Source organism: Anas acuta, chromosome Z (assembly GCF_963932015.1).
Source record: "Anas acuta chromosome Z, bAnaAcu1.1, whole genome shotgun sequence".
NCBI lineage: Eukaryota > Metazoa > Chordata > Aves > Anseriformes > Anatidae > Anas > Anas acuta.
In genome coordinates this window covers 42,274,142-42,562,499 of record NC_089017.1, presented here as the reverse complement: position 1 = coordinate 42,562,499, position 288,358 = coordinate 42,274,142, and the positions used below count along the sequence as shown (strand labels likewise).

General features: G+C 42.5%; 5 protein-coding genes and 1 long non-coding RNA gene across 17 annotated transcripts in view; 3 read left to right on the top strand and 3 right to left on the bottom strand.

The window, feature by feature from the left end:
• The first annotated feature begins 50,694 nt into the window (after nucleotides 1-50,694).
• Nucleotides 50,695-57,318, top strand: LOC137848289 (uncharacterized). Its single transcript, XR_011091252.1, has 2 exons — nucleotides 50,695-50,901; nucleotides 52,241-57,318. It is a non-coding gene; the product is annotated as an uncharacterized lncRNA (long non-coding RNA).
• Nucleotides 57,319-79,347: 22,029 nt separating this feature from the next.
• GADD45G (growth arrest and DNA damage inducible gamma) lies at nucleotides 79,348-81,109 on the bottom strand. The gene is made up of 4 exons (XM_068667221.1): nucleotides 80,923-81,109; nucleotides 80,704-80,805; nucleotides 80,394-80,607; nucleotides 79,348-80,027 (listed from the first exon to the last, which is right to left on the bottom strand). Exons 1-4 carry the CDS (start codon nucleotides 80,973-80,975, stop codon nucleotides 79,917-79,919), a joined length of 480 nt encoding a protein of 159 aa, XP_068523322.1. The 5' UTR covers nucleotides 80,976-81,109; the 3' UTR covers nucleotides 79,348-79,916.
• A 36,283-nt stretch (nucleotides 81,110-117,392) lies between these two features.
• SEMA4D (semaphorin 4D) lies at nucleotides 117,393-213,278 on the top strand. 6 transcript variants are annotated; one of them, XM_068666068.1, is made up of 19 exons: nucleotides 117,393-117,737; nucleotides 169,397-169,460; nucleotides 177,513-177,904; nucleotides 180,245-180,390; nucleotides 181,655-181,717; nucleotides 183,122-183,220; nucleotides 184,472-184,565; nucleotides 185,489-185,602; nucleotides 186,937-187,088; nucleotides 188,592-188,767; nucleotides 188,875-189,031; nucleotides 189,789-190,011; nucleotides 190,444-190,559; nucleotides 194,683-194,855; nucleotides 195,082-195,125; nucleotides 199,011-199,217; nucleotides 209,795-210,004; nucleotides 211,384-211,481; nucleotides 212,024-213,278. In XM_068666068.1, the coding sequence occupies exons 3-19, from the start codon at nucleotides 177,811-177,813 to the stop codon at nucleotides 212,066-212,068; spliced, it is 2,211 nt and encodes a 736-aa protein (XP_068522169.1). In that variant the 5' UTR covers nucleotides 117,393-117,737; nucleotides 169,397-169,460; nucleotides 177,513-177,810; the 3' UTR covers nucleotides 212,069-213,278. The 6 variants fall into 6 exon arrangements, with proteins under 6 accessions (XP_068522169.1, XP_068522171.1, XP_068522167.1 ...); XM_068666070.1 differs by lacking the exon at nucleotides 199,011-199,217 and adding an exon at nucleotides 196,220-196,546 and having other exon boundaries at nucleotides 117,394-117,737; nucleotides 212,024-213,277; XM_068666066.1 differs by lacking the exons at nucleotides 199,011-199,217; nucleotides 209,795-210,004; nucleotides 211,384-211,481; nucleotides 212,024-213,278 and adding an exon at nucleotides 196,220-198,671 and having other exon boundaries at nucleotides 117,398-117,737; nucleotides 169,402-169,460.
• A 698-nt stretch (nucleotides 213,279-213,976) lies between these two features.
• On the bottom strand, nucleotides 213,977-237,461 carry SECISBP2 (SECIS binding protein 2). 3 transcript variants are annotated; one of them, XM_068666062.1, is made up of 18 exons: nucleotides 237,302-237,461; nucleotides 236,756-236,901; nucleotides 235,465-235,726; nucleotides 234,828-234,957; nucleotides 234,169-234,392; nucleotides 233,344-233,431; nucleotides 231,408-231,556; nucleotides 230,696-230,851; nucleotides 227,199-227,300; nucleotides 225,969-226,088; nucleotides 224,679-224,811; nucleotides 222,102-222,271; nucleotides 220,352-220,487; nucleotides 219,548-219,689; nucleotides 218,224-218,444; nucleotides 217,323-217,477; nucleotides 216,237-216,435; nucleotides 213,977-215,444 (listed from the first exon to the last, which is right to left on the bottom strand). In XM_068666062.1, the coding sequence occupies exons 1-18, from the start codon at nucleotides 237,341-237,343 to the stop codon at nucleotides 215,344-215,346; spliced, it is 2,676 nt and encodes an 891-aa protein (XP_068522163.1). In that variant the 5' UTR covers nucleotides 237,344-237,461; the 3' UTR covers nucleotides 213,977-215,343. The 3 variants fall into 3 exon arrangements, with proteins under 3 accessions (XP_068522163.1, XP_068522164.1, XP_068522165.1); XM_068666063.1 differs by having other exon boundaries at nucleotides 234,828-234,954; XM_068666064.1 differs by having other exon boundaries at nucleotides 235,465-235,657.
• Nucleotides 237,462-238,030: 569 nt separating this feature from the next.
• CKS2 (CDC28 protein kinase regulatory subunit 2) lies at nucleotides 238,031-240,284 on the bottom strand. Its single transcript, XM_068667401.1, has 3 exons — nucleotides 240,059-240,284; nucleotides 239,584-239,711; nucleotides 238,031-238,507 (listed from the first exon to the last, which is right to left on the bottom strand). Exons 1-3 carry the CDS (start codon nucleotides 240,181-240,183, stop codon nucleotides 238,455-238,457), a joined length of 306 nt encoding a protein of 101 aa, XP_068523502.1. The 5' UTR covers nucleotides 240,184-240,284; the 3' UTR covers nucleotides 238,031-238,454.
• A 34,329-nt stretch (nucleotides 240,285-274,613) lies between these two features.
• SHC3 (SHC adaptor protein 3) overlaps nucleotides 274,614-288,358 on the top strand; it is a 65,567-nt gene continuing 51,822 nt past the window's right edge. The window contains exons 1-3 of one of the 5 annotated variants that reach the window (XM_068666645.1): nucleotides 274,614-274,809; nucleotides 275,985-276,069; nucleotides 276,952-277,113. In XM_068666645.1, coding sequence (XP_068522746.1) covers nucleotides 276,964-277,113 — 150 coding nt within the window. In that variant the 5' untranslated portion in view covers nucleotides 274,614-274,809; nucleotides 275,985-276,069; nucleotides 276,952-276,963. Of the gene's footprint in view, nucleotides 274,981-275,984; nucleotides 276,070-276,266; nucleotides 277,114-288,358 lie in introns of those variants that run through there. The other 4 variants (XM_068666644.1, XM_068666643.1, XM_068666642.1 and 1 more) reach the window with 4 other exon arrangements.

Genomic DNA, 288,358 nt, shown 5'->3' with positions numbered 1-288,358 from the left:
CTGGCCTGGCACAAGGATCCTGGCAGGGCAGGTGGGGATGGCAGAGCCCCATCACACCTTATGAGCCTCCAGACTGGAGAAAGGGGCCCTGGGACTCCTGGAAACAACACACTGCTTGTACCCGCAGCATCTCAGGAGCTGACCTCATACAGCTATTGCACCTGCCTCCCATATACTCATGTGTTTTTTTCCCCAGACACCATGCACCAAAGATATCAGCATCTTTCTTTTACCCTGGTCTTTTAAAGAAAACTTGTCACCTAGATTTTGTTATGTGTTTTTGTGATGAATAAGAGAAGGCATAAATAAAATCTATGCTTTCTGCATTTAGCTGAGAACCAGAAATCCTTACTTATCTGCTACGTTACAATGAAGGATAAAACTGGTTATTCTTTTAACAGTTACTGCAGGGACCGCAAATTTCTTGAGTGTTATTGAAAGTTTCATCTTTGCTTTTGACTAATATGGGTATTTATCAGAATAAATCAGCATCCGCATTGAATTAAGAGAGAGAATATATGTATATGCTGAGTGAGAGTGTCTACATATAACAGGAGTTACCATACACTAAACTTGCTTGAAAACAGTCTCTGAAATCAAAATGCTGACTCACAAGAGCATAGTTAAGCAGTTACATAAATTGTTCAGTGCTTTCTAAAAATTGAAAAAAAAATGCCATGTTGGAGGGTCTGTGGGGTCAGTGGTGTTTCCCAGTGCCAGGGTTTCCTGACAAAGTGATGTAAAGACCAAGACTGTTGTGAAAAGAGGAAAAGAATTGTGAAAATATTAATTCTAGGTGTGTGCACTAAGAAATAATTTCCCAGTTGTGTCTGTACAACACTGCTCAGCATTTATCTGCACTGCAGATGATAAAGCAGAAATGCATCTCTTTCGGAACAATGGGACCTATTGATAAGGGTTTCACCAGAGGAAAATGCCACATGCATTCCTGACTCCTCTAACAGGTGGCTAAGAAGCAATGCTGTTGCTAGAATATTAGCACCATTTGAAACTTGGACAAATGGCTTGATTAGCAAAGGCTAGTCATTTCAAACTTCATTGTGTTTTTCACTGAAATTAGAGATTTTGATCCCTCAGAAAGCCAAGCGCATTGCTGGAAATTAAATGGTCATAGTAATTCTACCCCCAAGCCTTAAACAGTGGCTCACTTCTGCCATTAAAACAAGATTGTTTTGTCACAGGAGAAGAGAGGGCAGGTATGCATGAGGATAGGTCACAGACTGCAGACCTTCTTCTGCAAAGCTTCTGCCACTGCCATCTCATAAAACAGAAATGAGAAGTTCGGCAGGTCAAGTCAGCTGAACCAACCCAATTATCTAGCTGCAAAGGGGCAAAATACTTCATACACTATATTGTATGCAAAGATATGACAGGTGACATCATTTAACTCTGGTAAAAATCTGTCATCCAGTGCAACTAACAGTGAAAAGTATCCATTTTTCTCTATTTGTTTTACTGATGGAGTAACGTTTGTCTCCTTTTCCAAAAGCCTTATGAATTAGAAGTCTGCAGTACTAATCACCTTTCCTTAAAAAAAAAAAAAAAAAAAAAAATGCACTTGTGAAGCAAATCATTTTTGTACTCATAATCAATTAAAGAAAGCACAAAGTTCTATAGGGTGGGATGACTTTTTTTCTTTTTTCTTTTTTTTTTTTTTCTTCAGGAGTCTCTTAATCCTACACTGATATCAGCAATCCAATTTCTAGCCACTAGAAGAAAAACCTAAGACAAAGCAAAACTCATTTTCTGCTAGCACACTCCCTCAAAAACTAAGGGAACAGGCATTCTTGTTGGCAGGCTGGAAGAAAGTTGTGAAGGAAGGTGAAGGCTGTGGTAAGCATGCACACCGAATGCAACAGCACATGCTGCACTAACACTTTGGCTAGGATGTGTAAGTGAAGCGTGATCTACTGTGTTCACTGAGGAATGCAGAAACCCTGAGGTGTGGCAGCAAGGCCTATTTTGTTGCGGTTACCCTTCTGGTTTGCATTTAGTAATTAGCATCTTAAATAGATTCCCACTTAATTTAGCATTCTGTACTTTTTATGTTTTTCCTGTATGCACACACAAACCAGCCACCTTTGTGCGGTGCCAGTGGCACAACATGACTAATGCATTTGCATCCTGGCAATGGACTCTGGTAAGCTGCAATCTACAGGCAGGCAGGATTTATTACCGCAGCCAGGTATGTCATGTACTAGGGGGAAGATAATTGTGAACAGCAGGCTGCATCTGTGAACGCCTTGTTCTGCCAGATTTATTTTATTTCATATTTTGTCAGAATTGAAAGGTGAGTAGAAAAGTGTTGGTGAGGGATGATGCAGGCTGTAGAAGGGAAACCCAGCTAAGGTCTCAGGGAAAGTTTCTCAGCTCTGCTCCAAAAGACATCATTCATTTTACATTTATTGCTCATGCAGAGTACCTGGGTAGTGATTGATCACTGGGCAATGTGCCTTGCAGATTTGTGAATTATAATCCATTTTGACTTGGTAATGCTTTACCTACCCTCATGAAATTTCTCTGCATTTTGCATATTCATTGACTTATGGCAGAGGACACTGCTGCCAGCTGTTTTCTCCTATCCTTCTTCCCCAAACAACTGTGTTGGATTTTGTGACATTTGGATTTGATGCAACTGTTCTGAGGAGAACAGAAGTGATTTTAGAGGCAGTAGTGTAAGTAATCTTGGATTATAGAAACTTACATAACTCCTTTCCAACCACCGGGTACAAGCACTCTGCAAGGGGGTCTCCGTATTCTGTTGTCTCCAAAAAGATGTGTCATGTTTTTCTACAGTCAAGTAATACACATGTCAAATTTGCATTAACATGGAAAAAAAGAAAAGAGAATAGCTAGATTCCTAAGGTCAGAATTTTCTCAGCTGTAAAATTATGCATTCATTTTTACTTGAAAAGTATTGTGTTGTTACAAACAGTATTTAAGTGCCAAAATTAGATTCATCTGTGGCAACGCCACATTCATTCTGTGCTTGTCCCAACAGGGCCTGGGAGCATATGCATATGCAGGGAGTTCACAGTTATACATTTAATAAATAATAATAATACATTTCAGACATTGTCCAAGTTCAAGCACAGATATATTAAACTGATCAGATTTTGTGGCGCTGTGTACACAAGGACGTATGAACTCACTTTCAAACTCCAGAAAGCACCTTACACCCTCTGGGTAGGTAGGATACTGTTGCAGAAACAGTCACTAAACCTTTTTCTTTAGATTTCAGGAAGAATCCAAGACATCTGAATAGAGCTAACAGATGGTGCAGGACCTCTGTGCCCTTCTGGAGAAGCAACTGGGAGGCCCCCAGGCAAGGCTCATCTGCACCTCAGATGCTTGCATGAAGGCAATGAAACCCCAACCCATTTGTGAACACATCAGAACTCCATCTCACCTGGGACTTCTCCTTTTTGGCCTCCAGTGCTCTGGGAGCACTGGGACAGAGCTGAAGGATGGAGTGCTGGCACTCTACAATGCACTGTTTGGGCTTGGAGAGCAGCCATTCCTGAGCTGGAGGGATTTCTGGTTACACTATGTTTATAGGGAAGCTTGTCCTGGAAGCCTAAATTATGTAAACAAGCTTTGCCAATAAACCTCCTCTCCCTTACAGAGCAAAACCTCTAAGACAAGCCTTTAATTTTGCTTGTTATACAGCTCAGAGTAAAACTCAGAACTGTGAAGTTTGTCCAGTTATAAAGTTTTCCTATAAAACTCTAAACATGAACAGGTTTAAACCCCCAAGAATGAACAAACAACTGGGGAACTTGTTACCTCAGAAGCCTTCATGCTACCTCCTCATGAGATAATATATCCTTGATATCAGTACAGTAACAGGTTATCTAAGACTACAAAATGAAAGCAGGTATCATAGATTTAAAAGGAAAATGATATGTTTTGTAAGCACAGTAAAGATCTAAGATATAATTGCTTGAATTGGTTTGAATGGATTAGGAAAGATGGCAGTGTTTAAAAGACATCTTTTTTTTTTAATTTATTTTATTTTTTTTGTTCCCTCTCCATGTCTGCATGGTACAGCACTGAAGCATTCTTAATGTTCATATGAGAGAAAGTGAGTCTGTGAACTGCTTGGGACATCACAGAGATGGCTGAATGTCCTCCACTGAAAACTTTAAATGACAAGAAATCAGTGCTGTTATTAAAATAACATTAAGGACTGGCTTCCCTAGAACTGGACTCCAGAAATGAGAACTCTGCTCTATGAAGACTGCAATGTAAGACCTATATATGCTCAGATCCAGCCTGTTGGCTAACAGGCACATGCAAGAGCAAAGCCATGGTCCTGCTTGACTCACCTTGAATTCTCATCAGCATTTAACACAGGGAATGGAGAAAGTGGCAGCGAGTGCTGAGGTTCCCTTTTAATTGCTGCAGGCAATTAGCATGCTGTGATTCCTGTTAACACCTTCAGAGGGATGTTCCTTGACATCATTATTACTCACTAATACTATGGACAGTAGGCTTATTGAAACAAATCTCTGACCCAAAGGAACTATGTACTGAAGCAAGAGCACTCCACCTGCATGAGTATGTCAGAGTCAGCTTTTGGGAGAGTTAAAATAGGCAATCCAAGTTTACATACCTTAGGACAAAATTAAAGTGGCTCAACCTTGAAGGGCTATCTACAATGCTACCAGCTTCTGACCTGCTCCTCAGCAGGGGTTTGGGTGAGATCAGGATGGCAAAGGCACATAACACCAAGAAGAGATGCAGCAGGCACCTTGGACAACCAAATGAGACATGATCAGGGCTCAGTCCCACTATATAACATCACGTGTGCTACACATCACAACGAGAAGGTGATTCTCATCCATCAATGTTCTTTCAAGTACTGTGTCTCCAAAAGCTTTTGTTTCGCCCATAGGTGTCTCAGCAGGCATTTGTAGCTTTACCCATGTGGTACAAACTGAATTCCTTAGAGCATAAATGAGCCAGATACATGTTACGTATTTCACTCAAAGAACAGAGCTGGAAAGTCTTTCAGTAAGTCTATAAGGTAATGGGACAGGATGATGGTATGGACAGGACTGGCACAGCCCACTATGTTAGTACATGAGCTGTGAAACACTTTTTGTCTTGCTGTCTTACCTCCCATATATGTGCACATGCAGGACTGCATAACAGAAAGGAAAGCAGAAAAATAGCCACTACGTAGTTGTACAATAATGAAATAAACCCATTTTAATATTCCCCTTGTCAGATTATCAGCTATCAAATTTCCAGCCCTGACATCAGCTTCTGACTGCCAAGCCAAATGTAATTTTTATTGGATCTTGCATCATTGTTTTGCAGGGTATATTTTTCCGGTGTTCACTGGTTAGTCAATCACTGTATCTGAATCTCAGTTCTTCCTCTTCTGCCTCCTGTAGGGAGGTGTTACAGAAATCCGTCTTTTATGCACACAGCCCTCATCAGAAATCTGATGAAATACTAGCACAGATAATGTTACTGTCTGATTGAGTCATCTGCTTTGGATGTAATCATTATTTTATTCACTTGCTTTATTAAAACAAGTATGTCAGGACATCCATGTCAATGTTACAAGTGCTGAAATCAAATGACTAACACTGCTATTTAGATTCAGAACCTCTTTGTGTGCAGGCATATTGGATTCAACTGTGCTCAGTTGTCAAAAATTGACAAAGGCACACACACACAAAAAAAAAAAAAAAATCACTTCCCAGCACCTGCAGGACCTTTCTGCTTATTTGATGGCAATCTCACCCAGACAACAGGCAAGCAGCAGTTCTAATGTCACCTTCACTCAAGCACACTGATAAAAAATTGAAGGATCTGATGGGTCATATCTAGCTGATGTAAGTGACCACATCTACTCTGGAGCTGCACTGGATTTCTGCTATAGATGACAGGGCAGCAATTGTATTTCAGTGCAGCCATAGTACACGTAAGCTGAAACTCCATCCCTGGGGCTCTCTGCCAACATGTATGGTGTAATAGCGTTTCCTGGGAAGTTCTTCTTGGTTAGGACGGCACCCAGACTATCCCCTTCTATGCCTCAATTATATTTCATCAGGAATATATCTTTGAGGAGAAAAAAAAATGCTCAGAAACAGAAAATATTACAGCTTAGATAGCTGTTTTGAAAGTACATTAACATCATCACAAAGCAGCAATGTGCAGAGTTGGCAAAAACCCAAGTCTTTCATTTGTTCTCTGCTTTCTTAAATCTCGTAAAGCTTTTTAATAATCTGAAACTTTTCAATTAATGAAAATCAAAACTAAAAGAATACATAAAAGACACACAATCATAAATCAACATGTATTTTTCCCAGCATCATTTTAATCTCTCTGACAGTGACATTACATGTACAATATACATAGTTTCTATAGTACTTCCTAGAGAAAGAAACCTTAAGAGAGAGGACAAGAACACATTAATTTGGTAGTAGGATGTCTCTTGTTACAGTTTCCTGAAAAATGAATTTACATGTGCCACAGCACAGCAGATCAGTAAAACAGCAGCCATACTAGCATGTGTAATGCCTCCCACACACAACGTGACAAGTGAAGGAAACCTTCCCTGACCTCCCTGTCCTGCCAGGTTTGTAATTAGCTGTTATATCAGAACATAAACATATAGCCTGATGGCCTGCCCCATCTGCTGCTGGTCTCATGCAAGCTATGTGAGCCCTTGATCCTCTGGATGGGGAGAGAGAGCAGCATCCCTGGCCACACCACCAGCCCAGGGATGAACCTGACAAGCAGTCAGGCTGTTTGTGTGTACTTTAGCCACCCCACTTCACGTGTTAGTAGAAACTCTTGTTCTAGGGGGGTGATGGGGCAGCTGCATCACCCTTGGAGCTTGAAACAGCTGCACACCCTACCTGACACCGCTGCAGAGGAGGTGGTGAGCACTGCTGGAAGGATCTGGCAGGCAGCTGGGGCCTGTGATGTTGTTAAGTGACCGTAGCCAGACCTGCTCAGATTTCTCTGCCTTAGAAACTGCAGAGAAGCCTGGAAACTAGTCCACTACGTAATTTGAATCTGTCCAGTTTTAAAACTTGTGCCTAAAATAAAAAATTAGTTTAAGTAGGTTTGGTCTAGGGGGTGGCATCCCTGCCCATGACAGGAAGTGTTGCAACTAAACAGCCTTCAAGGCCCCTTCAAACCCAAGCAGTTCTATACTGCTGTGATTAATTAACAGTCAAGCATGGAAGCAGTGTAAAGAACTGAGCCACACAGAGGAAAAGATTTTTGCAAATATATATTCACAACTGTTATACTACAGTCAGAGACAGGTAAGACCAACCTGTGGTGTAAATAGACTGAATAACCCAGGATCACATTAGTGAGACTCATAAAATGCACGGCATGAAATACATCGTGTTACATATTCCCACTTCGGCATCTGAGCTTTTCATCAGGGTGTCAGTGAGGGTCATTTTTCTGTCTTCTCTTCTATGTTCATCATTCATGTGCTTACATACATGTCTGCCTTTTTATGGGAAACTATATTTGAAATCCCGATAAACAGGTAAGTCACAGCAGAAAAGCTGAATAGCAGAAAAGCAGAAAAGTTGTATCAACACTATGAACTGGAAGTAATTTAATTAACATTGTTTTGGTGGACTGATGATTTTTTATTTCATTTTCATGGATTTCTCCCCTTCTCATTTCTTCAGTTTTGCACATTTTGCAGCAGTAAAAACAACAAACTGATAAGCAATTCCCATAATTATGTCACCACTAAATCATTCTGCCTCATGAACTCCTCAGGCTGCTGTCTAGTGACTCACTGTAATATCATGCCTTAAAGTAATTTAACTTCCTCCTATCAAACCTACTAAGAATCTGTGGAAAGGTGAATCAGAAGACATCCTCTACATTAATTAAGTTACACCGTACTTACTTCCCTTATAGGAAGAGTTTTATTATCATTGTAATTGGTGAGATGAATGTAAAGTGTATATCAAAGATCAGCGTCAATCATTTGTTCCACAGCAAGGAGGAACTACTGGAACAGAATCCCAAAACCTACACCTTGACTGTTTGTTGTCATCTTTTTTAGAGATGTGTGGAACAATTTTGCAGTGCCACTTAAGCACCATTGCACAACTCAACATGGAAAAACTGTATTCCTGTGAGCCTCAGCTAGATCCCCATGGGCATTAAATACTCAGCAATAGGTGATTTCAGTAGGAGTTAGGAATGTCAAAAGAACTTAAGTTTTCAAAGGTCTTCACAGATCTGAGCCTCCTGGTCTAAAGAAAGGAGAAACGGAGCAATCTGGAGTAGAATAAAGTAAATATGGCGATTATTTTTTCAAAGTAAAGAAGTAATGCACAGGCACTGAAGCTGAGATGTTCTGAAGTGGTCAGCAGCGATTTAAACATTTAATAAAATTATGTCAACGTACTATAGTATTTCAATCCTCCTTGGATTAGCTTAGCAGAGCATATTTTTAATAAATATAGACATCCTTGTGAAATAATTTGAGGCAGAGATGGGAACTGAACCTACAGTGCAGATGGAGGGAACCTTTTGGGAAGGATGGATTGGGAAGGACCTTTTACCATGGTTAGTCATGCTTTTTTATGTATTTGTTTGTTCTTCCTCTGTCCCTAAGGTTTTGTGTTTTTCATTTTTCAATTTAAAGTGTACTAATTTTGGTAGTGAAGGAAAACATAATGAAATGTCTTAGGCAATAATTACAAGAGTGCTTGGCACCCTCAGCATTTCCTGAGACTCTCAAAAGGGAAGTTTGCCATCAGTTTTTATTTTTGTTACCATCAGATAGTTTTGCTTCTTTGACCAGTATATTCCCCTTTTATTTAGAATAAATCTTCATAGCAGTAAGCAACTTCATAAAACTGTACTTTTTTAACTGGCATACTCTTTGTAAATGATGCACTAAAATGTCCCAAGTGTTAATCACAAATGATCAATGTGTTCTCATGCTGTATAAGCACAAGAGAGCTGCTGTCAGTTATAACAGAGCAGAGGAGACATCTGTCTCTGTATTAGTTCTCTATTAATAATGTCTGCAATTATACAGCAAACTACGTTTGACTTCTTGCTCTGGAGATCCAGTAAAGACCCTTAGCCATTTTACAGTACAAATACCTTGACTATGTCCCCATAAAGTTTGAGTGCTATTCAGTTTCTTCATGTGCTGCATTATTGACAGAAAAGCAGTATGTACCCTCTGTGGTTGTTGTGTGTCATCTGTAAGCAATATCTTATTCAAAGAAAATATCATTACAATATTAATATTTGTGGCTCTGAGGGAATATTTTATTTCAATATATAATTTACTTCAGGCACAGCACCACTTAGAAGCATGGCTAGAATTTTAAAAATATCATTGCCATTGTTGTCTTATTGTGCATGATTTAATTTCTATACACAAGCCTTTGTATGCACAAGTAACATTTTTTCCATACTCATCTTTATTGCATTAGAGAAGGCTACAGTCTTCTCTCAGTTCCTTCATGATTTGACTCAAATTTCTCCATGTTATTCTCTCTTTTCCATATCTTCAAGGCATACTTCCAATACATAATGGGGGCTACAAGAAAGATGGGAAGAAACTCTCCACAAGGGAGTGTAGTGATAGGACAAGGGGTAATGGCTTTAAACTAAAAGAGAACAAGTTCAGATTAGATATTAGGAAGAAATTCTTCACTCAGAGGGTGGTCAGGCACTGGCACAGGTTGCCCAGAGAAGCTGTGGATGCCCCATCCCTGGAGGTGTTCAAGGCCAGGCTGTATGGGGCTTTAAAATACCTGGTCTGGTGGGAGGTGTCCCTGCCCATGGCAGGGGGTTGGAATTAGATGATCTTTAAGGTCCCTTTCAAAAATCAAAAATAAAAATAACATTCAGTTCCAGCATTTCAGCAATATTCACCAAAGACCACAGCATTGTGTCAGCTGCGGCACCTTCCCCATAGCTAAAGTTCCTGATGGAAGCAGCTAGAAAACCATTTCTGACCAGCTACATTCCCACTTCACCCCACAGCCCTGCTCTGACCTTTCCGTGGGTGCACTGCACTTGCTCTGGACCATGACACACCTGACCACACATGAACAGCCTTGTCTTTGAGAGCTACTCACGACTCCCTGCCTTCCCTTCCCCACACTGTCACTGTGCCAGACCATCAAAGGATGGCTCACCCTGTTTCACGCTAGGTTCATGTCGAGCCGTGTCTATGCTGTCACTGAGTGCCACACTGAGCAGAACACTCGAGCCTACAGGCCAAATAGTATTAGAGTGACGTGAGTAAGTGCTGCTCTTGGCTTGCAAATCATAGGGTACTTTTTCTTACACAGGTCAGCCTGGGATCCTTTGTAGCACCTGTACTCAAGAACAGTTTTCTCTGTAGCACTGTCTTCAAACTGTTCTAAGTAAAGAGCAATTATGTTACAACCCAGGAGAGGATTTTTTGCAGCATGATGCTAGGACTTGCTGTGATGAGTCCATACTTTCCATCTGCAGGGACCCCACAGTATACTTATTCTACCAGCAAAGATCAAGAGGGAGAACCACAAATCTTGAGTTGAACAAAGAGCAAGTCAACCTGACAGTACAGATAATGGGAATGAGCCAAGCTAGCCCAAAAACAAGAGCTTAACTACCAAGGTCCCTACCAGAAATCACTGGTTCATAACACAGGCATTAGCCAGCCTGCGCTATTAAGCCCAAGGGTCGCAGGGACCTTTCTAATGAGGAGAACAAATCTAGTCCTCACTGTAATGGTTTTGGTTGAGATAGAATTAATTTTCTTCATAGTAGCTGGTATGGTGCTGTATTTTGAACTTAGATGAAAATAATGCTTATAACACACTGATGTTTTAGTAGTTACTGAGCAGTGCTTATACTGAGACAAAGGCTTTTGGCTTTTGATGCTGCTCTGCCAGCAAGCAAGCTGAAGGTGTATAAGGAGCTAGGAGGGGACACAGCCATGGGAGCTGACCCCAGAAACCAATGGAATATTCCATAATATGTGTTGTCATACTGAAAAATAAAAACTGGGGGGAGTTGGTCAGAGGGGGCTGCCATTGCCTGGGTACTGGCTGGGCATGGGTCACCTGGTGATGAACAATTGCTTTGTACATCACTTGCATTTTTTATTATGATTATTATTGTAGTTATTTTTTATTATTTTATTTTGTTTTATTTTATTCCCCTTTTTATTAAACTGTCCTCACCTCAACCTCTGAGTTCTTGCATTTTTACCTCTTTTCAGTTCTCTCCCACATCCCACTGAGGGAGACTGAGAGAACAGCTGTGTGGTGCTGAGCTGCCTGTTGGGTTAAACCACAACACTCACATAGACAGACTGGTTGCTTCGTCTTCTTTAGCCTTCAAGTCCCACTTAATTGTCCAAATATCTTTTGTCATTAACTAATGTTAGAACTACGCAACACTCATAGTTGTGTGGAGTATTGTGTATTACTCATACAGGAGCCTAAAATTACTCCAGCTAACTGCTGGGGAAATGGTGTGGCACACACTGACATCAGGAACCTGTAAAGAGTGTCACTCCATTTCCAGCTTGGACGTGTCTGCTGGTGATCCACAGATAGAGCTGCACTACTCCTCCTAGGAAATCATTTGCACTGAGACTCAAGTGGTCTTTTTAAGAGGCATGAGTGTCCAGTGCTGACCTTTAAGTCATGCAGCATTCACAAGTTTCTACTGAAAAGCTTAGTAGAAGTTCATAACATCTGTCCTTTAGGCATTTAAGTCAGATGGCTCTGTCAGCAACTAAAACTCCTTAGAGATACAACAAAGAAGAGGTTGCTTCTAACCCAACATAGTGCAAATAGCAGTGCAAAGTCAGGTAAGAATTGTACATATCAGAATATCCTTTTGAACTTGTGGTCATTTTCTTAAGGATGGTCATGAGTACCATTGAACATAGACGTACAGGTCCCAGCACAGACACCTGTAGAGCTCCATCGCTGTTCCCTGCTCCAACACGAAAGCTGACCCTTTGCCCTTCCCCCGTTTCTGCCTTTTAGCTTGCTATTTATCTGTGACTTCCTCATACATCCAGATGCTTTATCTAGTGCACTTAAAAGCTTTTGATGAAGGAAATTTGCCAAAAGTCTTTTGGAAATCCAGATAGTCTGTATCATATGGTGTCTCCCATCTAACATGTTTCAGCAAAACACTTCAAAGCAAAACCAGGTTAGTGGGGTAGGACTTCCCTTTCAATGAGCTGTATTAACTCTTTCTAAATTGTTTATATTTATCTGGCTACCCAATATTTCAATTTTTCCCTACCATTTCTCCCAATATTCCTACTCTGAACATCACTGCCATAGGCCTGTAACTCCCCAGGACCTCAGCTGGAATGCGTTTTAAAGTCTGGTGTCACCTTTACCAGCTATCAAAGCACTGTAAAGCATGGGGTAACACACCAGTCTTAATCACTCAGACATTTCACCCCCGAATTCTGCTAAAATTCTTAAATGAACACCACCTGCTTCTAGCAGTGTATTACCAATCTTTATTTTTTATTTTTTTCCTCCTATTTGCTCTATAATTTTAAAGCCAGTTCATTACTCTCTGGGCTTACTCTCTGAAAAGTCCCTCACAAAGACGGGTTCCAAAGTGGGAATCTCTCCAGTTTCTTCTTCTCTGAAAATAGTTTATTTACTTGTTCTGCAAAAGCTTTATCATGTGTAGGTGATCCTTTGATACCTGTATCATCTATTGGCCCTACAAACTCCCTGGCAGGCTTCCCACCCTTGATGCATTTGAAGAAAGATTTATTACTTTTGTGAGCTTTTCCTCAAACCCTTTTGGACAGTGAGGTTTTATTTATACATTTAATCTGCCAGAGTTTATGATACTTTTTTTTTTTTTTTTTTTTTTTTTTTTTTTTAACGTGGATAGCACTTCAGCCTTTTGAAGGATTCCCTTTAACATGAGGTAAGTTTTTCCTCCCTCTTCTAAAAAGCCTGGCTTCATTTTGCCCTCAGTCCTTTGTTAGTAGCTGGTGCATTCAATCTGAGTCTGCCAGAAGCCTCTATGCTGCCTGTAAAGTTTTAATTCTCTCAGCTGCTCCATTTAGCTTCTCTTTAAAAAGCTCAGGTATTTTGGAAGCCCCACGACTATAGAGATATAACCTCTCTCTTACCTTTCTATGCCTAAAGTTTAACAGCATCAGCTTTATTTTAAGTATTAGAAGGAGGAAACAAACAAATCCTTTAAGAGAAATGCAAATAGCAAATGGTGTCAGAATTTACAACTGGAAGACTTTCATCTTTACCACGTATTTATTAATACTTTCACAGATAAGGATTACAGCTGCAGAATGTACCTGATGTACTCATGAGGCGAGGCTCCCAGAAATGCTAAGCATACTTTGTGAATTAGGTTCACTCAGCTTTTACTGCCTCCTTCTGAAGGTATAGAGCAGAGGAACCTTTTCCTCTGCTACAGTTTTTCTTTGAAGTGGACAAACAAACAGAAACTCAAATGCACCTCTTGAAAGAGTAAGATTTAACTCCCTGTGATTAAAGGTAGTGACTTAGCCCACAGAATGAAGTATTATAATATGATAGTTAGGATTACAACTTCAAACATTCAACAGCAGATTCATTCAAGAACAGAGCCAGTCACAATCTTTGAATTTATTGTCTTTGAAGATGTTGATCAATGGAACTTTTTTTCTAACAAACAGCTTTGAGATTTTAGTAGTAGAGGTCACTGAAAAGTTTACTATCTTACTTGCTATAGAGAAGGGAAATTCCTCCTAGCTGTACATCTGCTAATACACAGTCCCCCCAAGGCAGCTCCCGAAAGACTAGGCTTCTTTTTATTTTTCAGAGCAAAGATTTTTTATTTCTTCTAGTGATCTATGAAACCAAGAAATCCTACTTTTTTGTCCTTGAACACCGAATTAAGGACAAATTCAAATTTCATGACCATGGCAAAGGGCCAGCTAACATCTCAGGGCCCAATAGGTTATGAAGAAAAGGGCAGCGATGAGACCATTGGCAAAAAAATGTACTTTTTCAGCTAATTTGTATAAAGTACAAGTGCTTCATCTCTTTGACATTCTTCTAATTCTTTAAAGAGCAGTGTACACTTCCTAGTGCAGCTGCTTTCTTTTATAGGCATCTCTTACATTTGGCTGGAGGCACGTTAATCTGAGCAGCAGCAACGTGCTGAAGGGCATCTGCTATCACCAAGCACAGCTAATCATCCTGGAGTGAGGTGCCAATGCTCCGTTTCTTCTGAATGGCACCTGGCGGGCACAAGGGGTGCAGGGACAAGGGATGCATTTTAGCATAGATCAGCAGTAAAAAATTACATGTCCGAGTCCAGTGTTCTCAAAAAGAGGAGATTCACTCCTTGGAATCATCCAGACTCTGCAGATGTCACCCATTTATGTGATATTTGCCTTTAATTTTGTACGACCCTTGCAACATCCTCTGCTCCTTTGGTTAAAATTACCAACTCACAGCCCTGCTATCAGCCATGGCATGAGGACATCTAAAACAGCACATGAACATCCCTTGTCTTATATCAGACAAAAGTTACATAGGAGAGCACAGGACTTGCCACGGTGCTGGGCAAGCAGCGGATACCTGCAGAGCTGATCTACTCCAGCCAGCTCTGGATGGCATGTTCTAACGAAGGACTTTTAAAATACCGCAGAGAAGGGTAAGATAGGAAGTAGGGCAGGAAGACCAGCCAAGCAGGACAGGATACTTGCGCAGGTCAGTAAGCACAGAAATCCCCTAATCTCACTTCCCCTACTCCTTCATATGGGGGGAGCCCAGGCAATGTCAGCCCCAAAGCTGGTGCCGGCTCAGAGCGCTGGTGGGGGCAGAGGTCCTGGGAAAGCCAGGCCGAGCCACCCCAGTACATCATGCCTGGAAGACTGCAACCAGCTCCCTGTGCAGGTCACTCTAGATCACCTCAGGAATGAAGCTCCCAAGAAGGTTTTTGGGGACTGAAGGGAGCCTTGAGGCATGGGAGGGGTGTAGTGGCCCCACGCTGCTCTTGGGCTCCACAGCTTTGCAGCTTCACAGGGAGAAAGCACCAGGGTACAACAGGGCCCATTTTTTCAAGCAAAACTTCTTCAGCTCTTTAAAAAAAAAAAAAAAAACTTCCTCACTGAATGACACAAAGCTAATCACTTCAGAGAAATTGGGAATGCATAAAGCCATATAGCCCATGCAGCATTAGAGAAATAAACATACAGAAATCCTGACCACTCTGCAAACATTATTTGTAAGAAATTATGTTTGCAAGGAGTAACTTGGCTCCTTCTACCAACACAACAGCAATTCGCAGTTTGGGATTGGGAATGAGGTCCTAGCTCAATCGAAGTTTGTGTACTTTTCCAGGACTTCTGCTTTGAAAAGAAACAACATGCATCATTTTGTGTGCTTAGAAGCATATCTTAAGTAGTAATGAAAGGCAGAGAAATCTCCAGTGAGCAAAAAAATACATGCACATGTAAGCAGACACTGAACAGCACAGTAAACAAATCAACATGGCACCACAGCAGTTTCTGTGGAGCAGTGGAAGGTTTTGTGTACTTTCTCCATCTTTCTTACCAAAACATGCAACTTCGTTTTGAAGGGTAATTAACTAAATAAACCCCAGAAACTGCAGCTCTCTTGACTCTTATGCTCAAATGAACTTCCTCAAACTGCAATTTTAAGGTCAATTTAACATCATGACAACACTTTCCAAAACAGTTTCATTTTACTAGTTTTAAGGAAATAGGGGAAAAAAAGAAAAAAAATAAATTATTTTCAACTGGTAGCATAGCCTGGAATTTCCACATTTAAGACAATCTGCTAGTATGCACCTGAGCTAACTTCCTTTTGCATTTGATGTTCTTTACTTCTCACACGAAGCCCTTCTCAGTTATAAGAAAGCTAGTTAGAAAAGACTCTAGATTCTCTTTTATCATAGACCAGAAAAAAAAAGTTGAAAGCAGAACACTGTTTTCTAAACCACCTGCAAGCTCATGAAAAAGCCTCAGACTTAAAAGAAAAAGCTTACAGAGGTGCTTAACCAAAACAGTCTGAGTATCTATTGAAAAACCACAAGAAAAATTCCCCTCTTATGTGGGAAGATTATTCAGAAGAGCTAAATATTAGTGAAGTTTTTTGGGGTTTAGTGAATATATCAAAGAGGAGTTTGCTACATTAAAAATAAATACATGAAGTTGACTCAGAAGCAAAAGTTTGCAGGATGTTATTCATTTGTGAAGCTTGATCACACTTTGGATTTTTAACTAGTATTTTATTTTGAGTGCAAACATTACACCAAAAAAAAAAAAAAAATAGCACAATAGATTCCTATCACAAACATTTTTTGACATTAGAGATCTTCCAAAGCATGCATTCATTTGTCCCTAAACATAGCCCTCTCACACATATACGTTCTTCAAAGCTGGAAATTGCAGAGGGCAAGTTCTAATCACAGAAGTGTCTGCAAAAGATATTCCCCATTAAAAAAAAAAAAAAAAAAAAAAAAAAAAAAAAAAAAAACTTGCAGTTAAGACTGTTGCATGATTTCTGGGATCCTGTCTAAGCACTGCCACTGCAGCTTGATAGGCACTGTGCTACCTGTTCGAGCATGTAACTGAATCAATAAGTAGAGAGAGGAGAATGATGGTTTTGGGTTTTGTTTCATCCCACAATCCTGTTTAACAAAAGCACATCTGAGATAAAGGTTACCCTGCACAGGGGGTGTGACAGTGATTTGTTCCATCAGCAGTGCCTGGATAACCTGTGCAGACACTGCTACGTCCTCACCCTGTTTGCTGCACCTCTTTCCTCTAAAAGCAATGCTGTTCTCTCTGGACTGAGAGTCTGGCCGTCTGTAGGTTTTGAGTCTGTCTTGCAACAAAACAAATTAGCTACATATTTCCCACTGGAGCTATCACTGATGCAGTTCTCCTGACATTGACCAAGACGCGGGCCATTGTTCAGACAGGCACTCAGCTTTTTGCAATGCCACATCAATTAGATCTGCTGCTTGCGTCCTCCAGACTCCAGCTTCCCAGCTGGTTCTCTTTTGTCTCGTGTAAGCAGTGAGCACTGTCTTTGATATTTGCAGTAGCCCCCTCCTTCTTCTCTTTGTAAACTTGCCAGCTCTTTGGGTGCTTTTCCCGGATGAGAGGGAAATAGATGCATTATGCTGCTCTTTCAGTGCTCACTGCCCAGTAGATTTGCTCTGAGCAATGACACTACTCCCCTCCCCCACAAATGCTGACAACCTGTGTACATATGCCAGCAATCTCTGTGCTGCTGTGCCTGAAATTATTAACACTTAGAAAAAACAAACTGACAACCAGAGGCGCAACACTGGGAAATACTTGGATTGCTTCATACAGTTCCTTTATACTTTGATTTTGGACCTGCTGGTTTACCTACAGCTCAGGATTACCTTCTGTGTATTTGCATGCTTTGGAAGTGTTACATGAGAAGATAATCAGAACAAAGACGATAAATGATTAAGGAAGAAAAAAATAAAAATACAAAAAGCTAACTAAAAAACAGAAAAGTTTTTTTTGTTTGTTTGTTTGTTTTTTGGTGGTGGTGGTTTTTCATTTTTTGTTTGTTTTTCCTTAGAGGATGCTCTGAAGTGTGATGTTATCATAAAGATTTCTGAAGAAATCCACCCCAAACCAATGTTTCTGGTTACATTGCTGCACATTTGTGTGGCACCAGTGAAGACTTAGCTGTAACAGGGTGGCTAGTTCAGTTCTCAACAGAGCAAAGGGCAGTAGAATTCAAAACAATTCAGCTGCAAGACATCACCTTCTGAAGACTTGCAGACTGCAAGGTGGCAAAACAACACCAGTTTCTGCTGTTGCCTGCCACAAATAGCAAAGCAAGCCACTGGCTTCCGAAGAGAAAGCCTGCTGCTCCTGCAAATGTGCTGTAACCTCTCTTTCCCATGGATTACTTTGTGCAAACTCAGCAACTCCCATCTCACATCGCTGCAATAAGATCCCTGGCAGTCCTGAAAATTCAAGCTCCAGCGTTTGCACTACTGCACCCCAGGAGGATGCTAGGGCAAATAAGGGCTGCTGCCTCCTGGGGGCAGCCCCCCATCCTCCAAGGATTTGCCTTGACACTGGGTTATCGCAGCTGGAGCCTGGTTGTGTCCCCAGCTCCATTTCCCCTGTGGTGGTTTTACTCTGGCAGTCAAAACCAGTACACAAAACAGCTTTCAGGACTATATTTCTTTATATTTTCCCCAAAATGAAGTAACAGCATGTGGATGGAAAGGGTGGGCAATGTTGGCCTGTCTGTTTGCAGTGATATACATCAGCCCGTACGCAGTCTGCCAAATTTAAGACCTATCAGGGCTGGAAGGTGGCACACAGACCCCAGCCTAGCAGCTGAACAAACTTCACAGCCATAAATTATGGGAAGGCACAAAGAGAAAGGTCAGGAGGAAGTGCTTCCTCATCATTGCCAAGTGACAGATTCACACTCCAAATGTGAGCACTGCCCATATGAACTGCATTGGCGGGGCAGTTAAAGGAAAGCAGCTGGGAGAAGAGAGGATGTGGTTACTGCTTGGGGGACTTAGAGTGCAAACAAGGCCTTTTTCTCTTTCTTCCCTCCTTTCATTTTTTTTTTCCTTCATGTTTCCTTCAAAGCCTTTTCCAGTCCATAAAACCTGTCCTCTGAGTGGGTCTTGTGCTATCTCTTCTGGCAGGAACTCTTGCATCTTAGACTAACCTTTTTCTGGCTTCAGTTTTTCTTCCAGCTGAAGCTCCTGCCTTTTTCCTGTATTTGCCATGTGTCCACTTTGGTTTTTGATTATCACAGCACCTGGAGCAGAGTTTTTCAGGACCTTACCATGCTCTCCCCATTACTTTGTGTAAAGTAGTTACAGATAGCTCAAACTCTGCACATTGGGAGAAAATGCCATCTCAATATTTTACCTCTCCCCCTGGTTGAGGGTGGCTGTCCCAGTCCTTAGGGGACTGTTGTCTGTGTAGGGGGACAGTAAGACTAAAACTCATCCTCATGGCTTCCCTGCCTTGTGCATGGGGTGCCCCCACACTGGGAGACCACCATGCATGATTAGAAATGGGGGCAATGAACCAGACCCTTCTGCCTCCTCCAGAAGTGCTTCTACAGAGGAGCAAGGCAGCAGCATAGCCAAAAGGACAAGCACCAACTTCTGCTCACAAACCATCTTCTCAGGGATTGTAAGGGAGGTGGCACGTATGGAATTTCCTTGAATAACTAGCTGCACTGCTGAACAAAGAGGGATGGGGAAATATTACCAAGAAAAATGCCACAAAAGAATTCTGAAAAATCATTAGTTGCTTGTTACAGTTTCATTCAAAAGCTTTTAGCTGGCTATAAATGCCCTCTGGAATACTGGTCTAGTATATTTATTATATTTTTCAAAAACCTTCAGTTTTACTTAGAACATAAATAAATACATATATATATAAAGACCATGTTTGCTTTAAGAAAATAAAGAAAAAACAAATTGGTCTGGTTATTTGGAACATGACACCCACAGTGTGTTTTCTGCTTGCGTCTGTCCTTGACCGTATTATTTTGATACCAGGTGAAGTTGTACGCTACTGTATGTGAATTCCCAGAACAGACATACAGGCTAACACTACATCTTCATGAGATTAGGTAAGCAAGAACGCAAAAACTCACCGCTGCAAAAACAGTGATTTACTACTCAGTGGTGAATTGGTACACTTCAAGTCACTGTTTGGATGATGTTTGTCAGTGCTTTGGCAGCATGTGTGCTAAACCCTGTTAGGAAGGCAAACACACAATAGGGGATGCTCAGGTCTATAAGACATTTTGCAGTACCTTATGTTAGGTGTTGTAATTTAAATCATACAACTACAAAAGCAAGCAAAACAAAACAAAAAACCCACAACCTTCAAAAGCCAAAGTTTGGTTTTGGGGCTGACAGTAGCACACATGAAAGAAATGATTCTGTCTTTTAAAGTTGTCTGAAGAGTCAGAGAGAACTACCTGATTCTCTAGGTCCAACAAAGCCTTTTATGAAACAGACTCTAAAAAAAAAAAAAAAAAAAATGGCAGTTGGAAGGTGTCCTCTTCCAGCCCGTATGGGAGAAGATCCATCTTTGTTTCCTTTCTAAGAAGAAATATGTTCACAGACAACTTTTTCTTATGGACTTTGTATCTAATGTACTCTAACTTGCAGGAGAATAAGTATTTATACAAGTAGGACTATTCAGATAACTGTCGATAGGAAAAAAAAAAAAAAAGGACACAAAAAAAAAAACACCATCCATTATGAACAAGCATCTTATCATCTTAAGTACATTGTTTTAACTGTTTTTGTTTGTTTGTTTGTTTGTTTGTTTGTTTTTAGTTCTGTTATGTCAAAAGTCATTTATGCTTTGGCCCCATTGTAATGCACTCTGAAATGCTACCACAAACCATAGGCAACCAATTAACTACAATGAAGGTGTTCTTCTATGAAGAAATATTGTCCTGGGACAACGTTATCACATAAAAAAAATAAGCTTTACACTTATATTGAAGTCTACTTAAGATAAAAAAATCATAATGTGTTAAATATACATCTCTAATTAAAGTAAGATTTATGCACTGGGGAACAAACAGCTGACAACTGTGAGAGCTTTGCAACTCAGACTGCTACTAGTGTTTACAAGTTCTATAAACGTAAATTCAGCTAAGGCTATTCTTTTTCCTGTCACTTATATACACAGCTATGATACTGCCAAAAGCGATCTGACTTAAATAACTCGATCTCCAAAAAGTTAGACTGGCACAAACATGCATCTCACAGAAAACCCTTCATTTCTGCAGGTATTATGTTTGTTTGTTTTGGGTAGGAAGTAGGTTTGCTTGGGGTAGGACGTGAGAAGGATGTTTTTCAAGTTATAGTGGAATACCCACTTCTGCTTCTTTTTCCATAGCCTCTCAAACAAAATGCAAATACTACAAATTGAATACTAACCATGAGGCACACAATTCGCTACAGTGTAACTTTCTGTAATGTCCCTCTTTTCTTTGTTACCCCAGTTATATGCTTTGTAATGGACAAGATGCAAGAAAAAAACATCCAAACAAAGGCCTGTGACACTTATTTCTTTGGCAGTCATTTATTTATCCTTGTCAAGTTAATTTCTACAAGGCAGAATGTTTTCAATATACTCTGTGCTCACATTTCATTTAGAAACTGATGAGAATATGATAGATAGATAGATCCTCACCTTTGCCCCCAAGCACAGGAAAACCCTGAAGAAAGAACCTATTTCACCCATGGGAAGCAGTTTGATCAGCACGCACTGGAGAGGACACAGGAAGATGGTCTGCAGCAACATCAATTAAAGTAGATAGACTAGGTAGGAGTGTTGTGTAATGCACGTGTCAGAGAGTGCTGTGAACAAACCGGTGGCTGAGGAGCACCAGGAGGGAAGGCAGTCTCACTGACTAGCTAGGGGGCTGCGATGCATGTGCTCCTGCTGAGGAACGTGCTATGGGAAAAGGTGTGAGGCCTACTGGCTCACTCTGCCAGCACACCCCGCTGCCCCCCCATCAGCAGAGGGCAATGGGCAGCAGCCTCAGCTATTCTGGCAGGCCTGGTGTGTGAGGGACTGCTCTTTGGCACTGCACAGCCTGTGCCTACACTGTTCAGCCTTCCGACTTTCCAGGGGAGGACGGCTGGGTGCAGGCTGCCTGCTGGACACAGGCCCTGGCCCACGCCAACTTCCAAATAAGTGCCTGGCAATTGTCGAGGGGAACGCTGGCTGGCAGGGGCTGGAACTGCACATGGGACTGTTTTAACAATTTAAGGGTATAGATAGTCAGGTTCCAGCGCCTGGGAACATTCCTTGTACCGTATATCTTACAAATATAGACACAAGCAGTGCACATAGCTATGTGCTGCCCTCACCCCCACGTGCACACGGTTTGGCAGCGAGGGACAGGACTGGCGAGAACATCAGCAAGGTGCAGGACATCACAGTTGAACCTTGGCCTTCAGGGCTGATTCAGTGCTGATTCCAACAGTGCCCATGCGGACTTCTAAACTGCCTTCCCTGAAAACCAAAACTGTATTTTTTCTGCTAATGTAGGAATGAGGAGAACAATATGACCACAGGCCTTCTCTGGTGCTGCTTAGATGGGAAGTAGCCACAGCTGTTTTAACTTCGGTGCCACTGTAGCCCATATATTTAAGATTATCCAGGTCTTTCTGAAAGAGCTGTTAAACCTGAAACACAACATGCAATGTAGCTCAATGAATGAGTAGAAAAAGGAGAGAACTAAAACTGAAAATGTGTTCGTTATATATGATTTACCGCACACCATATAGAATAGTACAAACCTTACAGTAGCTGTACCAAGAGCCAAAAGTATCACACCAGTCATTTCCCCCACCACAAAAAAAAAAAAAAAGTTTTTGTTTGGCTAAATGTATAACAGCAAATTGATTACATCTCAAGTGGTAGAAGTAGCTTTTAGCTCTCACATAGAGTAAAAACTCCTTAAATGCAGACAACTGTAATACATAAAAGACAAGAAAATGTGGACATGTACTTTTGTGCAAAAACAAGCCTCAAATGCTTAGCTAGCTACAATATCCAACATAAAATCTCTGTTCCATATTTTTTACCTTTAAAGAAAGTCCATGCAAAACACCTCTGAGTTGTACTGAAGATCTGCTCCAGTGTGGCATGCCCCAGATCCAGCAGTGGGCTGGGGTATCTAGTCCATTGCACCATAATTTCTGAAAAGATTACATTTTTCATACTGAAGGCACATTTCAGACACAGTTTAATATGCCTATATTATAAAATAACAAATAAGCTAAGGCATCCCCACCTATTCTTCTTTTTTTCCATTATATGATCTCACCAGTAAGGATTCCCTAAGTATATTGCATCACCAGTACTGTGGTGAATACACAGCACAGCAGTATTTGCCAGTCCAGATTTATGTATGCCAAGCAGAAAAATGAATTAAATTATTTTTTTTTTTTCTGAAACATAAAACGTTATACAGCAGGTGGGACAAATGACTACAGTTGTCATTTAACCACTTAAGAGTAATTAATTGCCCTTATCTGACAGCTGGATCCAGTAAAACTAGCAGAAATCTGACAGCTGCTGGTGCTAGGAGCTGACTAGCTTCACTGTGATATGAGCTGACCTCCTGCTTTGCAGAGATAGTGGGTGAGGGGAACAAAGGCCAGGTCTATTCTGTGCATCAAAACTTTTGCCAGTACTACTGTGCCAGCTAAGGGAAGTGATCTATGATGACTTTCCTATAATAGGAGAAGACCTGATTTCAATACAGGGAGATGTTGCCAGATCAATGGTTGGCTTAGGTAGCTTTTTTCCCTATTTAAGCTGTACAAGTAATGAACCTGTAAACATACACTCAATGAAAGGAGTCTGCAAATACAGGTATCCAGTCAATTCTTTTCAAGCAGACCACAACAAAATAAAACAAGCAACATTTTACTTTGTGAATTTACCCTGTAAATCTGAATCCAGATACTTTCAATAAATGTAAGTCAACAACATTCCAACTTTTATGCAACTGCATTTTAAAACACTGAGAAATGGCGTCTTCCAGATCAGAAGACAAAATGTAAAATAGCCTAAGAGTACTTGCTATGTTCCAGTTGAAACACCACTCCACGGTAGGCATTGATTCCCAGAAAAAATTTTCTTTGCTCTCCTGATACAGTTATAAAATTAGGTATCTTTAAAATATGATATGCAAGGCATTTTCTGCCAAGACCTAAAACTTTCTCTTTTATGTCATAACAGTCTCGTTCTCCTTCCCTCTCTTGGTTTAAATAAATGTCAGTCAGAGCAGAGGTGGTCACATTTGCAAGGAAAATACTGTTGGCAAAAGGGTCTGCAGAGCAGCGTTATCAATGGGAGGTCCTCCTTCCTGGTGCCAGCCCTGCTGCTGGAAAGGCAACGCTGTCCCCAACACACTGGGGCCACCTCGACTTCATCTCCCTCTTCAGGAGAGGTGGTCTGCAGGGGGCATGGTCACACCGAGCTGGACCCGGCACTAGCTCTGCACCTGTGGGCAAGGCTCTCCGCCTCACCCTCTCAGCTTCTGCAGCACTGATATGGACAAGCACAACAGGAGGGTTTAGTAAGCGTGGCTTACAAAATTTTAAGACAGCTAAGGGGAAATCAGATAAAACTGCTCAAGATCACACAGGCCAGGGACAGCCCACCGATGCCAAAAGGTGCCATTGCACCCTGCTCCCCTGTGGACCCCAAAAGCCTCTTATCAAGTACTCTGTGCTGTCTGGATGGTCTGTATCTATCAGATATCACCATGCTGGGAGAAAGTAAGCTAAGATACAGCACCAGAGATCTTTGGAAATATTCCGAGCTGAATGCAGATATCAGTATAGTAACTGATGAGAAAAGCACTACCCAGACACTTTCATTATTATTATTTCTAAAAGAAGATACATACAACTCATTTGTATGCAAAATTTGCATCCACAATCCCTATGTTAAATATAAACAACCCCACCATCACATATTTAAATATTTCATCTGCAAGTGCTAATGCACATTAATGAATGCCAAAGGCACTGCATGTCCTGAAAGAAGAGCCTCTTCATAGCAGGTAGGGTTTGTGCCAATTATGTTCTGAAAATATCATTACAGTAACCACTACACTCTAGCAGGAAATCCAATCAAGGTATTTCTTGAACCATAATAACTGGCTTTGAAAAAAACACTTCTCTTTGGAGTCAGAAAGTTATGAAGGTTCTTCCCAGTTCTGAGTATCTCAGTCTATAAGAAGAGGTGCACAGGGGAATTTGAAGAACAAATGCTGCCCTGTTGACTTGCAGAGTGCAGCAGGTTGTATTGAAAACATATTTGTGCAAAACAAATGCGGCTCTCCATTAGTTATGTAAAGTATGTTAGCTATGTGAGTAATGAAAAAAATGAAAAAATAACAGTGTACTAAAACTATTCATGTGTTTGTTCCTATAATCTCTGATTTTTACTGGGGAGTTTTGTCTTGCTTAGGTCATTCATACAAAAATCTACTTTTCCTGTCCTTCAGACAACGTCTCTGTTTTTCTGACATTTTTGTTTGAATGCACAAGGGAAAGTGCTGCCTGATTTGTTTAACTAATGAACACCTCTCTCCACCTATTCCACTGTGATTAGATTGTTGCTGTTTGGTATGTCCTGAGTGATTTTGTAACCTCCACCCCAGTGTTTATGTCTGGCATAGACAAAAATACAAGCAAACAACTGGAGAAGACAATTTGTTTATTTAACATTTTGTTTGTCTTAACTTTTGAGGGTTGTCTGAAAACAACTTAGCTGAACTCAAATTTACATGATCCACAAGCAGAAACTACCAATCTATAATAAATATTTCAGGGTCTACAGAAATTTTGTATAGAAAATTAGGTCTGGTTTGGATTTTCAGCCTCTGTGCCACAAACATTTTCTAAGGTTTTGCTCTAGTATCTGAGCTACATTACTCAGATGCCCCTCCAGCTCTGGATGGGATTGTGGCATGTCCCTGATTTTTGCTGAATAAGTTTGGGTGAATAACAGTGTTATGTAAGGAAAAAAAAAAAAAAAAACGTTCCCAATAACTTATATTCAGGGACTGTGCAAAGTCCCTTGCTACAGGTCAGTCCATTAGCAAAGAAAAGCCTGCACTGCAAGACTGTTTACCTAAAACTAAGACCCACTTGTGCCCACTGTCTGGGAATGGTGGGTGTACGCAGAAAGGCTGCTTCTGGAAACCTTGCACCTTGACTCGCCTTTGCTCTCCTCCACTGCTTTCACATTCAATAAGCACTGCTTTTAATGTTTGTGTCCTGCTCTGCTGGTTTATTCAGGCAAACCACTAAATCCATGGCAAAGAGTGCCTTCCTAACAGCTGCGGACACTCGAGCCAAAGGAATTGATTTTTACAGATCAGAGAAATCTGAGAAAGTTTACACAGCCCTAATATAGCCACAGCTATTTTCAGCTTAAAAAAAAAAAAAAAATCAGGAAGGAAAAAAGAAATCCCATGGCTAAAGCTACCTTGCAAGTCTATGATTAACACAAAACACAACTTTCAATCTGATCTGCATAAATTGTGCCCAGTGTGGAAACAGTGAGATGTGCAGCTTACAGTGCACAGTACATCTCTGCTGTAGTGCTGCCAAGTAGGAGACATCCCCGGGCCCTGGAAAGATTTAATGCATCTTTCCTTTCACATTCTGTCAATGTAGAGCAACTCTCCTCCTCAAGGAGGGAATCTCCCAAACCCACTGAAAGGGCAAAGCAAAGCACGCAGGCACTGCAGAAATGGTGCAAGAAGCACTCCAGTAAGATGCAGTTCCACTTGCTGAAATGGTAAAACCAGTGTGCCCCCGTATCTTCTCATCTCAAGAGCTTCACTTCTCTGCTGTTATCTTTCATTGGGTTTCTAGCAACACCGCTTCCTGCCCTTCCTCAGCCATCAGACCAGAGGTTTTTTTCACTTCATTCATTTCCTTTTTTGTGGGAAACTGGCACTTACGCAAGGGCAAAGTTTACATGGGTGGAAACTTCAGTCCTTTTTCCTCAGAAGAGGTGCCACAGGGAGAGCAGCTGCCTCAGACACAAATTACAAAGTGCAGTACCTCTCATGACATAGCTAAGCCCCAGAACCGCTTTTATCCTCACCCCTTTTGTTGGTGGCACATGCCCTTCACTTCTAGGGGTATGGGGCAGTTCAGAAGCACTCCTTGTTATAACTGAGAAGCACAGAGAGAGCAACTCATAGGAGAAAATGCCAAGCAACCTTTCTCAGCTAGCATCTACTAGGCCAAAGCCCATTTGAACTGGGAGAACCACGATGATTTGCTCCAGCTGTGGGTCTGTCTCTCCCTCTGCTTGTGCTACGAGAAACCCCAGGGTGCCTATGTGTATTTTGTTGGGCAAACCTCCAGGGCCAGCTGCAGAAATGAAAGTCTGACTAGGGAAAGAGCCGAGGGAAGTCCCAGCAGATCTAACCAAGGTAGGCATAAACAAAATCGTCTGCAGTGTCAGGCAGGCAGGGACCTTGACAAAAGCAAGAGATTTCTTAGGTCTATGTATGCAGCACTTCCGTACTGTCCCGGTCCTGTGGTGGGCTCAAATCCCTTCACCCCCCACTCAGCAGACAGTGGAGGCAGAACAATCTGCCAGGAGAGCCTTTATGACCTCTTTAGCAGCAAAGCGATCGATGAACAAGAACAGGTTATCAGCCCCCTCCACCACACACTGGATGGTTTTAACACTGAAATGGGGTGCAACACTCATTCACCCATGGTCTTTGATTCCCTCTCCAGCACTGGAGCTCAAACATGCGTGTAGCTCAGGCATGCCCTAGAGGAGCTAGCTAGCAAGTGGGAGCTTATTGCTGCCAGTGTGGCTGGTGGTATAAACTAATAGGAACCTTGTCCCACAAGCAATCACAGGTGCTTCTCCTCAGGACGCTGGAGAAACCACGACTGCATTAAGCAAAACACCATGTTCCAGGCCCTGCAGCCTTGTCCAAGGTCAAATGCTTCAGCCCCTGTACACCACAAGCTAGTTTTGCAAGCTGGTGGGGACTGTTTTGCAACAAGTGAGCAACCAAAAATTATCTGTTTGTGGGGAGGCTTTTCACTGAAAATCCTTAACTTCTTTTTCACGAGGACCCTCACTGTCAGCAGCCTGCTGCTGCTTGTCATACCAGGAGACCAGGGGCCACAGTCAGGAGTCCTAGCACCAGAGCACACCAGGGATGCTGGCCCCACCACCACAGCACCCAACAGGAGTGCCAGAAGCATGCATATGGTGTTCTGGGAGCCAGGCCTTAAAAAAAATAACCACAGATTTGGGGTTTAATGCACATAAAAATTATGTGCAAACTTATTTTAAAAGTAAACTAAAATTTTGCATGGATGCTCAGTGGTTAAAACATTTTGTCCCCATGCTTCTCTATGATTCTGTGAAATGTCAAGCACAGAAGTACGATATTTATATAATTAGATGCAAGTGAATCACAGGCATGAATGATAGGATGTGTGGGAATTTCCACTGGGCATTGAGCAGTGCAGGGAAGTGGGATTAAAATACTGTGGATCCTGATAGCTGGCAGAGAGGTTCACCTGGAGTTCTGCCAGCTAAGCACGGTGCTCCAACATCACTCCACACCGGTCTGAATCCAGCAGTTGGATCCAGAGCACTGCTACTGTTACAACAGCAGGCTGACTCCTGATCATGAAATTAATCGGCTCTTTGTTTGTACCATTCTGCAGCAAATCACATTTAAGCAGGCCTCTGAGCATCTGGTCTGTCAGTATCACACCCAAAATCTGAATTCAAAGGTGCAGTGTAACCATGAAGCCAGGCAGATTTTCTTTGTAAAGTAACACCCCACTGACCACAAACTACTGTAGTCCAACAATTGTATTAGAATCATAACTGTGTATTTACTTGAAATTGTTTAGGTATTCATTTGGGGTATCTATGCCGTACTTAAGAATACATGTATGTCTAGAAAATAGTCCTGACACAGCTTCTCAGGCAGTCCCCAGCGGTAACTTCACCTCATATTGCCAGGCATTTGAACAGCAGGTAAAGGCCAAGCATGGAAAGTGGCACAGGGAGCACCATGCAAGACCTACAAAAAAAAAAAGAGGGGGGGTTGCATGGACAAGCATGTGAGTGGAGAGGAAAATTAAAAGGTTCAATTTGCCATGCTACTTCAGGCCTGACCTACGTCAGGAATTTTTGCAAGCATTACAGTGTTAATACCACTCTTGCAACAGAGACCCCCGGACCCCCAGCATTAATGCACTGCAAGAGTAAAAAAATTAAAAAAAAAAAGGGGGGGGGGGAAGGGAGATTAATTCCTCTATGATTTACTCTGCTGTTATGGATTTTGAAATGTTTTTGCAGAAAGCTGGAGGCTGATTCTGATGCCTTTGTTGGTCAAAACAAAGGCACATGTGAATTTTGCTTCCATGTATCTGCACATTCCTAAGGGCTTCAGTAAGCTAATTCGCTGGAAAAACACTGATAATGGTTTTCTAATAGACACCATATCCTACTTTGGGAGCTAAGCTTTCACTTACGTAAAGCTGATTCCCCAGTGTCTGGACTGAAGAAATAGCTTTCAGGGAAGAACAGGTTGTAAATCAATAAATACCGTAGCTATAGCCAGGTCTGCAAACAACCTGCACCAACAGCTTGAGAGATGTGTGCTCCTATGATTCATCTGAGTGAACTCTTACCTCAAACCATTAGCAGGTGTTCAAAGAAGGGAAATGAAAGCTTTATTAACGATATTATTCAATTTTATCTGAAATTCAGAATTTAAGACCTCATGCAAGGTTACACCTGGTAGCATTTGATATCCCTTCAAATATGCATGCTATTTATTACAAATTCAGCCTCAGTACTAGCACTTCGCACTTCTCTTTTCTTACAGGTGATGTCTGGAGTTTCCAAAGAATAACGAATTTAATGATTCTACATTGATAGGCTCTACTCTACTACTGGAAGGAAAAAAAGTGTCCTTGTAAAGAACATTAATTAACCTTTTCAAATCATCACTCAGCTGACCTCCCAGGAATTTTTATTGGTTTTGCTCTGACTTATAGTTAAGCCTTCTAGGTAGGTACATTTTAAGGTAAGCATGGGTCTTGAACAAAGCAACTCGAAATGACCTTTGGCACATCTGGTGTACTTTACATCACCGAACGGCGTGACCTTTAATACTGAAGACAATACTGCAGTGTTGTCTAGCGTGGATAAAAGCTTAGTCTCCAACTGGAACCTATAGTTTCCTCTTATTAAATTAATTACATAAGAAACTGTGTCTTAAAATCAGCTCTTTGACTGACACGTTTCAACACTAAATGTTCAGTTCACTCTTAAATATTTCATCAAGCCATCCTTTGCATAATAGTAGAAGTTTATTTGGGTTATTCTATGTCCACGGTGACTGTGTAAAATATTGCCTAAAATCAAGCATACTTATGTGTGTAGCATTTGTTTATTTTTACAGCTTTATTACATGGAAACAAGAAAGACAGAGACATACTGTCTTTGAAAAGGGTAGGAACTTGTTAATGAAAAACAATATTTCACCTAAGGAATCCAGAGAACATTACAGTGCTTTTTAGAATTTGATCACAGGGACCTTTATTTATTATTAAATCACTAGTGTTTCCAGCTATAAGTAAGGGTACCTCAGGGTAAACCTGGGTGATGAATGCCTGACTGTTGGAAATCTGACTCAAACTGGCATTTAGCTTAAAAAATGTTCTCAGTGCAGCACTAATATTTCAGAGGAGGCTGCCTGTCTTACTGATGTCCTCCTCAGCTAACACTGGTTCTGGTTAATAGGCTGGAGGATGTGACCTAGCTGGGGCTGTTCCCTGCCGGCCACCCCCTCTCTCTGGAGCCAAATTTTGGATGGATGTACTGGGCTGTGCCCAGTGCACAAATCAGTCTGATACCTCCTGGCACACATCCACTGGCCAAGCAGTCGACATACTTTCAATTAATTGCATGTGTCCTGGTCTGCTTTAACAACAATGCACTGCTGCACTAGCACAAAAGCAGCCACACACTAGGCCAAAAACCTGAGGAAGCCACTGGTGGTTGGAGCTGCTGGAAGCACCTCTGGGCACAGCCTGTCACCTCCCACCCCTCTGCTGCTTTTCCAGAGGGATTTGCAGAGCCCCGGCTTGCAGGGGGATGCTTGAGCAGGGACACCCCAGGGGGACATCTGGCACTGGGGTAGCCCCGGCCAGGCAGGGAAGCAGCAAGGCCATGGCAGACACAGCCTGCATGGGATTGGGAGGCTCTGCCCTCCCGCTCCAGCTGCGGGGCTGACTCACAGCCTCGCCCTTCCTTTCCCAACCTCCCTCTGACGTCTTGCCCTGGGGACCAGCCTCAGCAGGTTAAGTGCAGGGCCTCTCCATTGCTCTGCTGCTAGGCCTGGCACCCAGACACTGCTGCTCACCCATCTCCATCACCAGCCTCGGACACCCACAGCCTGACACCCTTTTGTCTTACCAACTCCTTTTATCCACCCATGGCCTCCACCTTACTACAGTTAAAGTTCAATCTCAGTGTTTTTCCCTTGCTCTGTCTTTTTCTGTGGTCCCCTCTTGAGAATGGTCCTGGCCACCCCCAGCCCACACTGGTTTTGGCATCACTGAGAAATGGGAAGACCCAGGAGAAGTTTGCAGTGCCCTGCTTGACAGCTCGCAGTACCTTTCCAGAAGCAAATGCAACCAAGACCACACTGATCTTTCCAGGCCCAGCTGTCCTCACTGGCTGCAAAGACAAGAAGGAGGTAGCTGCTCCTCACCATGCCCCCACCCCAGGGCTCAGCCCTCCTGGACAGATTTTGTGTGCAAGTCAGAGAAGATCCCTGGCACCCCCTGTACCCCGACTGCACACACTGCACCACTCTGGGGATGATTCACCTCACGTTGACACGGCAAGAGGGAAGCACAAGCTTCGGGGTTTTGGTCCAAGCCTGAACTTTCACCTGGTTTCAACCCAGTCTTCCCCAAAGTGAGTAAGGAAACCCCTGCACCAGCCTGGCTTCCCCCACCCACCCTGGAAAACGGCCTCCCTGAGAAACGCAGCAGCTCTAGCCTGGAAATCCCAGCAGAGCCCTGTGAGAGCTGCGTTACTCATATTTAGAGAGTGGTACAACCGAGCTGAAAAACAGCAGATCTTCCAGCTGTATAACGTAGTTCGGAACGGAAACATCACTATGCTGGTTTCACTGCCTGGTGAGAGCCCCTGCTGCAGTTCCTGATGTGCACGGATGAATGTGGTGTCTGAGTAACATCAGAGCCCCTGTGTAGGACGCCGCAGCTCGAGGTCCCCAGCTCTGACTGTCCCCACCAGACTAGGCCGGGTGCGGTGCACCGCAGAAGCAGCTAGTGCAACCCGTCCCAGGGAGCACCACCCAGCAAACTGCAGACCTCTAACACTGCAGGGCCCGAGGCTCTGGAGAGCTGCCTTGCTCAACCAGACACAGCTATCACCAAGCAGGACTTTCAAGTTGATGGAAAAGTACGTGGAGCAATTGAAGGAGGGACACACTGAGCTGCCAAGGGAAATGCCAGTACGGCTCTGGAGAAAAGAGGGAATTCCCAGATGCGTACAGTCATTCCCCTTAAAGCAAAAGCTTGCTAACACTGAAACGAAGTTGGCTAACTGCTCCATCACGGTAATTAATGATAAATCATTGCTCATATTGTTGTAAGGCATAATGCCTTTATGTCACTGTTTTCAGATAATGCAGCTTCTTCACTCGACATTCCCCAAGCACTTTAAAAAGCTCGTGCATATGCAAACTCCTCTCCACACCATTGCTGCTTGTCTGGAGTTCTTGTTCTCCCACACCTCCAACACATACATAGGCATCATAACAGTGGTTCAGGATATCCACCCTCCCATCCTAGCAGCCTGCATTATCCTTTCTTCTTCCAATTTCTAGGTGGGAACTGGCAGCACAGCCCCAGGTCAGCACGGGGCTGCCCCCAGCAGGTGCCTCGTTCTTGCTAACTTACATCCTCATTGAGTCAAACCCAGGAGCAGGCTGAGGAGCTTCTGCAGCACAAAGGTATATGCCAGCACACGTTGTAAGCAAAGGGCGTTTGTAAGAGCTCTGCTGAACCAGAGCCAGGGAGGCAGCGTGGCACGTAAGGTCGAGCAGCAACAACGCGCAGCTCTTCCGAGTGCAGGAGGAGTGCTGTAACCACAAGGCCGTCCTCCTTCCTTCCTGCGCTCAGCGCCAGGCACCAGCTCACTGTGTGCACATCCACTCTGCTACATGCACGCTTACCTCAGTAACATTAGGAACACAAAAATGGGCATTTACAGTCCAGACACACCAGGGTGACATGCAGGAATAGGGAAGGGACAAGGTGTTGCTGACAGCTGAAATGTGAAAAGCGGGCAGCATGTTTGGTCACTTGGGCCAATTGCAAGTGATGGGATGATCAGTAGCATGTCCAAATTGTCCTGGCCAAAGTATGTGCCTTTCCTTCTCCACTTTCCCCTTCTTCCCTTTTTTTCTCATTCCCGTATGGAAATGAGAAATCATATCCCTTCAATTCATGCAGAAATGTGTAATTTCTCCCAGTTATGCTTAAGATTCTGCAGGAAAAAAAAAAAAAAAAAAAAAAAAAAAGAAAGAAACAAAAAATGTTGCAGGAGGGTTGGGATAACACAGACAAAAACTGTTATCTCTGACAAAGCTATCAAGGTAAGAAATTTCAATCAGTAAGAATTTCCCACATGTTGGGAGAGCACTGTACTGGTTTCTTTTTCCTTCCCCCTCACCTACGCTGCCCCCCCCCCCCCCCCCCCCCCCCCCCGTTTTTTTTTTTCTTTTACCCATGTTTCTGGAGAAACAAGAGCCAGCTTGCAGGAAGAAAACTCTTAATTTTGATGCTTATAAAGACATTGCCAATATTTCCCTCTAAAAAGCATTGAACTTGAACCTGAGGGTAAAACAAAATCAGTTTCTGCACACGTGTATATGCATTTATTAGGACTCTCCCTCACAGAAATCAAAGTTAGAAAATCCTGGGCAAGCCCCCAACCAGCAGCACCCTGGCAGGAGTTTGTCCCTTTCGTGGGAAGTCCCCCAAGCCCACGCCAAGTGCTCACCCAAGGAGTCAGATTCCGCTCAGGATAGGAATCGGGAGTTTCCAACAGCTGTGCGTGGGGCTCACTTGTTCTCCTGCTGCAGCACACACCGTTCACCTGAGGTCTCCCCGTGCTCAGACTTACAAGAGGAAGCATCCTCATGTGTTTCAGAGCATATGGAGGATGCGCACCATGCTGACACCCTTCCTCCAGCAAAAGGAAGGGATGAAAACTGGCGTCCGGTGTTAGGGTCCACATTTGAGAGTTGTGGACTAGTTTTCCACACCTGTAAGATGTTTTTTTCCCACCTCCTCTTAAGCTGATACTAAAACTCCCCTTATTCAAGCACTAGCGGTGTAGCCCAGTGGTATGTCTCACATACAATTTTTTCTATATATATCATTTATAAATTTTGGACACATTAATTTGCTAAAGATTCTAGTAACCACAGCTGAGAAAAGGCTGGCGATTTGTTCAGAATTGGAATTCTGTAGCCAAAGACTATAAATTTTTCAAATAAGTTCCACTGAGCCACTACATCAGCTTACTTTAATGTAGTAAGCCAAGGGCATAATACTGCTGTAGCTATCAATAAACGTATAGCAGTGAGTGGTTAGGCATTACTAAAAAAAAAAAATGTGTATTTTTTAGAAGGAACTGAAATAGGATTCAGCTCAAGATGCAGTAAAAAAAAACTCACAGCTCTAAATGGATGCATATGGACAGTCACATATTTCAGTTCTACTCTTTAAGCTGAGATGTTGTATTTTTCAATATTAGGATTCAGATACTAAATGTAACTCTCTTTTGTAAAACAATAAACATCTTATTTACAGGGATTAGCATGGACAAGATGTTTTGCAAGGTGACTTTCTTTAAAACACCCTTCTATCAGCTTTTGAGTTGCCAGAGGTCTCTTCAAATACATCTGCTTTCATTATCTCCAGTATCAGCCTTGTGGGCTGATGATTTCCCAGTACAGCCTGGGGCTTCTAGCTCATACTGACAAAATTAAGATGTCCTTATGTTAACCCCCACGAGCCACACTATCAGGGGGTTCCCCGGTCTATGCCTCCATCCTAATCTGAGAATAGGATAACAACCAAGAAAGGTGTTTTCCACAAGTTTCTCCAGCAGCGTTTCTCTCAGCCAGAGAGCACGACTTGTTGTCTGAAGAACCTGCCTGTAGGACAGGTTGCCCCCACCCAGAGCGTCTCCAGAGTGCAGAAATAACCCATGCCCACAACTCTTCAAAGCAGTTACCTCTCCTGGTTGAAAATCTGAGGGATTTCAAGACAGCGCTTGCACACTTTTGGTTCTTTGACAGAAACATGCCACAAATGTCACTGGGGGAATGGCAGCCAGTGTCCTCAAGCAACTCACTTATGCTATATATGGGAACAAATCAGCCTGCTTTTTTCCTGTTCTGAATGGCAAATTGCCCAGAGATTACTCCCACATTGCTCTAAGAATTATAAACCTATGCTATGTAAGGCAAAAGTAGAAAATTTAGTTTTTCAGACCTTAGTATCAAATACCTGTTGTTTGTTGTTTTTTTCCATGATCATATAGCAACAGGGTTTGGGATTTTTTTGTGGGGAAATTCATACAAAGCTCGATGCATGCCTAACCCAGAATGATTTATCACTTCCACACATAGTAGCCATGTGTGTGGTTAACTGGCATTTGTTTTCTGTGGGCTCAGTGCTGTTCACCACATTTTCTCTCTGAGTTTTTTTCCTAATCCATGATCGTGTCATGATGGGTAGTTCTACCTGTGGCAAGCTCAAGCAGATACTACACATAAAATGACACTTACCATGCTTCCACCAGCCTGTTAGCCTCTTTCTGCTGAAACTGAGTCACAGGGGTTTCCCTGGAGCCACTGAGAAAGGATTGCAGCTGAGGGATATTGGGAGCACAAGACATCATCCTGCACAACCCAGAGCCCCTGATGAAGCTCATGGCTCTGCCAGCCCTCCCTTGGTGGCTTCTGCTTCCCACCATCCAGCTCGTTTTGACCCCATACCAAGAGCTGACCTCCCAACATTTGGAGAAAACCCCACTGTAACATTTAATGTCGGGTAACACGTGGCTTAATCCAGCAAGCTAAGCATGGGGGGGAACGTGCTCATCTGCTCCAGGGTCACCACTCACTGTCTGCTCCTTCCCCACCAAAGGAGGGACACTGACCTGATGCCCTTCACCTCTCACGGCCTTTCAGCTGTAATTACACTGCAGGTAGGGAGTCTTGCTGCCTGCCCTTGTGCACTCTTGTTGTCTCTTCTGGACAACACAGCACCATAGGTCTGCAGTAAGGCAGGGACTCTGTCCTTCAGGGATTGTGCAGAGCATTTGCCCGTCCTTTGTCGTGAGGACAGCTCCTGCTGTACCGCCTGCCATCTCAAACATGCACAAGTCCAGCTGGAGGACAGAATAATTTTCACTGCCAGCAACACACATGTTTCAGCTTGCATTCCTACCATAGCCCTCCCTTCAGTCTTTTCGTGTTATCCTTAAGCTGGGGAGAACAAGGGTAGCAAGCAACAATCTCTGCAGATGTGGCCAGTATTACTACCCACATGGTACCAGGGAAGTCCGTGTAGCAATGCACTCTGTCACTTTACATGGCATCTATAAAACACAAAATCCAGGGAAGAGCATGCATTAAATACTTCTTCACACTGCCATGGCAGCCACAGTTGAAGGATACAGCGTTTATGGCCCTATCCCTAGCAAACACTCAGTCCAGGGCTGCTCATACTTAAGAACATGGGTAATCTGAACCAGATATGATCTGAAAGATATGTGCATGTAGATGCATTTTTCCCCACACACCTTGCTGACAGACACACTATCTTTTTTTCCACTTATTTCAGGGATCATCTGCACAGGGGATTTCTGCCACTAGAGACCAGCTGGAGGTTGAACTTCAGCAACTGAAATCTCTTGTGCACAATCTCTATAACACTGCAGTCACTGTAATTTGCATGAGTAACTTTTACCCATTGCTTGGAGTTAGGACAGTCTATGATGTGAATTGTGGTTCTTTACACAGACTAAGGAAAAAGTGAGAGTACATCATCTCTCCAGAAGCTTTAATCTAAAATGTAGGTGAGAAGCAATAACCTTTGGGCTAAGCATGCCCAGTTCAACAAGGCAAACAAGTGCATCGCTGGTCAGCCCAGTGAGCTGCGCCTCCCAGAAGACCAGCCCCAGAGGTCAAGCAGATTGGGCCAGCTGATATTCACCTGCTCCCCAAACGAGACAGCAAGAGGCAGAGAGAAAACAAATGGGACCCCATCGCTGCTGAACTGATGTTATCTGCGGGCAGCTGTGCCTTTTGTGCAAGGAGCACACAGTGCCACAATTTGCAAATGTCACTGATGAATTGCTGCTGTCTCTGCAGCACATTGTAAAGGACTGCCTGCTCTTAATTACCAGGACTTTGTCTTTTTGTAGCAGTAATGCAGTAATGCAATTTAGTAATGAGCAAACCTAGTCCCTTTGACAATTAACTTCACATTAAACAAAGCCTTCCCTGCTTTTTTCACATACTAGTGTATGGAGAAGAAATTCTGTGGTGATTGTAGTTTTTTGCTCAGATTTCTTAAATAGAGCACGAGAACATTACTACAGATGGAAAAATACAATCTAAGGTCCCGATTCAGCAGTACGTTTGAAGATATCAGGATAGACGATCCATTCCAGGTCATTACAGGATGATGGTCAGCTCTGGGAGCAAACCAAAGAAGGGACAGAGGAAATTAAGACTCTCATATTTCAAAAAGACTTTAGTTAAACACACTTCTGGCTATGAACCACAAAATCTAGCTGCAACGTGTATGTCTTGGTTCCAATCCCAAACCTGAAAACTCTCATCGTGCACACTCTTATTCCTTCAACAAGGAGAACTAATAGTCAGTCATTCTAAAGCATTAATAAATTATTCTCCATTTTTAACTTCTCACATTCTTGCTCTGCTGAATATGGGTTACTAGTAGTGAGGGTGCAACTTGACCTGTTACATGCAGATAATGCTGAAGCACAGCAGTCACCCTCGTTCCAGTTTCAAAAACAAATTGTTCCAAAGGTCTTGGCTTTGGACTTGTATTTCATGCCCCACCACATTGTACAAAAGGAACAGTTTCAAATTTGCAGTATGAATGATATTGTGTCATAACACCCAGTAAGTGAGAAGTGAAGAGTGCTGCCTTGTGAGCACTCCACTTACTCCCCTTGTTTAGAAACAGTTGTATTACTGCTTTTCCCCCTCTAAACAGTCAGCATAAATGCCAGCGACGCTTGTTATTCTTCATGCTACTCTCAGCAAATTCTTCACTTTTTTTTTTTTTTTTTTTTTTTTTGTGTGTGTGTGTGTGTGTGTGACCAAATAGAGCTGATGTGGCTGGGACATGAGGTACCAGACAGTAGCCCCACTTCAGATCAGAACAAGCTGTTAGGTGAACTGCATTTTTTGACATTCTCTGCTAAATCAGACCTTTTTCACAAGGCACTGTATGTGAGTCCTTTCTGCACCTTGCAGGGCTTGTGCATGTCTTTTTGCACTTCTGAATGCTTTGCAGGAGACTAGTAACAGCCTCAAGTTTCTGAGAAGCTCCCAGTCTGTACTTTGAACAGGCTGGCACATGAACGCTGTACAAACAGCAGGGAGAGCACAGAACAGCCTCAGCCCGTGCTGGCTTGGCAGGACATTGACACCACGAGTAAGCTCAGTAGTTTCTTAGGTTAACACCACAGAGATTAACCTTGTAGTGTCTTGGACTACTGAAACTTCTTTAAGTACTTTTTTTTTTTTTTCTTTTCCATCTGAAACTATAGAGTATGCCCTTTTATTCCCTGTAACAACAATCTGACATACTTACAATTTTGGCAAACTATCAAGGATTAATTTGACACCTGTGCTGAATGCCCAAGAGTGATTCAAGTTTTACTGCAGTGACTGTGGCCCAGATTACCATTCTACACCTGTTTTATATCAAATTGTTTCTGCCACCATCCATGGTGTCATGCCAGCTGTAGTTTTTTGTTTGACCAAAGAGAAGACAGCGCTGTATAATTATCAAAGGGCATCCTTGCATCTCTAGTTCAAACAGGATCAAAACGTCAGTCATTAACAGTGGTTCCAAGTGCACTGTTGTATTTTTTAAAATCTTTAGCATATTTTTGTTCATGCTCTGTATTCTGTTTTTCAGACATACATGCATATGGTTTTATCACCCCAAATTCCTTGTTTTCTGGGAATGACAGCACAATGCTTAAGTAGAATGCAGTCTCTCTCAAATTTTAGCACAACTCCAATCTTTCACCTTCAAATGACTTCAAAATCATATAGGAAAAAAAAAAAATCATAATTTGAATGAAAAAAATGCACATGCTTTCATTAAGTTGATCTCTACAGAATCATGTCACAGAAAAAATGAAAGAAAAAATGCAACTACAGTGGCTTAAATATATGCTGCAAATACAACTAATGGTTGTATTTAATAATAATCACCATCATCATCATAAATGACCAGTAATCCTATGAAACAAAAAGACATCTTTCATCTGGATGCACAGGATTTTTTAGGTGATATACAGGATCATTGCTCATATGCCAGTATTTTCTTTACGTTCTGTAGACAAGGCTGGAATGCTGATCTAACTGGTGAGTACAAAGACACTGCCTGGGAGGTGTCACGCTACATCACGCTGATGATAACCCAACATCCGCCGTAAAAGAGGCATTTTACAAGAGTGTGATCCAACCAGCTAAACCCAGCCCGTGTCTGCTTCTGTCTTGCCCAACCTCCTCCTCCCTAAAGAAGGCAGAAAATGACTGTTCAGGCAAGCTGGGCTCTCTGAGGAGCCGAAACCTTCATCTGTGCATGGCACAACCCTCCTGTCAGCAGCCAGCCCATGAAGGGTGGCCGTGAGCTGGGATCCTTCCCCAGCTCAGCCACCCTTTTGTGCTGAAGGCACCACAGATTTCTTCAGACAAATTATTGGGGTTATTTGAGGTTTTATCAGTGATTAAATGGCTATTGACAGCTATGTCTATGCTGTGGGGTGGTTTTGTTTTGCTTTTTCCTCCTACTGTTCTTATTCTTTTGCAAAGTCATCTTGAAAGTATAAAGCACTAATAAATGCATTAATATTTCTGTCATTTTGCTCTTTGGGGCCTACATTCTTCAAATTTCACCATCTCACATGCAGCTTGATCTGCTTTAGTTACTCCCTTCTTTGACCATAACATGGTCCATCATGAAGTCCACCAAAGAGTTTCACCACTGAATTGTGCAAACCCTACTGGCTTTGTTGCAAAAAGCTTCAATGTTACTGCAAAGACCTAGCCTAAAAAAGATCTGCACCACAGTCCTAAAACATGCATATAACTATATATACCTATATGCATAGCTGTATACACTAGTATATATAATGTAGTAGATTTCATTCAGGCACTATCCAAGCAAAAGGCAGCACAGAAGAGGAGGGTGGCAGCAAACCTGGCAGTATGTGTATCTGCCAATTTTTACTGAGTAGCTAGGACATTCTGGAAAAGTCTTCCCTTATAGCCATTTGTCATTTAGTAGTGTTAATGTCTAACGCTAAATGTCTACAGCCTGGCATAGGGGAGGAACAGGGCTGATACTCCAAGAGGCCTTTCCTACGTGAACTCATCTCTGCTCCCTGGGGACTGTTGTTTCCCCAGGGTAGATGCACTGAGAAGCCTTTGAGCAGCCCTCTGGTGGGGATTTTCACCAGCAGTATCTGGGGCAGTGGTTTCAGAGGAGGGCAGATCACCAGGCTCCTCACGGCTGTGCTGATTTCTGATGTGAGCAGTCTTGTCATTTCTCCAGCAGGTGCAAATCACCACAATTTCAAACAAACTGCTCCAACTGCACCAACAAACACGGCCACAGCAGCCTGGCTAAACGCTGTGATAAATGTATACATGCATCCATACAGACGTGGAGGCTTTCTTCTGTGCCACTTATTGTGGAGAATAGCTGTTGCATCAACTTTTAATAGCAGTGCAGGGATTTACTTCCCCCTATGGTCTGTGGCACACTTTTCTCCTGTTCCGCGATGTACTTTGACTAATCATTTCTTAGACCTCTAGGTGCAAGCCTTTAAAAGCACTGGGAGCCCTGGGTCCCCCCTTTTCAATCGCAAACGATTCATTTTGGCGAAGTGTGGCCTCCCTATTCTTCTGCCAGCCGTTGTGTTTGTGAAAGGACCGTCTCAAATTTCTTGTGCGGGAGCAGCTGTTGCTGGACCGCGGCGGCCTTTTCAGAGCCCCTCTGCAGCCGCTTTTCACTCCTCCTCCTCCTCTCCTTCCTCCCTGCCTTTGTCTCCCCCCCAAGCAAGAGCCCCTCTGACCCTTGCCTCGCTCCAGCCTACCTCCTTTGTCGGCCGCTGCAGACAAGTTCCACCCTAAATCAAGCATTGTCTCCATCCCCAGAAGCCAGCACGTGCCCACATCCCCCTAATCTTTTAATTTCCCCCCAGGAGAAGGCAGCTGTTGGTGCTACGCGCCGTGCACAGCTGTCAGCTGGGGCCCGCTGCCCGCCCGCGCCCCACGACGGGGAAGGCAGCACCAGCGGGGCCGAGGAGAGCCAGCATCCACATCCCCCTGCGTTTGGCAACAGTTGGCAGCACGTGCTCTGAAATGCCGCATTGTGTCGGGAACACCACCCTGCCGGCCCCCACCGCCGCGCCGCGCACGCACCGGCTTGAACTTTGGCTGATCTAAGAACAAAACGCACGCTCCAAAGGGCAGGGCTCCCCGGATGGCTGCATTATACCTTCCCTGCCGAAACAACCCCCTGCAAGATTGCCGGGTATGAAAGGGACAGGCCTCCAGGAGCCTGGTGCATGGGTCACGCATGCCCCTCTTTTACACACCAGTTGCTTGAAAGGTTTGTCCTGGAGGGAGAGCAGCATAAACAGCCCACAGCAGGGGGAAAAACATATACATCATGGTTTTACCTCTTCTACTGGGTTATGAGTGCCCCTACTCTCTGAGCTAAAGCAGGGACAGATACGAGTGTCTGTGGCTGGGTTGGTGATCAGACAGCATGAACATGCAATCATTTCACAACGAGATGCAGAAACAATTGGTTGTTTAGGGCCAGAAGAATGCAAGACATAACTCCATCTCTGCAAACACATGCACGTTTGCATGCCAAATTGGTACCTGTAACAATGGCAAGCGTGCGCACGAATGATAAATTTCACAACGCTGCAGTCATTTGCCGGTGCAGTTGCCTCAAGTGAGTTTGCAGACACAGTAGCTACAGACTCCAATTAGTCATGTAAATCTGCATGCCTCTTCACATGTTCTGTGGTGCATATAACTTTGCAAAAAACTCACCTCTTTGCTCCCTGCTGGAACACAGAGGAGAAGTTTTTAAGGAAATTCACTTTGCAAACTCACGTCTTGTGGCAAAGATGTATAAAAAACTCAAACATTAAAAACTGTTTCATTTCCTTTTCCCCATGCAGTTTATTTTATTCTTCTCCCACCCCCCACCCTGCCCCTACCCCTACCCCCCATTACGCATGTATTCTTCTCACCAGCCTTCTGGCTAATCATTAAATGAGAATTTGATTGATTTCTATGTGCAGTTGTTCCCAAAGACTAAGCATTTAAAAAGTGGCTGTCTCATCTGTTGCAGAGGTCCATTGCATAGTTTCCTCTCCAGGCAATGGAACAAACAAGCCTCCCTCCCGACCCTGTCACTGCCATAACCTTTCTGCAGCTAGGAGGACGAACGTGGGTTTACTTCACTGCTCCCAGTCATTTTCTGTGATAAGCAACAACTTCTGCATTATTTGTGTATATTCTCCAGCTTGCTCCATACACGTGTTTTTACTCGCTTTATCTCACCTGGCCTGCAATTTGAAGTACTTAAGAGAAACACTACACCAAGCCGACCATATGGCACGCGGTACACCTGCCCCGTGCTCAGCACCTGCCGAGCGCACCGTGGGTGTCAGGCTGCCTGGCCAGAGGGCAACAGCACTGCCACACATTTGCATGCTGGACAGAGGCCACGTGCCTCGGCTGTGAGCGGATCTGACACAGCAGCGTGTCAGTGCTTTCAAGATTAGCAAATCTGTAGAAAGCAATGGATTTAACTGACAAAGGAGAGGCCACATCACAGAGACCTACACACACACACACACACAGACACCTTGGGGATCCTAATAAGCCTCAGAGTGATGAACCAGGATCTTCAATAAATGGTAACTTGCTTTGGGTGGAGAGTGTCAGCATTAGTCACTTGGGTGCAGCCAGAGTTTTGTTGTAGTGCTCAGAGAAATCACAAAGGGATGTGTTTTGCTTTTAGTTAGGCAAACAAAAATGCAATCCTTACTTACCACTGTGCAGGGCCACCAAAGGCACAGGCAGGGAGCAATGTGCAGTGAAAAACAGGTGTCTCAAAATAAAAGCATTACACATTAAATACAAAGGAAATGGACAAAACACCAAGATTCATAAGGGTTTAGGAAACATGCCCCTGGCATGTCCTGCAAAACCTGGTCTTTCACTGTTTCATTTTCCCCATTTGCAAAATCAGGCCAGTAATCCTGTGTTTGTGGTGCAAAGTTCTGTGGGATTTACGGAGGAGGAACAGCACGCAGAAGGACCAAGCGGTGTTATCGTCAGGTGAATTTTTATCCTGGGTAGTAGCTATAGCTGCCATTGGAGCAGTCCAGGTATCCAGGAAAGGCAGGGGACATCTTCGAGGCCCATGTGGGACTCCAACAGCAAGCAGCTGGACACACACACAACATAGGGCAGCCAAAAGGATCTGTCCCTCTCACATTGCTCATGGAGGAAAATTCACCACGCATGTGACTGGCAAAGGGAAGGCTGGGACAGGGAGGGCAGCAGGTCACTGGGTGCTGTCCTGAGCAGCAACAGGCAGGCTGGGAAGGAGCTCGGTTTTGCAATGGGGACAGCATGGGACCTTGTGCATGGGACCAGCTGCAATGCCACTGCCATGGGACGGGACATTGCAGGGTTTCTTTTTTCTTCCCACTTAGGGTTTCTTTCTCTGACATGGAGTTTCAAATTGCTCAGTTTAAAAGATTTCCATTTTCTGATGGTGCTCCCCCTCAGCAGTGTTTCATGATTAACTTAGATGTAGTAAATTTTGCAATGCTCTTTCTGTCCTCGTGTTGGTGTTTGCAAGGGACTTTTCAGCAAGAGATGGCCTGGCCAGCTGACTTACGGTATGGTGAAAACAAGGGAACATTTCCAAGTGTCCTGTTACAGGAAAGAAAAATCCTCTGGCTGGAAGGTGGTTGTCAGGCTGGCAGTGCCTTTCTTTATCTCCATTGCCAGAAGGGCCCCGTGATTGCCGTGGCCTGGGAACCCCCTGCCCCTGCAAAAAGGATGTATGTTTCCTAGCATAGCTGCAGAAGTGCTGAACCCACCAGATCTGCAGTGTGCCCCCCCTGGAAATGTGGCTCTCTGGGCAGGCTTCAGGAAAGCAAGTGAGCTGCTGGGGGGGTCTCTTCATTCCACAAAATCGTTCTTGTCCCACAGCTTTTGGCCAGCACTCCAGGTTGTGGGAGACAGCAAAGTGCACCCAGCACCAAACCTTCAGCATCCCCCCGGGATGTGGGTGCAAGCACGGGGTGCAGGGCCAGGCTATGGGCAGCCAGAGGTCCTGCTCCTGCCTGTGGTCATCTGCGTCCCACTGAGCTACCAGCGAGTGCCCCCAGGCCCCATCCTCGCCTTAAACTACCCCAGTCCCATCTGTCACCATATCTGGGGCATCTTTGCCGCATGATTGGCACGGGGCTTGAAAAGGCAGCACAAGAGGGGCCATGTGGCAACCCTGCCGACGGGGAGGGGGCGGCGGGGGAGCAGAATGAAATATTGTGACAGGACACTTCAAGCCCCAGCTAATCACAGCTGCCGAGGGCTGAAGAGTGCTATACATCCCCTTGTATCAGCCAGCGCATTCCTGGCAGCATTATTAATTCAGAGGAGTCCCTTTAATTTGAAGCAGAGATTAAGGCTTTCCCCGGCTGGCCTCACCGCGGCTGCAAAGGCAACAGGCAGGGCTATTGTAAGGCCATTAGGGAAGAACAATAGGACGCTGAAAGGGGAGCGCGGGTGAATAGGAGAAAGAGACTTGGCTTGTGCCGGAGCCGGCGCGGCGCGACGGGGAGCGGCAGATGGAGCGGGGCGGGTTGCCGGGCAGAGCCGGGCGGGCAGCTGGCGGGGCGCGACCCTCCGCCGGCACGGCTCGGCTCGGCTCGGCTCGGCTCGGCACGGCACGGCACGGCACGGCACGGCTCGGCCTCCCTCCGGTGGCACAGCCTCCGCTGTCACGGCCTCCGGCGGCACGGCCACCGAGGGGCGAGCCGGAGCGCCGGTGCCTGGCTGGGTTTTTAAAGGTTTTGTTTTATATTTGTTTATTGTTTATTTATTTATTTATTTATGGGCAGATTTGGTGAAAAGGTCTTTGCATCCTCCGGGTTTTGGTGTTGTTTTCACTCTCACCGGTTATGAGCAGCTCTGGCCATCGGGGCTGCAGGCAGGCGCCCGGCAAGGTGCACGCCGTGCCTGCGCAGAGACACCTGCTCGCATCTGGTGGAGCCGATCCCCTAAGGATGCCTTAGGGAAGGTCAGACAGGAGATGTTGGTGAACATCCCGACAGTCGCTGTCATATTTTTCAAGCAGGTGTAATTTTATGGTTGGGTTTCTCAAACTCCTTCACGGCGCTTTTGTGCAATTCTCTTTGGAAGAGAAATGACCTGAAAGCGAGCTCATGGCTGAGCAGCTTGGCACCATCCCAAGCAACTGCAACTGCAGACACCCAGACGAGGCACTCTGCCTCAAACAAGCTGACATCCCCTTGTCTTTATGGTCTCTGCTCCCTCCAGTTCATGGTCATGCATGTAATTGCTGATCAAACTGTGACTGCCTTTGCTTCCATGGAAAAAAAGTCACTTTTGGAAACTATGGGGAGTATTTTTAGATACAGAGGTGGAAACAAGGAGAAGGAGCCAGCACCCTGTGATCAGGTCACTTTGTGCAGACCATCACCAGGCACTCTTTGGACCACTCACTCTGCAAAGTGCTCTTTGGGAGCAGCAGGGTCATTAAAGGTGACAGCTGCAGTGCAGCACGCAGAGAAAGGTCTTACTCTTCAAAACAATGCCATCTAGGCTTTCTTCAGCTTCTCCTTCTCTGCACCGCAATGCTCACAGCCTGTTTGCTTTCACCTTACCTCATTTTTTTTCCACTTTTTTTCTTTTTCTTTCATACCTTATTCAAAATCATCACAGTCTACAATTTCACATTTATTCAGGGCACAACTGTATTTTCCGTACCATAAATGCATTGGAAGTGATTATGGAAATTAATACATCTCCTTTTATTTATTTATTTTTTTTTTGTCATTGCTCAACTATTGCTTTTATTTATTTGTTTATTTATTTACTGGGTCCAACTCAGACCTGTTCAGTCTTCAAGTACAGACTGCTCACTTTCAGTCAACTGCAGCTACATGGATCTGCAAAGGGTTTGCCCTCCACCAGTATCTGTGCTGTTCTCCCGTCTTCCTGGTCTTGACATGCATTACTTAGCATCTGCAAAGCCTGTCTAAATATCAAGAGGAAAAAACACAAGAGCACTTAGAAGTCTTGCTCTGCAACCAGCTGACACACTAGACATGGGAACTGCAATTTCTGTTTCTGAGTAAAATGAAAAGTTTCTGCACGGAAGAATGTAGCTATCAAAATGGGTTAAACCTGCTCCAGAAGTCTGGGTAGTTTAGTAAATAATGAATCAGAAATTGTCATGGTCTTTTCATGGGAGAACATCTGATTATACATTTGCAGCAATCCACTTTGTTGATTTTGAGTGTTTTTGAGATGGGTTCCTGAAAGTCCTTACACCTTTCTGTTGTGAAGCCAGGAATTTTGCTGCTGCAGTAGTTGGGAGAGCCAAGCCATCACCACCAGGAGCTGCAGGCTTCATAAGTTGGCCAGCAAGTAGCAGCCTTGTACCCACGTTCCCCCATCTTATCATCTCATGTCAACATTAATTCCCTGAATAGTGCGATTGGAAGGCCCAAAAGGCAAACACTTCAATTGCCAGTGGAAACTTGCAGCATATGGAGAATAGCGAAAAAATAACCATCCAGCTCTGACGCTGTGTTCCCGGCACGGGGCTCCCGGTCTGTCCTTCACTGTGGGCGAGTTCACAAGGCAGACGACAGCAGCATTGCTCTCTGACCCTGCAGCAGATTCCCAAATGCCAGCAAACACAGGAGGCAGGGCAAAGTCAAAGCACAGGCTTTGGTGTCGGCACAGGTGTGGGCCACAGGGCTGTGCTGCTCTTCTGCTGGGCAAATTTTAGGCTGTGATCTCCAACAGGGGCACTGGCCACCTGGCTGCCATCCTGCAGTCCGCAGGTACGCCGCTCTTCACCACTATGGAGATCAAAGGGCGAGGCAGGAGAGCAACTGCATGTCATGGCTCTGCAGCTCCTCTTTGAAAACCTCAGATGGGGTCAAGGACCACACGCACATGTGTCTGTGCACAGACATCCAGAACACACCTTACACAGTGCCTCAGAAGCGTTTAAGGTCACACTGTACTCCCACCCTGAAAGGCTGCTGTCAAGTTTCATCAGCTTGACACTCAGAAATTAAGCTGTATAGAGACCCATCTGCAAAAGTAACCATGACCCTCTGTGTAAATTAAGTGTTTCTGCAGACAAATGCCTGTTTGCAGCCTTAATTATTGTCTGTATAAATGCTTTGCACTTCTCACTCTGGGAAAACTGGCTGCAAATGAAGGCATACCTTTCACATGTGCTCTTGTTTATGGGACTTTGTGTTCACTTTTGAAAATGCAGTCCTAGGTCACTGCACTGAGGGAGATCAGCCACAGCACATGGCTTTAAAATGTGTTTTGCTAAAAAGGTTACCTTGACCCACTGTGGTCACTCATAGGGCAACAGGATCAACATGAGCATCACTCCTGTAAGTGCTTTTTCATGAGGCTCTTTGCAGGGAAAATGAAGTCTCTTCCATTCCTGCCTGTAGTAATTAGAACATAAAATAATTAACACACAGAAATACAGCCTTCCTATGCAAAATCTCATCTCATATAGCTATTGACATGTTCTTATTTTGTAGCCCCTTAAGTAAGATAAAAGGAAGGATATATTCCTACCCTATGGCACACAGTACTCCTATCTTCTTCTTAGAGCAAAGCTCAAATGTACCCTCTCCCCTTTTCCAGGATGAATAGCCCACCCATTTTCAAGAAAAAAAAAGATTATATAAATCTAGACAGTTTCTAGGAATCAAAACATTTTGTGAAGTGTATATACTTGGGTTTTCTGTAGGGCAGTCTGTGAATCTCAATCCATGGATCAAGGAAGAGCCATGGGTTCTTAATTGTGAACAGAGCCTGCCTATAATCCTGCTGCAATTTGTACATAGCAGCTGTACATTTGTACGATTTCAAAATCTGTACGTTTTCAGAAATGTTCCTGCATGTGCATTAGGAAAGGGTAGCTGCACGCACACTTTTGCAACACGAGCAAATATCTGCAGGCAATCTTTAGATAATCCTACGACCTTAAACATGCATATGCATGCAGCCATACAACCAACATGTGCACCTGCACGCCACCGAACACCACCGTGCAACTACTGAGGATCCTTTGCAAAACTTATTTTGTGCAGAAGATTGGTGACAGCAGGGCTCTGGGGAGTTAATTGACCACCTATCCACACTTATTTGAGATCTGGCTAAACTGGGTGTCAGATTACAATTTGTATTTTTTATTTTTATTATTATAGTCAGTAAATACAAGGGCTGTGTAAGTTCACTCAGCAATAAAAGAACTCTTTACTTGCACAGAGTTCCTTGAAACTGGTTCTGCTTCCCTCCCTGTCCCTGTCTCCACCTGCTCTCCCCAGGGAAGGGAGAGCCGGGGAATGGGGGAGGTTCAACATGGTTTATTAAGCCTAGGACGGGCACAAGGACCATGTGCAAACAGAGGCAGTGTAACTTGGAAATGACTGGACCTTCACCGTGGGCAAAGTGGCAGATTTATAGTTAACAGTGCGAAACTGCAGCAGGGTGTTGTGGTAACTGTGGAGGGATTACGTCCCCAGCTCCCCAGCACATGCTCGTCACATAACTTACGCAGTTGATTCGGCACCTACCACACAATGCCAGGGTGCTAAACTGAGAAGGATTTAAAGCAGAAAACAAATACTCAGAGACAATCCTCTGTATGCTGAATTTTGGCTTTTGCAATGCATTCTGAGCCTGATAAGTCAGCACTGGAAACAATTATTGGAAAGTGAATAATAATGGCCCCATTACCACAGCACCCTAAGCTGCAGAGCTTCTGTGGCCAGTCCCTGCTGCAGTTGCAGAGGGTTGTTTTGCAGATACCACGTTACAAAACAAACTCCAGCTTCCTTGGGTGCCTGCAGAAAGAGAAACCAAGATTTATTTTCTTCCTCTCATGATCATCAGCAGACACTGTTTTCACAGGGATCTCGAGTAAAGGGACAAAACACGGTGCAAATTGTGCAATTTTCACAGTACTCCTTCTGCCTTTCCCCTCAGCTGCCCGAAACCCCTTTTGCGCTAGAGAGAAAGCAACAGCACAGGACAGTTTGTACACAAACAGGGCAGCACAGCGTTAGAGGAGCAAAAGCCCAGCTGAATTTCATAACTAGATGCCGTCCCAGTCATCAATTAGTGTGGGAGGTGGGAAGCTGTTTTCCCTCTGCAAGCGCTGTTGCTGTTGGGAGTTTATTTATAAGCACTTTGTACTGCAGAATCAGGGGCTGCTCTCGGAAAGCTTTGACTATCAGGATACCGTCCTAACTTAGCTTCGCCCCCCTCCCCGCCTCCTGTCTCCCTCCCAGCACACCACCACCCTCCTCCCCTGGCCACAGCTTTTTGCCTGGAGGGTTTTTTGGCACGGAGACAGTAGGAGCCCTTTCAGGACTTCACAGGAGCAGAAGGGAATGGTGCAACTCTTTATATGCCAACGTGTAAATTCAGCTCCAAGACTTTTCCAAATCAGTCGAAACCTCCCGTAAGTGTAAATACAATTTCTCAGGGTCCTGCATGAATGCTGAAAGCACTCGGGTTAAGCGATAATCAACAATGTCAGGGAGTTTGCATTCGATCTGCTGTAGCAGTAACACAATGTTCTGCCAGAAGCAGTGCAGAATGCAATGCTGGGAGAGCAGGAAGCTAGTGGGAAGGGAAAAAAAAAAATGCAAGCCTTGTCCTTTACGCTTTGCTGATAGGGAAAAATAAATAAAAAACATAACCTTTCACAAAGGGCTGACTCCGGGTCAGTCTGAAGGGCTGGGCCATGCACAAGGCAGAAAAGCAAGAGGAGAAAGCACCAGAGCTGTCTTTCTCAGGCACTGCACAGGAGAAAGCCCCTCAGCAAAATGGGCACCGATTCTTCCTCTCTTCCTTATTAATCCTTCCAAGTAAATATGGTGTCATAAACCCTTCCCTCAGTCCCTTTCCCTCCTTCCCACCTATAATAAAACTCTCTTGGCCAAAAAGAAGGGAAGCTGGAAGAAGGTGATGTGAGCAGGCACTGATTTCCTAGATGGTGTAACACCCTTCCCCCCATAAGGTTGTTTCTGCTTTATGCCAGTAAAAGTGAGAGTGGAAACCAGCAGTACCAGTCAGTGCTGAGCCTGGGTTCTTCTATCTTTAAGCAATTGCGCTTGAGTGACCTGCTGGCTTGTGCCCCTGCACCCAGGGGTCAAGGACAAGCCAAAAATTTGCTCTGTGGCTTGAGGGAGGCCATGGGGCTGTGGCGGAAGGAGGGTGGGGAGGTGAGGAGCAGCATCGCTGGGCTGCAGGTGTGCTGAGTGCTTCTCCCCCGAGCAGAGGCCACCCCGGCCAGCCCCCTGGGGCACAGGGGGACCTGGTAGAGGAGAGGTGCCAGCACTGTCTTTCTCACTTCCCCACGGGCCAGCAGTGCCGTGCCCAAGCTGGGAGCTGGCTGCTTGTTCGGCTGCAGCGGGAGGAAATGCTGTCCCCGGGGGCCACGCCGCAGCATCAGACTGTTCCCAGCTCCGCTCCAGAGACGTTGGGAAACACGTCCTGGGAGCCTGCGTAGTCCTGGGAGCCTGCGTAGTCCTGGGAGCCTGCGTAGTCCTGTGCTCACTGCTTTTGGGTAAGCACCAATCTTTTCTTGCTTGGATTAGCTTTGTTCGTGGAAACCACATCCACTTTTTGTGCTGGCTGCTTACACTGTAAACTAGCACAGAGGTGTTTAAAAAACACTCTGAGGCCTGTTATTCCATTGTCTGCTTGCTATTTTCTCCTTCTCCATTCCTACATGGGAAGAGGATAATGCCACATAATGAACTAATACAGAACATTCCTTTTGCTTTTCTTCTTTCTTCTCTGGCCTTCTTTGGTCAGAGAACTTGTGTCTCCTAAGGCGTGTGCTCCTGTTGCATCCAGCTGCCTCCCCCACCTCAAAGCACCCACGGCAGCTCTGCCTCTGTGTCCTGTTGGCGACGGCATTCATACTTCACTGCTGCACTGCAGGGCTGGTGTGTACCTCTCCTCATGTGCAGATAACCCCCATAAACACACCTGTGCCATTGCTGGCTCTGCTGCTCACAGGGTGGTTGTGAGGAGAGCACTTGCCATGCTCACCAGGACACATGGGAACAGCAATGTTCCCTTGTGGCAGTCAGGTGCTTCATTGCCACAGTCCTCGGGCTGCCATTTAGCCTCATTCAGAGTGACTCAGGCATCAAGAAGACTCTCACCTCCTGACACAGCCTCGGGTTTGCTACCTGTAAGTGATGGTACAGGCTGAGAGAAGCCCACCAGTGTTGGTTCTCCTCTGCTGGGAGAAGGTGTCCACCCAATTTTTCTAACCAACAGGGTTTTCATGACCTATAAGAATGCTTAAGTGGAAAATGATCTTCTAGGTCTTCAGGGGAGCATGGCTGAGGCTTTCCTTGTCCAGAGGACAGGTGAGCTGGCTTGCTTTCCTGCCACCTGAAAACACCCCTGAAGTGTACAACATGTCAGTGGCCTGCTCCTCAGCAACAGCCACGACCAAAAACGCCCCAAGAGAAAACTCCTCCCAGCCAAAGTGGGCACATTGCTCTTTACCAGACTTATCAAAGGATAAGTTGTACACATAACAAACGCTACACTGCCTCCAAAAATAGTCAGGTAACAGCTGTGGAGACCACAGGAATGGTTACATGAGGGAGAAAGCAGCCTTTGTCCCAAGACCTGCAGAGCAGGGCTTGGTCATGTTCCTTCACACACAGACACAGCTTTCATGTGTGGATGAGAGGGCTGTTTTCTAAGTCAGGTCAGCCTGATACAAGGAAGGCAGACAAGGGGAAGAGGGATGAGAGGGCAGTGTCTTACCAGGGCCAGTGTTCCTCCTGGAGAGCACCAGCTGCTGGTGGCTTCCACCACATCCCAGGCTCCATCACAGACTCATGACCTGACTCACACAGCATGCTTTTTCCATCTCACAGATCAACGTGCTGCTTCAATGCACAGCAAAGGCACCAGCAGTCTGCACCACGTCCCTTGGAAAGGCCGATCTCTGTGGTCAGAGATAGAAAATGTGAGAAGGTGACAAGATGTGTGCTGGGCAATAAAAGGGCATGTTTTTCCCTTAGTCTAATTAATGGTGTTACAAGTACAGATTAGAGGAAGAACTGCACCTACCAACATCTGCATATGAGGTGGGAGAAAATGTAAATGCACCCACCTTAGCCAGCAGCATGTCCTGTTACCCTGTAAGTACTGTCAGTTGGAGTTGACACCAAGGAAAGATGCTCCAGGCTCCAGTGCCTTGATACTTTCTGTGCCATCGAGGTTTGTTAGTTCCTGTGCAGAAAAGGCATTGCAGGAAAGTCACTGCAGCAGTGGGGAACCCTTTTCAAAGGCCTTTTTCTTTTTCCTCCAAATGTTTTACATGCTTTCACATTGCTTGAAGCTTGCAAGAGGCTTGTGTCCAGTCTTGTTTAACACCTTCATTAACAACCTGGATGATGGGGTAGAGAGCACCCTCAGTAAGCTGATGGATGACATGAAACTGGGGGAAGTGACTGACTCACCAGAGGGCCACTCAGCCATGCAGAGGGACCTTGACAGGCTGGAGAGGCTGACCTGACATGAATCTCATGAAGTTCAACAATCAGAAGTGCAGAGTCCCACACTTGCAGAAGAACAACTCCAGGCACCAGTATGTGCTGGGGGTTACCCAGCTGGAAAACTGCTCTGCAGAAGAGAACCAGGGGATCCAGGTGGGCACCAAGCTGAACATGAGTTAGCAATGTGCCTTTTCTGCTAAGAAGGTTAATGGTGTTCATGGATGGATTAGGTAACTTATTTCCTGCAGGTCAAGAGAGGTGATCCTCCCGCTCTGTTCAGCCCTGGTGAGGGCACACCTGGAGTTCTGTGTCCTGTTCTGCGCTCCCCAGAACAAGAGGGACATGGAGCTACTGGAGAGAGTCCAATGCTGGGCTGCTAAGGTGATAAAGGGCCTGGGAGCACCTCTCTTCTGAGGAGAGGTTGAGAGGCTTGGGACTGTTTAGCCTGGGGAAGAAGAGTCTCAGGGGGGGTCTCCTTACAGTCTATAAATACTCAAAAGGAGGGTGCAACAAGGACAGAGCCATGCACTTTTCAGGGATGCCCAGTACCATGACAAGAGGAAACGGGTGCAATTTGGAACACAGGTGGTTCCATCTAAACATCCTGGAGCACTTCTTTACTGTGTGGATGAGAGATCATTGGCATAGATTACACAGAGAGATTGTGTGGAGTCTCTCTTCTTGGAGATCATCAGAAGCCACCTGGATGTGGTCCTGGGACACCTGCTCTAGGTGTCCCTGCTTGGACTAGGTGACCTCTGGAGGTCCCTTCCAGCCTCAATCATTCTGTGATTCTGTGATATTGCCATGTTCAATTCAGTAAAAGCATCAAATCAAATGAATTCACATTCCTCCTGCAATGCTATATAACATAACTAGAAATATTGAAGAATAAATTCATTAAGTAGGCATTTTTTTCCAGAAATAACATTGCTTCCCTCAAATACATACAGAAAATTTTCAGCTTTGGAAAAAGACAATCCTTCCACCAGGATTTTGGTTTGCCATAATTTCTAGGGAGCCTGATCAGTTACCCAAAACCAAATCTAAGGGCAACATGGTCCTTTCGGTGCCATGGCCTCTACAGGGCTCACGGACTTTCATAGAAGTAGAGTTTGTGTTCCCCATGCCATAGAGACTGATCTCTCCATGCATACTTACGTATCAGCTTCTGTTGAGTAGATAATTCAAAAAAAAAAAAAAAAGATATAGTAAAAAAAAAAAAAAAAAAAAAACAAACAAACAAACAAAAAGATGAAGAACACAGAGATCTACCCCTCATCTGAAAACTACATGCCACCTACAAAAGGATGGTCCCTATTCAGACACCAAATGTGTCGTAGCTGCAGGCTCCACAAACTAAAAAGTGTGGGTAGGGAAAGAAGACCATTACAAGTATTGCTCAAGTCAAAAATGTGATGTATCATAGTATCAGAATAGCTTGTGTTGGAAGGGACCTTAAAGGTCCAGTTCCAACCCCGTGCCATGGGCAGGGATGCCACCCAGTAGATCAGGTAGCTTAAGGCCTTGTCCAACCTGGCCTTGAACACCTCCAGGGATGGGGCATCCACAACCTGTTCCAGTGCCTCACCACCCTCTGAGTGAAGAACTTCTTCCTAACCTCTAATATAAATCTCCCCTCTTTTAGTTTAAAACCACTCCCCTTTGTCCTGTTATTGTCTGCCCAAGCAAAAAGTTGCTCTCCATCTTTTTATAAGCCCTCTTTAAGTATTGAAAGGCTGAAATGAGGTCTCCCTGGAGCCTTCTCTTTTTCAGGCTGACCAGCCATAGGTCTCCCATTTTTTCTTTATAGGAGAAAAACTGCTAGTTCGTATAGGCTTTGTCTATCTGTTCCTGTTGTTGTTGTGGTTATTTCATAAACATTATATAGCACTTGTACAGCATGTGATGATGCATATAACCCAACTACAGTCATAAACACTGCTTATTCACGTAAGTGGTCATAACTTGGCTCCAGACAACTTGGATGTGTTAAATAACTGACAAAGATTATTTATTTATTTATTTATCTTTTGTAATCAATGAATCTCAGGTGAAACTAGATATTAAAACAGAAAAATTGGAAAGATGCATTATTTTCATACAAAATATACTCAGCACTTTTTTTCCCCACATTTGAGCAAGTTCTTTATCTGGCTTTTACTGCCCTCCAATTTATAAGATAAAATCGTGAAAACAAGAAGTAGTATAGTGTCGAGAGGAAGGAAAGTAAACACAGTTAATAAATGTACCTTATCTGAATGACTGTCAGATATGCGCAGCTGAAACCTCTTCACTTCAGACTTCTACAAGTGTGGTCACTGCAGAACAAAATTACAGCTATTGCTAGGCTATATTTAAACTGGTTCACAGGAGTGTGCTGATAGCAGGGAGCTAGCGCATTTGGATTTCATTCTCAATAAAAGAAATTTTGGGAAATCCCCTTTTATAATAGTGAGCTTTATCAAATGGGGTGCATTCTGTTCTGTATCTCAGTTTGAGTCAGCCTAATTTCCATACATGTTAGATAATGACTATCTACTAATAGAAGACATTGGCTGATTCTGGTAATTGATATGCGAGAGGAAAGAAGGACCTGCTAGTTTAGACAAAAGCTAGAGATGAGGAAATGAATGAAAGTTGTTTTGTATTATCTGGCTGGCTTACCAAAAAAAAAAAAAAAAAAAAAAAAAAAAAAAAAAAAAAAGTTTCACACAGAAATAGTTAAAAAAAAATAAAGTAAAAAAGAGAATATCTTAGTCAATTGTTAAAATTAAGTGACAGACCATTTGAGCCCCATTCAGTGGACACCCATTCATCTGTCTCTAAGTGGAAACACTTCATGGCCCAGCCCTGGTGACAGTATCAGGGAGACAGGAAAACCTGAATGGGGTTGCTGATATCAGAAAAGTGAAGCTGATAACACCAGCTGTGTCAGAGGGTGAGGAATGGCTCCCAGTGAGGCTCACACTGTTCACTGAGCAAGGAAGAGCATCCGTTGCCTCCTGGGGCCACGCCAGTGGGCTGCTTGGCTGGAAGGGACATTTGCAGAACTGATGAATTTAGTCGTTAAGGAGCATATTAGCCAAGCATTCCTTCAGACCTTACAAAGATTTGCAGCACAGACCATATTATAAGCTATGCCAGCTCTCACGATAGAAAACAGTAGTAAAGTTATCCCAGTCAGACCAGAATGCATTGCTTTGTACCCTGAAAGAGTGCAGCTCTATCAATCCTTATGTAATATGGAGTGGGACACACACCTTACCTTAAGCAGTTGGTAAAGAAAGTCTTTGACCTTCCAGATAAGTAAACTCATATTTAGCTTCTCTCCCTTGGAGCAACGGGAGTCACTGGGGCTGTGAGCTTGCCGGATGTAGGCATGTACTGTACTGAGATTGGGGTTTAAAGTCCTAATCCTGCAAATACTTCCCTGTGCATGAAGACGCGATGAAACCGATGACATTTGTCATACAGTCAGAGCTGAACAGCAGCAAAGCCTAGCAGTAAATACACCTTGCTGCAGACCAGCCTGGGGTAAGGTGCGCTGTGGGTTCACCACATGTAGCTGCGGATGGACAGTCTGCTGTTCTGACTGAACTCATTTAATGAGACTTTTAATCAATCTTCACTCAACACTTTCCTCGGCTTCGTGGACTGACCCGTTGATCTGCATTTTCTGCCAACAATTAGATGTAATAATGTCAGTCTTTCAATGCAGTATTTTCCTAAATTCTTCTAATAATCGCTGGATCAAGCTGGTGGTAGACAAAAGTACACAAAGTGGGGAGGCTTGATCTGTAACCAGCACTGTGTTGTGATCCTAAAACACTGGGTACCTTAGTAACTAAGGTCCTGTTGGCAAACAGAGCTTGTCTGTAAGAATTGTATGTAGAAGAAATGCAGGATCAACAGAAGACGCAGAGGCAGCCTCCTGGAGAGCAGACCGTAATAAAAACGGTATTCACAGGGAACATGGGATCTTCCAGTCCGTGTTGATTTTGTGAATGATCCCTGATTTCTAGACTTAGACTTAATTTATGTGTTCTCATTTGAAATTTCCCAGCTAAGCACAATACATTTCTTTAGGGCCAAATTGACAGATTTTTATTTTTATTTTTATTTTTTTTTTATCTAGAAGAGATTTTCCAGTTTGTTTGTTTGTTTGTTTGTTTGTTTGTTTCTGGGGGCTGCCATTATCTGAAGTATGTGGTTCATTTCTTCACTATATTCCCATGGAATACATGGAGCTGGGATGCCCACTGTTCCCACCAGAACAAAGTCTCAGGTCCAGGGACTGAACAGTTAAGCTTCTGCAAAACAAAAGGTTGAGCAGCCATGTATGTACCACAGTGACTTATAAAGTATCCCACCTATTCATTGTGCTCATTATCCACACCACAAAAAAAAAAAAAAAAAAAAAAAAAAAAAAAAAAAAAAAAAAAAAAAAAATAGTCCATTGTCTCCCTCATACTATTACCACAAACCTATGTTGCTGACTTTGTTTTTATCTAAGCCTGACTTCTAAAATCACCTTCATCTCCTATAGGCCTACATGACCTTTAGCATAGGGTCCAGTTGTAGATCCCGACATAGGGACTGGCAGGCACACTGCTAAAGCCAAAATGCCAGGGAGGCAGCCTGGGAAATTGACCCCCTCCTGACTCTGTTAGCAGGCCAGGTTCCAGTCCCAGTGCTTTCATAGGCCTCTGAAATGGACGCCGAAGGCTCCAGGTCTGTATTTCCTCAGGCAGGCTTTGTGTAGGGGCAGAACCCCTCATCCATGCAGCACAGGTGCGTGCCTGGAAGAGGAGGTGGCTGCAGGCATGACTCAGTGCCTGCTGGAGTCACTGGGCACGTCTCCAAGTCAAGAGCGATGGGGATTGTGCCTGACGGCACTTGCCCAGCTGGTGAATCCCCAGTAAGACACCACAAGTGAAGCTGGGAGGGTGCAGAGGCTCTGGCAGCAGCTGGCAGGCAAGTTTCTATAGATGCCCAGGACTAACCCCCAGGCAGCCAGCACACACCACCTGCCAGACCTCCTCAAGGCAAAGGACTTTTTGGGGGCTTTCATCTCTTTTACCAACAACCTGGGTTGTGCCAGCAGCACCTTCCAGCTGCTCCACAGCCCCTCATGCATGCATGCAGCGGGTGGGCCAGCAGGGGAAGGGGACAAACCTCACCCCTCCTCCAGAGCATGTCTCAGCCTCTCATGGGGGTGACAGAGCTGTAACGAGGTCCGATGTGTCATGCTCTGTGGGTTACAAGTGAAGGTGCTAATTAATGCTTGGGATATGCATAAGATCCGAATTTAGCAGAAGGCTCAATTGCAGTAGAAGCACAGAGTCATAGCATCACAGAACACCCTGAGCTGGAAAGGACCCAGCACAACCATCGAGTCCCACTCCTGGCTCCACACAGAACCACCCAAAAAACAGACCATGTGTTGTCCAAATGCTTCTTGAACTCTGTCTGGCTTGGGACTGTGACCACTTCCTCCTTGGGCAGCCTGTCCCAGTGCCCAACCCCTCTCTGGGTGCAGACCCTTTCCCTAACCCCCAGCCTGACCCTCCCCTGTCCCAGCTCCATGCCGTTCCCTCAGCTACTTCAGTGGCACCATGCCAAACCTTTCACAAAGCAGAAGCACTGCCCTTACCTGAGCTGGGAAGGACAGTACTGAGCATTAACACAGGATGCTCAGAATATTTATTTCCAAGTCACCAGAAGAACCAAGAAGGAGGGATAGAGAAAGGCAGGCTTGTCTCTGAAGCTGAGCCCCAGTGACTGCTCAGAGCCCATGTGCAGGCTAACTGAGCTGTCCTAGCCAGCATGGACTAGGGGAAGAGGCATGGTGAAGGGGCACGCGGAGCTGCTCCAGCTGCACAGGGCACCAGGACCTTCTGCAAACAGGGCTCTATTCCTGGCTTGTTTGTCCTGGTTTGTGTCCTCACTTGACACAAGCCCTCTGCAGCTACCTTCCAAAACCTGCTGTAGGATTATTATTAGAAATGAGAAGACTTGGAGCTCTGCAAGCTTTCCAGCCCAGAGAGGCTAGGGGCTGCAGAGTGGCTGGTACCTGTGCAGGCACTGGTATGTCAGTGGCATGGGGCACCCTGTCCTCCCTATGGGGCTGACACCGGCCCCACGCTGCCCCAGCCTCAGGGCCAGCAAGCACGTGGGCCAGCTGCAGGCTCTGCACAGCAGTGTGGTATGGAGAAACATTTCACAGCCATGGGTCCGGCTGTAGCTTGCACCTGGTTACATTTCAAAGTTGTGTTTGTTTGGTTTTTTTACATTTTGTTTGTTTGTTTGTTTTTAAGGAAGTATAAAATCAAAACCAAACAAACAAAAAAAAAATATATATATATATATATAAAGTCCCCTTTGCTTTCTGTTTGCAAAGTAAGATGATCTCCGTGAAATCTAGGCACCAAATGTATCTCTCTTGGAAATATCAGATTGCACTCTGGGCTCTGGTGAATGTTTTTCATCATGTTTTTGAAACACAAGCTCTGGGAGGTATTGTTTACAACCCAGGCCAAGGAAATCACAGAGCAAGATGAAACACAAAGCAAGTCTGATAGGAGATATAGTTACATTCACGATAGCAGATCTGATAAGGAGAGAAGTCTGCATTATGACACTTCTAATATAAGCTGAAAGTGGTTGGAAAACATTTACTATATGTCTCTGGCTCAAAAGTGCTATGGGTAGTAGTGAGTGCAAGAGTGTATATGTGCTTTACCACTGCAGCGTTTTTCCATCACATCCCAGGCACCCATCTGAGGGGAAAGTTTCTTGGTAGGAGCAGCCAGGGCTGAAATAACAGCACCAAGGAGGAGAAGCTGGCTGCTGTCCACGAGGCCTGCTGCGGCTTGCAGCTCACTGCCGGCAGCCAGCCCAATGGGCTGGGGAGCGCCAGGGACACGTGCTCTGTGCGGAGCCAACACCAGACCCCTGGCAGAGGGACGGGAAAAATTACCCGAGCTGCCCATCCAGCTTTGCTCCCTGCTCTGGGGATGGGGATCAGCTAGATAACCACAGCCCTTGTCTGCATGGTGCCCCATGCGTGCGACCACATGGACCGTTGCTGCTGCTCCACGTGCTGGGGCAGGAGGAAGCGTGCTGCTGCCTGTCTGCAGACAGTGCCGGCAGGAAGCAGGAAGGGGAGCCAGCCGCCCCCTCGGTATCGCTTTCCACATCCCGCACTTCTTCACCTCTGGCCCAAAGACAGGCCCGCACTGGCAGGGCAGCGGGGCGGGAAAGCCTGTCCCACGCTGCAGCAGGAGTCCTGAAAAAGGTAAACCACTGAGTCATCTGAAAAATCATCTTAAAAAGGTAAATCTCTCTCTAATATGCAGGGTTCGTTGCTTTCTGGTAAGCCTCATAGCCTCAGCACCACAAAACTCCTCATGCTGCTGCACAGGTTCAGGCTGTATAAAGGAGGGCCTGGAGAACACAGGCCAGAGCTGCACACAGATTTGTCTGCTGAGATCCCCACCAGCACGCAAGCACCACCACCTTGCACTTCTGCATATACCATTCTTTCTCCCAGGTGTATAATCAGGGATAGAGAAAAGTCACCTAACAATGCTGGAGAAGTGGAAGAAAACGTCCAGTTTCCAGCATGACATACTGCCCTAGAAACCTGAATGACTTTTTGACAATAAGGAAATTGAGGATATGTTTGGAAATAAGGAAATGAGGGTTTGTGTAGGGAAACAGCTTGAACTCCGATGGAGTATTCTAACCCAAGCAGCAGATAAATGCATAGGCACACAGCAGCAGTGAGCAAAATACAGTAACCTATCACAGAGGAAAAGCACAGAACTGGTGATTTTGCTCAGTTTTTGTTCTGCCCTGTTCTTCACAGAGCTGGGCAGATTGTATTTTACTCACAGTAATAGGTGTTGCAAGTTTAGCTGTTTACCCCATTCATGAATTGGATTTATCTTCTTGCAACATCTTAATAATTCAGAAGCATTTGGTGAAGTGTTCATGTGACCAGGCATTAGCCTTTGGTTGGCTCACAGACTGTTTACATTAACTATCCATTGTAGTAAACAGTCGCCTCAGATGCACTGGTTTCTATGTTCTGCAGTTCATGATCACTAATTTTTATAGAGTTATACAGACACAGAGAATAGCACTGCACCTGACTAAAGAATCACATCCTCACAGTGAGCACTACATGTCACCTGTCAGTCAGATTAACATTTGAGAATTGCAGATATTTGGGTTAAATGTATCAAAACACACTCACTTACGCATATTTTGTGACTTTATCCACAAAAAATAAAATAAAATAAAATAAAATAAAATAAAATAAAATAAAATAAAATAAAATAAAATAAAATAAAATAAAATAAAATAAAATAAAATAAAATAAAATAAAATAAAATACAAATCTGATTTGGCCAGCTCTGTTACAGCTGGTTGTATCTTGCTGCTGGAAGAGTAAATGTTCTGAGATTGTTTATCACCAAGCATCTACAGATTAATGCAAAGCACTGCACTTGAGCCTTAGGGTTACTGTGAGCCAAGGGAATGAACCCTGGAAGAAAGAGACCACCATGGTTCAAGACAATTTCCCATAAAGAATAAAGGTGTTTTCCCATAAAAGGCAATATACAGAGCAGCTTCTTGAGCTCATGTTAGGAAAACCCTGTCTGTGTATGACCCTACACAGCACTGTTCTGTGTGGGACTGATAACATCAGTGAAAAAGTAATAAGCATTTAGAAGTCAAGCATGCCTTTCTGCTTTGTGCAAGAGTGGAAGGAGAAAGAAAGGTGGAGTCAGGGAGCTGCCAAAGCTCTGTGTCTGCCTTTTCAGGAGCTCTGCCAAGTGAAATGGGTCCTGGAGCAGGACAAGCATTGGCAGGAGCCTGCATCAGGGAACAATGGCGAGGCAGGGAGTAGAAAGCTCTCAGCAAAACCATTTTGAGTGAATATGGATTTCATGTGAGGCCAAGATGTCCTTAATCAGGGAGGAATGCTCAGGGCACAAACAGTTTTAGTTCTCCAGATGCTTTTAGTGGCTTTCACACACATGGATCCCCACCGCCTGGCAGCAGACAGAAGCAGGTATGGGGGGTCTCTGCAGAGGGGGCATTGCAGAGCGCTCACCAATAGCACTATCCAATTATTCAGAGGAAGAGAGTGGCATATGCTGCCTAATGAGCAGGAGGAGTGTCTCCTTCTGTCTGCCTGACATAATTTTTCAAATGCTTGGCCAGCTACTTCTGTCACCAGGCTCACCTTAACATACTTAGGGACACTGGGGGTGGATTTGTGTGCCTCTGGCCTTAAATCTGTCCTTACAGGCCAGCTGGGAACTTAGATGTGAAAGGATGGATTAACTCCTGGCAGTCCCAGGAGATGGGGACAGGAGGAAGGGACATATGACATTTGTCTCATCTGTCCATTGTAAGTGGCCATCAAGAAGCTTAGTCTCCCTTGAAGATCAAGGTCTAGCAATAACCACAGTCTGAGAGCACCCGTAGGACAGAAAGGAATCAAAGGGCAATTTAAGATGGACAAGATGGCAAGAAACGACCCAGCCCACCCCTCTGCTTGAAGTCTGACACACACCACAGTTAGACCAGGACTGTGTCCTGACAGGTTTTGAGTCCCTCCAGGCATGGCACCACCCGACCTTCCCCAGTGTGTGACCACCCTCCAGGGAAAAAGAGGGTCCACCAGGACCCTCGCCACCTTTCCTGCAGAGCTGCAGCTTCAGGCAGGCAGCCTCCAGCCCCTGCAGCTGCATGGGGTCATTTCACCCCAAATGGGAGATTTCACTCTGATTTCTGCTAGGGTGCCTGCTGAGACCCTGAGAGGCAGCACTGCCCTCCCAAGTTAAGACCCCTCCTCCACATTTGGTGCAATGAAGGTGCCATCCCCCCGTCCAAGCTGCCAGGAGTGGGACCAGGCTGGTGCAAGCTGGATCTGCTGCACTTATCCTGTTGGCTTCTCATGTCCCTGCAGTGTGTGGGAACTGTTGGCCTGCCCCAAAATATTTGCAGTTCGAAGTGAAGAATTTTTGCATACTGCAGTTACTTTTATCACTTACAAGAAATACTTTACAGAGGCTTTTCTTAGACTGGTGTTGGTGTTTTTTTTCCCCCCAGTGAACATTTTTAGACCTAATTCTGGCAAGTTCATAAAGTTTTTATCTTTCATTGTTAGTGGTTTTATTATTTATGTATTTTTTACTAGTAAACATTTCCTAGAAAATATTTGTTTTCAGTTTTATGAATTGACTTCATATTCTCTGAAAGATTTTGCTACACAAAGAATAAAAATCTTCCTTAAGACATTCTTCCTAGTAAAATGTAAATTGACTGCTCAACCACTCCTCCCCTTCCAGGCAGAGCATCCCAAGAGCAGAATTGTTTTTTGGTTTTTGAGTTTTGTTTTGTTTTGTTTTTTTGTTGTTGTCATTGTTGTTGTTGGCTGATTTCCTCCAGTGCTGCACAGTTTGTTTTACCCTCTTTCATTTTTTAACAATTATTTTCTCTTTAGCTGTACTGTCATGATTTCCTTTTATTCTTACTGTGAAATGTTAAAGTATTATACATACTATATAGATCTGCAGTGTAAGGTACAGGTGTTCTGGTTCTAAATTTGACTTTCTGAGGTGAACCCATAATAAAAGAATAAATAAATAAATAAATCTCTACACAATACACAATAGCTTGATATTTCCAAAGCTAGTTTGTAACCTTAAGATCTCATGTACTGCAACGTCAGAACACAGAGCATGGAGAAGTTATTTTCCTCACTTCTTCTTTCTTAACATGGAATATTGAATCAAGCCCATCTTTAATATAACTTCAAACCTACTGCTCTTTCCTTTAAATCAAAAGTTTTAACTCTTTTGTCTACGTTCACAGAATGTAGCTACTGAAAGTTATCAAGCTCTGCAAGCACACTTTTGCTCCGAAATCCTGTCTCCAGCTTAGCTGATGCAAGGTTTCAGACATAGAGAGAGGAAAAAAAAAAAAAAAAAAGTACAATGAGCTCCAGGCCTTGACCTGCAGGCAGCATCCACTGAGCAGCCAGTTCTGTAAAAAAAGGTCACCCTGCCTTTGGCTTCAACTTAGCCTGAAGAGAATACGGCCAGTGGTTTTGGCCTGCAAAACTTAATTTCTACAGAAAAGGTTGTGATGACCCAGGGATTTGTTGGGAGTGCTCAGAAAGCCAAAGTCAACCTGCACATAGGAGCTCTTGCAGCATCCACTCCGTTTCAGCAAGCAAGCTACAAGTGTCATTCACTCCAGCTCTCTTCCATGCACTAGAGAAACACATCGCATCCAGTCCTTCGTAGGAAAAAAATACAGAAATATCCTTAGGAAAACACAATGTTGGAATTAAAATTATCTACATTTTACTAAGTCTTGCCAAGATGTTGCCCCCTTGCCAGGTCCTGTAAAACCTTGGGAGAACAAAGTCCTTTCTGTGTGGGTAAAATATCCCTCTGTACGCAGCTAATAAGTAACACAAGGGCCAGATTCTGGGCAAGGGACAAATAATAATAATCAACTGTGCAAGCTTTTCCAGCTTGCCCCAGTTTTAAAAGGAAAGCAAAAGATACCTAAAGAAAGGAGGGTCACCTCACAGCCTGGCAGCTCACCTAGGCAGCCATGCTCTGCGTGCTGACCTGGGCACCCCTCGCTCCCCTTTGTCATACTGAGCCCCCAAACCTTTAGCTGCAAACAGTGCGCAGACCTGTTCTCTGCTAGAGACATCTGCAGCATCAGCAAGAAATGCTAAAGAGATAGCAGGGATATGGCAGTCTTGTGCTGAACCAACCTGAACACACCATCACCCCAGTACAATTGTGCTTCCTAAAGTGATTTTAACAGTACTGATTAAATCGGACTTGTCTAGAGGTCGATCCAGACCTGAGAGACCTACTTCTTGGAGTGACCTGCCTGCCTCTTCTCCCCAAGTTAATACCTTCGCCTTCAGGAATGAGGCTCCAGGCCTAATTTATACTTCCTGTGGGTGCAGAAACAGTAGTTATGGTAGGAGACAGACTGAATCTGGGCAGTTAATTTAGGAATGCCTAGGGGTAGTTCAGTACATTTTTTCCATAGGGGAACTGTTTTGCAAAGTGCAGAAAGCATGTGCAAAGTTTAGTTCTACTATGATAATCAGGTTGCTTTAATTTCTTTTGTACATCAAGCATACTATTAATATATTTTACATGTTTTCATAGAATTAATCTAAGAATTGTCTAACTCCAACCACCTTGCCAGGGGCAGGGACACCTCCCATCAGACCAGGTTGCTCAAAGCCTCATCCAACCTATCCTTGCCAAGGACATCCAACACTTCCAGGGATGGAGCATCCACAGCTTCTCTGGGCAAACTGCTCTAGTGCCTCACCAATCTTATAGTAAAGAATTTCTTCCTTATATCTAATCTAAACTTACCTTCTTTTAGTTGAAAACCATTGCCCTTTTTCCTATCACTACAGCCCCTGAAAAAAAGTCCCTCCACCGCTTTCCTGTAGACCCCCTTTAGGAACTAGAAGGCCACTCCCCCAGGAGCCTTCTCTTCTCCAGGCTGAACAATCCCAACTCCCTCAGCCTGTCTTCATAAGAGAGTTGCTCTAGTCCTCTGGTCATCTTTGTGGCAATCTCTGGACTCTGTAATACGTCCATGTCTTTCTTGTGCTGGGGGCCCCAGAGCTGAATGCTGTTCTCCAGGTAGGGTTTCATGAGAGCAGAGCAGAGGGGGAGAATCACCTCTCTCACCCTGCTGGCCACGCTGCTTTTGATGCAGTCAGGATACAGGTGGCTTTCTAGGCTGCAAGCACACATTGCCAGGTCATCTTGAACTTCTCATCAACCAGCATCCCCAGGGCCTTCTCCTCAGGGCTGCTCTCAATCCATTCTCCACCCAGCCTGTGTCTGTGCTTGGGATTGCCCCAGCCCGGGTGCAGGACCTTGCACGTGGCCTTGCTGAACCTCCTGAGGTTCTGTCTGCCACAATTGCACAGCATTGTCAGGGAAGAAAAGAAATACATGCAAGGCTGATGCTCTCTCATACTGCCAGGAATCCTTACATGGTCTTGAATACACAAAGCATATCCTGAGACCCAAAGAGCCACACATATACATAAAGCCGTTGCATTTTCACATGGTATTCATAGCTATGCATCCATTGTGGGATAGATGTTCTTCTACATACAGTCCCAATGTGACATTTCATTTAATTTTGTCCCTGTATCTTACTGACATGCAGATTATTCCTCATGCCTGAAAATGATGCCAAGATTCAGCTTACTCTAAAACACAGAAATGTGAAAGTAAATGAATTCTAGTTGTTATTACAGCTTTTGGGATAAATATGAACAATCTGCTTCACTGAAGGGAATTAAAAACCTTACACTCTGCATTTCTGGAGCTATTTCCCTTCACTAAGCCCCCAGATCAGTTGTTGTACATCGGAATGAGAATGGCATTGGGACTATGCACCAGGGAATAAATATGGTTATCCCCCATACCTCACAACATAGCTTGTTTCACTTTCCTACAGTAGCTACCAGTGACAGGTGCCTAGAAAGGACTCTATATGTAGTCATTCCGTCTGTAAGGTGGAAATCATCCTGCACTTCCCTAATCTCCAGGTTCCCCTCTTCAGCAGCCCCTTCTGCCACCCAGCATCAGGTCCCCCTGGCTGCCAGAGGAGGCCGGACAGGCTGGGTATCTGCCCTCCCTGCCCTGCCCTGCCGCTACCGTGCTGCAAACCAGACACCTCCCTGGCAAGGAAAATCCTCCCAGGCCCGGCATACTGGGCACCTTTCCAGACCTGTGGAGATCCAGAGAAGTTAACTTGAAAAGCTGGTCACTTGGCAAAGTAGAGCAGCTTTCCAGAGAGGCAGGCAGATGTCTGGCAAAGGCCACCCTGCTGCCCATCTGCAAGGACGGCTCCAGAGATTCACTGGTAAATGTTCCTGAGAAGTTTAACAACACTTTTTCCCCTAGCTCTGCACCTGAAATGGCAGAGCTTTTCAAGCTACAGCATTGCCAGAAAGCTCAGCATAAGGCAAACATGGAATCTGGAGAACTGCAGAGGAGCTTTCTCCAAATGCAAAAACATGAACAAGTCCAACCAGGGCCTTAGAATGGGAACCAGAGAAACCCATCTGCAGTTTTAGGCATTCTACCTGCATACATCCACGGACCAATGTCAAAGTGACCAACACTGTCTAAACAACCTATGTGCATAAGCACCATGTAGATCTTCAAGGCAGTGAAGGACCTGGCACAAGTGCAATCCAGGTACTTCTAAGAAAATGACACCTGGAGTGTGCCTCGTAAGAGAGTTGTGATAATAAACTGGGGAAAATAAAAATATTCTTTGCTGCACTGGCGGTGATTGAAAACACGGAAATTAAACACTGAAGCTTCCATTGAAAACCTGCCTTGATTTTCTTTTGTGAAGAGTAAGTGGTCCTTATGTCTCTAGACAAATAACTTTCCAAACTCTGAGGTTGTTTTAGTAGCAGGAAATCTTGCAGGGGCCACATTTGGTAAAAAGCCTGCAAGATCTTTGTAGAAAATTGTGAATTGCAATAACACACACAACGGCTGCATTTCAGTTTCATGTCTCTTCACTGCTTCCTTTTTAATTTTGGCTTCATGACTCTCATGCCAGCAAAAAATGCCTTTGTCTTTTCCAGCCTGCTTGACTCCATGTGTGGGTGAGCATGCATAGCTGGAGCGACAACCCGCATGCTTACAAGATAGATACACTTGTTGGCTAATCATCCTTGCCGAGGAGACAGAGAGGGCAGTGGCTGAGGCAACTGTGCAGGAATGCAGTGTGCCCAGTGCTGCTGCCATGCTAGGTTTCAGTTCCCCTCAGAGGCTCAAAACTTTGCAAGAGCAGACAATGCCATCCTCACTCAGGTAGAAAAGGGCAGACCACACACCATGGCAGAGCAGCATTCCCCTGCCTGCAAAGAGCTCTGTGCAGCTCCAGCTGCAGAACCAGAAGCCTGCTTCCCCGCTTTCTATTTCATACTTTTTGTCCAAAAATTAGCAGGTGTTAAGGATGGTGGTTTTCTTGTTTCATTTTGTTTTTGAAGTGAGCTGCACTAAATATTTCCATAGGGGAGTCTAATATCTCACTACGAAGAGCTAGGTGTTGTCTGTAATTAGAAGTACACAGCAAAGGTAAACACAGAGGCAGTTTCCAGGAGGAGCAGCAGCGAGGCAAAGAGGAAGACAGACAAACCATAAGGTAACACCCTATAGGTTTTGTTCCACTCCTACCCAACAACCAGGGTGTCTTGGCTACACCATGCATACATCTTGCAAAAGGGTATTCATATATATGAATATACATATGCATATATAAGCACTTCAGTGTATACCGAGTGCTTTGGACCCTTCAGTGGCATTGTTTGTGCTGGCACGATGCTCATAAAGCAGTCTGGAGGTTGTAGTTCCGATTATCATACAAATAGCAGGGAAAGTCAGAGATGAGATAAACCTCTCTGGACTCTGAGGCATCTGTGCAGCCATCCCAGGAAGGCAGTCACAAAATGCCAGATTTAGCTCTCCTCTAATTCCATTGAAACGGACAGAGATGAAACCAAGACAGTTGAGCCCAGCGTTTACAGCTTCCTATTGAGGCTGAGTACAGCACCACTCCTTTTTCAGCAGCAGCACACTTTCTCTGGAAATTACATAAGAGTAACAGTTTGCAAACCTGTTTTCAATAGCTGCTTTTTCTTTTGCTTTTTTTTCTCTGTAACTATACCCTGCCATATAAAAACTTCCATAAGCTGAGGCCCCAGGGCACCTTCAGCTTTTGCAAAATTTAATGTTTCTCCAATGTCATTGCATGTTCCTGATAATTAGCAGCACCACATGCAGAGAGAAGTTTCTTCTCACTAGTGCATAGTTTTCTGTTTCTCCCAGGGGGATGCAGAAATCATCAGTTTCAACATCCAGATCTGTTCTGCTTGAAAAATAATGGTCAAGCAATGAAATCCTGCTGCAGAAAGTGCAAGACTGTTTCTATCTGGGAGAATTTGTGGCTGCAGTAAACTTAAACTCCTCACAGAAAGGCTTAACGTAGAGTTAACTCTTGTGCAGACTCATCTACGGCTCTCTTCAAGCCACACAGTGATGACTAATACGACTGGTGTTCCCATGCATGTAAAGTGATAGGGCCCAAAATAACCTTGCTTCTTCTGCATGATTTGGGTGGGAAGTAGAAATCCTTCAGGGCTGGTCAGCTTTTGCAGAACTCTGGTGGCTGTTTGGTCCCCAGCATGGGACTCATGTATACACAGGACTACCTGCTTCCTTGCCAGCACTTGGGTTGTGTAAAATAGTACTGCCTGAGCCAAATACTCACAGTTGGCAGCATTGCTTGAGAAACAATGGAGAGGGTACTTTGCTGCAAGTAACCCCCAATTTTGGTTTCAGGCACGGAGCGATGGCTGCCCTCCCACATCTTTCCTCAGCTGGACAGATTCAGACTAAAATTCAGGAAACAAGACACTGTCATTGCCTTTAGAGCCTCTCCTGACCTCTCTCCCATCACTACCATAGGTCCAAATCCTTGTCTGGATGCAGCCTTGTCGAGACTTGTCGCTCGGTGAAGCAGGCGAAGAGCCAGCCCGGTTGGCCATCAATGATAAGGTGATTTTTCAGCAATGTGAAGTCTGCATCCCAGAGGCTGCTCAGCCAGCATAAGTTAGAGCAAGCCTCCAGCTGATGGAGTCAGACCATGCTGGAAAGCAGCTGGCTGGCTCTCTTAGACCTAAAGGAGAGCACAGGGGAGCACTTTCTCAGGAATGGAAGGAAAAGCTAACCCCTCAAGATCCAACAACTATTTTTATTCAAATTACCAAATTGTGCATAATTCACACCTCTTCTTTGAACACATACACGTCCTGGTTATGCTGCCCACAAGGAGTTTGTCCTGCTCAGTCATAACATACATGTAAGTTATCTCTTCCCGACCCACACGATTTCACTTTCACTGTCTGTGATGAGCTGAATAAAGCCCCTCTTTGATATTTTCATATATTTCACCTATACTGGCAACTCTCTTTTTCTCTGTTCCTGGGGGTTCAGGCCTTCTTCAGAGACCTTTTTGACCTGCTTTTGACGTGCTTCTGCACGTGCCATGGAGCTACTACCAGCACCTGAATTTCAAGCTTTTGGCCTCTAAGGACTGTACCTGGAAAATATGTATTGGTTTTAGGCATGAGAAGTCCCAGGGCTGCAAGTTTCTTAGGAATATCAGCTACAGAAAGGATCCGTAGATGTTTGCCCTTTCTAGACTCTTCCAGAGACTTTTCTCTAGACACCTGCTCTTGTCTGCTGTAAGAAACAAGGTACTAGTCTGGATAGTCCTTTGTTCTGATCCTGTATGGTTATATATTTTGCTGAATTACACCAAAAAAAAATCAAGGGATATTCCTTACTGTTCACATCCGTGAATGCTGTAAAACATGTTTTTCAATGATTATGCATCACTACAACAATGGACTAGGAGGAAGACACAGATAATGTCTCTATGAAACTGTGAAAGTCAGTAGCTGCAAAAATGTATTATATTAATTAATCCATCCCGACAACATACAATTGTGACTTTTTTTCTGTGACTTTTCCGACTTACTTTTCAAAGTAAGTTTTTTTACTGTTACCTTAGAGAAAGAATAAATGCAAAGAATGGTTAAAAAAAAAAAAAAAAAAAAAATCTAAGAAATTAAAAAGGCAATGAATCTTTTAAGGATAGGTCACACTTAATAATAATATCTTTCTTTTTTTCTTTTTTTTTTCTTTTCTTTTCTTTTTTTTTTTTTTTTTTAATAGTGGCTCATGCACCAAGAACAGCATAAATGAAGGGACTCAGGTAATCAGATGTGATCCATATTTTCCAGAACTGTGAAGCCCATCTCTGGTACTTGGAAGCAGAAAGTTTGTAAGGAGACACTCCTCAAAAACAAGAAGGGCTGGCATCAACACACTTTTAACAGGGATGATTATTACAGGCAATTAGGCTACATAATTGCCCTAGAAGAGGAAATCATCTGCTGCTAAGAAACAAAGAAACCTTAGTTTCTAGTAGCAGCCCTACCAGCTGATGTGCGTTGCTCTGAAAAGCTTTCCCGTCATTTGTATAAGTGTATTTGGTAACCTCAATTGCAGGCTATATTCAGTTTTTCATTTCAGTAAACAATATGCCCATGCCAGATTAAAATGTTACTGCAAAAGCTGGATCAGGTGGCTGCTTTCTTCTGCACTTACCAGAGAAAGAATTTTTTATCTTCAGCTTGTGGGAAAAAAAAAAGAAATGCAGCTTCTTATATTTTCCCCTAGCCTGGTGGTTTTCCCTAGGGCTTCAGGCAATTGTTGGTTATCCATCCACGTTCTGCTTTCAGCAGGTAGGTGGTCAGATACATTTAGGCACACCAGCTGGACTGTGGGAGTTTGGTGAGGCTGGGGCAGGGCAAGGAGGAGAGCCCTTCCCTGGGGCAGGAGAACAGGGCTGGGCAGTCCTGGGGCAGGAATACCCCTGCAGCCACCCCTGCAGCAACAGTTGGTGACACATTTGCATCCTTGTCCTGCTTTTTTTTTGCAAGCAGGCACTGGCTCCCTCCCTGCAGAGACCGAGAGGGGGTCACCAGGCTGCATGGAGAGGTGCCCGGAGAGCCCAGCCCATCCTGGCCCTGCACAGGGAAGCAGCATCTGAGAGCACTGCAGAGGCAGCAATACAGGATGTGGGCCTCAGGGGGAGAAATGCAGGTTTGGAAGGTGGGGAACCAGTTCTTGCAAAATGCCCCTAACCAGCTGAGGCTTGGGAGGTAACGTCAGCGCTCCTGGGAGCAGAGCCTGCTCCAGCACCTTCTCCACAGGGTCCTCCTGGACCTGGCCTGCATGGGATTATTATCGTAATTAATACTCTGCAATTTGCTCCAAACGACACGCCACAGTGAGTTATTAGTAATGCAGGTGAAGGTACAATGAGGCCAGCCAAATGTTTACCTCGTCAACAAAGCATGGTGTCAGGCTCAGCTCCACGCGGGCAATCACCTTGAGCTCACCTGCTGCAGCGGGGCTGCTATAGCGTCCGTGAGCTCTGGGCCTGGTTTCCCCCGCATGTGTATCTCACAGCTGATTATGCATGCTGCCTGGTGCCGTTTCCACGGCTGAAGCATTTGGAAACCCTCCCTCCAAAGAGGGTTTTCTGGAGCCTGTAATACATTATGAGCACACACTGCAGGCTTAGCACCAGTCAGGGCACTGATCTGCTCTGATCTATCCAGACAACAATTTTTACAGATCTTGCAGAGCTTAGCTATTTTCAAGAGCTCTGGTCCTATGGCAAGTTTGGGCAGCCATTATCCAGCCAGTTCAAAATTCCATTGTGGAGCTCCTTGTAAGTGGCTCAGTGTTGCAATTGTGGCTGTAGGACAACCTCTCCTGCCTGCAAAATCAGTGTCACTCAGCCACAACTCTCTGGTCGTGCTTCCTCAAGAGGCATTTTCTGCTGCTTCCATGGCTGGGTGAGGTAAAGCACCACTTAGCTCCTCTGGCAAACCAGGCACAAAGCTGCATATATTTCTGATTGTTCAGATATGGAATAATTAGGATGTCAAAACTGTCTTATGCCACAGCTTTTAAGAAGCACCGTGCTGTGTTGTCCACAGCTGCTTTGCAAGGCAAGCTCTTGCACAACTCTCACTCCCTTCCTGCTTGAATTCTCTGCTACCTCATCAACTCCTGCACCTCAGAAGAAAAGCTGTGAGCCCTAGACACCAGTGAATTAGCAATTATTGAGAAGCTTAGCAGGAGATAAATAGCTCTTTGAAAATGCAGTCCAGACCCCATGGAAGAGGTAGGGTTCAGTAACCTATTGCATGGTTTTCCAAGAGTTGCTGTCATTTTGCCATGAAGTAACCTGCCCAAGGGGAAATGTGTAATGCAGCCAGACCTTCATAGCCCAATATCAAGGTTTTGTTTTTGGTTTTGGTTTTGCCTTTGTTTTTCTGTAAAAAGTACTAGGAATTCCATTCTGCAGCACATTTCCAAGGGTCATTTATGTTATGACAACAGATGGAGCAGAACACACAGTGATAAAATACAATTACACTTACGTGTAAGATTTGAACCATTCTGCATCTCCTTCTTGTGTATTTGTGCAACTATCCATTTTGGATGTTCATGGGTGTGATACTCCTGTATGCAATGTGAGGATATGTATGTTGCATTTAAGTGCATGCATTCTCTCTTTTCTGGAAATAGGCCTAAATTATTAACAAAAAAAAAAAAAAAGTAGCACTTTTTAAGATGTATTTAAATCAAGACAGCAGATTCTGTATTGGAAGATGCTTCTTTCCACAAAGACATGTCATCTACCTTTGCTTTAGGTTACACTTGTTAGCTTGTTTTGAGAGACATGCAAAAAATCTTTGTCATCACATTTAATGGGAAGACAGCATGCTCCTGTCGATCATGGCCCAGAAACACAATTAGGCACCTGGTTTTGAGCACCTGAAATTCAGTACAGCGTCTGCAGGGGTGAGCAGCTCTCGGCACAGGCAGCACGGGCTGTGTACAGCCCATCTGTCATCCCTCTGCAGCGTGCCGGGTCAGGCAGCATCTCAGGAACACAACCGCTCGGTGCATGCCACGCGTTGCCTGCAACTGGCTTCTTCTTCAGCAGTTCATTTGAAGGGCTTTCTATAGCACTAGAGAAACAGAGCGGCATGGAAGACAGAGAACATCTATATTAATGAAGAGTACAGACAACCCACTGTAAAACTGTGCAAAGCTCTACCATCTTCCTATTTTGAACTACACCCAACTGGCTTGCACTTATTGCTCATTTTCCATAAATGTGCCTTTTGCAGCATGAAACCACCCATAATGACAGCAAGCTTGTTTTGTTTTGGTTTTTGTTTGTTTGTTTTCAATGCAATAACTCTTAAGTGTAGAAAAAACAGCCTGCAACAAGGAGTTTGCTTTTAGCACAGGCACATCTGAAGCAACAGCAAGAGGTACTAGGGGCATTGGCACTGACGTAAGATTACATGGCCTCCCATTTGGTAGGTATCATCTCCTGCCATGCAAGAAGACGCATCACCTCGTTCTTATCTATATTAAAAAGATGATTTGTGAAATTGTAACAATTCAGCCCAGTGATTCAGATCTTGCTGTAATATTTTCTGTCAGGATACGATCCTACTCATCCTTATGTCATCTGGAAATCATCTGCACGTATTGCATATTTACATTGACAAAGACAATCCAGCTGCGTGATGAGTGGCAGCTGCAGGGGACAGGTTGCACCGCAGGGACAGCCCTGCTTTGGCTGGCACGGGACCCACGGGGTGGTCCCAGCTGCCCCCACGGAGCGGCGGGGGAGGATGGCCACGCGTGGCCCGAGGGGACACCTGCTCCTCAGGCGCAAAGGCAACGTGCCAGGCAAAGCTGTCCCAGTGCTGCCAGTTGGGCAGTGCTGGTCTATTAAATTAAAAAAAAAAAAAAAAAAAAAAAAGTACTGGCAACCACTTCTAGAAATAGTCCCATTCATTGTTCTTGCCTCAGAAACAATTACGTTCGGCAAGCTGCTGCCAAAGCAGATTTTTAACCCTGTTAATTCAAGAGTATGCAATTGTTTGAAACAAATTGGTATGTATATTACACTGAAATCTCTTCTTCTGTGAAAAGTAGGCCAATGTATTTCTCTTCTTTTATTGCCAAGACTTGCCAATTTATTCTTAATCAGCAAATAATTGTGCTGTATGTATTTCAAGTGTGGTCCTAAGAACTGAATGCTCAACAGCAGCTGAAAAGCATTAGGTGGTCCCTTGGAGTACATCACCTGGCTTGGTTTCTTCTGAAAGAAATCCTGTTTGCACGCTCCAAGTCGGTTCTGCCATGTGAACCAAAGCAGGCTAGCAGTCGATGGCCTACAGATTAATTTCTGTTACTCTTCCAGCACAAATCAAAGCACTAATGCTGTTGTGCTTATGGTACACATGGTCTAGCTGAAGAATAAAACATGAAGTCTGGTGTGTGAGTCTATGGCTATACACCTAAATTACCTGGTTAGTTGGAGGGCTTTAGCTGCAGGCCCCTAGATGAGGATGTAGGCATCTGAACGTGCCTAGTAGGTATCTCATTTTGGTGCCTTCCTTTTGGAGGCCAAACCTGAATTTTTCAGTCTTAACTACTTGCTTATGAATTTAAGTAGAAATTGCTAAGCACAATTGCTTCCTATTGACGTCAGTAAGAAGGTGACCACCTGTGAAATCTAGGCCACTACAGCTTGGGCACTCCAAAATAGAGAATAGGAATCAAACCTTACCTTCACAGTGTGTCAGGGCAGTAAAAAGTGCTTCTGGTATTGGAGTGCATCTTGGGTTTTCTTTGTTTAATATTACCACAACATTCTGCAATAGATTATAACGTGGGACTTCTTGCAGGGAGTCAGACCAATTCTTCTTGGAAAAAATAATGTGTAGTGTTTTTGTTTGTTTGTTTGTTTGTTTGTTTGTTTCCTCATCATCTGTTGCAAGCAGGAAATATTAAATCTCAGTAAACCTCTTGCTTTTCCTCTATAGCTATCTCTCTAATACAAAAACAAAAACAAACAAATAAACAAAACCACTGTACAAACTAGTGTTGTATCAGCACTATGTGCTCACACTAAAAGTTCAAAGCCATGATTTAAAAATAAAATGAGGTGTACAAAGAGGACTGGACATGGAGAAAAAATAATAATTTTGTGCACTTTACACACATATAAAAAAAATCAGAAAATAAGCAGGACAAAGTAATCACATACCAGTACAGTGGGACATTGGAGATCTTACAATCACTGTAACAAGCCTAAGATGATTATACTACTAAAATCATCAATACATTCAAATAAATATGTTCTACACACTCCAAAATTTTGCACGTTATATGTGCAAAAGGACACCTTATGGCAGGACAATGAAGAATAAGCAGCGCATTCACTCATTTAGCACGAAATAATTACACATAAAGTACTAACTCAGCTTTTCCAATATGTCTGCATGTCCAGACTTCACAAAGTGAACAAATCACACCTGCCATGATGAAAGAGATAAGAAATGAGCAGGAACCAAAAGCTGCTTTCACAAAAGCCTGTGGAAAATGTGGCTGTGGCTTGGCGTACCCTGCGCGGCTCCCTCTCCCCTGAACATGGGTTTTGCCAGGGCTGCTTTACAGCAAGCTGAGATCTTGTGGATGCGCAGTCATGAGCACAGCTGACCGCCACGTGTGCCCCTACAAGGGCTACAGTATTCACACATCCTTCCCCACACATCTCTCCTGACCACACGTGTGATGGTGTTTGCTTCCCCTAGTACAATATTTTCTCTGTGCTTGACATGGCGTAACCTGGGCACACACGGCTCTTTCCTCCTGATGACAGGGGATCTGAGAGCTGGAGCTAAAAGATGTGTTGACATGAACCAGTCTCCTTTACATGCCTGACAGTGGTGCTGCGGCACGTTTCTGTCATTAGAGCTCTTGCAAGGACTAGCTCCTTGCAGAACATATGTTAATTTTAACAGCTTCCCCTTACGATTAAGACTCCACCAGTCTGCAGAACTCCAGCCCTGCAGCAGGGCATGTCACCTCTCCTTCCCTGAGTATCCCGTGCTGAAAACACTTCTTTTTCTAGTACTTGCACAGATTTTGTGCAAACAATATTCCCTGCAGTGGTTTGCCTGCCTCTTTCTAGTACACTTTTTACTAGCTGCATTTTTGTATTTTCTACTCAACAGCAAAGAGAAAGTATTGTTCATATAAGCCCTGATAAGATGATAAGGCAGGTAACAATATAGCATACAGGAAAAGGACTGGGCATCTGAAGAGAAGATCACCACCATAACCGCAAGAGAGAGAAAAGCAGAGTGATGCACTTATGTGTAACAGGAAGAAAACAGAATTAAGAGAAGGAAACAGAGAGCATGCGAGGGGAAATTCCTGTCAGTCGGTGCTGTTTGATGCTGAAACAGATACCTAGGCAAAGAAACTAGACCCATTACTCAAGAAATTTTAAATGAAACTTCATAAATTACTATGTTAAAAAAAAAAAAAAGTTTAGTCCCAGAAGTGCAGACAGCACAACACAAACGCCTATGATTACAATATTCGAACACATGGTTTTGATGAGCTACTGTCCCCTCCCCTGCGTGCCTGATGAAGTCCCCTGGACACCTGGTGAGCCCACCAGCATCTCCCAGGCAGCTGGCCCCACCACCTCCAGCAGTGCCCAGGTCCACTCTGTCTGTCTGTCTCCAACAACTGTGTAGCTGCTCGTCACACAGTTATATATCTGAGCATGTAAAGATGAAGCTTGCTTGATGCCAGCTGCTGAATTTTTGCTACATTAAGTAGCGTTGATCGTTAGAGATATTTGCAGCAGTACATAACTTGCAAGTCACAGCTGCTTTTGGCTGTAATGCCGTATTAATAGCATTTCCAGGCTAACCTGGGCTTCATGCTGTTCCTGCTGCACTGTTATCTGCACCGAGCCAGGAGGGATTTCAGGAGGGTCACTGAAATAGGAAGAACTTTGTGCCACACATGAGGCACAGTTTGCAGCTTCAGAAGACTATAGGAGAGGCAAAGGTCAGCCATCCATCCTCTGCTGCACTGGAGGCAACACCCTCACAATGGTACTTTGGTGTTGCTTCATTAATTTCATTGTTTGCCGTGTAATGCGTTTCTTCCATAAAAGCTGGACAGTTAAGCTTCATACCAGGAACAGCTATCTGTGCCTATAGTCTCAGACAAGCTAGCCACACTTTTTCCCTGCTTTACGCAGTTATATGTGCTTGAGAACTTCCTTCAGTCTTATCTGCTCAGGCTTTTGTTTATACTACCTGAGTCTTTGAAGTGCTGCCTTTACTTTACATAAAAGCTAGTTTCAGGACAGTTCACGTTAATCTGTTCCTGGCTCTGAGAACTGATTAGTCCCCAAAGAGAGAATAAAAATATGTTTCTTAGCTGTAAAACCACTGGAAATGAAGAAACTTTGCATTTGCTCAGGGAAAAAAAAATACAAAATAAACAATCAAAACATAATAAATTACAGCATCTGGACCTGGCATTTTCTCTGTATCGAGGCAATTGCCTTAAAAGCATTTTCTGTCAGTGCCCATCACGGTTGCAGGAACCATTTACCCTCTTAGCTCCTGGGTGTGACTTTTCTCGAAGTGCTGGAGCAGAGGGGCTCCAGTTGATGCGCACCAGTGGAAACTCAGGCCACCTGAGCCCTAAGCTCCACAAGAAACAGTTGCAGGTCTGAGAGCTGCAGAGTTTCATCTTCAGCCTGAACTCCTGGTTCTGTTGCTTCATGCAGTCCCTCATGAAACAGTAACAAAGGCCGAGCAGCACTAAATACCGAGTACACCACAGGGCATATTCCAGGAATGCTAGAATTGAATTTGAACTTCCCCTATCAGGAACAATGAAACCAAGAGCAAGCTGCTTACCAGAAACTGCAACTGTTCACACACACCCGGTAGAAATTACCACTTTTCAGCAAGTGCTACTGTCAATCTCTGCAAGCCTGGCCAGAGGAAACACAATTCTAATAACTGAGTATTTTTAGTACCTGCAGAGGAAGTGAATAGTCTAGCATTCTTGCTCTCAGAAGGGATCAGTACTATGCCATTTTAACGTCAGACACTGGGGCACTGATTTAGACTCTGCACAGAAATGGGATGATATTTTTTTCCCTTTTCACATAGAGAAAAATTGGTCCCCCCCCCATATTAATTTTTCATGACAAGATCTCTGAGAAAGGCCACCCCATCCTTAAATTGTTTTGGACTTAATTTGGAGTTGTCGTGCAATTCAGTTTCACAAAATTGCCTTCTGGAGTGACAGCTCCTATTGTTGGAGCATATGGCAATCAGAGGGCAGCTTGTGGCAGATGTGATGTTTATTCTCTATTAGCTAGTTTTCAGTCTAACTATGTCATTCTAGTCAAAGCAAGTGTAAGATGTATTTGACATCTAAGGAGTTCTGCAAGCCCCCATCATGTCTAAACTGCTTCTGTCAAGTGGCAACACCACAGCTCTGAATGAGTAAGTCATATTCAGCAAGTAATGATGCCATTTACTGGAGGTCTGTATTCCAGAAAATCCATGTTCCTAACATGTATTGTGTTCCTTCAGCAGACTACAAAGACCACCTATTACAATAAGTGAGCTCATTAAGCATGCAGCTCCTTAGTCTTGCAAGCTGTTGCGATAAGCAGCTGTTGCAGAGGGTGAAAGGTTGAATTATCAACTTGGAAAGCATAGCTCTTCATTCAGCTGACCCGGGAGAGAAAGTGTTTGAGCAATGGCCCCATTGCTGTGGTATATACCTTTGACTACAGCCCATGAGCAAAACATGAGTGGTATTTCAGTGACATGCTTCCCCACCCAGTAAGCAAGACACTCCCAGAAATTAATTGTCAAAAATTTATTATGAAAGCTTCAATAGCAGCAAATATTTCAATAAAAATTATTGCATTATTAAACCAGTTCTGCAGAGTGGCCCAGAGGCCTGTTGAAGTCTGCTTTAAGAGTCTCTATATCCCCCTTTAGTAATCAGTCTCTAATAGTCCATCAAATACTGGAACTTCCTTTTCTCCATGTTTTATAGACAGCGCCAACAGTTCTAGTTACAGTACTCTGTCCAGTCCTTCTGTAAAGTTTTGGCCCACTTCCCCCAACTTTCTCTGTCTTCTGAAACAGCTCCTCTCAACCAGGAAACTTGCAATACTTGTTTCAGTTCCATGGTATGTCAGCCTCCCCACCGCAGCTGCAGCCTACTGAGGCTCACTGGTGGGGTGAGCTGTTCTTTTCTTCTTTCTCCTCTGTAAGAGCCCACTGCATGCCAGTCTGAGTGACCTTAATCCAGTCTCTTGACCAGGCTAATCCATGGAATCAGCAGCTTGTTGCACACTTCGGTGAACCAACACCACGTTGAGAATGCAACAAAGGTTTCAGCCTCCCCAGTGCGCTGGGTCACCATCACTCGGGCAGGGTGATAGTTGGCACCCAGTCATTGACATTTCGGCTCTCTTCACAAAAGAAGTTCAGCTTTTCTAGAGCTGGGTCCTTCCAGCCATCCTCATTTGGGTTCTGCAAGAGGGAAAAAAAAAAAAGTTGCACACCATGAGAACTGCCTGCCAGCTGAAGTCATGACATTATTTACAGAAGCATTGACTTAGTAAGTGAGGTATTTTCAGATAGCTTCTGTCCCAGCACGGGGAAAGCAGGAAGCAGAGCTGTCACCCTTGCGGGCAGAGGAAATCCACAGTTACGAGAAACGTAGCCTACTACTACTCAGCAGATTGGCTCTCAGGCACGTGTGCCAAGTCCCCTTTCTCTGCCCAGAAGAGGATCCAGCCACCTGCAGGCAGCGTGGCCACCCTGTGCAGAGGCTGTGCTGCAAGCAGCAGCGCAGAGAGCCCCCCCCCCAGCCCCTCGCCACCCGGGGACACCCACCGTGATGAGGATGCAGTGGAGGTCCCGCGGCTCCCCATCCTCCTCGCTGGGCCCTACGACCGCCGCCAGCTTGGTCACGTCGTTGACCCGCACGATATCGATGTCGTTCTCGCAGCAGAAGGCCTGGATGAGGGTGAAGTGGATCTGCAGGGCGATATCCCCCTCGTCCTCCTCATCGGCCGCCAGCACGCAGAAAGCCACATTGTCGGGGTCGCTGCAAGAGGCGAGGCGAGGTTAGGCTCTGCGGACCGTGCTGCAGCTCCCCGCCAAGCCCAGCCCGGCCCATCCCGGCCCCCGCCGCCCTACTTACACATTCATCAGCTTGGCCGACTCGTAGACGCCTGCCGTGAGGCAGCCGCGGCGCTGCGCCGACACCAGCAGCTCGTGGAGGGCCTTGCCGGCGCCCTGCATCCTGCGGGGGGGAGACGGGCACGGTCAGTCAGTCAGTCAGCGCGGCGCCAACGGCCTCACCGCCGCCCAACCGCCGCAACGGCCGCCCAACCGCCGCCCCGCCGCCGCCGCTACCTACCAGTCGCTGCCCGCGGGCACTGGCTCCTGTCCGTGGGTCTCCTCCAGAGTCATAGCAGCGGGTGGGTAAGGACAAGCCGCGGCGGCGCCGATCGCTCCCAGCCGGCACCGAGCCTCGCTGCGCTGGGCTCCGCTCCGCTCCGCGCCACCCGCCGATCCGAGCGGCTCTGCGCCGCCCGCCCGCCGCCCGCCCCTATTTATAGCCCCGCGCCGCCGCGGCGCTGGCAGCTGCCGGCGGGTGCCGCGCTCCCATTGGCCGGCGGCGGGGAAGGGGGAGGGGGCTTTTGTCATGCTAATGGGCGCGCGCCTAGGAGGGGGGGGGGGGTAGCGGGCGGCTCGTGCCGGCTGGACACGTGGGGCGGGGGAGGGGCGGCGGGGGCACGCGCCGGGCGGGGAAGCCCGCGCGCGGCCGGGAAGGGGGGGGGGGAAAATGGCGGGGGGGGAGGGGGGCGGCAGCGGGAGCGCGCACGGGTGTGTGAGGAGGCGGCCGAGCAGCCGGGCCCTTGGCGTGTAAAAGCAGCTCCCTGCCGCATAGCACACTGAGTGCCCCCCCCATGTAGCCCCCAGTAACGCAGCACAGCGGGACACAGCGAGCCCAGCAGCCCCGTGAGGCGTGTGGGGAGCCCAGCGGTGCCCCGCTGCCCGGCTGTGGGTTCAGCGCCCGTCCCCTCACGGTGCAAAGCAAAGGGGCTTGAAACGGGCAGAAATCAGGCCCAGCAGCCTGTAGCGGATGCAGTAGGTTAACACGTGTGAGCACCAAAGTCACAACCCCACACATGCAGGCGTGTGGGCACAGCGGCCCTTCCACGCCTAGGCCTCCACGTCTTGCCCAAAAGCCTTGGCGTCAGGGCTTCCCCTCACGGCAGCGCTCACATCGCGCCATCATCCCGGCTCTCCTGGCACAGACGGTGCCGAAGGCCACGGGGCACGGCCAGACGCCTGGTCCAGCTCGTTTCAAACCAGGGTGCCGACACCGGGCCTCTCGAGCAGCCCCGGGGGTGCAGGAAGGAGCTGTGCCTGCCCCTGGTCCCATCCCTCTCTTTCCTCCGGTTTTGAAGCAGTTGCTCCTCGGACTTTGCTGTCTGCAGAGCAAACTCCAGCTTCAGTGGACATCATGCTCCACTACTCACTTACTTGGTCTTTGCCTCCCATGTCTTTAATATATAGGAAAAAAAAGGACTCCATCTTTTTCACTTTTTAGCATTGCTGCCCACGAACACCCAAGTAACCATGCTGAATGTTTTGCTCTGGCAGTGGAAGTTACACCCCCCATTGTCCTAGGACACTTGAGCACGCTCAGGTGGATGTCAGTGTCCCCAGTGCACTTACAAGCCCAATGCTAAGCACCAAAATTCACTCCTGCAAATGCAGCCCAGTATGGTCTGTGCATTTGATGGGAAGCTGAGAGGCACCAGTTCTCTGCTGGATCAGCTGCTGAGTGCTGGAAGCCATCCTGCAGATCAGGGTGGGAATATCACTTGGCAGTCCTACTCAGGCAAGAATAAGTGGATTTTGACATTAAATTTGACAGCACCGGTATAATGCCAGTGCCACTTCCATAGCAAGAAAAAAGAAAAAAAAAAAAAAAAAGCTAGCCTAAAGCTCTTGGGTTTTTTACGGGCAGCTACAGCACATGAACAAACACCTCTCAGACAAACGTGATGCTGCATTCAAAGTAAAACTCTGACCTCTGGTGGACTTGTAAAATACTACTTCTACAAAAAATAATCGCCAGCCCAAAGGCATATGATGCCTAGATTCAGTGCCTGATCTCATCCCCTTAATGTTTCTGGTGAAAGCTTAGGGGAAAAAGAAAACAAACAAAACAAAACAAAAAAATAAGTATTTCTTCGATGTAGAAAGCCCTTAAAACAGCAAATGGGAAAACAGGCTCCTAATCTTATAAAAAGTCAGGTGCAGAGTATCAGGGAAATAATAATGTATTCAATTATGCCAAAGGCAATGTAACATAGCAGGAAATAGCAGACACGACAGCAGATAGATTACACCCTTGTTTTGCTGGTAATACACATGATTTTGTCACAGTTAAGTGAGTAAGATAGTAACATACTGCCAAGCAAAAAGCAGCAGACACAGACATCACTTCTGCCTAAGGGAGAGGAGAATCCAGACTTCTGCACTGGAAAAAGCAAGCTAGCAAGGTAGCAGCTATCCCAGACGTGGGACAGTTCAGCCTGTCTGGTGCTTTCCTGGCCCCTGCTGCATGCCTGGAGTTCCCATCTGAAAGATGCTTTTCACCAAGAGATACTACTCCTTTCAGTATAGGTGGAACACCTCCAACCCGAAATCTTTTCAAAACCATCAGAATCTCTTCCTGTTCCAGTCCTCCACCTGGTCAGCCCTATTGTCCTCACCCAGCAACCGTTTTCTCCAAATACTGCGTCTCAGAAGATAAAAATGAAACCAAAATCCTCTCGGTGAAACCTGCAGGTTTTAAGGAGTAAGGCAGAGAGCTCCCTCTGTCGATACTCTTTGCTCGGTGGCACTTTAACCACAGAAATGTCACCTGCCAAAACCAAACACCCCTGATTTATAGCTATCAAAGACTTATGGTATCAACAACGGTTACTTTATAGGTATCAAAGACTTAGGTATCGACTTAATGAGAAATAAGGGAATTAAGACTTTCTGTAGTGCCTTCTTTTTCCAAAATAAATAAACCTGCACATTACAAGTCAGGGTTGAAAATGACGCTGTGGAAATAGAAGCAGTATTCATCTACATTAAGTGTTTTACAGTTTTATTAAAAAATGGAGTGTTCCTACAAATATAACTGAAGTGCTGTAGGAAGGACACCACTTATTTGGCTACATAGACCTTATTATTACAGGATGTACTGCAGCTGAGCGCAGAGCCTCCACTTCTGTCATCTGTTCAGGTTTTGAGCTAAAAAGGGCTAGAGTACCTCTTGCATTAATTTTGGTTGTCTGAGGTTTTGTTTCGACAATGGCACGCTGCATCAAGTGTTTGTGTGTAGCCAGAAGTGTTTGTTTGTAAGTGTTGCTGAATCCACACCACTAGTGCATTTTTCCTCCTGCAGATGCTAATCTTAAAATAAAGCAAGAAACCAGAAGTGTTGATCTAATAACAGAGGAGCGCCTTTCTAATAATAGATGAATGTTTCTCTCCTGCTCTAAGAAAAGAAAGGACTGCTTTAGAGGTTTTACACAGGGTGGCTATTTTTAGTCAACTCTTTCCTTTTATATAGGTGGAATGTTGAAAGAGCTAATTTTGAAAACACATACTTGGACCGGGTAAGGGCCCTCTTAGAGGAAGTGCCAACTACCACAGAGGCCAAGGGAAGGGGAGAAATACTGCGCCCAGCAGCTCACGCTGGAGTGTTTCTGCATTCCCTGCCTGGTTTTGCTGCAGAGGAGCAGACACCCCTACCTGGCAATGTAAACAGACATCGCTGGCTGCCGCACCTTGCAATCTGGCATTGCCCAACTGATGCAGCCTCCTGTTTGGGTTCTGCACACAGCTGACCGTCCTTGAAACCGGTTGATTAAGAAGGCTCCTTCATCCCCTTCTCACCCCAAACAATGTGCATTTTTTTTTTTTTTTTTTTCAATGAGGGCAGATAAGCCTTCATTGGCCTTCATTGACACAATCAAACAGAAGTATTCAGCAAGCTCAAGCACTTTTTCCTCCTTGCAAATGATTTCTTATGTGGTTGCTTACATTCTTATACTTCGTTTATCTAGCTGTGTGGCGCCTGGGTTAAGGGTAGACAAATGTATTGTCTTAAAGAGCACTGCATATTTGGGTTTTGTGTTCTAAACAAAACATGCATCTTCTGCCTATCTCTGCCCACCAGGAGTCACTGATGTATTTACAGACAGAAGAGGCTTCCCTTTTCATCTTTATCTTCAAAAACTTAGCAGCACACCAACTTGTGTTCTCAAGACACCAAATGCAGTGTGCCTCTCAAAAAAAAAAAAAAAAAAAAAAAAAAAGGAAAATGAAGAAAAAAATACAGTCTTGCATCGTGCATTCTGTATTCAGACTGTGCAAAGCTGCAAATGTGCAAAGATCATACGCCTGGGACAGGTACTACCTAGCCTCCTTATGCCAAAATCTTCATAATCCACACCCAACAGAGAGCAGGACAGTCTGAAGCAGCTCACAGGGGGTGGTGGACAAAGTGCCAGGGGACCTGCTGCTTTAGCATGACCCCTGCCTGGGAGCCCCTCAGAAACACTGGGAGGAATGGTGGATTTTTTTCTGCTTCCTTCTCATTCTTCTGCTTCCTCCTCTTCTTCTTCTTCCTCTTCTTCTTCTCCTCTCCTCTTCCTCCTCCTTCTCCTGTTATTTGTTCTTGGTGGTGTTTCTTTTGGTGTTTTGTTGTTGTTTTTCATTAAGATGTGCTGAATGCCAGGTTTTCTTGCTTTCTTTCTTTCAGATCAAAATATTATCAGGCCAGACTTTTCAGGATCAGTCCTTTCCTGGGATTTCCACATGCCTGCAGGTCCAGCAACTGAAACCTTATTGTGCATTCACAGCAGCTCTGACTGGCTGCTGAATGGCTGGAAATCCTAGACACATTCACAGCCCATATGCACCACGGCTGTGTTACACCCAGCTCAGAAAGTCCTATGTTTTTAAGCCAGATTGGACAGATTGTGCGTGCATGTTCAATTGAAGTCTGCTTGCCAGGAAGCCTGCAGTGGCAGATTTACTATCCTTGAGTGCATACCTTTATCCAGGAATGCCCGGAAACCTTGCTTAGGAGGGTGACTTCAGACAGACACTCAAGTTTAGTAAATTACATAAGTGACACTAAAAATAGCGTTTGCTAATAACGCAAGCCAGAAGAACAGGGGCAAATCCAAGCATCAAAAATCCCAGGTTCTGAGCCTCCATCCACACAGCACTGGAGGGCTCTGGTTTGTGCCAATAATAGTCTCAAGTGAGGCTCAGTTACAAATAAGACCAAGAATTTCTTGTGGTATAGCTGTTTTTCATCTGCACTTCCCTTAATTCCTTCACATATTTCTTCTGCCATATCTATTAATCTGTTGCACAGGGGCCCCTCTCTTCTAGTAGAACAAAGATACTGAAAAACAGTCTTGCTCTGCTCACTCTCCAGCCCAACCAGAAGCTATTAAAGACCTCTTTGAGTGACAACGTCAGCTTTTGCAGTGCTGATGGCTCCTTAAGATGCCAAAGAGAATTTTTGAATAGCTGAATATAACTTGGTCCGCACAATGTTAAAGAATATGATTTTTATTTTGTCTTACACTGAACTTTCCTATGGATGAAAACAAGAGCTAAAAATCAAATGCTTAAGAAGATCTCTGAGCTGTATGTTGTAATGAAAGAAGAACACAGTCTTCCCTCAGTCCAGATGCTGACATAATTATTAATTTTACTGGGTAATTCTGCAGCATGAAGAAATGTAATTCACAAAGAAAGCAGATGGGTGGCCCTACACTGAGTGCCTCTTGTATGTCAGCATAAAATTGTCTAATCAAACATTATTGAAGAGATGTGCTTGACTGACCAAAATAATCTGGTCCTTCTTTAGTCCTTTTGTGTCTTCTGTCATGGGTGTAACGAAACAGACAACTTCAGAATGGAGACTTACATGATCAGCCTAGATCTTAAATGAACTCCAAGCTTCTCCGATTGTATTTTCCCATCTTCAAAAAGCACTATGAAAGTGGCTTATATATAAGCAGTTTAGACATGAGGCCTGATGAGTTAGTTTATCCTAACCCTTTCCTTTAAAACAAACATAAAAGTGAGAATAGCAGAAATCTTTACTTGCCATTGTTACCTGCCGAGACACTTCTGCATACTTTCCCTGATCGTAAGCCACAGCAAATGAACATATTTTCTCTTTCCCCCTCACCCACCTTAAACAGAGACCTTTACTTAAGCTATAAAGAGGTAAATTAAGCTACTGCCCCATGGCCATAGTGAGAAGTGTGCCCTGAATGCTCCCCTCTCCCTCCCCCCCCCCTAAAGCTGCACCCTTTGATAGATACAGTTACAAAAAGAAAGTGATGACAGTTAATATACGTGCCAAAATATAACCTAACATTTAGATGCAGTCCAGTCCTGAATAGAAGGCCAACTGGGAGATTTTTAAGTTCCTGTAGTAGGACTATTATTCTTGGCTGTCACAGTTTACTAGTGAAGAGTTTTATTCAGTTCGTCTCAAAATTCACCGGGATAGTTTTAGCTAATTTTATTGAAACATGTGTATACCAACTGGCCAAGTATTCATTATTCTTCAGTTGCTTTTCACATTTTAGCCTTCTCTTGTTCCTGTCTTGTAGTTTCTTGTCATTCTGTCAAGTAGCTGTATTCCTCAGTCAGCCAGCATGGGATTTTGGAGCAAGCACACAAATCACAGGTTTCCCTCTACGCATCAGCAGTTCATCTGGGGTGTGCGGGGAACGACAGATAGGTGTACAGAAGGAGGAGGTGGCAGGTAGCCTTCACTTGAAGCATATGTTTTAATCAGTTGCCACTCAGTGCATGGGTATGATGCTGTCTTCAGAAAATGTGGATACCTAAAATCTCTCTGACTCCAGCCAATTTGTGTATGACCTTGAGTACAACAGAGGGGCAGCACAGTAGCACTGGTAGATGCTCTTATTGGTGATTAAAAATTTAGCATCCACACCAACAGCATGAGGTCCATCAGCTATGATTTACGCCTGGCCTCTGACACACACTCCGAGGATCATGTATGTTGTCTGCAATAAACAACCCTGAGTGGAGGAAGCATTGGTCCTCAGTAAGGGGACCAGAATGTGCCAGAGTCTCTGAGCAAGACTCTTTCAAGCCCAAGGTATTTGGGGGTCTGGTGGGGAGAGGAACTACTTACTGCCTACCTGTACGGACTGAAAAGAGAGGGTGTAAAGTACTGCCCATACCAGTGTAGTGTGTGGTTTGAACCAAGGACATTCCCAGGCAGAGCTGCTGGCAGCCCTGGGACTGGAAACCAGGACTTGTGGGACCACTGAGCAGGGACTTTTCTGCCCAGCTGTGAGGGACATGGCAGCAGGAACAATTCCACCTCCATCCCTGGCCTTCCTAGGCAGAACAGCAGCACATGGTGCAGGGTCTGGCTGTAAAGACATGGGCTGTGCATGCAGGCTCTCGGGACTTGGCTTTAGGGGGCAGATTTGGCTTAGTTATGGAGCAGCAGCACTCAGTCTGATGTTGTTCTAGACATTGACTTCGGCAGGAATTCAGTTTTGGAAACATCTCTAGTGAAATCTGAGGTGCACAGATAGAGAGGCTGGAGGATTAAGAATTTTGCTCTTCAGCTTGTACCCACCATATCTCTGCCCTTGAAGTCTGTTTGTAGTTGTTTACCCAAAGCCATATATCAAATCTTTAACTGGGCAGGCAGAGGTACTTCAAAGTCCCAGACAAGTTCACTGAGCAGTGACTCCTCTCCTCATGACTCCAGGTTTGATAATTCATTTTAGGTCAGAGTATCTCATTTCCCAGTATGCAGCTCTGACACTGTAATTTGTCTAAGAGTGATAAGAGAGGCCATTAGCAAACTCCTTTATGCCTCCAAAATTTCTGAGAAGGAGATAAGGATGCTAAAGTGGTCTTTCATGAATCATCCTGCACAGTGATTTCATCCTCCATATTTAGGGGGGAGAAATGATTCAAATTACTAGCAGATGCACACTGATCTAATCTCTTGTTTAGTAATCTGCTAGACAAATGCTAAAATAAGCAAAGATCTACCGGCTGCCACAAGAAAAGCTTATGACAGAGAAAAAAATCACCTTATTTTTTTAGGGTGGTCTTCTTATAGTATTCACTTAAAGCAAAATACTGTAGATGTATTTATTTATTTATTTATTATCGCTAGATCTTAAAGTTTGCGAACTCATACTCAGTCTTTTTTGTACTCTGCAAAAGCTTTGTGTGAAATGGACCTCTAGTGGCTAAATTGGGCATATCTTCGAAGGATTTCTCTCACTCACTGTGTCTCACACTTTTGTGGAGATCCTCCAGTCAGCATCCTGGATGAATATGTCAAAGACTAAGAATGATAAAATATTTTTTATAGATATAATTCTCCTTGGATCCAGTTTGTGTGGACATTATAGGAGGAAAATATGCATATCTTTTACCACTGCCACGAAAGTACTCCCACTGCAACTTACTCTCCTCTCATCCAGTGTTTAGGATACAGAGATCTGGAGTTGTGGCTCGCTCAAGGCTAGCTAAGGAAATCTGCAGGCATTGGAACCAATATTTAAATAACAATAACTAGACTAAACTTGCAAGAGAGATCTTCTCTCATTGCACTGAGAGCACGACAAATGGTGATCATTCAGAACAGGAAAGCAATCCCCTAAAAATGATAATCACTGAAGGAGAGAAATCCAAAAATTATACATTCAGCTTAACATATGCTAGCAAGGGTTAAAGGTGGTGCTGGCCAAGTAAACTTTTATTATGATTTGACAGAGGGAACTGGCTGTAGAATTTGGTGATTTCAATTCTTCAAAAGAGGAAGACTTGTCTGATAATGTGGATGCCAGGGCATCCGGCTCTGTCCAAGATTATATGTAATGCTGGGCAAAATAGTAGATCTGTCTGTGCCTGGACTAGTTCCACATCTGCAAAACAGGATTAACAGAGTGGCTGAATCTCAGTATGCTTTCTGTCATTTTAAATCTGTCCAATTGTTTGATTCATACTATTGAAGGGAAGCTATGTTTTTCTTTTTTTTTTTTTTTTTTCTTTTTTTTTTTTAATTAAAGCTTTCTGACTCTCACAGCTTGAGAGAAAAGCTATAAGTGAATGAACTGTTAGACTGACATTTTAAAAAAAGAATCCACTAATTAAAAATAAAAAACTCGTGATCCTTAAACCAACCTTCATGACTGTTTTTGTGAACCTGACTCACATTTTATTTATTGTGTTTATAACTTGAGGTTGTAGAGCTTGCAACAATATTTCATTTCTCAAACTGTTTCTTGGCCTTGTCTCCTTAGTTTGTCATACCTTCAGGACAGGGTTGGTCTCTTGCCATATAACCACATTTTCTCCTGCACTGTGATGCCCTGCTTTTAACTGACTCCTTCAGGTGCAACCATAATGTGGATAATGTTAATGTAAAAGAACATTAAAACAAGGGAGCCAATATTAAAAGGGGGGGTTGTTTGTTTTGTATGCAATAGCAATGTTATAATGTGAAGTTGGCTGCCAAGCTTGGAGTAAAAGCTCATTTGCTAAACCCAGCCTAATTTCTACCAAAAAAAAAAAAAAATCACTCCCTGAAATTCAGTTTGCCTCTGAAAAGACTGAAAAAACATGCCCTTAGACTGTCCCTACATATTGTCATTATAATTGCATATTAAAAGATACTTATTTTTCAGAAAGACTTGAGTTTGGTGTGTCTTAGTTTTCTCTGCTCGGCAGCCTGGCAATCCATCAGCAGGAGGAAAGACAACGTGACCGCAAAGTCAGGGACGTGGCTTTGGCTCGGTGCCCTGACAGGCAGCAGGGCAGCGTTTGCTGCTTTCTGATTTTCAGTGTATTTTCATGTGTGAGCTGTTAAGAAAAAGCACCAGGCCTGGAATGATTGCTGTGCCTGTGCTAGCTTGTGTGTGAATAAATAACTTGGAAGCAGCTCCAACAGTACTGCTCACAAGGTGTCAGCCGTGGATTATGCTCTTTCAGGTTTCCTAAGCTCAGCTTCTTCACCAGTTTTTGAATCCTGTGGAAATCTGTCTATTAGCACTGGCTTTTCCCTCACAGTCACGACCAGATGGGTCATCATGCCTCACTGTACAGCAAGACTGAACTTGTAGCTATTGGTCACTGCTTTGCTAAGCACACCTAAAAACTTTCCAGAGCTCCTTTTGTCATCACTTTCTGATATTAAATATGAATTACATACCTTTCTCTTTATTTCTTTCTAATTTACCTTCTGCGTACAAAGCAGTCAGAATAGGATAGATCCTGCGTACCTGAGCCTAGTAATGCTGCTTCAGAGAAACAGAAGGAAATAGTGAAACAATTTCCATATTTTGCCTAGAAAGCCCTTGTCTTTCAGAGAGTTTGCAGACATTCTTGCCTGTACCGAGAATACCTCTGGCAGACACCTATAGAAAGTATTGCTTTTGAAATTTGAAAGTAATCAGGAAGCATAACTCGGAAGGAAAGAACAATTGACTGCTATGACAGTAAATGATGCATCAGACAACATCAGCCTGTTCATACAGTATCCTACTGTATGACATGGATTTGAATGTAATTAGTGTTCTGGTACCTGAAGTATTGCTCATATTGAAATGAGGTACATTAAAGCTGTGGTTACTCTTCAGGATACTCCTTCAATAATTTATTTTTATAAGGTGAGTTATATATAAGAAAGTACCTTGAAAGTACTGTTGCAACAGGACTGTTTGCAATGCATCAGCCTAAGCACATATTAAATTCTTGCAGAGTCAGGACCCAAGCGTTTGTTCCGCCATGCAGGTTTGGAGAGTGCTTTGCACTGCCTTGGAAATTTTCTAACACATCTGTAACAGATATAAAGAGGTTAATAGCATCCCATCTGCAGTCAGACAGTCTCAGATCCCTGCAATTAGATGTTATCATTGCATCTGTGCTTGTAAAATGTCTGAAAGATCCCACTACCTCATTCATTTGCAAACGCAAAGTCTGGTTAAAATTATACCATAGTAAAAGCTGAATAAATATTTGTTATTTTACACAACAGTTAGATGATGATGATGATGATGATGATGATGATGATAATTATTAAGCTGAAGGTTTCACACATTGCTCTTCTTTCTGGAGTCAAAACCCAGGCAAACAACATCTACAGCACCTGAAGTGAAAGGAGAGAAAAATCTGTTTCACATGGTATGGTTGGGGCACCCTGGCCCCTGCAGCCTGCTGGCTCCCCTGGGGCTCCCACTCTTCCTTCCGTCTCTGCTTGCAGCAGCTCACCCTGCACACGCAGAGGCCCCAGCCTCTTCCAGGGGTCACTGAGCTCTCGCTAGAGTCAGTCAGCTCCCTGGAGAAACACAGTCATATGCTTCCCCCTGATTTCCGTGGCAAACATCATCGCCTGCACATCTGTGGCCCTGCCTGCACAGCTGGTTGACACACTGTAAACAGCACACTTGTGAGACACAGACCTTACATCAGCACTCAGGAAATCAAGAATGAAGCTCGTGGCATGACCAAAGGAAAAAAAAAAAATGTCTCGTGAGGATTTGTGTTCTGCTTTCTCATTCAGAAGTCTTGAGCAGCGAAACAGAAACTAAGTATTTTAGGCTGTCCCTGTGCAGACTTGCAGCTGCCCTTTGCACAGCATAGCCCTGTCCGTATGACCGAGCACGGCCTGGGCCCTGACATTTATTCTACATACAGCATGAACCATAGTCCATGCACAGCCCTGCTGGCAGTGTACAGGGCCTCTGGAACATGGCTGGCACGTGATCACAAAATAATGCCATTAACACAATATCATGCCTGGAAATTATTCCATAAAGGAACTTCCAGAAGGCTGCGAGAAATCAATGCTAATTGCTAAGACCATGTTTGCAGCCACACCAAAATGTGCACTGCTTTTGCCTTGCCTAGTGCAGAAGGAGCAGAACCTCACAGTCATTTGGGGGACTTTTCAGGATTTGTGTCACCTGGAAAAGACCCTTTCATGGCCGAGCTGTGGGAGGGAGCTGCTTTGCTGCAGTTTTAGGCAGTGCTGGGTGTCGGGGAGGTTCAGGGGAAGAACGCTGGCTGTGCCATACCCTGCATCCCATGTCACTGCCTGCAGGCTTGTGCTGCAGGGTCCTCATGCTGATGGACAAGGAGATGACTGCCCAGACACTCTGATAACCTACCAAATGGATGCTGTGCACACAAAGGCTGGCTCTGCCTGCCTGGGAGTCTTGCAGCCATTAAGGAGGAAAGTATGAGATGCTGGGTTTATTTTAGGAAACCTGGAGCTGGAAGTCTGGTCCCTTGTGTCACTTCACAATGAGCCGAGCTCACTGTCTCTCTGATTTAATAGCCTTCGTGGAACATTTCAACTCTTCTTCTTGTAATGAATTTGAATGATTTTGTTAAACTAGAACTGCAGACAGCCCAAGGACATACACTAAACCTGAAAATAATTTGCAAGAGTCTGAATTAACCATTTTGGGCCGCTTGAGACAAAGAAAACAAGCACATGACAAAGAGCGAAAGAGCTTCTGAGAAAGAAGGGGTGTGTAACCAAACCACCCAGAACTCAAACTTGGTGCTGTTTATTGAAGTGAGTGTTCACCTTTTTATGATACAGCAAAAAGCAAATGAAAAGTGAGCCACCAGGTGCCTTAGCTATACCTTGTCTGAGGCATAACAGGCAGGGTTGCTCAGCTTTGATTTTTAATTTACTGTTGCACTGGAATCCACTGCAGGAACAGCACTATGGGAATAAACAAATTACTCTCCCAACCCAGCTTAAAATACTTTTGGCCGATTCACACCATCTAAAGAGTAACAACTAACATGCATGAGCAGATACACAGCCACAAAGACGCATGAGACGCAGCCTTACCTATGGGGCAATGGGAGACAGGACCCAAATGCACCAGCTCCTAGCTTCACGCATGAGAGCTGGCAGGTGTGTGTAAGAGATCACAGCACAGCATGACATGGGGAGCCTGTGCACGGTCAGCCTCAGACACAGCACTCACGGCTCTGCCACCAGCCCTGGCACCCCACTGCCCTCAGCTCCCTGCTGGCCCAAACTCGAGGTCTCCGTCTTGACGCCTACCGTGAAGCGCTCCCCGCAGACAGCACTTCCCCATGTACAGTTGGTCTTTGTGGGCCCCAGGCACCCCACTCCACAGGGTGCTATGGCCATTCTGCATAGCACTGGTTATATCTGATTTTTAACCAGTGCTGTGGGGGCTGAGACTTTTCACCCCTTTCCAATTACAACCTGTATCGGTCGCTCCAATTCTGTCCGCTTGATGGATGTCAAGTTCACAGGCCCGAGTGCACACCAGTCGTGCCATTTGCTCTTTTAAAAGATTGGCTTTTCTCCAACCTTTTCAATTTCTTCTTCACATTAATGGCTTAGAGAGCTCCTTGGCCAATTCCTGGAAGTTATCCAATCCTGCAGATTTTTAAATGTTTGAGTTTAATATCTGCCATTTAATATCCTCCCTAGTCACTCACTAATGGAATAGAAAGTAATCATCACTATATTCTTATCCCTCTCAGACATCAATCAAAGGCAAACGCGTCTTTTCCAGGGAGAAGCCGTTTCAGATCCCTTGTCTCCATCAGCGTCCCTCCCCATCACAGCCAGGTGCCCTGGGCAGCATGCAGGCAGGGCTGAGGCCATGCAGAAGTCCTGCAGCTACAAACTGACTGGTTTCGCTTTTTCTTCCCCTGTTTCCTGCCTCCCCTCACCTTGCTGGAGGCCCTCCTAGGCCAGTCTCGGCATGCACCTCTGCCTGGGGATGGGTGAGGAGCTGACTGGGAACTGATGGGTCAGGATTACAGAAAGGCCAGGGACAGGGGACATTATCCCGGGGGTCTGCTACAGGCCACAGATGAGCCCCTCTACAAACAAATAGAAACAGCCTCATGTCCACAAGCCGTGGTCCTCATGGGGGGCTTCAACCACCCCAATATCTGTTGGAGGGACAGCACAGCAGGGCATAGGCAATACAGGAGGTTCCAGGGGTGTGTTGATGACAACTCCCACCACTTGTAGAGGTGCCAGCGAGGAGAGCTGCTAGGCTGGACTTCATTCTCAGCAACAAGGAGGTCTTATAGCAATCTTCCAGTACCTAAAGGGAGCCTACAGGAAAGCAGGAGAGGGACTCTTTGCCAGGGTTTGAAGTGATAGGACAAGGAGTAATGGCTTTAAACTAAAAGTGTAGATTTAGATTAGATATTCAGAAGAAATTCTTTACTATGAGGGTGGTGAGGCCCTGGCACAGGTTGCCCGGAGAAGCTGTGGATGCCCCATCCCTGGAGGTGTTCAAGGCCAGGTTGGATGGGGTTTTGAGCAACCTGGTCTGGTGGGAGATGTCATCTGGGTTGGAACTAGATGATCTTTAAGGTCCTTTCCAACCCAAACCATTCTATGATTACTTTGCTGTCACCACCAGGAGCTGGCTAATGGACGTGGAGGGCACTGCACTGAACGCTGCAGTTCAAGGGGGAAGCGTAGTCACAGAATCAGGCTCACAGAGTGGTTAAGGTTGGCAGAGACCTCTGGAGGCCATCTTGTCAACCCCCCCTGCTCAAGCAGGGACACCCAGAACAGGTTGCCCAGGACCATGTCCAGGCAGCTTTTAAAGATCTCCAAGGAGGAGATGCCACCACATTTCTTGTTGACCTGTGCTCGGTCACCCATGCAGTGAAGAACTGATTCCTGATATTCAGAGGGAACTTCAGGAAACATCCTGTGGTCCAGCTGGTATCTCTGTCCTGTCACTAGGCCCCACTGAAAAGAGACTGTCTCCCTGCTCTTTGCACCCTCCCTTCAAGTATTTACAGACATTGATGAGACCCCCCTGAGCCTCCCCCTCTCCAGGCTGAACAGTCCCTGCCCCAGAGGATTTGCTGTCCCTGGGAGGCAGCCAGCCCCATCTGGGCTTGGTGGAGCTGCGCTGAGGGGCTTGCCTGGTTCCACCTGGCTGCAGCTGAGCCTTTCCCTTGGTCAGCAGGACCAAAATGGTCAGAGGACAAAGGAAGGCAGTGCAGAGGGATGGCCAGAAAGCTGCACACCAGCACTGTGGAGTATGTGGGAAAGTGGGCTCCAAGGCAGACCCAAACTGGATCTGACACTTCTTCCTCATTTCTGGCATGTCTGTGGTCCCTGCGTTCACAGAAGTGCTGATTCCCCCAAACATTGGTTTCTAAAAAGATGAACTTGTATCAGGTCCGTGACAAAACCAGTTTTGCCCTCAAATACACCCAGCTTCTGTCACCAAGATGTAGATGCACTTTGAATAAACTTATGGGAGAAAAGGGGTTTTCTAGCTGAAAATAATTCTCCAAAGCTGCAAAGAAGCATCATTGCTCTAACCATTTCCCCCAACATCCACAGAGGTTTTTGCCAGCAGGTGTGGATGGCCTTCACCAAGGAGGTCAGTGCCATGGTGACGTGTTTATCAGAGGGACAGTCCTCACCACAGAGAGGTCAGAAAGCCCCGGGTTGTTCAGCAGGCAGCGATGGAGCCAGCTGCCTTCCCATCAGCGTCCTGGCCACCAGCCTACCTGCAGAAGTGGCGGTGTGTTTGGATACTGATGAACTCATGAGCTGCTGTTCTCTGGTCAGCAGTTCATGACCGTGTGGGTGGGTGGACAGCAAGCAGAGGAGATCACCAGGTTTTTAAAACACAGATAGTTAATTTTTGTTCTTGTCTTGTTATTCAGTTCTGCAAGGCCTGTGTTCTTACACACAGGTAGTCAGTCAGAGAGGGTGTAAATATCCATCCAGACCCCTGTGGAGACCTATGGATTTTCCAATAGCATCTGGCTATTATTGCACTGAGCTTACTTGTAGAAGACAGAGAAGCTTTTACTGTTAGTTGAACTAATGTCAGGCCCGCTGAGGCACATTTTCAAAGATGTTTGTAGCAGAATAAGCCTGAGGCTGGGCCTGGTAGGAAAATGGCACCATATTGCTGGCACACAGGCTGAGGAGCTGATGGTGGTGAGATGCACTGGCTTCCAGGGAGCAGCTTGCAGACAGCTCACATCCCATACGGCACGAAAGCAGCTTGGTTCGTGGTGCCTGCAGCCAACGCTCCTGGAGGTGCCGCATCCGACACTGCCATCACCCTCACTCTCACAAAGCAGATGGAGTGCTGCAGCTTGGCATGCTACATATCCCTGCAGTCCCTGGGGATGATGCTAGCGACCATAACCAACACTGCAGGCTTGAAACTGTCAGTGTTTGGGCAGAAACGGTCCTCCCCATTCCTAAAACTTGGATTAAGAAAAGCTTACCTTCATACACTGAGGCCAAGTTTTGCCAGAGAACACCAGAAATGAAGTAACAGGGCAAATGAAGGTTTTCTTCAAATGCCTGAGACATTTAAGAAGGACAGAAAAGTACAAATACTTAAGGCTAGGGACAGATAGCTTTGAGGGCAAGTTTTCCCTTCCGCACATTGATGTAAATTGGAAATGATGTTCTTGATACGAATTCATGCTTCAGTGCTGTAACTAGGAGGAAACTTAGTGGACTATTAAGAATTATACATCAAACTTTATAAACACACTTTTTGGTTGAAACTGTCTGAACAGGGCACATTCTTCCCTCTGTGGCAGCGATGCAGAGCCCTGGGCCCAGCAGAGCTGTACTTCTGGGAATACTCTCAGCACTTGGTTCTGCTGAGCTGACTGCTTTGCCATTAGCTAATCCTATGCAAACTGCAAAACTGGCACCTATAGGAAAACAAGAGTTTTCCCAAGTGCATTTCAAATCAGGTATGTTTACCAAACAGCTGTAACTGTAGGGATCATTTCATGTTTTATTTAGTCATTTACATAATAAATGAAATCATCCTCTGCAATCTGTAAATTTCCAAAGACCAAGCTGTGGGCTAGGTTCAGAAGAGACGTGCGCAGAAGTTAAGTGCAGCAATGGATTTTTAAACACTTGATCCTCGGATGAGGATCGATAAATAACTTTATGTTATATACTGGGGCTGCTGACACAGCGTGCTGGAAGTCCTTGGCACTCAGACTGGCAAGACAAAACACCTGGATCTCTGTACCACAAGAAGCAAGCACCAAGCACGTGGGAAATGCCATCCTATGCAGAGACTGCTCTGGGTCAGGACCACCAGAACCCACCATCCAAAGTCCTTTTCTGAAAAATGCCTCATCCTTGTGCCTTCCGGTGCCACAGTGGGATCATTTACAGGACAGAGAGCAATGCAAGAGCAAAACCTGGGAATAAAATCTGGGAGACTGAAAGTCTGAGTTCTTGACCTTGCTCCAGAGAACGTTTCTGCGTATGGTATGAAGGCTGTTAAGCACAAAACCAGGACACAGAGCCATACAGTTCCCTTCCCAGTGGGCTAGAGGTATGCCCCCTACACCCCCACCCCTCCTTGAATTTCTCCTCTCTCCTTCCTGCTCTGATTTAGATATTGATGCCAAAAGACTTTTGGTGCAGATAATTGCTTTTTCATCCTAGTCATGTCAACTCTTTGCAAGAGCAAAAATTGGGGAAGAGGGGAAGAAATCCTGTCTGTAGAAAAACGGAAGTGTCTGACCTAGACACGCTTGGAGAGTGGCTGCAGCCTGCTCCCAGCTCTGAAAGGGCCGTCTGTCCTCCAGGTGCACGCAACTGCTGTCACGCAGACCATGGGGATGCCTTGGAGAGCCACACGGCTCTGTCTGCTGACATGTCCCATGAACAACCTGGGATGCCGGCTGAATGTGCTGCATGCGGAGCAGATAATTTAACAGGAGCTGGGCATTCAGTAATTACAAATAGTGCAGGATTAGCTACATATGATTGCTTCAGAACATGAAAAGGACATGGTCTGGAGGCGAGGAGAGGAGAAATCAGATTTCACAAACCGGCCTTGCATTTTATGAAGCAGCAAGCAGCCCAGTCATGGGACTCGCTGTGTTTAATAGGTAAAATGAAAGAGACCTGTTTAGTGAGACACTGCACAACAGCACTCTCAAATAATTACACAGCGCTCCTGGCAGTCAGAAAGATGTGTTTTAACTTGTACTTTGGCCTCTCTCACACAGCACGTTGGTGTACCTTTGTCTTGACAAGCTCTCTTGCTTTGCTGCCTTGGAGCCAAACCAATGCATGGTAACGAGCAGGTTCAGTTCCAGATGAGCCATTGTAGCGATGAACTTGGCATACAACACTTGAAATTGTTCTTTTCTCAGGCCCACTCTTGCACAGCCCTGAGCACTTACTTCTCAGCGATTATAATGTAAGCTGAAAATCCTCAGACTTTTTCGGATTGGACTTGAAATAATTAAGGTGATCTTGAAACCACCAACCCGACCTGACAAGTAGGTTTGCTCCTCCTGATTTCTGGCTTGGATATTAACTTTTTTTTGCTGATGATCAGATTATTGACTATGTTAGCAAGGCTTTCCACAGTCATGGGTATACAAACAAACATTTTATACTTCTAGAAGACATCATTAAAAGTTGTCATAGCTGTTATAAAACTAAAAGTCTCCGGACTTTAGACATCAATGAAACAAGTGTATGATGATCTATCTTATTATGGGAAAGGTCATGGGGTGCCTGCATTAAGGGAGTACTGGCCACCACTGACCTCTGGCAGAGCTTCCATCCATGGGTCTGAAATGTTTGAGAAGTGCACAGACCTAAGTGTTACCATAAGACAATAGTAACGCCAGGCTGTCTCTTCCAACATATTAGCTGACTTGATTCCTGCCAACAAATGTGGAAGTGGTGGTGTGATAATGCACATGCAATAGAAACCAGTACAGCATGCTAAGTACATTTTGAACTGCTGTGGGTATCTGTCTTCCTGACAGAGACCCGACTCCTGTCCTCACACCAAGCCAGGAGACAGTCAGAAATGCTGCTAATTGTATCGCTTTGGCAGAAAGACAATTTAATGGATAACAATCAAAATATTATAAGTATACTTGTTTGACCGTGTAACTTCCTTAATTTTCATGCAGTTGTTCAGCGATGAGAACATAACTGAACAAATAGTTGGCTGACCAATCCTTTCCTCTCTATTTGTCTAACTGGGATAAAGGGTACTTTATGCAAGCTGCAACCGATGCCAATGGGACACCGCTGTCGGTTACAACAGCAAAAGTGGGGGCTAAAAACCTCAGCCAGGGATGTGGATAAATTACAGTGAGATTAGCTGCAAGCTAATGTATAACCAAAAGAAACGAAAAATGAAAGCATACAGGAAAGAGGATCACTTTGCATCGCTCACACGGTACTAACAGCTTGGAAGGCTGCCAAGAAAGAAGCGGCGGGGAATTTTGGGGGAGCACAGAGCTGGCACAGTGTCCCTGTGCTACCTGCCCCTCTGGCCTTCCCTCTGCTAGGGGGCACATCAGAATAGGTGTGAGGAGGTATTTCCAGATTCCCAGCAGCGCTGCACCATGGGCAACTGTGAGAAAGGAGTGTTTGGGAGCACAGGAGAGAAGTGCATGTGCTGTTTTGTGGCACCGCTCCAGGAGAGTGCTCAGCCAGAGGGCCCTTGGCGAGGCAGGACCCATGTGCTGCTGCCCTAGGGGTGCCCCACAGGTAAATTACCCACAGGTAAACCCCCCCACAGTGCAGCAGCAAGTAGCCGGCGGGCTGCCTCAACCTTGAATGTCAACAGCACAAGTGGACCTGGGCAAGAGGTTCCCACGTGAAGGAAAATGCAGGAAAAACATCATGAGGCAAGGGAGACGGGATAAACCCTTGAGAAACTTGGGATTTCCCTGCCCTCTTCCTTAAGTCAAAGTAGGATGAGCAAGACTCTGTGGAGAATGTCCTGCTTCAGCAGGGGGACAAAGAAAGTGAGTGTGCAGGTCCTGTCCAGCTGGAGGTCTTAGACCTCTTCCAAAGTCACCATTACAGTCCCATACATTAAACCTGGATGCTGACAGGGGGGACAAGCATGGCATGTGAATAAAATCACACCCTCTGCCTGGCACCCAGGTATGTTCTGCTCTCATTGTACAAGCTTGCCTCTATATGCCTTTTAAATACTTCTAAAAGAGGATGGAGCATATGAGATGTTCCTTTTTTTTTTTTCTTTTTTTTTTTTTTTTTCACCTGCCTTATAAGCCTTTCAGTGAGGAGTAACTCGGAACTGAAACCCAGAAAAAAACTCATTTTCTCTGCTCATCTGCTACAAACGAGGGCCAGGTGCATCCTGCAGGTAGACTCCCAGCTCGGGACCCCGCTTCTTGCCGGCAGGGCATGCTGTCCCTCCCTGCTGTCCGCACAGAGAGCTGTAAGCTGATGGCACAAGGCACGCAGCTCGGGCTCCTCCGGGCAGCTCCAGAGGCAGGCGTGTGCTCCCCTTGGAAAACCGGCCACTCGTGACAGAGAGGGGCGGCGTAACGAAAAGGCGCTCTTATCACCCTAATTAGCAGCTTCCAGAGCGGTAGATCTGTATCGGGGCTCGCAAAAATACAGAGATGCGTTTCATCCTGACAGACACCACTCCGGCTGGGCCAGCACACTTTGAAGTCGCCAGGAAGACCGGGGACGGGACGGGGCTCCTGGAGCAGCCCCTTTGATCTGCGCGGTGGTGTCACCGGAGAAGTCCCTGCATGATTCGTGTCTCCAGAAACTTCCAGCACCTCCCGTGGCCACCGGCAGCTCCCCCTCCCTCAGTGGCTCTTCTGAGCATGGGGGAGCCCCCAATGAGGACAAAATTCAGTTCCCTCCAGTCGTGGTCCCTCGCCCCCAAGCAGGATGGGATGGGTGCCACCAGCACATGTCACCACCGTGCGATCTTCTGGGGTGATGAGTGCCGCAGCAGAGGCTGCTGAACTTCTCACCTCTGAGGCCGCCCGCTTTTAGGAACCGGGGCAGCGCCATGCTCCTCTGCACATTGCACAACCGGGGGTCTGACCGAGGGGCTTGTTTCCACCGCTGGGGAAAATGAAAAGAGAAGTCAATACTGTGAAGGTTAAAGCAGTCCTCAAAGGCCAGAAACTCAGCGGCTTTAAATCAATGCGGCGGTATTCACTGCAGGAAAGCAGAGCAAAGTTACGTCGGTTTAGTATCTGGACTGAAAACAATTCAAATCATAGAGTCACAGAAATGAGATGGGAAAGAATGATTAGATCATCTCCTCTGTCCCTCGGGGCAGGGCAGCCAGGCTATACTGAGTGCTTTGTGCTGCGGCCAGCGAAGCCACGGCTGGTTCAGGCCCTGCTAAGGCTTTCCATTTCTGTTTTCCTAGTGCTTCTGTTCTTTGACAAATGTATTTTGAGTGAATAATTTATGCCTGGGATATTTAAAGAACAGAAACCTAAATCCTCTATTTACTGAATTCACGCAGAGCTGGCTTTGAAGGAAACAGCTGCAATGCCTCATTTCCCATTGCCTCCCCTCTGCTGACCTGCTCAGGACCTTCACCCCAGCCCAGGCAGATCATCCTCCCCGGGGGGAAGCGGCTATTAGAGGAGTAGCCAAAATCACTCACGAATGACAGTGTTAAAAACGGTCTGCTCAACACGTTAGGAGTCCAGGTGTGTTACAATATGGTTTGCTTCCTTGTGTGCTTTACAATCAGGATGAAAGACATGCCATGTCCTAAAAAAAAAAAAAAAAATAAAGAAAAGGATCAGAACTGTTCCTGGTAAGTTCTCATTGTCAGTTCTTGCTGCTCAGGCCTTGCCTCTCTCTTTTGAGCAGGAGCTCCAAATAATGCTGTCTGATGCCATCTGGTGAATCCACAGGGGATGGGTAAACAATACCAAACTGATTTCCCTGCCTACCAGAAGAACTTGGCTTGCGTTCACATTCCCTTGGAGGTAAATCATTATTATTCTGATTGCTAGCTCAGATTCCACGAAGAGCAGAAGGAAAGGAAGGGAAGCAATAAAGGGACCTCCTTTTGCGCCATGGATGCAGTGGAGATCACACAGACAAGGTGCAATAATAAAAGTGACACGACTGGGGCTGCTCTTTTGATGTGCCAGTGAATCATAAGCCTTGATTTAAGCAAAGAGATCTGCATCTGCTCTGCAGATAAGCAAAGGGAGAAGAGTGGGTGAAAAATCTACTGATTTTTAATAAGGGTAGGCAGCCTGAGGTACATTTTGTTCTCAGTTAAACTTAATGCATAGTAAAGAAAAAAAAAAATTTTAAAAAGTCGAAAATTAGATGCTGTAGATCTAGTCATTTGTAAATTTTTTTATTTTTTTTTTGGAGGGGAGGAAGGTCACTTAACCCATACCTAATATCCAGATGCTTTCCTTTTGTGATCAGATCTCTGTATTACATTATATGCAAACATACATTTTTCAATCTACCAAAGCTGTATAATACTTTGAGAGAGAGAGAGAGTCTTAGCCCTGCACAAACCGAAGTGCGTAAGGACAGGCAGGCAGGTCTGTAGGTGTCCTGTCAGATAAATGGGTAGCCGCAGAGTTTTTAGAGGGTAATGCAGAGCACAGCTTTCATCCGTGTTCATGTAAGAGGCAATGGAGTTGGAAAGGTGGGTAGAAATCATTTCTTTACAGCACAGACATGTTCAAGTTTGATGTTTACTCACTTCATGGTTTCTGCCATTACAGCCTTACTCAGGGGTGAGGTTCATTCCCAGGGTCTGCTGCGGAGCATTCCCACATAGTTTGGCACATCACTTGGCTCTTGTGCCTCATTTCCTGTCCAAACTAATTGCTTCTCCCTGACAGACCCACCGATGCTGGCAGGTCTGAAAGCAGTGTCTCCTGCAAGCCTTGCACCTGATGTACTGCTCCTGTGCGGCCAGGCCAGCACGTCCCAGACAGACCAGAAGGTGCAGGAGCAGAAGGGCTCTGCGCTGGTGACAGACCCCGTGGAGGACAGGGCCCAGCAGCTGCACGCCACCAGCCTTGCTCTCAGCAAGTGTGCAAGAGCACTTCTCCAGGCCTGCTGCCCGAAGCAGCGGATGACAGATTGCTGCCTAGCACAGTAGTCTGCCGTCAGAAGGAAAAGGGTTGTCAGGCATGTCCTATTTAGGGGAAGAAAAATGCGGTGCCTATAGACACGGGGACTGTGTGAGTCATTATGGGAGATGAAGAAGGAAACAAAATGTTCCTTAAACTTCGTGTTGTATCACTGTGAGGGGGGGAAGGTCACTGTGCCCTTGCAGGGTCTAGGCAAGCATCCACAGGACTGTTTTGGGGACAAGGACTACAGGCAGCATCCTGGAGGGCAAAGCCTAGGGAGATGTGGGGACAGACAGTAAACTGCTGGGAAGGGGATGTCTCTTCAGTGCATGAAACAAAGTGCTCAGAATGTGGGAGTCTTTTGGAAAACCCAGGAGATAACGGGAATAACCAGGATGTGTGTGGCAGCAGGCCTGGGGCCCAGCATGAGGAACTGGGGGGAGCAGCCAGGGCCAGGACTCAGTTGGGGTAAGGATCAGAATTGGGATCAGGATCATGTGGGGATCGTGTTGGGATCAGGTCCCTTCTGCCCCACAGGGAGCCGGTCCAGGCAAAGGGCGAGGAGGGAGCCTGTCTTCCACTCCTGCCTCTTGTTTGTTTTTAAACACCGGCTGCATTTCCCAGCGATTATACTCAGGTTTGTACTCATTAGCAGAAGTTAGCGCAGTATCTTTGCTGTGAAGCTTGTGGATTCGTAACTCACCAGCACAGCAGACGCTTCCTTAGCCAGAGGGTGTTTGGTTTGTGCAATTCGTTATAGGAAATCTCCCTGGATTTTCCCAGGTTTTGTGTGCTTTTTGTTTTACCGGTGGTTGCACTCAGCACTTCAAACCCTTCTTTGCTTTTGATATGTTTTGTGGCTCTGCTCCACAGCTCTCAAAGGCCAGCCGGGAGACAAAGGGAACCTCTGAGATCAAAACGTTTTCAGCCAGCACAGCAGCTTACACGCCATGCAGCCCAGCTGCAGGCTTGCTGGGAAGAAAAATCTTTTTCTGAAAATTTTGTAAGAGAATTAAATGGTTAAGGATGTAAGGTGCATGTGTTTTTGTTTTTTTTTTTTCCCCTACATATTGACAACATTATTTCTATCACCATAGCTCCTACATTTGGAAGAACACGTGTTTGTTAGGCTGACTAACATCCCTGCAACCTGACCTGCTAACAGCATCCAAAACGTAACTATCCTTACGTACTCATGGGGATTCACAGTGGATAGTGTTAGGTCCCGTTTTATATTTTAGTTACTTCAGCTGAAGCATTCAACTAGTATTGAGTTGATGTGATTCCTAACACCATGTTTCCCCATCCCGCCTCCCCAGCTTAACAATAAAGCACTTACATAGCCAGGAAGGCTTTTCAGCTAATTCCCCCAAAAACGGGAACGAGCAAAGTTCACGCTTCTGCTGCGGCTTGGCCGGCCCAGCCTGCCTGGCTGCACAACAAAGGTGGACAGCGGGCTGCTACTCGAAAATAGACTGCAGCCAGGCACAGCTCAAGTGCAGGAACAACTTCTCCCCGCTGCTCTCCCTCCCCGGGCCACCCTCCACCCTGTCCCCATGTGCCCTCCACCATGGCCTTGCGCAGGACCCCTACAAAGGGGCACTTGTCCAGGTGGAGAGGGCCCTGCTGGATTTGGGGACGGTGAGAGAGGAGGACGGGGGGAGGCCCTAAATTAAAATTTAGACTTTTGTTTTTACCTGATTGTCCCAGCAATGACCAGCAGGAGCTCTGAAAAGAGCCGGGCCAGAGGCAGTCCCTGTCTCCGCCAAGTAACATACCTGTGCTTCCACACTGCCTTTTGGGAAAGTGGGCGATGCCAGAGGAAGAAGCACCAAAATTCAGAAAGTGCAAAAAATTTAATAAAAGATATTCTGAATAAAAGCAGAAGCACAAGAAGTCAGAAAATGAAAAAGCTCACAAAAGCTCTTCTGAAAGTCTTTCTGGGCAATCTGCAGACAGGCAGCACTGCAAAATTTCATTTGCTGCTGAAGGTTGATTTTACAGAGATTAAGTTCTTGGATGGAAAAAGGAAATCTTCCTGTGATGCTTCACAGACTACATATACCTCTGTATGGCAGCCAGACTAACAGCACAGTGAAGCACACATCTGTCTTGGAGATGTTTCTTTCTCATTTATTTTTTTCTGAAAAGGAAACATATTTCACAAATGAGAGGGCGCTTCACCAGTCTGACAGAGCATCTCTGTGCAAATTCAAAGCTTCTGTGCTGGGCTGTTCTTCCGAAGAGAAAACCCCTAAAACCAAAATGTTATACTTTTTAAAATAGCAAGAAAAGAAATTGTTTTGCCACATACTTCCTTCATGAAAATGGCAAAGCCAAGTGCAGCATTTTATGCATTATTCAGTGCCTCTTTTACAGTTTAAGCTTCTTGTAAAAAAAATAAAAATCATCTTCTGTAACTGACATTACATTCATAAAGCATTTAACAAAAGTACAATGGTTTATTTAGAAATAACAATGTTCTTTCAAAAGGAATACAGATATGGGCCTTCTCTGGAAGGGTTAAAGCACTTTTTGGCTGCTTACCACTTAGCGGCAGCAATTTTGTGTAGTTAACCCAGCGGGGACTGAGGAGTCGGGCTGGGAGTTATTTTATTTGCAGCGTGCATGTAGGATGGAAGCCTGACACTGTGTAAAGAAAATGAAGATGGAGTAATGCAGAACACTTATGTTGAGTAAGAACTTTATCCCTCTTCTAGCAAGAAGGATCAAGGATGTTTATAAATAAATTGGGAGAGCAAATAGTTTAGCCTCCACCATAACGGGCTAGCAATAAACAGAGATTTTTGTATTGTTGATTCTGGTTCAGGCAGTAATTGCACACATCTGCACACTGAGTACAATTAAACTATACCAAAATACTTTTTGCAGGGACGAGTCATTCTTACCATTGTCCGGTGCTGCATAAATAATATCACAACATAGCTGCTTTCTACAAAAGCTGACCGTACATCATCCCCCCTATTTATCATCGTGCTGGTTCATGCCAACAAGTTCCCAGAGGAGCAGCACGTGTATCAGCAGACATTGATTTCTGAGCTCGGCCTGCATCTTCCTACTGCAACACTTCACTTGAGAAATGAGAACGTGTTTGAAAACTGGCAGCGGGGAGACGCACCGTCTTCCTGGGAAGGGAACATCATGTGGCATTTCTTGCCGTCAGCACCAATTCCTTTTACAAGGCCGTAGCGCATGGGAAACTTTTCTGCATTACTGATGAACAACAGTTTCTGAAAGATGGGAAATTAGTTTGATAAGAAGCCACCCCAGCCCTTGCAGAGCAGGATAAAGGCGCCCAGGAATGCATAAACAGGACGGCTGAGTCGGCAGGGTGAAGCAGGAGGGCTGTCGGAGGAGCGCAGCCTCTCTCCCAGGCACAGGCTTGGACTTTCCAGGCAGCTCTTCCTGGGCCCTGAGTGCCCCAACATTAGCAGGGCACTGGTTTCACGCCCAGCTTCACGTCCTGGCCTTCTCCACGCAGCCCTTCTCATGTCCCTACAGCAGCCGTGGGTCTAGCAGGAGCCAGGAAGGTACCGAGAACTTCAGACTTCCCTAATTAACTCCTTAATCATCACAGCCCTTGATCTTTCTAGTATGGCCTGTCTTCCTTGTGCTAATCCATGAAATCAAGAGAAGTGCTGACAAAAGCATAATTACTTGGGCTGCAGTTTCATGACACAGAGCCTTTGGTGGCAATACTGCCCGCAGGTGTTCTCGCCGCCTGCTCCCGGGGGGCGAGACCACTCCACCGGTTTTGCTGTGAGCCACCCAGGAAAAAAACACAGCTTAAAAAGCAGATGAAACTCACCAAAAACAGACACTTCAACTAGGAGAGAGTATGGTGTGTGGTGGGGCACCGGTCACGAGCAGCTGATTTCAGGGTGGAGAGCCAGGAGTGGAGCTGGGACTGTCACCAACATGTGGTGGCCTCACCTGTGCCAATGTCCAGGGCAGGGGGACGTAGGCTGGGAGCTCCCTGGGGAGGAACTCGCTGTATTTTGTGTGCCAGTGGAGAGCCAGTGTGACTAGCAATAAAGCAGCTACAGGGTGTGATAATATTTCCATTATGGAAGATGTGTTTGCGTCCGGGTTCAGCGAATGATCGAGTGCTTATGACAGCTTCGTGCCCAAAGAGTTATCTCTGCACCTTCCTTTTTTCCTCTGCTCTCTCTGGTCTGATTGGTATTTTTGTCTGTGAGGCTAGAGCCAAACGCATTGTTCTTTCTTTCTAATACCATTAAAGCATTGACATTTTGGCTTTGTGAGATACTTTATTTAATGAAAAAGGAAATAAGGGCTTTTATTGCTACAAAAGCTAGCGGGAGGCAAGGGATGGTATTGCTGAGCTTTGAGAACAGTTGCTTTCAGGAAAATTATTCTCCAAATGGAGGCTGAGGGCACTGACCAGGGTGAACTGAATTGTGACAAGTAATTTCATTACCTGGACTGGGCTAAGCTGCCTAAGCTTATTGCTACCTCTAGCAACAGAGCGCGGTGGCTTGCGGTGCTGCGGCTCTGCAGTGGAAGGAAGTGCAAGGCAATGAGGGTTGTCACAATTTTCTCATGTGCAGTAAAAAAACAGTGTCCAGTTGGTCATAACTTGATGCCCCCACGGTTTAAACTGATCACATGCTGCTGAGATCCTGCAAATCGGCTGGTTAGCTCTCAGGGCAGCGCTGCCGTTAGACCAGCTCTTGCAGAATTACCATGCATGTAGGAAATCTGTTTGATTCCCACATGTGTTTGGTTTTCAGACTTGCAGGCTCCATGGCAGGGTGTGGGGGGGAAACCAACAATCAAACCATCGTTCCCTTGAGCTTTGTGCTGAGTTATTTTACTGTATGCAATCCTTTTTTTTTTTTGTTTACAAGGCTATGTATACACCAGGACCGCATTTCTTGTGCTTTCTGGCATTTGAAAGTAAGAGAGCAAGATGAATAGTAATCTTGTGTGGTGGGTATGTATATCCGCGTGCAAACATTTGTATGCTCCTTTTATGTCTGTGAATTGTGCTGGACAGATAATCATGAAAACTTGACATCCTCTCCTTCAAAGCAGCAGTGTGAGAAGCAATTACATGCACTTTGAATACCAGCCGGACGAGCTTCCCACACCATAAAACATGGTATTTCAATTTGGACCCGGAGGAGAGAGCTGCTGCATCCTGCCATTTTTATTCTGCCTTCAAACAAGATTACCTGTACTGTGCTCCAGGAAAAACGCACAGCGCTTATCATCTGCACGGGCTGCAGGAATCCCTGGCTGAAATGCTCTGACCTCTGTGATACAAAGGGTGAGCCTGAGCGATCAATCATCTTTAATCTATGAAGAGAAAGAGGGGAGTGTTGCAGCTCGCTGCAATCTGAGCTGTTCTGTTATCTATGGCAAAAGCCCTAGTACTTAGGGCTCTGCATTTCCTACGCTGCCTCATAAAATCCTTCATTTATTATGGGTGTCAGTACAGGGTGTAACTAAACCCGCATGAAGAGTGGTTTAACAACATGTATAAACAAGACCAAGCAATGCAAATCACAGTTCCTGCAACTCCTTTTGAGCTGTTCTGAGAACAGGGAGGAGCAATATACAATAAAGGGTGAAAAATCATGTCGTTTTTATCCTAATCTGGCTTCTACTTCTCATTAATTAATTCATATTGTGAATTAGTTCTGGTTGGCGGATACATTTTGGTGTTTTGTGAGCCCAAGAGCACGTCCTACCTCCATTCAGATTACGAAACAAGCACAACAAGCATGCCTATTGACTAGGAATCCGTATTGCTTTGGGTCATTTCAGAAATCTGGCCCCATAAAGGTCAAACGAATGTCCGAGGATAGGAGGAAGGTGGAAGCACAGAGGCCCCTAAGTTGCACAAGGGCTGTCAAGGACAGGAGGTGTAGACAGGCTGTTTTGGCTCTCCTGTCAACCTACTTCCCCATACGCTGGTGACAGCAATGAACTTCCTCTATTTAAAAATAGATGAATGAATGAATAAATAAATAAATAAATAAATAAATATGCCCTAGCTCAAATGGGTTCAAATTGGTTATTAACTGGTGCTCCAAAACTGCCTTTAAGCCTTCACAAGCTGCTTGCCCTAAGTCAGTCACTGGGGCTGACTGCATATCACACTGAAATATCTCATGTGGTTTCTTAATTTAATTTGCTTGGTCTGAAACACCAGAAGGAGCATTAAGTATGTGGACAAAAAAAACATTTTGATTTCTCAGAATTGTAATGCATCTACTTTTTTTTTTTTTTAGTGTCCGTAGCTGCCTTTTACCTTCGGGTAGATTTCCAGCTAGTAATCAGAAGGCCAATTCCCACTGAAGTCCCTGCTGCCCCTGTTGGTCATACAGCAGCCAGAAACTGGCCAAGAGTCTTCCCTAAAACCCAGAGAAGAACAGGGGAGTGCTTGGGAAAACTAGGGGAAAACTGAAAGGCTGCTTTCCAATAACAGCATTGTCCTGCACTGTTTCCATCTGCACCGAACCTCAGTGAAGAAGGCTGCCCTTGCAAAGATTCCTGCAAACCCTGCTGAGAAGGGAGCAGTCACCCAGGAGGAACAAGTCGTCCTCTACATCTGTATTTTTGCCAGGGGTGAAGCAATCTGCCCTGGGACATTGCTCCTTGGTGCCAGGTCAGGGTTTTACTCAGACTGTGGTAGTGCAGGAGCCGAGCTGGCAGTGCTCCCCAGGCCCCTTCCCACAGGCAGAAGGGTCTCCGCACCGCACAGGCACATCAAACTAGCAGTGGTACCAAATGGGTTAAAAACCCGTGGGAGAGCTGTTGGTTATCCCATTTTCCCCACAGAAAATAATCAGATGACATGAAACTTTAACAAAGATATGGTACAAGTGAATATTTTGTCACTGGTCTGTTGCACTGAAGTTGGAGGTAACGTGGCTTCTCATCCTTGTCCACGGGACTCTTTTCCTGAGCTTGTCACTGGTCAGTTACTGCAGAAATGTGCAATCCAAGCCTGTTGTTAGGATCTGCACTTAGGCAGGTCTCTGACCTGATGGTTATGAAACTTATTCCCGAAAAAACTGCGGGGACTTTACCATGTTTGCGTTTGCCTTGTTCTTTGCTTCGCGGAGAATCGTGAGCTGCTCTCTGGATGCTGTTTGCTGCTTCATCATTTCATGCTATCTAATCACTTCGTATTACCAGAATTCCTTGTCTGTTATGCATGCAAGGATGTCCAAGTGACTAACCTTGGATGTCTGACCGCAGTGAAAGAAACAAGGCTGGGCTCTGCACTGGGGCAGGGAGCGCCAGCCGGGCAGCCCAGGGGATCCGTGTGCAGTGTGACGGTGCCTGGAAGGGACAGATATGATAGTGATCCCTGGAATACATTCAGACTGTCTCCGATTAAGCTATTTGTTCAGGTGCAAGGTTACAGGAAAAATGGGCAAGCAGAGCAATAAATACAATTTTCTTATCCTTTGCTGTAGAATCACGTACTTTTTTTTTTTTTTTTCCAGTAAAGGAATGTACACAGTAGAGATGGCGTGAATACACAATAGCAATGTACTCCAGCAATGCTAAAAAAGCCTCGCTTTAAAATGTCTGCCTCTAGGCATATCGTGCAACAAATGGCAGAAGGTGGAAAATCCAGGCCTGCCCTAACACTGAAGTTACATACAAGAGCCAGAAACAACAGGCCTTGAAAGCAGCTTCAAAACCCTAGAAGTCTGGGAGCGAATTTTCTTTATCGCTCCAAATTGTAGAACATTCCTTATCTTTCTCCTTGTATCAGTGCAAAAATGTATTTCATATGTGAGAAACATATAAATAACAGGCCCAGCTGAGTCATTTTATTTTTCTGACATTTGTATCCAATCTTTTTTTCTCTACCTCTTCTTTCTTTCTTTCTTTCTTTCTTTCTTTCTTTCTTTCTTTCTTTCTTTCTTTCTTTCTTTCTTTCTTTCTTTCTTTCTTTCTTTCTTTCTTTCTTTCTTTCTTTCTTTCTTTCTTTCTTTCTTTCTTTCTTTCTTTCCTTTTTCTTAATAGAGATGCTTTCTTTCTACCAGACTTTTTTTTTTCTCTACCTTTTTTTTATTCCTAAAGCCAAGAAAAACAGCAGCGATTATCAGCTTATAATGTCCTTAATGTTGACATTTTCCTCAGCCTTTTTCTTATCTCTGTTATCTTAGAATAATTAGAAATTTAAAGCATTAACCAAATAGAAAAAGAAAGAGTAAATATTATGACACTCCTCCTTCTGGGTTAGAGCTGTGTTGGACGCAGCCACAGCTGACAGCAGCAGACTGAATCCAAAGGCAGCAGAGAGGCTAGGGGCAGCTCCTCCACTCCTGCACACGCCACGAGGTGCAGTTCGGCTCTCCCACGCCTGGTCACACACCTCTCCTCTGCTGGAACACCCATCAGAGATGGGGACTCCTCTCCGGGCCCAGACAGGTTTCCAAGACAATAAAGTGCTACCAACTCAAAGCCAGGAAAGGGATAGAGACATCATTCCCAGGGAAATGGTTAATCAATTTGTTTTATTTACATTTCACGATTTTTATTTCTTCTTTCTTTTTTTTTTTCTTTATTTTTTTTTTACAGTTAACCAGGGAAAGTAAAACCTGAAGTCTTTCAGTATAAAAAACTTTTGGCTAAGGATCTCTTTCTTGATAAGCCTAAGCACAAAATAAATATTTAATCATAGTAGCTGGAACTTTCTCCTTTTGAATGGTTTTGATGTGAACCAATGGAAATTTTCCAGGGTTATATAAAAAAAATTCCCAGCTTGCTCTACAAAACTTGTTTCCTCTTCTTCCTCTTCTAAGGGGGAATGTTTTAGATAACTAAAAGACATTTTTTGCACTGTGTACCAGAATGCCCAGTGTACCTTAAATGCAGTAACCAAGAGCTTTGCATTTGTTTCATTTGTGGAGGAGACAGGACACAGTTACAGATATGAATTTTGATATTCTGCACTTTCGCTCACTTTGATTGTCAAGCAACTCATAGGAAAGATATACAATTTTCCTAGTTTCTACACGCCAAAGTGATCTTTTATGCCTTTATAAGTCTCTTGTCAAAGATTATCCTTGATCCCTTCCACTCTATCCTTTATTTGCATTTTTTTCCTCATTCTCTGGAACAGTGACATGTTCCCAAGAGGTTCTTGCTAGCTGCAAATTACTTATATCATCCTAGAAAATCCCATCCTCTCCTGAGCTGTGTGTCCTTTTATTTAATTTATAATGCTGAGGCAATTGGATCCTTAGCTATTGTTCTCCATACGAAATAACAGAAATCTAATAGGAGCAACTGGTGGAAACTGAAACCTTACTGTAGAGAAGGAAAGAAATGTCTCTGTAACATCATACTGAGAAACCATGACCTGGCTTAGCTTCAGCAAAGGGGGTGCTTATTAGGGCAGCCTAGTTCAGGCAGCAAATCACATCAGGTTTTTGCATTCTTTTGGAGTGAGAGGGACAGGGGATGCCAGCACACACACATGCACACACAAAATAAAAAATCAAAAAATAAAAATAAAAAAAAAAGGAAGAGGGCACAGAAGGAGAGAACTGGAGTCTGCTTTCATGTTTTATTCACGGTATATTTCCATTGCTGACTTCCTATTTTGTAGGTTTGTGGTTGCCTGAGTGTTGTCAGGCATTCATTGCCTTGTACATTATTTGAGGAAGATGTCCAGCAGAACAGCAGCAGCTACAAGATATGTGTTTTTAAGTCAATAATCTTTGCTTATCCGCATCCAGACTCGGAGCCTACGGGCTTTAGTTGGATAATTTAGCATAAGTTACAGGCACTGGTATAAGTCAAAGAATCTAACCAGTCAAGTGATCCTCTCTTCATAAACTGGCATGTGTGGAAAGAAACAGGATTATAGTGTTATGCTATGTAAATTCTTCACTCTGTATAACAGAGACAGGTCTGGGGCTAGTAAATTTTAAAATATAGTTGGCCACCAGACAAATCCCTTGTAATTCCATTTCTTAGTTTCTTTTTGTGAACTGTGGCATGAAGTTACTAGTCTATAAAAATGATTGTGGAAAGTATAAAACTTGCAATAATGCAGACAATAAAAATGTAGGGTTTATATAGGAAGACTGAAAGCTTAGTATAAAGTTTGTAATTGTCTTCCTCCATTATTGTCATACCCTACATTTGCTTTTCCTATGTTAACAACAAAACACGTTTGTTACCTCTCTGGATTCACACTTCTTCATGGCTAGCACAGTTATCCCACATCCGCAGTTTGATATTGACTTGTATGAAAAACACTTAAAGGAAGATAATTCACATGATTGGTGATGACTGCATTTTAAAATTTTCATTAACTTTGGTCTTTTTGGAAATGCAATCACATTTTCAAGAGGGAAGAAAAACAATATATTGAGTTTTAGTTTCTTCATTATTCTTCCTGTACTACATTATTAATGTTGCCTCATAGGCCTTGTCCCTTGAGGCAAGCACTGCTGACACCTTTTTTATTATTTTTCTCATTAACAAACACATCGTGCATCCTCTACTACCCATGCACTTTCCCCACTGTGTATCGTGGATGAAGTGTCTTTTATCATTCATTTATCATTCATTGACTGTTGATCCTACATCTTTCCATGCTAGCTGCTATGAGAAGACCAGTCGAGTGGTAAGATTCTTCCTTTTGTACCCATGCAAGTAACTTGGCTTAATTAGCCACTTAAATAAGAATTAAAGGGTCAGAGTTTGAACACTGATACATGACACTTAACACATTTGTTTTAGCTGTTGCTGCTTTGTCTGTGAGCAAAACATGCCAGTAACATACTTTGCTAGTGAGTTCTTGTAAATTATGGACTCTTACACAGAATCAGAATGAGGGCATTCCTATCACCTTGGCATCCTTCCCTAAATTCAACCTGTCCCCCATCCCTTTAGCAAAATTGTTAGCACGCTTTGCAGGGGGCTTTCGTGGAGACTGGATGACAGATAACTCTTTTCTCCCTTGGTCAGACACTAACTGCCAGTGCTGCTCCACTAAATTTGTTATTCCAGACTAGGAAATAAAAAGATAAGAAAAGAAAAATATTCTCTGCAGTCAGCATGGGGTGCTAGATGGACCAAAAGAGGACAAAGAGATGCTCCTTTCCCGTGCCATCCAGTCACACACTTCCTCTGCTGCGCACCGTCTAAATGCAGATGCCTCAGTGCAGCACCTACTTTCCTCCTTCTCCTTCTGTCTTAGACATACAAACAGGCACATGGTAAATGCAGAGACAGTTTTAAAGTCTTGGAGTGTATCCTATACATAATTGCTGTGTTTATCCATAATGACATAGGAAGAGTTTAGACCAAAAAAAAACCCTACAGGGTTAGGAGATAACACCCCTTGACTATTATAATTTAGTTCCACTGCCTCTGTAATTGCAAAAGTGAATGGCAGGGCATTTTCTCTGCCTGATGGGGAATATAGAGAAGTAAAAGGTCATGGTTTTATCTGCTTATGGTTCTGCCACTGACTTACTGTATAATCTTGCATAATTCACTTTGAGTTATTGTGCATCCTCATCCTCTTCCTAGCTGGGATGAAGAGTTAATGGTATTTTCCTATTCTGCAAATAATTTCAGCCATGTCAGTCACTATTGTTTTAATAACGATAATGTTAAGCAACATGAACATACTGGACAGTGCTTGTACGCTTCTGAGTGCCTTTTGTCTGCTTACTTTTCTGTAATGAGGTTTCCAAAGCTATTTTTACTACTGTAACTCCAAAGTGTATTTAAAATCAATACATTGGTAATTTTCCAAGATTGTTAGTTGAAAAGGTGGTGAGTTTTTTTTTATTTGTTTGTTTGTTTATTGGCTGGTTGGTTGTTTTGTTGTTGTTTTTAGTAATGCACGTTGCTTTCCTCTAGCACTGATATCAGTGACAAATGATCTGAAAAGTCACGGCATCACAGCTATATAGCTATAAAACAGTATAGCTTGAAACTCTGACTTTGTTTGGAATTGTTCACATACATTCAACCCGACTATTTATTCTTTTATTCTCTCACCCATTCATTCTCTCACGTACTCTGCTGCTGACCTATTCATTGCATTATATATTGGTCTGCAAACCTCCAGACACGCTCACTGCCCCTTTCACCGACTTACTAAATACCCACCACCTGTTCACTCACTCACTCTTGAACTTCTCCATCCCCAGCTTCAGACCTAGCTTCCGGGCCAGCTTCAGTCTTCCTTTCATTCCCTGCTTTCTCCTCTGGTATCTTCCACCCTGCAGCTTGTTTCTTCCTGAGCTTAATTAAGGACTTTGGTTTCAAGAGCACAGCCAGTTGTTAATGCTTTCTTTAACTTTTCCTTGCTTAATTGCCTTTTTCTTTCCCCAGCACAGATTTGATACAGCTAGCTTAGGAGTAAAATGCCAATGCGTATATTCCCCAGAACATGATTTCAGATCTAGGTATATTATGACTGAGGTACTCCTTACATATCATTACTTCACCGCATACATTATATGTACTTTTGAAGATTATACTTTATTATGCTTTTAATGGAGCTTTTTAAAAGCATGTTTCATGCGTATCTTTGGAATACCCATTATAAAGTTGCTCTGGACATTCATTAATAGCTGTTCATTATATGATCTCACTGCTGCAGCATGTAGTATTTGACAGATGCTGATCATTTTTAGCTAAACAAATTCAGTTATAATTACTGTGAGGATCAGCGTCTTTAGCCCTATACCACTACTTCACATGCAATCCAGACTAACGTTACAGATCTTTGGAAAACCTCCCAGATTTAAGTCCGTCGTGCCTAGGAAGCCATTTATGTTTAAGTACTGTGAAAGATGTTTGAATGGGAACTGATAGGAATTGTGAGTGGTGCAATCGCTGCTGCTTGTTTAATGTTCCCATTTTTGTTAGGGCTTTTTCTACGTCTCAGCAAATCTCTGTTGGTAGCATGTTTTACCTGAAGGGAGGTTCTGAATCCAGACACCAAGACCCTGTTTCACATCTGACCTTTCAGTCTGCGAGACATACCAAAAAACTCCACAAGCTGTACCCAGGACGGAGACTGAAAACTATTGCTACACAGAGGAACAGCTCCAGTCTTAAAGGTCACGAAATCTAACCCGGATAGAGACAGTGGCAGCAGTGGGCATTTTGCCTGGGTGCTAGCCTTCGCTCCTTCCTTTGTACTGCTCTGGGTTTGGGGATGTCTGTACAGAGCGGGAGCTCCCTGGGGAAACCTGACAAAACCCCTGTGATTTTCCTGCTCTGTGCTGAGAACTGCCTCAGCCTGGAATTCGCACAATGCAAAAGGGATTAAGAAACATCTTTGTTTCTTCCCTCGGAATATCATTTCGTAGCTGTATCCCTCAGGAGTTGCTTTGCCTTGTCTACGCTGGAAAGGTTTTGCTGGGCTATTAATACCCGCAGCCAGTCCCAGAGGAGACGCAGCTTACTCTTTTTTGCCGGCATAAATCGCAGCAAATTCCCCAAACACAATACGATACGCTATACAGATTTTTCACCCTGCCACTGTATTTGCACTGGGGGTTTTCCTGCCCAGCTGCGCGACCCTTTTCCACGCTGCGGACAGGTAACTGGTGGGACGTGCCCCTCGCCCTGCCGAGGACGGCATCTCCCCAGGCTCTCCTGCCCGGCTGTGGTGTTTGCTTCCCGAGGGAGGCCCCGGAGCTGGTGCCCCGCTGGTGTGTGACCCTGATGGGCTGCGGGGGGCTGCGCTGACCCAGCCCGGTGGTGCCGGTGGCGTTTCCCCGCCGTGCCCCTCACAAATGGCAGGCGCTGGGCCTCGCCCGCCGCCCTGCAGGGGGAACACAACCACAGCCCGGGCGGCCGCCATACTGCGGGGCAACCCAAACTTGTTACACGCGGGCTCCCGGCCCTCCTCCTCCTCCTCCTTCCTCCCCTCCTCCTCCTCCTCGCCGCCGGGAGGAGGGGGCTGCGGGGGCCCACCCCGCGGCGGGGAGGCGCCGAGGCGGGCGGGGGCCGGGCGATGCGGGCAGCCCCCCCCCTGTCCCCGGCAGCCCGGCCCGGCCCAGCCCCGCTCGGCTCCGCGCCGCCGCAGGTAGAGCAGCGCCCGGCGCGGGGTCAGGGCTCGCAGCGGGGCCGCAGGAGCCGGAGCAGCAGCAGCAGCAGGAGCAGGGCGGCTGCAGCCGCCGAGCCGAGCCGAGCCGAGCCGAGGTGGGTGCCGGGGCCTGCGGCGGGGAGACCCCCACCCAGGGGCACGCGTGGGCTGGGGGCGCTGCACCTGCTGCTGGGGTGGGTGTGGGGGGGGCAGGCGGCTGCTGCTCGCCCCGCGGTGTCCCCGCCTGTCCCCTGCCCGCTGCGGGAGCCCTGGGAGCCCGGCTCCATTTCGTGGCGCCCACCCCGCAGCGGGCACTTGTTGGCCGGACACCCCCTGCCCTCCCGCTGCCCTCCCGCCCGAGCCTGCTGCCCTGCGAGGCCCCCGGGACGGGCGGGGGTGTTGGCAGGGTGCGGGTGGGCGCTGGGCGCTGCTTCCCGCAGCTCCGCTGCCCCCAGCAGCGAGGCAGCGAGGTGTCTGCCTGCGTGCTGGCCACGGGGAGAAACCAGGCTCTGCTGCTGGGGAGCTGTGCTGCCAGATGAAGCCTGTCTCCAGTGGGACTTCTCAGCCACGGGAGCAAATAATGCACCCCTCCCCAAAAGCTGCGTGCACCCAGAGATGCGTTCAGGGTGTTGGCGAGAGCTGCCCGCACTCGTACTGACCCAGGCAGGTCCGCAGCTGAATTTGGTGTCTCCTTTTCGTGTGGTTTGAAAAAGAAACAAAAGGCCTGTGTGGCTGGTGGGGAGGCAGGGTGGTAGCTCCTTCCCCGCCGAAGGGAGCCATGTGCTGTCAGCCTTTGAGGACGGCTCTGGTTCAGAGGCGGCTGCTTTGGGCAGCGTGCGTACAGGTGTGCTCGGAGGTGTCCTCTGATGTGCTGCGCTCCTTCCCTTCGCTGGTGGTGTGAGTCAGGGCCCTCTCCTCCCCCCGTGCAAGCAGCTATCACACGAAACGCTTGATAACCTTTCCTGAGCCTGCCTGCGTGGCTGCAGCTGCAGCGTTACACCATGTAGGCTGCGGTCCCACGAGGGTGAGGGACGGGCTGACGCCGTGCCACCAGGTCACACAGGTCCAAGGCAAGTCATCTCCCATCGGAGTCCAAGGACGAGATGGGTTATCCCTGCTTTTGCTCTGCAAAGATAGCTTGAAATGGATAGTGGTGAGGGAAGGAAGATGTAATTGCCAAGATTTAGTAACACTTCTTGTAAGCCTTTGATGCTTCCAAATGTTGGATCTTAGAGAAACTCAGATTATTTTGTGATTTAAATGAGTTGAAAAGTCATTTCTGAAGGCGTGTGACCATGGAAGTGTTATTTGTGAATGGATGCTACCCTACTACGCCTTCCTCTAAAGTTTAATTAAAGACACAGCTGCGAGATCATTCTTCAGCATGGCTTACTTTTGGAAAAACTCATGAAACAGAGGAGTGCGTTCCTGGTAGCACATGACAGAGAGGGTGGTGTTTTAGGGGTGGCAACAAAAAGAAGGAAAACAGATCATAAACTTCCCTTGTGCATCCTTCAAAGGTTCTTTCTCTTATTTTAGCGCCTGCGTGTAAATTCCTGTGCTGGAAGTTTAAGATGAGTGTTCAATCTTCATCATTGAAGATCACCACCGAGGTGATGATATCAAACACCTCGGGGATGTTGTTTGTTGTGCCTGGTCCTCTGCTGCTGCCTGCTGAAGAAAGATGTGCCCAGCTGGGCGGCTAGCTGGCCCAAGAGGGGCACACCTGTATGTGCTTCTGCCTTCTGCACCTGGTTGTGCTCTCTCTGAAGCTCTCCCCTCTTCCTTTCTCACTCACTGTTTCTCTGATGCTGCTGATGATGAAGCTTTTTGTAAGGCTGTCATCACCTGGCTTTGCGCAGCCCTATGCTCGGAGTCCCTAAGGAAGATGGGTGGAAGCATATCAAAAAGAGCAGGGGAGGTCCTGCCAGTTTCTCCAGGGTCTTGTTTCCAGGGGGACAAAGTGGCTGCAGAGTGGCTTTTTGGCATCCAGTGCCTCAAGGAGCCTGTGAGTGCTGAAAGGATGCTGGTGCCCTCCTGCCCGGAGAGCTAGCAGAACTGGCAGCACAGGCAGATTTCGGAAAATGGCATGAGTCAATAAGCAGACATTCAGTTTTGATCCTGTTGGTACTTTTTGGACAGGGAGGAGAGTGAGAGAGGTAGGAAAAAATACATAAATATGTATTTGCTGTGAGGGGGCATGCGTGTTGGCAGCACTGCTGTTCCCATATTTTTGACGTTAGGTGTTTCGAAGCACAGAGCAGCACACTTTAGCTGTAAGAACATGGTCTAGAAGTACTAAGGGGAAACAAAACAGGTGGCAAATTAACATGAACTTGGGCTGTCAGTGTGAGCAGATAAGAAACCCTTCTGAGGGCAGTAAATAAAGTTAATTGAAAACGTTGTATCAAGTTTTGACCAAGTCTGTTAACGATATGGAAATAATGATCATCTTGCAGTCTTTCCCGCCTCTTCCACCTGTTTCTCTTTCTCTCTGTTCGTGTACAGCAGTGAACCCATTATCCACGAGGCACTTTCTGCCTTGATCCTCTTAAAAAATTAGTGTTAGCCTATATATGAGGCAGGCCAAAGAGGATTGAACGCCGTGCTGCGAAATCAGTACCTGTTGGCCTCGTTGCGAGGGCAGGCCGGCTGCGTGCCACTTGCCCGTTCTCCTCAGAGCATGCTTTCGGCACCGTCAGGAGGAGGAGGAAGAGGGCGATGTGCATGCCCACCGGACTTGTACGTGATGGAGCTCTTCCATGGAGCTGACCAGGAGTGCCTGGAGTTATTGGGCTGGGAAGCCAAAGGGGTCCTGAGTGCATCTGCTCGCTGGGCTGGGGGACAGAAGATGATGTGCAAAGCGAGACAGGGCATATGGAGGAGGGTGTTTCTGCTGGGGGACCGGGCAGGGGAGCAGGAACTCCTGCAAGTCTTTTGCCCTCATGTAGGAGGGGGACCGCAGGAGCAAGGTGAGGTGCCGTGGGGAGGTACTGCCTGCTCCGCGAGTGGCAGGGCAGGAGGAAAAGGGGGAGAAATGCATGAAACGTGATTATAGCTCTCACTTTGTTCCGGAGTGGTTTTCCAGGGCAGCCTGTAGCTGTGTTTCTGCCGAGTTTTTCCTCCTTCCCCTGATATAAAGCAGGCATTATTCTTGCCCCAGATGATTGCTTTTTATATGTATATGCTCAGTTGTGCTTGATTTTTTTTTTCATAAACAAATGATGCTCTCTGAACTTTGTCATTGTATATACAAAGGGACGCATAGAAAAGTGGAGGCTAATTTTTTTTAAAAGAATGTCTTTGTTCTCATTTTCACTGAAAGAGATAATACATTATAGTTGGCTGCTACTGGAAAAACAATGCAGGATGTAGGGGAGAGGCCTAGAGATGTGAAAGGTCTTGGATTTATGTTTCAATTCTCCCATTTTAAATGTGATGTGCTTTGGGGAGAGTGGAACTATGCGGACTTTGTTCTCAAAAAAGTGTCCTATGAATTTATGTCATAAACCAGATCCGTGAGCTTGTGCTTGGCTTTCCTGAGGCTTGCAGTGGTTAAACCCCCAAGCTGGAACTGCTTCAGAAGCAGATAGCTGTTTCTTACATCATTTAGTATAACACAGGCTGTGTGAAGTTTCTGTGAGGACATGTGAGATGTGGTAATTTAACTCTGTGAAACGTGTTCTGTTGCAACCTGTGGAAGTAGGAAAGAATAAACCTGCTGTGCCCGCTGGTGTGCGAAGCTGTCACGTGCACGTGGGTAGCGCTGGCTTGCTCTCTGGATCTCTAGCCGCTGCTTAATCCAGAGCGAAAGGAACATGCATCAATATTGCATATCAAAAATAACCTGTGCACTTTACGTTATCCTTCAGTGCTTGAGTTTATTCAGGAGCTGTGTTATGGATCGCCTATGGCAAGCAAAGCCCCAGCTGTTAGCACAAGGAGAACATGTCCACTTGGTGAAACCACTTTTTTGGGGTGCTGGAAGGGCACAGCTTGTGGAAGGAGGGCATACCTCCCACTGGACCTGCTGGGAATATGGACAGTCTTTTTCCAGCCTGACCTAACAGTACATTTACTACGCTTCCCTCTAAGCCCCAGCTTGTGTTTTCCTCGTGGCCTTCCTAATTCTTGCCAGACGTCGTAGTGTGGGTCGTGAGATGTTTCTGCCTGTAAATCTGTATTTGATCTGAGTGCAGTAACAGTTGTCTGCGAAGCCTTTGAAAACAGAGGAGCCTGCTGAAGGCAGGAGCTCGTAATCGACGGCCCAGGCCCCTCTCATGCGTCTGCGTGGTGCAGCATTGCTGCCTTTGGGGTACGCCTGCAGAGCTCTCCCTGCACGATGGGGCTCCCTCTTGAGTGCACCCTCCCAGCTTCTCCCAAAATTCATCAGCAGAAAAGCTGGAGTGAATACAAAATCTCAGTAATGCTCTTGGTTGTCATTTCGGATGTAGAAGTCTGCCGGAGTGATGTCGGGCTAGCAGAGCTTTCTTCTCTCCCACACTTCTGTGTTTTTGATTAAAAAAAAAAAAAAAAAAAGTGCATGAAGTGACCAGAGGCAAAGACTTTGGCGTTCTTGTTTCTGCCCGGCAGTTGCATAATTACTAAGGATTTGCTAAAGATGTGTATGTATAAGCACACAGATTCCCCCTCTGTATTTGTCTTGCAGATCTACCCTACCTGAAGGATCCGTTTGTCAGAAAGTGAGTCGTCCATCACAACTCCAGGTGTAAAGAAAATAAACACCTTTGATGGAACTAATTAAAAAAAAAAAAAAAAAAAAAACTCACTGAAAAGTATCTGTCAGTTGAACCAGAGTAAGAATTACATTATTTATTTATTTTTCCTGTTAAAATCTAGTCTTATTTAGGTGAGAGAGAATAACCGTCTTTTTGTTCTTGAAATTATTAGGGTTGTCAAAAATTTGCAGTTAACAAGCCTAGGTGCTGGGCCCTACTGAAATAAATTCACTGTCCAGTTGAATATGACAATGTCTTTACTCCAGGTGTCAGTGGAATTGATAAACTGCTCTGAAAGGTCATCCTGATTATCTGCTAGGTAAGTGGGACACATAATGGCCTTTTCATTTCACTTCCTTTGCACAGGAATTAGTTTTGAGGGATTGTATGATAAATATGTAAGACAGGCCTTTTCGTAGGCTTAAGAGCTTTCCTCTCTGTGCAATTCTATCTCCCAGAAGAATTAAATAATAATAATAAAGAAAACCCCATCCGTACGGATACATTTACAGCATTCCGGTTAAGATATTTGACTAATTGCCTTCAACAAGGGTAGATGCTACGCAAATATTTTTTTCAAATACACAAAGAAGTAACTAAGTATATTTTGATTCTCACACACTTCACGTGTCAGAGGAATTTACTATTGCATTGGCAGAGGCTGAATGAAATAACTCCACATACAGTTCATACTATATGAATCAAATGCCTGCATATTAAATCTTGGATTAGCGTTTGCTCACAGTATGAAGATACTGATATGTATACATTCTAAAATGGATGAATTTGCTTATCTGGATTTAAAAAAATTTTTTTTTGAAGTCTCTGCTTGCATTTGCCCTGAAATGGGCCTCCCATGTGCATAAATTGATTGCGCGTCTAATGATGCATGCTGATAATCAGGAATTCCACTGAGGTTTTTAAGAACTTCTTTTTCCTGCTTTAGCACTGATAGTCACCAGGGGAAAAAAAAGTAACCATTATTCAGAGCCTGTCTTCTGTTCTTTAATTTAATTGTTGGCTTTTATGAGAGTTCAGTTCCTGTCACTGCATGTCTGCCTCTGTTTTTCTTCATAGCTATGCCTCCATTCTCTAGAAGAGGATGCAAATTTGTTGCATTTCAGTAGCTTTGGGAAAAAAAAAAAATAAATTCTTCACAGATTGTGGAGTGATGCCTTTGATCACGTGAAGCATCCCGTTGCACTCTGGGTTTCTGGTTGGCGTTTGGAGAGGGCGCTGGGGATGGATTTGCTGCTGCTGAAACGATGGTGCTGGCATGGACCGGGTGCGTGTCCGGGAAGGGGCAAGGGCGGCAGGAAGTGGGTTCAGCAGGAGCAGTTAATGTTTGCCTGCAGAAGGTGAATGGAGTCAGCTGTGTTAATTTCCATGCAACAAATGGGCTTTGAGAGTCAGAGGTGTTAATGTGACCCTGTCATTACGCAGCGCTAGGCGGTGGAGGAGGCTTTGAGGTTCCCACAGAGAGATCCTGGCCTGCCCATTTCCATGGCAACGGCCATCATTTAAACATTTATAACCTTTGATTAAAGATACAAAAAGGAGGGGAAAACCTTTTAAACGTTACAAATGTAAAGCTTTAACTAGGTCTTTCGCTTTAACAATATCCCTTATTTACATTCCTTGGAGTGTGGAGGTTTTATAAGGAACGCAGCTGTCCCTTCCCCATTTGGTAGGCTTCGAGATGACATTTCGGGGCAAATGCAGTGTTCTGGAGATAGCAATCTGACTTTGATCATAGCTGCACTGACATTACTCCACCAATTTAGTTGCTATTTATTTACATTAGTGTACTTTGCACCAAAATTGTGCTTGAAGTCTGTTATGCAAGATTTATGCCTCTGATAAAAGTGTTTGGGGAAAATAGCTATTTCTGTGTTGAATAAAATTAGTTTTTAAAGAGGAGGAAGATGAGATAGACCCGAAATTACAGACTCTGAAGCAGTGTAATGGCTGATACACAAAAGCCTTATGCTAGTGGGAAGAGCAAGCTGTAACTGCAGAAAATACAGGCTGGTTGTTAGCTAGAAAATTGTGTAGAAGGGAATGCTTCTGCCCGGTGTACCTCCATATCCAGTCCTCCTTCCTTTCCCCATATGCATGGTCTTAAACGTGTGGTTGCGTAGCAGTGCTGCGGGAAAAATGCTCCCCGTTTGGGTTGGGGATTCTCACGTGTGGTGCTCGGGTGCGTGGCGTTAGGCTTTCTGGGGTTTCCCACTGCTGGAATAATCTGCCATTATATTTTTGTTTTGTTTTTTAATCCTTCCCGCTTCTCACCCTCCCCCCAACCTTCTGCTATTTGCAATTCGTTCCTGGGGAGATGGAGGGAAATACTGAATGTGCTAGTGGATTTCATGGTCATGCTGTCGAAAGCTGTGGTGTAACATCAGGACTGGCACAGTGGGAGCTCTGAAGAAGGATGAAATAAAGCTGTATTTCTTCTCTGCTTTTACTTGGGGCAGCTGAAATTTGGTTCTGCTTCGGACTAATCCGCACTGACTATAGGTGAGGATAGAAATGGCGTGACTGCCTCAGTGGGAGAACAACAAAAACATCTTCTGGTGACGTGTAGCCTTGGACATACTGCTTGGGATCTAGATAGGCTTTTGAAAGGCAGCAGCACACTGAGAGCATCCAGGTGTCAGGACCGTGTCAGATGGATCCGTGACATAGCTGTGGAGTTTCCCACCACTTTGATGAATCAGAAGGGTGGGTTTCGGGTTAGTCGGTTGTCTTTCCGAGTAGTCAGAGGATGAAAAGTACACTGCTCCGTCTCAGGAAACAGCCCAAGGGCTCCTCTGTGTTGCACTGTGTATGTACTAGCGTGGACAGTTTGGTGCTATGTATTCTTATGTTGCATTTCTTATGCTTCCTAAAGTATGAGGAAATGCTTGTGATACAGTGCTTGTTTTGTGACGGGGTGTCTCATTTACTAGTATGGTGAACGTATGGATGTTAGTAGTGCTGAGACGAGTCAGCTCTGTTTTTATCTTTTACAAACTTAGAAGATGCTGTGCTTCAGAGTGGCTTTTTTTTTTTTTTTTTTTTTTGCTGTGTCTTGCTTCCCATGTCCTATTTATCCCTTCCTACCTTTAAAATAACTATGCGTGCTCAGTTTTTACCCACCATCAGCCATTCTGCCGCTCAAATTGCTTCTTGTGAAAGTTCTTGCTTAATCCTTATGTTGTTTCCCTTTTGGAGGCACGTAGGTGGAGGAGCTTTGTGGTTATGCCTTGCATGCGGTGAGGAAGAGGGGTTGAAGACCTGTGCAGACGCTGGGGCACGCACTGGGTGATGCCGGTGCCTTGCACAAGGGCATCCCCTCAGGGCTGTGTTTGGGGAGGATTCTGCAGCAGGGTGCCAGGCTTAAACTCCTTGAGGACATGCGCGGTTTCTGGGTCTCCTTTCGTATTGATGGGACATGCTGTCCTGGTTGCAGACACAGACAGAGCTGAACGACAGAATCGTGGAGTGGTTTGTGTTGGAAGGGACCTTAAAGATTACTTCTTCCAACCTGCTTGCCATGGACAGGGTCATTTCTAGGCCATGCTGTCCAAAGTCCCATCCAAACTGGCCTTGCACACTTCCTCCCTCAGATATGAATGGAGCTGGTTCAGGGTCTCCAAAGCTGTTTGGCTTAAAATTTACTGTGTGGACAAGTCTCCAAGGACTGGCGATTCGTAAGATTTGCAGCAGCGTGGTGTGACGCGGTGACAGCTTGTTCAGCAGCGGTGTAGCTGTGGGTTTTGCATTGCAGCCGTGCACTCTCTGAGTTCCCTCATGCAGCCTCTCTTTCTGTGGAGGGGAAGACGATTTGTTCTGAGCAGAACAAAGCTGATGTTCCCAGAGGTTCGTGTCCAGCATCTCCCTAGAGGACCGTGATGTTTGGTCCCAGCTCGGAGGCTTGGCTGCTGTGCAAGCAGGGTGGGAAAGGCTGGGTTTGAGCTTCATGTGGTAAGGTCTCCATGGAAGTGCCCCAGGGCAGGCTCCCTGGTACCCCCAGAGAGGATCCCCTGCACCAGGAGAGGACACAGGCTGCTCACTGTGCTGCAGGCAAGCCAGCTCAGCTGGTGGTGGCAGGCCAGTGATGAAGCTGGTAGCCACATGCTGGTTGAAGTCTGCTCCCAAAGCAAGCTCGTTAGCATTTTGGAAACGAATGATAATGTGGTGTGGGGGAATATTATACTGAACAGCTCAAGTTGACCCACTAACAATCTGCTAAGGAAAGAAAGCTCCAAGGTTGCGTAAGCTAGCTGGAAAATGGGTCCCAGTATATAAATAGTGACGAAATAAAGACCCATCTGAGAGTGAAATCTCTGGATTTCTTTCACTGAGCTCCTTTCCAGTTGCTGAGGTGTGAGCTGTAGTTTTGGCAACTCTTGTTTTTAACCACAGTTAAACAATTGCATTTAAGGCTCAAGTAAGCATTAGTTCAAGTTGCCTTTCCACCTGAATAAAAGACACTCTGAGTGTATCCAGTTACACCTGTGAAGAGGGTAGTCATTTGTGTTGTGATTAAAGAATGCTTTTAGTGAAAGGCCAAAATCATGGACCGGCTTTCTGAGGTAATTTTGTTGTAGTGTTTAATCAGCGGAAAACGAAAGCTGTGAGGTTTTCATCAGCTCCTGTGTCAGGGAGGGAGAGGACTCGATACCTATGGTAACGCAGAAAGTAAACGGGGTCAATGCTTGAGGAAAGAAATCCTTCCTAATTCCTGTGGCTAAACATATTTTCGTGACTGATTCTAATTCTGACAGCAGCTATCAGGAAAACGTGCATGCTTTTCCTGGTGTTCAGTTATGTATAATAAACTCATTTGTTAGTTTGCTTCTTTGTCATCCGCGACTAAGACTTTAATTGTTTTGTTTTTTTTAAAGTCTTAAAAAATTGTTTCATGAGCTTTAAAAACTCCATCCTGAGCATGTAGAGCTCTGTAAGTGCAAGCTGTTATGTTACAAGCAAGCTCCTAATAATATTGTTTGAAAATGTTCTCAAATACAGATGGAAACGTGTAGAGGTGGGGAACTGAGTTGTTCTGAAGTGAAGCGCATTGAAAGTGTGTGTTGAAGTTTGTTCTGTATTTTATGTGCACAGCTTCAAACCCTTGAAGTTCTGATGATCTGAACATGCACATCCAGTTGTGCTGCGGCAGCTCTGGAGTAGTGCAGACTGTAGCATTTGGGAAGTCTGGATGATCAGGGAGGGCATCCAGATCCTGAAATGCCTGGATAGAGCTCAACAGGAACAGATGTACCTATGTGTTGTTCAGAAATTGCGTATTTTTCTGTTGACTTCTGAAATATTATTAGTGATTTAGCTCTGAGCCTGAAAAAAGCAGTGTAGACTTTTAATGTGCTTTCATTACAGCCAACACCACCAAGAAAACATTGGCTGTTTAGGTGTTCATGTAGGATTGTGATTGCTGCACAGATTGAAGAAGACCCTCAGATGTGCTCAAATGTCTTCAGTAGTTTTTTTAAAGCTTTTCTTAAGCTAATGAAAATCCTTCGTGGTTACATGCATGTGAGTTGTTGAATTCTTGAGTTTAAAGACTTCATACCCTTTAAAATTGTAAATGTGCTATTGATACTAAAATGGTATACTTAGCTGTTCAGGCTGTATGGATATGTTGATTCTCTAACGCCTGTGAAGTTCCCTCTCTTCACGGTGGAACCTCTAGGTAGATTTAAAATTAATCAAATGTTGACTGTAAGGCCACACGCATTACAGAAGCTGTACTTTGTGATACTGGCATACATTAGGATTCTCATGGGAAGTAGGAAGAAAAAAGATGTTTTATTGCTATGAGAATGACTATAATGATGCCTACTGATTTCAGCATTCAAAGAGGAGAAATACAGAGTTTTGAGCCACTGCCTTTTTTCTACCAGTCATTTTTTGAAAGTGCATCGGTGGAACTATTTGTACTGCTGTGAACAAGAACATGTCAGGTGGGTACTGCCTGTACTGGAACAAACAGCTTTATTGTTTCCTGGATTGTCTTGAGCATAAGAATGCGAAGGCCAAAACAGTAATAAAAACAGACGATTACTTCTGCTCATTCAAAGAGAAAAGCAGTAGCTAAAATACAATTTAGTTTTAATTCTTTATGTTTCACTTCCTCTACTTCGAAGCAGTTGATAAAAAGCGTAGCTGATACTTTGCTTATACAGACAATTATGTCCCACAGGCTTTGTTAGAATTAAAACCACTTTAAATTTTAATGCCAAACTGCTTGTAAATTGTTTTAATCTAAAATTTCATATCAAACTGTTGAGATACTTACATTCATGGAGCAAAGTAGGTATTTTAGTTCACTTTTAATGACTAGCACATGTGAGCTATGTAAATTGAGTTGCATGCATAGGATTTCCAGCACGTAGAACAAAGCAGAATTGTATGTAACGTTTGCCTGGGCCTCGAATTCCTGATGCTGCAGCATCCGACGAATGTATACGTAGCCGTCTGCTCTGTTTGCAGATTACGTGCTGCAGATAGCCACCCGCCTTGGCACAGACTGTCCGGCCTCATCGCGCTGATCCAACAGCGGGGTGCGTGCCAAAGCCTGAAGCGTGCAGGGCGAGGGGCACGGCGTACTGTGTCCAGCACAGCGCTGCTGGGCTTGGGGCTTAGAGACGATGGTCTTAGGGTCTCTGCTACGACATGCAGCATTTCTGTGTCTGCCTGTGAAGGCGGTGCAGAGCTGTGCCTAGCAGCCTGGCCGTGACAGGCCGTGGTGGTGGGGTGGCCGCCCGCAGAGTGGCAGGCCCGTCTTGCTGCGAGGCGCCCGGCGTGGCAGCGGCCCTGTTGGGCCGGGGCGGTGTGGAGGCACGCGTCCGCTCGCTGAGGAAGTGCTCTGGGTGCGCTCCAAAAATCAGGGGCGCCCGGGCGCTTCCCCTTCCCAGCCCTGGCTTGCTTGTGTCTTGACTCACACACTTAAGGGCTCGCCCCAACTGACTTGTGCAAGGCAGGGCTTCTCTATCTGCTGATGTTGTCACCGTGTTGTTTCCACTTCTCAAGTTTCTTATGTTCATGTGATCGCTTTAAGGATATAAAACTCTTTATTTCCGGTCTCCTGAAGCAAGCATTTCTTCCTCCCTTTTTAAAACTCTTTAATCGTAATCCTTCATTGTGCTTTCACTTGTTTCTCTGACGCTTTTCTGAAAAGGTTTGAAGATTTCTGTGTGTCTGTGGCATGGGGTGAGCCACCAGCAGTTTAATCTTCTCCAGTTGACAGAAACGTGAACTTTTTAAAATGTTTGTGTAGCAACAAGCTGAGGTTTGCCTGAGTCTTTGAGAGGCTGTGGAGGAGGATATGAAGGCTCTACAATCCCTGAAATTCTCATCCCAGCAATCAAGCCCTAAGATAACCAAGTTAGGTAGTTCCTTTAGTGAAGAGAGGAGAGACCTGAGGGTTGGGATAGGACAGTTTGTCATTTCCTTAATTAACGATTTCCATTTCCTGCAAGTATCCGAAGCCATCAGGTTCAGGTGTAATTGATGTTTTTACTCCCGTACCACGGCTGTGGTGTTCAGGTAGGCATTTGAGGGCCTGAAGGAGAGCTTTGGTGCACTCAGTGTTTATAGATAAACACATGTGGAAGACACGTTCCCTTCTTGGGGAAGTTTACAGCATATTTTGGAGCGGGAAGAAAGGGAACCCCACAGGAGGAGGAGAAGCAGAATTTGGAAGAGCAAGCTCAAGATGAACTGCGTGGTCTTGCTGCATCAGACTCTTCGGCTGTTGTGTCTGAGAATGCTTTCCTGTAAGTCTTGCTGCAAACGTGTATCTCAAAGGCACAGGGTAAAAAAGGGAAGGGGGGGACTACCTGTCAGTTTACTAAGTTGAGGAGGTTAAAGATATGAAGGACAGAAAAGTGGCTGTTGTGAGTAAAAGGAAAAAATTACAGGATTTAAGCATGCCATGTCCTGCCAGTAAAGATGATTTTGGTGCCTCTTTTACAGTAAGGATGTTGAAGACCATGTTTAGATTTTATCTTCCAAGTAGGATGTGGGAAGAGACGGTGACTGTTTTGAAGAAACATACCCGCACAATTTCTAGATGCTGACATTTCATCCTAGAGTGAAGCTACAGCAGTTGATGGAAGCTGAAATTAGCGTTACTCCGATTCACACAGTTTATTTTTCGGTATACCCGCTGCAAGTATATTGGTAATGCCTACAAACATTTTTTTCTTTCTGTCTCTCCAATTCATTGAGAAATAGATACCTAGTATTATTTTCTGAGGTATTTCTGCAGAGAGCTGCTTGAATGTCCTTTGTTGTAAATCTGTCCATGGTTTTATAACTCTGGGTAGTTTTATTGGTATCCTGCCTCTGCCAGGGCATGACGACTTGCAAATCTACTGTGGCATGTTACCATGCTCACACTGTGATAAAAATTGAGAGGTAACACAGTTGATCATTGCTGATAATGTATGTATTGAGGTATACCAAAAGCATTGTGGGTTCATTTCTGCAAATGGATTTTCCCTGAGGTTTGCATGCAGGCTGGACTGACTGACCCTCGGCGGTAGCTGTATTGATAAGCTAAGTCCTAATAGGCAGCTGGTGCAGTAGTGTGAAGTGGGCTTTTGGAGGGGGGCCTTGCTGGAATATGGTTCTCATTAGGGCAGAGCACCACATCTGAAGTCATTTTAATTCTCGACAGCATGGTACTGCCTTGCGGAGACAGTGCGATTACTCCGGGGAGGAGGTGGAAGTGCCTCGCGTCACTCAGCTGTCCTGCTGCTGATTAAGGGGTGACACTGTCCCAGACGCCTTTCGGAGGCAGGCAATTATTTTCAGCTGGAGAGATGTTAACCAAGAACTGAAGCCCTAGGGGAGGAAAGGGTGAGCAGGGCCAGAGAAGGAGGGGAGGGGGAAGCTCACAAAACACAGAACATTTATTTTACTATTTCTATGTCTTGGGCTCTCCCGTTACAAGGCTTTCACCATTGGCATGGTGAGGCACTGCATGTTTGTGGCTGACTGCACAGAGCTAAGTGTTCTGTTCCGTAAGTTTTTTTTACATTTGCTTGAATATAAAATAATTTAGTATTAATTTGCATCCTGCTGTATGGTTAGTGAGACCAGCATAGATGCTTTGTCTTCTTTCTACTCTTCTTTTCATGTAGCATTGTGGTTTGTTTGTTTGTTGTTTTGTTTATTTTTGTTTTTGCTTAAATATTGATCCAGAATCCAGTTTTAATCAGTGGAGGGATTTATATCCAGCAGGCTGCTGACATGTGGTCATTATTTTTGTGATAGACTCATTACTTGATGATAAAATTCAGGCCATTGCCTACTGCTCAAGGCAACCTTTTGCTACGGTCTTTGTAAGAGAGCTGTGAGAACAGCCATGCAGCTTGGGTTGCAGGTAAGAAATTAATTTTTTTGGTTATTTTGTGAGTCAGTGGAAGTTGAAAGCTCATTTAAAGGTTCTTTATCAACTACATTAGTTGTCACAACAGGGAATAATTTAGTAGCAGTAGAAAATAATTGCTTCAGCTTGTAAAATGCTGTAATCTAGGCTTGAAATGTGAGAGGTTTATACAGTATTGTCACTGTTGACTGACTGATTTCATTACATCACAACTAACAATAAAGCTGTTTGAATTACTCAGCAGATTGAGTTTCTTAAACCGACTGTGAGTCACGTTGCCTGTATGGAGATTAATTGTAAATGGTCTTATGTTTGTGTGCGTGTTGCAGAGAGATATCCTTCGCTAACAGCCTGGATTCAGCACCTGTCTGTAGCTCGAGAGTACTCGGGCACAGTTAGGTGTAGTCCCTACAAATAGAAACGCCCAGGGAAGAGTCTCAGTACTGCTGTGATGGGACCTACTGGGAACCTGTCTTTTGTTGGCCAGTTGCGTATAGATACTGTATGGTTTCTATTGCCATACAGCTTAAATAAGAATTAACAACTGCAACAAAAAAAGCCCAACCCTTTGATGCATGTATTGTGTAAATTGTAGCTGAACAGGCTGCCGCTTTGTGTACACGGCTGGTGTGCAAAATTGTAGTTTGAAGCTTGAAATCTGTTTCGAAGACATGAAACTTTGAAGTGATTTCTGTTGGCATATACAGAACAGTCTGTGTTTATATAAGTATCTGGCAGCTGAATGTCAGTATTTTTTTTCAAAGAATAGCCTTGCTGATATTAGAAGAAAAATGGAGTGGAAAAAAAAAGCCCTCAGTTGTGGTTGTGCCCTAGAATGTACTACTAGTTTTTCTGGTTATTGCTATTAAATCATGCTGATGCTTTTGCTTTTTTGCTGAGACTTAGCATATATCTTGCATAACTAGCATATGCTTTTCTGTTTGTGCTCATTTTTAATTTAAGTGTACCTTGCTTATCAGCATCACCAAAGCTCACTTGAATAAACAAAGAGAACTCACTCCCTTCAAATCCAAACTCAGCTGCAGGTAGTCTGCCTTTTGCTTTCCAACAATGGCAAACCAGGAATAAATCTGCCTTTTAGCAGACATCAGAATAATCTTTTATGCTTCCAAAAGTTCTTTTTTGCATAGTAACAGGAACCTGCTAAATAGCAAGACAGTGCTGTTAGGTTTTATTGACATCGTTCCTTTTCCTAATAGGAAACAGAAAACAAAGGGGGAAGGGAAGTTTTAAGCAATTTGAGGAGGAAGGACTTCAGGCTGAAACTTTCCTTGTGTTCAATTAGCGGATATATATGTGTATTTATTGGACTGTTTCAGTACGGTGGTCCGGGTCTAAGTGCTTAATTAGCTTGTTTGTTGAAGTCAGGCAGGAGAAGAAAATAAAGGACCCAGGTAAGACTTTGCAGGCTGTGAGTGAGCAGGCGGCACGGCACGTGAGGCTGTGCTGGGGTTGGCCTGCCTCCATGGAGAGGAGGATTTCCTGGGCGATGCTGTGGGCTGGAGGTCTCAGGTGGGTCAGAGGGGTGGAGGTAGCACGGGGCCACCCATGCTGCTGCAGCAGCTGGAGGAGCAGTCCCACCAGTGCTGGCTTTGGTGTCTGCCTCGCTGCTGCCTCCCCGTCCTCCACCTGAGCGTGGAGGCCATGCTCTGTGGGCAGCACTCCCTAGCTAGGGCCTGATTCCTGAGCACACTCAAGTAGGCAGGACTCTGCTTTTGCTCCTGTACCTCTCCCTCACCTTGTAATTAGCTTCACTCTCAGCTTTGCGGGTGCTGGAGGCTGGGGCGAAGGCGCCAGGGCCATGAGGAGGCTCAGTGGGGCCTTTCTTGACCCCTGCCTGCTGCCACCACCACCCCTGGGCCTCCTGGCCCGGCCTCCGTGCCTGACCCATGCCTCTCCTGCACCCCAGGCTCCCAAAATTATGGCTTGAGGGGAGGGGTGATGAGGGGACTGGGGGTGTCCTCGGTGTGGTGTCGTCGTCCCCTTCCTACGTGGCCAAAGCCATGCTGGCATGTTGCTGCCTCTGTTTATATCAGCTGGTCGCCAGCTTTTCTTGCTAATGAAACGTGGCTAATGAAGTAGTTGGCATCTGTTTTGGGAGAGGGTGAATGGGAGAGGGGAACCTCTAAGAACAGCTTTATGGCTTGGCTCTGCGGACCAGCTATTTAATGTAGTGCAATAAAACTTTGCAATTTTAGCAATTCAGAGCGATCTGGGCAGTTTCACATTGTTTTACTGCATGAACAAAGCAGCTATTGTTCTCCTGGTCATAGCTGTTTGCCTCCATCAGTGTGAAATGAGGTCCAGGAGAGCTGCTGTGTGTGAAACGAGCGAGATCTCTTCTGAAAGCCCCGCAGACGTGTGGGATTAGCCTGTCACTGCTGGGGCAGCCTGAGCAAGGACCAGATGGGGGTGTGCAGCTCAGCCCGCCAGCCAGGAGCCAGGGCCTTCCCCAGCTAATGTGGCTCGTGCAAATAGTGCAGGCATCCCTGGTGGCTTGTACAAGTAGTGTGGACATCGGTGTGGCGGCCTGTTGTGCTCCTCTCTAGAGATGTGTCCCCGAGTGTGCAGGCTGGGGGGGGGGGTGTTTGTGGCCTCTGGGAAGGCTGCAGCATCACCAGATGCAAAATGAGGTCTGTTTGTGGGACTTGGTCTGGTGGGACTTGCTGGTAGCACTGTGACTATGAAATTAAGCGAGGTGGGCAACGTAAATCTGTAGTTCGAAGCTTCAGCTAGGAGAACGCTTCTTGAAAATAGCATTTATATGCTCAAATTTGCCTGAAAGTAAAATGACTACATGAGCTGACTTTCATGCCTGTTAAGTTCTCTCCTTTTATATTAAATGTTGCTTTAAACTTTAAAGGCATCAGTCAATTAAAGAAGTCTGTACCTTCCTAAAATATATTTTATAAGTAATTATTTTACTTTATTAATATTATTGTACCTAACATATAATATATACTAATATATGTTATTACAAGTAATTATAGTAATTACATTTATCATGTAAATACAAATTTTCTTGTCTGGAAATCTGGTGGAGGACAGGATCCTGAAGGGCCCTATTTGCTTGAAGTTTGGGTGTTATGCCGAGGATGCATGAGGAACTTCAGAAGAAATAACAAGTTATACCTGTTTCTTTGATTTGAGAAGTTACTAGTTCAAAGCCGAGGGATCTTATAGCTCTCATTATAAGATCTGCCTTCTTGTGTTAGATCCGTGGGTGACAGGAACAGATGAAATATTTTCGGAAGTAGTCAGGAAAGAACGGAGAAGAGAAGCTAGTTGAGCTCAGTGCAATCTGTCCGGGCCTCGTGCAGGTACCTGTGTGGCTGATGGGACGCTGCTGCATTATTTCCTGCAGGAAAGAAACATGATGCCCCTGCCTGAGGTTTGCGGGGCTCCTGCAGAGTACCTATAAATATATGTGAATAGTAATGAATAGTACTTCCACGCCAGCTGATAGACTGGGAGTTTGCAGTCTGGGGGAAGGAAAGTCTGGCAGGAGGGAAGCCTGTTGTTGTCTGCTGTTGGTGTTTCCTCCATAACATTGCTGGCAGGATAGATTTGGAAACATGAAAGAAGAGATCCTTACACTGAGCCTTCCAGGCTGGTTCTGTTTGCCACACTCATGCTATGCTCAGTGACCCCTCCGCCTCACCAGGATACAGACGGTGCAGGTGAGTCAGCTGAATGGTAATTTGGACAATGATGCGTTGTACCAATAGTGATCGAGTTCCTCAAATCATGATGCTACCGCAGGCAAAACACCACAAACTGCTGCTCTCCTTTCATTCCAGACTGTCCCAGACGTCTTCAGATCCTGTTTCAGGTTTGAAGAGAAAGTTTTTTGAGGTCTGGCACGCATGCAGAACATGCAGTGTCTTGAGGCTGAAAGTTACCTTCCCATTAATTTGATTTTACAACTTTCTTGGGCTGCCGTGAGATTGATTGATTGATTTATTTATTTATTTATTTATTTATTTATTTATTTATTTTTGTCCACGTGAGATTTCTCACGAATGTGCTTAATTATCGAGTGCAGTTTGGGGAGTTCCCTGTGCGTTACCTTCAGCTGATGTTCTGTCAGTGTACTTATGTTGAAATTCATATTGTATTATAATTGCTGTTTATAAATTACACCTGCAGTATGTTAGAGGTTATCTGGAAATTGAGAAATAAATGGTATAACACAAGCATAACATATGAAGTAAACGTGTACTAAGACATTTCCTTTGCAATAGCTTGAAATGTGTCTGAGTTAAATATGCAAACATATGCAGAGAGAACATTTGTAATTATGCCATGCAAGCTTGAAGGACTTAATATGGAGAACTTGTATTGAAGTGATTCATGACATATAGAAGCAGACTTAAAAGAGTGTGGCTTTGTGAAGGACACTTTTGAAATTGAGGTGGGATTTTTCCAAGCTTTGTAACCAAATAGAAGTCAAGGAGATTTTTGAAAATGAATTTCATATGGGTGACTTAGAGCCTTGCTCTGTACTGACTAGGTATTCGGCTTTGGAAGTGTGCATGTAGTTATACTGGGTTTAGCTTCCAACTTAGTGATGGGTTGGGTAGACCAATAATCAGAAAAATATGTGCTGTGCTGATGAAACTTTTGTGGAGAAACAGAGAAACACCTTCAAAATAGCCAGAAGGCTAGATTTTTGTTTTCTCGCTGAGAGGTGTGCACGAAGTTTTTCTGGGCATCGAGCAGGATTGTGAGGTGTACCTTTAGAAGGTGGTAGCACTTGGAGAAGAAGGTAAGTGAGTGGGTTGCTGCCCTGGTCAGGGGTTGGCCTGGAGCGACTTGCATGCTACTGCTGCAGCTCTGTTGCTGTCTTCATTGCTTCTGGATCTTGTAGCTAGGGCTGCATTGTAGAAATTATCAGCAAAAATGTTGAAGCTTGAAAAAGCCAGTCAAACATCCTGGGAAACAGTTGGCTTGTATCATCCCAGAAGTGCATCAGCTGGTATCCTGCCTGCCCTGCAGTGCTTGTCTGAGACAAAGGATAGTGAGGCTGGGTGCTGAACTTGAGCTTGCCCAAGACAAAAAGATAATCTGACAAAAGCATAACCCAGTACTGCCTTGGAAGTATAGCTGATCATCAGGAAGCACTTCCTTACGGTGTGGGTGATGGAGCACTGGCATGGGTTGCCCAGGGAGGCTGTCAGCTGTGGTGTCTGCCTCCTGGGAGCTCTCCTAAAGCCTCCTGTGCATGGTCCTGGGCAGCCTGCTCCAGGTGTCCCTGCTTGAGCAGGGAGTTGGACTAGGTGACCTCCAGAGGTCCCTTCCAGCCTAAACCCTTCTGATTTGGGGAAATAAAGCAAATTTAAGTTGTTAACGTAGCCCTTAAGTAGCATGGGTCTCTGGTGCTGTTGGGTGAAATTCTGGCACCAAGACCAGGGGTTTATGTACTAGTCTTGTTTCCCCTGTGCTGAAAAAAGGATCTTTCTTCACTCTGTGTTTCTAACGATGGCAAATCTCCCACCTCATCGTGTGTCCAGTGGTTAATTATTCTGCGCCTTGAGTGTCCGTACAATATTTCCATCTTATAGTTGATCTTAGGTTTCTGGCCACAGGATCTTTTTAGAACTTAATTAAATGAAAGACCACACTATGCAATATCACCTTCTACTACTAACACCTGATAGTTAACAGCTCTAACAGTTCGTTGCGTAGACTGTAGGAAGTGGTTTCTTTCTGCCTAAGCAAATGGTTTACTGTTGAAAATATTGTTCTGTCTGTTCTTGGAAGTGTACAAATGTCTATCATTTGTCAAGTTGTTATTCCAGAACATAGTGCTCCAAAGCTATCAGTCTTAAAATACTGTTAAATGACGTTACAGGGAAGAATAAATGAGCAAAATCAGCATTGCCTTGCTTTTTTTTTTCCTCTCTTGAGTTATTAAATGTTTTAAATATAATGCTAAGTAGCACACCACCAAAAAGCACAGTCTCAGAAAAATCAACCTGATTATTTGGTTTTAAGTAAACAATTAATCTGGCTTCTTTTACCTTTCTACAAGAGGTTTAGGGGGAAGGATGGATGACAATGTTATTGAGTAGACTAGTTAAATAATCTAGGTTCTTTTCACTCTAACTAATGCCAAGTAACACAAGGAATGAATTTGTTTTTACTTAGTATGAACAGAGCTATATATTAGTTGCATATTATATTAAACACGAACACAGTGGTTAAATACAGGTGGCGTAGGAATTTCTGAACCAGCAAGTGCAGCAAAACTTGAATTAAGCTCCTCGTTCAATTAATTGCATGTTGGTAAGTATACACTAAACTCTGGGCTGCAGCCGTGCGGTCTGCTGCCTCTCCTCCTGGTAGAAATGAGGGCAGCTTGCACCTTCAGCAAACTGTGCCCGTGTCTATTTGCTGTATGTGTTGTAAGTCCTGTTTTGCCAGAGCGAGGTGGAGAGGGAGCTTGGAACACCAGCGCCTGAGCACAAAGAGAAGCCCAAACCCCAGGGGTCGAGGGGGTGGGACCTGCCCCGTGGGCAGCGGCTGACCTGCGATGGGCAGCAGAGGCTGGATGCAGCACAGGGCAGCTGAGGGTGGATGTGGTGGCTGGAGTCAGGATTAGGGCCCCCCGAGACGAGAGGTGGGTAAGAGCTGCTTGCTGCGTTGCCTATAGCTATGCTTTGGCTGTGAGGCACCCCGCAGCTCAAGCCCTTCTTCAGGAGCAGTAACCTTTTATTCGGTTTTCTGTAAGATGTATTTTAGTGGTGGGAACTGATGTGTGATCCCTGGAATTGAGTTCCTATTGGATGCACCTTTACCTCAATACTCAATGTAGAAAAAGCATTTTGCTGAATGAGTATTAAAATAATCAAAGCTGAAGAGCTAATAAACTTACAAAGAATAGTTTTGAAGGGAGTGTATTACTTTGAAAATCAATGCACGGTAGGCTGCAGTATTTTGTGATTCATTCTTTAAAGGGACAAACTGGAATAACTTATGTTGGTCTGCTCCTAATTGTTTTTTTTTTTTTTGAGTTGTTGTTAGATTGAAGTGCTTCCGAGCCCAGAACCAACCTTCGTTAGCTCTCGAAGGGCTTAACAGAAAAGCAGGTATAAAATCAATTTAGGAGGCGGAAACCGTTGCCAGTACTTGTGTGTGAAATCGTTTGTGCGGATGATGCTGACTTACACCGAGAGCATGCACTCCTGTGTTTATACTCTTAACTTCACGATGCTGACGTGCTGAAGTGGTGCCTCTCCAGAGATGTACGTACGCTGTCTCAAGTGTCCCCCTTCACGGTAGCTTTTTGTGACATTCAGCGCAATTCACCTTGACATTTACTCAAGTAGTTTTCTATTGAAAGGATATTTTAGCTATCTCATCGTAAGGTTTACAAAAGAAATGAGTTTAATTGCTCACATCGAAGCGCTCACCCCTCCCACTTGCACACATTCTGCAAGTGAAACGTGTTAATCCCCTCCTGCCCTCCCCCCATTGAAGAAGCCTGATACGTTTCCTTTTGCATTAGTTAGGCCTTCTGGGAAATACATGCAGAAATAAAAGGCTTTTCTATAGCCCTTTCTCCCTCAGGAATGCATAGAAACCAGCTCCTTGGATCTGTTCCACAATTTGAAACTTGATTTGCGGGGGGGGGGGGGGGGGGGGGGGGGGGAGTCTATAATCCTATGCACATGTTACTGAGAGAGACCTAATTAAAATTTGAGGTAGAGGTGCAGGTTCTTAGAGGATCACGCACTACTTTTTCGAAAAAGCATTTCATGTGCCTTATTTGCAATCCGTATGTTGTGCCGAAGCATGTTTCCGAAGCAGGTATGTAAAGCTCTCTTAGCTGTATGACCTCTGGTTTTCCATCCTCTTTATTAGCAGCGTGTACCCAGACAGCCTACACAGAAGGGGCTTCTTTTGTTTATAAAGATTACTCGAGGATGGTGATGGTTTTTCGGCTGCTGACAGTATTCACACATTTTACCTCAGCTACAGCAAAAGGCGTGCCCTTTGCCGGGGGGCAAATATTCGTGCATGCTCGTTACACATCCATGAAAACCCATGGGAAGAGGTGCTGCGGGGTTTCACAGTGATGTTGAGATGTTGGTTGATGTCAGTGCCGTACCGAGGGCAGAAAGGCTGATGTGTAGCCTCAGTGCTTTGGGACAGGCAGGAATCCCAGCAGGCTGGGCTGGGGTGACCATCACATTGCGAAGTAACCCCAAGCACTGAGATACCTGCATGGTTCGGTGGCCCTTGGGGCGTGTAGGTACTGGATCCTCCTGGGATCATACCTGGGGTTAGCCCAGGACGGGCATGCTGGTGCCCACAAGGTTGGTGAGATAAAAGCAGCGGTGTGGTGTCTTGGGCACAAGCTGCTGTCCGTGCTGCTGGGCGTGTGCCCATGTTCTCCTTCTCCTGCCTGAGTGTGCCTGGAGGCGAGTGAAGTGTGAACTGGAGCTCTCCTACGGGGACAGTGTGACTGAACCCAAAGATCTCCTGTGTCTTCAGTGTATTGGCAACCATGGGCAGAAACAGTTTCCTTGTCCCCACAATAATTGCATGTGTTCATATGTAGGTTGGAAAGAAAATAGCCAATTTTCGAGTCGCTGGTGCTCTCCAGGTAATCTAAGCAGAGGCAGTGGTGCTGCCTCTTGGCACGGTTGAGGCAGTCCACGTAACGCTGGGGAGGCAGCTCCTCCTCACCATCAGCAGCCTCATTTCCAGTGCCAGCAGAGCCAGCCTAACCTTCTCGTGCCCCTATACAGACCCCTGGAAGTGGCGGAAGGGCCGGTGCGGGGCCGTGCAGCCCTGCTCCCAGCCCGGCTGCGGGGGCAGGAGCCGCCTGAGCTGGTTTTGCTGGGGAGAGGAGCGCCAGGGGAGCCACGGCGTGGTCTGTGTGGTGGTGAGCCATGGCATGCAAACGGGCACCAACAAATTAGGGTTGAATGTGGCTGGGCTGAAGCGACGGGTTCTTTCAGCTGATGAAAATATTTCATAAATATTGGCTTGTTTTCAGCTGCGATCTAGTGTGGAACTGTAGGTCATACTCCTTGGCAGTCACCAAAGAAGAAAGTTATTTTCATTCCACGCCTTTCCCTGGAGCAAGAGATTATAATCTCTGTGATGACAGGTTGTCAGGTTATCTTCTTCTTTCTCCCCCCAAGTTTTAGGAAGGAATTGCAGGGGACTTGGTGCAGGAGACCTGTTGCACGACGTCCTCCTTTTGATGCCGCCGTCTTTACTTCCCAGCTCAGCTCAGTGATTTCCTCTGCTCCTCAGCTTCTTCAGCCTGGTCTAATAACAGCATCCGGCACCAAAACGTCTCTTTGCTGACAGTTATAGACCTGACTGTATGTATTCTGTTTACTCTCCAATTTTAATTTCAGGTTGGCATTTGATCTTGTTTGTTCAGGCCCAGATTTTCACTGTCTTGTTTGCTCTCAGGAGGTGGCATTTTGTTCTGAAGGCTGTCTTGTTTTAAAAATGGACCTTCATCATAGAAGGACGGCTGTCTGTGAGGTGAGAAAAGTCAGGGTGATCTGTTGCGCAGTCTTTTGGGTACATTTTCCAACGCTGACAAGCTCACATTGATTAATTGCTTTTCTGCTAATGAGTTAGGGACTATTTTCTGCGTCTGTGTGACTGTAAGTGGATGATGCTTTTTCACAACTCCCATTCTGCTGGTTAAGTAGTTTTCCCAAGATGTAATGTGCTACTTCCAACCTGTATTGTAATTATGCTGGGCAAGCCGTGGCTTTTAGTGGGGAAAAGTCATTCACTAATGGCTTTGCATACGGGAGGCACCGATTTGCCGCAGAACTGTCTGGCTTCAGGTAACCCTTATGTGACAGTTGCCGCGATGTTTGCTGGTCCACTTGATTTAATGCCATGTAACTAATTAGGTAAGAAGGCCAAAAGCAAAGATTAGTGTTTGAATTTGAAAATGGTTAACTGTTGTGGATTGATACGTATTTCATAGGATCATACACTATCTATATATATCCCATGTGGTAGTACTGTTTGCTTTGGAATGGTGGACAAATTCTGAGAGAAATGTTGGAAACCATAGCTGTTCAATAATGTGGTCGTAACCTCAAATCAAGGAGTAAGATATTTTTATTTTTAGATATGCAAAAACCTTTCTATGTCACAATTTGCATCACAGGGACAGAATGCTGTGCAGCTTCTCTTTAATCATTTTCCTGAAGGAAAGGATGCTGTAGGGTGGTTGAGTCTTGAATCTGTTTGTTGAAGGCTGCGTGGAGAATAGAATGTACTTAATCAAGTAGTGTGTGTTTATCTAGCACTTTAAACTTCTAGTTCGCCAGGTTTGTATTCTCTAGTCTGCTTTCATTTCAAATAATATGTTAATCCGTGAAATCAGGTTTGGTTATGGGGAAGAATGTTAGAACTTGTGAGGACTCATCTGATATATGAATTTTTCTGCAAAAGTTTTTTTTTTTTTTTCAGTAGTGAAAAGTGAAAGCATTTCCATTCATGTATTTTTGAATTTTAAAGAACTAAAAAGTGAGCTGTGGCTCGGCTCCTTCCTGTCAAAACGGCATATAGAGAGCTTCCTTTCCAGGTACTACAGGAATCACATGCTTTCACACAAGAATTCATGAAAATGAATGTCTCAGACTTTAATGCTTTTCCCTTTGCTTTGGCAGGGGAGCATGTGCTTTTATGAAGGGTGTAGCATTGCTTTGTGTGCATGGGTCACGAGTGCAAATCAGGTGGGTGTTTCGTAAGCTAGAATTGAGTAACAGGTAAATTTCTTTTTGGATTCTAGTTATAAAGGAAATGTGTTTGACGATGAGGTTGTAGGTGGCAAAAATTTGGAGATACAGCGTGTGAACTGCCTCAGGAAAAGAGGGTTGACCCTTCTGTTGAACTAATTGATCAGTTAATGTGTTCAGCAGGGATAAGGTCCCTTTTAAGGTTCCGATAAATCAGTTGCGTGGTTTAACATCCAGCAAAGCACTTTGTAAAATAATAAAACTGTCTGGTGCTGTGCCTTGAATTCTTAATGTCAGATGACGGCTGCTGGGCTCGTGCGTCACCTTCACTTCTTCAGCCACGTCTGAAGGCCGGCGTTTGGACAACGCTCGTCACGGTGTGCTCTGGAAGCAGTCCACCAGCTGGACTCGGTGACACGTGTTGGTCCCCTCCAGCAGGAACATTTCTGTCCCCTCCTTCCTTCTCCTGATGTGTCAGCGCCTGTGGAGCCAGGACTCCTGCGCTGCTGTGGCCCGGAGCTGGTGGCAGGCCACAGGCCTCTGTGTCTGTCACATCCTGTTGCAGACAGACGCCCACGGTCACGGGTGGACGGCCACCAGCGTCTCCTGCACCCGTGCAGCGCTGTGCCTGGGCGCTCGTCCCTGGCAGCAAGCTGTGCAGGTGTACCTGGTCTCTGAAATGCTTTCTTTTGTTCAGGGCTGCTGGAGCTGAACCAGGCACTTGCTAACGTGTCCTGACTTACCAGAAGGAAGCATATGTCTTTTTTTTTTTTCCCCTGCCTCGGTTAATGATTGAGAAAGGTGTGATGCTGCTTAGGCTCCTTCTGGTGCCATGCAGTAGTGCCCTCTGTTTGTAGCAATTTATGGATTTTTACCTTCATTTTTTTTCTTTAACCTTTTTTTAAACTATTTTCTGTCCTGTGGGCTGCCTTGCTGAGTTTTCTGCCCCGCTGTACTCCTGGCTCCTTTGGGAAGAAGCTGCCAGTGTGCCCTGTGCTGTGGTCAGGGATGGTGAACTTGGTTTTTGCTCTCACTGACTCTTTCTGTTTGTTTTGAAGTGATGCATTTGGTGTCGTTTGGGCAACACAGAGTAAAAGGCTGGTTTGCCAAGTGTAGTGTTTGTCCAGGCTAACCTTCAGTCTGGTGCAGAAAAAGAAACCGAAAAGAAAAGAAAACCAAACCCTCTTGTGAAGCATTTGTTCCCACTGGTCTGGGAGAGGTGGAACTTCCTCTCTCACAACAGCTTCTTTCAAGTATGTGCCCTTACAGCGATGTTAGTAGGGTGTTCTCGGTAACCTGAGCACGCTCTTTGTCCAGGCTGTTACGTGTTTTTTCCAAATGCTGACCCACGCCATTGTGTTTCTGTGACTTGCTGTGCTTGCTTACAGCATAGCATTTTATTAAATTTTATTTATTTGTTTTTCCCTTTTAGTGTTGCTATGCTTTTTCCCCAAATCCCTTTCTTAAATAAGTTATTTTTTCTGTGTTACGTAGCGTTTCCAAACAGGTAGTAGCCGTAAGCTTGAATTCCTGTGCTCTCACGGTGCACTGAGTGATCTACCAGAGACCGCATCACTTACATCCTCAGAAAGTCAAATCTAAACAGAAGTGGCCCACCAAACCAGAAGGGTAACTGCTGGATAACAAAATGCCCTTTATTTTCTGCCTGTTGTCTTCTCTCTTTCTCCTCCTCCCCACCGGCGAACAAGGCTCCTGTGTCCGGGGGCACGTGCCGTGCTGGGCAGTGCTGGACGGGGAGACCCCGGCCCCTTCGGTGGTGCCTCCTGCCTGGATGTGCCCCCGCTGTTAATGTGCCCTTGTCCACGTAAGGCTGTGAAGCTCGGCTGGGAGGCAGATGTTGAGACCCTCTCTGCCTGAAGAGGGTGGTGGTTGATGCGGGTGAAGGGAAGGGCTTTGCTGACTGGTACTGAATGAAGGGGGGGAAGGCAGTGAGTTAGAGGACATAACTTTGTTTTTCCTCGTCACATTTTCTTTCCTTCCTCTTGGAAACTTTTTTTGTGGATATTTTAGCTGACAAATGAGGAGGGTTTTTTATTTATTTCTTAAGAAAACGAAAATTGGACTGACGCTGAAGAAAAGAAACTGTGTTTGTGGAACAAGCGAGGTTGTGCCACGTCCGAAATCTGTTGTTACTGTCTCAGCTTCTCCTACATCTGTACTTCACCAAAAGAACTTCTGCTTCTTTACCCACATGAAGTGGTCAACGAAAGGGTGTAGAAGTGCTGTAAAGCTTAATTTCTTCTTCCCCACCCAAGGAGCTCTCCTTCTGCACCAGTGTGGCTGAACTTGCATCATTTAATGAAAAATCTTGGTGTTCTGAGATAACAGCTGAAAATGTTTCTTTTTCTTTTTATAAAGAATGGGAAGGAACAAAGCGATGTCCTGAGCCATGCCCCTGGTGTTGTACAATGAGATTAATGTGTTTTATAGATTATGCAGAGTAAGTGCTTGCTGGAAGCTTCAGGCTCCTTGCAAGAGCTGCCTCTCGACACCCCCAGAGGCTGCTGTGCTGAGTCATGGCTCTGAGCTTGGTTCCATTGAGAAGGTGAGGTCTTGGACAGCCACTGTCTGAATGCCTTGTAAAACAGATTTAAAAGCCATGGCCAAGGACTCCTAAGGCAGTTTTCTGCTGCTGTCATTTGTGTGTTTGTTTGTTTTTTGTAGTATCTGAGCCATGGCAAGCTGGTGCTGTCTGTCCTTGGTTTGTGGAGGGCAAATCAAGTTTCAGTGACAGCTTTTGGCTTTGTTGCTGCATGTTTATTTTTTACGTTTTCCTTCCTGCAAGTATTTAATGCATTAATTGTTTTTTGTGGTTTCACTTCATTGCTTACAAGCTAATTCATAGCTGTTGTTGCCTACCTCTGTGTTTCAGCTTCATACATCATTTCATCTGTACCCTAATTTAAAAGCAGACTTCTGAAAGTATGTGTGTAAGAGAATGGCTGGTACTTGGGAGAATTATAGCTTACATCTACTCTTTATTTTCTTTTGGTTTATTTCAAAGATAGTGCTAAGGCATTCTTTCTTAAACTTAAGGCCATAAAAAGTAATGAGTTTTAAGCTATTGTTTAAAGTCACCATCTGTCATTTTCTCCAGATTATCACTTACAGGCACTTGACATGAGCCAACCCAGATCCATATTGCTAATTGAAAAACACTTTCTCCCTCCATGAATTCCTAAATCATGTGGGCTCATTACATAACCTGACAGTAACAGGCTGTAATAGAATAAATCACTACCATTAGAGGCCCCTACCTGCCTTACCACGTTATTTCTTTTTGTTCAGGGGTTCGTTCCTATCTTTTCTCATCTCTGCAGCTTTGGACATCATTTCCTCCGTTTTGCTATTTTCAAGAAAATTGGGATGAAAGAAAGCATTTATATTGCTCTTTTGAATTGGGCCTCATGCCAACTGATTGCTATTTGCAGTTAGGGTAGTTAATGAAACATTTAGTTTAGAAACAATATGAGTATGAATCAATTTGTTTTTAAACATGCCATACAAATTCATGGAACGCTGCCACAAGTTCAAAATCCCCCTTGTGCTCTTTTATGTAAGGCTTCTTGTTCTGCTAAATGTTCTGCAGTGTGTTGGTGTTAATTCCGTTTTACTGAAGGATAACTCTGTCCTACCACAAATGTTTTGGAGGAAGAGTGTATCTCATTTTTAGAGACATTTGTCTCGTAAGTGTCATACTCAGATGTCAAAATGTCATATTGTGTTTGTAGGTCTGAAAAGCACTGGATGTGACAACTTGGGAGAAAGGAAGGAGAGAAAACTATCCTTCCTTGGGAGGCATTTTGTCCTGCCTTTTCTAGCTAATGATAATGGCAGAGTGGTATGATGTTGACTGGCAGCGTTTTTGGAAGGGTGCTAAACAACTGTAACACACAGCTTTTAGAGTGTTGTCTTATTTTCTTTTTATAACTACAACTTTTTAGCTCTTCTTTCTGTGCGAGGTCTCTTGTTGTTGAGCCTGTTCTTGAGAAGCAACGCTACCTGCAGACATTCAAGTCCTTGTTGACAGTCTACAACCATCACCTTTTGTTCTGCGGATGAACATGTGAAGAAAAGACTAACAATGGCTTCATTATGCCATAGTTCCTGAATGTGCTGCTGACTGATGGGTAACGAAGCGTCAGCTTTAATTAATGGACACTCTGTTGCTGCAGTCCATTGGAACCGTGCTAGCAGGCCCAGCGCTCTGTGATGTGCTAACTTATGCGGAGATTTAATCTTTGGCCTTGAAGATCTTTCAGAGTGGTGTGAGAGCTGTAACCTCAGAGTCTGCTGATAGACAGGCAGTTCAGGCTGAAACTAGGGGCTGCGAGCTAGGGCTCAGCTGCTCCAGAGCCCTGCTTTCCAGCCACATGCTTAGCAAACAGCTCTCCTCGTGGGGACGTGAGTGGGTACCAGGGTTTTAGTCACAGACCACCTGGTTCTTCCTCAGATGATTTTCCCATCTAAGTTTGATTTCGTACCAGTAACGCTGTCCCTTTTGGGAACCTCTGGTAGTGTGTATTTACAGCGAGCAGGACGTATGTAAAATAAAATACCGCATCTGCGCTGCGCAGGGGTGTGATGCATGAAAAGCAAAGGTTAAAAATAATAAAATGCCCGTGTGCATGAAGGCCTTAGTTGTATGTTAACGTCCCTTTGGCAGCTGTGAGGTGCTCTGGCCGTCGTTTTGGAAGAAAGCAGCCGCCCCTGCCAGCTGCGCACACTGGCCGTAGACGTGCAGTGTTCGGTCCGTCGATGTTCGTTGATCCGGAGAGGACAGTCATCCACTGCTCGCTGCTCTGTCTGCTCCTCCAGCCTTGCTGCGGCGAGGATCTTCTGATGGGAACGTCGGTCTGGCTTGCAGCAGGTCAGACGGGGAGTTTTTGGTTAAACATTAGTTGGTTTCCAACTGTTTCCTCAAAGACCGGAGCCCTTCGGATGGATTTTGCTCCCTGATTTTGCAGCCTGAAGCTGTGTCGAACTGGGGCTGTGTTGGCTGAGCTGTGTCTCTGTCACATAGGCAGCGTGTGTTTTTGTCACTCCGACTGTTTTTTGTTTTGCAAGATGAGCCTTTATGGTACATTCTCAGCCTTCAACATGGGGAAAGTAAGCTAAAATATGCAAAACGTGCTTGTTCATACTTTTTTTTGGGGATATCCAGGCAGTGAAACCAACCTGTGGCAGAAATTGTACTCGCTAAACTTGTGGTTTGGGGGTTTATCTGCTCTATCTTACAGCATTCAAATGGCTTTTAGCGCTGGGAAGTCAGAAGATAGATAAAAGTCATCAAGCAGGCTTCTGACCAGGTGACGTGAGCCTCTCTTCCTCCTCAGTGGTCCTTCCTGGGTGCTGCTGCTCACTTGCAGCCCTGTGGCCCTGCGGGGCCCATCAGCATGGGAACTGAAGGGTACCAAAGACTTCTGAGGGCTTTGTGACCCTCTGTGAGCAGCTCTTGGTGGGAGTGGTGCGACGAAGGTTGGGCATCACTGTAAGTAACTGCAGGGAGGGCTCAGGAGGCACCGGGGATGGGGCTGCATCTCGCTGGAAGGGGCTGTAAGTGGACCTGGGGAGGGACAGGAGCCCCGACATGAGGCTCTCAGAGCCTGTGTCCCCCAGCCACCCTCTGCGCCTCTCGGCTGGCGTTTGGCCGGGCTCTCACGCTGTTGGCAGGAGCACCAGGGAGGTGGATCAGCTCCCAGCATGATGTGAGCATGCTTCTGACTTCTTGTCAAGCCTCTGTGCCAGCGCCAGGAGGATGCTGACGTGCAGACCCGGGTAGCCTCATGCTGGCAGCGGGACGGGGGTCAGCAGAAACACAAACCTGCGAGGAGCTTGTTGGGTACGTACAGGCGCTTTGTTCTGTGACAGCAGCTGCCCTGGTCGCTTCCACCCTTTTATTTTCCCCGGCTGGCAGAATTTCAGTCAAAACCTCAGTGCTGTCCAAAACTGCACTTCTGCACTGTTAAAGACATGGGGCATATTTTTCTTCAAAATTTGCAGGTAAATGAGTTCTTACATGTTTCCTCATGCTAATATTAAATCGGTGAGCTGCATTCAGGTATGGACCTGGCAGAAGAGTAACACCTCACAACTTCCACTTCTGCACAGAAAAACCGAATGGCTCAGTTTTTCAGCAGGATAAATTTTTTGATCCAACATAAAGTGTTAAATTTCGTGTTTTCCTGTATCTCTGAGAACAAGGTAAGCCAGCTACGTGCACACAGAACTTTTTCAATCCCTGAGCGTGGTATATGAGTTACATGTTTTCTGCTATCGGAGTGTCGTTCCAGACGCTGTCAGCTTGGTGGTTATATGAGTCTCCTCTGAGTTTTTCTGTCTGTTCCTGTTCGTCTGGTCCCTCAGGCGACGACGTTCTGCCCCTGGCTGTGGAGGTGGAGAGGAGATGGTGTCTGCTGTTGGCAAGTCTCTGCATCTTCATTAATGTTCTGCTAATGTTTGTTCAAAGTCTCTTCCCTCTCCTGCCCGCCACACTTCAAGCAAGTGAGCTTTGGGGCTTTCCCTGCTGAGCGAACTTCAAGCAGTTGCTTGTTAGTTCATGACCTCTTTAATTCTTGGTAACATGGATCAGACACCAGCCAACAAGGGGGAAAAAATTGCCTGCAGAGATGTGATTCTAGCACTAGCCTGAAAAATACATGTGCTTTTGCTTATCGTGTTTTTTCTGTGTATCCCAGAAAGATTCCCTGCAAATCTTCCCGGATTAGAGAGGTGCTGGAACAAGTAGCAGGATGGGTTCCTGCTGCCCTGCTTTCAGCTAGGACCCTGGTTAAAAAGAAGTTGTGTTTGGGGGGCAGCAGTGTTTCTGCCTTCGCTGCGTTACTGGAGGACTCCAGCTTTCTGTACCCCGGGTTTGTGTGGCACCGCAGCGGGGGGGGTACCGGGCACCTCCCTTGCTGTAAGGAGGGGAAAAGGGTGAGTGAAGGTGCCGCTGAAAGGCAGTTCACTACATGGCCATGGGCAGCTAAGCACAGGCTCCTCTGCCACCTTTGGTAGGAAGGTCGTTTGCTTCTCTTTCTGGCGGTGATGGGAGGTGGTTTTGGCTGCCAGTTTTATGGTCTGAAGGCAGGAAACATTACAGGCAGCTTCACAGAAAGGGGGCATGTGATGGATGCACTGGCAGCGCCGGTGTCCGAAAGATTTGCAGCAAGGCCCGTGCTGCTGTCAGTCTGCCAGATGCACCTTACCACAGAGGGCGAGGCTGGAGCGGGTTGGTTATTTTGCAGTCCGGGCACAATTTAACATGCCAGTGCAGAGGAGGAGAGGTGCGTGCTCCTGTTTTAAATCAATGGCAGTAATAAACAACCTCCTTACACCGTTTTCATCTGAATTACAGGGTGGTTTTGCCTTCTCCAAGCATGAAATGCTGAGTATCTTCAACACCTGTGGCACCATGCTGGTGTTTTCTGCTTTGCTTTTATTGAACCTCCTGTTTTAATTGTATAACATGCAGGATGAGGAAGTGGCACCAGTCACAACTAAAGAAGTGGCTTCTTGTGGAAGTTGCGTTTTGGTGATACAGTCCCTCCTGTAACCTTGGCCTACTTTAGGAGCTGTCTCTGTCAGACAGATCCTGTTTCAGATGAGTTAGCTATGCCCGTAACTGTAGCAGCATGCTTGCTTTTGGAGAATCCTGGCACTGGATAAAAAATGATGTCTTAGTCTCTGTGGTACCATCTCTGGTTCTGCTTCTCACTGCTGCGAAGTACAAAAATGACAGCCTTGCCTTTGTTGCTCTCTGAATGTGAAAAGGCTAAATTTGGAATTCACACTTTTTTTTTTTTTTTAAATGAATACAAGACGAGTTTTTATTATAGAAAAATCTGGGAGAAAAAAATGTAAATTGTGATCGTATTTCAGTTTTTCTTTTTTTTTAATGCTGAAGGAAGCTTGGCTTTGTGAACAGCAACTTGACACAAATTTTTTAAAGTGTGATCACAGAACTGGGATTTTGTCATTCAGTGCTGCAGGAGCAGAGTAGCTGTTCATGCTCACATTTCAGTGTGGAACTTTGCTGTATTTTAATAGCAGTTTCACTTTGATTTTGCCTGTTTCGTGCTACTGCTGTGAATATGGCTGGCTACAGGTTATTAATGAAGTTTTGAATAGCCAGTCTAGTATGTTAGATATTGCTCCTACTGAGAAGCTATGCCTTTTGAAAACTTACGCCATAAAACCCATTGGGAACAGGGAATCTTCTCCCTTTCTTGTCCCCCTACCTACTGCAAAGTCTTGCCATAGAAGCCATGAAACCCAAAACGCTGCACGATGCTTATGCTTGTTTTGTGTTTTCAGAGTCTGCTCCCTTACAAATACAATTCTGTTTTTACACTCCATTATACCACTCATAATTTTCTTGAGGTTTCTGGTGGTGGTGTTTTGTTTGTAGCTGTACACAATGATCAGTTGTGTGGAAAAGTGATCTAGAAGCACCAGGCTAAATTGAAGGCTCCATTGTGCCTGGCGTTGTGGTGAATGTACATTCTGTCCCCAGATGACCTGCAGCACACTATTAATTTTGGACTCTTATTGGAAATACCTTGCAACAGAATTTTTCCTTTTTGAACTTGCATTGTATGTAACCTGTGTGTTTTCCAGTTGGAAAAGCACACTTACGTTTATTTATACTGCCAGGTGCAGCAGAAGCTGATCGTATGCAGTAGTATATCACCTTGAAAAGTCATCTTTTAAGTCTGCTGCCAAATGGGTGCTGACAGACAGGAAATTGGAAAAGCATACGTGTAAGTATCAAAACGTTAGAGTGGGTATCTGTTACGTGTCTGTGTGTAAAAGCAATGACTTCATGCAGGAGACGTCCCTGTGCTCAGGTTGTCTGTGTGTGTGTTCGCCTCTTCCTGTCCCTCACGCCCACACAGGGGGCAGATGATGCTGATGTTCAGCCTAATTGGCTGAGTGTGGCCACGGAAGGTGTGTGTTCACTCGTATGAGAGCCCTCTCCTGTGGTCCCTACAGCAGTTTTTCTTTCAATCTGTATCTTTGGGCTGGTATTTTGCAGATGGGTTGGATAGAGCTTTTGGAAAATGAACGAACATGCATTTTTCACTTCTTTGTTAAGCTTATGTGGTACTGTAGTGTAAGAGGCATTTTAACATCGTGGATCAGTTAAATAGCTTCATTGATTTGACATGTTTGTTTACTTTACCAAGTAACATAAACTCAATTACAACAAAAGCAAGCACTGCAAGCTTCAATTCTGCACGTTGCAATTTTCTGTTTTATCTCCTTTCTTTGAAACTAAATATTGCCAGACTTCTTGTCAGTGATACACAATATGAGATGTATGTGCAGATACTGAAGTACCTTCACATACGTGTGAGCACAGCGTTTTCAGTAATGTTTTTTCTGCTTTTTGCTTTGCTGCTTGCAAATGTTGTAGCCTTGGGATGCTAGCCAGGCTTTGAACTGTAAAAGGGAACATAAAGAATGCAGGATGTTTTTGCAGGAGCACATTTAGCTCAGCTGTGAGCAGATGGCTTCATTAAATTCTCTTTAGGAGCAAGGAGAGCAGTTGCTGCTTCTGGGAGAAAATTGGCCAAAGCAACTACTTTTACATTGCAATTCCAAGTTTGTGGCAGGTAGTAAGAATATTTTTATCAATTTTATTTAAGGTGATCAGTCCAAGTACCTTTAAAAAAAAAAAAAAGCGGGGTGTAGCCTCCGCTCCATAAGCTGATAGGCACAAACTAGGACAGAAGATTTAATATTTAATCATCACACTTTCTACATGTATTTTAAATACTGGGCAGGGAAACTCTTGCTTTGTTTTTTGCTTCTCAGTCCTGAACATTTTCATGTAGTTTTGTTGTTTGCCACAAAATTGTGTGGTTTGTTTTGTGTTTTTGCCTTCTCCAGAGAATTAACAAAAACTGCATGTATAACTAGCCCTATTTATAAATAAGCTGTGAAGGAAAGTGATGTCCAGAAAGTTTCTCTCCCATCTAATAAAAGGCTCCTAGCAGTAGCATTCCAAAGGGTCTGTTTATTCTGGCGTTCGGTGTTGTGTGGATCAAAGTTGTGTTATGTGATCAAAGGTCAAAATAAATGTTATGAGGAAATTAGGATCATAGACTATACAAGTTGGAAGGCACCCACAAGGATCATCGAGTCAACTCCTGGGTCCTCGAAGCTTGGACCTGAGCTATAGCTAGGTACAGTTTCCTTGATTTCTACACACCCTAAAATTAAAACACAAACCTCAGAGTTTTGCTTCAAGGCAAATATGCATGAGTTATCATATCTTGGGTTTGAGGTTGAATAGCCTGCTAAAAATGGAAGAAGGTGTGTTGGACTTTAAAGATGGGGATGGATTTAAGGAGAAGAATTTGAAGCTGGAGTTTTTGTTCTTGTGGATGGGAAGTGAGAGATGAAAGTTTTACCTGTTAAGCCCTATCCGGGTTGTGTGTTTCCTTTATTTAATTATTTTAACTTGTATTTGGAGGCAGTAAACCTGGTAATAGGGAAGAGAGTGTTGTGGTGGAGTTTATTGGTATTGATTATTGCGTGTTCATTCTTTCACCTGTGAAATGCCTCTGTCACAAATTAGGTTTTAGCTCATCTCAGTAGCACGAGGAGACTCACAGGGTCTGATGCTGGTAGGCTGAGCTCCTGTGTTGTGGATTGTCTATTGGTAAATGCTATGTCCCGGGGAGGATTTGGGCTCTAACCAAGCTGCCTGGCTGGTTTTAGGTCTATAGTCTGTTAAGATGCCTCCAGCAGGTAATCTGGGCCTGTGACATTGAAATGCATACACTGTGAGATCACTGTGTGTGGGGAAAAACCTTTATTTATGGCAGTGGTTTGGGATCAGTTTGTCTCATCATACTGAAGCAAACACTTTTGTGTAATAGTCATGTAGAAATCTGTACATGTGTGCTGACAGAAAAACATGTTTGTGTAATAGAACAAGTCTGTGTTTTTTTCCCAAGTTGTTTTTTAAAGGTAGACCAGCAGCGTATATACGTTACAGAAACTGTCTGAACCAGACATATTAACCACTGTTGCTGCAGGAAAACTTGTGCTTAATTAGAATCAATACATTCCACAATGAGAGAAGAAAATGACCTTGGTTTTGGAAGGATGAATTACTGGTGTGTTCCTGTCCTTGCTCTGAGTTTTTCCCTGCATTATCTTATCCCAACTTCTTCTAATGATTTTTATACGTGTATAGTACCTACTTGTAAAATGTTATCCCTTGTATGTGTTCTCCACATGGTGCTAGGAGGTGCTGAACAGCACTACTATTCTGACTGAATTAGGTTAGTGGACCGTTTGTTGGTTAGTGGCACACCTTTGTTGGACCTGAGGGTCTGTATCAAGGCTTTAAGTGCAATGCTTTCCACTGCAGTGTGGTGTGTCAGGTATCTTCCAGCATGTCAGATTGTCAGTGTTTTACATAGCTCATTTCTTTGCTGTTTCCCTATTAATGATGGGTACAGCAGCACTGCATAGAGGAGAGAGGGGACCTTAATGAGGACCTCTCTTTACAGTCCAAGTTGGACTGTTTTTACCTTTTCTTTGGAGAAGAATGGAATATTGTATAACTACAGTTACAGTACACAAATAAGTTTTATCAGTACATATTACCAAAAATAGCCTTGTCGAACTGCAGGCCTTGCACGTCCGCTGGACAGGCACTTTGTCATGTATTTGTGTCTGTTATTCTTTTTTGATGTTTTGCAAACATCTCACAACAAAGACTGCTAAGCCTTTTGGACATCTGGGCTGAATCACATTTAACCAGCTTATGTGAGCAAATGTTTCTATCCATTCACATAGAGAGATGTTTGCTATGAAGTCCAGGACATTCTGCCACAGAGATGAATAGCTTAATGTGGTTACGATTAAATAAATTCACTCAGTTTATTCTGACTCTTGCTTTTTCCCATGAATGCAGAAATTATTGCCACTTTGCAGTCTTTGATTTTTAGACCCATGGAAATACTTTATTTTTGTGCTTTCTGTGTTTATGTTTTGCCAAACATAGAACCTTAACAAATAGGAAAAAAAAAAAAAAAAAGGAAAAACTGTCTGCAGAAATACCACAAACCAGGTGCTTCTCACGTCCAGTCAGCATCAGTTTGGACCAAATCATACTCAACATCTGAAAACATCTTTTGCTGCTGGTGGTGATGTTTTTTTTCTGTACTGTTTGAGTAAATTATCAGCTTCCTTGAAACCTGATTTATAATAGTGCCTGGCCCGTATGTTAAAAAAATAAAATGCTTGCTAAGACACAAGTATAAATAATCCTCAGCTGGAGTTACAGTCTGCCTTGTTTCTAGAGCTTTCCTAACCTGCAGCAAAGAAAACCAGACTAGCGTTCTTGTATTCATCCTGCAGCTCGGAGCCTGTTGTCAGCACTAGCACTTGTAAATAGGAGCAGCTTCACACTGCTCCGAGAAGCTGCAGAAAGCAGCAGTAGGGGTAAGGATATGAGAACATCTCATGAGCCTGTGGTGGTAAAGGAAAGCTCTGAACCATAAGCTGATACTTCTCTGTGAATGGATGAAGTGGTGCAGTCTCTGGGATGCTGGAATGTGATTTCATTTAAGGTAAACTGGGGTGGCAGTGACAGCCTTTGCCTAAACAGGGAGGAGCTCGAGAGGAATGGCATTTGATGGTGCTTGTGGATCCCTCCCGAAGCAGCAAAGCACTGCTGCAAAAACAGCCTGGGAATGAGTTATTTCCTTCCTCCCTCACAATGCCTCTTTCTCTGCATGTAACAAGAAAATTAAATTATCTGGATATTTAACTTTTTTTTTTTTCCTTTCCTTGTGGTCATTGCTGTGTGGACCATCATATGCCCAAGTAAGCTGTGTTTACTCTATTCTTTTATTACAGTGTCGTCTTCGGTGCTAAACATGAATCCAGCTAATCAGCAGTTGTTTACTGTGCAGGTAGAAAATTGAGGTATTTTTACTCAATCTTCCTCAAGCTGCGGTTGAAGAAGAACACCTGCTGCGTGGGCAGAGAGTCTGAGCAGAGGTCTGTGCTCCAGGCTCTAGATGCTGCCCAAACCCTATCTTGTCTGTGGTCTTCTCTGCAAGGCTCGACTGATCCTTGACTTCAAGGCCTGTAGGTTTGCCTTATCCCCCTGCAGACTTCTGCAGTCTCATGGACACAATTTTCAAGCAAACCATTTCTGTAAGAGGTAGCTCACTCATGTTTATGTTACAGAATTTTCTCTTTTGGACTACAATTCACAATATTGAATTACTTTCTTTTTTTTTTGTATTCTGTTAGCATTTTTATTCAGTGTTTTCCATTTTAATTTGGCAGACTGATAGCAGAAACAAACCCATGCTCTTCTGTGGTGCTGAAGGCCTCCTTGTTGCAGGAAAGAGATTTATATTTTGTCCGTTTCTTTCAGATTGCTGCAATTATGCCTTGAAGTGTTTGCTTTGTCCTCTTTAATGGATGACTTTTAAGATCTCATAATCTTGTTTGTCTATTTGTCTAAATTTCAAAGCTACTGGGGGCAAAGGCTAGAACACAACAGGATTTTTTATTTTATGGGGCTTTTGCATGAAGAACATGGTCCAGCCCTGTTTTTAGTGGGTGCCTTTGGCCCAGTCAGTGAGGGTGGTCCAAATATTTATTTTGTACCTCTCTAAAACTGTGGGTGGCAGGGGGTGTCCCAGAGCAGGCCCTGGGGCTCACTGACCGTGAGGCAGTGGATTCTGGTACTTGTTGCTCTTAAAATTTGTCACCACCCGGCACTCAAAGTCATGGAGCAAGGCCCTGTGTGGTGGTGGGGCCTGTCATGTCCTCACCTGCACCTCCTGTTGGCTCCTGTCAGCCATGTTACACTGACTAGCTGAGGAGAAAGTAGAGGATACCCCTCTTGTAAGGTGATGGCAGAATCTCTTCCTGGGGTGATCCTTTGCGTCTGGGGTTGTCCTGGTGAAGTTGTGGAGAAGGTGAGTGGCTGGGTGCCCTGTGAGCTGTGCTGCCACTGCTTGCGCAGTGAGGAGTAAACCTGTTAAAGAGCCAGGAAGATAATACGTTTATTAAATGTGTTTGTCACCCTGCAAGCTTAATGAGGTGGCTTAGAGGTAGGAGAAAATTACTTGATGAGTTCCATAAGCATAAGGTGCTTACGCTGAAGGTGGTAGAAGCTGTATATGGTGCAGACTTCCACAGGGGGGTTCATATCTCAGTTTCTGCTAGTGGCTGGAAAATCATTATTGTAGTGCTTGTGAGTCTCAGGAGAGACTCACAAGCGCTCTAATCTTTTATGCTGGGGTTGCTTAAAACTTTTCAAGTCTTCCTGGTAAGTAAATTGTTTTGTATTTCAACTGTTGCTCTTGTATTCTTCCAGTAAGGGCCTTTTCTTGGGTCCATTGTGATACTTTTCTTGGCTTCCTGAGCCTGTCTTTTACCAGAAACTTTGGTGTACCCCAGGAGCTGGTGTAGCGCTCTGCTAAGCAGCATAGCGATAGTCACCATCTCCTGTCTTTGCAGTTTCTGTGTTCCTTGGAAGTGAAGCAGTTGAAGCCACACTTTTGCACTGCTTCTCAGGCACGGAGCTGATGACTGCGCTGACACAGATCGGGGAGGTTAATCCTAATAACATATGCCTGTGAGAGCTGGAAACATACCTAAGCGTTAGGCAGTGAATAAATGCCACTGAAAAGTTCCAGGCCTTGGTTGGAAAGACCTATTAACCACAGAGTGGTGTGAGAAATTGTTAGTCAGCAATCCAGGTCGGCTCTTTGTGAGGATCTAAACCGGTTGTGTATAGGACATGCTTTTCTAAGGAAAACTCTTGACTTTCTCATGGAAGTGTCCCGTGAAACCTTGCTAATGTCAGACAGGAAAGATTCCCGTAGGAAATCTTAAAAAAAAATCCTGTAAAAGGCAGAATGAAACAACCTGTTTGCATATCCTGAGCAGTAGTAAGCAGCAGTATCAGGAGTAGCGTGGTGAAAATAAGTATGCATCAACAATATGAAGCATCTCATGTATGCTACAGTGATAATATCTGACTTTTTAGCTTACTTCTTGTCTATGACCTTGCCTTGCAAAACGTTTATTTTGGGAAGTGTTCTCAAATATTAATATTTGAATTCCTTGTTTCATGTTAACAAAAAGATACTTGAGCAAGGGCTTTTTTCTGCTGAAGAGTGATGTCACTTCACATCATCCAAGAGGACCCACAGTGTGACAGTGTTTTGCTAGAAGTCTTAATGGAGGGGGTCAACTGTAGTGAAATTGCATAACTGTTGGCTGTCGCTTAAATTTTGGATGTGCTACCAGTCTTTCAAAGCATGTTAGAATTTAAACAACTTACAACCTAATCAGATATTTTTGAGCAAGTGCCCTTGCTCAAAGGTGCCAACAGTAAAATGCTTGGATCCCCTCATTCTGGAAAGATATAGGAGTTGTTTAAACAGAGGTACCTAGTAGCTGTATTTATATATTTTTATTTTTTTTTTCTGCAGAATTAATTTTGGGCTTCGTGAAAAGGGAGTCATGGAAATCTGGGTTCAATAGAGAGCGGATTGTCTTGTGCCTTGAGGTATGCAGTGTCAGCTGAACGTTTCAGTGGACTTCTCAGACCCTTGCACGCAAACTGTTATACAGTTTCTTGTGTTACTGAATGGTGAATCTTTTGTTAAAGATGATAAGCACTTTACCTAGCAGAAATATGTCTGCAGTCTTTAAGAACAAGGAAGCTTAAATGAAACTTGCTATTTAGAATCTATCTCAGTAAGTGAGGACCATGAGCAACCAGGCCAACAAATGACAGGTTTCATAGCAACAAAAATAATGAAAAGTATTGTTTAGACTTTCCCTGTAGAAAAGCAATAGCAAAACATCTAATGAATGGTGGTTAAGCTGCAATACAGATATTCAGCTTGTGGTCTATATACCTCTGGATACTGTGGACGACTTCTAAGAGATATGCCAAAGCTACATAAGAAAAACAAGCTGACTGTCAGTAGGCTTAAATTCTCAGTGTAAGTTCATACTCTTGGAAAATTGAATGGCTTTTGATCTATTAAAAACAAAAAACAAACAAACAAAAACAACAACAACAAAAAAACACCTTCTTTAAGCCTAAATATTCGGCTAGAAAGAAGAATGTAAGACTATGTTCCCTTAGTCACAAATAAATAAAATTAAAGTCACAATTTAGTACTTGGACAGTGTTTGATTTGATGCTATGTAATTTTCCAGTAGCTTAAAGCTAGTAATACCAATCAGAAAAAAAAATAGGGGAAGGAGAAAGTGAAAAGGAAACTAATACTTAGCAAGAAACATTTTGTTTGCAATATGAAACCTGCACTTATTTTAACACACAGACAAAATCTGATTAAACTATTTCATGAAATCACCCACATGACACCTGAAATTTAGGAAATGAGTGTATCCACAGAGAACTTGGAACTTAAAAGTTTAACTGATTTGAGTTAGTGTGGAACAAAAAAAGAAGAGAATTACAGAAACAGCCTGTTTATTTTTTCAGGCCATATGAGAAATGAGGTTTGTTTCTTGCTCTATCAATTGTGCTTTGGAAGAGAAGGATGTTTTGAGTTTCAGAATGGCAATTGCCATGTAGATAATGGTGATACATTCTTGAGTTCTTTCTTTATCTGTCCTGAGACATTTAGCAAGGACCTGGCTGTCTCTAGGCCATTCTCTTTTTTTTTGTTTCCATTCCTTCTGGTGGTGTGATATGGTATCGGGTTTATGTGGGAAGGTTTTGAATGTGGCCTGGAGGAGGCTGCGGCCCATGGAGAGCCCCCGCAGGAGCAGGCCCCGGGCCGGAGCTGCAGCCCGTGGAGAGGAGCCCACGTGGAGCAGGGGGGCTGGGGGGAGCTGCCCCCACCCGTGGGGGACTTGTGCTGGAGCAGTTTGCTCCTGGGGGATGGATGGATGGACCCCATGGGATGGAGCCGTGTGGGAGCAGTGCTTGGAGAGCTGCTGCCTGTGGGCAGCCCCCGCAGGCTCAGTTCGGGCAGGACGGCATCCATGGGAGAGACCCCACGGGGAGCAGGGGCAGGGAGGGACCCTGACGGAGTGGCAGAGACGAAGGGACAGGGACTGACCGCAGCCCCGATTCCCCTGTGTTGTTTGGTGAGAGGAGGTAGAAGAGGGTGAATGTCGGGAAGGTGTTTTTAGTTCTCTTTTAGCTTCTCACTGTTGCAGTCTGTTATCAATAGGGAACAAATTACATTAATGTCTTGTGTTGAGTCTGTTTTGTCAGTGACACTGATTGGTGAGCGATCTCGCTGTCCTTATTTCAACCCATGAGCTTCTTTTTAATATCATATTCCCCTCCACTTCCCCCACCCCCACCCCATTCTGTTGTGGAGGGAGAGTGAGAGTGGCATGGTGGTGCTGAGCCCATCGGTGTGAAACCACAGAAGACACTTACAGCTTCCAGACTCACAGTTATCTAGGGATGCAGGGAAACAGCTGTTAACGTGAGCACCTCTACTGAATGCATTTCACAATTAAAAATGTTAGTTGCCATCAAGTTCTCTGTCAGATCTCCCTAGGCTGTAATTCATTTTTGCATACAGCTGAGCATAACCTCATTTTTGAGGGTGACATTTGAAATCTGTAAGCTGTGAAGGTTCTGGGGTATCGATTTCTGATATGAGATTAGATATGAATAGCTGCTGTTGTGCTCAGAGGTCAGCTTTGCTGAGAATGCATGGTGTTTTACTGTTAAGCCATAAGGAAGTACATATATTCTGTCTTGCTTCTGACTACTGTGTTCATATAATTTTACAGTTCTGCTTTTCTGTAATATTAAAAACATCAAAGTTTGTTGCCTTTCTTAGCATTCAAGGGCTGGAAATTTGCAGTAATTATCAGTTTCCTCAACAAACTTTGAGGCAGAACCTCCTCAGTGTGTGACTGTCAGTGTATGTTTTCTTTTCATAAAGTCCTTAATGATGGTGCAAACAAGATTCTTAAAAGTTAATCATCAAGTGTAGTAATGACTCCCTCTGCTACATTTATTTGGCATAGGAAAAAGCTCATTTTAGGCTTGGCAGGAGTTAAAGTCCCAGTAATGCTCATGAGAATGTTCTGCAGGCAAAGCTTCTATTAATCCTGCTGCTGACATGCTCACACATAATTTAATGTGAAATCTGAAGCATTAATACTTGAAGGATCTGCACCCATGCTTTTGAATGTACGGAAAGAGGTAACGTGGGCATGGACCAACACCTGCTTTATAGCTAATGGTCAAAATGACCTTTGCATTGCTAACGTCACGGGAAGGACTGTACTGAGGTAGGAGCAGGTATGATGGATGCTCTGTAACCTCTGAGAGTGGAGGTAGTAACACACGACAAGCCACTGCACCATTGTCAGCTGTCCTGAAGTCAGAGATGCCTTTTCACACTCTGGAGCTGGGTCACCACAAGCGAAATGAGTTGTTACTGACTGAATTTGGCAACAGAGCACCTGTGGTTAGCGTGTTCTGTCCCGCACAAACTTTTTTGCAGTCACTGGTGTGTGTTGTTTCTTCACATATTTAATGGAAGTGTGCTGACTCCTACCTATGCACAGCTAGTTTAAAAAATAGTGAAGGTTAGTGAGTGGCAGTGTAATAATCTAATGGTTATTAGTAACCTCTGCCTGTGCTATCTGTAGAAAGCACTATTAACCTTCTTCTAGTCATCTCTTTTCAGAAGTGTGGTTGTGTCACTTTTCAGCAGCAAAAACGCCAGGATTGCTGTTTAACCACTGATGCTGTTTGCTTTAGGTGTTTTGATACGACAAATCGATGATTTTGAGAATTTTGAAGCCATTTTACTGCATTTCCGTGGTGCTTGCCAATAAATCATTAGTCTCCAACAGCAGATGGAAACTCATGTCCTGTAAAGGTGTCAGGTATTTAAACCTACCTCTGCAGTTTGGTGTGAATTCTGAATTTTGACCCAAAACCTGGTACGTCCTGATTTGTGTGGGATTGTCTGGGACACGCGGCTGTTCTACAGTACGTGCTCTTGCCAGTGCTTCAGAGGAAGCTGAACATCTTGAATAAGCAAGTAAACGTACGAGTAACTCCCTTGTGGCCAGATTTTAGCTGATGAAAAGGAACTGTAGTTTGTTACTCATCATTGGCAGAATAAAGTAAATTGTTTTCATAATGATGCTGCAGGAAGAAAAGAGCAACGTTTACAGCTGGGGACTTAGCCCTGCCCTCGGGTGGTTCTCTGACTTGCCTCCTTTGGAGACCTCTTGCAGCGAGCAGTCCTGCAGAGAAAGCTCAGTCCCCAGCGGGTGCTGCGCCACATCAGAGGGGACAGATCACAGGCCAAATCCCAGACAGCCCTGAATTCTTCACAGTTTTCTTCTGCAGGCCAGGAGCCCTGATCTCTGGGTTGCTTTTTCTTGTTTTAGCTCTGAGGCGAGCCGGGAGGGCTTGAGTAGGTGAAGCACTTACTGGGTTTTCTGCTCCATTTTTCCGAGAAAGACTCAGACTTAATGTCTCAAAGCTGCTGCTGCACATACATTTAATCTGACAAAAGCTAACACTGCTTCTGAAAGAGGCGTTGTGGATGGATTTAAATTAACCTGACCCTGTCTTCCCCCAGAGCTGCTTTAAACCTCTAGAAGTTCATCAGTCGACTTCCCTAACGGGTTGCTCCGTGGCTCAAGTGCCCAAAGGTAGTAGGTAGGCAGGATGGCTTCTTTCAGTAAGCAGGCTGGACCCCTAGTAACTGTAAGGAGGAGTGCAGTTACCTCATTTCTTTCCTCCAGTCCCATTTTGGGGAGCAGAAGGTGATTTTTAATCCACACGCCCTGGTGTGTTTGTGGATTTGTAATGGGAGCTGTAAAACTAGGATGTTCCAGTATTTTCTTACCAGTGCCCAGTTGATGTCTAGGACCAGTAAAGCCTAACTGCACTGTAAGTAGATGAGGATATGGATAGAAGAGAGGGTCGCCAAATACTGCAGGTAGGGAAGAGGGCAGTGACCCGGTGACAGGCCAGGAGTGGGAGCCAGGCACAACAAATTGGGGTGGTAACAGTGCAGGGAAAACTGCACTGCTGCTCAAGACTGTTGGTCCTGTATCTGAAAACAAAACTTCACATTTCTTCTCTGAGGGTTAGATATCACACACTGTAAGTGAGGACGAGAAAAAGGTGTTTCTGCATTTCTTCAGTTAAACATCAGAGGGAAACGTGAGAGGCAGCCTGCCTTCCCTCTGCTTCTGAAGCCCGAGGCTCAATTTATTGCTGCAGATCCATTTGCCAATTGGGTGTCACAGTTCTTGGTCCCAGGTGAAACTGGGAATGCAGTGCAGGAGGATTCAGGAATGTCCAAATTTCCTGCAGTCTGTCACGGTTGTTTTGCCATTAAGTGAGCATGTTTTTAAGGCAATATGAAGTATCACCCTAACCAGTCCAATGACATTCTCCGTATGTATATGACTGTGCAATTGGACGTGAGAGAGAAGATAGTTTTGAAGGGGTGTGTGTGATAAGGGAGTAGTAATGCATGATCAGTGAGATAAAGATGTTCAGAAGCACAACAGCTTTTTACCTGTGTTCCTAAGTCAGAGATGTCTTTACGTAACTTGTAAAGCTTGAGGAAATCCTTTCTTTATAGCTCTTGGGGTTTTGTTTGGACATGAGTGGTTTTGTTTTGTTTTTACAAAAAATAGGAAAATTCCACCTGTGAATTTTAATAGTTTTTTTAATAGTTGAACCACTGCAAGGTTCAGCTTCTGGATTTCATACAGTCCAGCACAGCGAAGTTTTGTTTTTGTTATTTCTCTTCTGTTTTGAGAATAACTTGGTGCAAATTCCCTGCTTCAGCAATCTTGCGCAGCTCCCTCAGGGAGGCTGCTGCTGTAGCTTACACAACCCAGGAAGTGTCTCCGTGACTCCTTGAAATGAAGTTCCCTGTTTTTTTTCAGCACAGAAGCCTTTACTCACGACGGACAGGTAAGCTTTACCAAGACTTCTCTCTGGGAAGCTGGAAAACTTTGCTGCACAGGTTAGAGAAGAGCTGTTTTTATCATGCATACTGAGATTAAACCTACTTTTTCTTCTCCTCCTTCTCCATCTACTGCTAATTTATTAAAGAGAAAACAAAACCAAACCAGACAAAGTAAAAGGCAGTGATTTGGAAATACTTTTCAGGTTTAAGAGTTGTCTTTGCCTTTTGCCTCGTTGCTGTGACTTCCCCTGGGCAGTGCATGCTGTTCACAGGGCGTGTGGGTATGTACAGGACCATTATCAGTTGGCTGTTTTGAATGGGCAGACTGGCTGAGGGTGCTTGGATGCTTTGGTACTGAAAACTGCTCTGTGGACAAAGTGTTTTTTGTATTTACTTCCTCTGAGAGGCAGAAAACTTCAGGGCCTGTCACCTGCCTCAGTACCTGGCATAACTTGTTGAACTCTTTTGAAAGCTTGAAAAGCTTGCATGTGTTACTGAAGAATAAGGTTATTATACTGCATGGTGGTAGTGTAAAGCTCTGTTCTTGATGCATTAGAGACTCAGTTTCATGTCTTCTCTTTGCCTTCATTTTTTTGGAAGAATCTATGCATTTCTCAAGGCAAGGGAAAGAAGAAAGAAAGCAGCAAGCATTGAAAGCTGCTTGGTGTGGAACAATGTGAAATAGCACCTGGGTGTTTTGTAGACTTATATTCATGAGATATCTGAACATTATTTAGATGATCCCCTATAAACAGTGATAAGGCATTTTGTGTAAAAAAAATTATAGGAAATGGAAGGGAGTGTTTGAGTGATAAAGTTGAAAAGCTACAAAAGATGTGTTCTAGACATTAAAATTATGTTTTATGTTACAGCCTTAGCTTTGATTTTCTTTTTTTTGACTTTAGTTTTTCTGCGTTGCTATATTGTCATAGTGAATATGGAAAAAATTACGTTCATTCACTTACCTGCTGAGTACCTGGCAGCTGATAGTCCATTTGGAAAAGACATCCACGAAGCAGAGGTTGTAGTAGAGACTTCCTTTTTTTATTAAAAAAAAAAAAAAAACAAAAAAGAAACTGATCTGGAAGTGTGATTAATTCATTCTCCTACAGAACATTAATCAGGAAGTGTTGAATACTTAGCAGCAGACGAGCCTCCAAATACTCTTTCTTCTTGTTCAGATTTTAGAACCAGCAAATCATTTTATGAATTGCTTCTTTCTTTATAGGAGGAAAAGAAGACTTTTTAGGACAATAAGGGATGATGCTTGTAGAGTGAAAGCTGAAGTAATTGTCTCCTTTGTACTAACCTTTTTGGGCTAAAAATGTGTTGAATACAGGTACGCTCTTAGTGACCTCTGCTTTTCAAAGGGTACATTGTTTATTGAACATTTAAAATATTCTCATGTTGCTTTGCTAAGCAAATGTACCCTATAGTGAGTACACATAAATTTTACATGTCCCTGAAGTGGAGGCTTAAAAAGTTCAGTCTGAAATCGAAGTGCTGGTATCTGCTACTGTCTTTGTGCAGTTGTTTCCTCCTTTCCTTTCTCCAGTGCTCTCTTGCTCTTGGTTTTACACAGTTGCAATTCTGTTGCCTTTTGTTTTTGCTAGAATTTGATTCAAAACCACTAGTATGATTGTAATAAATATGTTATTTAAATGGTTTTGAGATGATATTTGTATAATATTATATCTGCAGGAAAGTTAAAATTACGAAATACGTTCAAAGCCTTTATTGAAGAAGGGTAGGGATGCATAGATAACATCACGAACGCTTCCACCTGGTATTGTGGAAGTTAGTTTTGTTAATTATAGTTTTTGTCAGCATCCTTAAAAATGAAGGAACTCCATTGCAACCAGCAGTACTAGCTGGCCTGGTCTCTGTATTTGTATTTTGTTGTTTGGATGCAGGAGGACCCACAGTTCTTTTGCTGTCTCTCCATAGTAGTCTCAGTTTTCTTCTCAGCTTTCTGAGATTTGAGGAGTGTCAGCGTAGAAGGGGGAATTGAAAGCTGAAGGTCCCATTCCAGTTTGGGCAAAATTAAAATGACTGAGACATAAGAGGGCTTTTTTGCTTTGTTGTTACAAAACCTGGACTAGCACAATGCTCTTCTGTAGTTCAAAGATGTTCACATAAAGTCAAGCACAAGGCAAATGCATTTTCAACATAAAGTTTAGAAAAAGTTGGGGGACGTTAATGAGCCAGTAAGAAGCTATTTGAAATAAAAACGTTTTTATGTAAAGTGGAGCTTTGCAGGTGGGAAAGGAGAAAAAATTGTGAAGCTTGGCTTTGTAAGTTCTGAAGCATGTTTTGCCACTTGACTTTCTTTCCCCCAAATACCTCACACAAGTGGTGAGCAGGTATCATCAAGCTGACCAGTCCCAGGAGAGGACAGGAATTACGGAAATAGTGATGGAAATAAATTACGGAAAACTACCATGTGTTTTGATTTGACACATACCAAACTACTGAAATAAAGTGCTGATAATAGGTACGGTTCTTAAATTTTGTAGTCAAACCTACCTTTCCGTGTAATTACTTTATTTTAGAACTCCAAAATCACACAAAGTAGCCGCAGAAGCGTTTTTAGCGCGCTCTGTGTAAACCAGCTGTTCGTAGCAATTTGTCTGCCTAACCTGTGGTTTCTGCACGCATGTCTAAAATAGTCTTCTAAGAATGCTAGCCCACAAATAGGTTGTGTCAGCCTTGAGGTATAGGTAGCAAAAGCACCTCCACTTGCAATCATCAAGGGTATTGATCTGCAAATTACTTTGGTAAGGCAGGTAAATGATGCTGTAATAATACAAACATTTCCAAAGTTAAAATTTGTCTCCTTCATCTCCCAAAGAGCTATGTGAGTGATTAAAATTTGCTTATTCACTAGCTTTCTTCTGTGTTTCCTGTCTCCTTTTTTTCTTCTCATTTAGTCTCTTGGACCGAGTTACAGCATTAAGCTGTAAGCCTGAATAAGGGATTAAAGAAATGCTTCTGATAGTAATTGATACACAGAAAGAAGTAGTACAAGTTTATTGTTTGTTTGTTTTTAGTGCAAGTTGTCTGTGACAGTCAGAAGTACATTGCAATAGGTTAATGTGTTGTGAAGTTTGAAAGGAGAAGGAGATCCTTGAATAAATAAATACACACACACACACATATATATATGAAAGATTGCAGCTCTCTTATTTAAAGTTTCCTTAAAGTGACTGTCATGTTATTCTACATAATATATTCCAGGCTGTCTTTCATTTGTAATCCAGTAGGTGTTTTCTTTAATCTTTGAGGATTTAGTCACAGTTGTCAAAATAATAAGCTTTTCATGATGTAATTTATTTTGTCCATGTACTTCTACCCCCATCTTAAGTAATTGCTAAGTCTTTTTTTTTTTTTTTTTTTTTTTTCTCCTGAAATTTGCACCGAAATACAATCTTAAAGCCTGGCAACATGTAAGGTTGCTCGGGAGCTCTTGCTCTGTTCTGGAGTCCCATATGAAAGATATAGGTCAAACAGAAGGACTGAAGGGTGCCAGAAAACTTGCAATATTTACATGAATGTTAATGTAATATTCAAGTCCCGGTTGAATTAGCGTGCAATTATGTCATCGCTTTTGGCAAGCTGTGACGAGTTACTTATTTATTTGTGCAGTGCGACAGCAGGTGTTGCCCAAACAGGCAGCCAGCAGAGGCCTGATCAAAGGGCAAGAACCTACCTGTGCTGCAAACTCACCTCCCTCTGTGCTCAGCTGCCCTCACGCCAGGTCCTGAGTCTCTGGGGTCTGTGCAAAAGACGCCAACAACCACCAGGTAACTGGTTGCAGGTTTTTCCTCCCACCCCTTCTCTCTGAGCAGCAATGAAGTGCTTGCAGGAGCCACGTTATTGAGCTGAGGCAGCCTTGCAGCTTCTCTCCATCTCCCCACCTCTGTGGAGATCCACTTGCTGAAAGCTAGCCTGGGGCCTGGCCACTTGCCTGTCTCTCTTTCAGCTCCTCCGTCGCTGCCAATCTTAGCTGAGAAACCTGGGGCTACTTGCCTCTTGAGATAGGGGAATTTCTGTGATGAACCATTTTCAGAACTACTGAAGTCAGCCGGTCAGCTTATTTGCTGCAAAGGATTGCTCGAGTAATTAGCATCTACCCGTACCTACTTAGAAGTGAATGCTTCATTATAATGAAGGTACTTGTAAAAGCCACAGAATATTAGAAGTTGTCTCTAAGCGGAGGCAGAGGAGAATTTTTCTCTTCTCTTTAATCTACCTACAGCTAAAATGGATATGTCTGTTTGCTCTGTAAGCAATAAGCTGTGAGGAAGCTCTCTGGGACCTGAAAATCACAGCTAACAATAACAACTGTGGCGATCAATGGCCTATTACAGCAGCAAGTAGCAGTTCCTACAGATCTTAACAATTCCCTTCTGTATTGAGTAGGTACTGCCATCGAGATGATCTGATGTTGGCTCGTTTACGGAGAGCTTTGTGATTGCCAGGATGATTCGCGGTACACCTGTGTTTTTTTCATTTTTATTTTTTTCTGTCTTTCAAAGAATGAAAGATAGACAACTGCTTTGGGTTTGCAACAAAAACAAGTTGCCTACATGCTTCTTGTGGAAAAATGACTGGTGGGCAATAGCTCAGGCAAGCTATGCTGCCATAGAAAAAGATTTCGCTGGGATATCTTGTCCAAAAAAATGTTGTGGGGAAAGAACCAGACATTCCTTGTTCTGTATCCCAAATGATTTTGAATTGTGGAGAGAAGACGTTTTTCTCCAGCAAAAGTGGATCTGATGTAGCCGTTTGGTACCTGCTAATACACCCACCGCCCATCACAAAATGGGCTCTGCTGAAGGACAGGGCAGACAGGCACTGTATTTTCAAGCAGACACGTAGGCTCTCTCTTCCCGTATTGCCATGTAATATTGATCTCACTTTCTTGTAATTTTGGGTCTGGTGTGTTTCTTTTGGGGCCTTCTGTCTTGTCTGCCTTTCACTCTAATCCTCTGGATCAAGAACAGAGCCTTCAGGTGTACAGTGGCGACTTTTTTAGGTGCAGTTTCTTCCCATCTAGATCTGCAGGAGCCCCCTTACTGTTCAGCTCATCGAAATCCAAATCAGATCCATTGTGACTAGTGCTTAAAAGCACTAACCCTGCAAGCGGCCCATACCCTTCTCAGATCTGTTGGGTGCACATTAGGAAGTGTGTGTGTGTGTGTATGCTGGATACAAACTGATGTAACAATATGATATGTTTGCATATTTAGAAATGTTACCTAAAATAAGCACTAAGGTAAATGTTTCCTGCTGTGGTTGCATCAGAGTAGTCCTACCATTCTTCTTTGATTATACCAAAATACATACAAATGCAGTAGGTTTTATCATAAGTATCCAGATATTCTTGCTCCACACTTGTGCATAATGTAAGCTCAGTAATGCAGGGGAATGTTGAGATTGCTCTATGTGGATTTGGTAGAGCTAATTGTTCGTGAGACTGGTCGGTGTCTAAACTTCCTGAGCTTTCTCTGTGTGTTCAGTCCCAGCGTAAGGGAAGTCCCAGGTGCTTAGGAGGATCAATAATTGCTACCACGATGCAAATGCTGAATAATTTTGTACTGGCTGGCTTGGGAGAGAGGGAACAAACTGTGGCTGAAAAAGGCTTGTGTGTACGCTTTTTATCAGGTCTGCTTAGCAGTTTTTTGTTTGCTCGTGGGTTTTTTCTTGGTATTAAATGCAGTATCAGGATCTTGGCTCATGGGATATAGATGGATCGGTTCTGGTTTCTGTCAGAAGCAGTCTCTCACTGAGAATCTGGCAAATGAAAGCCAGCCTCTGGGGGAGGTTTTATTATAATTCCCATATCAAAAATAGTGCTTCGGGTTTATGCGGTAACGATGTCAAATTCCGCCTATTATCTCTTTGCAGAAAAGAAGGATTTCTGACGACTTCAGGTTTCCAGCGGCACGCAGGAGGCTCCAAGAAGTGGCAGGTACGGGAAAATGTGGGTTACCCCTCCCTGCTATTGCAGTGGGATTTGTAATAGCTGCATTGGGGGTGTCTTTCTTAATCACACAAATATATTGCCTATACAAGCAAGAAGACTGGGGTCTTGATCTGTATGGCAAACATAAATAAGGATTTCATAATAAGCTTGATTTATTATTTTGTTTTGCTTTCAGATGGAAATATTTCTCAGTAAATTTATGAGAAAAGAGACTTTTTTATTCACTCAGAAACATACTGTATGCTTAACTTGTGCTTTGGTTACCACTGAAAGCTTCTGTTCAGGGTTGCAGCTGTACTGTGTTAAAGAAGATTGTGTCTGGGGGGTAGTTCTGTTGCTTTCTGAGACAACTATATCTTTGAAGGTGTTGCTGGGCATCTTGTCTAGTCTTTTTTGTTGTTTCTTTTTAAATAAAAACAACTGATTTAGCCATTCAGGTGCCTTTGAGAGTACCATTAGTTGCCAGTAAGCATTTTCAAATAATTTTTATTGACTGACTCAGTCCAACAAGCCCGAGAAGAAATAATGAAGAAGCTGACCAATATTTTATGTTGTGACAGGGTGTTTAAATTGTAGGGGAAGATGGACTTGGAGCTTCATGGATCTTATTTCTTGGTCATTTGAACAGTTCGTACTGCAGCAGTGATGCTGTCATAACACAGGGGAATAGAGTGAAACACATCTCTCCCTTGGGCAGCTCTTGAATTCTGTCTGGACTTGGGACGTAGCTCAACATCCAGGTTAGCAGAAGGTGCTGGCACTGCAGCTGTAGACGGGTCCCACTGACCATCCGTGTAGTTTTAAATTAATAACTTCTGCTTAGTTTTGTTCTGCACAGCCAGACCGAGGACCCACAACAATGTTTACAGCCTCTGCTAGCTCAGAGGTTGACTTGTGCAAGGCCAGAGTTAGTTTTTATTTTTCTCAAAGAAAAACAAACAGAAACAGGCGTGTTTACTCATTCCTGTTGCTCTTCAGAGTTGAAGGCTAACAGCATTTCTGACAATCCAGCTATAGTTATCTGAAAAAATAAGACTTCTAATCTCCTATTTGTCCTTTGTAGTCTTTGGTATTTGTTTATTTGGTGTTGTAATTTGTCTTTTAGTAATTTGCCTTTTTCTCAGCATAGTAGTTTGTCTTTGTAACTTCTTTTTTTTTTTCCTACTAGTTAGGAAAAGAACATGTGTGAGTTTAAAAAAAAAAAAAAGTCTCTTCAGGTATTCCAATGAAGATTATGAATATTCTGGAGTAGTGACCCCTGGGGTACTCTCCTGTTGCTGGACTCCAACTGGGCTTTGTGCCACAGATCGCTGTTCTCTGGGCCCAGCCATTCAGACAGTTTTTGATCAACCCTTCTGTCCATCCGTCCAGTCCCATGCCTCTACAGCTTGCCTATGAGCTGATCTTTCCTTGTCAATGTTAAGGAGGAGAGTGTCAAAGTCACTGACCGTGTCTCTGCTCCTGCCACGTTTTACCTCTCCTTGCTTCCACCTCCTGCATGCTTCCTCGTTGTGTTTGTGTTTGGCCAGGAGCTCCTTGTTTATTCACACAGGCCTCCTGGCATTTGTGACTCTGTGCTCATAGGGATGGACCTCTCTGGAACTTGGAGAAGGTGATCCTTGAGTATTAAACAACTTTCTTCCCTCCAGGGCCTTGTCCCATGGGGATCTTCCAAGCAGATCTTTGAAGCGGCCAAATTCTGCTCTCCTGAAGTCCAAGGTTGTGAGCTTGCTTTTCACTCTCTTCCCTGCCCTCAGGATCTCCTGAACTTTACTGTCTCACGGTCACTGCAGTCAAGGCTACCTTTGATCCTTGTGTTCCCAATAAGCCCCTTGTCAATGGTGAGTATGAGGTCCAGCAGAGTAGCAGCTCTCCTTGTTAGCTTGCCCCTTACTTGAAGGAGGAAGGTATCATTGCTGCACTCCATAAACTTCTCGAATTGCTTAGGTCTTGCTGTGTTGTCTCTTCAGCAGATATTGAAGGTCCATGAGGACCAAAGCCTGAGAATATGAGGCTCCTCCCATCTGTCTGAGTGCCTCATCTGCTTTTTCTTCTGGCCAGGTGGCCTGCAGCATCATGTCACCTTTACCTGTGCTCTCTTTAATCTCACCTGTAAGGTCTATGTCAGCTCCTCATCCATTCCCTTCATAGGGCTTCATGCTTTCCAGGTGTGCTCTCACATAAAGGACTCCTTGTCATCCCAACCCGACCTTCCTAAAGAGCCTGTATCCCATCATTGCAGCACTCCAGTCATGGGATGCAGCCCACCACATCTTGGTGATCCCAAGATCATAGCCCTGCAGTTGTCCTCACGGAAGGTTTCAGCCTAAAAAATTTTAGACACGACTTGCAACTGGGAACTTCATTTTCCTCAGAAACTTTGTCCTCCTTTTAGCCCTAGCACGCATCCTTCAGCAAGCTTTGTGGTGCAGGTAAAGGATGCATCAAATTATCTTGAAAAGCTTCACCTAATTTGTGAGTACCTAGTTAACTATTAAGTATTTTTGATACAGTTTGAAATGTAAATAATCCTCTGCTCTACATTTGTATTAGTCGTAAAGGGACACTGGTCTGTTAGGTTGAGGTCTTAACTTACTTTAGCAAACAGTGAGTTTGTGTGTGTTGCATAATAAAGAAAAGATGATAGAAATGATGTTTTCCACCAGGCAGTCTAAAAACAGCACCGTGCTTCAGGTTGTGACAGGGTGAGATCTAAAGCAAGGGGCATTTCCCGTCTGTCCTTATACCAGTCCAAAATAAACTACGTAAATAAAACTCAGTTGTCAAAGGTGAATTGTATGTTTCTGTCTTTGTAATTTTGACAGGTAATGACACAAGTATTGCTAACTTTTCCGTCTATTTTTGGAATCAAAGACTAAGCAAATTGAAAAAATCAGGTTTAAGCAAAGTCTCGCAGTGGGAGTTCTGTGGTTTGCTTTTTCATATGGAGCCTTAAAATCTTTGTTATCGAATAGGCATCAGTAAACATTGAAGCAGGTCTGTATTCTGTTAAAGTTTCCTAAAGCCTTTGAAGAAAATTATTTTGGGAAAACATTTTATGCCATCTGACAGATGAATCACGTTACCTCCCCCTTTTATTGCCAAAGGAAGCAGCTCAAAGTTTGCCTGTCGCCCCGTATTGAGCTTCCTATCCCTCATCACAGTAACCCTACTACTTTGCAAACGCATAATTAAATTGTTGTATTTATCTGTCTTAAAAATAGATGGGTAAGTTGCCCAGGAAGCCTGTGTGTTCTTTGCTCCTGCTGGGGCAGGGGATGCCTGGTGGCCAGCTGCTGCATACTGTGAGGTGAGGCCTCCTTTGCTCTGCCAGGGCAGCGGAAGACGTGGAAGTAATTTGATGGAGAGGCAGGGAACTGTGAGTGTTTGAAGCTCTGTCTTGCAGCCCAGAGGAAGGTGCTCATTTGTCTTGCAGCCTCAAGGAGGCTTGCATCACCTATGGTAATGTAATTGCATGCAGCTGACGGCGTTCCTGTTTTCACCCTTCGTTTTCCCCGGCAGGCGGTGCAGTGGGTTCTTAGGTGTGAAAGGTGAGTGCCTCTGCCACTGTGGAGGCCCAGGAGCTGTGTTTTCTGGACAAGAAAGGCCCTCCGGCAAGGCCCTCTCCCTGGGCAAGCAGTGTCTCTGCTGCCAGCCCTGTCCCAGCCTGGTCCCTGCTGCCTGGGGCTGCTCGCTCGGTCCCATCTCCAGTGCTGGTCTAAGGGTGCCCGAAGTGCTGCAGCCCCTCTGTGTGGGACCTGCTGTGGAGCAGTGCCGGAGCATTGCCAGAAAAGATTGCCCAGGGCACATAGCACAGGGCTACGTGAAGAGATGGAGAAGTGCTGTGGGCACTCGGTGTACGTGGGGAGCTGTGAGAAGACATCAGGAGGTGGGCGTCCGCTTGGCCTTTACTGGGGGGAGAGGTAGGGTGGGTGCTGTGCTGCTAACGATCCTCTCTGGGGAGTGCCGAGGCCCCAGCTGTGATGTTGCGTGCTGCGGGTGCCTCAGCTCATTGCCATGCAGTCCGAGGCTTTGTCAAGAAGATAAGGAAAGATCCATCCAGCACTTTGTGCAACACCGAGCAGAATTCAGGAGTTGCGCAATGTGAGTAAGTACTTATTAAGAGAAGAAAAGGGAAAAAAAAAAATTTCAAAATCAAGGTTGCAAAACTGGGCATTTCCTAACTTGGAAATTCCAGAATTTAGATGGATTGGGCAAGTATCCCACGTACAGGTTGCAGCTTTACAGTGTTGGCAGGGGGAGAAGACGCTGACCTCTGGGTGTTCAGTGTTGCGTTTTATTACTTCATTCATAAAATTAATCTGGTAGCGATAAGAGTCGCTGAATTGACATCTGTGAAAGGCGAAACTTTACTTTCACAAATACCCCTTTGTGCTTTCTTTTGTGCCTGTGCCCTAGAGGATGAGAAAGATAGGAGCCTTCTTCCTGTTGCTGGTTTCTCAACTTCTCCCATTGCAGAGCTTGTGTTTTGTGGTGAGAGTGATTTTCCAGAAGAAGGTGGACCAGAGCACTGTTTCTTTCCAACAAGTCTGTCAAGTACTCATCGGATGCCACTGACGTGGGCGATGTGAGAGCCAGATGTTTTTCCATCTCAGTAACAGTCAAGATTAGATATAAGGAAGAAATTCTTCACTCAGAGAGTGGTGAGGCACTGGCGCAGGCTGCCCAGAGAAGCTGTGGATGCCCCATCCCTGGAGGTGTTCAAGGCCAGGCTGGATGGGGCCTTGAGCAGCTTGGTCTGGGGGGAGGTGTCCCTGACCCCTGGCCAGAGGGTTGGAGGTAGATCTTTAAGGTCCCTTCCAACCCAAACTGCTCTGTGATAAGTTACTATGGTAAGATAAGCCATTGCAGCTCTCTGCTTTCGTAATTTGTGTTAGTTTTTTACATGGTTGTTCACTATAAGCAATTAGGCATCCTGAAACGTTCCTGTATTTAACAGTTTCAATTTTCTGTCCTCTGAGAGAGCAGAATCTCGTCTCTTTTCTCTGCCTGTGCACTAAAATTATGCATGTCAACAGGAGTGTTCACAGCTCGCAATTTCCAGCTGTGCCCTGCCAAACTGACAGGAGCTCTGTTAATTGTTTCTTCTTCTGTAGTTGCCCTGTTTTCAGACACCATAAATACGAGCATTATGGAAAACTCATGCAAGTGCTGTACACAGTAGTTTGCTCCAGTTCATCATAATACATTGATTTAAAAACACAAGCAGAAGAATGCCTAAATGAAAATTACTTGTTTAAATTTACCTTAGAAAATGTTCAGCAATTTTACAGAAAACCAAAGAGTAGACCTGTGGCCACTTTAATTAGAGTTTAATTGTGTAACTAAGCATTGCAGGCTTCTTCCTGAATTACTTCTTAAATGTTCTTGTTTTCAAGCAAATTATAGCTCATTTTTAGGAGTCAAACCTAAAGCATTAGGAGACCTAACTTCTCAAAAATGCAAAGCACTCAACTCTAATCAAAGCCAGTGAACACTGATGGAGCTGAGCTAATTTGGAAATTAGGCCATTGTCTGGGTTTTGTGCTCCTTCTACCCGTTGTGTTATATCAAAACAGGTTCATATTAGATTATGGATGACTTCCCAGTGGATGTGAGTGAAGGAGTTATTCCAGATAATTTTCAGCACAGGGAAGGGGGGAGGGAGAGTAATTAAATTGAAGGCTAAATTTAAGGACAAGCTCCTGAGTGCATTTTCATCGCTATTTAAACTAAAGGGAGTGAGAACATCTTGCACTGTTGGGCATGCAGCATGCACTGTGGTGTCCCACCCCCCTTTCCTAATACGCAAAACTTTACCTTAATTCAGCAAATAATTTTCTGTAAGTCAAATATATTAATGTGAAAAAAATATTAATGTGAAAAAGGCTCTGTCCTGCAAACCTACACAGCAAGCCCATCTGTGAAAGGACAGACTTCTGCTTTGTGTAGCCAGAGGAGTTCCCTGGCCACACAGCAACGTAAGCACTTGCCGGTCATTTTGTCACCTTCAGAAGGTAATAACAAGTAGTAGTATCAAGATTTTGTTGTCATTTTTCATTTTCTGAGGCAGGCGAGCTAAGCTAGGAGTGTAATCACGGCTATGGGAAGGTTTGTTCAGGTTTGTGCATCACGATGGTCTGCTAAACCAGCAACGTCCAGAAATTTTATAGGACTGGAAAATTCTTCTCTGGAGACAGTGTGTGATTGCTTATTGTTGGGACTGGTGCTGAATAGTCCTGTTCCGGCAGTTTTTGTCTTTTTTTCTTGTCTTTTTTTTTTTTTTTTTTTTAAATAAAGAGTTTAGGGGAAATGATACTGCTTTGAGTCTCTTTTACTAACAAAAGATGGCCTGAAAAGAATTAATAGTGTAGAAATAATGGCCCAGGGTTCTTCGTCAAAGTGCTGTTTTCCCCCTGACATTTCCATTAAAATAGATTGCTGAACTGCCTTGAACTCCACCGCTGAACTGCTGCTGGCTCTGTGAGTACCTACCTGTGGAGCTATTTGCATCAGAACGTGTGAGATGCTTCGGCAGCTCTGAGGCAAGGGGGCTGTTCAACAGGTTGGGTAGCAAAGCGGGGCTGCTCAGCTTGGGACAATAAACAGGAAAGGTACAAGACAGACAAACAAATAAATAATGTAAACAAAGTGGTTTTTTAAAAAAAAAAAAAAAAGATTTCTGTGATCCGTAACAGTGATTGGATCAAAGTGCTTACCAGAACTAAACACTAATTATAAAATAGTAGTAGTAATAACTTAAATCCCAGGCTCAGTTTGACCAAATTGTGATTATTGTTTTTTTCTTAGTAGGCAAAAGATTGTTAGGAAGAAAAGTGTTTTTTTTTTTTTTTTTTAATCTTGTGTAATCATTGAGTAAACCAGATGTAAAAGCTTCTAATGCATGTGGATCGCCTGCTCAGTGCTAATGATTACTTCTGTGCTCCTAATGGATTGCTCTCCGCAGCTTCCAGAGGTCCTTGGCCTCTGCCTGTTTAAAGCCGGCACCTCTCCCTCCCGGAGAGGAGAGGAGAAGCTGCTGGCACCGCTCTTCTCCCCGGAGACCTCGCTGCAGCTCCTGCCTAGCTTTTAGCACTGGCCTCCTCACGTGCTGCCCCTTTCCCCTGAAACAGCACATCGGGCTTCGACACCGCCTGCTGCTGTTTGTCGTGGCACAAAATGCCTCTTTCCGCCCTCCCACCCCTTCTAAAGTGTGCAGCCCCACAGAGAGTCCCCCCAAATTACCTAAATGCAGTAACTTAGTGGCTGATGAATGTGTTCACTGCCCCTCACCAGTCCATGCTGATGTACTTGGATGAGTCTTGAGCTGGGAGTGAGCATAGGAAGTGGAGCACTAGTGGCTCATGGACAGATAGCACAGAAGGTAGCAAATGGTTTTGGTGATCTTTCTGGGCCTGAGAGCAACAGGCAGCTTGGTGACAGACTGACTTCCGTATGACAGTCTAGCACTTTGAGTATTTAAGCTTTTTTTTTCCTTTTTTTTTTTAAGTACACTGTGCCTTACCTCTTTGTTAGGTGAATTTCTTTGTACCCCCTTGCACTTTGAGTGCACAAGAAGACTTTGCTAAAAATGACACTTTTGTTAATAAGATCCCAAGAACAGGAGATGGGGCAGGTTTGTGTAAGTAGTATTTAACATTTAGCTGCACTTATGTCTTTTGCTCTGTGAAACTAGTCTCAGTAATTTTGTTACCTTGGTTTGTGTAATTAGTGCAGAGGTGGGATTTTCTTCAACTCACTATTAAAAGAAAATGCATAGGTTAAAGTCAGGTTTTGGGCGTTAAACATAAATGACAGCTCAAGGTACTTATACCACGTGTTCTAGATGGAGATGGCCACTTCCAGTTACTGCCTGTATGCTGTGTAATACATGGGAAGTTTTTAAGGAACCCTCACTTTCCAAACTGAGGCAGGCAGCTGTAGAAGTATTGCAAGACGAGTGTGTGCAATGCGCTATTTTTGGCAATGCTCAGTTCACTTTCTCTTCTACTTACTGTTCCCCTCCTCTCTCCACAGCATCATTTATTTCTTCAGTGAAACTGAAGAATGCGCTCAGTAGCGCTGATTAGCAGCCCTGCAGCCTGTAGAGAGTGTGGGCAGTCTCTGTATTCAGCATCCTGGAAAATGTGCATTTCCTTGAAGTGATCTGCTGAAAGCACATACTTAGAAGACTGTTCCAGCCTGCCTTGTTGCACTGCTCTCAAGCGCTGAAATGCCTGCTCTCTAATACTGCCTGGAATTTGGTTTTCTTCTGCTAAAGGAGCGCAACCTGCTGCACCTATCCAAGGAGCCCAAAAGAGCAAGGACAGTGAAGATGGCTCTGTGCGCTTTTTATGCAGTTTGGGCTATCCTTGTGGAAGTGGCAGTAACGTTTGGTCCGGTACCAAGAATCACTTGGGAACACAGAGGTAAGAAGAGAAATAGTGTAATAAGGGAAGATTGCAACAACATCAGGGTTTGTGTGTGTTCTTCCAGCCTGCCTGCAGAAAGTTTAGTCAGTTTCTGATGGCTTTGCTCATCCTATAGCGCTTAGGACCAGAATATCCAGCAGTGGCTTGGGCACTGACTTGACCTCTTGCATATCCTTCAAACAGTTCTGAAAATGTGTCTTCTTAAAGGAGGAATTTCAGATTGGGATTTCTCTGCTGAAGATTCTAACAGGGGAACCTTGCTCCAAGAGGAAAACAAAAACAAACAAACAAAAAAAAACAATAAACAGATGTATTTTGTTTTAATCAAGTTATCAAGAGACAGAACATAATAACAAAATGTACCTCTCCAGCTAATGCTCTTTTTTTTTGGTCATTGATCCTTTAATACTTTTTTGGACTGAGGTGTATTTTGATGCTGAATAGTCCTGAGCTCTAGGTTAATCCCTAGGTGAAGGAAAACATTTGGCCTTCTTCTGACAGTGTTATTTGATGCCTGGAGCTGAACCAACCCAGCATTTTCCACTGAACACTACTTACACTGTGCTTGGAGTTGCAACAAATAGTTGTAACCTCCCAGTACAGTTAGCGGGATGTAGCATAAAGAGAGACAGTAGGGATCAGATATTCCTGTAGATTTTGGGTTTAATTATTCAACCTGGATCTGAAGAGAGCTCTAGAGCACAGGCTATGGAATAGTGCTTCTGTTTGTGAATAATCTTTTTTTTTTTTTCCCCTGCACCCCTATGTGTCATGGATGTTTTAGCTTTTAAAAGCTTTTGTCCTTGACTCCTGCTTTTACTGGTAGTTAAAAGTTAGCCACCCAAGTGTGCTGTAACCAAATAAACCTATGGATAGTATGAAGAAGCAACCATAAGTAAAGATACTAAATGCTGAGGAGTCAGGCTGTAGGAGAAAATAAATGGAGGTTAAGGATATAGTTACAGTGAGCTGATTTATGAGAAAGCTGTAGAGATGCTTTTCCTTTTTATTGGTGTAGCAATAAATGAGTTGCTGATATACTGTTTTTTCCAGAAAGTAGTCTAGACAAGGCTTGCAGTTCCTGCTTAGGCTCCTTGGTGCTCTTGTGGTGTATAAGAGTTCAAACTTGGCAAGTTGCTGTTTAGTGGTATTATGCATCACAGACCTGTATCCAAATTATTCAAAATATGTGATTTTTTTTGTTTGTTTGTTCCTGCTATTTCTCTGTCTCTGTCTGCTAAAGATCGTTGTATTTAAGAATAAGAAGTTTACTTTAAATAGGAAGGGGAATTTAGTTCAGTGGAGGAGTGAACAGGTAGGTAAGAGTTGTATGAACCAGTTCATCCTTTGGGGGAAAATTTTACTGCCAAGTGAAAGATTTTAAAATCGTATGCTTCAGAATCTAGTTTAAAACGATTATTTTTCCAGGTCTTGCAGCTGAAATGGTGCAATTTCTAATGTTACAGTTGAGAAAAATATGTTGTTTTCTGCCTATCTCTGAAAATCGAAGCTTTATCTCATGGTAGATTCTCTCACAAAGTACGGCCTCCCGACCTTTCAGTAGTTTTTCCGTGTGCTTTGTACACGCAGAATAAATATTCCTGTTTATTAATCATTTTGTGTCATCTTTCTCCAAGCCGTTCTGTTCCAGTTCGCATGCTTCCTCATTCCACTGCCTCTTTCCCCCATGTTTCCCCCTTTTCTTCTTCTTCCTTTTCATCATCGTTTTCCCACATCTCTTACTGTTGTGTGCAAGTTATCTCCAGTCTCCACTTGAAAATCGGCTTGTTGACACTGCATACATGGCTCCTTTCTAGCTTCTCTGTCTCATTTTTCCTGTGATAATATCTTGAAATGTCTTATTTTAAGGTGAGGGATTTTTTTTTGTGAGATTTGTCTGGGGAGAGTGCAAGGGATGTGGTGAATTACTTAGTTTTCCACAGTAGGTGGGTATGTGGAAGGGAGAAGGTGAGGAAAGAGCCAACAGTGCATGTGTAAGATGAGAGGTTAGGAAAAAAAAAAAGAATTAACGATTGGAAAAAAAATATGAAGGAAGACATGAGTTATGGGGATCACTGCAGGAGGAAATTTGTAGGCATTTGAAATTGAACCAGAAAGTAGGGACCATTGATTTTGATGTCAATGATGGGAGCTGCTGTTTCTGCTGAACCAAGCTTCTGAGGGGGTCTCTCATCTGTTATGTGTGTTGTCCAAACTAAGCTTTGTTGCTTTCCAGATACCCAAGGGCTGTTAGACAGCTTAGAAAAATGACCCATAAACTTGACCTTAACTGATCATGTTTCTTCATGTGGTGCTATTTTCCTTTCATTTCAACAGAGGTCCAGCTAATACATTTTCATGAATCAGAAGTGTCAAACTATTCAACCTTGCTGTTAAGTGAGGACAAAGATGTCCTGTATGTAGGAGCCAGAGAAATGATCTTTGCATTAAATGCGATTAATATTGCTGAAAAGCAGCATGAGGTGAGTATGCATTTTAATACACTATTCTCCACATATAAATCATATCCCAAATTTGACTTCACTTTCTGATACCAACAGCACTGTGTTCTAGGTGTTATGTACTGAAAAGAGAAAATGCTGTCTGGGCTACCCCTGTTTTATTTCTGGAAGATGCTATTGAGCTGCTATTGGCACCAGATGAGAGGAAGAACAGAGAGAATGAAATACAAACAAGTTATTAGAGGTCTCCATAGGTATTTTTTCTTTGCAGACAGTGTGCTGGACTAGAGGGACTTTGCATATGAGCTGTCAAGGTGGCCCTTAGATATCTATTTTATTGGTGGGAGTGGGCTATATCTCCTCTTAATCTGAATCAGAAGAAAATTAATCTGAAACAGAAGCAAAGTTGGAGCTTGCTCAGGAGTGGCAAGCCGCAGACATGCCTCTGATGCGACGAAGGCCTTGTCCATTAAGTTTCAGCTTCTGTGTGGTGTCTCTAGCTGTGTCTGCAGGGTAAGCAGCGGTGCAAAGAGGTCTGGTCCAGCTCGCTCAGAATTAGCTCAGCTGCAGAAGTGCTCTGGGTGTGCTGACACTTGGTTCTCAGAGCAGGTTAACCCATGCAGAAGCCTGCTAACACAATTCTGTTGCTGCAGGTCCTTCCCAGGCTCCTGCTTCTCACACACCAGCAGTACAGGCTGAAGCTTAGAGACATGGCATGGAATCACACCCAGGATGTTCTGAACGATGCTCTATGATTTCTAATATGAACAAAATGTTCAGGGATAATGATAGGAAACTTCACGGGTATATAAAGCTTGCTTTCCACTATTATTCTGGGTGTGTGTAAATGTCAAAGTTGTACCTCTTCACACAGTATGAACTGGTCAAATAAGTTTTCTTTATTTTTTCAAATAGTTTCCTTTTCCAGTGTGAATTAAAGTGAGAAGTGCTTAAAGCAGATACTCTTGCACCTCGCTAAAGCATATGTTAATGGAGGTCTTTAAGTAATTTGAGGGGAAATATAATGATTAACCCCAAAGATACTAGCAGTGGTTCTGAACTCCCTAATGACACATGCATTTGGAAATGTCACCTCCTCAGAAAAGAATGGCTTTGAACTTTTGAAAGCCACTTGCAAAATGAAAGCTACTTGCAAAATGACTTAAATTTGCTGCAGACAGTAACCTTAGAATTGCTTGTTTTGTTCGTAATGCAAGGTCTGAAAATACTGCAATTGTGTTAAAGTGCTTTGAATGTACCTTCTTATTACCTGTTTTTCACTTAGTTGCAATGGAAGGTCACTGAAGATAAAAGGACTAAATGTGCAGTCAAGGGCAAATCAGAACAGGTATGTTCTTTTATTGGACTTTAAGAAAGATATTTTATGTTTAACTTCAAGAGGAGTGATGTTCAAGAAGAAAGGCTCCAAACGTTTGCAATTAAATAATCACCTAAATTCTTTAATAAACTTGAGCTTTAGAAGCATACTTGAGCAGTATGCTTAGTCTTTTTGGTAACTCTTAGTTCATTATTTCTTGCTGTTGAATTTTATTTGAATGTTAAAAAATCTGAACACAATAATGTGTGCTTAGTTATTTTAAGTTTTTCCATTAAATTGATAAACAAATGCTACTGTAACTGAGGTAATTGATAGCAACTGTTGTTTTATTACTACAATAACTCTACACCAACATTTGATTTTCTAAAATGACAGGTTATTTTATCTTCTTTGCTGTAGGGCATAGGGTTTATTTATTAGGCCAGCACTTAGCACCGGTGCATTTTTCACTAGCTGTATATCCTCCTTGTGATGCTGAATGCGTGTGCTCCTTGCTGGTCTGACTGCTCAGACAGCTCCCTGGCGCCTGAGCAGCCCGGTCTCCTCCCAGCTTGGCAGTGCAGGCAGCTCAGCCCAAGGGCTCCCTTGGTGTGTCTGGCATCCCTCTGGACTGTCGGCACACAGGCTGGCTTGCTCATATTGCCATTCCACGGAGGTAGTTTCTAGAGGGTGATTGACCGTAGGTGGGGATACCTTGCCCTCTGTGTTGTGCCACGTGGTATAGCGATACAGTGAAGCAAGGGTTTTCTTGGCAAGATTCGTGGTCAGGCTTTTAGTACAGGTTTGAAAATGGAAGGCTGCGTGCGCTGCAGATACAGAAAGCAGTACTACTTTACACTTCAAGGGATTTGACATCAGCACCCCTACATCCACAATTTCTTTGGTGCTCCCCCGGTTATAAAACCCCAGGCGCATTCCGGGCTGACAGACATCCTGCATTCAGGGGCTCATTTGAAATGGAGTAGGCTATCCTCTCCTTTGCTCAGCTATCTGCATTTCCTTGGACTGAGAACCATCAAGGCAATTTACCTGCCTAAGGTGAGGTGTGGTGGGCAGTTAAGGACCATTTCCTCTTTGACTCTCCCTGATGGACTTGGAGTTTTTTGTGTTCTCCAGGTTCAGTGGGGGTTACTAGTGATAAGTAAGTGTGTGGTAGTCAGACACGTTACCGTAAGAGGTTTACTGAGGCAGCTGTGCACTACTGACTGTAGGAAAGCAGCTGCTGCAGGACTCGGGCTCCCAGAGGCTGTAAGGTGGCAGTGTCCCAGGGGTGACTCTCACCCAGCATTACTGGGGTGGTGTGGCATGAGTAGCGGTGACAGAAGAGTTGACAGTGCAATTTTAATTGTTTGTTTATGTTGTAACATGGAAGTTATTGTTTCAGACCCGTCCTTTTCTTGTCCTCTATTACAGACAGAGTGTCGTAATTATGTGCGTGTTCTGCAGCAGCTAAATGACACTTTTCTCTATGTGTGTGGAACTAACGCGTTTCAGCCAACGTGTGATTACCTGGTAAGAGCCTACAGGTTTTTTCATCCAGTAACAACTTTAACTTAAAACTAGTTCATATAAACAATGAGTTAATCTCTTTTCCCAAAGACACTTGTAATTTCAGTGCTGGTCATGGCACTGAAGCATTTATAATACTGTCTCACAGTGATGATAGAGTACAGAAATAAACCATACTGTTCCTTTTTCAAAACACTGAATTATTGATTCACCTTGGTTAACAGCAGATTTACTCTTTCATAGGTTTCATAATTCTCTGTGTATTGTACGTTAGTGTAAAAATAATTTCTAAAACTGAAATGATGTTCTTTGTGACTTCCATCTGTTGTTGAATCTCCCTGAAATTTCTCAGATTCCTGACTCTGCTTGTCTCATCTCTGCTTCTGGCAATGCCATAGCTTCATAATGCTGAGCACTTCAGAATAAAGTCTTGGCTCAGAATTAAAACTTCCTTTTCTTGTTGCTGACTCTGACATTGTTCTCTTTACTATGGCTCTAAATGATTCTGAAATTTAGAAGTCTTGTAGTTATATTAAAATTTCTTTTTTTTTTTTTGTCTCCCCTGCCTGCAAGTCTGTCTGCCATCAGCTCTGGAGCACTGCCAGAAGTCACTGTCCTTAGCCTCGAATGTCTTCATTACACAGTATAAATAATCACTTCCCCAGTATTGTTGCTATAGTTCTGATTATCTTACTGATACTTATTCCCTTGATTTTTAAGGGTTTTACAAAGTAGCAGTCAAAGTACTCTCTTGCTTTTAGAAAATGTAGTTGGATTATAATTATATCCCATCTCACCATTTTATCATCATCTAAAAATTGCTCAGTCCACTTCAGAAAGTCATCTTGATTTCTAAAACTGTCCATTTTTGTGCAGGCTGATTCAATAGTTACAAATTTTGCCTTATATTGGTTAACTTTCCTGCTTTTCATATTGTCTGGCTTTTTGGGTTTTCTTTCTTGAGGTCTCTTTTTATGTCTGGATTTAACTTTTTGTCTATTCTTTTCTGCTACTGCCCTCACAAATTATAGGATCACATTTCCTCTCTGTTCGACTTCATACATTTTTTTCTGAAAACTCAAGTGCCTTCTATAACCTTAGAACCTTATATAATCTTAGAAAACAGGCATTCCAGGCTGAAAGTTACAGGTTTAGTCTATTAATGTATGTTTTTTGTTAACTTTGCATGATTTGGGTGGCTGAAATAAAAAGTAAAAATGGTTGTTTTATGGTTTTCAACTTCATTTTTTGCAGAATTTGATTTCGTTTGAGCTCGGAGGTAAGAATGAGGATGGTAAAGGCAGGTGTCCATTTGATCCTGCTCAAAGTTACACATCTGTTATGGTTGGTAAGTTTCTTCTTTGCATACCTCATTATTATGTATAAATATTTGGTCTTCACTATCATTTTCCAGTTCAATATTGAAATGGTAGATTGGGGTCTGTATTTCTAAATCTACTGTGTAACTAGATAGACATAAAAATACTCATGTAGTCAACCTTAGTGTGTGTCTTAAAAGGAGAGCACAGAACTTTGGCTTGTTTTGGAAGCAACTTTTAAAATACCAACTTTCAAAATACTAGCTTTAAGTGCTTCAGTCCAAGTAATCTAAACATATTTTGACTGTCTCTGTATTATAAATTACTGCAATTTCAGTAAATTTAACAAGTAGAACTTCTGTCTTGAAGACATATCCATAAAACAGAACAGGGAAATCAGACACTGGAGGGACATAACCACATGGTTAGATGCCACTGAATCTTGACTTAGTAAAGCCAAAGTGACTGTGTTGTGGTGTCGCAAGACCATACAAGAGAAACTTGTAATGACACAAAACAGGAAATGAAAAAGTAAAGCTCTTGCTCACTATGTTGCTGCCTATGTTCTGAAGTTTAGTTTGAATATTGGCAGCGTGAAAAGAGAGAAAAAAACAATTAGTTCAAAACTTACGTGGCATTTCTTATGTATCAAAACACAAGTTTACTTAAACTGCAGGTTTACATAGGAAGTGTTAAAGTACCGTGAAAACAGTGCTAACTTTTGCCAGTTGCTTGTGTTAGAGCAATTATAAACTAAGTGTAAAAGTGTTAGCTTTGAGAGTGGTCAGCAGTAATATAAACATCGAAGATATGTCTGGGGCAACCGAGAGGAAGTCCTTGTTTATCGTTTCTTGTGGGAAGTTTAAGCTAACATAGTCTCTTGAAGTATTTATATACCTTTTTTGGTATCCAGTATATAAGAAAGTTTAAAATATTTGTTTTTGTGTTAAAGATGAGGAGCTTTATTCTGGGACTTCCTACAATTTCTTGGGAAGTGAACCTATTATTTCACGGAATTCTCATCAGAGTCCTCTGAGAACAGAATATGCGATACCTTGGCTTAATGGTAAGTGGGTGTGAGAACAGGCTAGATCAAATCATTCTTCCTTCTTCAAAGTCACAATTTCAGACAAAGAAATTTAAGTTTCCTTTCAGAGGTGAGGAACAATCGTCCGGTATCTGAAAGAGGATAGCTTAGGTAATACTGGCATACACTGAGGTATAAGTGTATGCGCCTGTGTGTGCCTTCAATATATTTATTTATTTATTTATTAGAAATTTCAGAACATTTATCAATACTGGCAATGAAGACAGCTTAGAGACACAGACTTTAACTTATTGTTACAGGACACAGACTTTAACTCATTGTTAACTTATTGTTCATATCCACTTGTTCATCTTTGCTATGATACAGGATACCTGTGATATAGAATGAAGGAGAATGTCCTTTGTCTTTAACATGTTTTCAAATCGATTTGAAGTCCGTGGTTCCCAATTATCTCAATTACTGAATTTCAAAACTTGCTGAGTTTTGGGAGCTCTCAGAGGTTTGTGGCTTTCGGCCGTAAGAAACCAAAATTATAAAATCGGCATATTCAAAAAAAAAAAAAAAAAGCACTATGTCCAAAAGGTGTAGGATATGGAATTTTGTAGCAAATTTTGTAGTTGTTATGTTTAGTATTTCAGCTAACAGCACAAATATTAAGGGTCTGGTATTCTGTGTATGTAGTTGAAAGACGGTTGTTTTTGCAAGGCAGATATGAATTAAATCTTGAGAAAAATGTCTTCTGATTTCACATGTGGAAGCTGGATAACAGCAGTATGATTATGCGTATTTGAAAGCCAACAGAGTTTGGGAGTATGCTTAGTGTTGTTTTTTTGTTATTGTTGATTTTCTGAGGCTGTTTGGCCTTCGTAAAGGTCCAACTAACTGCCAGGTTTGCAGGTGCTGATAGCTGGCCAACCTTGGCAAGTTATTACTTGCACATTTTAGCTGATCTTCTCTTTAAATATAAATGAACCATAGAAAAATACACCATATCATTTCTCTCATGTTTGTGTTTCCCTTAAGGAGCACCTTGGCTTTTGTTCAGAGAGGCAGGCAAGGGAAAGGCAGCTACTCAAGCCTGTCAGAAAACCATTCCTGAGTGTGGGTGAAAAACGTGAAGTAACAAGATACAAGACCTTAGAGATCTGTCATCTCTCTTAGTCTGTTGTATTTTCACATAGCTTTTTTTTTTTTCTCCTGTATTTCTATTTTTTTTTTTTTTGAAGAAATGTCTGTCAGTTAATGAGCAGTCAAATACAGTGCGAGGCCTGGGAGGACTCCTAGAGCATCTTAGAGGGAATCAAGTTATAAGAGTTGTATGTAATATAAAATTCTTCTCTTTGTATCTTTAGAGCCCAATTTTGTTTTTGCTGATGTGGTAAGAGCAGATCAAAACAGCACAGATGGAGAGGACGACAAGATATACTTCTTTTTCACCGAGGTCTCCGTGGAGTATGAGTTTGTTGGAAAACTGATGATTCCAAGAATAGCTAGAGTGTGCAAGGTGGGACGGTTCGATTTCCTTTTACTACTTTAAGTGGATTTTGCTTATTAATATAAAAAATACTTTATATTAAATATTGATATAAATATTAATACAAAATATTTATATTATATTTATATCTATATCAATATAACATATGAATATGAAAATATTCATTAGAAAATAAATGGAAGTGGTTAAATCTCATTGGTTTATCTCATTGAATCAGCAATTTTAATCAGTTTTTCAGAACTGAAAAAGTCTAATTGTTGCTTTGGAAACAAATAGTTGATTTAACTTAATGGTGAAATTTCAGTACATCTGAGTGTTCTACCCACCTCTGGGAGCTAGGGGGGAAGAACAAGACAGACGGAAGATGTCTATTCTTGTTGTGTGGTTTGCTTTGTTCTTGTTGTTGTTTGTTTTAAGTTTAAGTACAGTCCTCTGGGAAAAACTGACATATTTGCTGAGCAGGTTATTGCTGAGGTTATTGCTGAGCAGCTAGGACATTTGAGAAGAATTGTAGTTCTTGACTAGTAGCTGCATACAAGCAAGACTATTCTACCGTAGATACAGCTAGTTGTAGCAGATGGGACTTCCACGAAGCTGGCAGAACTGCCAGAACCTCCAACAAAACAGTCACCATCCATCTGATTCTGTCACACTTAGTATGTTTAAGCCTCAGTATTAGACTGAGTCAAGTATATAGTGTTGGTTAAAAATCTTGCTGATGGAAGACATTTTTTTTTCCAGTAGAAAATGTTGATTTAACAAAAAAACCTTTTCAATGGAATGTATCAATTTCCTCAGTATTTTTTTTCCAACAGGAAATTTATCTAGCCGTTTCATTTTGATGAGGTTGAAATGCTTTATTTTGACTTTACTGTTTTATATTTAAACATGGAAGTCAAAACATCAATAACAAGTTAGTGCCCTTGAGATTTCCTTTAAACAAGCAGTTGGAGGCAGGTTTACATGGGAGTTATTATTGTGGCCCTCTGCCCACTGACAGCTTGTGAATGCTTTAGAACAGGAGTATCGTAGAATGAGAGCTTTATTGCTGCTGTTTGATAGGAATAAGAATCAATGCACATTGCAGATCTGTAGGCATTTATACTTACATTTTACTTAAATATACCTAAATTTTAATTGTTCTAATGAACATGTGTGTTTTATGAAGGTATGTTGCTCATCTCTGTTCAAATGCTGCTGAAATACAGTGTTGTAGAAGGCCCATGTCTCATCTTAGTCACAGGTGTTGACAGAAACCATTCAGTGTTAGTTCTGTTGACTTAAATTAAAAAAAAAAAAAAAAAAAAAACACAAAACTGACTTCCTTACTGTTCTGTATATAAATATGTTAACAGTTATTGATGAAATCTTAGAAAAAATACAAGGGTTCAATAGCATTTTAGTTATAGTTCTTACGTACTTGTAGCTAGTACAAAAATGATGCCTAATCTTCCTCACAAACACCTTTACACTTCCTTTTTTTTTTTTTCCCCTTCTTTTTAATGCCAAAAGAGAGACCAAGGAGGATTAAGGACTTTACAGAAGAAATGGACTTCCTTTCTCAAGGCCAGATTGATTTGTACCATCCCTGATAAGAATTTAATTTTCAATATTATCAATGATGTCTTTATTCTCAAATCCCCAACCTTGAAGGAACCAGTGATATATGGAGTTTTTACCCCACAACTGTAAGTGTGTTACCGTCTTTCCCTGGATGAATACTTTTGATTTTGACTGGTTACTAAAGCAAGTAATAATTACTCATGACTTTTTCTCTTTCTTCCTGTACTTGTAGGAATAATGTGGGGCTGTCAGCAGTGTGTGCATACAATATGTCTACTGTAGAAGAAGTCTTCTCAAAAGGAAAGTATATGCAGAGTGCTACAGTTGAACAGTCTCATACCAAGTGGGTACGGTACAATGGAGAAATTCCTAATCCTCGACCTGGTGCAGTAAGTTTCTGTATCTTGGATTTAATGACTAATGTTTTTTAATATGCAAGAGTAAAGAAACAAAACAAACAAAAAAACTACTAAAGCATAGTATTAGATTACCCTGATATGGATGTTTCCTGTCGTAAAGATTTTGTAGAAAAAAATGCTTCATGTGATTTATTCCAAATGTTGTTTCTGGGGATCAAAGTGGTTTTTTTATTTATAGTTGAGTTAATTGCTGTTTTCATATTTTCATTATTTTGTTACTCATTTTCTAGAGGTGAAATAGGTATTAGTATACATTAGGGAGCATCAAAGACTTTTTAGTTCAGGTGAACAGAAGTATAAAACAATTGTTGCATTGTCTTTCTAGGTTCAACAGGTTTATCGAATACAGTAAGTTACTTTACAAACTAAAATGCTAGTAGTGCTGGGTCTCTTCCATGCTTTCCTTATTTTCTCGTGTTTCCTGCAGTTGTCCTGTTGCTACTCATAGATAAGAGGACAGTTAGAGGTAGTTAAGAAGCATGGGAATCTAGAAAGAATGTTTTCCAAAAATATATTTTGGGTCTAAACAAAAACATAGCATGAAGCATTTGCTCAGAGATCAGCATATTGCAGAAGCCAGGGTGCTGCAGGACCTGAGTAATTTCTGTGGTAGAATGAATATAATGTAAAGGTGCCCTTACTGGCCAAAATAATGTGCAGAAGAAAATACGTGTGCCTGCTGTTATGATATAATTTGGTGTTTCTCTTTTTTAATTTTAAATACTAGTGCATAAACAATGAAGCCAGAGCATCGAACTACATGAGTTCTCTGAATCTACCAGACAAAACATTGCAGTTTGTTAAAGATCATCCTCTAATGGATGATTCTGTGACTCCAATGGGAGACAGGCCCCGACTAGTAAAACGAGATGTGAAGTACACCCAGATTGTAGTGGACAGAGTCAGAGCACTCAATGGTACCATATATGATGTTATGTTCATCAGTACAGGTGAGTTCTGCAAAACACTCTTTTTAGTGATGGTTCTCTAGGCTGAGATACGCTCTAACAAACTCAAAAGATTTCCATGTTTACAGCGCTTTTATATCAGGTGGTATTTTCACTTAAAAGTGGGGAGCCACTGCGAGTTAGTGGAGAACCTTGCATGCTTTGAAGAGCTATTGCAGGAGAAGAACTGCAAAAGTGCAATGAGTGCAACAAAAACCATGCATGAGATAATCCCTAAGAGGTCATTCTGTGCCCCCAGAATGTTTTTTCTTGGTCAGAACTCCTTACATGTAATGGTTGCCTTTGGCACAGAATGGTGTGAAGTCTTCAGCTGCACTGCAAGCAGATAATTGATACAAATTATAGTAAGTGTGCAGTTCTCCATGTTTTTCTGTTTTAAGAATCTTACTTAAATACACTGCTCTCTTGTTTCAGATCAAGGAGCCCTGCACAAAGCTATCAGCTATGAAAATGGAATGCATATTATTGAAGAAACACAGCTTTTCCCAAACTTTGAGCCAGTCCAAACACTCTTGCTTTCATCCAAAAAAGTAGGTGCTACAAGCATCACAGCATTCATCATTTTTTTTTCCTCTTCCACAAAACTTACTAAGTAACCTTGTAACTTGTAACCTTGTCGTGATGAAAAACCATCACTATGCAAACTGCTGAAGGCTGCACCTGTAATCTCTGCAGCGGTATCAATCTATTTATTACCCAATACATTCCATTGCACTGGATAGGTAGCATGCTTCTGAAAGTGTGCAGATATGGGGAAGGTGTGTGTGTGGTGGTGGTGGTGGCGATGAGAGAAGGGCACAGGTGTGCAAGTCTTCAGTCTGATTGCCTGTACAGGAGCTGAAAACTGTAAGCTGTTTATTGAAGGGACCAGTTTTTAGCTTAGAAGTAATGTAAAAATCCTGACCCCTTCTGGCCAGTAGAAATCCATGAGGAAAAATCCTCAGAGAAGTAATAGAAGAGTTGTGGTATATTTTTCCTGAGGAAGTAAGCCTAACAGAAGAACAGTCTTATCTAGCAGAGAGACTCAAATTTTGTATTTGATTTCTGCTGTCCCAAACTTTGCAGGCTGGTTCTGTGTGGTAGATTTATTGTGAGAGTAGGCACTTCGGTGCTGCATTCCAGTACTCCACTGCTGGTGAGGTCCTGCCCTCCAGACAAGGGAGGGCTTCAGCTGCAGCTGGAAGACACAAGCTTTGCTGCAGGCTCCAAACCCAGTGGTCGTTCAGCATTATTAAACAATTGCTGGGTTTAATCCCAGAATGATTTTTCAACAATGGGAGGATAATCACATTGTGTATCTTGTACACTAGCCCTTCTAGTCCTAGTTACTCAGACTTGCAGATCCATAAATGCCTACAAAAGTATTACCCCTAAACAGTGGCTTTTACCATCAGACCCTTCAACTGTTGAAATTTCTGGACTCCTTAAGGAAAGAATGTCTCTGTTTAAAAGTGTGTAGTAATCTTACTGATGTTTGGTAAGTACCCAGTAATCAATGAATTCCCAGATATTAGGAATTTAGGAATACTGCCAAGATATCTTAAGAGCAGAGCAGCTTTTACTTTTGTGTCCTATTAAAACGAACAAACAACAACAACAAAAAACCACACTCTGCCAACGTGATCTATTCTCTGGAGATGAACTGTATGCCAAAATTCTTCCAAGCTCATCTTGCATGCTTAATAGTCCTTTCACGCTTGTAACAGAAAAAAGTGTTGAGAAGATAGAATATACTTTTGACAGACAGATCAAAGTCAATGTGGTTAAAAACTTCCATGTTCATATATTTCAGTAGTATCTCTGTTTTTGTATTTGTATATATGATGCATCATACGGGCCAGATCACAGAACCACAGCATGGCTGAGGTCAGAAGGGACCTCTGGAGGTCATCTGGTCCAACTCCCCAGCTCAAGCAGGGCCACCTACAGCAGAATAGTCCAGACAATGTCCAGATGGCTTTTGAAAATCTCAGCTATAGGGTTGGAATTAAAAATGCACACTTACTGTACTTCTGATAGGACCACAAGTTAATATCCATTCTTGTAATTGTGGGTACATTATGCAGTCACTCATGTACTGGCTTACTTGTGCTTCCTCCATTCCTGGGAAATGGTAGTGAAGGGATAAGCATTACAACCTGATGTAGAAATGGTGGCACTGAGTTTACGCATCCTGAACCCAGCTGCCACGTTCTCAGTTACTCAAGAATATTCCTGAAACACAGCATAGGGACTTCATAGGGAACGCACTGTCTTTTCACACCAAAAGTTCTCTCAGACTTAAGAATTAAAACTAAAACACAGCTTCCTTCATGGTATTGTGGTGCAGAATCTCTTTGTCTTCAGGAAGTAAAAACCTCTATGTGGCTGGAACAACTTCTGACACCAAAAGCTGAAGCAGTGCTGTCCAGCACACTCCCATGAAGGCAGCAGTCCTTGCCAGTGATGAACTGGAGTTTGGGCTTGGGTGGTGCTGGAGTCATGGAAGTTTTGTAACTGTGGTACCAGCCAAGTGGGGGTTACTTCTGCTCCCTGTCCTGGAAGCTTGAGCTTTTGCCTCCTTGGACAGCCAGTAAGGAATTGCAGTTAGATACAACTGAAGTCCTTCATACAGCTGGTATTGTGATGTGTAGTGGCATCCTGTGGTAATTGATATCCACAAGCAGGCAAGAGTTGTTACCCATGATGATGGGCTTCAGACCACCCTGGAGTAGGAATCCTTTCTAACACCGTACTGTAGTACTCTCCAGGCCCTTCTCTTACACCTTCACTTTGCCTGGAGGGCTGCAGTCGGTCACAGGAGCCTACGGCAGGTCCCCGTAACTCCTGTTTGGCTGGAAGGTATGTCTGGGTTTTACAAGTGGTCTGCGCAGTTCCCCACCTGTTTCCTGAACCCCCAGACTGCCAAGGCACTGCAGCCCGTGCTCAGCGTTGCCCTGCTGGCTTGGATGTTGGCTACCAGAGCTCTAGGGAGACAAACAGACTGCAGTGCAGCAGGGCAAGCTTTCTGTCCGGGTGGGAAGCTTTTCCTAGAAAGCCGTGTGTCTCCCAGTGCTGCAGACTTATTTCTGGGAACGTTTGAGCACAGACTAACACTAACCTAAGTTAATTTTTAGGATGAAAGACTGCATTTGATTGTATGTCTTTGAAGTTTTGTTCTCTTTCAAGGTCTCTCTTCCAGCAGGGCCGGTATACTCTTTTTTTTCTTTTGTCCTGTTTTGTCTTTTGTCTTCTAGGATCAAGTTTTTCCTTGAAAGTCATCTGAACACTTCTTATGCTTCATATATATGAGGGACCTAAACTGATTTATGCTTGATCTTGTTGCCATCCTCTAGAGACTGCTGCTACACACACTGCATCATTCTTTAGTTTGTTCTTAAAACAGACTTTCTCATGCTCATTGCATTAAAGAGACTACCCTGTTTTGAGTCCTCATGGGAATACCTCTTCACATAATTTAGTGAGGTGACAGTGAACTCCCAAACCTCAGTTCAGCTCTAAGATGCCCTGTTAGCTGTTTTTTTTACCTCTTGAGGCTGTTCTTGATGTCAAGAACAAAAGCCTGCACCATGAATGTGAGGTTTATGAAGAGCCTTGCTCTACTCGGAGGCTTTTTTGGATACCTGCCTATGCAACCATGTTCATCCTGCCAGGGTCAAGCAGTCTCACTGCAGACACAACCCTTGAGTGCATTTCTACGTACTGAAATCTGTGCAGCTGCAATACAGAAAAAAACACTTGATGCTTGGATCTGACTTCTTTGCCATGACAACAGCTATGGAGTGCCAATAAATTCACTCAGTATTCTACTCTGGATGGAGTAGATCCACTGCGTAGGTGGGTGTACTGTTTGGCTTTGTATACACTGCCTCTCAAAAGTACTAGAGGGTAGGCCACTGATGTTTTGGGCTTACAGGGCAGATGTCTTGAAGCTTTGCATAGCAGTGAGTAAATTCACAGTGTACCTTTAGCCATCGGTTTCCCTGAACTTTGGAACAGATGAGTGAAATGCAGTTGTCCATCTTTTACGACAAGGGTGTTCGGGATGAGTGTGATTATTTTCCTGGTGTGCTCTGGGTGAGGCTTGTTTGTGATCCCCAGCAACAGGAGGGCAAGCAGTCGTTTCCTTTATATCGCCCTTTTGCTAGGTATTAGCCAACATTATTTCCTTTGAACTCTACTTGAGTAGCAAGTAGGCAGTTACAAGGTTCAGACGCCGGGCTGACAGTGATGGATCTGCAGAGATCTGGATGGTCTGCAGTAGGGCTGCTTTGGTTTAAAGAGAGCAGGAGTGGTCTGTGTATGTAGAAAATCTTCTTCCCTTTTGGGGCTTTTATGTGCCCTTTGCAGCTTTGTCATTAGCATATGCTTGGCTTCCCTTTTATGAAGCTTTTCAGTGCATTCATATTTGCAGAAAAAATATTTAATAAAGCTACAGTTAGGCAGTAGTTTTCCTTTCCCTTAATGTGTATTGACTTCATTTTTTTGTTCTTTTGTCTTTTTCCACTTCTGGTATCACTGAATATTGTAAAGCTGCTTTTACAGATACACAGCTGTATGTATGTACTTCTTTACTTTTAAACACTTTTCAGTTGCTTCATGAACTTGATTGTTGCAGTTTGAGAAAGTGATGGGCTGTGTGTCTGTTTTTAGGGCAGAAGATACCTCTATGCTGGTTCGAATTCCGGCGTGGTTCAGTCTCCTGTGGCATTCTGCGACAAGTACACCACTTGTGTTGACTGCGTTTTAGCAAGGGATCCTTACTGTGCCTGGAAACCCCTTGAAGCTTCCTGCGTTGATATTTTTAAAGAAAGTGAAATTGAAAGGTAATGGCAGCCTTTGATTACCGTACAGTTGCAATCAGTATCGTATCAGTCTTGCTCCTTACCAGTAATTTTTATCTGAATATTTTCAAATGTAGACTCTTTTTTTCTCTCTGTTAACTGCATCTGTCAAAAATACCTGCTTGTGCTAGAAGACAAATTTCATTTTACACAAAAAAAAATAAGGAAATAAGATTTGAAGTTGCAATATTTGTGCTATATTTTACAGGAATTGGATCCAGAACATAGGTGGAGATGCATCTTCCTGTTCTGGTGAGTTACAGTCTTTGAAGAGCTATTTCTTCACATGTCTAGGTGGAATAGTGAAACAGTAGTGTTTAGTTCAGCTTGTTTCCATGATTATTTGGACTTTTGTTTATATCTTAATAGGTATGCAATTCTGCATTTTAATGTTTGAGCATCTGTATGGCCTTTATGTTGTCTTAAAATGTCTGTATTTGTGTACACTTCAGTGTGCAGTGCACAAACCTCTGAAATGACCTCCACAGCGCCATGTGAATGAAAGCACTATTTGTCATAAGTATATCTAGCACAGAGGCCTCTGTCTATGTGATATAACAGCATTTGACATTCTGCTGTGAGCCTTGATAAGTGCTTGGTTATTGCTGCTGGATCAGATGAAATGATCCTGAAAAAAGCTAGTTTTATGATCAGAGGGGAGGGGGGCTCAGAACATCATGCAGAGCAACTGAAGTGCTCTCCAGTGTGCTTTAAGGCAAGTAACTACAGATCCTTTCTTTATAGCATGTTGCTGACATCAGATCATGATCTTAAAGAGGACTAGTGTTACAGAAGATTTGTATTGCAGTAAACAGCACTTTGCTTTACTGTTTTCATTTCTAATCCAAGCATAGCAAGGACTGCTGTGAGAGTTTCGCTGGTTAGTTACATCATTGTGGGCATGAAATATAGGTGCTGATACTTTCAGAAGAGATTTGAGTACCAGCACTTTTGTCACATTTCTTCTCGGACATTTTGTAGTTGCTGATCTACTTTAAAATGCACTAATTGCTTTTAAAGTGATACCAAGTTCAGCATTTTGTTTCAAATAATGACTCTTCTCAGAGGCACGCTCAGTTGTGGATCAGCAAGGTCTCACCCACTCCCTGGAAATGGAGGCTGTTTTGGAGCTTGGGGTGTCCAGTCTCATAGTATTTTCTGATTTCCTGTACACAGCTGTAGTTGAGCGTTTCACTGAGACTCTTGCATGCTGTTGTCGTGGTCTTGTCAGATAATCTTAACACCGTAATCTTTCCATTACAACTAGCACGGTCTCATGAAACTGTACAGATTAGACCAAGCAGGAATCATTGCTGATACTTTGCACATTTATTTTGATGTTCCAGATAAAGTAAGAGAGAATTCCCTACAGCATACATTCAAGCATGGGAGCACAGCAGAGCTCAAGTGTTCTCAAAAGTCCAATCTGGCGCAGGTAGTTTGGAAGTTCAAAGATGACGTACTGAGAGTGGAGAGCCCCAAATACCGCCTGCTGGAAAAGGCACTGCTCATCTTCAATTTGTCAGAAGGAGACAGTGGTGTTTACCAGTGTTTGTCAGAAGAAAAAGTGAAGAATAAGAAATTCTCTCAAGTGTTGGCGAAGCATGTTTTGGAACTGAAAAAAGTCCAGCATACAACAGCGGGCCCGACAGTGGCAGCTGCACCCACAGAAGGTAATAGTGATGTACCGAAAGTGTCAGCTGTATCAACCGAGGGCTCTACCGCTCAAACCTCAACCACTCAGATTGTACCAGTGACAACTGCAAGGATAACAAAACCCATTGGCCCTGTCCTAACAAGCGCGGCCTCCAACACAGAGCTCTTCAATTCAATCCCTGACGCAGTCCCAGAAAAGACAATGTTCCTGAAGTCCAACGATAACTTTCTGTTGATGTTCCTATTCCTCTTCTTTTTTATCCTCTTCTTGTGCCTGCTCTCCTACAACTGTTACAAAGGGTATTTGCCAGGACAGTGCTTGAAGTTTCGCTCTGTCATGCTGCTGGGTAAGAAAAAAACAAAGTCAGATTTTTCTGATTGTGAACAAAGCGTGAAGGAAACCCTGGTGGAGCAAGGCAGCGTCAGCCACCAGAGCGGGGAGCAGCCGAAGCCGGCGCACGACACCGGCTACGAGACGGAGCCAGACTGCGGCAACGGCCAGCTCCAGCCCGGGGACGTGCTGGCGCCCAGGGAGGCCAAGGACAAGCCTTTCGATGTGAAGTGTGAGCTCAAGTACGCTGACTCAGACGTGGAGGGAGACTGAAGGACGCGATCTTCGGTTTCGGTGGTGGAAATCAGCTGCGGTGCCACGGCGAGCTTTGAACACCGAGCGCCTGGTCGTGACCGCTGAGCCATCGTGGGCTTCTTGCGCTTCAGCTACACTGCAAGCCACTTTGCATTCAGATCTCACCAGATACAGAAGCGATGTTCTTGTCTGCAGACCATAGCATCTTGTATTGTACTGTCATTTTTTTTTTTAAATGGCCAGTTTCAGATCCCCATTTGTTTATTCCTGGTTTTTCCACCCAACCCTGAGCACTTCACTCTGGTGAACAGTTGCCCACTCCTTTCTTGGCCCTTTTCTTCCATAGGATAAAAGTAACTAATTCAGTTGGCTTTAAAAAGTACTTCAGTCTGCACATCTTTTAGCTGCCATTAAAAAAAGTTCTAGTTTCATTTGAATTCCAAATTGGAAATTAAGTTTAGTTTATCAGATTGGTAAATTATAGACTTTTGTCCAGATTGGGACATTTTTTTTCTTTGCTTCTAGTGATTATTTTTAGTTTTATGTTTTGTGTTTTGGCACGCTAGGTCTCTTTAGTTTGTTAAAGTTAATTTTTTTAACTGCTCTTTAAATATCTTAGATTTTAAGAAACATGGGGATAATAGTTGGCTTGATTTGTGTAAGACTCTCAGGGATAATCTTGTTTAAAGGCTTTTTTCCTTGCTGCTTTTTAGAAATTTAGGTACAACGATATTGGTACAAAACGTGGACTGGAGTAAGAGGGGGAAGAAAGAAAATGATAGATTTAGGAATGCTTTTTTTCTTCTTTAAACAGCAAGCTGGACACATTTTCTTTTTCTATACAAAACTGGATTTCTTCATTTTCTTTTGTTTATTTTTTTTTTAATGAAACAATACAGGCAAGCAACTGTCAGTTAGCAGTGACAGAGAGAGGTTTTTTGCACTGTGGAAGCAAAATGGGAATTGAGAAGAATTCCCGACAATAACTCAACTTGCGACTCGCTGGAATGGACTGTTAGGATACAGCCTGATGAGAAAATGTTGCCGATTTTTTTTCTTCTTTTTCAGATTCAGATATAACTCAACCTCTTTTTTTCGTGACAAATCTTTGCAGCGTCACCCTTTCTGGATGACACCTACCAATCAATCTCCTATGCAACTGGAGACTGAAACTGGAGCTGCTCAAACAATCAGTCATTTGAACTGTCTGTGTGAATCATGCCTGCAAAAGTGAAAATGTGCATTTGTTCTAAGCGCAGTTCACAACAGCACTGTTTGTCTGTTAAAAGCATTTTGTGCGGTACAGTTCTGAAGAGTTGTTCCTCTCACTGCGTATTTCTGTAAATATGACTAGAAGTAGAGTACGTTTTAACAGTAAATAGCAGTATGCCTGGGCTGCTTTTCTATGTTGAACATCCATGCAAAGTTAATTTAGACCATCTTAGTGTAAACGGTTTATATTTTATAAGATTCAGTTCGGTTTTATTTTTCTATTTTAATTATGTACATATAACAGAATAAATATTAAAATAAATTGTATTACTCCTTGACTTTTATGAAGGTTGACATAACGACGCTCCTTTCCGTACTGCAAGTACTCATGTTCCTTGTGGTTGCCTTTAAGGGGGGAAAAAAATGAAAACTTTTGTCAAGAGTTGGGAGAAGACTCTCAGCTTCAGTTAAATGGGTTACTGCCCTGTGGGGGATTGGAAGGATGGAAAAACGTGGGTGAAGGAGGAAAGCATTCTTTCCTAGTGCTCTAAGGACACTTCCATTTATTACCCTTCTAAAATTCATTTGTCTTCTTGCATTATTTCTTCAATGTGTGATGTATTTCTTGCAACTTTTTTCCTTAGTACCCTCTTTTTTCTTTTCTGTCCTCTTCTGTCGCACAGCCTCATCTCCTATACCTTTCCCTCCTACTGGTACCTCCTTTTTGTCCTGTGTGGGAAGTGATTCACCTCCTTCACCCACCAGTACCCAGCCTGATGTCTGGTCTAGCACAGACCCTGTAAAGGTCATGTTGTTGCCACCTTTCCTAAGTGACCAGGCACAGCATATTAGTGTCGGGGGACACTTTCACCTCTTCTGCCAAGCCACAGGTAAGTTGGAGGACCCCTATGTCAACTAGTATTTTCTGCACTAAAGGTTTAGTTGTGTGACCATGCAATGTACATGCTCTTCTTTTTGACTTTTTTTTTTTAAGAAAAAAAAATTAAAGAAAAAGAAAAGAAAAAATTTAAGAAAAAAAAAATAAAAAAAAAAAAGGACTATTCCAGGATGTCATGTGAACGTGCTTTTTACCAAGAGTCAGGCACTGCAAATAGCATTATGCAAAATACAGGCTCTGATTTAGTGGCCTACTTCAGTTTGTTAATAGTCGATTGACTTCAGTAGGCTCATTTGCATGCTGAAGGAGCCTGCTGAATCATGATTGCATATGGATGTTTAAGGTAAATATTTTCACTGTTAGGATGTACGCAATTAAAAAAAAAAAAAAACAAACTTCTGTCAGATTTGAATTTTGCATACTGTTTTAGACCTGGTCAGGTATTCTTTTTCATTCTTACTTATTTCACACGGTAGAGTACTTTTGGTAATGGTAATTTCCATTTTATGGGGAACGTACTGCCTGATGTTACAGGAGAAAGTCAAAGCTATTTTTTTTCTTGTAAAAATTCGACATTTGTCTTTCAGCTTTTGTCTGGACAGTAGTTGCCTGTTTAAGTGGGGTTTAATGAATTTAATACCTAGACAGGTCTTAAAATGTAACTTCATTCGTTAAAAGAAAAAAGAAATAGATCAATTTAAAAGCATTGTTTCATACTGGGCTGTCTGTGATTGTTAAAATGTTACATGGAACCAGATCACAATGCATCAATCTTCATTAAAGCAGGTCTTACCAAAGACACGATTTGTATTTTCAAGGCCAGAAAGAGCAACAGTGGGGTCAGGGCTTTTAGCAATAATTTGCTCACTGCTGCTATAGATGCTCAAGAAGCCTTTTATTGTTCACCAAGGGGAAAAAAAAATAAAAAAAGGAGTAATAGCATGAATAGTGCAAAGGATTTGACTGGGTTGATAATTGTACTACAGATCTGGAGTTTATTTTAAAATTTCTTTAACATACGTGTTTTAGCATGGTATTCATGGCCGGCTTTTTAAAGTGTGTCAGTAATGGCCTTGGTAGTGAGCTTGAGAAGGAAGAAGCAGCGTCGTAAAGGCAGCCTGTGGAGCTCACTGCCCGAGGGAGCAGGGGCAGGCAGGGACAGGAGCTGTGACCAGAAGCTGTCCCCTGAAACCAGCAGCGGTGGCACGGGGGCAGCCAGCCAGCTGCAGTCACCTCCGCTCAGAAGGCAAGGGGTGGCTCTGTCGTATGGACGGGGCTGCCCTTCTCCTTGGCAAACAAGATGCCTGGCTGGTACCTTGCGTCCTTCCTGTGCCCAGAATTACTGCTTTATTTGTTTGTTTTAAAAAACAACAAGCCAGCATGTCGACCTGATGCCGGCCTGCCGCTTCCTTCTGTGGCCGGCGTGTCAGGATGTACAAACCTGTCTGGAGCCGGGGGCTGGCAAATGCTTCTTCAAGGAGATCTCTGCTTGGGTTTATTCACATTCCTCCACTGGTTGTTGATCCTTCTTCCCATAAACATAGCTGTAATGGAATTTTTTATTTTTATTTTTTTCCCCTCAGCAGGATAAAAAATAAACACATAAGGTAAAATGTGTCTGCAAAGAACAGAGGGGCAGAACGGGACTGGCAGAGTTAAGTGTTGTGCTCGGCCTTCCGAACAAAGGGCGCGGGATAGGCAAGTTCCCCCCCTGTGAGGGATTATAGGCACAGACTGCCACATCACACAGTCAGACTGAAGCTTAATTAAGATCTTAACATTATTTTCATGAGAATTACTCATTTATTTATTTTTTAATTGTAAGCGTCTGCTTCAAGCTGTCTGGGAGCTCTGCAGGAGCTGGTGAGTTCCCTTACCCATCCCACATGTTTTAACCTGAAAACTTTCCGAAGGACAACACGTGGCTGCCTTGTAAGTGGGCCATTTCAACAACGTGCTAGGTTTCCTACGTGCTTTCTTCAGTACAGCTTAAGAGCCTTTCAGGCTGGCTTCAAGCACGTTGAACGAAATACTGCGCTGTGGGGTGCAGGGGAGAGGCAGTGAGCTGATGCTGACGCTGTACACACCGGCGTGCGTTTGTCTGCTGCGCTCTGCTGGGTGCAGATAGAGGAGGAACCGGGCGGTGTCTCGGTGGTTGTGGTGGCACTGACACCACCCCCGCTCTCAGCTGCAGGGCAGTGTATCCTGCACCTTGTCACGGCAGGTGCATGGCATCCGAGAACATCCTGAGTGTGCTGAGCAACGCTTTAAATACGTTTGCAGATGGAGTCTAGAAGGAGTGCAAAGCGTTATGCTTCACTCTTGTATTTCTGGCCTGCGGATACACTCCGTCAGTTTCCGTGCTGTCAAGAAGTCTAACCACTTCCCTTAGTTTGTCTGGAGCTAGAGGTTTCCCATAACTGCTGCTTAACTTTTTGGTCTAATTTCAATAACCCTGTGAGACAAAAGCTCTGCAAAATCAGGAACATAGTTTACAGGAGTTGTTTCGCAGACATAGTGAGATGGGCACGTAATAAAATCCCGCGTCCTGCAGTGGCTGCTCCCTGTGGTTACGTTATTTTAAAGGCAGTGCAAGACAGCTTTCCACGTCAGTCCAGGAAAAGATCCGTAACTCACTGTAGTCAGAATCACGAGCGACTCACTGACGCTTTGCTGGCAGGGAACTGCTGAGTTACACCGAAAGGCGTGCAGGAGAGTGGGGAAAACGGGCTGTGAGGGCACTGCTGCAGATGGCTCAGCTCCAGAGAGCATCTGCAGCCTGAGCCAGACCCGACCGTGCCCAAGGCTGTGTCCGGGTGCCTGAGGTCTGGCTTTTCCGAGGCCAATGCACTCAGAACTGAGAGACAGGGGAGAGGAGGGGGAAAAAGCTCTGCATCTCACAGGGAAATCCACTATGTAAATACCTCAGAACTGCCTGAAACATTTTGTTGATTTGTGTGTAGTATATTTTGAATTTTATCTGAATCATGGAATTTTATATGGTGATGCTTTGAAGCAATGCCCTTGACTTTAATCTGCGTGGTTACTCGTTAACCTGTGTTTGGTTTACCTTCATCCCTGTCCTCGTTTGGGAATGCTACAATATTACCTGCTGGAGCAGTTCCGTAGCTCCGTGTATGAATTAGCTCCGTCGCAAACCTCTGGTATTTTACTGCCTGCTGCCTGCCTACAACTCAGTTTCAACACCTGTGGCTACAGTTATCTGATAGCAAGTGTTAATTTGTCATTTTGTGGTTTTGTACCGTTTCTTTCAGTGATTTCTGCTCTGAGTGAACATTCATTACCTGAAGCGATCTTAGCATGATAAAACCATTCCTTCCTGCGGATCTGTGATGTGCCACATTTTTTATTATTTAAATTGCATCTAGAAGATAACTTCAAAACTTGAAATTGCTCCTATAATGTATTAACAAAAAAGGACTTGGAAGTCATTGCTTAAGGTTATAGAATCAATTACATACTGCAGACACATTTTGAATAAAAACCAGAGACACTAGAAGAAGTACCCATGTTACTGCGTCTGAAAATCACAGAATCACAAACTCAAAGAATGGTTTGCGTGGGAAGGGACCTTAAAGCCCACCCCGTTCCAACCCCCTGCCATGGGCAGGGACACCTCCCACCACCCAAGGTTGCTCAAAGCCCCATCCAGCCTGGCCTTGAGCACCCCCAGGGATGGGGCATCCACAGCTTCTCTGGGCAGCCTGTGCCAGGGCCTCACCAACCTCTGAGTGAAGAATTTCTTCCTAATGTCTAATCTAAATCTCTCTTAGTTTAAAACAATTACTCCTCCTATTGCTACATTGTCTGATAAGAGTCTCTCTCCAGCTTTCTTGTAGCCCCCTCCAAGTACCATGAGGCTGCCACCAGCAGTTTTATGCAAGAAAGCCATCTCCTTATTTTGTAACATTTTAAGACTAAGAGTCTTGACTAGACTAAGATCAATGTATGCATACTTTAAGCTCAAGGCACCTAAAGATAAAGGAGGGGAGTGAGGGGAAGAAATAAAATCAAGAGTATATCATTAATTCCTCTTCAGAAGCTTTCCTTCCTTATTTTTCTTCTGAATTGAATGCTGTCCTGTACGATATACAGCTGACTGTATTCGCACAGGTTTTTCCTGTGCAGTGAATAATCAGGTGCAGCTGGAGAACCTCCTCTTATATGACTTCTGATAATTTTGTAAATACTTAGAACATAAGAAACATTACACTCTTTTTCCCCATGAGGAAACGAGTCTGTTAGTACTGGTAAGTGTAACCTGCAAATAATTATTGCTGTTGTAATGTGCTTAAAGCTTAAAAACTCTGAAACTGCCTTCGTGTTGTAGCCTATCCCTTGTTACCAAAGAAAACCAGTGAAATCTGTAAGTGTTCTGGAGTATTCACTGCTGAATTTTATCAGCTGTATCATCTGTCAGCAGAGGATTTAGGCAAATTAAGCACATGGATGGTCTTCCAAGAGCTGGAATTGCACTGGTCTGGAAGTTTTAGGTTAATATCTGCACAGGTTGAACCAAGCCATTCTGGGCTTGTCAGAAGGTCTCTGGAGACAGGAAAACAGATGGTACCTTCAAGTCTGGGTAAAAACCTTGCCAAGGAGAACTTGTGGGAAGCAGCAACATTCACCTGCTGCATTTCATGCACACATGGCCACTGGGAAACCACAGCCACATAAGAAAAAGATGTGCTCAGGAATCCGTGGCAGCTTTTACAGCACGGCTAGCTGTAGGTAAAAGGCGAAGCTTGCTGCACATCCACCTGCCTCTCAGCACGTCTCCTGAAAACCACAGGAGATTTCTCTTTGCTGTACGTGTGCTCTGTTACACCATTTGCTTATGGGGTTTTATTTGACCTGCTGGCCTTTATTTCATAATTCAGAATAACCACGTGTGCTGCGTTCTCCTTGCCTAGCATGCAGCTCCGACTCAGCACTGAGCAGTAACCCCAAAACCCTTTCTTGGGCGGAGAAGCCGGGTTTCCCAGCCCTGCCTGCTGAGACCCGTGAGGTTTGGACCAGGGCTGGAGTGGCCGGCAGGTAGTGCTGCCTTCCACGTGCTTTTCCTCAGGACTTCTCGTTCCCCCCACTGGCCCTGTTTGCAAAGGGACTGCCTCTCCACTTTTCTCCCTTGGAGAGCTACAACCTGTAGGCTTTTAGTAATTAATCCCTCAATACAATGGCTGATTAGCTGGGTACTGATTTGGAGCATAGCTGTTCTTTTTTGTTGTTGTTGTTGTTGTTGTTTGTTTGTTTTTTGAGCCATTTTGCAGCCATTACTTACCAGAGCTGCTTCAACATGCCGCATGCGCTGTGCCTGTGGTGGAGGTTAATATCTCATTTTCTTCTCTTCCAGTCACTACATCTGTCCAGGAAACAGTGGAGCAAATTCAATAGCTTGTACTCTGGAGAGGAGGAATGCTTTCTGGAGAGCATTTTGCTCCCCAAAATAGCTATGGTCTCCGTTTTTTTTTTTCACCGTATTTTACAACTTAACGTCATAGCTTTGTTGATGGGGGGACAGGGACAGGGCAGGGTGGAGGCAAAAACAGGCAAACTGGAACTGGAAACTCCACACTTCTTTTGCTCTAGTCCCTAGTTTGGACTCCATTTAATTGTTCTTTGCAGGCAATTACCTGGGTTCCAATTGCAAACTCTTGCCTTGGAGCCACTCAGATAATAATAGGTAACAAGTGCTTGTGGTGCTGGGAAGCACAGCCAGGTATGCTCTGCATTTTCATCTCAGACCAGCCAGACGTTTTCCCAGTCTGCTTTTACGTTTCTTTTTGAGGAGGCAGATGCCGTGTCCTGCTTTCATCGATATGCATTGTGCATTGCCTCCTCTGGGGATGGCTACTTTGTTGTGCATTAATGAGGCTCGTGCTTCTCGCCCAGCCCTTCCTGCTCCTTATCTGTTCAGATAAGGCTGCACCAGCTTGAGATGTACCAGTGAGGTAACAGAAGCACCAGAGTTCTGAAGGAGTATGCTGTGCTTCTTCAGACTGGTTTATTTGCTCTTGGAAATAATATTCTCTGTTGGCATTTTAGAGATGTTTTTTTTGTTTTGTTTTTGTTTTGTTTTTTTTTTTGTTTTTTTTTTTTTTTTTAAGCGCTGATAAACTGTTGTCACTTGTAGAGTGATAATGGGTTGCACCTCATTTTTAAAAAATTAAACCTAGTTATCTGACATAAAAACTATAATAAAAGGACTTGCCTGATAATCCAGTTTCAGAAAATTGCAGAGGTGCTTGTCTCAATTTAATGATTCCTTCTCCCCGCTTCCACTCTGCAGCCCTTCACTGCAAATGTTTGCTCCATTTGTTATTTTGCTAATTTGTCAGCAGCAGTGACTCAGACCCCTACAGCTCCTGAAATGCTAGCCAGTCTCCTATATTAACTTCCATTCACTCGCTGGGAAGTGCTGGTGGTTGTTTTCCATATTAATGGCTAGGAGCCGTGTCACCTTTTCCTGTGCTTTGATCTCTGATTGAACATAATCTTTCTGCATCCAGATTATGGAGTCTTTTTAAAACATAATCCCTGCTTTGAATGAGCTGCTTGTATGATCTTGGCATTCTGAAGATCAGGGATGATTGGTTCACCAGCACTCAGTACAAGCCAAAGCTGCAAGCTAGACAGCAAATGTTAACTCCACATGCTCCAGATGCCAGGCTTTTTTTTTTTTTTTTTTTTTTTTTTTTCCCTTAATCTGATACTTGTTGTGAACTTTGTAAAAGTTTTGGTGAGTATTGGGGAATAAAGGAGAGGGTTTTTTTTTTGTTTTGTTTTGTTTTTTTTTTTTCTCCCAAACCTTAAAGCCTCATCACTGAGGATAGCCCCCAGTAGCAATGCTATATCCAGATTATGGGCATTTATCAAAAACAACTTTTGTTATGCTGCTAGAAACCTTTTGTGAGGATACCTCTGAGCAGCTATCCTCACTGGATTTCTATTTGCTGTCAGCCCTTTGAGATGAGTTTAGCTGGGAGGCTTGGGCTTTCTGGCTCTATTTTGTTTTACCTCAATGTTGAAACGTTTCTCTGAGTCATTTTGGGGGAAGTTTAGTTTTCCTGTTACCCTTTTATCTCCAAGAACTGTATAAAAGTGAGGAAAAACAGTGCATTAAGCCAACAGCAAGGTGTAGCAGCACTTCCTGAGCATTTCACCGCATAGCCTCACCAGGTAGCTCTGAAACGTCTGCTCAGGTCTAGGCACACGTTCCTGCACCTGGCAAGGGGAACCAGAGGGGCTGCTATTCCCTCTTACCCCCCTGCTTCAGCCGTATGTCAGTGAGCTGTGCTTAATCCATAATCTCTTGCTCTTAAATTAGTATCTCCAAGCTATCTTGAAAGCCGTATGTCTCCTAGGATTTCATGCATATGCAGCAAATGCTCGATTCGGTGCGGTTTCGTGGGGTCCATCAGCATGCTGTTCTGAATCTGTAGCTGTATTCTTCAGTTCTTTGTAGCTGGATTTACTGATTGACTGACTTTCAGCTAAAACAGAATTTAAACCAATGCTTTAATGAATAAATTTAAAGGGCAGGTAGAAACTTACTCTGCAAGCAGCTGAAATAGTTCAAGTTTTTAATGCTACCTACAGCTGCTGGAGTTTTTCCTGCAGATCCTGAGACAAAATCATCCAGCTGCTAAATACGTGGTTTGTGCAAACCTGCCTGACTCAAAGCAGGTTATGGGACCCATTTCACCTACCTGGGCAGTAACACTTCACACAAAATGCTGACAGCAGAGGAACAGAAAATGACATCTACGTGAAAAAATAACAAATGCTTCCATGCACACTAGAAATTATTATGGACTTTTGCAAAGAAAGGGGATAGCTCAGAAAGTGCAACAAGTTTTTTTTTTTTTTTTTTTTTTTTTTTTTTTTAATAGTATTTTGTTGTATAAATGTTAACCTTCCTCCAGGCTATGTTAACCTCTAGACCAGGTAAGAGGGTGAATTAGGTTACGAATGCTGATTTTACTGAGATGAAACAATGCTTTCAGAGTTAACTGTTTGAAATACCTTTCATTGTTAAATGTAGCTATTTACATGTCTAATCTGGCTTGCTGTTTAATTCTCTGCTTTATTATAATGTTTTAAAAAGATCATTTTCTTAAATCTTTCAAGCATTCTTAAAATGGATGGCCATGTAAGTAAAGAAATGTTTTAGCCATTAATATTTTAAAGTTTGCACTGGATGTGTATTTCACTTGTATTATAGCAACAGCAGCAAATGCAGAATATAAACTTGTATTCATTTATTTTATCTTCGAAAGAAACCCTGACTAGTGCTTGAACCTAGATCTTGGTGTTGAGGAACTGCAGTGCTGGCTGCACAGAAAACAAAGGTAGGGTAAAATCACCCAGTTGCAGCTTGCTCAGGGGCTGGCCAAAAGCAACGTGGCCCGGAAAACTTCTCATAGTAGGAAACCGTTGGATTTTACTGTTGGAGAAATGTGTCTACAGCGAGCTGTTGGCAGCATTTCCCAGACACCTGTGATGTTTAACACCGGAAAATAGAGTGAGTGGGTTCTTTGGTGTGAACAGTAACATGAAACGCTTTAAGTATGTTTAGAGAAGCGTCCTGTGCTCAACGTGCCACTTCCTTGCATGGCCCTAAAACAGTGCTTTTCAAACCCGTGGTCTTGGGTAATAAATAGCTCTATTGTCACATCCTAGAGCTTGAATTACGGCTCATAAAACTTGTGAGCTTGTGGCTTTACTCAAGCACCTGGCTTTTGGCTTTACGATGCCAGAGTAATAACTCTTAAACTCATCCTGGGGCTTGTGCCCCAGCACATTGATCTTTACAGTGGCCAAGTTAGTCTTCGCTCCTCCAAGTGATCTCCACTTCTTTTGACACTATTGCCTGATTTGTTTTCAGTGCCAACACAGTGGTTTTGAGTTTTTCAGCACTTATCTGTGGCATCCACTAGCGCTTCTAATCCAGTGTTCGGTCTGCTCTTCAAAAGGTGGATGCTAAGTCCAGTATCTCAAAGCCTTGCTTTCTTTTTCAAGACTTCTATTTCGGTCTGTTTGTATTTACTTCCTCTTCTTTCCATTTGTCTAAATACCACCTTCATTAGATTTCGTCAGTTGTCCATGGTCATGGTCCCAATTTCCCATGTTTTTAGCTAGCTGTAACCTACCTTCTCTTAATCACAGAAGTAGTGCAATCATCTATAAATGAGTTTGTTTTTTTTTTTTAAGAATATTATTTGCTAGTTGTTTGCAGTTCTGCTTATGCTTGCCCTCCCCACTTTTGTCAGAGCTGTCATCAGTCCTTCTCAGGATTATGCCACCTCCCTCTCCCCCACACCTCTTTCCCTCAGACATGAAATCTACCATGTCTTAATTAGATCACGTTCTCTGTACTTCAGCCTTGCACTCACTTCGGATTTATTTCTCTGTAGTTGTAGAGGATTATTAGTTCTGTTTCTGAAAGGTTAGGCTAAGGAAGCACATAGATGTACAGGCTACTTACCTTTTTTTTTTTTTTTTTTTTGTCCACCTGCATAGCAATCCAAAATTTAACTATTTTTCAGGACACAGGCCAAGAATCAGGTATTTTATCTAGCGAAAATTCCATATCAATTTGCAATAAAAAGTTTGCATAGTAAAAGTTGACTTTTGTAGTAGGTTGCCTGTTCTCTCAACACTTACTTGCAAAAATCCTTTATTTTCCTTTTACTGTGAGTTTCTTTTTACATCTTGTCTTGCTAAGGCTAGTCTGGATTCTAAGCCCCAGGGGAGAAACAGGCACGTTTTAAAAGTCAGAATTACTGTGATGTTCTTATTTTGGCCCAGATACCTTTCCTTTAAATGAAAAGGCTCTGATGGTGCCAAGTACACTTCATCCAACCTTGCTAATTTTCTGGGAACAGCTGTTCTGTCCTCTGGGCTACTGTCAATCTCTGATTTATTCAGATTCTGTCCTCGCAGGTTAAGACGAATAATAGCAACAAGGGTAAAAGATTAGATTGCTCTTTGTTCTTGATCCAAACCGATCCCAAGTTCTGTCTTGTCTAATTGCCTGCTGTGACTAATGGTTCTACACTTCTTCCAGTTTTGTTTCTTTCATTAGTTCCAGCATCTCTGACACCCTGAGTTCTTGAACTTTTTCCCCTCCTGGCCTCTGCTTCAGATTTTAGAAGGCAAGTCTGATGGTTTCAGCTTTGTACCAGACACTAGCTGTAGGGTGGCCCAGTTCTTCAGGTACTTCAGGTACAGGCCGATGGTGCTGATCTTCATTATCTGGTCTACCCTGTTTGGGGGTCAGGTCCCCCTCGTGAGAACACACACACAAAATTCCTTAGTACATATGAACTTAGTTACAACTTTGGCTTGAACCTAAGCTCTCAATGCTAGCTCTCTATCCCATTCTTTTGGTGCCCAGAATTGCAGCTAATTGGACCTAAGTAACATTGCAATAAAACGTTTTATGCCTTTGAGTCTAATCTTAAGGTCCTAGGCTTTTGTTCTCTTTTCAAAGACACAAGTTGTATCATTTTTTTCCCCAAAGTAAGCTGACTGACATTTTTATAGGTCCAAGTGATTCACACTTTGTCTGGAAGAAGAATGGGCAGAGGATGAAGGCATGCATCACTGAGCAATCTCATATGCTGTTTGATGGCAGACTGCATGTTCTAAGTTGGGTGAACGATGCAGTGTCACAAAATACAAAATATGAATGTTCATTCATCTCAAAAGTTGGGAACACAGCATCAGAAGTGCTCATCACAGCAGAAGATAAAGGTAGGCTGGTTCTGAATGTATGCTGTGTGTGTCCTGATCCTGATTTATAATCACTACACACAAGTTTATGTGAAGATACTAACTCTCATTTACTGTATTAGTGTCCACTTCAGTTATGTATGAAAAGGTTTTACAACCATAGAAGTTGTTTCTTCCACACTCTTCTACAGGACTAACCTGCAAATTAGCAGTTATGATCTAGAAATGAAACCAAAACTGCTAAACTAATGGACACAGATTGGATGTAAGGTGAATATTAAACAAAAACACTCTGCAAGAACTGTATATGGTAATGAAGAAAAGATCTTTAATGCTAAGAACTAAAGTGATAAAAAGAAATGCCCACCGTACAGTGCATTTCAAAGTCAGGCATTTTATGAATTGCCTGCAGTCAGGCAGGATCAGTTCCTACCTCTTTATTTTGATGCTCACTAGGCTTGAAGTCAGTCAGGTAAATCAAGCACCTGGGCAAGATCTTTACGCACCCTGAACTGACCAAGGCAACTTGAGCACTATTTGCAACTAGCTTTTGAGAACATCCCCACACCTGCAGAAAGTCCGAACAGCCTTCAAAAAGGCAGCAGGAACAATGAAGGTGCTGTAGAATGGATTGTTTTGGTAGGAAGAAGGAGAAGAATAATTCATATTTAGCTGGTCAGTGTCAAATGTGAATTTGTCTCTAACAGCTCAACCCAGCCCTTTTCAGTGGTAGAGAAAAGCGGAGTAGAAGTGGTACAAGTCAGCTTGCTATCATCCCAGTTATACTAAACTCAGGGTTGGAAGCTAAATGAAGAGCACCTCAGTGAAACTACTGTAAGTAAGCGTAAAGCAGAGGGCAGCTTCCACTGTGCTCAAAAGCATCCTCTGCCACTAGTGTCATGAAAAGAAAAATAGAAAATGTTACAACTGTGGATGTCACCGCCATAGTGGTAGGGACTGAAATTAAAAAATAGTTGGTAGACAAGACTTGAAGTAAAAATTTATCAAGATCCAGTAAAATAATCCATCTTAAGTTCTCAAATATGGAATGGAGGACAACTCACTACGTAACATTACTGAAAAAGTCAGCTGTGTTATACTGGTCTCCTCCCCGGCCTTTGTACACTCTAAATGGAGACTCCCATGCTTCTAAAAGGAACCTCAAGCACTAAATTTGTTCACGCTGGAGGCTATAAAGTCTGCTGCAGAGGGGAAGAGACATGACCACTTGAACAGAACTTATTTCCAAGTAATTGGAGAGAATATAGAGCAAAATGAATGATAAAATGGTGTCTTGGCTTCCTTCTGGACTGGTTCTTCACAGGATGTCCTGCTTGAGTTGTTATCAGCTTCCTTTCACCATTGCTTGGTTATGTAATCATCTCACTTACAATTTTCAGATAGTGCTTGTCAGGATGGATGGACCAAAGAATTTGTTACCTGGAGAACTGCCATCAATGAACACGACAAGATGATGCAAAACTGGAGGAAGACTTGGGTAAGAATTTTTGGAGCAGGCATCCCCTGCAGGGTTTCCTACATGATAGACTACTCTCAATTTTATAGATAGCCTGTAACACTTCTGCAACTGAATGGATTTATATAACAAGGCGATCAATGTTCCTGTACACATTGCCATTCTTGACCCTCTCAAGGGTATGATCTGCCTGATCTGTCACATACAATTATGTCAGCTTGCTCCTTCAGTACACTAACCAAGGTTTAAATCAGGAAATAGTTCTCATCCTGCCCAAAAAAGTCAGTCTGTGCACTGAATGGAGTAAGTTAGTTTGATTGGCTTTAATTAGTTGCAGACACTATTTGTCTTCATAAATAATATTGTTAATCGAAGCTGCCCTTTCTTAAAAACACACCTCTACTTAGCTTTCAGCTTATTTCTCCAACAGTCTGAGTAAAGATTATTTAACTTCTGGCTATGACATGTACTTGTCGCCTGTGTAACAATGAATACAGCTAATCTTTTAACATAGCTTTAAAATAAAATGGAGTTGACATACTTGTGTCCTTTTTATCCTTCAGGAAAGCTGCAACAAGAAAAACAGCTGCTTATGTACAAAGGAATGAGCACACTGGAAAGAAATGTATGCAACTTCTGAGTGCCCAGCACTCTTAATATTGTAGCTTTTGAAGACTTATTTGCAAGTGTTAGGACTGGCATTTCAACTGATGTATAAGGTGGAACAAGACATACTTACTGCACCAAAGAATGAGTGTGGTGTGCACCAGTGCCACGAGAGAGGCCACCACTCCCATGCTGGAACCATCTCTACGCTAGTTATTTCAGTTTAACACAGAATGAAAATGGTCCTTTGTGCAGCTCAAGCAGTGTACTATGATCTATTGCCTCTGTTTTGAGTTCAATACAAGCAAACCAGTTTATTTTGGGCTTGGAGGTCTTGGTGTATAAATAAGAGATTGATAAATAAGATTTGGATCACATTTATTTAAAGGCACTTCCACTCTCCCATTTCTTTTCTCTTGATGCATTTAACCTTATACTTTGTTTGCAGTATTTTGAAGAACATTCCTTTCTGGTGTTAGCAAGCTCATTTATTTGAACACATTTCCTTTGGTTATAAAGTTTTTGTACCAGATAAAGAGTTTCTGACTAACACGCAAAACATAGACAGCTTAAAACGTACTGAAGTTAAAAATCTTTAGTTATTGCAAAGTATTCTTCCCTATTTGAGATATTTACAGTAGCTTTAAAAAATCACACACTGAGTGAATTTTAAGACTACACATGCATCATGTTCATTTATTGCTAGTTAACAACTGCAGATTGAAAATGTGTGGACCTACTTATTTCACAGTGAAACTGTATTACTGTGTTGCTGTTCTGCCATTTGGCCTTCTGCATCTAATAAACAGAAGACAGAAATAGAGTTTTACCTTAGTGTTTTTCAAAAAATCTGTAAGCAAGTAAGATGTCACCTAAGAATCTTTATAGGGCGAGTCTGGGGGACAGCTGCTCCTAGCAATAGAGGAAAGATTCACACATAGCCCCAATATTATCTACTAACTAACAAGAATTTCTTCAGATGATTTGTTTCACATTGAAGAAAGCACTCTCATAATTCGGGGACTCCTGACCCGCTGGTTTCCAATACTGAACCACTCTGTAGTCACATTCAGATTGAAAATTCTTATATGCAAACTCTTTTCCCTGTTCATGTTGATAATCACAAATTAATGCTGACAGACCTCTGACACCAACGTTCAGTGGGAACCCTTCCTTCATTCTGTTTATGCTTATGACATCTTTCATGGCTAAGGGACAATCAAAAAAAGACTTCTCTTGAATTGTCCCTCCTCTGTTTATTCAACAGCTTTGGAGCAGACTTCAGTTTAGTTCTGTGTTGCTGAATGATGAGGTAAGACCTTAGAAAAGTGTAACTGAATTTTGCCTTGAGTGCAAAGAAGTACTCCAAGTAGTTAAAAACTGATCGTCGGATTTTGTTCAGCTCTACTTTGTAAAGAAAAAAACATGTCTAACAATTAGTGAACACAGCTGTGACACCTTATAGTGAAAGTTTTAGATACATTCAAAGAGCAGAAAATAATTCCATAAGATTTTGAACAACCCATAATGTTTACAAAGTCATTTTTCATGTTCTTCTACAATAAGACAAAATAGAATATATGGCAAAAAAAAAAATGAAGCTTTTGCTGTGATCTTCAGCAACTGGTCCCCATTCCACACTACCACACAGAGACTAGAAAAAACAGTTCAGCAGTTTTAGATGTGTATCAAAGTGGCATGAATGCTAACAAATCACAACCTACCTCTGGGTCAAGAATAGCTGTGGGCAAAACCATCTTTCATCACTAGGATCAAATTCCATTTAAGATTAGAATAAATTAGGAGATGATCACCATAGCCAGTAACCAACTGTGCATTTCAGCCTAAGGGTGGTTTACTTCTTTTACCAATGTTTTTCTTCAAAATTAACAACTCAGGTATCCATTAAATACCCATCAGAAGAGTTTATTTAAATCATAAAGAACACTTCCACCATAGTTTATCGAAACAATATATTGTTATAGATTTTATACATCTTACATTCTACAAAAGTGTTCATTTAAAGAAAGATTTTTGCGTCACATCTAACTTAAAGAGGCAGCTACTTTTTAAAGTACTGCACTACAACAGTTTAATGTGGTGAAGTATTTATTAATGCACTTCAGAGATGCTACCTGTAGCACATGGCATCTATTTTTTATTTTTTTTTCAGAACAGCTGACCAGTTACATCTGCATCCTCTGATGACTTCTTTCAGGCTTGTCCTCTTACATCTGTAAGCTACAGAGGTGTTTATAAAGGACATTCCTACTTAGGTGCTCCACCACACTGTTATGAGCACATTTAGTTTTTTTAAATTTATTTAAAATATAGGAAATTTTTCCCTACCTTAGATACAAACAGAGACTGATTAAAAAACTCTTGCATATATACACCGACACAACCCTGAAATGAAGGAATGAGGAGTCTGCCGGCATGGAAAAGGTACAGATAGATAGGACAGCAGGCTGGCCCATTGTATGTCCTCTGGTATCCTTTAAATTCAAAGCAGGACCTGTAGTGAACTGATGTTGGTAACATCAGAGAACAGAAACATCATCACTGTTCCCTTTATCGACTTTAGAACATTCCCTTTTCACTTCATGAACGTCCTTTATACTCCATATTTTCTTCTTTACACCTGCAGTATGATCCCAGAACAATACATTATCACAGGAAGAACTGGGAATCTTCATCATTACAGCCTTCCTTAATTAGGTTTTAACTAGCTGTGCCAGCCCAGAATTCACTTCTTGCTGACTGGTAGAGAGTGACAATTATGCCAGCCTGCCCACCTGAGTAGGTTTATTATAAAGAAAACAGAAGGCATAACAAAGACAACAACAACATAAATCAAAATCCCCTAAGCTCCAAATATCCATCATGTGGAATCTATCCCCAAAGCAAGTCATCTTGCTAACAAGTTCTTTTGGTATATTGCACTGTTTATAAATCAAAAGTCCATAAAACCATTACTAGTATGCAAAGCCGGTTCAAGTTGTTCTGGGTTAAGACAATTTGTTTGCTATTATCATCTGCTATAGTAATCAGCCAAGTACACGGAACTTTAGAAGAATTAGGCAGTGCCTCATGTACTCCAGTGTGCATTTTGCTTAAGGGGATTCGGAACAGTTTACTTAGCTGACTTCAGATAACAATTTTTAAAAATTGTTTTATCTTGCTATGCCACTTTCATAGATGGATATTTGATTTTAGATAAACTATTTACAGATCTATAGAAAAATGAAAAACCTTAAGACACCTAACAGAATCAGATCTACATTAAGTGATGCTCTTCTGAATTCGCAGTTGCACTCTTTGCCAGTTCCAGCGCATAGGGGTTATACTCTTCTTCAAGCTTTCTCTTCCAGATTTTAACTAGAGAATATTAGAATAAAACAAACACACAAAGAAAAATAAAGCCAAAATCCCCTACGTTACTTTATAACACTTGAGGCAAAACCTAAAATGAAAAGTTGTTGATTTTGAAGCTCCTCCTCCTCCTGAGGTAAGTTGGCACATGTATCATGAAACATCAGATGACCAATGAAACATTTTAAATATGCAGGAATGTGCTGAGGTCCTTGACCCAGCCTCACACTCAAGCAAGGCTCAGCTCTGAAGGTGTATCCAACTTTTGTATCAACAAAAACTCCTAAGTTTTCAAAACTTCTGAAGAAGTTTTAAAGTTGCCTAGTACCTATGATAACTACTGTTGGCTGCTGAATGCATTAACAGAGCTGGAAGAATGTGTTTCTAGAAGTACAAGGCTTTAACAAAACATTTTGGACAGGAAGATGTATCTCAAACAAGCTTCAATACAGAACTTAAGTCCACCCTAAGTACAGAGTATATACACCTCGGGGGGAAAGGTGTTGGTGATAAAACACATTTGTAGGATTTTCTAACAAATGGAAATAGCAACTCCATTAAAACCTCCTTGGATAAAGCAACATGTTTCACCTGCCAGAGGATTTCAGAGAGGGATTTTGTCTAAGAGTTTCTCAGACAAAGCTGACCTCAGTTTCACAGAATCAGGAAAACAAAAATCACAGAAAAGCACAACTCTGCCCTTACTAACCACTAACATGACAGGTGTCATCTTTCCAGTGAAAATGATGAAGTGGAATGATGAAAAAAATAAATCAAATTAAGTCCGTAAATACTCACTATAATTTGGTACATCCTCAAGTTCACTGGAAGCTGTTTTATCAGTGTCTGATAAGAAACTTTTTTCATGTTCAGTGGTTACGATGTTCAGTTCAGTTTCTCTTAGTCTTCCTTCAGCTTCTTCCTCAAAAGCCGCTATCATATCTCTGTAGGCCTTCCTGGCCTCTTCTGTCAGCTGTACCATTCTATGAAAATGGTCCTATTTAAATACAAAATACTAGTATTACTTACATGAGACAGTATGTTTTAACATCTCTATGAAAATCTGAATGAATATCCGTTATTTGGAATGTATGCATACTTATATATAACGTTGAAACCCAATGTGTGTTTTTAGTCAGTAAGAACTAAATCTAAAATGTGCATAGGAATATTTTGCTGAAAAATCATGAATGAAAAAATTTTCAATACCAATTAATGTAGGTTTGTCCACACATGTAACCACTGCAAAGTTTAAAACAGTCTTCTACATATTACATCCATTTTCACAGCAAGATTGTTATCGTGCAGATTCATTCAAACATCTGTTCAGCTAACCAAATGGTGGTGATCTTTAATACCGTCCACCTTTGGCCTTGGCTTTTCCCTATCTTTAAGAATATTTTTATAAGCATCCATTGTCTGTTTGGGTTGGAAGGGACCTTAAAGATGACCCAGTTCCAACCCTCCTGCCACGGGCAGGGACAGCTCTCACTAAACCAGGTTGCTCAAAGCCCCATCCAGCCTGGCCTTCAGCACTTCCAGGAATGGGGCATATTGTAAACGATGCAACTCCTCCACCTAAGTGTTTATAAAACCACAAAACAAACCAAGCTTTTACAGAAACCTAACTCTCTTGAAACAAACAAGTTGGAAAGACATCTAGGTGGAGACAACGTCAGGAAGAGATTGTGAAATCACTTTTTTGAACACTGCTGAGTGGCTGTACATTTATAATTAATTTCTCATATAAGCCACTTACCTAGAATAAAGGATACAGGTATGCAAAAGCAAAACAAACAAAACTTTAAAGAAGGAACTTTTTTTCCCACCCTACAGGTAAAAAGTAAAGCTCAACAAAAGCATAAAACTTGACTCCCAACTCACCTGAGCCCCATCGTAGCTAAAAATTCCCACCACACTCACAGGCACTGATTTGTTCACACAGCGGCCTAGGGCCCTGCGATTAAGGGCAAAAACGAATGGGATGTTCTGCTCACAGGCACAGTCGATAATGTTGTGTAGCGTCTCATCCAACCCACCTGTAGCAGATAAAAGTGTTAACAATGAACAACACTACTCAAGCTAGAAGACAGTGTTAAAAGATTATGAAAATTACATGATTATGGGTACATTTAGAAATGACAATAGTTTACAAGAACAAATACATGGATCTCAATAACAGTGTTAGATCTCCATTTTAAAGGAGAACTTCATACTTTTTTTGTTAACTAGCAGTATCCTTAGTCTGCTACTATTCTTTTTGGTTTTGTATGTAAAAACAATAGGATTTACTACAGAAACAAATCAGCCATAAAAAGATATGACTGATACAAAAATATTTAAAAGTTAGTAGAAATTAATGACAATAATTAGTAAAGCAATTTTTAAACAAAGAATCACTGACAACTCATTGTCAATCTGCAGCCTAAAAATACTGATAACAGGAGGGTTTTTTGTGCTGACACAACTGACATCAGTAATCTTTTTCTCTTCTTAGCTGTGCCAGTGCAATCTTTTGTGCAACTGCAATGCAAATCAGTAAGTAAACAGTTGTCAGTTTCAAGTAACTTCCCCCACCCCAGGTATTCTTGACTTAGTTCACACTTCAGATGCACAACAGTAAACAATCTGAAAAGGGAAGGCCTCTCTATATGATTGGATTTCAAAGGCTACTCAGATAGGTTCTGCCAATTATAATAATAATTGTCATCATAAGTATAAAAAGTCCGCTTTTTTACATTTCTTTTAAACAAACTTTTTTATTTTTTATTTTTAACTTATTTACCCTTTGACTGAATCTTTTCACAGTTAGGAGATATGATGACACACTTCAGTCTGTTCAGCCTCAGATGTTTCAAAACTTCTCGAAGCCCCATAACAAGCCTGCGCCTTATTTTAGCCTTTACTGGGTCTTTCTGATACATACGATCTTGGAAACGAACCAGTTCTTTTAAGAGGTCTGTCACACAACTGTCAACTTCTTTGCTAAGTACCTGGCTGCAATAACTGGAAGAAATAATAAATTAAATGTTAACAACTCTGAAATTACAAATGTGTCTTTGTCCATTTTCTATTCCCACTTCAGACACACTTATGACATACAAGAAAACAAATATTTACTTAAGATAATTGTAACTATTCAAGAGCCAGGACTTACCCTGGACTCTTCGCATAATGGTATGTGAATTTGCAACTTGCCATCTTTCTGTTGACATCCTTAGTTCTTTTCCTTGAGACCCTTCCTTACTGAAGGGCTACTTGTGTAAAAGATGGGAAAAAAATAATTCAGAACCCTTATCTTTCCCAGGAAATACTAGAAAGATGAAGTACATCCATTTTTACCACAAGGCTGTGGTCTGATACTGAAGTTAAGTGAAATAGGACAAAAGACAAAAAGAACATATTCTTAATGTTCTGAGAAGGAGGAATTTGATTCAGATTTCTATCTTTATTATAAGTAGCCATGTATTTAAAGAAATAAATTAGAATTATATACTTTCATTGTTGAACTTTGATTTAGACAGGTCAAAATAAAGATCCTCAGAAAAATGCTTTATTAGAAAAAATACATAAAGACTTATTTATTGGTATAAATATATATAGGTTTATGGTATAAGTTTATATATATATATATTTTATTTTGGTTTGTTATCTGTGGTATCTAGCTGTCCTATCAAGTTCTTAGCCACTGAAAAAAATCTTAAGTAAATATTTTTTACATACTTGCCATTTTTCACGTCAGAAGAAAACAAAACTCCATACTAAAAATAAGTAAGGTATCCTACTCTTATTGTTGAGTATTAAGCTGGCACTTTATTTAATGCAAGGTACTTATACTCAGCTACTTTTCCTTCCTCAGTCTCATGATTTTTTCACCTTTTTTTTTTCCTGCAAGGATAATTTATTCTGAAGTGACAGCTACAATGATGTAAAAACTATGTCTCTGGATTTCACTTTTTCACTTGTGCACCAGCTTATAGAAAAAGAAATTTAGAATCTTAGACTAAACACTAATTTGTGTTGCACAGAATGCAGTTAAGTATCTTCTTAGGAAGTTGCCACATTGGTGGTACTGTTGGAAAACAGATATCAGTACAATCGGTACTTACTCTCTAAATCTCCTACTATGGATTTTCGGAAGACAGCAATTTTGCTGCTTTGAAGCCATAGAGCTTTCTGTAGACTCCTTGGTAGACTCCTGGGTTCCTGTGCTCTCCAGAAACCCTTCAGTAACTTGCATTACAGGAACAGCTATCACATAAATAAAGATGTTTCAATTAAAAGACAGGCGACAAAGCTACTGGGAAGAGACTAATGTGAAGCACCTATCTCTTGAAGAGTTATTTCAGTATTATAACTATAGTATGTGAACGACTTTTTTTTTTTTTAAATTCATAGAATCTTAGAGTTGGAAGGGTCCCACAAGGATAATGAAGTCCAGCTCCTGGCTCCACAAAGGACAATGCAAAATCCAGACTGTATATCCTGAGATCATGGTCCAAATGCTTGACTCCAGCAGGCTTAGTGCCATGACCACTTCCCTATTCCAAGTGCCCACACACCCTCTCAGCGAAGAACCTTCTCCAGTTTTCCAACCTGAACCTTCCCCTGTCACTGTTAATTATTGTTCCTCTTTTTAAAACATACTGCCATAGAGATGCAGGGAGTCTCATTATGACGTATAATAAATCCAACAGGCATAAACGTGTGAAATAGTAATCAGAATCCCAATTACTCAGCTACAGTGAGCATCAACTTTGGCATACTTTAAACTCCAGATAAGCCAGTGTTGAATCTTTGAAAATTTTGAAGTTACATTTTCATTTAGCAGTATTTGGTACAACTGTTGAAAGTGCCAAGTGTGCTCATTCTCAAATCTCAACCTACATACTATGTTATAGCTTGAAAGATACCTGCTTCACTAGCCTGTGGAAGTGGTTCACCTTCAGTAGTATTTTCTGCAGGGAGACAAGTATCTCCATCTTTTAGTGTTGCCGTTTGTTCTAGCAGGTGTTGCTGTTTTCGCTGCTCTCTTTCTTTCAGAATAATCTAAAACATAGAAATAAAAAAAATCTTTATCACAGACAAAAAAGCAGTTTCTCTTACCAAGTGTTTACATACAGATCAATCAGAGAACTTTGGTGCTATAATTCAAGGTTTTACGTGTATTTTTAATTTTACATATAAATTCTGCAGTTCTTCAGAGTAACATTAAAGGGAGGGAAAGATAATTCCTTAAATCTACATTAAAAAATATCTTTTTTTCCTACACTACCAGCATGTGGGTGGAGAAAATCATTTCTAGTGATCTGCCTGGCTGGAAAATGAAAAATGTCTCCCTCTTTACCTTTCTTCTTCAAACTGAAGATTTGTAGCACTTCAGCTAAGCACTCAAATTCTCTCTCTTTCCAACCCACCATCCTGAACATTGCAATTTGCTTAACCAAGAATCCACCAGTCTACCTTCTGCATTTGCACCCCTGTTAAAAATCCCAAGTCAATCTCTATTGCATTGCTGTTTCTGAACTTGCAGGTTGGAGAAAAAAAGAAAAAAACAAACTACAGATCACTATCTGTATGGTACACTGAAGAAGGAAGGGAAGAAAGACAATCCAATACAAAAATTTGTTCAATTCAAACTTGCTGCTATAGGTGAAAGCACTAATCAGTTTCTTGAAACTCATCTTCCTTCTTTGCCTTTGTAGTTGGCTAGAAGTGGTTATTGTACACAAGGCTGCCTAGCTCAGATAATCTGCCCAAACTTTGTAATGAACTACACCATGGAATCTAAATGCCAAAGTAAATTTCTCCATTTGTGTTTGTCAAAAAAGAAAGAAGAAAGATAATCCCTACCACACTCAGAACACAAGATATTATGCAGACAAAGCAGATCTTTGTCTTTCTCAGACCCACTTTGGGCCTGAGAAAATAGAACAGCCAAAAGACTCAACAGTGATTACTATCCCTCCCCTCCCTCCACAAGAGTTTGTTATGGTTTTATGGTGTACGGTTCTCAAACTCAAACAGTCAGCACAGAACGAGTAGCAAACTACCTTCACTAGCTCCATAAGAACTTTTCTAGACCAAGATGTAACCCAGTGATGGAGTATTACATCTGGGGACAGTGCCATAAATGAAACCAGTGGTATTATAAAAATACTCTGCATAGGAGGCACGACAAGGAACAGCATGAATGGGGAAAGAGGGAAGAGAACTGAAACCCCCAGGCTGATCTAACACCAGTTGCTGGAGAGTCAGCAGAAATTCTGGCTTGGAAGAACCCAGATACATTAAACACTAACTTTGCATGTTCATTTTCCCCACTCCTGAAAATAACCATATCTTGTCCAAACCAAACAAGGATTCTTTGGGTGTCCCCCTGTTCCAGTCATATGCACACGCTTTTGTAGTGATGGCTATCTTCAGCTATAAAGTCATGTAAGCAAGGAAATGAATTCTGGGGGGAAATGGTATATGCTGTTTGTTAAGACTTTTCTTCCTCCCCTTTTCTTCTTAAACCAAGAAAAACCAACACTGAATTTTGGCAAGCAGAAGCTGAGATGCCTATCCCTGTAACAGGAATTTTAACAGTCTCAGAATAATACTAAAATTGCATTAGCCTATAATGTACTATGATTCTATAAACGTTAAAAATAGCAGCACCTTTTTAAGAGGTGTTGGTCTCTTTGCTTTAGGGACTTCTCTCTGCTTCCCTTTCTTTACCAAAGGAGCGCTGGAGTCCAAAGGGTTATGAGGCATCTTTCCTTGATTTAACCGGCGACTTTTTGTAGCTGTAGCAGGTTCTTTAGAAAGCAATGGTATGGCACCACCAACTGAGATAAAAAAGAAGTCTGTATCAGACAACTAGCACGAAGTACCTAAAGCAGAATCCAATGCAAGATTAATGACTGGAATAGGACTAGTATGCACACAGTAAATTTGTGTTGTGTTGCTTTTAAGAATGTTTATAGGCAATTCTGTGTCATTAAATGGTGCTCTTTAATAAAGGTATTCGTAGACCCCTCCCAAGTTAATGACAATTCCTCTACTATTATCATACTACCAGAATCACAAACTCTGTCTCAGAAGTAGAATTTGGCAGATCACTGCACTCCATGCTGCCTTTACCACCAAGCCACCTCAGCTTAGTAAACCTTCAGAAATCTCCGTGTTTCACTGTAAACTACCGCTAAGTCTCTTTTATTCAATCAAAACATCTCTCTGAAGATGTCCACTTTACCTGCACTTTTCAGAGGGTTTAGGGCACAGAGGCTTTAAATGACTGGCCGAGTGACAGAACTTGGAACCACCACACCATACCCTACCACACTCAGCTCAGGGTCACTAAGAATTACTGCATCCTGTCACTTCCACTACCTGCAATATAAACCAGGCTACGTTACCAAGTAAATGAGCAGGATGACGTAAGTAACAGTGGAATGAGCTTGACAAACCTCTGTACCCGAGGCAACCTCTTCCCACTGAAAATTACACAAAGCTCCTGGCAATTTGTCTTAAGCCATCTTCATTTACTGCTTCCAAAGTCTTTACGTGCTGATCCTCCAATATCACATACAGCACAATTAGCATAAGCCGCTTACTTCACAAATCTCTTACACCACTACTTTTCTCTTTAGGCACTGTGCAACAAAGGCAAACTGAGAACACTGCCAAGAATGCGTTGCAGTATGATAGCATAGGTGTCATCAAGAATTAAAACTGGATTTGAAGCAATACATACGTCCTGCAGGCACCTCAGAGCACTTACGTTGCTGAAACTGACGACTTCAACAGTTTGTCATTTTGAATGACTGATGCATTTCCAGAATTGAATTTGAATTCTAATTGCTACTGCTTTACTATGCTTTTCCAGCTACAGATTATTCACCAAAAGAAGTAGTAAATGGAATGAAATAATTTCAGCTGCAGTTGCATTCCTTGCCTTTCTTGCTCACTGTGCCTCTTTTCCAGCTACAGAGGTCAGCACAATGCTGCTTTACAAACTGATGTTGCATTTTGATAAGCACTGATTTAATTGCACTGAATAACACTAAAATAAAAATGGGAAAGTGAGGTAACATCTGCCTTATACTTTGAGGATATCAACACCATACAAAAGTTTGTCTTGTGCAGGTAATCTATTATTAGAAAGGAAGATCTGTGACCCATAAATTTGTGCCCCACCACCTACTTTTCAATCCATGCATTATATAATAATATATAACCAAAACTGGTTGTTAGCACCTCCACAGCACTGACTGACTCAAATGGGGGAAAAGTAAAAATCAACTGCAGAATTAAAAAAAAAAAAAAAATCATACAGGGTCTCTCAACAAAGCCTGATTGAAGACTAGTAATTTGAGCTTTTTAGAAAAGCTTATCCTGATATCACATTAAACTTTGTGAGATGAATGCTCCTTCAGTTAGCTATTTCCACAGTACTAAAACCATGAGAGAACATTTGTCATCCTTAAGTTTCAGCAAACACCATGTTTCTTTTTGCAAAACGTACCGCACTAACACAGCTAAGACTAAATTTTGACCTACAACAGAAAAGGCACTGATCCATTTGTTTCCTTGGTATGCGTCAACAAGGTTTGAAGGATTCTATCACCAAAAATCTACCATTTTGTTAAAAGCCACTGCTGCACAATTTTCAGGAACAGCAGAATTTATCCTTTGGATTGGGCTGAGTGATTCTCATATAACCCCTGTGTTTACAAAGCAGTTTTTTTTTGCATAAGTTCATAGCTCTAGGGTTTTTAGCATGGAAAGAGTTTAAGATGGCCTTTGTTATTGTGTAACCCCTTCCTGCAAGCTAAAAGCACAACAGTAACACACTTATTTAAGACAAAGTAAAATCTCCCCAAAACATTAATATTTTCCTCAAAACTAGTTATATGTTTTATTTTTATTTATTATTATTTTTTTTTTTTTTACAATTCAGTGTCTTGAAGATCTTTTCTTGCCCTAAGTCTTCCTCTAAAAAATTTAGACTTTCACGTCTTTTTAAAAAACAAAACAAACAAACAAAAAAAAACACCAATAAAACAAACACAACTGAATTAAAAAACAACAAATATACACAAAACATAAGATGATTTTCTCTTGCATCTTGTGAACAATGCTCCCGCCTGAATATTCACAGATGATTATATATCAGAATCAGGCTGCATTTAAACTTTGAATACTTAAATACAAATCAAGTTGAAAGAAAGTAAATTTAATCATAACCAGTACCTGAAAACACCACAGGTTTAGAAGACTGTTTTGACTTCTCTGTCTGCTGTTTCTGCTCCAAGACTGCCAGCATGCCACCTAAATCCAGTTGCACAGGAGTTTGACTCTTCTTACTATTGCTTTTGGATGTTTCCTGAGCAAATGAAGTATAGATTAGAACTGTTTTCCATTTCTGAATGCAGAGACTGTTGAATAATATATTCTTACAAACTTAATTCACAGTACACTTTTAATTTTTAACTTGATTTAATCAAACTATTATGCTCTTTAAACTCATATGAACTTTAATGTGAGACATAAAAAGTCAAAAACAGTTCAAATACTGTGTTGTTACTTTTTAATAGTGAAATAAAGCATAGAATAAAGTCTTTATTAAAGCAGGTGTTTCATGTCAGGATCACACTTTGGTTAAACTGCCACCTATTTTTGAAATAGAAAAAAGGCTTACCAGAATTGAAAGTCTTGTTAAAAGTACAGTGAAATTTCTAGGGCATGTGATTGCAATATACATACATCACTATCTTCAATGCTTTTTTAAAAAAGAGGTCACCAGCTCTTCCTTTAAGCAGCATTGCCTTATAAGCACTAATCTTTGTCTGCTTTGAAGAGAAGTTGAAAGTGGTGTCCCATATTTGCTACTGCATGTAATGATTCAGAATATAAAAAGATTACAAACGAATAGACTAGTAAAGACTAAGAAAGCGCAAACTGTGACTGCAGAACATGATAAGCAACTAACTCACAGATTTTTACTTACTCTGGAAGATCAATTCTATTATCTCCTGTTTTAACACAGTTACGGAATATGATCTCCTCTTGCTGAGTGCAAGATCATACCTTTCAACAGAGCTATGCCAGAACCTACAAGCCAACATGAAACTACTTATTGACCTCACTGTTGTGGTGTTTTTCTCTTTCTTGACCCAGGCTAAGTGGATCTCCATGTCTTAATCTGGCCAAATCATTTTCAAGAGGTTCTCAACTTCTTAAGACAATCAGTGAGGGCTGGATTTATGTAATGATCAAGTAAGAGAGGAGAAAAGAAGTATTGCAATACCTGAAACTTGCATGCATTAAAAAAACAGTATTTTCCCCTAAAAATTGTAATACAAACCAGGGGGGTAGCAATTACTACCACTGAGTGTTTTGAGTCAAGAGGACCTTGTCACTTACCTCAAAGTATGAATGAGGAACTATGAATACAATCATGGAAGGGCTTGCACTTAGTCTTATATTTAAATATGTTAGTTTCCTTTGTAATTTTGAATTTTCAAATATAAATTAATTTACCTGCATTTTCTTCCTTCCTAATGGTAAAGAAGGAGCCTGCTTCCATGACAATCCATCTACTTTAGGAGTCCTATCCTGTGTGGGAGAGGAACTATCCCAAGATGCTTTGGGGTAATGGATCTTTATTTAGAAACAAAAGGTAACAAGGAAGAGAAAGTATTAAAAGACACAAAAAGGGTAAAGTGAAAATGGTATTAAATTCATTTGGTATATGCTAGTCATCCTATCCACAGTAAATGGGGTTTAAAACTATGATCTACATCTTAAGCAGCAATGAAATTCTTGTAACAGTGAAATCACTTATTTGCTGCCCTATTACATCAGGCTCATATTTCCTTACTTTTTTCATATTTGTAATTAAAAACAGCAAACAGCTTCCTCATCAAATACTTGTTATGAAGGAATATAAACTACTTTATGATAATGCCTCTACAACCTATGCGTGTTTTGAGAGGTGATATTCCACTTAAGCTTACAAAAGTCAAAGGCTTCTCTCTCGTTTTCACTGCAGGTCTGCAAACTGCCTTCTTTATAGCAAACCTAGCTTGAGCAATCACCATGACTTCTACTGCCTTGAGCAGTAAAAAGAAAAAAAAAAGTGTTTTGTTAATGTCACTAGTATTCACAGTAATCAAAACCAAGGACAAAAAATTCTACCAACAAAACTGGCTTCAAAGAAACAGTGTTTCACCTGTATTATTTATTTGCTCTGCAAGAGCAATCACATTTCCAATCCTTGTGATTTATATTTGGGATTCATACCGATACTGAATACATTTCCGTATTAATCCTTAATAAATTTTCAAATGAATCCTTAATTCATTTTACTTATGGAAAATTAAGTAGCTTTGATTTATAATTAAGTAGCTTGGATTTATGACCAATGTCAGACTGAAGTTCTTACCCTTGCACAGTTTGACAACAGTGTTACACAATTCCAATGCCAATGAAATTTGTTTGTATGCACAAACAGCAAGGCCAGAAAATGAGTCTTCCTATTTTGTCCTTTTATGAAATGCAAAATCAAACATTAACAATATATGTATGAAAATCCTCAATCTACTGAATACATTGACTTTACAGAGAACCTATGGGGAAAGCCATGGGTAGGAGGGCTACATCGTAAGCATTCACATTTAGTCAAGAGAACTCCACCTTCACTCAACAAAAACCTGCAGTCTTTTCATGCTTATTTTCTTAAAATTCAGGTAAAGTTGTAAGATTACTTACTTCAACTTCCTTTTTGACAGCAGGAGTTAATGGTGATTTCTGAGATCCTAATTTGGTTCTCCTAGCAAAAGCAGTTACCAGATCAGGAAACTCCTCAGCATCCTAAATAAATTAAACAGAAAATGTTGCTTTTGTATGAACCGTCAAGTCCATATTCTCAAAACTGAGTTTTCCTATGCTCAAATGTTTTTCTCCCTGCTTATCACTCACTTACGATGATTTATTTCACTGTACAAAAGTTCAGAAGCTGAGTGTAGTGCCACCAACTATAATCAGCACTACAATGGTTAAATCAACTAGGCAGTAGTTGTTAATTCAGGGCTGAAAGAGCTTAGGAAAGAAATGCTTCCAACAGCAGCTTGTTATTGGTGTCAGCTGATACAAATAATTAGACATAAATGGCTCCTAAAGGAGTGTTTTTCAGATCATTTAACAGCCTTGCAAGCAACTACCCTCTTCTTCCAGTACAGTCTCCAGCTGTGCAATTCTGCCTTAAACATGTTAGTGGTGAAGAACAAAAGGGCAGGCAAAGGGGTAATAACTCTTGACTACAGTACAGAAGTAAACAGATAAATCAGTCAAGAGATTGTGTAGCCTTAGACACTTAGCAAATTTTAATAGCAAAGGATCCAGATTTTGGATTAATTAAGTCACTGGTACAGACAGGGTGGAGCTTGCTCTACACTGGCCACTTTATACCCAGGAGAGCTTCAATCAGAATGACTCGAAACCACCAGCCTGGTTTTAATTCAATTGCTTCTCCTCCCACTCTCTGAGAGGCCTTTTCAGCTGTGACAATACTGCTGAACATACCAACACTTCTTCTAGAGCCTGGAAGACTTCTTATAAACAGCCCGAGTTAGCATGTTTAAGAACAGGCAAGCTCAGTCTATACAGACACACCTAACTCAATAAATTATTTTAGAAGAAGGTCAAAAGAAGACTGGAAGAAAGGTAAAATGTTTTGTCAATGCACTCTTCCATCTTAAGGATTTCTTTAACCAGAGTTAGTACTTTTGGATTTAAATAGCCCTCGGTAGAACAAATACTTATTTCAGTTTGTCCAATCATTTACTGAAATTACATAAACTTCTGGCAGTTGCAACACCCTGTAGTAAAGGGAATAGTTAAAATCTAGCACTCAGAGTGGCATAATACCTCCTTATATTTGTTCTTAACTCATTACGCAGAAAAAACAGAGGACATAAAACAAATTAATGAAAACAAGCAAATAATCGCCTTTTTATTCTCTTGTCTCTTTTGATTCCTTCTAAGACATCTATTTTATAGACCAAGAAATCTTATTCAGTCTTGCCTTCCACAAGAACAGTTTTGATACCTTTGATCGTTGTCACAGAATCACAGAATCACAGAATTTTCTAGGTTGGAAGAGACCTCAAGATCATCGAGTCCAACCTCTGACCTAAAACTAACAGTCCCCACTAAACCATATCCCTAAGCTCTACATCTAAACGTCTTTTGAAGACTTCCAGGGATGGTGACTCCACCACCTCCCTGGGCAGCCCGTTCCAATGCCTCACAACCCTTTCAGTAAAGAAATTCTTCCTAACATCTAACCTAAAACTCCCCTGGCGTAACTTTAGCCCATTCCCCCTCGTCCTGTCACCAGGCACATGGGAGAACAGGCCAACCCCCACCTCGCTACAGCCTCCTTTAATGTACTTATACAGAGCAATAAGGTCACCCCTGAGCCTCCTCTTCTCTAGGCTGAACAAGCCCAGCTCCTTCAGCCGCTCCTCGTAGGACTTGCTCTCCAGGCCCCTCACCAGCTTCGTCGCCCTTCTTTGGACCCTGTCAGAGCCCTCCATCTTTTTTTAGTTCAGGTATGTGCATTTTTTTTATTAAGGAGTAGGGCATGCAAACCAGCATCCACATTCTATTTAGATCAGATCTGTCCAGGATTTATAATGTCATAATGTTTTCCATTTTCTTTCCTATTTTTCTGTGAATAATTCATAACGCTGCTTGCATGTTTGACCAGTACTACTAGCACTGGCCTGATTTGATGCTGTTACTAATAATTTCTTCCCTCAGGGAAAATACCTGGTTCAGAGACATTCATTGTGGACATAAAAACAGGATTACTTTTCCCCACATGCACTAATTTACACACATTAGGAGTTTCTATTAATTAGTGACTTTTATGAAATCTAGTAAGCATTCCAATACATTCCTCCAGTGAGCAGCTGCAAATGCAGAACCTTCTTAAGTTCTCGAGGTCCCCAGAAGTTCTACGTACACGATCGTTTTATGCTCTTCTATTTCAAGAATATCATACAAGCATCTCATGCATTTTTCACACTCAAGCTTTTCTATCAAACCAGGAGGCTCTGAAAGCTGTTCCCAACTACCAAACCAGGAGGCTCTGTAAGCTGTTCCCAACTACCACCCCAGATGCTGCATCCACATCATGGATTTCAGTGCCATATGTACATTCTGTTCTATGGTCCTATGTGATTTTTTTCCCCTCTTTTTGTCTTCATAAGTACCATTACCTTCCTACTATTCTCCACAATTCCTGCCATTCTTTCTGTTTAGATAAGTCATTCACAGATCAGATATTCTATTTTGGCATGTAGTAAAAAAAAAAAAAAAAAAAAGGATATTGTAATGCAGGAAAGAACATGCAGATCTTTGATTCTATCCACAATAATGAAAAGGTCTGTTAATAAAGTCGTTTCTTTTGACCTACCAGGGCAATGAACCATGCATGCAATGACAGTTCTGACATATGGTCCATGTTAAAATGTACAGAACAGAGGCCAGCCTGGAGGTTTTCTTTACATTGTCGTTTCACAGACTGAATATTACATACAATACATCAAACATATAAATCAACACAGGTGGTTACTGTTGTACGCTACTGGACTTTCAATGCAGGGTTGTTAAACCACAGATCATACAACAATTCTTTAAGGTGGGAGAGTCTAAGGCCTTCACGATACTGATACACAACAGTATCAATACACTAATATGCATATTACAGTTAAAATATTAATGAAAAAAATAATTAGCAATCAGGAACGTAAACGAATAGTGACAACTATGTTCCATAAGAATTGCTTCCAGATTTGAGATGGGCTGAAGCACATTACCAATATTGCATTCTTTAATACTGTGGCACACTACAGTATCAAGTATACTCCCCATCCATTGCACACTTTGCTTTCTGAAACAGTTACTGCAAAATATTTTTCATTTAGGAAATCTGTTTTTTTTTGGAGCCTGTTAACATCCAGATGCTCCAGTCTTTCCTGCACAACTATGCTAGTTCAATCCCTGATAAGTCGAAAGGCACAACCGCTCCCCACCTGTAACTTCTAACAAAAATCGTAACTGACATGGACATGACGCAATTTCCTCTACTAATGGCATTTGAACTTAAATGTGTGGAAAGCTGACTAACATCTGGTCTTCCAATACACACTCATAACACCAAAAAAAAATATATTACAACAAAAACCTCCTCACTGTACCTCAATCCTTGGTGGTTCCTGTGTTGCAGTAGGTTTGTTCTGAGTTTCTTCTACATCAGTGGGTGACTTGTTTTTCTTTTTCTTCTTCTTCTTTTTCTTCTTCTTTTCTGACGCTTCTTTATTCTCAGTTTCATTATCAACAGTGTTTATTTCTTCCTGTTAACAAAAATCATGAGGTATGACTATTAGAAATTGATTTATTTAATTATCACCCATGAAAATAAATACAAGAGTGATCACACTTACACAAATAATATGCATCTTAGTCAGCTTAAGCTAGAAAATTCAAGATCTCTTAGTAACTCAGAAGTACTGCAAGAACTCTTCATTTGAAGTGCATTAAATAATTATCAGAACATATCTGAACTACTGAGATTCCAATATGAAATTTCCACCCAGGTAGGACAAGATTTCCATGTTACATTCTTGTTTCAGAATGTGGGAATTTCAATAAAGTCTGGCCTAAAAGTGGCATATTCAAATCAGCTATTTTGAAATTCTGTGTTGCTAGATATGCATTGTTTTTCTGATACCTTGTTATTCTTTTTTTGACCACAAGTAGAGAAAAAAAAATCTAATAAGGACAATGGAACTTTATGTTACTTCTTAAAGTAACATAACTAGATACAGTATCTAAGAAAAAAAGGTAGTTTTTCACATCAAGAGACACACAGTAAGAGAAATTAGTTTAAAGCAGGTAATTCTCAAGTACCTTTACTGGACTATCCTGCTTTTCTTTGCCTCTGGGAAGACCTTCAGATGCTGGTGACAATGGAGTTTTCTTTGGGGGTTGTGAAAGTACCATAGCCCAAGTCAGACCTGGCTGAGCAGAATCATCTGTAGGTGCTTTAGGAAATGCCCCTGAGGAAAAAAAAAAAAAGTGATATTCAAAGACATCACAAAATATTTCTCAAATATTCAGAAGACACAGCGTCAATAGTGATTTAATCAAGGACTAGCAAATACAATGTAGAGCTATATTCTCTCCGAGGAAGGAGTGAAATAAGATGTTGTCTTATACATTTTGCTCCTTCAGAAAAGCTTCCAGAGTTACAATTGCTCCACATATTGTCAGGCCCTATATGCATACATTTAGTCCAATTAAATTATAACAGGAAATTATACTGTCATACAAACTACATAAATTCCATGCTCATTTTCTAACATATATTTTTTAAACTATGAACTCCTAGGATATTTCTATATAAAATTTGTCTATATAAAATTCCTCCAGCTGTGAACCACACAGCTTTTACATACAAGGCCACATCAGTACTTTCTACTTTCTGAAAAGTTTCCAGTTTTGCAGATACATAAACACAAGCTAAAAGGTTTCCTTACATGCCTCAGCATACAGGAGTTTCACCCACTACCATTTAGTGATATTGGTGTTTTGGGAGAAAAGAACTCACACATTTTGTAAATATTCCTAAAACATAGCAAAGCACATCAAAAGTAAAATAAAATAAATAAATAAAAATAATTGAGTGATTAAATACAGCAGTTTATTGAGTTTATGTGGCAAGGTTTTGGTAGTGAGGGGACTGGAGGGATGGCCTCTGTGAGAAAAGACCAGGGGCTGCCCTCAGGTTGTACACAGCTGGTTCCAGTGACAACAAAAAGGATCCACCACTGGCCAAACCTGAGCCCATCAGTGATACATGTTGGTGCAATGGAGCACCACTGTTCTAACACATTAAAGGAAGGGTAAAAATGTTGCACAGCAGCTGCAAAAGACAGGGTGACAAAAATGTGAGAAAACTCTGCAGACACCAAGGTCACTAAGGAAGGAGGGGAGGAGGTGCTCCAGATACCAGAGCAGAAGTTCCCCTGCAGCCCACGTAGAAGACCATGGTGCACAAAACAGGCTGTCACTTTGTAGGCCATGGGGGACCCCACAGTGCAGCAGGTGGACGTGCCCTGAAGGAAGCTGCAGCCTGTGGGGAGGCCACATTGGAACAGGCTGCTGGCAATAGGGGCAGGCAGCCTCCCCCTCAGTGGGGGGACACAGGCCACATCAGTCTCTTTCTGAAGGACTCTACCCTGTGGGACGGAGCCGTGTGGGAGCAGTGCTTGAAGAGCTGCTGCCTGTGGGCAGCCCCCACAGGCTCAGCTGGGGAAGGACGGCATCCATGCGAGGGACCCCACGGGGAGCAGGGGCAGGACCGTGAGGGAGCGGCAGAGATTAAACCTCAGGGACTGACCGCAGCCCTGATTCCCTGTTCCCCTGCACTGCTCAGGGGGAGGAGGTGTAAGACTCAGGAGAGGAGTGAGGTTGAGCCTGGGAAGAAGGTTGGGGGTGCAGAGAAGGTCATTTTAGGGTTGTCCTTGTTTCTCACCACCTACTCTATTTGTAGTTGGCAATGAATTAAATTTAGCTACTCCATGTTGAGTCTGTTTTGCCTCTGATGGTAACTGGTAAGCAATCTTCCCATCTTTATCTTGATCCACAAGCTTTTCCATCTTATTTTCTCCCTCTGGCAGGTTGAGGAGGGGGAGTGCAGCTTGGTGGGCACCCAAGGTTAACCTTAACATTTATTTCAAACATCAATTTTATTCAGGGGGATAGGAACTCACAGCAACATTTGCAAACTGATAAATGCAAGCAGTTCAAATATGTGGAAAGGATTTACACCTGCAGCACTTACCTCTACCATCAAATGAAGAGGGAATTAAGCTGGCTACTGCTTCATTTAAAGTTTTTGATGGGGCTTTGTTTTCCACAGAAACATCTTCCTGTAAAATAGAGGGTCATGTCATACAAATATGAATAACACCACTTACCTAAACAGAGCTAAAACTTAAAAACAGAATAAAAAAAATCCTCAACCCTTGCAAACAAAGGTGTAGGGAATTTTGCAGCCCACTTTTTTGTTGTTGTTGTTGCTGTTCTTAGTGGAATCATCATTTGGACCCCACTGCATTATAAAATATAAGCAGATGCTTTTCCAGTGTTTAACAAGTAAGATGCCTACTTCCATTTTACAAAGTTACCCAAACAATGATTCTAAAACATTTTATTGTTCATTCTTAATCTCTCAAGAACACTGAAAACAAAGTCCATCACCAAACTCAAACTAGCAATGAAAAAAAAGGAACAGCAAAAAGGTATTCTGTCCATCACAAGCAGTTTTCCCCTGAAGGGTACTGTAAGTCTCATGCTATTTGGATTTTTTCAAAAGGATTCATCTGTAGCCACTGTTGAAAACTCTGATTCAACATGCTTGGCATACTGCTGAACATGGCAGCACTACCAATCTAAACTGTCATAGTACATGGCTTTCCTGTATCTGCACACAGCACCAGATAACGAAGGAATAGAAAGAAAGAGTAAAAGAGAAAAGAAGTGTTAAGCTATGAAACATCCCACTTGCAAGCTACTTAAACAGGTATTAACATAATGCAAAAATAGTTTCTTGAATTTAGGAAAAAAGTATTTTTATGAGTTCTGCAACATCAAAGCATTAGCTAACCTTTCCGTTCAACCAAGGAGACATTTCTGGTTGACTAAGGCACGTAAAGTTACTTTCTGCTGAACATACTGGTCCACTTCGATGATGTACATTCCATGTCTCACTGGTTTCAAAACTCTGTGACTTGTGGAAATCCAAAAGAGTAGTTTCAAAGGCAGGTAAAGGAAGAGACTCTATTTTTGGAGTTTGAGTTGACTTCTTGCTTGTAGTTTTATTGTAGCTGTCTGAATAAAGCATGCAAAGTCAAAAAAATGAAACTTGCTTGTGATTGTCTCTGTATGTCCTATAGCACACCAGTTGACATAGCTACTGTAACTGTTACAAGAACCACTGCTATATACACATCTCATAGTAAAACAAACAAACAAACCAAACCCTAGTGTTTATAACCAACTTGTATAAACAACAACAAATTGACAAGCAACTGACATTTAATTCTGACGCTTGCTTAGGAAATTTTTACATCAATTTACATGAGCTTGTGCAATCAGCAAGAAGACATTACCATCTGTTGTCAAAAAGTCACAGAGTAAAAAAACAAAATAAAAAAATCCTGTTCCTTAACCACCCTAGATATCGAAAAATGATCACAAACTAGAAGTTATAACACAGTCAAATATTTTACATCTATCCTACATGTTTCAACCCAAAATTTATACCTGGCTTCATGGAATCTCTGCTCCATGCAGTGGACTGGGATGAAGTCCTGTTCACGATTTTGACAGAAGACTGCTCTCTATCATGCTCTTTCTTGTCTGATTTTTTCTCATCCTCTTTTGATCTCCTTTGCTGCAAAGTATTTGTGACATGTTTAGTTGATTCTAGAACTTAGTAAAACTAAGTTAACTGTGCACCTGAAGCTTGAAAATGAAGCAAATACATCATAAACACTACACCATAACCCCAAATAACCAACAAAACCAGGAACAGCTATTAAGTGATTTGTTACTGAAGTTTATCTACTTTGTTACTTTTTAACTGTGCTACTTGTAGCCCATGGAAAAGGGGAAGCATTTTCCAAGGGGAAGCATCCCCATGAAAAGGGGAATTCCATGCTTCTATGCAACTATGTTTTAAGATCTCATTAAAATCAATCACAGCATTGTCAAAAGCTTAAAATCATTCTGTCTTAAATTGTCCAGTCTTACTTTCTAAGACTGAGTTTCTTCTAGAAAAGGACTAAAATCCTAAAAGCATTCCAAGCTTTTGACTAAACTACATATTATTAATTTTGAAAAGGAAGAAAACATTTAGACTGATTTAAAACAATATCATAACTTTAAAAACAGTGCTCACCTTTGAAAGGTTCTTACTTTCTTGTTTGATTGGGTACTTTTGCTGGGCAGATTGACTAACTAGGCCAGAATCATTACAGGGTGCTGAGTTGTTACCAGGATGGTATGAGCCAGCTATTGGATACATATTTGAAACAACATCAGGTGAGTAAGAGCTGCTGGAGTATTCACAGAACGCAGGAGCTCCCATAACCCTATGTGAGGGACGTTGAGAAAGAGATGAGAAGTCATCCTGGGGTAAATCTTCAGGATATACTGGATGCCTAGATAAACATAACATTCATGGTCTGAATGATTTGTTTAACAGGAAAGCTATATTTCAAAAGAAAAGTATTCCATGTTATTGCAATTAAGTATTTGCTCACTGCTGTAGGTTGTTTAAAAAATACATATTTTGTTTTGGATAAAACATGCAGTTTAGGAAATATTTAGAAATACAGGTGTTATCTGTTTCCAAGTTGCAAATGTAGTATGTTTTATATTTACAGCCCTCATTTCTGTTTAAGGTAACTAGCTTTCTTTGTTCTTATTTTTGGTCAGCTTTTTCTTGTGAAACAAATGAAACGCACAGTATAACTACACAACATGCTTTAGACACTTTACTACAAAAATACAAGCACTAAACATGAAATCTATCCCAAAATGGCATAATAACAAAGTATGGATATAGCATCTTATGGGGTAGAAGGCATGTATGAAATACAAAGCAAAATGTCTAATTTGTGCATTTTTCCTTCAAAGGTGTACTCGAAGTTCCCTTCCAGTTTCATTTTATAATTTCTACAGAAACTGCATGCTGAGGCCCAAACTTGATTAAGGGGGGAGGAGGGACATTTCTCAGCTGTTGTGTCAAGATGAAGACAGTTTAATAGGAAAGAAAAGGGAGGGAAAAACACAGTTCTGTCTAATTTTTAAAGCTGTTCAGCATGAAGCTGTTCATCCCTGGGGACACGAAAAACACAAAAACGCTCCCATCAGAACAAGATGCTTGTTGGAATTCTGATAAACTGCAGTCAAAACAACACCTGCAATGACAAGAGCCGGGCCTGTCACCACAGATCAACATTCTCCCTGTGAAAAGTCCTTACAAAAACAGGGCCTTGGGAACAGGAGATGAGGTACCAAATACACAAATACAGAAATACACAAATCTAAGCCTGGAAAACAACAGGTGGAGCATTTCTAGAGGCAGAATATCAGTGTATCAGAGCTTTGACTTTCCCACAGCACTCAGTGTCTGAAACTGGAAAGCTGAAAACCCCCAAGAAATAACATTCAGAAAATGTACATACTTATCCAGAGATGGGTTTTGAAAGAATGGGTAGCACGGAGTAAAGTACGTAGGAGACATGCATGCTACCGAGGATTCTGTCCATGCCATGGCTACTGCTGCATGTTTTGGGACAAACGGCTCGACCTCTGCTGATAACTGGACGCCCTAGGAAACAAAACGTTTTTAGGCTACGTGCATTTTGAGATTACCATTATAAGCGAAGAACATTCACTCCTGCGAGCAGAACTACCACAGAAGGGCGTTAGCCTGCTCTCCGTGCTCTTCACAAAGCATGCAAAACAACAAAGCGCACCGAAAAGAAAGAGAGAGGAAGGGGGAGCAGAAAAACCAAGGAGAAATTAAGTTTCCTTTAATCCCAACGTTATCGGTAAATACCCCACGGGCCCGCTTCAGAGAGCACAGGGGCAGCTCAGCAGGCGGGCGCTGCTGCACGGCCCGAGGCTGCCCTGTGGCACCTAGCACGAAGGGCTCTCCCTGCTCGCCCCCGTGCAGCCCCGCCGCCCCCCGGCCCTGCCCCGCGCCCCGTGGCCGTGCCCGGCCTCACCTCCGCGCCCCGCAGCGGGGCCGGCCACCTGCCCGCACACATGGCGGCGGCAGCGCCGGGACGGGCCGGGCCGGGCCGGGCCCCGCAGCTCCGCTCCAGCCCCGCGCCGCTCCCCCTCCGCCGCCTGCAATGAGCGCGGCGGCGCCGGGCGATGACGTGAGGCCGCGGGCAGCCCCGGCACGGGACCGCCCGGCGGGGCGGGGCGGGGCGGGGCGGGGCGGGCGCACGGAGGCCGCGGCCGGGGCCGGGCTGTGTCGGGGCTGGGGGTGCTGCACCCGGCGGGGCGCTCGCCTGGGCCGCCGGGCATCGTCACCGAGGGTTATAAATGGCACTACGGAAGTTACCGGTGTGTAAAAAGTTTCACGGAATGTTTCAGCTGCTGTTTGACACCTTAGGACGGGTTTACACCACACCATTTGTTATTTGGACGTTCATTCCCATCAGGGCCTGTACCAGCTCCAGTCCTTTAATTTCGGGATGTCACCAGCCGGTCTGCATTTCACCTTCCACTGCCAGCTGCATTTGGAGGTTGGCTGCAGTTACCAGATTATAGCTCCTAAGTAGAATCAGTTGCATAACCCATTTTATTTACCCTTAACTTGATTTTTTATAAGACTAATCATATCCAGGTTACAAATCTTGGCCTCTAGTGTAAGATAATTCTTGCAGAGGAACAATATAGCTTCATCACATTAGTTGCCTGGTGAGTTAGAACTCTAGACATCCAGGTTTCATAGATCATGTAAGAATAGTTTTATTTTTTTGTCTGCTACTGAACAGTTGCACCACTGGATTTGAGCATGCAACGCAGCAGCAAAGCAGAGTGCAGAAGTTACAGAACACAGGTAACAAGTGGTCATCTAGTCAGAACACGAGGTTTTTAAAGTAGGTGAACTTTAATAAGAAATTCAGTGCAAAGTAAGACAGACACAGTAACAGTAAAGAAGACAGATAGTTTCATTATTCTTTGAACAGATAGCAGCCTCCTTGGAATTGCATTTGACTGAGCTTTGTTGCTGTGAATAATACAGCTCATGCACAGGTACGGATATATGTTTGTACATCTTAAAGTATTCACTGAATACTACCAGCATGTATACACTCATATACATAAAGTTCCAGAAGATTTAGGAGACAAGTTCTAGACAGTGGTTCACTTCTGCTCATCCTTTGAGAGAGGTCTTCTAAAGAGAAGAATGTGCGGCTCTGCAGAAATAAAATTGAACAAAGTGTCAGTCTGACCCTTATGTCTTGGTTACAGATATTTCATACATTGAACAACATTTGGACAATATTTAGGCCTTACTAATTAAATAAGAAACATAAATCAGGTCCACAAAGGTGTCCACATGTAGCATCTACAATTTTGCAGTAAAGTTTTCTGAATCAAGCAGCTGATCTAAAAAAATTCATAGCAAAGGTTGTCAGTATCATGAATGTGTACAGGAAGGAAGTACTGAAGATACAGGGTTGGTACCAGACTTGTTGCTCTACATTAGGTACTTGGTGAGCTCTGCTAATGTAACAGTATAAAAAAAAACTGCTGGTGCTGTCCTTGTTAGGTACACACTGTCAAGCATCAAGTCCCTTAAGTTGATACAGCCTGCAGATTTTTTTCCAAGAAATTAGCCTTCTCATGTCTTTAGAATCTGCATTTTTGGAAACCTGGAATTTGATAGGACTAGCTGGAATTTATCTATCACCATTTGCAAGCTTGATTACCATGCATCAGGAATGGCCATGTTCAGTAGACTCTTGTTGGAGAGGTGTTAGGGCTTTGTGTCCTTTAAATTGAAAGACTGGTTTTAGTTTTTCATTTTGTAGGTAGCATAACTAGAGCTCAAACTGTAAATTTTTCAAAGCATTTATGCAGGAGTTTGTATACATTAGCATCTGCTAGGTTTTTGTAGTAAGCAGGTGTGCCAGCTTCATAATGTAAAAATATCCTGATATACTAACATCATTGAAGAGCTCAAAAAAATAATTCTGTAGAAACTGTTTCAAATTTAGCATGCTTTATCTACCAGTAGACTGATCTACTTGGAAGAAAGATAGCATTTTCTATGACTAGTTCTGAGAATAAGAGGTGAAGTTCAAAAAAAAGAAGCTGCTGTGTTAGGTTGCTACCATGCTGAAATAGCAAGAAACTGACTAAACGTTGAGTAGTGAATTCCACTTAGGTTCAACTGCAGAATCAACTATGCACTTCATAGTTCAGTTGAAGCACCAGGCAGTTGATATTTTAGACTTTTGTTCATCTAATCCTATTCAGCTGTACTTACCAGGCTCGTGGATCATATAATGAACCCATCCGAGACTCTGCTGAACACCAAGACTTCTCCACTCCTCTTCAGACATTAGATGAGTTTTTGGCACTTGTTTTAAGAGTTCTCTTGGCAGCGTCACATGCCTGTAGAAATTTAGCAATTAACATGTTACACATGCTAATCCCTACAAACCTCGCCCAGATCTTTGTTGAAAGGTGGCTCGCGGGCTCACTTACAAATACCAGCCCTTCCCGAAAGAGAATCCTGGCATACCGATTGCTGGGACCCGCCGGCCTCACTTTAGTTTATCCGTACGTTTGTTAGCGCCACGCTGCGACGCGGAGTTACGACTCGCTTCGCATACCGGCGATTTAGCGAGGCAGCGGCAGGGCCCTCCCCCACCCCGCTGCTCCCCCCGGCTTGGAGGCGAGGCGCTGCCCCCCCCGACCCCATGGAGCCGCAGCCCCCCCCCCGCCCCGCGGTGCCGTACCGGTACTCGTACTGCTCGTCAAAGTACTTGTCGGAGTAGTAGATCTGCTTGCTGGCCGGGCTGACAGTGGTGGTGGTGGTGGTGGCAGGCCCGTCCGTCACCCCGTCCGTCACCCCGTCCGTCATTGTGCCGCTCGGCGCGGCCCGGCGGGTGCGGGCGGTGCACGGCAGCGCTGCTCTGCGGGCGGAGCTCCCCGCCGACTGAGCGCCGCGGCCGCGCCCGCTCCGTTTGAATCCTACGCCGCGGCTGCCGATTGGCCCGCCGGATCGGCCAATGGGACGGCAGCCGCGCCGCCCCGCCAGCCAATCCTGGGGAGCTGCGGGTTGCGTAACGGGGAGGGGCGGGGCTGGGAGGGGAGGGGCGCGGGCTGACCGCGTGACCGGAGCGGCGCGGTGATTGGCCGGCGGCCGGCGGGCGGTTCCAGTGGCTGCTGTAGCGTCCGGCAGCCCTTAGCGCCCGTTAGCGACGGTTGCTAACGACGGTTGCTAACGCCCGTTGCTAACGGCCGTTAATGCCCGTGCCTCCCTTCGTCCTCCCCCATGTCCTGTCCCCTCACAGCGCGCTGGGTTCCGGCTGCTCAGTGCCTTTGGTGCCGTGCCCTCTAGTGGCTGCGCGGTACTTGGAGGACAGGGGCTGCCCGCGGTGCCCTGAGGGGGTGAGCTGCTGAGGCGCTGCCTCCTCTGAGCCCCTGGTTCGGCCTCAGCGCCGTGCTCGGCTCTGGCTCGGTGCGCAGCCCAACGTGAGGCACGGGTGTGCTCACAGGTGTGGCACAGGTGCCAGCTTGCAAGCCGCCCCGCCTAGAAGAGCAGCAGCACCGTCAATGTTCTGGTAGTGGCCGCTTGCGGCAAGTTCCCAGAAATGGACGAGGGGCGGTGCAGTCCCTCAGACACCAGTTGTTTTTGGCACCAAACGTTGTCAGTATGTAAGCACCCAACGCTGTGCCTTCCTGAACTCCAGTAGTGGTTCCCAGGTGCAGTCACCCTCAGATTAGCTCCATGTTTGTTGCCTCAAAGGCAACTCCTCCCCACATGTTGCTTTCAGTGCCTACACCGTGCTCCTGCCTGTTCTCCTTAATGTTTCTAAAGAGAAAACCAGCTTAATTTTCTGCTTTCACGGTGCTACCAGAAGCATACGTGTTATCTCTAATCCTGCAATGCATTTATTTGAGAACTGCTCTGATGGGAAACGAATGTGAAACTGTGCAAGGCACTAATGCTGACACCTATGCTTGTATATGGATCACTGCTTTTATCAGTAGGCCACAAATGAAGTGGCTTTTTTGGTGGCAGTGCAGTCTGAAGTCTTAAATGAAGAGATTTACATCAATCTCAGCCCTTACAACTATTAAAAGGAGTTTGCTTATCTAACAGGTAACATTATCCCAATGCAATCATAGTACAAACCAGCCATCAGTTTCCTAAGATGTTAGCTGGATTAAACAAAGCTTGCCTGCCTGCCTGCCTGCCTTCCTTCCTTCCTTCCTTCCTTCCTTCCTTCCTTCCTTCCTTCCTTCCTTCCTTCCTTCCTTTCTTTTCTTTCTTTTCTTTCTTTTCTTTTTATTTTTTTCTTTATATTATTTATTTTTTTTTCATGGCAGAACAACAGTTACTTTTTAATAGATAGGACAGGTGGTACAATAAATAATTGATATTAGGAATGTCATTATATAATAATGAAAAAAAGAGAGAAAACCACCGCAGCAAAGCAGTTCTGCTGGACCAAAGATGCTTTATCTATGTGCCTTATTTATAACTTTTCAGCTTATCTCATGCATATTAAACAGCACAGAAAATTGACCTTAACGTCACGCTATGTATAAGCATCCTTTGAGTACACTCAGAATTGAAAGCCTGGAGTTCCTTTAAAGCAACTTTTTCTTCTATTGAAAATACAATTATACCGAATCATAATTTTAAAGAGGATTAAGAGGATTCTCAGGTAGATGGGCATTCAATTTTCATTTAGATCCCTCATTATTTTCAAAGTCCTTGTTCATCAGGACTGAAGTACTGTATTTGTTAATTAAGTGGCAGAGCTAACAAGACTAACACACTGTTTTTAGCAACACACAGTTAGGACATACTCTGTTAGTACTCTAATGCCATTTCAGCTTCTTCCTTCATCTTTTTTTTTTCTTTTTTTTTTTTTTTTTTTTTTCTCTTTTCTCTTTTTTCGTTTTCCTTTTTCCTTTTTCCTTTTTTCTTTTTTCTTTTTTTTTTTTTTTCTTTTTTTTCCCTCCACTTTGGAAAAGGCTTTCAACACTGTACTGGATGGGATCCTGACAAAGAAGTTGCTGAAATATGGGCTGGATGAAGAGACAGTGAGGTGGACTGAAAACTGTCTGAGCAGCCAGGCCCAGAGACTGGAGAGCAGCATCACAAAGTCTGTTGGGAAGCCAATAACTAGCGTTGTACCCCAGAGGTCAATACTGGGTCCAGTCTGATTAATCCAGTCTGGATGGTGGCATGGAGTGTATACCCTCAGCAAGTTTGCAGATGACAAAAATCCGTGAGGAATGACTGATACGCCAGAGGATTGTGCTGCCATTCACAGGGATTTGGCCAGGCTGGAGGAATGCTCTGACGGGAAGCTCATGCATTTCATCAAGTGCAGAGTCCTGTAACAGGGAAGGAACACCCCAGGCACTGCAACATGCCGGGGGCCACACAGCTGGAAAGCTGCTCTGCAGAAGAGAACTGATGGACACCAAGCTGAACATGAGCCCTTGACACAAAGAAAGTCGACAGTATCCTGGGCTCCACTGGGCAAACCATTGCCAGCAGGTCGATGCTGGCAATGCTTTCCCCTCCCCTCAGCACCAGTGAGGCTGCACGTTGAGTACTGTGTCCAGTTTTGGGCAGTGGTGCCCAGAGTAGAGGCAATTGGCAGAAAATGAAGCACAGGAACTTACTCCTGAACATTGGGGAAGATTTTTTATTTATTTATTTGCCTGTGGGGTGACCAAGCACTGAAACATGTTGCCTAGAGAAGTGGTGGAATCTTGGTCCTTGGAGGTATTCAAAAGCTGCCCGGACACAGTCCTGGGCAACTGGCTTTTGGTGGCCCTGCTTGAGCAGGGGTGTTTGACCAGATAAAATTCGGACATCACTTCCAACCTTATCAATTCTTTGTGATTTTGTGTGAAAAAGTGCCAGAGAGGCACTTTCTTTAGAATAATTGTTATACACAAAGGATACGACAGTCATCATTGCAAAGAAGGGAAAAAAAAAAAAAAAAAGCAAGCTTAGTCTTTGTTAAGGCAGGTTTGGAGTAGATCTTAGGAAACATTTCATAACAGTACTTAATTTAACTATCTTAGCACTAGAATAAGAACATTTTAAATAACAGTTCAGAAAAAACACATCCTGCAGGAATGTCCTAGATCCAGCGAATCCTGTCTCTGCCCAGTGGTTTCTTTCAGGGATACTTGCTGTGGCAGTGTCAGTTATGCCTTCCCACTTCAACTTTTGCCTTTTCTAGACGGTTGTATGTTCACAGCAAGTTTTTTGTTTGTTTGTTTGTTTGTTTGTTTTCTGTAATGCTCTAGAACGATTTTTTTTATTTGAATTATTATAATTTCATTACAAAAAAATAATAGCTATTGTTAATTTCAGGAATTAGTGTTATTAGGTGGTGGGTTCAGATCCTGACTTTGAAGCTTCTGAACCAGATCAGAAATAAATGAATGACAAACATCTAAATTATTTATAGAGGAAAGCTGCTGATTGTCTCTTACTATTCACTCATGCCTCAGCAGCTTGAAGGCATATAATGAAGCATATCTTGAAGTTTAAGTTGGAATTTGAGATTTTACTTCTGAATACTGTGCATGCATGCAAGTTGTTGGCTGACAGCATGCCATACAACAAACTGAAAAGGCCTATAGTGCACCTGTTAGGAGAAACACATGATTTACTCTGATGGAAAGCATGCATCTGCTTGAAGCCCTGTCCAATAAAATCTGAAAATGACAAAAACGTGTAGAGAATATTCTTGAGCTCCTCTCTCTCTTCTGTTGCTGTTATGTAGGCACATATAATTCTGAGATGCAAGAATCTGTATGAAAATAGTATGACTGTAGTTAGCACAAAATGTTTTCAGGACTGCAGATGGACTATGAACATTGGCTTTTTTAGATGATTTCGTTTATCCAGACAGGAGCAGATTGCAACCCTTTGTGTAACCTGTTGGTTGTGACCAAGGCCATCTACAGAGTTGTGTCGGGTATGGTAAATCAAAACTGTCATACTGAAGGACCAATGTGCCACTTACGATTGCATATACAGAATTCAGGATCTAAGTTATGGTGGATAAAAACATTTTCAGTGATTTTTGACAGAAGGTGAAGAAGAAAAGTTTCCCATTTGTGGTCTGCAAAACAATTTCTCTGTTTTTTTTTTTTGTTTGTTTGTTTGTTTGTTTGTTTTGTTTTGTTTTGTTTTCCTGTTCTATGGGATATTTGAAAAAAAAGATAATGGTCAAGGAATCTTTTGTAACTTCTTCATGAGTCATGATCGCATATACAGTTAACAATTTGTGAATAATTTGCATGTGAATCACAATCATATATCCATGAACTGGTATCAGAGCATTTATACTTTCAATCTGTTTCATGTGAAAACAAGGTGTAAGCAATTGCACTCTCTGTTGGCTTTGATTCAGTTGAACCTATTGACTGATTTCAGTTAACAGAAATGTTCGTAAATAAATTATTGAAGTTTTTGTGATAGCTGGTGGACGGACAGAGCAGAAACATTCTGATGGGACAAGGCAATACAGTCAAATTCACACCTTACTAGACACCAAAGAACCTGAACAAAAAACATACCAATGCCTCCACAGTAAATATCCTCCAGCCTTTGGTGCACAGGCCTTCCAAGACATAAAAGCCTATCATTCAAAAAAACAAGAATCTGTAAAAAATCAGTCTCACTTAGTTCTGATACTCAGTAAGCAAATGTTTTATTTGACCGAGATTTTGTTTTCTAGCTTGGTATGGTATTTGCCTCATAGTTCACGTCTCAGAAATCTTCAAAGCACTGGTCCTACAAACTTAAATCAGACTTCTTGTCTGTGTGAAATTAACAATATTTGTCTTTGCAGGCTTGATCTTCAAAATTACTTTGTCTTATTTTAGATACTTAAGTTTGGATTTATTGTATAACTCAGTCTGAAAAATCTTTTCATTAAGCATGGAATTATTTGTGTGCTAATTAACCTCCCCACAGTTAATTAAAGAAAATGGATTATTTACCTTTTGGTTTGCATTTCACAGAAAGATGTGATCTAGGTCTTTGAGAAGAGACTAGAGAATGATGCTGTATTTTGATGGTATATCTCTCTAAGTAAGCTAGTGTACGTGTTGAAAATAGTCTAGCAGAATTCCTGAGGATTGCCATCAGAGAGAAGATAAATTGAATTGAGAAACACATAAAATTATGTGTACTCCTTCCAGTACCTGCACTGATTCAAGAACTGCATTTTGAAGGCTTTCATGAATAAATTACTCCCAAGTGATAAAGGAGCCCAGCCTGCAGGGTGGGGATAGAAATACAGAATGCCTGAGATCCCAAGATCCATGGAGATCCTAGCAGTCTGGGGGCTTGTGTTGATGTGTCATCTCATGGAGATTTAATTCTCTTCATCTCTCTTTCTATGGATTTTCTTGTAAAAGGAGTGATCAGAACCTTATCTAAAGAGTACAGCTCAGATCTGAAGAGGAGCCACAGTGAAGTGTTCCTGTGCTAAACAAAATCAATAATACTGAATTTAGGAGATGATGATTTCCATAGCAACCAAGGCTCATATAGCAAATTCAGGATGATACTGTATAATGACTGTAGAGTCAAGCATAAGAAGATGCTGTCAGAGGAGGCACAGTCCCACACAGATTTGTCTTGTAGATTGTGCAAAATGACAGTATCTCAAAGTGGACCAACAGAAGAAGATCTGCAATGAAACCTCTCAGATTTTTTTCATTGGCCTGATATTTTTAGGACAGTGCTTAAATGGTTAGAGTAAGGGCTTTATTTAATCTTAAAAACGTCAGTGCTAGATCTGAGAAAAGGTCGTTTTAGCCAAACATGTCTCTGCAGCTTTCTATAGTGTATGCCTCAGGAAGAGTGTAAGAGTTGGAGAAATATGCAGTGATACCTTCCCACATTCTCTAGACTTACAGATTACTGATCAGGGATTTGTTTGCATGTGACAGTCCCAGACGGATTGTTGTTTCATGAATTTCACAGTCTGTATAGTCCATATTTCACAGGCCTATATAAACATTCTGTTTCCAAAGTATCTTGTTGCAAGGAGTTCCATGGCTGAACAAGTTTGTTTGTGAGAGCATGCATCCTCTTTTGTTCATATTAAATCAGCTACATCCTTGTTTTTATATTGGAGGAGCCTGTAAATGATTTATTCATTATTTTCTTTTCCTGTAGTCTGTAGTTTCCAGGGATAGGATTGAAATACTAGAGAATTAGAGGCTAGAATTTTGAATTTGAACCGAATGCAGACTTTCTTTCCTTTTTTTCCTTCCCCTTAAGTAAATACTCCTCAAATATTTAAAACTAATAACATGTACAATTTGCACATACAGAGGAGAGGAAGCAAGTGTATCTAAGTTGAAAATGTATGAGGTTTGCAAGTATTGTAAAGCCTTTTAATAGGTTGCCACAATATGATGTTTAATTAGAGTACTTGCTGATGACTGAATTCAAATAAAATCTAACGGAATCTGAATAAAACATATATATGTGTGTACACATATTTTGTCTTGTGTTTACTGTAACAGTATAAGATTTAAAATAGCCACTGGAGGGCTCACAGATTTCATGTTAAATCACAAAGTGGCCTTTGAAAACTGGGAGTTATGGTTATTGGCTCTGATGATTTTAATTGGTTCATTAAACATTTGAAGACAATTTCATGACAGATTTTTTTGCAGATTATGGACAGAGAGCACATATTTTTTCATCTCAAAGACTAACACTTGTGTGATTAATACTTTTGTCACGGTGAGGGAACATTTACAAAGATTGGAAGGTAGGAGAATCTAAATGTCATAGAATACATGCTACGGGATAAGATTTCCCACACTTCTCCCATAAAAATCCAAAAAGTCACCCTGTCAGGCATCAGGGTTTCCCCATTTTGAGGAGTCACACACACACACATCTGACTTCCCCTCCCTCTTTCTCCTAAGCCTGACACCAAAGGCTCAGTGATGAGTCAGGCCAAGGGCTGTGGTCTGTCTGGACTACTTAGTAGAGATGGGAGAAAATGCAATATGTTTAATTGGTATCAGTTTCTCCTGGCATTCCAAATCCTGTTTTTCACTGCAGTTATATAGAACTTAGTTTTCAGAAATTTCAGGAACAATCAATTCTGTTTACAGAACCTAATCTTATGTTTTATTTTCCTTATATATCAGCCTCTATTTTTCTATCCCTACTATTATGAAGATAAACTTATATTCAGTACCACCATCTTGCTTCAGTTCACAGCATTATTTACCACTCTTCCATGGGACAAGCATGTGAAGAACAAAATGTGTTGTTCCTGGGGTGATTTCAACAGTATGTAGGGTTTCAACAGTATGTAGGGATTTTAATTATATGTAGGGCTATATAATTTATTCTGCTCCTGTGAATATGTATTAACCCCCAGTTTTACTCAGTCTTGTTGCCTTATTTCATGGAAACTCATCTGATTTATTAGTTAGCCCAGGAGCTCGCAGGGCTCTTTGAGAGGGCTTTAAACTAGGTAGGAAGGGAGATGGGGCTGAAACAAGGCTTGTTGGAAGTGTGCCAGGGGACTAATGGCTAGGCCAGAGGAGAAGGCAATGGCCCAACTGAAGTGCGTCTACACTAATGCATGCAGCATGGGTAACAAACAGGAGGAGCTGGAAGCCATCGTGCAGCAGGCAGGCTACGACTTGGTGGCCATCACGGAAACGTGGTGGGACCACTCTCACGACTGGAGTGCTGCAATGACTGGCTATAGGCTCTTCAGAAGGGACAGGCAGCACAGAAGGGGTGGCAATGTGGCTCTCTATATCAGAGAATGTTTTGATGTCATGGAACTTGAGGCTGGGAATGATAAGGTTGAGTCCCTATGCGTTAGGATCAGCAGTAAGGCCAACAAGGCAAGCATCCTGGTGGGAGTCTATTATAGACTGCCAAACCAGGATAAGGAGACGGATGAGGAATTCTACAGGCAGCTGGCAGAAGCTGCAAAATCGTCAGCACTTGTTCTCATGGGGGACTTCAACTTCCCAGACATATCCTGGAAGCACAACACAGCCCAGAGAAAGCAGTCTAGGAGGTTTCTGGAGAGCGTGGAAGATAGCTTCCTGACGTAGCTGGTTAGTGAGCCTACCAGGGGTGGTGCCCCGCTAGACCTTCTCTTCACAAACAGAGAAGGACTGGTGGGAAATGTGGTGGTTGGGAGCTGTCTTGGGCAGAGTGATCATGAAATGGTGGAGTTCTCCATTCTTGGCGAAGTCAGGAGCGGGATCAGTAAAACCGCAGTCTTGGATTTCCACAGGGTTGACTTTGAGCTGTTCAGGACAGTGGTTGGCAGAGTCCCTTCGGAGGTGGTTCTGAAGGGCAGAGGAGTCCAGGAAAGCTGGGTATTCCTCAAGAAGAAAATCTTAATGGCTCAGAAGCAGTCTGTACCCACATGCCCAAAGACGAGCTGGCGTGGAAGAAGACCAGCCTGGCTAAACAGAGTTGTGTCATGACCTTAGGAGAAAAAAGAGGGTTTATAATCTTTGGAAAAGAGGGTGGGCCACTCAGGACTATAAAGATGTTGTGAGGCAGTGCAGGTACAAAATTAGAAAGGCCAAAGCTCACCTGGAGCTCAATCTGGCTACTGCTGTTAAAGATAACAAAAAATGTTTTTATAAATATATCAACACAAAAAGGAGGACCAAGGAGAACCTCCATCCGTTACTGGATGCGGAGTGAAACTTAGTTACAAGGGGTGAATAAAAGGCTGAGGTGCTTAATGCCTTCTTTGCCTCAGTCTTTAGCAGCAAAACCAGTTGCTTTCTGGATACCCAGCACCCTGCGCTGGTGGAAGGGGATGGGGAGCAGAATGTGGCACTCACTATCCATGAGGAAATGGTTGGTGACCTGCAACAGGACTTGGATGTATGCAAGTCGATGGGGCCAGATGGGAGCCACCCGAGGATCTGAGAGAACTGGCAGAGAAGCTGGCCAAGCCGCTTACCATCATTTATCAACAGTCCTGGCTATCAGGGGAGGTCCCAGTCGATGGGCGGCTAGCAAACATGACGCCCATCTACAAGAAGGGCCAAAGGGCAGGCCCGGGAAACTACAGGCCTGTCAGTTTGACCTCAGTGCCAGGGAAGCTCATGGAGCAGATTATCTTGAGTGTCATCATACAGCACTTACAGGGCAACCAGGCGATCAGGCCCAGTCAGCATGGGTTTATGAAAGGCAGGTCTACAACTTCCTCGTAAGGGGGTGTCGAGAGGCAGGAGACCTTTTCTCCATTAACACCAGCGACAGGACCCGCGGGAACGTGGTTAAGCTGAGGCAGGGGAAGTTTAGGCTTGACATCAGGAGGGGGTTCTTCACAGAGAGGGTGGTTGCACACTGGAACAGGCTCCCCAGGGAAGTGGTCACTGCACCGAGCCTGACTGAATTTAAGAAGAGATTGGACTGTGGGCTTAGTCACATGGTCTGAACTTTTGGGTAGACCTGTGCGGTGTCAAGAGTTGGGCTTGATGATCCTTAAGGGTCCCTTCCAACTCAGGATATTCTATGATTCTATGATTCTAGGTCCTGCTTGATGAACCTGATCTCCTTGTATTACAAAGGGACACACTGGATGGATGAGGGAAAGGCTGTGGATGTGGTCTACCTTGACTGCAGGTACCTTAAAGGAGGCTGTAGCGAGGTGGGGGTTGGTCTGTTCTCCCACATGCCTTGTGACAGGATGAGGGGAAATGGGTTAAAGTTGCACCAGGGGAGGTTTAGGTTGGATATTAAGAAAAACTTTACTGAGAGGGTTGTTAGACATTGGAACGGGCTGCCCAGGGAAGTGGTGGAGTCACCATCCCTGGAGGTCTTTAAAAGATGTTTAGATGTAGAGCTTAGTGATATGGTTTAGTGGAGGACTGGTTAGTGTTAGATCAGAGGTTGGACTAGGTGATCTTGGAGGTCTCTTCCAACCTAGATGATTCTGTGATTCTGTGATTCTCTTGTGGTCATTTTTGTTTCTGCTTATATCAAAGTATTTCCCTTGCACTGAATAGTTATTTGATTTCTTTCCCACAATTTTGAATCCTCCAGTTTGCAAGCTAAATCAATCAATCAATCTATCTATCTATCTATCTATCTATCTATCTATCTATCTATCTAATCTACTATCTATCTATCTATCTAATCTATCTATTTTATCCATGCTTATACATCTCAACTTTCAGTGTTCCTGGTGAATTCCTTCCTTGCTTCTTTAGTTTTGGTACTAGAATGATCATTTGTTACAGCTCTGTTACACAGAACTTTGAATTTATCTTGGTAAGTAAAACTTGTTGCTGTTGTTCATAATTAAGTACAGATATTTTTAGTTTCTCATTGTTTCACCCATATCTTTCTAACAACCAGCTTTTTAGTCTTTCATCTAAAGAAAAATATCCACTGGTTAAATTTTCCTATTACACATTACCATGTCCTATCTATACAGAAAATAATGTAATAGTTATAACATAGATAGGCAGGTGATTCTGCCTTGAAAAAAAAAAAAAATTGCAAGAGTCATTCTTTCCTACCTGTCAGACTACAAGCATTCACCAAACTCAACTCTGCATAGCGTTTGCTCCACTCTTGCTGTTTTGGAGACCTGTTGCAAACCTGACTGAAACAAACAAACAAACAAACAAAAAACTACTTTAGATGACTTCATTTCTAAAACTGATACATATTGGTGACATGCTCAGTTTGAACCCTTGTCCATTTTTTTCTCTCGTTGTATCATTTAATCTAAGAAAAGGAATTACCTGCCTCCACAGACCTTGCCTTAAACTGTTCCTGTTGTAAGAACTTAAGAGAACATGCCTTTTTTTCTGCTATACTAAGAATATCCTTGAGTGAAGTTCTGGCCATAGCTGAATCTTACATCATTGCTTATATGTACGTACAAACCTATATTAAAAAAAAAGAGTTCTGCAAAGTCATAGAATAGAAACAGTCAAACTGATTCCTGCATAAGTATTAAAACTTAATGCCTTTGTCTTGTTTATAGTAGCACATCAGCAAGGTTGTCATGGATACTGAGTCAGGTCCCATTTTGCCAGCTTGCAGATGTGCTAAAATTGGGGTTTTCCCTTCCCACCCATTAGAGTTAACCATCCTCACGAACTTGATTGGACTTGAAATAAGTGAAGTCTTTGGTCATCTTGATAGATTTTGGACTAAGATGTAGGTGAGCAGTACAATACCAGTAAACAGTAGATTTCATAATAGTCATCAGGTATTTTTACATCTGATTCCACTGTTGAAAAATAGATATATGTCATGAGCTTTTTCTTGTGCCAGAGGACACCAGACTTTAAGCTGCTACCAGCTTTGTCTTGCCATGCAGTTCTTGTTTTTTGTTCTCCCCATCCTCAGACTCAGGACAGAGGCCATATGATGCGCTGTATCTCAAAAAGCATCAACCACTAGCTCAGACTTCATGAATTGCCTCTTTTTTTTTTTTTTTTTTTTTTTTTTCTTCCTGTGAAATTCCATAAAATTATTGCTGGCAATGCTGATTTTAATCTTAAATGAAATGGTGGAGGCTATGGAAATCACTGTCTTGACGCCTTAGGAAGACAGAACAATGTTGTTAGTTGGTCTGTTTACTGCATTCTGGGACAGGCTGTTTGGTAACATAACTGCTGCAGTTGCAACATTCATTTGTGAGAGTGGGAGCTTGTAAGCTTTGATCAGGTTTTTGACTGGCTCTGAACTGTAGATGTACATATATCTGTGCCTGTGGAGCGTGCCTGCCAGAGTGCATGCTGGCTTCTCTGTCTCTGTATTGTACAGAGCAGGGGACTAGCTAAAATGTCACACAACTTACTGCCTCTGGAAGCGACTGTGAGTGGTGGAGATGGCTTATAGCCACGTCGTCACTTAACTTTAACCCAGGGGGGAGACACAGTTGCCGTGCTCATCTAAACCTGATCCCCAAAGAGACACCTCCATCAGCCTCTCAGCTTAGATAAATTGTTTTACAAATTGGTGTGTTAAGACTATCACTAGATTTCTGGTGTACGTAGGTTTCCAGTAGAGTGTAAATTTAAAACCAAGTTCTACAGCTGTCTTTAGAAAGAATTGGGATCAATATTGTCACTGCTATTGGTTTGCAACTGCAATATGACAAGGATATAAATCTGGAACTGTAGTATTTAAAAAGCCCTGAAGTGTGCAAAACTTTGTGATTGTACTATTGTTTTTAGACTTAAAAATCTGTTTTGGGACATACCAGAAGAAAGACTGGCAGTGAGAAGGGTGTTTTTCAGGATACCACATAAACTAATCGTTACCTCAGATTGAGTCACAGTTGTTTTGGTTTGGCCTTACAAAAACTGCTGAGAAATTATTATGCTTTGTGTAGATGGTGTTATAAATGGAGGTTGGGTCTTGACAGATAGAAAGCATTTAATTTCACATGGTAAGGCATGGATTTCAAAGACCTTTGTGGTCAGGTCTACCATTTCATTAAAGGCAAAACACACCTGAAACAAGCCCCCAGCCTTTGGGAAAATTCAGACAACACTGGTCTGTTATCACAATGTTATTATTATATGATGGAGGGAAGCTTGCAAGCAAAAGAAGATTAAATAGAAAAGGGTAAATTCAGGCTCGTTATCCAGCCTGAAAGCAGGAGATGGAACTGATCCTCCATGAGCTGTACTTGGCAGGAATAAATGAGCACAGTATAGATGATGTAGATGTGGGTTTTTATTTATTTCCTTTCCTTTTTTTTTTTTTTTCTTCTGAGATAGAAGACTGCGTAAAAGATGAATGCTGTGGTTTGATCATGCTCTGTTTCCTGCTGCTTGATATTGGTTACTAAGGTGTGCTGCTACAAGTGAGCCCTCAATGAAGATCAGGGCTGGTTTGATTTTTGAGGGCAAAAGGGCAACCTAATCATAGCATAGCTGGTCACCTAGGTCTCTTTTGTGACAAAGATACACCTTTACAAAGGGAAAATTGGTCTGTTCTCTGAATTTTCCTGTAAGAGTCTTTTTTTTCTTTTTTTTTCCTGACTGAAGAGGAAGTCTAGTGAGATTAACCCTGTGTGCCTGATAGCTTGTCCTTATGAGTATCACTTGTCTCTTTGTGACATTGATCATCAACACTGGTATCTGGATGCCGAGCAGTGAAGTTTAGATATCAAAATTGCCAGGTCACACTTTGAGAGTGCCTGAGTTTTGTTTCAAACAACAAAATGTGTTGAAACAATGAAATACCAAATTACCTTTTATTAGGGCAAGATAATTTTTCCAGTCTGTGCATTATACATATATTTTTAAGATAAAAATATATAATATTTATGAATTACGTGAAATAATATCTTTGGAGTATTTCTCTGACATTGTTGTTCATTTTTGGTATATCTGAGTTCTGCTTGAGGAGTCTGAAAACTTTCTTCAGTTTGTCTTATAGCATAGCAAGTGTTGCCATGGTGCCTTGTAACATTTTTCTAATCAACAGATGGAGCCACAAGGGGAAAAAAAAAAAAAAAAAGGTTTGAGCGAAGAATTTTGGAATGGAATAATGTTAAAATTAACTTGTTATAAAAATGCCCCATATGATTGATGATAAATTAAAGCAAACAGTCCTGTAATGTATCATCTGTTAGTTAAACATGTGCTCTCATTTATCTGCTCTGTATATAGCCAAAGCCAATTACTGTAAATTAGTAACAACTAATGACAGTCTTTACTTAACTCAAAGCTGTATCCCCTTATTTAAGCCATCAACCTAATATCTGAAGGAGTGGAAAAAAAATAACCTTTGGGAAGTTTAATATTTTAATTTCTCAAAAGTTAGAATTAGAATAGTTACATCAAATTGAATGTGGAAAGTGGGGGTGTGGGGGGGGAGAGAGACTTGAGACTTGAAGAGTCGGTTTGTCACTGCGATCATCTGGAGATGGGAGTGAGGTCTGAAAGGGCAAAGACCTTCCTGAAAGATGGGATAAAGATGTGATTTACTAAAAGATGAAGACACAGGTGAAGAATCTGAAGCTTGGTCCAAGGGCAGAAGTTCTTCAACATATATTTTGGCTCTATCAGAATCCTTGCTGCGGTGTAAAACCAAGGAGCCAGTTGCTTTGCAGCACTACAAAAGTAGCTGCATAAATCCCTTAGATTTTAAGTTGAAAACAGTCACTTGAGTCTTACTTTCCTTGGTGATTTTTCTTAGCAGACATTAAGGTGCTGTCGCATTGGCAGTTAATATTGTATTTCTTCTGTGAATGAACAGAGAATTTCAGTATTCAGGGTGACACCTTCAGAAACATTAAATGCATATACAATCATTTTAAAATGGCAGAATGTAATTAGAGCTGTGATTTTGACAGTAATTCCTACAAAATTACAATATTTTTCACTGCATGGAAGGCAAAACTAAATGAAATGGATGTTGTTAGCATCTGGTAAACATGATCACAGTTTTTTTGAGATGGTTTGATGCCATATTTATGGCAATCTGAGTAAGATCTGTAGCTGTGACTGATGCCGCCTTACCGTTCCATGGTAGCATTTCAGCTGCACTTTTATGAGGCATTACTGAGGATGCCTCTTTCTGCAGCATCAGATATGTGGGTGAGGGGGCCAGGTTCCCTTATTAACCATTGAACCAGAAGTGCTCCCATGCAGTCATACATGCAGCCACAAGCTAAAGACCTATTATTTGGAAAAGAACCGTAGAATAGTTTTCCCAATGCATATAATTGCCAGTAACAAAGTAGGTTCCTTGAATTCAATTCTCCAGGTAGGGATGAGGAAAAACAACACTGAAGATCCTATGGTCACCTACCTGAACCTTCCTGTTACACCATTTATTGAGATTTAACTGATGTTTTTGCCACATGCATGTCATTTTAGCACCCATGTTCCCTATCATTGAAAAAAACAAACAAACAAAAAACCAGAACAAATAAACAACAACAACAAAAAATGGTTTGATTTTCTAGAAGAGGCCCTTTTCTTCCTTTGGTTACAATATTTTAGTAAACATCAGTGGTTCGAGTCCAGAAGGACGTCAGGATGAGGTTATAGAGCAAACAGCTACACCACTGCTCCTGGGCAGAGAGGGAGGCGAGTGGTAGCTGCTCTAAGGAGGTAAAAGGGAAAAAAAGTGAACTTTGTTCAAGTAAACAGAAAGGATAAGAACACAGAGATTCTGATTTGCTGAGTTTAAAGCAAATGAGAGATTCCTGTAATCTTGCACTGTTTGTGTGCCATTCTTAATTAAAGGGCTTCACTGGCCTTAACTGGCTCACTGAAAGTATTTTATTGAGAGAAGCATGTGGTAGCTTCTGATCTTTCTTTGTCTCTAGACATTACATAAAGAAAATCCTGTCTTACTGAATACTGACTAGGAAAATACTTAATGACACAACTGAAATACTGTTCCATTTTATACTTGAATGAAATGTATTTTTGTACATTAATCTATTCATTCATGTATTTCTTCATCCCCAAATCTTCTTGCAATGTAAATAAGGAAATATAGTACCTTTTCTGAAATGTTTATAATGTAGTATCTGTATATATCTGCAATAAATCCCAATAAATATAGTGAGGTCCTGTGTAAGTAGAAAAGTTTCCTATAAGATTTACTGTGAAAGTGCCTCTCAGATTCTTAGAGACGAATAATAAAAAAGAAGCAGTGTTTTTTGTTTTTGTTTTTGTTTGGTTTGGTTTGACATTTTTTTTTTTTCAAACAAAAGCTAGTACTTAGCTTTTGTTTTTTGACAACCTCTTTAAGCTAGTACTTAGCTTTTTTTTTTTTTTTTGACAAGCTCTTTAATATAAAAAAAAAAAAATATTGGTATCTCTGTATGATGTTCCTAGAATGCAGATACTGATAATGAGTGAAGAAGTATAGCTAAATTTTCTGAGCAGCTATGATGTCACATAGAACGGAAGATGTCATGAATATGGTTTTTTTTTTTCCAAGAGAAGCTTTTTTCTAAAACATTTTTAATAAGTATTTATTATAAATTAGCAGTCAGAAGATAATTACATCTAAAGATGTTTAAAATTCAACTAGTATTTTGATTGTTTGGTTTTTGTTTTTCATATTTGTTTCTACTTTTAAATTGCACTCCATGTTTTGTCTTTATTTAGCAAACTATATTTGCCTTAGAAATTGTATCATTATGTTATACACTTACTAAATAGCTTCCGGTATTCATATTGTTAATCTGCAGATGGTTGAAATAGAAGAGGCGATAAGGCCTATTTTTTCTTATTACCAGTTTCTAAGACTTGACATATTATCCTGTATTTTGGGAAAATTATTTAACTATGACTACCAACAAGTTATTTGTCAGACATTTTGCTTTTTTCAAACCTTTTTTTCTTTTTTTTTAAAAAAAAAGTATAAAATGATTAAATGAAGTTATTTTCCCTGGCATCATCTTACTAAATAACATGTAGGAAAGAGCAGATGTTTGGATTATGGGAATAGAAGATCCTTGAACATCAGCCAAAATATTTGGGAATTTTGGATATTTTTAAAGTACTCTAAGTGATTAGGTGGTCCAGCTGCTCACCCACCTGTAGTTATCTAAAAAGGCTGTTGTGCTAGTCTCCTGAAAACCTGATTGTTACTCATTTTCCACCTAAGCAAACAGCATGATAAAGGAGGAAGAATGATCCCTTTTTGAAGATACTAAATACAGAAGCAATGATGATTAAAAGGCCACCAAGTTGCTTTTCACAAAAAACAGCTCATGAGAAGATTAAATTAGGAGAGAGAAGTATACAACTCATTTAATGATTAGATGAGATTTATTTGTTCCAAATGCTATTCAAACATTTGAACTGCTAATGTAGATAGCTTCGGTCTGAATTATTGAGTAGGGCATTCAGTAAATGTAATTCCACTGCAGTAAAGTCTGATCTGTCCTCTACAGGTGACTATCTCTTTCCGTAGACTGCTGAGGACGTTTAGGATGACTAAACTACTAACTTAAGACCCTCTGATATGTGATTAAAATTAGGTGTGTTGAAAATGGACTTAGGGGACAAGTCACCTAATTACAAAACTAGAATTGAACCTGGAAACTCCCACCTCCAATCTGCATCTTAGTGTCAGAAGCATGTGTGACATAGGGTAGGATACAAATCTGACTGCTATTACAATTACACTTGAGATAGCTTTCTGTGGCTATTTTAAACACACTGAGATCTCATTAACATATTTGAGCTTTACAAGCAAACACTGATAGGTGTCATCAATCACTCTTATTTGTATCTCTGTAAGGACTCATTTGTTCTGGTCAACCTCTTATTATCTAGGAATTATTTTTCCATGAATATGATAAATGGCAATCATGAATTGTAAAAGCTATGTGATATTAGCAATCTTTTTTTAAAATTGAAAACCTTTATCTTTTATCTGGCTATGCCACTAACATTGGCAGAATCTCCTCTTTTCCATAAAATAATCAATCAAAGATTTGGCTTCCAGCGGTGCTCTTTTCCCCAGTCAGTAACCTCTTTTGGGATGACCCCTGAAATGAACCTATCATGAATTTGACTAGCAGTTTATGTCTTGGCCATGATAAATGGAGTGAGTCTTTTGTTACCTTTCTGTTGCAGTTAATCATCTTGTAATTTTGAAACAGTAGAGGAAGGTTAACGTTATTTTCTTTATCAATGTTTAGAAAAACTATTTTCTCTTCAATAATGTCACACAGTTGTTAATATCACACAAACTTGAGCTTACCTGAGAGTTGGGTAATCTTAGATTTCAACATTAACAATGCTTAATTATATAATATCATTTATCACTATGTTGATTAACTTCCTTCAAATGTAGGGCAAGTGTTTTACAACACTGATAGCCATTAGTACTACATCACTGGGACACAGGATAGTTTTATGTTCTTTTGATTAATTATATCTCAAGCTGTCATATTATAGTAATATAATTTTGTACTAGGGACTCAGTGAATAAAGTGACCAATGAAGAACATAGAGGACAAACCACACCATTTTCAATTTGTTATTTCAAATTCTGTGCAGCACTGTCCTTATCTTCAGTACAGGTGAAGGAAAAATGACCTGTTATTCAAATTTTCGTGCTGGTTCCTCACTCTGTATCTGGCAGCAGTGCTTTTGAAAGGACCATTCTGTTCTTTGAAAGTTTTTTTACACTCTCCAAGTATAATAACAATATTTATTTTTTTTTGTGTGCTTTATGAATTTCTCCAATAAATTGTTTTATGCATTGCTGCAGTCTGTAAACCCAGAACAATTCCTTTGTTAATTAGAAGTATATTACTTTTATTACTTTTTTTTTTTTTTGGTAATATCTGTTAATATTTTAAGTTCTGGGTTAAGAAATCTAGTTGCTCTGTCCAAGACAAAAAGCTTTTTGTTTTTGAGGACTTTGATATTTCTAACTTTACCAGTTGTTTCTAAATTAAACTTGTCCCATTACAGTCACAAGTATACTTCCAAATTTCATAGAATCGTTAAGGTTGGAAAAGATCTTCAAGATCATCTGGTCTAACCATCCCCCTACTACCAATATCATCCACTCAATCATGTCCCTAAGTACCATGTCCAACCTTTCCTTGAACATCCCCAGGGACAGTGACCCCACCACTTCCCTGGGCAACCCATTCTAATGCCTGATTGCTCTTTCTGAGAAGAAATCTCACCTAATGTCCAACCTAAACCTCCCCTGGTGCAACTTGAGGCCTCTAGTCCTATCTCACCTGTGAGAAGAGGCTGACCCCCAGCTCCCCACCTTCCTTTCAGGCAGTTGCAGAGAGCAATAAGGTCTCCCTTGAGCCTACTCTTCTCCAGCCTAAACAACCCCAGTTCCTTCAGCTGCTCCTCACAGGGCCCTGTTCCAGGCCCTTCACCAGCTTCATAGCCCTTCTCTGGACACTTTCCAGGGCCTCAATGTCCTTCTTTTAGTGAGGGGCCCAAAGCTGAACACAGTACTCGAGGTGCAGCCTCACCGGAGCTGAGTACAGGGGGACAATCACCTTCCTGCTCCTGCTGGCTGCACTATTCCTGACACAAGCCAGGATGCCGGCCTGCTTGGCCACCTGGGCACACTGCTGGCTCATGTTCAGGTGAGCATCAGCCAACATCCCCAAATCCTTTTCCTCTGCACAGCTTTCCAGCCACTCTGCCCCAAGCCTGTAACATTGCATGGGGTTGTTGTGGCCAAAGTGAAGGAACTGGCACTTAGCCATGTTCAACCTCATCCCACTGGCCTCTGTCCATTGACCCATTCTGTCCAGGTTCCTCTACACGGCCTTCCTACTCTCTAGCAGATTGATGCTTCTCTCCAACTTGGTGTCACCTACAAACTTACTGAGGGTACACTCAATTCCCTCATCCAAATCATCAATAAAGACATTAGGGGATGAGCCCCAGCACTGACCCAAATTTCTGCTGGGTCTCTTGCTAAATTAGTCTTCAGAGATATTTCTGGTCTATTTTTTGTTCCTTCTTTTATCTTCTTTTTCTTGACCACCTATATAGGATTTTTCTTTTTTCCTACTCCTAATGCGTAAGTCAGGACCTTCATTCTTTTACTCATCAGCATCCATTTTCTCTGCAGATACAGCATTTCATTACCCTTTTGAGGGTAATGAATATGTTTAAATAACAAGATTGGTAGTTTTCAAATCTCCTAATCTCCTTCAGTTCTTTTTTTTTTTTTATATTTTTTTTCCTTGTTTTGGCTTGTGATTAGAAACTAATTGCTTTCCCACATTCCTGTATTCTTTAAATATGTGCTGGACAGTGTTTTCATGTCTTTCATGTCAAAATAAAAATAGTTTTTTTTTTTTTTTTTCTTTTTTTTCCTCTGGTAACATTTCTCTCCCCCACCCCCCATATGCCATCATGAAATTCTTCAGCATTCAAGCCTTTCTGTAGGATGACTATTTTTCACGACAAATGAGAGTTAAAATCTTCATTGGTTCTGTCTATGCTTGGATATAAGATAAGAAGCTGCAACATCTGCTACTAAGAATGATGTAATAGATCTGGTATTTAAAACTGCCAGAGTGGGTAGGTAGTGGGGGGAGATTATAGGAACACTTTTAGCTGGGACTTTGCTTTCCAATAACCATGGACTTTAGTTAGGGATTATAGATACATGATTTTTTAATGTTTATTGGTAGATTTTTTTTTTTTTTTTTTTTTTTTTTTTTCCACTAGAGTATTATTTGGGTTTCACTTTATATATAGAAGGTACAAATATTCAAGCAAGTAAACAACTACATTTAAAGGAGTAGTTAATAGTCATATGATAAATCAAGACAAAAATAGAATTCACAGTGAGTAAACACGGGACATAAATAGGAATGTGAAGGCGAAGGAATCTATTTTGGTGCAGGGTGTTGTTCTTGTGCTTTAAAAAAACCCTTCAGGAACACACAGCAGTTTTTTTTTTTTTTTATTGTTATTTTATATTTTGCTTCACTGCTAAGATTGCTTTGCTGTAGATTGTACACCTTAAAGTGTTCACTTTATTGATTATTATTTTTTTAAATTTCTGTACCACAAATGGTGCAATGCATTACATTTGTTTTTCTTTGCTAATTAAAGGACACTTTTTTTTTTTTTTTAATTGATCATTAACAGCGCATTTGGGAGATCTAAGCTGAAGAGAAAGTGAAAGAACCATTTTACTTTAAGGTTAATATTAGCTATTTTTATTGTCCCCAAAGAAAAAAACTATACAAGAAACAATATTTTTTGTGTTGTTTCAGTGTTAGTCATAAGAGCTGTAACTCAGCTCATTATAACATTAACCAAAGGCTATGTATACACCTACACCATGGCATTTTGTTCCTGTGTGCTGATACAGTTGGAGCTCTCTCATCTTTGCCTCTAATGCAGTTCAATTCAGCACTGGATGCTGCAGTCTTCTATTGTGGTGCAGGTCACGTAGCAGTGAATGAACAAGATTGCATGAATAATGTGCTTTTTATTCAGTGATTGGATAAAAATGAATGCCCTCAACACCTACGTACATCCAATCTCCACCACTTCCTGTGTGCTTATTCTTCCTGAAGCTTTAATTATTTATCCTTGGAGAGAATTTGACAGTTACAAGTAGTCACGACTCAGGAGATTAACCCTACAAGTACCAGAACCCATTTCTATATCAAATATTCTCAAATGTCCATGGAATCCAACCTTAATTTTGAAGTGATATTACTCCCAATTAGCAGAAAAACACATATATATACATATATACATATGTTTATATATAGTTATAAAAGCATGACTAAATACTACATATTTTTAAATCTAACAGTCTTTGGTGAAATGAAAATTGATCCAACATGCTGACTAGTTTTAGCTGGTATTCATTGAAGACTGAAGATTGTCATATACTCTAAATAATGAGAATTTCATTCTGAGATTGAAATACATTTTAGGTAATAATGTTCAAGAAATAAAGAAAGCAACTTGAGTTACAAGCCAAAATATGTGTATGGTAGCCCATGGTACATTATTGCATACTGATGAGAATATAATTGAATTACAGAATTAAAGGTGGCTGCTAGTTCCGCTACTTGGCCTTTAGAAAATGTTTTCAAGTTATACCAAAGCTGTGCAAGTAATAGGGTGAAGATTATCAAATTAAAATATATATATATAAATTAAAAAAAAAAAAAAAAAAAAAAGATCTTTAGAGATAAATTGGTTCTCTATGTCGTTTATACATAGAACATGAGAGAAACAATATGTGTGCGTGTTTATATATACATATGAATGTTTGTTTACTTGATCTCGGTGTGAGAAGATCAACAAAGCAAGAGTAAAAAATGTTTTTCATATGAACATTTGTGTGTTACATTGCTGCATTTTAGAAACCAGTGCTAGGAAGGCCAGTATTAGGATACATCACCACAGTTCATTCTTTGCTAAGTATGTTGTATTCTCTGCCCTGTGCTCTCCCAGGTAAAAATACTCTGCACAGATTCAGAATTCCTTTCATTCTTCCTTTAGGGAGTGCTTCCATGGCTGTATATCAAAATCAGTAGAAACAATGGAATATTGTAATCCCTGGGGTCCATAATCAAGATCCAGAATAGCACAGAGAAATTTGTGTTTAACTGTAGACTCTGTCCTTGTTCTGTTGAATAATATTACTGTATTATCTGACTGGACTGCATGGATCACTGCAGGCAGGGGCAAATCTACATCTGTCATTAGTTTGCATAATGTAGGAGTGTGCCCAGCACTGGTAGCTACTAACGGGTTGATTTAAGCCTCAAGAGTTACCCAGAAAATCTACACTTGGTACAGACCTCATTTAGCTCCTTGTGTTAAGAACAGACTCCTAAGTATAAATATGACATGTTTTTATTTTGTGCTTCTGCTTACAAACAGTAAACAATTGGGTAACTGATTATGATAGCAATTTAGCCAGAGTTGTGACAGCTCCTCTGAATCTCTAATAAAAAATAGGTATTTTCTTTGAAAGTGCAAGGTGGCCCAGTGAAGAATTAATTCACGGAAGATGTACTATGCAAAAGATCAGAGTAAATATTAACAGCAACTCCTTTTTGCCTTTTGCTCTAGGAATTAGTGACTGTAAATATTAGGGTTAAGCTTATTCAAGGCTGTTGGTAAACTGCTAATTATATACTGTCATATTTAGTGCTATTGAAATTAATGTGCATATGAACAGCTGGATTAGTGGTTAGGATTTGCCAAAATACTGAGGAATCGTGAGTTTTGTATTCTAATTAGTGATAGTAATCATAATCATGGTGGGATGGATATTTGACAGATGAACTGAGCTGGTTCTAATTGCTTTAGTATATGGAATTTGGCAAAGAGATTTTAAATATTTGAGTGTTAGCATGAGAGATATTAACTGAAATACCCATAATAAAAACAAGTGTACAGAAGTACAATGATACGTCAAAGTACTGTCAAGTGATTCTTGTAAACATTTATGACATTTATTCCAATCTCCACAAAAAGAAGGTTAAAAAGTAGGTTAGTGTATTTCGTGAGACAGATTTAGGGCATATGAACAATTTCAGGATTGCAGAGAAAGGAGAATGTTGTCTGAAGCTCCAAATGTACATTATAAAAGCATTTTTACTCCTAAATGTAAATGTGACCTTATGGCATAATACAACATATTTTCACTCCAATACAATGACAACAAAACAACTCTTGTTAACCATGTTGATTATGTTGCAGATGCTTTGGACGCAGTCTGTGAGGTCTCACAATAATGATAATATTTCCCATAGCAATACATGAAATTTATTCATGAAAAGCATTAACTGCAAAAGAAATATAGTTTACTTATTAGAGGATATTAGTCAAAACACTAGTGGAAGAACAGGTCTTGGAAAAATATTCTACTTTGGATAAGTATCTGTTTTTAGGATAAAATCTGTGATTTAGGATAAAACTATGATTACATATATGTAATCTAAATTTATTCAGTTGATTGTTTATTTATATTTTATATCAAATTTACTTTTTATTTAGATTCTAAGAAGGATGGGCTAGCAGCACAGTATCGTCCTCTCTGTAGACATGGGCAGAATTTCACTGTTTTTCCTGCTTGCCCATTCCATGAATGTGTCATTACTTGACATCTTTGAAATATCCACTTCTCTGTAATATTTCACTGAAGCTAGCCAGTGGTTTGTTTCAGTACCTGTTGATTGACCAATAATTCACAGGGTGAGTTATGGAGTTACTGAACTGCTACAGGGGAAACCAGGGAGGGAAAAGCATGCTGAAGGGTGCTGGTGTTTAATTTGATAGTCATTGTTCATAAGTAACACTTTAATGCTAGTTTCCTAGCAACTAATTTTAATTTACCTTGGCCAAAGCTCTATTCAAAACAAACAAACTAATGATGATTTAGAAAATGAATATCTTTCTCAGGAAGACACTTAACAGTCCTTAAATAATAATTTCGTATTATTGAAGTTCAGCAAAATCTCTGATGCTGCCAAAATAATGTTCTGCTGGTTCAATGTATTGTTTGTTTATGAATCAGATTCTGGACACCTGCTATGCTGAGAAGTTTAATTTTTTTTTTATTATTTTGCAGTAAAAAATATTTGATTGAAAAAAGGGAAAATTAGTTGGTAATAAACAGCTACCTCTCTTGCCTCCATATTTTGACATTTACTACCTATGTTATGCAGAATGTACCTCTTTTTTACTCTTCATTTTCTTTTGTTCTTTATACTGATTGATAACTACAAGATACTTTGGGGGACTTAATTAAAAGTTGTAGAAAGGTGAGCCATATTGTTCTCTCTACACTGCTCATGCTTCATGCTTCTGTTTACTGTGTATCACCTCTCCTGGCACTACATATCCATACTTTTCCTTGAATGATGGAAACACTATTTCTTCTGCAAAGGACCCTGTCAAAGCTGAGGAAGGTGTTTTATCTGCTGGTGATATTTTATAGACTGTCTTTTATAAAAGGCATGAAAAACAGAATCAACGACTGATTCTGCTTTGTGTATTTGTTACAGGAATATGTTTGCTGGTCAGTGCAATATGCCACTGAACAGATGCGAAAGGCAGGACATTGCTGCCCTCTCAAAGAAGATTACTTTCTGATGGCCCACACTCACTTCTTTCTGCCATAATGTGACCTTGCCGTGTCTTAAATGCAAGGTTTTCATTCTCCTTATTCGCTCTTTTAGCTGTGCTTTTCAGGCTGATGAGTTAGCTGCCCTTACATGCTAATGCTCTAAAGAGAGTTAAGGCACTCTAGAAAGGAAAGGCTTCTTCCAGTTTTTTTTGCATCTTGGACAGCAGAGGGCGGTGTTAGTTTCATGTGACTTAAAGTTTATCCGGTGGAATGGTGAAATAGCCAGGTGAGGGTTGATCTGTTCTCCCGTGTGCCTGGTGACAGGACGAGGGGGAATGGGTTAAAGTTGCACCAGGGGAGGTTTAGGTTGGATATTAAGAATAACTTATTTACTGAAAGGGTTGTTACACATTGGAACGGGCTGCCCAGGGAAGTGGTGGAGTCACCATCCCTGGAGGTCTTTAAAAGATGTTTAGATGTAGAGCTTGGTGATATGGTTTAGTAGAGGACTGGTTAGTGTTATGTCAGAGGTTGGACTCGGTGATCTTGGAGGTCTCTTCCAACCTAGATGATTCTGTGATTCTGTGATATGGCTGTGTGAGTATGCATGATGAAAGTGACTGTGTGCATGAAAGAGTTACAAAGAGTACAAAGCAGTCAAAAAACTTGTATTTCTTTCGGTGTATATAAAGTTTCTCTCTAACATATATATATATATATATATTTATTTCTTTTTAGAAGCTTTCATTTTAGCCAAAATTTTAAAAATAAAATTAACATGCTACTGCAAAGATAAAAGAGAGCATCAGGCCACAAACATTACCATCTATCCATGCATCACTGTACTAAAACCTCCTAACACATTTCATTTGGCTGTCATTGTGGTGGTTCGATCATTGATATTTGAGTCACTGCACTGGAAGCAGACGTATGTATTTATTCTAATGCATAATTTTGTGCAGTAGTCTTATTTTGGCATTAGCAGTTGAGTTTTTAGTAAAATTGTACTTAAGGATTTTGTAGCCACATGGCAATCCTAATGCTTATATCTAAACAACAGATTTCTGCCACTTTAGATATGCTGGTCAGGCATATGTTGGTCAGGTGCTGTGCAAAAGCAGGCTTCTAGTATTTACATGATGTTATGTACAAAATTATGTTTTTATCAGTATAATTTCTTGTACTTAGACTACCAGCATTATTAGGACAAAGCACAGCTATAAAATTGTTTTAGTAATGCTAGAGAGACAAGGTGCTGCTTGTAAGATTACAATAAAATACTAGTTTAAGGCTAATCACCATTCATTGTGGCCAGTAATAGCTGTTGGAGAGAAGAGGCTTAACGGGTTGCTTCAGTGGCATGTAGTAATTTCATAGCAGTACACAGCCTTATTCCTTCCTATTTCTGTCAAATTGAATAATACCAGCAGACAATCAACCTTTATGCAATGCTAACGTTGACTATAATAGTAGTGTCCAGGTAGTCTCAGATGTGCTGCTGCTGAAACACTTAACTACTTGGGGATAACAGCCCTACTGCTGCTGGGAGGCAGTGAGTCTGGTTGTTTTCCATGCCTCTTACTAGGATTTTTCCTTCTGCTATACTTACTGCCCTAACAAGACTTCTCAGGCTGTGTGATGGCTTCAGTGTCCATTTGTCCTGGATCTGAAAGCTGTGGTCTGTGTCTCTGCTGGTGGCACTCCTCCTCCATGTTCATCATAGCACCAGTGCTTTCCTTAAGCCCAGATCTCACTTCCACATGGTAACTTGAGACTCAGGCTACTTATTTTGAATTTCTGAATGTGCTTTCATGTTCAATCATTTTCTCCCTTTCACATGTGCCTGGGATAGCTCCTCTGACCTCGATATCCACCGAAGACCTGTGTTTGGCCAGCGGGCTTCAACTTCTGCTAGACTACTCAAGCTCTGGCAAAGTTTTTGGCTTCAACCTCTCCAGAATACAACCTTGCTACATATTTTTGTTGATAATGAAAGTTGTCCTAGCCCCTAGCCTGAGGAATGCCATCCAGAGAGACCTTGGCATGATTGAGAGGTGGGCCCAGAAAAACTTAATGAAGTTCTGTAAGTCCAAGTGCAAAGTGCTGCACTTGGGCTGGGACAATCCCAGCAAAATACAGACTGGGTGAAGAATAGATAGAGAACAGCCCTGTGGAGTACTGGTTGATGAGAACGTGATCTAAATGTATGTGCTGGTAACCCAGAAAGCCAACTGTACCCTGGGCTGCATTGAAAGCACTGTGTCCAGCAGGGCAAGGAAGTTTATTTTTCCCCCTTCCTACCCCCTGCCCTCCCCCCAGCTCACCCCGCCTGGAGTGCTGTGTTCAGCTGGGGCCACCAGCACAAGGAGGACACAGAGCTGTTGGAGTGAGACCAGAGAAGGGCCACAAAGCTGATCAGAGGTATGGAGCACCTCTATTATGAAGAGAGGCTGAGGGAGCTGGGGTTGTTCAGCCTGGAGAAGAGAAGGCTCTGCAGAGACCCAGTGGGGGCCTGCAAGAAATCTGGAGAGGGCCTTTTTACAAGGGAGTATAAAGCTAGGACAATGGCTTTAAACTAGAAGAGAACACATTTAGATTATACATTAAGAATACATTCTTTACTAAGGGGGTGGTGAGGCACTGGCACAGGCTGCCCAGAGAAGCTGTGGATGCCCCAACCCTGGAGGTGTTGAAGGCCAGGCTGGATGGGGCTTTACACAACCTCGTCTGCTGGGAGGTGTCCCTGCCCATGCCATGGGGGTTAGAAAAAGCTGGTCTTTATAGTACCTTCCAACCCAAACCATTCTGTGATTCCAGTAGCCAAGGGCCCTTGGAGAACTGCTGACCTCAGAATACTAGTAGCATCCACCCTTTCTCACAGATTTAAGTGCACTGAAGCTCCTCAGGGGCATATCCTGTTTGAGCACACAAAATGGTTTCCCAAGGATACCTAGAGAGATTCACTGTGTAGTTTTGCTATTGAAAAACAATATATAAAATACTATGAATGATAGTAGGGCATGTTTCCATCCTCATACCTCTAACACTGTAAATGTTTTTAATCTTGGAGTACTTTAAAGAGTAGAGGATGCTTGCCCGCTTCTGGTCTGCTTTAAAGCATGGGGTTTAAGATAGGGTTTCTCAGCCTTCCCATTTGCAGCTGCCGTACTTTTTTTTTTTTTTTGTCACATTACTAGCAGTGGATTTTATAAACTTCTGTCCCCGTAAGTAATCTTTGAATGACTTTCAGCTGTTTAAACCCCACCACTCACACCTGTTTCCTTACCAGGCCTTTTGCAGGTTGCCCACTCTATTTGCCTTATGCATTGTCATACAGAGGTGGGTCACCTCAAATGTAAGGAAGGCAAACAAACTAGCCAAGAAAAGACATACATGCCCATGTGCACACAGGTGTGCATATACACATGCCTATGGTTGCCTCTTCAACATGACTTTACCCAGAAAGAACTTAACCATCTCTTCAGGCCAGATAACAAGTAGCATTATTGTAAATAGATACGGTGACTCACACCAGCAATTTGTACAAATAATGCAGAAGTAACCCACATTCTCGATTAACTGGGATGAGTGCTGCTGCCAATAACCCTCCACTGCTGATGTTATCCTCTGCTGCAGAATGGTTGGAATTCTTTCAGTAAAAGCAGCGATCAGTAATGGCTTCACTATAAACACAGCACAGTGTGTAACTGTTTCTTTGCCAAGAAAGTCTGTATTATTTGATGGCATGAACTGGTGGGCTGTATTTCAGGGTGAATTTAGGCAATTAGGCATTTGTCCTGACCTGTGCAATTAGTATATTTCCTCTCTCCACAGTCCATGGTTACCTATTCCTACACGTTCTCTGCCTTCCATTCAATTTTTTGTTCAGTGAATCAGGTTCTATAACTCATCTGGCTGGAAAAAAAATAATATATATATATGTATATTAATTTTATTTTATTTTTCTGTGTTATTCTTCAGCCAGGTACCACATCATGCATTTTACACCAACACAGCAAAGGTGATGCCAAGTCAATGAAAGGACTCTGAACGTACTGCTCAAGGCAAAGGTGCCCATTTATACTATCTACTGTTTTACTGATCTTATCATTTTGATTTTACCCTTTTAATAATAGGAGGAGAACACACAGATTTAGGGAAGTTTAGCATTTTACTGGACAGCTACCTGCTAAGAGGAGGTACAAAAATTCAGAAACAATTAAAATTCCCAGGCTTGCATTTAGATCAGGAAACCTATGATAAAATTCCACTCCCATTGAAATCAATGGAAACCCATGAAGTTAGAATATACTTTATTTTTTAAAGCAACTTTGCAAACTGTTCCTAGGAAAATAAAGTGCAGACAGAAGGAAAAAAAAAAAAGCATACAGAAATTAGAGCAGAAATAAATACCTTATTACGAAGCAGAAAAGAGAGCAACTGAATTATTAACTACATCTCATGAATTAGAGCCAAAAATATGTAGGGTTGATGAACAAATGATTGACTGGCATCCCTTTAAAGCAAGACAGCAATAAGAGTTTTTTCATCATTTGTCAGTAAAGTAGGTTGCTATTTGCTTTCTCCTACAAATATTCAATTTTTCTAATTGTTTAAAATAAAACATTCAGGCTTGGATAGATTAAACATTTTTCTGAATTTCAGATTTGTCTCTCTTTCATAAATGGATTGTATTATTAGCAGCAGCAAATTTTACAGTGTTGTGTTTTAATTGCCTTCTTGCTTTCTGGCTTCCAAGTCTCATTTAGATGAATGACAGCTTTCATATCCTCATACATGAGACACATCCTCATTCTCAGCATTCATTCACGTGTCCCTTGTTACAGCAGGAGAGAAGCTTGGATGATAATGCATACATGCCCAGAAGAACTAGCATTTCCATCAGTACAAGTGCACCACAAGACCAAAGGGAAGGTTATGGGTCTCTTACTATCTTTCACAATGCATTACAGTTTGTTGACCATGTGATAACAGTTCACGGACACTGAAGAAAATGCGACTAGGAAGTATTTCTCCGGGAAGCAGGATCCCTGCCTAGTGTGATGCTTCAGCTGCAGAGTGGCACTTGGTGCAGCAGGATGGCAGTGACTCATGACCCCACAAGCCTGTGCCTATGTGAATTATTTTCCTACAGTCACTCAAGAAGAATATTGGCCTGAAGCAGTTCTGCTAAGTTCCTCATGTCTTGAGCAAGGTTAAGTTAGGGGAGTTACTCAGAGTAAAGTGTGTCACTTCATGTAAAACACTTGTGTTGGCTTCCCTAAGGATTGCCTGTATAGCAATTTGAGTGGGGCGAGAGAGAGAGAGAGAGAAAGAAAGAAAGAAAAGGAAGGAAGGAAGGAAGGAAGGAAGGAAGGAAGGAAGGAAGGAAGGAAGGAAGGAAGGAAGGAAGGAAGGAAGGAAGGAAGGAAGGAAGGAAGGAAGGAAGGAAGGAAGGAAGGAAGGAAGGAAGGAAGGAAGGAAGGAAGGAAGGAAGGAAGGAGGGAGGGAGGGAGGGAGGGAGGGAGGGAGGGAGGGAGGGAGGGAGGGAGGGAGGAAGGGAAGGAAGGAAGGAAGGAAGGAAGGAAGGAAGGAAGGAAGGAAGGAAGGAAGGAAGGAAAATGGAAGTGGAAGTAAGAAAAGCAGTATTTTTTCAGCCAGTAATAGAAGCAATGCGGGACCTAAGGATGTTGCTGAGGACAGGGGGAATGTCCCTGAGCATGTATGGGGAGGCAGAGGAAAAGCCTGCAATGGACTGTGGCAGGTGCCTGCAACCCATGCAGACATGGCTGTCGTTGAGGTTACATTTAGAAATTACAGCCCTATTTTACCACTGCTGATCTTCTGTCTCACCTCAGGGGTTAGCATAGAGAAAAGAAGAAATTACTATAAAAATGTGGGGTTTTCACAAGAGCAAGTCCCATGTTACAAGCTTGATTTAGTGCTGGTTTGGAGATTTTAATGGACTTCCCTGTCTGCTCCTGCCTTGCAAAATCTTGGTGTCGTATTTGGATTCAGGTATTATCTCAGATCCATCTTTGCTCCAAACTTTTATAGTATGTTGACTTTTAGCAATAGGCCCATAGGAACCACTGATGGAGCATGAGGAGTTACAAGTTTCATTTTCTTCCATATATTTCATGTCATATTTCACAGAATGAAAGTGTCTTAAGGCAAAATTGTTTCAGTATTTTCAGCAGAAAAATGTCCTTGTTTAGGGTCAGCTCCTGGCATAAAACCTACACATTTGCAGGCATACTTCAGAACTTAAATTACATTACGCTGCTGCAAATTAAGTCAAAATTTGATCATTAACACTTAATAATCACTGTTTTTAAACAGTGATATTTCCAACAACATGGTTTTCTGGAGAAATAACTTGCAAAGCTGCAGATAATGCTCCCATTTACTCACACAGCCCACCCTTAGCAATAAGGTTGCCACGGAAACAGCAAAACTGATCGCGTGCGAGGGAAAAGGAGAGAATGAAAGGGAGATGGGGGCAATTTACAGCAGGTTTTTGTTGAAATAAATCAAATAGTATTGGGTAAAAAATATATATCTTTTTTTTTTTTTTTTTCCTCTCGGGCAGAACTGCAGACTTTGCCTACAGACCTTGTGCCTTTTTGTTGTGTTTTAGTTTGTTTATCTTTTGTTTTTATTTTCATTTATTTATTCATTGATAGAACACTAATGCCACATTAGTCTTACAGAAGATGAGATCTCACTCAAACACCCAGTAAGTAAAAAATCAAAGTGATGTGAGTTCACTCTGTTTTTTTTTGTTTGTTTGTTTGTTTTTTTTGCATTTTTTTTTTTTTCCCCACACACAGAATGTTCTGAAATAGAGGTACACAGTCATGGATCTTTTTAATGACATTGATGGAAACTTCAGTTCCTTTGGATTTTTCTGTCAGCAATGTGACAAGTCTCCCTTAAAATCACAGAAGCACATAACTGAGCTCTGTGTGCGGGTATATCAGAGAGAGAGAGAGAGGGAGGAAGACAGACCTTGATGTATTAAGTATGTACAAACAGAATAGACATATCAAAAATCGTGTAGATTTTTTTTTCCTTATTTAAAATAGTTGTGCACCTTGTTAAGAAGTTTAAATCATAATGGTTTTTAGCTTGTCATAACATTATTTTGTTTGTCTGTAACTCTGTTATCTGAAGTTGTCTTACATATAGAAAGCCTCATTAGGCCTGAGGAATACATCAGTAAGAGATTTCCTCAGTAAGAGATTTTTCTTTCTTATTCAAGGAAAGCAGGTATTTTCCCTTCTCAATTAACAAATATAGAGAATAAATATTACCACAGGATATTAGAAACCTTTGTATTATTGAAATGCTATCTTTTTATGTGAGCAATCAACCAGTTGTGACATTAAATATTCTGCAAGATGATTTACTAAAACAGAACATTAACTCTTATGTCTGTCAGATTAAAATGGGAGGAATAGCATCTCATATACCAATGATTTAATGCTGTTGTATTAATTGTTTAGAACTTTTTGTAAAGAGAGCATCATAAGTAGTCCCATTATTACTTTGTGTGAGTTGCAGTCAAAATTCATGGCAACATCTATATTTAAGGTTATCTGACATTTTCACTGTTTCTTATAATTTAGCTAATCCTAAATCAGTTTGGAATACTTTCCTTGCAAAATCATTGTATTTCTAATGCTTATCTTTTGAAAATCCATTTGAATCCAAAAGCAATTTTTCCAGCACTGGGCAGGAATGGAAATGGACTTCTAGCGCAGTTTTAACATTGTGTAGTATAAATATATACTGCCTACAGTATATATTTACCCTAATGTTGTACTGGAACAAGGTCTGTTTGCTGCTTCTGATGATAGAATTAATATTTCTTTATATATGTGCCACTGAAAGTCACCTGTTTTGCATTCAGGAGAGCATCTTGCCAAAGATGGTGTAACACTCTGGTTGTGTTGCCTGCGAGTTCCCTCTTTACGGTGATAAAAAAATCTGTATCATCGGTGCCTCCTACCTTTGCATTTGTAGCAGTTTAATCCCTTTAAACCTCATCCTAACAAAGGAAACCAAAATTAAGTTTCTCCTCTTTCCTTTCTCTGATCTTACCCTCTGGTATTTTTTTTTTTTTTTAATCTCCCCTTTCTGGGTAATAAAACTTCCTTTCTTTAGTTAAGATACAGAATGAAAAAAGTCCTCAAGAGCCACTTGAACGGGAAAAAGGAGGAATGTTGACATGGAGCAGCATTGTTCAAAAAGTTCAAAACAAGAAATAGCCAGAGATGCCAAAATTATCAATAGTTCCTAAGAAACAGTGTGCTTCATCAGAGACAGCGAACACTCCCTCGCTATGTATGTACTGCTAGCTTTATATATTATTTTGCTTTTATCAACACTGAGTGTCCACCTGCCATTTTATTACTGAGTCAACAATGGATTCATTTTTCTATGGCCATTTATTACTTATGGCGGTAGTGTCTGGCTCACACCCCTGAAAAAAAAAAAAAAAAAAAAAGAACAAAAAGGCTCATTTTTAACTTGGATTCACTTTACTAGCTGGCCTAGCATGGTTGCAGAGAGATTAGAGGGAAAGGGTGCATTGAATGTCTTACTGTCAGTGGTGCACTGATAACAGTAGTAACAAGCTCAGTGGGTTCAGGCTAGCGTGCTACTGTATGCGTGCAAACTACAGAAATGTTGACAGAAATGTCCAAAGATGCCTTATGATGTTCTGGCAGTACAGACAAAGTACAATTTTATTTGTACAATTTGTACAAAGTACAATTAAAATTGCAGACAAAAGACAATTTTAATTTCAACTTAAAAGAGTTAACAAGTTTTCCTAATTTCATTATTTCCTGGATTTGGATTTGAACCTGCTGCCTGCAAGGCAAAATTTTCTACCTTTTCTGGTCCCTAGAATTACAATAGGCCAAATTTCCAAATGTTCACTTCTCCCACTTCAGGGACAGATTTTCAAAGGAGACCAGTTCCCAATCAGACACTGAAATGAGGACCAGATTTCACGCCATTAGGAATTTGATGTCTACTGTTCCTCTGTTCTTCTATAGCATTAAATGTCAGATTTCCAGGAGAGCTCAACATTCATCAGATGTCTTGGTAGCTTTTCTGTGTCCACTGAGGCAGTGACAGAAACTAGTCTTGCTGCTGATGGTCTGGGAAATATTTATCCTCTAGATTTCTCTTCACCTCTCTTTCACCGGCCTGATGATCAAACTTCTTTTAAATATTTTAAATATCCAGATATCCACTGTGCTAATAGGGTAAATAAGAATTTGCTTTTATTTTATTTTATTTTATTATTTTTTTTCCTTCATCAGAGATTTCTGAATGCAGACCTGTGAAATCTGTGAATCTGCGGGTGCACAGACAGCAACCGAATATCAAACAAAATGTGCACATTCATGTTCCCACCCTGGATGTAAATGAACCAGCTGAATGGATATGTCGGGGAGAAACCCAGGTCCGACTCTGCCATTTTCCTCACCTGCCACCCCTTTAGACAGCCCGTGCCTTTCTCTGGCGACACCCTTTCTACCGCAGGGGCTTTGCAATCCTCTTTCACCTGCTCTGATTCCGGCTTCACTTTCTGGTGTTGCTGCAAAAAAAGAGATACCGCCTGTGCTGGGAATGGGATCTTCCACTATTCAGCAAGCCTTTGCTGAATGAGTCATCAGAGCCGGCTGGTATTGGCTGGGCTGGTGAGCACCCAAGGGATTGCCTGGCAGAGGCTGCGAGGCCTCGCTTCATTCACAGAAATGTGGGGATGCTAGCCAGCCCTTCCATTCACACACACAGCGTCTCATTCACATTTTGCAGTTTTGCTAGCCGCTTCTAACAAAGAGAGCCATTCGGGAGCGATAGGGTTTTCTGGGCAGTAGAGACAAGTAGAAATAAGCCATGGTGTGTACATTTGCTGTTGCTATGCTAGGAGGATGAAGAGAGGAATGAATGCTGTGTGGATGCTGTGGCAGGTTTGCAGTGTGGTGATGAGAGGCTATTCCGCAGATCACTAGAAACCTGCTCTTACACTGACTAGGACATTGCCATTATTCATCACTGCGGGGACAAGAGGTGCTGACTTAATTTACTGTCATAAAATATACTAATTAAATACCTGTATTTAAGCTGTTTTGGCATATTTGCACTTTGTATACTGCAGCCTTTAGTTATGGAAGAAGGAAAGAATACCAGAGGATTTTTCGTTTAAAATGTGCTGCAGTTAGTCATTTGTTTAAAAAACAACTTTGCACAGTGAAACTTCTCTGGTCTGAATTTGATTTTAATGCAGTGTGTATTGTCCTACATCTAAAAGATATTTTGCAAAGAAGATCAATTTATAGAAAAGAGCCTATGGTTTGTGATGGGCACTGTTTCACAATGCTGTATAAATTTTGCATTAAAAAGAAAAAAAAAAAGAGAGAGAAAACAAAAAGAGAGAAATGAAATATCATATGAAATGAATATTCTTCTTTTTTTTTTTTTTTTCTACTCCTCATATTAACTGTTTGTGACTGACCTGATGTTTAATAAGAGCTGGTGTGTTTTTTTATGCTTTACTGCAGGACATCTGCTTGCTGGTAAATGGACTTTTGAATATTCTCTTAGTACTTTCCAGTTTTTCAGAATTATAAGAAATATTCCAGTGAATTGAAGATCTCTTACATATTTTTCTTCAGAGTGAATATCAGTGGTGAAAGAAAAACATCTCTGACGCTTCTTGTCGGACATCAGAAAAATACTTTTCTACACACATAAGTACTTTATGTAATCCTGCATTAAAATAGAAGGTGGCTGTGGAGTAACAGAGGAGAAGGATTGCTTTCTCTATAAAAAACTGGATGTGACAATTTCCATGAGAAACAGCATTGACACAAATGCATTTGTAAAATCTGTTATGCTGCTTTTGTGAAAGAAAATGTGTATTTTCTTTAGTTCTATCATCTGCTTTTAAAACACTTGTGTTCTTAAAGGTATTCTGAAAACCAGGGTATCTGTGTTTTGCTGGGGGGAGGAAGGGGAATGTGTATGTGTGTATATTAACCAGATATTTGTTATCTAATTGTGTCTTCTTTTAGATTCACAAGTATGTGAGGTGGAAGAATATTTAAGCAGAAGAATAAAGTGTGGTGTTTTACAAAGGCTGTTAATTCCTTTTTAAAGGTAATTGCCTTTGGTATCAAGAGGGATGGTGGGGGGGAGGAATTAAATGTTGGAAGGAAATATCTGTTTGAGGAGATAGGAAAAGGAAATTTGAGAATTGATTGGTGCTGGTGTGCTGTAAGTGGGTGGATGGCTTTTTTTTTTTTTTTTTTTTTTTTGCTACAGGAAGTGATTTGCAGTGTTCACTGAGCCTTTTGTTGAAAAGGGTCCTTCTCATTTGTGTGAGTCATGCTTTTGCTGTGAGCGAGTTGGCAGCTCTAAGCAGGACTGGGATCTCTGTCATAGAAAACTGTTACTTCACCCAACCTTAACGTGGAACCATAAGAAATTTCTTAAATATATCTTTTTTTTTTGTTGTTGTTCTTCCTTATACTCTGTGCTTTTTTACCCCCAAATCTTGTTATCTGTCCGTGTTGCTATGAATCGCCTGCTATGTTAGCACAGGCATCTCCTGCGTTGGCATCAGATTTGCCAGAACATATGCAGGAAACTAGATAGAAGGGCATGCTTCAACGTACCAAGTACAACCGCTTCAGGAATGATTCGGTGACATCAGTTGATGATCTTATTCACAATTTGTCCATGAACAGCAAGGTCTCAGCAGTTGCTACGACTTCAACAGCACCTTCCTACCTGGTCTCGCCAGAGGTTCTTCGCAAGGACCAAGAAGATGGACCCACCACCCTTTGTACCCTCATCCATAAAGTGTCCCACTTGAAACTCTCTCATACAGGCAGCCTTTTGGGTATCAAAAACCTGTCCTCTGCAGTAAGGGAGCTTGCTGTCTCCAAGTTGCAGGGAAACTCGAGTGCTTCTAGCTCAGCAGCAGGAGCTTCAGACAACACATGTAACCTTGTCTCTGCTACTTCGTGTTCTCAGCAGGACGTGAGCAAGATGAGTATGGGGAAAAAAACACCGTCAGAGGAAATGCACCCGGCAGGTGAAGACTGGAATCAAAGTAGCAGCTTTGTCAATAAACCCTCTCGAGGATGGCTGCACTCGAGTGAGAAGATCCTGGGACCTGGTGTGACGTACATTGTGAAGGTTGGTCGGATTTCTTCCATTCTCTGTTTTTATCAATGAAAAATTCTCTGCTGGTTTTGATGACAGGCTAGACAGGCTGAAAGGATCTCTATTTGTATGCTCCGTTTTTTTTTTTTTTTCTGTGCATAATGCATGGTATGTAAATGCAGGAAGGCAGGGTTGGAAAGCAGTGCTAATTTCTTATATTAGAGCAAACCTGCAAATAGGCTTTTTGTCAGATAATATTCTACAGCTGTGTAAAAATACTGTTTTTAAGCTAAAAGCTGTTTTTCTTACTTTTCTGGTTGTTCTCCCCCTCTCCTCCCCATTCCAAATTTAGTTTTTCAGTGTTATCTAGCATACTGTATATATCTTGGATACATAGGCTTCCAATATGTCTGGTGCAATCTACAGTAGGAACGAAAGACACCTTGATGTATGAAGAACTGTTTATCTTGCATGATATTTCAGTTTCAAAATACCTTTAGGGGCATAGGATATGTTTTTAAACTAAAATTATATTTGAAATCTTGGAACACTAAGGCATACAGTGTAATTCTTATCATGTTCCACAAATAGAAATACTGTTGTGGGTAGAGCAGGAAAATGCAGCTTTTTTTTTTACATAATGAGAATTCAGCCACCTTAAATGTTATTGCTCTTTTCAGTTCATTGATGTCAAGTGCAGCAAATCATAAGTTCCTAAGGTAATGTTTTTGTAAGTGTTGAAAGCATTTTGAAAGGACCTATTACATTAGAGCCTTTAAGAATAAGGTATATGCAGTGTTTTTTGTAGTCAGGTAAGATACTAGTTACACCTGCCAGCACATTGTGAACTATGTAAAAATAATGTTATTGTCCAGAATTCATTCTTCAGTCACCATGCTCTATTTGCTAAGTGGCTTTTGCATATTAAGTGTTAGACTCTTTAGTAGCAGGCTATTAATAAGATTACAAGTCTATTTTAATCTTGTTTTGGGTGTAAAAGTCACAGCATGACTTTGTATCAGGATGCTTTAAAACTGAATGACAGCCTTGTTGCTTAACTCTTAACAGTTTTTCTCAGGTCTCATTATCCATAGCAGAGTGCCTATTTAACAGTTAAACTCTAGGAAGCAGTTTTCATTTCTTTCTGGTAGTAGTACATTTTGTTAGTGATGGTAGACTGAGTCAGCTGGCCAATTCAGAGCACCAGTACTCTGAAATAGCACTTTGTGACTGTTTTGAATTTTACTGGGACTAGTAAAGAAAAGGGATGTCAGTGCTACCTTTCCGAATACTAACTGCTGCTGTTACTGTTCGAGAAGTGTCTAGATAAAAATGTCCCACTGATGCTAGATGTAGTCGTGTGGAGACCCTGTCCTTCTTTTGCACTGAAATATTTTAGTTGACTAAAGATCATTACATATTCTCCCATTATCTCAGGAAATTCGGCTGTTTTATTTGTTATTTTGCTAAGTAGACAGACATTCACTGTGAGAATTCACTGCTGCTGTTTGTTTTACCTGAAAACAAATATAGTATTCATTTTCTAAATTTTTCAGTGGTTGACTTTATGTATGCCAGAGGAAACTAAAATCCTTGACTTGAAAAGAAAACTAAAATTATGTACAAGTTGACTTACATTTAAAATTATACATGAACCCATATCTAATACTCATCCTAGATACTGATACTAGAATAGGTATTTTAATTAGCTGGTTTCAAATATATGAAAGTGTATTTATACATATCACATGTATTAGAATTTTCAAAACAAATCATTAACACTATCCGACTCCTGTACTTGGTGCTTTTCCTATTGTTAGAATTTATGGATTTGATTTTTTTTTTATTAATGGAATATTGTTTCTATTGAAACAGGTGATATTTTTAACTTTGTGTTCTCTGGCATATGATGTCACAAAGATTTTACTAAAGGTTAAAAAGAAATATCAAAATCATTGGTTAATGAATGAATGAAAATAAACCAGCCCTGGTTAGGCCATAGTTTGCCTGTTCATTAAAGTATCTCAGAATTTTCCTCTGCAACTGCAGCATTCATATAGATAAGAATGGAAGTGAAGTTCCCACATCATTAAACACTGTTAGTTCCCAGGGCTTTTATGCATTCAGACCATCAAATCAATACATAGATAACATACACTGAAGGGAAACATTCTTTGGATACTTCATGGCTATATTGACTATCTGGGGGACTCGTACCATGTTTAATTAGTGCCATATGCCTTGCAGAACATTCCATATGCAATTAGTTAAATGAGACAAAAATTGGACTTGTTGTTAACCAGCAAAACTTTTATCATTTTGTGTGCAAATGTGCACTGGATTATATTTTCTCATTAAACCACATTCAAACCTTGAACATTATCTACGGGACGGGGTAAATTTTCGCTACTGGGCAGATTGATAACTCCTATTGGAATCTCTTGAAGTAAGAGAAACAAAGTTCCTACATGCAGTGTATGACAAATCTATGACATTTTTTATGACACTCTTTCCATTAATTTCTATTTTCTAAGCCTACAGTGGTCAGTAGAATTAAGCCTGCAAAAGTGCAATTTTGCTAACTGTTTTTTTGGCAATGCTAATCAGGGTTTGTTTGTTTGTTTGTCTGGCCATTTTTTAAATGGGCAGTGTAACTGTAACTCTTAAAAGTGAGCGTAGTGTTATAATAAATAGGAGCTGTGTTCTGATCTCTGTGGTCTCCTGAGGTGGAATTCTTTTCAGCAATAAAAGTATGGGCACTTTCTGTATTTTCTTTTTCTCCCTGTGGATTTCATGTTCAATTTTTATACATTATTTTAATGGGAAAATTTCTTCACAAATAAATAAATAAGTTGTGTAGCAAATTAGACTTTGGCTGTAGCCGTTACCTGGGACTTAAAGTGATGAGGTACAGATATTTTACTTAACAGTACTGTTGAACAGTTTAACAAATTACAGAATAATGAAAAAAATGAAATGATTTACAGTGATGGAAGCCATTGAGCAGCTTAATGTTTCTCCACAAAGGGACTGATTACTATAGAGTGATTTTAAATGTTCATGTTGTCAAAAATCAAATACATATAATAAAAAAGTTCAGACTTCAGTAACGTAACAGCAGTTGAATGTTTCAGTGGAATCTGTTTGTTTCCAATGATAAATGCCTACTGATGAGTTCAATTGGGTAATGGCATAGATGTTTTGAGTTTTGGTGCATTTAATTAAGAGCACAATTGACAATCATGATAAGAGACAAACGTACACCTGCCTTTAGGTAACTGACATTTGGGTTTTGCAGTAAGTGCTTATGAGTTTAAAACACTATTTTTCAGCAGTTCAAAACTAAAGAAAGCCAGAGCACTCTATACGTATATATGTATACTGTACATAGTATAAGTAATGTATAATATAATTTTAAAGTCATGTATGCAGTACACCCAAAAGAGCCTTAAAAAGAAGACGGTGTAGAAAAGACTCGGGTAAATCTCATATTATGTACAGATACGAAGATAATATATGGGAGAAGAAGGAAACAGGACTTAATCCTGAAGAAACACGGCAATCCTTGCAAATATCAAAGTGAAAAGTGAATTAGGTTATTAAGATTATAGCAAAGTATATAGAGAGTGTAACACTTTAATGCATTCATATCTTGGGAGGAGATAACACTGACTTATATCTACTGAGAAAAACAGGTATCTTTCGTGAAGCCATTCAAACACATCACCAAGTGAAGGCTTCCGTTCTGTAAACATTTCTGCATGAACCTACAGGAATATTCTGATTGAAATAATTGAGAATACTAGTATATGTGGAAAGTTAAGTATTTGCTCAAGTATGAACTGTATTATTGAGTTACTTGCTCTTATTGCATCCCTTTATGTTGCACTATAGTGTTGCTTTCACCATACGTGCACGGCAGCTATGATTTTAGCGGATCTCTGCAAGTAGACACCGAGTTAACAAAATGACTTTCCTTTTTAGTGGCTAATGCAGACTGCAAAGCACAACCTTAAATGGAGCTAACATGGTGGAAACTGCAAAATATGTGGCCTTCCTGCAGAAGACCTCAGGGCTCTGTGGAAGAACATTTCACTTCTTTTTTTTTTTTTAAATTTATTCTTTCTTTTATTTATTTATATATTTATTTTTCCATCTGTTTGAACAAGAATTGGTTTGCTGCTCATTTAAAGTAGGAGCAAAATACAAATGCTTTATGTCTTTGTGGTGGTACTCTTTATCTAGCTGTTTGAAAATTACCCAGTGTACCTGTAAGAAAAAGAGAAGAGGGTTCTTTGCTTCCTTCATACTCCTTTAAATAGACATAAAGTCAAACTTAGAACCTACTTTTTGTCTTTTTATTCATTTTTCAAAACCAATAACATTACAGCAGGACATTAGTTTCCTTTTTGATTGATGCTATATTTATCATCTTTCTTTGTAGAAAAATTAGCATTTGTTTTGTTTGATTTTTTAATTTTTGAATTCTGCTTCTATCGCTCAAGTCACAGTGATGTTAATGGTTTATCAATGATAGTTTGATATGACCTGAGCAAAAACCTAGTAAGTAGGATTTTGTATATGTGGTTCCGTGAATAAGGAAAACATTCCCCAAACATCCTCTTTGTAATGAGTTTATGTATTAAAGAAGTGGGTTCTGTGTTTCAGCCAAATGGTGGTAGAAGCACTGAACACTGAGCCTTTAATTCAGATTGTGCTATCCCAGGTACCCAAACAATTTTAGCCAGAGTTCAAAGATTAATGAGGCTGGGTCATCATTTTGGATTTTAAAGATGCATGCATGCATTTCGTTAGGGGACAGAAAAGAAATAGGTGATAAAGGCAGCATTGTTTTTTGCACTTAATTCCTGACAGTATACTATATTACTTCACAGTAATATTCCTTCACATTTGCTTTGCTGTTTTTTGGGCTGTAAAATAGTAATATTGATGCTTGTTACTCTGTCCAAAATGACTTTTTTGAGCTTCCTGCATCTGAGATACTGTGGGTCTGTTGTACAGTGCACTGATATGAAAAGAGAGTTTCTTGCAGAAATTAAATCAGATCCTATGAGCAAAAATCATACAGTAGAGTCTTTAATTATAATATTATTCTAATTACAGGAATCAAGTATTATTACTGTACATTTGCACACCTTTCAGTGAAAGAACAGCACCTAATGATTTCAGTGCTGAAGGATCCAATGCTCAATATCAATGTCTGGTTGGCAGTACAGCTAGGGTGTTTCCAAAATGCCATGGAAGCTTTGACATAATTTCTGCACCTAGGGTTATTTTGTAAGTGACACAATTGGGGCACTGTTAATGTTGATTTGAATAGTTGAATTCAGAACTACATTTTTTTTTAAAGCAAAAATGATACAGTTTTAAAATCCACAGATAAATTTTGCAAATTGGTTTAGGAGGCAAAACTGCATTCAGCCAGAATTCTTTCTCTGTTTTTTTTCTTAGAAATTGCACTGTTGTGTTCTTTACTTGTTCTCAAATAATGGTTATAGTAAGAATATCATGTGTCCACTGTAAATATCATCCACAAATACAAAGAAAACATGGGAATAAAACAAAACCTTCAGACAAAACCCATGACTTTCTTTGCTGCTAATGCCTTTGCTGCTAGTGGCAAGACAGGCTTTTGTCTTGGCTACAGGGCACTTAACCCAGCCACACAACCAATTGAGAAATGTTTCCATTAGCACACTAGCTGTTCTTTTGCTCTAGACTGGCTTTGTTTTGTTGTAGGAAGTTGGAGTGCATGCACAAAGCATCAGTATTAAATTTTCTGGGTGTTTGCTATGGGAAAAATGCAGATCAGGCCTGGGACAGTGCCAGAGACAGCAGTCCTTCCTGGCTGCTGACTCTTGGTCAGGGTGAAGAATGCTGTGGAAGAGCAATGAAACAAATTCCATAGTTAAAGTGAAACAAGTGGTTCAATACTGCTTCCATGCATTTCTGGACAGTCTTGCAGTATTCATATCTTATGCAATTCTGCACACTGACAACAGCCTTCAACACAGCTTCACTTCTGGCTGAGCCAGGCCGGCCTGGGGCAGAGCTCCTTCCTTCTGGGTTGCAGTGGGGACTAGGATGGGGCCCAGTGCATCCAAGTGCCAGTCACCGTACATTTTAGAGAGGGATGGGGGCAATTTCATTAGGGTAATCTATCATGTTTGTATAATAAGTCATAGTTATTCCCATAGATTTTTTTTCAAACAAGTTTTTCATAGGGCCAGAAGAGACTTCCATCTCAAAAAGTTGACTCTGACAAGCCAAGTCAGGGCTAAAAGTTATGAAAAACAGGTTGAAAAAACTCTTTCAAAGTAGACAAAAGTGTCAAGCAAGAATACAAAACAAGTGAAAATAAATGAGGTGCAGAGAGACACAAAGAAAATAGTGTGAGGTAAACAGAAAAATCTGCTTAGGCTTTCTTTCTTTTTTTTTTTTCTTTTCTTCCCCCCCAAGGCACCACCACATGATATTTACTGTTAGTGTTTTTTTTTTTGTTTTGTTTTTGTTTTTTTGTCTCTTTTTCTCTCTCTCTCTCTTTTTTTTTTTTTTAATCTCAGACCAAATCCTGAAATCTGATATGATAATTGACCAAATACCAGAAATAACAAGGAAAAGACTGAAATGGAGATACGGTATCTTGGGGACTGCTTGGCACCATTTGTTCCCTGGATTTGCTGTTGTACTAATAAATCTTTATTCCCATGTTTTGCTCTTCTTAGCACAGAAATGATACAAAGGAGGGCATGTCTCACCGGAAACCGGCATCCTGAGTGGCATTTGACACTGTATGACTCTGATGAAGCAATTGTCGAAAATAGAGCTGTCTCTTTGCTTATAGACAAGCTTCTTCAGTTAGCCACAGGGTGTTTTAAAAGTACCCTTAACTCCCCTAGAAATTAAGTATTTCCAAAATGACACTGTCTCCACCCAATGCACGGGCCAGACTTTGTTTCCAGGTGTTGAGCTCTGGTGCCGCAATTTCACTCATTTTGGCCTGCTTTCCTGCTGAAGTGTGAGCAGGAATGGAGAGGAGGCCAGGTGGGCAAGCTGTGGGGAGTCCCAGTGTGAGGCTGCCCTACAAACATGGTGAAAAAAGTACTGTCCAGGTGTGGTGAACCTACCCCAAAGTGGGCTAGAGGCAGCAGCTAGGAAGCAACAGAAGACCAGCCTGCTCCTACTCCTGCTCCTCTTACCCTAAATGTGTTGGGGCAGGACAAAACCCCTCAGGATTAGTGAGCTTGACAAAGGCTATGTATGAAACCTTGCTGCTCTGCTGGCAACACAACAGTAAGTTTTGCTCATGTTAGAGACTTTGTCTGGTATATTTTGTTGGCTTGATATTAGCAATATTTATGATTTTTTTAAATTATTTTTATTTTTTATCTTTTGGTTCAGAGTTCTTAAATCCAATGCAGGTTGTTCAGTGATAGGCAGAGTTTGCTATGTGATAGAAGTCTGCACAACCCTTGTTGAAGATTTATCTTTCTGTCATTTTGGACCTTCTGTAAACAAATTTTATAGTCAAAAAATAAGCAGAGACCACTAAGTAAATAGAACCATTACCTCTCTTGAAGGATGTGCAGTTATGCCAAAGAGCTGGAAATGGAGCTGGTCTGTGGGGAAAGAGCTGGGTGCTGGGGTGCCCTGTCTGAGCTGGCTTCGTCCTCAGGGCCCCTGACAAGGGTTGTGGGGAGGGATCCTGGCAAGGCTGGTGGTCCCTTATGGGAGTCCTTGTGGACCCCTAGCCTTCCAGGGCTCTTCAGGGCTTCTCAGCTGCATGAACGGGCTGTAGAGATTTGTTGTGCTGGCCCATGATGCCTCTCACCTTACCTCTTCTGTTCTGCATATTGGAAGTTATACATGGGGTGCTCTTATTGCAAACACAACTGTCGAGTACATTTTGTTAAATTCAAGAAAGTTGAAGATTGGTAAAGATTCAGGTATAAAAATGTATTTTAATAGACTCCTGTGGCAAAAAACAGGGGAACCTGTACCATTGATATATGAAAGCACTCTCTCTCCCTCCCTGTGTATTTTGGATTGTCTGTTTTAACACTGACCCTGTCCTTCCAAAACCACACCTTCAAATGTACAGTTTTGAAAACATCAGTATAGCTTTTCAAAAACTTAGCTCAGGTTTAGACTCAGCTTAGTGGAAAAGCACCTGTTACATCTTCCACATTCTGTCTCTGTGCTTTAATAATACTCCTCATCAAACAGTTCTACTTGATTTCTAAGGTAATATAAGTTCTTTATTAAAGGGATATATCTACAGTCTCTATATTTATGGTTTTGAATATCTAATTAAGATGTTCAGCTATTGAAGCATAATGTTTTGGCTGCAGAAGCTTTTGCATGTTTGTGTTAGAGGAAATCTGATGCAGAACATAAGCTGCTACAGCTAATTTTCATGGTTCTTTAAAAGGAAGTATATCTTAGTGGTTATTCAAGGTAGCAAGCAAAACAGTCTGGAAAATGTTCACTCAATTAAAGTATGCATCTGTGCAAATGAGACATTTAATTTGTGATATTGTACTGCATATTGTAAGTGTTCACATTGATTAGTATCACATTGCAGTAATTGCATTCACCTTGCTTAATATTCCTTAAAAATGTAACCTGAAAGTATAGAATTAAAGTTTTTCCATATGCAGCCTGCTTTTCACTAAAACTTTTGGCACATCCAAAAAATAGAGGCATAATGCAGAACATGCTTGTATATGAAATATGATAGTATAAGTGGTTGTCCAATGTGTGCACTAATGATAGTATAAGTGGTTGTCCAATATGTGCACTACTGATTCTAGCATTTCTGATTTATTTTTTATGCAAAAATATGCATCTATAAGATAATAACAAAAGAAATATTGCACATGCAAAACTACTGATACTTTTTTTTTTTTTTTTTTTTTTTTTGTGTGTGTGTGTGTAATCTTGTGAAAGCCCAATCCATTTGGCATCTGCAGTGTATGAATATTTTTCAGCTAGGTGTTGGCAATCTTCTTTCATCCTCACACCAATAAGAAGTAAGAAAAAGGTCTTTTATTTGAAGATGTGTTGTTTTCAACCCCATTTGAGATGGAGATTAGAAAATTGTCAGAAGCAAAATTTGCTTCCCAGCAGTATCTTTCCCCTTACTAGCAAGAAATGAGACTTTAGATTTGACTTAAGAAATTGCTTTTCAAGATAAGATAAAATATATTCTTCTTCCCCTAGCTGAATACTTGGTCCCTCCCCCCCCCCCCCCCCCCCCCTTTTTTTAAAGAAGTTCTGAATCATTATCCTATGATTTGATTTTGAGATGCTGCCAGAAAGCTTTCATGGGGGAAAAATGTAAAACCAATATTAATGTATTGTGAAAATTATAGTATCCCAATTGGAATGGATATTTCTTTTGGTACATTTTTGTTTCTTTGTTGGTTTTGTTTTGTTTTTCCTTCATGGTAAAATGCCCTGCATTCTCATGTTTTGTGAAGCTCTCTACAACTACTTGAGTCTACAACTCTGACACAAAAAGTAGAAAAATTCCTATTTATTCTGGTAAAACCAAGTGAAAATACATTTTAGCAACAGAATGAAACTATACTTAGAAGTCTGGAGAAAATACTGTACAATGTTGCACGGCTTTTCTTCAGATTTCCCCTTTTCCTAGCAACTGTTAATATTTAGTTATGTAAAATCTTAATAATACTTCAGAATTACATTAACAGATGTAGAAACTATTGCTTGATATTGTTCTACCTTCTATCCTTCTGTCCTCATATTGGTGGCACATTTTCTTTGGCAAATGCTGCACTCTCTTTCTGGGCATCATTCTCAAAAATATTTGGAGGCATTGAAAACACGTTCATATTGTCTTTAAGGACTCTGTTTATAAGAATCCCTAGCTACTAAAGAAGGACTTTAAAGATTTTCTGATCTCTGTGGGGAAAAGAAAGGAGAACATATTTCCATCTTTTTCAGTGTTGGCAAATCCGGGTATCTTCTTATATAAAAATATATAAGTCCTTTCGTTACTAGATATATAGAGCTCATATTTTTAATTTACAACTGTCCACAAAATATTATTATACTTACATTTATTTGTGTGCTCCTTTTTTTTTTTTTTTTTGGCACCGCATATTTTGGCATACTTGTAGTCAATATAATGGTGTCTGTATAAATATAATTAAAAACATCCATGTGTTTATTTTGTATATATACAATATAAAATAAAAATAATTGTTTGACTTGTTACGGTGGATTGATTCTTTATAATTTGAACAAAATCACATGAAACATTTATAAAAATTCTTTATATAAACATTCTTTAAACAGTTGAGCAAAATCACATGAAACATAGATAAAAATAGTTGCCTTCCTTTGTTTAGAAGCTGATATTTCTACCAGCAGGGTGTCAGACTTAAGAAGAATCTAGATGAAAAAGTTTCACAGTCTTTCTCTATTAATTAGTCAATGTAAGACACTTTGTTCTATCATTGATCTTAGGATCCCTCTGGAAGTCAGTGTCCCTTTACTTATGTGATTGAAAGCCTTCATGAAAATCTTCAGGAAATTCTCTGTAAGAGGATTTATATGATTAAAGCTAGGCATCTAGCAAATATGCAGTGACTCACAGTCATGCAGTGAAAATTTTAAAACGTGACCTTTCTTTTTATTATTTTGCACTTTGCATGATAAACAAACACTGTTACTGTTTGGTGCAGTGAATCAAAATATATCAAGACACAGATATACAAAGAAAGCCTAATTTCCCTGCAGTCTCTTAGGGAAGTGCTTTATAACTCTACTACGATAATTAAATCAAGAGCTTATGAAGATTACCTTTTTTTTTTTTTTTTTTCAAAAGAGTTTAATAGTATAATTTTAGCAGCATTACTGATATTGAAAATCCAAGCTTTCAGTTCAAAGAACAAAACAGAGACTTTTCTGTATTTACACTATATTTACAATACATTGTAAATCTCACAAATTGCCAAAATATCAAAAATATCATTGATTTATACTAAAAATAATATTTTAAGTAAAAAAATAAAATATCTAAGTCATACAAATAATTTCTAGGAGGCATAGATCTCACACAAAATACATGTGTTTGTCTCCTACATCCTTTTATTGCAGTTGTGCAAAAAAATCTTATGTTCAAGTCATAGAATCATAGAATGGTAGGGGTTGGAAGGGACCTTAAGGAACCATCTAGTTCCAACCCCCCTGATATGGGGGTCATTTCCGCTAAACCAGGTTGCTCAAG

Excerpts from the sequence above, each read along its gene's own strand:
- GADD45G (XM_068667221.1), bottom strand. The coding sequence starts at position 80,975 with ATGACTCTGGAGGAGACCCACGGACAGGAGCCAGTGCCCGCGGGCAGC. Across the intron at positions 80,806-80,922 it reads GTGCCCGCGGGCAGCGACTG|GATGCAGGGCGCCGGCAAGG; the intron begins GTAGGTAGCGGC and ends TCCCCCCCGCAG. Across the intron at positions 80,608-80,703 it reads TCGGCCAAGCTGATGAATGT|CGACCCCGACAATGTGGCTT; the intron begins GTAAGTAGGGCG and ends CGCCTCTTGCAG.
- SEMA4D (XM_068666066.1), top strand. The coding sequence starts at position 177,811 with ATGGCTCTGTGCGCTTTTTATGCAGTTTGGGCTATCCTTGTGGAAGTG. Across the intron at positions 183,221-184,471 it reads AGCCAACGTGTGATTACCTG|AATTTGATTTCGTTTGAGCT; the intron begins GTAAGAGCCTAC and ends CATTTTTTGCAG. Across the intron at positions 187,089-188,591 it reads GAATAGCTAGAGTGTGCAAG|AGAGACCAAGGAGGATTAAG; the intron begins GTGGGACGGTTC and ends TAATGCCAAAAG.
- SECISBP2 (XM_068666062.1), bottom strand. The coding sequence starts at position 237,343 with ATGTGTGCGGGCAGGTGGCCGGCCCCGCTGCGGGGCGCGGAG. Across the intron at positions 224,812-225,968 it reads TAGGAAGGAAGAAAATGCAG|GAAACATCCAAAAGCAATAG; the intron begins GTAAATTAATTT and ends TCATTTGCTCAG. Across the intron at positions 215,445-216,236 it reads TGAGGATGTACCAAATTATA|TTAAAATCTGGAAGAGAAAG; the intron begins GTGAGTATTTAC and ends AATATTCTCTAG.
- CKS2 (XM_068667401.1), bottom strand. The coding sequence starts at position 240,183 with ATGACGGACGGGGTGACGGACGGGGTGACGGACGGGCCTGCCACCACC. Across the intron at positions 239,712-240,058 it reads GACGAGCAGTACGAGTACCG|GCATGTGACGCTGCCAAGAG; the intron begins GTACGGCACCGC and ends AAATTTCTACAG. Across the intron at positions 238,508-239,583 it reads TTATATGATCCACGAGCCTG|AGCCGCACATTCTTCTCTTT; the intron begins GTAAGTACAGCT and ends TTATTTCTGCAG.